Source organism: Castor canadensis, chromosome 16 (assembly GCF_047511655.1).
Source record: "Castor canadensis chromosome 16, mCasCan1.hap1v2, whole genome shotgun sequence".
Lineage (NCBI taxonomy): Eukaryota > Metazoa > Chordata > Mammalia > Rodentia > Castoridae > Castor > Castor canadensis.
The window spans coordinates 30,002,476-30,265,924 of NC_133401.1; the positions used below are offsets into that span (position 1 = coordinate 30,002,476).

General features: G+C 44.6%; 3 protein-coding genes and 1 long non-coding RNA gene across 22 annotated transcripts; 2 read left to right on the forward strand and 2 right to left on the reverse strand.

Annotated features, from left to right (window-relative positions):
- Positions 1 to 1,593: 1,593 nt before the first annotated feature.
- Positions 1,594 to 25,778, reverse strand: LOC109701983 (uncharacterized). Of its 9 annotated transcripts, none has more exons than XM_074058481.1 (7): positions 25,309 to 25,677; positions 20,548 to 20,771; positions 14,657 to 14,748; positions 10,430 to 10,691; positions 8,797 to 8,923; positions 8,013 to 8,144; positions 1,594 to 5,751 (listed from the first exon to the last, which is right to left on the reverse strand). In XM_074058481.1, exons 4-7 carry the CDS (start codon positions 10,559 to 10,561, stop codon positions 4,427 to 4,429), a joined length of 1,716 nt encoding a protein of 571 aa, XP_073914582.1. In that variant the 5' UTR covers positions 10,562 to 10,691; positions 14,657 to 14,748; positions 20,548 to 20,771; positions 25,309 to 25,677; the 3' UTR covers positions 1,594 to 4,426. The 9 variants fall into 9 exon arrangements, with proteins under 9 accessions (XP_073914582.1, XP_073914583.1, XP_073914579.1 ...); XM_074058482.1 differs by having other exon boundaries at positions 9,102 to 10,691; XM_074058478.1 differs by lacking the exon at positions 25,309 to 25,677 and adding an exon at positions 25,691 to 25,778 and having other exon boundaries at positions 8,797 to 10,691; positions 20,548 to 20,733.
- A 2,081-nt stretch (positions 25,779 to 27,859) lies between these two features.
- Positions 27,860 to 57,359, reverse strand: Peg3 (paternally expressed 3). Of its 5 annotated transcripts, none has more exons than XM_074058464.1 (10): positions 57,193 to 57,359; positions 53,368 to 53,454; positions 44,596 to 44,671; positions 41,821 to 41,986; positions 41,219 to 41,308; positions 40,466 to 40,561; positions 39,808 to 39,911; positions 36,430 to 36,532; positions 35,567 to 35,659; positions 27,860 to 35,397 (listed from the first exon to the last, which is right to left on the reverse strand). In XM_074058464.1, the coding sequence occupies exons 4-10, from the start codon at positions 41,834 to 41,836 to the stop codon at positions 31,292 to 31,294; spliced, it is 4,608 nt and encodes a 1,535-aa protein (XP_073914565.1). In that variant the 5' UTR covers positions 41,837 to 41,986; positions 44,596 to 44,671; positions 53,368 to 53,454; positions 57,193 to 57,359; the 3' UTR covers positions 27,860 to 31,291. The 5 variants fall into 5 exon arrangements, with proteins under 5 accessions (XP_073914565.1, XP_073914563.1, XP_073914566.1 ...); XM_074058462.1 differs by having other exon boundaries at positions 41,821 to 42,296; XM_074058465.1 differs by lacking the exon at positions 44,596 to 44,671.
- Positions 57,360 to 57,605: 246 nt separating this feature from the next.
- LOC141418139 (uncharacterized) lies at positions 57,606 to 195,420 on the forward strand. 7 transcript variants are annotated; one of them, XR_012442799.1, is made up of 5 exons: positions 57,606 to 58,242; positions 69,511 to 69,608; positions 70,799 to 70,887; positions 145,737 to 145,929; positions 167,032 to 167,786. It is a non-coding gene; the product is annotated as an uncharacterized lncRNA (long non-coding RNA). The 7 variants fall into 7 exon arrangements; XR_012442798.1 differs by lacking the exon at positions 70,799 to 70,887; XR_012442801.1 differs by lacking the exons at positions 70,799 to 70,887; positions 167,032 to 167,786 and adding an exon at positions 161,663 to 163,254.
- Positions 195,421 to 255,028: 59,608 nt separating this feature from the next.
- Positions 255,029 to 257,905, forward strand: Usp29 (ubiquitin specific peptidase 29). The gene has a single exon (XM_020187437.2). The coding sequence runs from the start codon at positions 255,029 to 255,031 to the stop codon at positions 257,846 to 257,848; it is 2,820 nt and encodes a 939-aa protein (XP_020043026.2). The 3' UTR covers positions 257,849 to 257,905.
- Positions 257,906 to 263,449: the final 5,544 nt, after the last annotated feature.

A 263,449-nucleotide genomic window follows, 5' to 3' on the forward strand; every position in this document is an offset into this window, starting at 1 on the left:
AGGGAGGTCACAGAGGTTCATGTTTCAGAGAACCAGAGGCACAATGGCCTGGTCACCTGGGTCGGGGTGGTGGGCAGTGCTGGGTCCTGACAGGACCATCAGATACACAATGATCTCCAGGCACAGTATTACCTAGATGCAGACTCACCTGAACTTGTACTTTCAATGGCTTCCTTCAAAAAACAGGCTCATGCCTGTAATCCCAGCTACTCCAGAGGTGGAGATTGGGAGGCTTCCTGTTTGAGGCAGTCTTGGCAAAAAGTGAGAGAGACCTCATCTTAACCAATAAAAGCTGGGCATGGTGGGAGTGCCTCTCATCCCAGCTACAGGAAAAATGTAAATAGGAGGATTGAGGTCCAGGCTGGCCTGGGGATAAATATACGACACCATTTGAAAATAACTGTAGCAAAAAGAACTCAAGTGGTAGTGCTCCTACCTGGCAAATGCAAGGCCCTGACTTCAAACCACAGAAATGCCAAACAAACAACTCCCGCAAAAAAAACCCTAAAAAACTTGGAGACATCTTTACAGCCTTACTAAGACTATTTGAAAAGCTTTACAGCCACTTGCAGACCCCATCCCACAGATGTACAAAAACACGTCTTGTGCTCAGCAATATCCAAACATCGAGGTCAACTTCTTCCTGATACACCAGACACAGAGCCTGCCTCGCCTCCCCAGATACCCATCCCAGAGAGGAGGTTGCCCTATGCTGGTGATGGTCCCAGTGTGTGCCCACAGCTGGGCACCCTTCCATCTGTGGAAATTCTCACATGTCCTCTGTGAACCTCCAAATGTCTGCACCCTAAAACTGTTCTCAGGGTCTCTAAAATTATCTTCCTATGCCTAGCCCTGCAAGCCAGTAACTATGGTCCCCAATTGAACAGTCCTGTATCTTGTTGGGGGGACAGGTCCTGTTACTCTGTCAGACTAGCATGCTCCAGGGCCCAAACCTGGCTTCCTACACCTTCTGTCACCTGTGCCCCAGGAGGTGCTGTGGGAATCCCATCCTGTTGTGGTAGCTGCTGTCCTTGCTCCTCTAGGGGCAGAGACACCCACAGATCCAGGGCTCAAGGACACTCAGACAGTGTCTGACCCCCTGGCTGTTCCCCAGGGCTTCATGAAGCAACACCCCATCTGGGCCCAGTACCAGTGCCTCGTTTATCCCTCTGGCCTGCCCCTGGGCTTCCTGGCAGCCCTGGGAAGGTCCTGACCATCTCCTTCTTGGTGCTGGATCCAGCCTTCTTCAACTCTTCTAATCTGTCCTGGTGTCCAGTGTCCAGCCATACAACCCCAAATTCCCCCATGTCTGGGAGATGTCTCCAGAACTTCCAGAACTGCAGTGCACTCTCTGAGTGCTGTTACCCAAGACTGACTGCTAGAGTGGGACATTGGCACTGGTAGCCTCTGTCCCACTCCTGGACAGGGGCATCAGGCTTGCTCAGTGTGTCTTCCTGGCACCCTTTCTGGACAGGCTCAGGAAATACACAGGCACCAGGATAAAAAAGAGTGGAGCAGCTCAGGGAACCACCTGTTCTGCCCCTAAGCATGAATTTCAAGGGACTGAAACATACCTGAGACAGAGACTAGTGATTGAATATGCTAGCACCAGTTTTATTATTATTAGGGGGTGAGAACCGGGTGGCCTCTTCCTCCAGGTGACCTCCAGCTTCCTGAATTGATGGTAATATCTCTGGGATCTTGCAACTGTCCCTCGGAGATGGGTCCTCTTCTGAGCACCACCCCCCCAAGAGTCTAACCTCTTTAGAAGACTACAAAAGTGAGCTGGAAGTGGTGACATATGCCAATAATCTCAGCACTGGAGAAGCTGAGTCAGCAGGATCATGAGTTTAAGGCCAGGGTGGGCTACATAGCAAGAACAATCTCAAAAAAGCAAAACAAAACAAAGGTGGTATGTGCTTATTTGAATCACTCCAGGACAAAAAGGACAAAGAAGCTCCCCAATCCCACCTCAGTCACAACAATGTCATTGGGGTCCTCCGTTGAGGACTGATTCTGGGAGAAAGGAACTTTCTTTCCCCTAAGATTGGGAAGTCAAGGCACCTGATGGCCATGTTTCCCCATCACAGAGAAGTCTCCTGTTTGTTGAAAGAAGAATGAAGACATGCACAGAGCTCCAAAAGTACGAGAATATGAAGAAGTCTTGTCTGCGTGAAGCCCTCCATTCTAGGCTCTGGGGTCTGCAGCCCTACCACAGCTCCTTCAAGCCTGGAGCCTTTGAGGTGCATGTGTCTGTAATTTCTTTGGGTGGTTTGTTTCACTTCAGCTACTGCGAGATGTACTTTTAGGAATTTCAACTCAAATTGGTGAGCATATACAGTCACATTTGGCCCTTATGCTAGTGGAAGAACCTCCATGCACCATTCCCAATCCCCCGCCCCACCACACACAAATGTTTCACAGATGAAAATAACAAACACAACAAAACAAACCTGTCATATATAGTCACTATGTGCTCCCCTCAAAACGCCATCCTAGCCCTACTTCTGAGGTCATTCCCAGAGATGGTGCCCAACAGAGTCCTTGGATAGCTTCAGGCATGGCCTCGCCATGCTCACCTGAAGACACCTGTGAACCTTTTAGTCCTCCCAGAGCCAAGAAAGGATGGAAGGAGATGTTCTGAAGATGGCAGAGGAGTAGAGCCCAGATTTAGTGCCTCCCTCTGACTCCCAAGTGCACAGCTACAGGCTCAGCATCATGGGACTTTCCACCTTCTGTCTCCTGACAAGTCCTCCAATAACCCACCATGAGGGTCAGCAAAAAGGGCACAGAGGTAGGTTCTGACTGTGTTATCTATTGTCCAGCCACTGCCCAGGGCTTTTCAAAACATGGATGGCATCCCGTGATGATCAAGGGAATTGATTTAGAAGGTTGCAAAGGGCATTTTTAAGTGGGACAGCACTGGAACCTTACTTAGTAAATATAAGCAGTGAAACTCGTGATCAATGTGCACACATGGTCACAAAGCACGTGTGAACACACACAGGTGTGGTGTATAGGATCGCTACACCAGCCATGCCACTTACACTGTGTTGCCTGCACAGACTTCCAGGGCCTCCACTTGTTGATGGCTTTTCCATTTCCTGACCATTTCTTCCCTCATTCATTCAGAAGGTGGTTACCCAGCGTTTTCAATCAAGGGTCATAGAGCAAACAGTTTCAGTTTTGTGGCCCATAAGACCTCAGTCTTAAAAAACTTATTGTCCAAAAGCAACCACAGACCATCTGTAAAAGTTCATAAGCACCAGAAACTTTCTGCAAACAGAGAGTGTGGCTGACCCACACCCAGTCTGCTCACTTCCACTTCCTGACTTGGTCACTTTTGTGTCATCTCCTGTTGCCCTAAACCCAAGCTGCTCTCTGCCCTCAAGGCCAGTGAGACAGAAATGCAACTACATATATATGAAGGCACATTTTGTAAAAATTCAAAGCATATTATTGGAAAAAGTGTAATATAAAATTTTCAACAGTCTTGCTTTATGTGCAAATTTGGGAATGATAATACGGGTTTTTTTTTAAAGTAAAAGTTCTCAAAAGCCTTGGTTTTCTCACCTAAAAATTGGAGATTGTAATAGTTCTTATTTCCTAGGACTCTGGAGGAGATTAGGTCAGCACCATGTTTGACAGGTAAAAAGGGCTCAATAAGTGTTCACCATTATCAGTAACATTATCAGTGATCTACTGGTCCTCTGACCCAGGTAGGAGGGAGGTATCCTGTGAATGGGAAATTACCCAATTCAATACCTGAAAGCACCCCAAATATCATGGGTCCAAAACACTCAAAAAGCTTAGAAAATGCTCCATTTGGCTGCAAAAACAGTTCAAATTCAGTGTCTCAAAACTGCCCCGTTTTCTCACTTTCTTGGGGCTACGGTGTGTATAATTCTGATAACTGAGGTCTACATGAGTAAATTGAACCTTCTATGATGTTGAAAGTGTTTTCTGTCACTGATGGTCCCTACAGTAGCCACTGCCCAAGTGGCCACTGAGGGGCTGAGTGGTTGATACAACTGTGACATTGCATTTATTTAAGTAGCCACAGCTTAGCAGCTACAGAAAACTCTACCTGAATTCTTTCTTGAATTTAATTACCCACAGGATTTTTACTTGAGTCAGGAAGGTCATTCTTTGTTGTTGGAAGATGAAGGGGTCTACCTTTGTAGGACGTTTGTTGTCATCCTTGGCCTCTATCCATAGATGCCAACTGCCAGTAGCACCAAAAATGTCTCCTCATATTGCACAAATGTTTCAGGTTGGTGAAGTATAAAAATCACTCCTCCATTGAGAACTACTGGTCAACTAGAAAGACACTTTCAGAAATGAAGGGCATATCCACTTTTCATAGTCTTCCTCATTTTGACTTCTCTGGTGGCTACCAAGGTGTGAGTCCTGGCTAAAGACTCTTTCACACAGCAGGACGGGGCTTTCCCTTTTTAGCATGCATCTCCTGGTGGAGCATCAGGGTAGCCAGGTGTCTGAAGGCTCTCCCACACTGGCTGCATGGATCAGGCCTGTCTTCAGAGTGGATTTTGCGGTGATTATTCAGGGTGGTCCTGTCAGTAAACCCTTTCCCACACTCAGTGCACATGAAAGGTTTCTCCCCAGCATGCAGCCTCTGATGTCTCTGGATGCTTGACTTACACCTGAAGGATTTCCCACATCCCTGACACAGGTGCTTGGTGTCTTCTTCATGGTTCTTCTGATGCTTAAGGAGGGTCTCCTTGCTGGGGAAGGCTTTCCCACATTCTGGGCATTCCTCTCGGGTCCCTGGTGCATGAATTCGCTTGTGTTCTGACAGGTGAGAGGCATTTCGTAAGTACTTCCCACACTCTTCACACCGGTGAGGCCTTTTCTCTTGATGGAGCCTCTGATGTTCTGCAAGATGGGAGTTGACTCTGAATGTTTTTCCACACACACGGCAGCAGTAAGGCTTCTCTCCTGTGTGGATTCTTTTGTGTTCCCTCAGAGACGACCTGCGGCTGAAGCACTTCCCACACTCCCCACACTTGTGGGGCTTCTCCCCTGTGTGCACCCGGCGATGGCGTGCCAGCTTTGTGCTTTGTTTGAAGGTCTTTCCACACTCGTCACACCGGAAGGGCGTCTCCCCTGTGTGGACCCTTTGGTGACTGCGGAGGGTGGAGCTGCTGTTGAATGCTTTCCCACACTCATTGCACTTGTAGGGTCTCTCCCCTGTGTGAATCCGGTAGTGTGTGAAGAAATAAGAGCTGTGCCTGAAGGATTTCCCACATTCATCACACTTGTGGGGTTTCTCTCCTGTGTGAATTCGCTCATGTTCCACGAGGTGGAGGGTCTGGTTGAAGGTCTTCCCACATTCCTTGCATTTGAAGTGGTTCTTACCCTTTCGGGCACTCTTTTGTTTTGCAGCATCCTGTGTTTTTCCATGAATGTCTTTCTTTGGGGAATTCTCTCCTCCAGGAGTGCTCTTTGGTGTTGTGGTTGTTGGTGTTTGACTCAAAAGTCTCCTTAGGACCACAGATTCATGGCCTATCTTGCCAAGAAAGACTTTTTTGCATGACCCTACTATGGTCAGACATTGGCCACACTTCTGCTTGTCCAGAGATGGGTTGCTTTTACTTTCCAAAGCCCTCTCTGACCTTGCACTCTGGGGTTCATCTCTTTGGACTATTTTCTGCACTTTTTCCTCCTGTGGAGTCTTAGAACTGCCTGGCTTCAAAATTTGTGTCTTTAGTTTCTGCTTTGTCTTCTTCCCTGAAGGAGATTGAGAATGTAAACATCTGTTCCATGTCTCTGTTTTTGATGAGAAATATCTCATTGGATTATAACATAATATACATAAACATACACACATAGGAAGTGTAAAGTTTGCTTAGTGTTGACAAACTGGTTCAGACACAAGCAGCCCAGCCTCATTCTCACTCCTAACACTCTCTTGATATCCTTCCAAACACTGACTTCTCCTTGGAAAATCATGACCCCTGACTTTTTTTTTTGCAGTATTGGGAATTTAATTCAGGGCCTGGTGCTTGCTAGCAAAGTGCTCTGCCACTCAAGTCACATCCTCAGTCCTTTATTTTAAGTTGGTTTTCAGATGGGTTCTCTCACTAACTTTCCTGGAGCTGGCCTTGGACCATGATCCTCCTGCTTCACCTCCCGAATACCTGGGATCACAGGCATGGCTGCCACACCCAATGACCTTGGCTTATGACAGCACAGGTTATCTTGCACATCATATAAGTGTAACTATAGTATATACCCTTTGGTGTCTGACTTTTTTTCACTCAATGTTATGTCAACATGAGTATTCTTCCATTATGTTTTGTGTTAGGGTCAATCCCTCATTTGCACTGTTAATAGAATCTCACTGTGTAACTATGGTAAAATATATTCAACTATTTTACATTTATAGGCATTTGGGTAGATCTCAGTTTGGGGCATTCTGAATAGAGTTGCTATGAACATTATATCATACTTTTTAAAAAAAATCTCAGGACTTTGCACTTGCTGAGCAAGCACTCTACTACTTGATTCATGCCTCCAACCCTTTTTGCTCTGGTTATTTTGGAGATAGGGTCTCATTTTTTGCCAAGGTTTGGGGCCTGGATGGTGATTCCCCCTTTTTTATGCTTCCCACCATTGCTGGGATGACAGGTGGACCCCATGTCCAGTTTTGTCCCATTGAGATGAGGGTCTCACAAAGCTTTTTGCCTGTCCTGGAACCATGATCCTTCCAATCTCAGCCCCCTAAGTAGCTGGGATTACAAGGTGTGAGCCACCAGTGCTTGGCTTGCAGCATACTTTTTGGTGAACATATTTGCACATTTCTATTGGGTATGCAGCCAGGACTGGATCTGTTGGGACATTGAGTGTGTATGTGTGCAAGTCTAGTGGATACCACCACCAGGCTCTTCTCCTAAGCAGTTTTGCTGATTGCCATTTCCTCCAGCAGTCTACGAGGGCTCCCATCACTACATTTCTGTTAATGACTGAAGGCTTGAGTCTTCCTAAGACTCATACTTTAAAACACCAACCTCTACTATGATGGTATTATTAGCAGATGGGGCTCTTGAGAGGTGAATTAGGTCTTAAGAATGGAGCTATCATGAATGGGTTCTTGTTCTAATAAGAGACCAGAGATCTCTCTAGCTCTCTTTCCACCCTATGAGCATACAATGAGAAGTGAGCAGTCTGCAGCCAAAAAGAAATGCTGCCCAGAACCTGACCATGCTGACACCCTGAACCTGGACCTCCACATTGTTTATAAACCACATGGTATTTCTTTACTCTAGCAGCCTATGATGACATCTTTGACTATGCTTGTGCCTTCCCTTGAAGTCATACTGGGGGCTGTGTGATGGTATAATCAGAATCTGGTATAGAAAACAAGAACTTCTGGGTGTGGTTGTGTACATTTGTAATCCCAACATTTGGAGACTGAGTCAGGAGAATCAAGAGTTTGAGGCCAGCCTCCAACTACATAGTGAGACCCTGTCTTAAAACACCAAAAATACATTGCATGTATTATCTTAATGAAAAAAAAATCTCAAAACATGGTGGGTAGTAATTATGTGACTCGTAAATGTGCTGTTGTCTTTCTAAGTCAGCAGACAGCTGTGGATTAGTAATAATATTTCTTAAAAATTAAGTACATGACATGTACTTTTTAATATGTTCCAGACATTAAGACACTCACTCACCCATGCACATAAAGAAAAAAGGTAAAAGACTGTGACAGGAGTAACTAAAAAGTAATGAAGGAAGAGTCAGCCAAAGCTCTAGAGTTAGGCTTTCTGTCTCCTGCAATCCTAAAAGTCTGATACAGAGGATATGGGAGGGGGAAGGTGTGGGAATTGAGAACATGAGTGGATACATCTCTCAGGCTAGAAGGATGGAAAGCTTTCCTGAACAGAAACCTGATCTGTGGTCTTATCCGTTCTGCCCCAGCCCCCAGTCATGGTGGGGGATTGGACAGCGTTTCCTACAGAGACATCAGCAATGTTGCTCTGACTCACCTGTGGAGGTGTCACTTCCACTGACTCCCTTATCATCTTGCTGGGGATTTCCAGGGACAGGTATGTCTTTAACATAAGGTTCAACTCCTTTCTCTAAACTGGTGATCAACTTCGGTTTGAAAAACAAATGCCCTGCACCACAAAAAGACAGAAGTGTTTTCCTCTTCCCAGAATCCCTTTCCAAACCAAATGTTTGCATAGAAATAAGGTGGCCACCAGTATGATGCAAAGGACAGCTAGCCAGAACATAGACACAATTGCCTCCTCAGCTTTATCTTGCCCCACCTCCCCATCCCAGCAGCTCAAATTTATGTATGGAATCCCTAATAGTTCCCAGGAAGCTGAGCCTGCCTTCATAGACCATATCAGCCAATTGACCCATCCCTGGACACATTGGCCATCAGGATTGGTTTAGCTGTGTTAATGTGACTTAAGCTAGAGCCAATCACAGTGGAGGTTAGGAATTGGTGGGAGAGAGTGTGGTTGGAGGCAGGGGGCACTCAGTATCAACCAACTCATTCTATCTTTCCTTCTGCAACTGAATTAACAACTTGAGCTTCTCAATAAAAACAAACAAACACAACTTGAACTTGTAGGTTGGCTGGCAGCACTACTGAGATTGTGAACAGCACCAGTATTAGTATGAAGCCAGCATCATCAAATTGCTCCAGCCTCTAAGGTCAGTCCTAGAGCAGAGCTCATCCAGGCCTTCTGCAAGGTTCACAGCCTGTCAGAATCAAAGTTCTCTTGAGCAGCAACTGAGGTGTGGGGAGGTTGTCCTTACCCAGCGAGGCCAGGTTCCTGTAGTTCTCCAGCATGACCTCCTTGTACAGATCCTTCTGGGAAGGTCCCAGAAGCTGCCACTCCTTCTGGGTGAAGTACAGGGCAACATCTTTGAAGACCATTCGTCCCTGTAACACAAACCCACTCCTATTTGCCCAGGAATTACTCTCCCCTGGTCCAGGAGAGGAGGTGAAAGTCTGGGATGTGTTCAGATTTCTGCAAATGTGGCTCCAGTTCCTCCACACCCCTTGCAGGTCACCATGCATTGCCTTCCCATTTGGATCTGGCCTTAGCCACAGGACTTACTTGAAAAATACTTGATAATCACCAGAGCTCCTGCTGACAGGAGAAGGAATATGCCCAGGTTAGCTAGCCTGTGTGAAAGACATGCAGAGCTGAGCCAAGTTCCCGGAGTCCCACATCTAAGCCAGTACAGAATGCCCAGAGACAGAAATAAGTCCAGAAAGGTCAGCAGAGCCACGTAAACAGCTATATCTGTGTGTCTCTGAAGTCCTATGAATGCTTACTATGCAGTATTACCACGGCAACAGATAACAGCAGCATGCACGTTACAGGTGCTCACGTGGTACTGAAGATGTGAACGAGCATATTCTATGGTTTGTTGGAAGCATCGACACCCAGAAGAGGATCTTGCACACCCATTGTCTGGCTATTTGTAGATCTCCCAATTTCTGTATCTGAGAGGTAGTTTCCAATGATGGCTAGGCGCACAGACTCAAGAGCCAGACTTCCTGGAATTGAATCCTAGCTTGGCTACTTATTACCTGTGTGACATAAGGCATGTAATCTAAGATCTGTTTCTATTTTTTTAATATCTAAAGTAGGGGCAATAACAGTACTTACCCCTTGGGGTTGTTGTGAGGATCAAGAAGGTAAATGCAGGTAAAGAAATTAGTTCAGATTGGGCATGTGGTCAATGTTTGAGAAGTGTTCACTATTCTAAATATTTGTTTAAAAAGTGTGTGTGGGGGGGTCATAGTCAATGGGAGACAGACAAAGGCTTGGAGAGTCACTTAATTCATTCATATGTTCTTCATGGCTTGGTTCTGGGCATGATAAGCCCTGATAACAGATCAGGGCTGCAGTGGACAAAGTATCCATTCTACTTTGCTATAATAATAGAAGGTGTAGTAGAGTGCATGGCTGCCTAGCCAAAGACTACATTCTCCAGCATCCTTTGCAGCTAGATATGATCATGTGACTATGTTCTAGCCAAGAGGGTATAAGCAGAAGTATTAGTCTCAGCCAGCATGGTGGTACACTCCTGCAATCCCAGCACTCAGGAGGTTGAGGCAGGAGGATTGCAAGATCAAGGCCAGCCTGGGCGACAGAGTGAGAGACTCCTTCAAAAAAAAAGTGATAGGTGCATCTTTGCTTTTAGAAGGATCAAAGCATGTCCTTCCTTCCCCACATGCCCCCCTTTGGACCAGAATGTGAACTGTACATGGGTGAACCCTCCTCAGCCTTATAAAGAGTGAAAAGATCAAAAGAGCCCATGTGGCTGTCACTGCTTGGCCCTGGACATTCACCCAGAGACTATCACACGAGAGGGGAATCAACTTCATTCTATTCAAGCAGCTGTGTTTGTGATTCTCACACGACAGCAGCCAAACCTGTGCCCTTCGGAGGCTCGCAGTGCAGAGCAGGGCGCAGAGAGATGGACAGAGCCCCAGGGACATCACATGTGACACGGCAGGTAGAAGAAGGAGGCAGAACATGCTGAGGTGACGTCGGCACGTGTGCATTTTCTGGAACTCTACAGAAGACTTGAAAGAGTAGGTAATGTTTGAGTCTCCAAGGACGAGGAGGAGCCTGTGAGGCAGAGCAGAGCGGAAGTCACCCAGAAGGAAGTGGAAGTCGAAGCAAATGGAACAGCTTGAAGAGAAGACAAGGAAGAAAAGAAAGTTAGCGCCATGGTTGGAGTGTGCTTCCCATAGTGTGGGGCTGAGGTCCAACTGCCTGGATTTGAAATCTGCCTTTGCCAGAGGACTGGGGACCGGACTATTGAGCAAGCGACTTCCCATGCCTCTGTTTCCATGTCTGTAAGATGGGAAGACTAGCTAATAGGACTGCCTCTTAGGGAAGGGTGAGGATCAGGCACGTTAAGCCAAGGCAAGGATGGATTAACAACACTCATCACTTACAAAGAGCTGGAAACACACCAACTGTTACTTAACTCCTGTTGTCTTAGCCTGATTCTTAAAACTGTCTGACTTTGTAATGATACTGTCACTTCTTTTTCAGTATTAAAGCACCTACCACAATGCTGGCACTTGGTGAGGGATCGGTAGCCATAGCAACTTCCACCAGGGCTGTTCTATTCAGTGGAGAGTATGACTGATGGATAGCCCTCCAGTAGACTCGGTTGTCACTTCTCTATTTACAAAAGAGTAAACTGAGGTGAGAAGGCTTCAGTAACTTGCCTCACTCATGATGATCAGGAATGGGGCAGACAGCTGGTCTTCTCCCTGACATTGCTTGGAAAATTCTAGCACTGCTAAGCTGAGTGCAGAGCTAGAAGAGAGAAAAGGAGGCTCAGGGTGATGAGGTCTGAACGTGGAGGGTGTTTAGTGAGTCTCTCCATTGGCAACCCAGGCCAAGCTGAAATGACATGGGGGTCACAGTTATAGCTGGGGTGAGGTGAGGGCTGTGACAGATTTCCCTGTGTGCATGCAAGCTGAGCTCATTTGATCCTCTGGGATCTGAGCAGGTAGCTTGGTGGTGTTATTGGATCTATTTTATGGAACAAAGAAACCCATGATTCCTTATGTAAATTGCAAACTGTGGCTAATGAATGGTAGAAACATAAAAAGAAAAAGAGAAGGAGGCATCAGAAGGCCAGGGTTAGAAGTGTATTATAAATTTCTGACCATCTATGTCACAGCACTTCTATAAACAGGCATGTTCTAAGAAATGCACAAATTCACACTCACTTAACCATTGTAATACCCCTGAGGTGGGATCCTATGGCCAATTCCATTTTACAGATGAGTAAACCGAGGCATGGAAGGCTTAAGGAAATAAATGAAGATCATACAGATGGTAGTGGCTGAGACAGAATTCAAACCAGCTGCATTCCCAGCTGTGAGGCATTGTGGGTTGGAGGGTTGGGTCTCTGCTCTGTGTCTCTTCCTTTGCAGAGTCATCCTTCCCTAGCCCAGGGTTTCTCAGCCTCTGCTCACTTAGAGTTGGTTCCATCCATCCTAAGGGTAGGGCTGGCTGTGACTGTGGGCTTCAGCAGCATCCCTGGTCTCTATCCTTTAGCTGCCCATAGCACTGGCCCTCTACTTGTGACAGTGTTGTTGGAAATATTTCTAGACATCTCCAAATGTCCCCTTGAGGGAAAACAGCCCCCACAGGTGAACCACAGTCTTACTCCAAGAGACCCTTCCCTTGCCTTCAGGAATGAGCATGTGACCCAGGCTGGGCCCATGAGAGTCCTGCATGCTTCAGTTGTTGATTGGCTCAGTGGTGATCATGTGATGCACAACAGACCAATCAAAATACTTCCCACTCCTATTTGATCTAAAAGTTCTTCCCACTGATTTTTTTTTTATCAGTTACAAGGGGGAAAAATTAGAAAGGATTGGTGGTGGGGAAGCAGACCAAGTGGATCAAAATTAGTGTCACCAATGATAACAGAATACTCACCTTTTGTAGATCCAAATTTGAGGCCCACAGGACACACAGATCACCCGTGTGACACTCTGGGCAGGAACATATCACCTGAATCTAAATTTACAGGAAAATGGCAAAAAAAAAGCGCCAAAATGCAACAGAGCTCTGACTCTAGTTGTTGAAAATGTCATTGTCATAAAAGGTAAAGAAGTCTGTGGAACGTTCAGATGCTAGGATCCTTTCTCATGACTAGTAAATGCTGCCTGGCCCTAGACAGGATCCTGTACTGGAGGGGAAAGAAAGCTAAACATGACAGATAGGCAAGACTGGAATGTTGAGAGTAAGGTTTTGGTTGGTTTTTTTTTTGGTGGTGTGGGGTTTGAACTCAGGGCCTTGCACTTGCTAGGCAGGAGCTCTATCACTTGATCACACACGCCCTCCCCCAGCCCTTTTTGCTTTAGTTCCATCCTGGAACTGTGATCCTCCTATTTATGCTTCCCACATAGCTGGGATGACAGGTGCAGGTCACCACACCCAACCCAGCGTATTGGTTGAGATGGGGTCTCACGAACTTTTTTGCCTGGATTGGTATTGAACTTTGATCCTCCTGATCTTCATATAACCAGGGTCATAGGTGTGAGCCACTGCACTCTCAGAGCAGGTTTGATGAATAGCACTGTACAGTTGTTAAAAGTACAAAGGTAGGGCTGGGGTGCAGCTTAGAGATAGAGTGCTTCCCTAGCATATGCAAGGCCCTGATTGGATACCCAAAAGTGCCAAAAAAAATCTAAAAACTTAAATGAATGAAAAACATTAAGGGCGTTTCAGCTACATAAGACAATATTCTTGCCAGGTGTGGTGGTGCACACCCATAATCCCAGCATATGGGAGGCAGAGACTGTGAGTTTGAGTAAGACCCTGTCTCAAACAATGAAACAAAAAAACAGAAAAAAATCTTATTCTTAGGAGACACCAATTGAAGTGTCTGGGGTGAGATCTGTGAAGTGTTTGTTTAGCGGTGAGTCCTGTGAAGTGTGAAGTCTATGATCAATGGTTTTGAAAATAATGCATGTGTATGACCAGGTGTGGTGGCTGACACCTATAATCTAGTTACTCTGGGGGCAGAGATCGGGATGATTGAGGTTTCAGGTCAGCCTGGGGGAAGAAGTTAGGAAGACCCCATCTCAATCGGTAAAGCTGTGTGTACCTGTCATCCCAGGTACACAGGAAAGATAAATAGGATGCAGTTCAGGCTGGACCTGCTTAACTAAAGAAAAAAAGACTGGGGGAGTGGCTCAAGTGGTAGAGTGTCTGCCTAGCAAGTGAAAGGCCCTGAGTTCAAACCCCAGTACCACCAGAAAAAGAGAAAAAAATACATGTGTATATGAAAAGAGAGAGACAGAGAGAGGAGAGAGAAGAGGGAGACACGGGGGTGGGGAAGAAGGGGAAGGGAGAGAGACAGGGAGAGGAGAGGAGAGGAGAGAGACAGAGAGAGAGACAGAGGAGAAAGAGAGAGAAGAAAGGGGGGGATAGGAGAGAGAGAGAGACTTGTGCTCATGTGAGTGGTGTTGCTGCTGCTAGGAGGAAATACGGCCTGTCTGTTGTCTGGCGTGCCGAGCTGAACCTCCATCCACATGGTTCTACCTTGGTGATACCAATCACCTTCCCTGACCTCTCATTTGCCACAGGGCACACTGAGGCATCTGTCCCACAGTCCAGCAATCCTGGAGTCTAAGCAAAAGTCCCAGTACTGATTCTCGTTGGCCAAGCCTGAGTCTCATGCTCAGCCATGAACCAGACCTTGGGGCCCTGGGCATGACTGGAGGAGGACAGGAGGAGTGGTTGGAAGACAAGGGACCCTAAAGAGAAACCAGGGGTGTTAGCATCAGAAGGGACATGGCTTCCAGGTAGGCTGTGGCACCGCTGTCCACGTACATAAAGTGCACACTGTCCATCAGTGAACAGCCAACCGGGAAGTTCTCTCTGACAGACGCAGGACCTGCCTGTGATGAACACGTAAATACACACTTAACCACCAGGTGGCAGTAGCTACCCTGAAGAAAATGATGCAAGGACAGGGACGATGATGGAGGTGCCGATGAGAGGTAGGGATTACAGAAGAGAAGAAGGCAGCAAAGGGGAGCCCAGGGCAGTGTCTGAGCCGGTCCAGGAGGGCAGGGATGTGGCAGTTCTCTGGTTACAGGAAGCGACAAACAGCTTACCGAGATCTGCACAGGCAGGAGTCTGGCCGGCGTCCCCACCTCGTTTGGGGAGCACTCCCCTGGTGTGTGAGTCGCACTCTGTGAAGGCAGGGCTGGCAGAGGAGGAAGAAGTAGTGAGATCATCCTTCCTTGTGAGCGCTACCATGAGTTTTCTCTCATAAAACCTTAGTGGGCCAGGCGTGGTGGCTCACGCCTGTAATCACAGCTACTCGGGAGACTGAGGTAGGGAATACCATGGTTTGAGGCCAGTCTGTGCAAAAAGTTAGTGAAACCCCATCTCAACAAACAAGCTGTGAATGGCGGAGTGCACCTGTCATTCTAGTGCAAGGCCAACCCTGGGCAAAAAGCAAACCTTACATGAAAAATAACCAAAAAGCAGAAAGAAAAAAAAAAAAAGACTGGGAGCATGGCTCAAGTGGTAGAGCACCTGCTTGGCGAGCATGAGGCCCTGAGTTCAAACCCCAGTACTGCAAAAGAAAAAAAACCCCAAGCAACAAAAAATCCCTGTCTTTCTATCTACCTATCATCTCTATCTATCTATCTATCTTATCTGTCTATCCATCCATCTGTTTGGTGGAACTGGAGTTTGAACTCAGGAGTTTGAACTCAGGGCTTCTCCCTTGCAAAGCAGGCACTCTACCATTTGAGCCACACCTCCAATCCATTTTGGAGATGGGGTCTTGGGAACTATTTGCCTGGGTTGACCTTGAACTTTGATCCTCCTGACCTCAACTTTCCATGTAGCTAGGATTACAGGCGTGAGCCACCAGGTATGTTTTATAATTTTTTTTTTTGGTAGTACTGGGGTTTGAACTCAGGGCCTCACGCTTGCTAGGGAGGTGCTCTGTCACTTGAGCCACTCCACCATCCCAAGTTTAGGTGTTTTTTGAATAGGGTCTTGTGTTTATTCTGGGGCCAACCTGGACTGGAATCCTCCTGTTTATGTTCCTGTGTGTCTGCAATGACAGGTGTGCACCATCACATACAGATTTCCTACTGGTTGACATGGGGTCTTGGAAACTTCTTTCCTGGGCTGGCCTGGAACTGTGATCCTCTAGACCTCCACCTCCTGAGTAGCTGGGATTACAGATGTGCACCACAGCCTGTGGCTGGCAATTTCAGTTCTAATTGCAGAGTCTTCTGCATATTTGTGATTCTTATGCCTCTCCATCCCAGCCCTTGACTCTGAAAGTGGTAACAGCACACATACAAGTCGAGGGGATTGCCCAGGGTGCACGAGTTCACCCAGTTCTTCCATTGGTATTCTACTAGACCTGCTCGGTCCCCTCTGTCACCATCTATCCATCCATCCATCTTAGTTTTGGGTGCATTTCCCAGTAAATCTCAGACTTCAGTTCTTTTTCACATGCATGTCAACTAACCGGGGTTTGCTGTTTGTTACTGTTCTAGATAAAACTTGCATGCAGGCAACTGGGCACATCTTAGGGTCATCATTTCAAAGAAGGCGACATACACCGGCCCGCGCAATCCCCCGCCCTGCACTGAGACGAAGACTTCATCTTTCACCTGTTTCACTTTTCCAGTCAGAGCTGGAGGAGTGGTCAAGTGGTAGAGCACTTAGTGAGCAAGTGTAAGGCACTGAGTTCAAACCCAAGCACACCACCAAAACCAGCAAAGCTAAAACGAGCAATAAAATTTCCAATTGAAACATTCAGTTGAAACTGTTCAAAGATGATTTTGTGACTAAGCTAAATCACATGCATGCTTCTTTAGCACTAGGAGGACAAAGCAGAGATTTCACAGGTCTGTTTGTAGCTTTGATCTTGACTCTTGGATCAACATCTAGAAAGCTACTCCCCTCCTCTGTCCACTCTTCCCGTGCCCCTGAATCAGAGCAAGTAGGAAGATGGTTCAGGAACAAAACCCGCCTTCTTGTTATGATCCATCCATACGTGGAAATGTCACAAGGAAACTCCCTGTGTAGCTATTTTAAACAAACAAAAATGTCATTTTTTTCCTTTTACAAAATCAGAAAACAGGAGGGTGGAATGTGCCCTGCTTGGGCGTTGGTAGCAGTGGGAGGGGAGAATGTGGGGAAAGGGTGTAGGAGGTGAATGTGGTGCACATGCTGTGCACACGTGTGAAAATGGAAAAATGAGACCTGGTGAAACTACTCCAGGAATGGGGGAGAGGGATAAAGGAAAATGATGGAGGGAGTGAATTCAAATATGATATTTTTGATACATTGTAAGAACTTTTTTAAATGCCACAATGTACCTCCACCCAGCACAACAATAAAAAATAAATTAATTAAAAATTATATCTCTGGAAAAAAGACCCACTCGGTCTGTAAGCAGAGCTGTCACGCACGCACAGCCATGAGCCCAAGGGCATGTGCACACACATGCGTGCACACGAATGTGCACCTGTGCATGTGTGCACTCATGCAGCACCTCCACCCATGCTCACGCAGAAATGTATGCACACTGGCGTGTGCACCCCTGCACACTCATGTACACACACATACCCAGGTACACGTAGACTGTGTGATCTTAGACAACCTGACCTTTCTGTGCCTCGGTCATGGCCACAGTTACTGCAGGAAGTCTTCCTTCTATTCAGAAATGACTTAGAGTTCCACTCTGTGCCCGGCACAGCTTGTATTTCAGGGAGTTTACAAAGCCTCCATTGCCATGAAGCTTACATTTTATAGAGAAGAAGAAACAGAGACTCAATCAACACAGGAGAGCAGGATCAATGCTGTGCTGAGAATAAGTGAGGGCGGGCAGAGAATAAAGGCCTGGGTGCCAGTCCAGCTAGGACAAGAAACAGAGGTGTCTCTGACTTTGACTTTCATTTTGAGAAGGCAATGACCAAATGAGGGTCAGAAGGGAGAGCATTCTGGGGCAAGGGAACAGCATATGCAAAGGTCCTGTGGCAGGTCATTTAAGGGAAAGAAGGAGGCAAGGGTGGCTGGAGCTACAAGCACAGCTGTGTGATGAAGCTGGACAGGCCAGCTGGGGACAAGCTGTCCAGGGCCTCCTGCATCCCCCCATGCACTTGGCATAATTGCCCAGATTTGAATTTTTTTGGGGGGGGACTGAGGTTTGAACTCAGGGCTTCATGCTTGCAGATGCTCCACCCCTTGAGCCACTCCTCCAGTCCATTTTGCTGTAGTTAATTTGGAGATGGGACCTCATGAACTATTTGCCTGGGTTGGCCTTAAACTGCGATCCTCCCCATCTCAGCCTCCCAGGTGGCTAGGATTACAGATGTGGGTCATGGCACTGGGCTCAGACACCAGCTGATCCTTTGTGTTTTATGTGATCCTTTGGCTTGCCTTGTGGGGAGAGTTTGGAGTGGGTAGAGAGGCCAAGGAGAGAGGTGTGTGTGCACACACAACACTGCCCAGACAGGAGCAGCAGTGACTGATTTTCATGCAGAGGATTTTCAGGAAAAGTGGTTCCTTGAGTTTTGAAGTGACACCACCACCTGGCCCTTCTTTTTCTGGTCAAGTCACCAGCAACCGATCACTGTCCTGGGCATTTATCCCAGAGAAATGAAAATGCATCTTCACACACAAGCTTATGTGTGAATGCTCAGAGCAACTTTGGTGGCTAAGGTCAAAACCTGGGGACATTCCAAATACCCCTCAAAGGGTGAAGGAAACTGTGGCACAGCTGTGTCTCATGATGCCTCTGCCAAACGAAATTTATGGAGGCCACTGTTTCACACGGAGTTTCTGCACTGCGCCCAGCAGCATGGAGACACTCGTGCTAGGTGACACAAAAGCAAATGGAACTTTGAAATGAGCCAACCCCCCCATGACCCTCCAAAACCCCCAGGAGAAGAAGGGGGTCATTTACCTGGACCACAGAGCTTCCAAAGGAATAAATGTGGCTTTTTGTCCTCCTTTCTTCATGCCTTTTCTGCCTATAAAGCTGCCTTCCTAAATCTTTACAGGAGATGCTGCCCAATTCATGATTTGATAAGAGTGGATTTTTAAATTCAGCCACAAAGAAGAATGGAATTTTGTCATTTGCAGGTAAATGGATGGAACTGGAGAATGTCATCTTAAGTGAAGTTAGCCAGGCTCAGAAGGCCAAAAGCCACCTGTGATCTCTCACATATGGAATATAGACCTAATACAAATACAGCAATGTTATGAAAAACATATCACGCTAAGGGGAGGTCACAGACCAGAGGGGGAGGGTAAAAGAAGGAACTTAGAAGGTGGATATGGTTGCGGTTCTTCCTATACAAGAATGAATATAGGTGACCCAAGCATTGTATGCACATATGAATAAAAAAAAAGAATGAATATAGGATTTTTAAACCTGTTGAAATCACCATAAGATGGGGACTAAGCTAGAAAGGAGAAAAATTGAGGAGATGAACCAATTCGGGTTATAATACATATATACATGGAAATGTCACAAGGAAATTGTGCAGCTGTCTTATACAAACAAAAATGTCTTTCTTTTTCCTCAAAAATGCAGAACAGGAAGGTAAAACAGGTTGTGTCTGGGGGTTGGTACCAGTGGGAGGGGAGAGGATGTAAGGAAAAGGTGTAGGAGGGTAAATATGGTAGAATATTATGCACTCATGAATGAAAATGGAAAAATGAGACCTGTCGAAACTATTCCAGGAATGGAGGGAGAGTGGATAAAGGAGAGTGATGGAAGGGATGAATTCAACCTTGATCTACTGTAAGAACTTTTGTAAATGTCACAATGTGCCCCCGCCCAGCACAACAATAAAAAAAGTTTACTGTAAAAAAATTAAAATAAGAGCTGATTAGATCTTTATTTAAATTTGTTTACTTTTCAACACTACTAGTCAGCAGTGAAGAATGGAGTGTTGACACATTTAGAGCCCATAGATCTTAAGAGCAGAGTGAGAAGAAAAGTGAACCGTGAAAGACTGCATATAACTTACACGAAACGACGCTCTTCAAATGACAAAGTGACAGAGATGGAGTGCAGCCGAGTGACTGACAGATGGTGGGAAAGGGGGTGGCACTACACAGAGGAGGGGAGGGGGACTTTGAGCTGAGGGATCAATGGTCCTGTGTCTTGGTGGCAGCAATGGCTTTGTGAAGCTGTCTACATGATGAAATGGCTCAGAGTAACATGAGCAAGCCAGTCCCAAGAGAGCTCCTGCTTTTGATATGCCGCCATCAAGAAAGTCGGGCTTTTTGTTTGTTTGTTGAGACAGGGTCTCACTATGTAGCCTAGGCTGTCCTTGAATTTGGCATTTCCTACCTGCCCCTCCCAGATGCTGGGACAGACATGTGCTACCATGCACAGCCTAGCAAATAAGCTGGTTGTGATGGCTCACCCCTGTAATCCCAGCTACTTAGGAGGCAGAGATCAGGAGGATAGGGGTTGGAAGCCAGCCCTGGGCAAATAGTTTGTGGGACCCAATCTTGAAAAAACCCATCACAGAAAAGGACTTATGGAGTGGCTCTGCCTAGCAAGTGTGAAGCCCTGAGTTCAAACCACAGTGCTGCCAAAAAAAGGGAAGGCATCACCATAAGCCCAACAGCATTCCTTCCTTGAACAAAGCCCCCAGCAGCAACCCCAACCTGGACACCCTACCTCCTCAGGTCATCTGCCATTACCTCCAGCCTGGGGTGAACCCCATGGCCCCCTGACCAGGCAAGTGGATGTGAGGACACACCAGGCGGGGTGTCTAGACCACAATCAGGAGCTACATGACTTCTAGCTCCCAAGCATGTCAGTACCGGACTCTCCCATGTGACCAAAGTGTCCTGGAAGGTCCAACCCAGGTGGGTCTCCCACCCCTCCCACCCCAGAGGACAGATATTTGGGGAGATGGGGAGGGTCTTCAGTCTATACTCTTGCCTCCCGTCACACCTCGTAGATCTGCCCACCTGCCCACACTCCCCCACCCTATGTGTCTCTCACCTGTATGGTCTGGGGGCTTAGGGTCCACCTCTGAGGCCCCTTTGTCCTTTATGGTGAGAGGCTGCAGCATCATGTTCATCAATTGGTGAGGACTCTGGAGCAGGTGTCCTGGGTTTGAATCCTGAACTCAGCAGCTGGGTGGCCTCAGGCAGGAGATGTCACCTCCCCAAGTCTTCATGTCTTCAACTGCAAAGCAGTGTCAGCAAGAGGCTCAGAGGGATGATCTGTGGAGTGTTTGGAGAGCGGTGTGGTGGGGTTGGGGGCTTGGAGAGTGTCCCTCTTTAAGAAAGTTGCTGATATTAAGATGAGTCACTCAATGTCACACTCAGACAAAATGAGGAAGAGAACCCATGCCAGCTCGTCTGAGATCAGTGTTTGAAGGACAAGAAACCCCTACTTGTTTCACCCACACCTGGTGTTCGGCAAGCTGTGGACGGATTTCTGTAACCAAGCTCATCTTTGGTGTCATAGAGGCTGTGACAGGAGCCCTGCCTGCAGTGCCACCTCTGCCCATGAGCTGACACAAACTCCTCCCTCCAGTCCCCAAGACCAATGAGCTTTGTATCCAAGAAGTTGGATTCTGCTAATTGTTGCCAGTTGCTCATGCCTGTAATCCTAGCTACTTGGGAGGCTATCAGGAGGTTCACAACTTGAAGCCAGCTTCAGCAAACAGTTAGTGAGACCCCCATCTTCAAAATAACCAGAGCAAAATGAACTGGAGGTGTGGCTCAAGTGGTAGAGCACCTGCTTTGTAAATGTGAAGCCCTGAGTTCAAACCCCAGTCCTACCAGAAAAAAAATCTCTGTCTTTTTTTTTTTTTGGTGGTACTGGGGTTTGAACTCAGGGCCTCCTGCTTGCCAGCGGCTCTACACAGGAGCCAGACGCCCAGCCCTCCTCTTGGATGCTGTGGTTGTTGGCGAAGGTGAATATAAAGATGGGGAGACCAGGCAGCGGAACTTGTCATCCTGCAAAGCAAATGCACCTGCGCTGCCTGGAACACAGCTCGTGCCTGATAAAAGTAGGTGAGCACCCACATCCCCTGTTTTAGCCCGGTGCCCGCAGTGCTGTCTGTCATCCAAGGGAGGCTGAGATCTGGAGGATCCTGGTTTCTGGCCAGCCCGGGCAAAAAACGTTTGTGAGACCCCATCTCAACAGGAAAAACTGGTAGTGCTGGCATACACTCCTGTCATCCCAGCCACGGTGAGAAGCTTAAAATAGGAGTATCATGATACTCCTATTTAGCCAGCCTGGGATAAAACAAGACCCTATTTCCAGAATAACCACAGCAGAAAAGGGCTGGAGCTGTGGCTCAAGTGGCTCTAAGTTCAAACTCAGCCCTGAGTTCAAACCCCACATCTTCCCCCACCCCATCCCCCCAAAATATTCCCCTGCCTTTTTGACCCTGTTCTCAAACCAAGAAACTCCCAAGTAAAAGGCCCAGGTTCAAATACCAGTCCTGTTCCTGGTCTTCCCCAGACTCAGTCTTAGATTGACCCCAGTATTAGTTCAATGGTTTCTGAGGATGAACAATGATTCCACCTTAAGTGCTTAAAGACGGGGCCTCTGGAGGTGGTCAGATTAGGGTACATCATTAGGGTGGTGTCCCCATGGTGGAATGTGGGTGGCTTTATAAGGAGGGGGAGCAACAGTACACTGAGACACACATCTTCCCACCACGATGCCATACAGCCAAGGGATCCTGTCCCAACAGCCTGCACTATATTGTCGGCACTTTCAGCTTCCCAAACTGAGTCAAAAAAAGCCTCTTTTCCTTTCTTTGGAGTTAATAGGGTTTGAACTCAGGGCCTTGCACTTGCTAGGCAGGTGCTCTAAGACTTGAGCCAGTGTTGGTTACTTTTGAGATACGGTCTTGCTTTACACCTGGCCCAGCATGCACCTGATTCTCCTTTTTATGCTATTTAGCTGGTGTGACAGCCATCACACCCAACCATTTGTTTGAGATGGGGGTCTCATAAACTTTTTGTTCAGGCTGGACTTGAACTGCCATCCTCCCCATTTCTTGCCTCCCAAATAGCTAGGATTACAGGTGTGAGCCACCACACCTGGCCTAAACCTCCTTTCTTTATAAAGTAGCTTGCCTTTGTGTGCCATTGTAGTAAAGCATGTTTAGACTAATTCAGGCTGTCACCTTAACCTTGGGCAAACAACCCTGCTTCATCTTCCTTGGAACACCCAACTCTCAAGTGGGGGTGTGAAATGACTTCTTTTTAGGACCACTGTGAAGATGGATGGGTGGTCCAGGTGACCTCTGAACACATCATCTGAGGAGGTCAGGCCAGCGGCAAGGGTGGTTGGGGAACAAAACTCAGCTGTGGGCTCCCTGCGTCTCCCTGAGTATCACTGCAGGCGTGGAGGAGAGGGGACAGGGATTCTCACAGCAGACCCTATATTAAGTATAGCTATACCCCGGTACTGCCTGGGACATGTCTATGTAAAAGAACTTTTTCAAATATTTATTAAGTCATTATTTTTTGGCAATAATGGAGTTTGAATTTGGGGCTTCACGCTTGAGCCATACCTCCTGCCTTTTTAACTCTAGTTATTTTGGAGATAGGGTGGTGTTTTTCTCCCAGGCTGGCCTGGACTGTGATCCTCTGATTCTCTTATTTTTAGGTTTCCCACAGTGCCTTTCGAGCTTTTTGCTTGGGCTGGCCACAAACTGAGATCCTCCGGATGTCAGCCTCCCAGGTAGTTAGGATTAGAGGCGTGAGCCACCAGTACCTGTGATACAAGTTATTTTTCAGTACGGGTATATTCCAGATGATGTTCGATAACTACTAAACAGTAATTTGTCCTTTATCTGAAGTTCAAATGGAAACAGGCACTCTGTGTTTTCCCTGATAATTTGGGCTGTGGGTTGGTTAATTAACCTCTCTGTACCTTCAGCTTTTCACTCTAAAATATGAGAACAAAAATGTCTGAAGATGAGAATTAGCTCGGTACTGGAAGGTCACGCCTGTAATCCCAGCCGCTCAGGAGGCAAAGAGCAGGAGGATCACGGTTCAAAGTCAGCCTGGAGAAGTAGTTTGTGTGACCCTATCTCAAAAAAATCCCATTACATAAAAGGGCTGGTGGAGTGGCTCAAGTTGTAGATCCTGAGTTCAGCCCCAGTACCACAAAAAAAAAAAAAAAAGATGAGAATTAAATGATTAAATGTTTTCATGCAAGTCAAGGAATTAAGCCGGGCCCAAGGCTTAGTGTCTGCTGGCTTCCACTTCCTGCTGTCAGAGGCTGAGGGTCAAGTGTTTCCTTGTCCTCTCTGGCCCCATCTTCCCTGCACTATGTGCAGGTCACTGGGGCCTCCCACGCCCATCCTCTGCCCTGGTGAGCCTCCCCCACATGCCCAGCCTTCAGGCAAAAGCAAATCAATGCTGCAGGTCCCAGAGCTTCTCCCCCTCAGCCCAGGCACGAGGGCCTGTTCCCAGGACAGCACAGGGGTTGGGACAGGGATGGGCAGTTTCCTCAGACATACAATGTACCCCTGTATGAGGGAGGTGACCCTTCTCACAGGCCACCACACACACACTCCAACGCACAGTGACCTACTGGGCGGCTCATTCTGTGACTCACAGATGTTTTGAAAGACATTGAGACCCCCGGCAGACCCTCATGCCTCCATGAAAACATACAGCTTCTAATTTAGGGAAGACCCAGCAGGACAGACAAAGGTGTTAGAAACAAGCGGCCAGATAGTGACTGAGGACACGGGCAAATTAATGCAAGCACGCCTGCACACACACACTGCTGGGGACCACTAAGAAACCCGCTCACACATGCATGCACACGCACACACACCACACATGAGAAATCGCAGGCATATGCCCTGAAACTCCAAGCCACACTCCCAACGGGATGGGCAGACCTCCTGCTGGTGGACACCAGCATTAACTGGACACCTGTCCCTGTGCCATCCCCTTTCAGGTAATGTTCCCCACTCCCACCACAGCCAGGGTCCCAAAGCCCCTTTCCCAGCAACCTTCACATCCACGAATTGTCACACATCCTCCAAATGTCCCCTGAGCGTCCACCAGAGCTCCATGCTCCCCCCCTCCAAACTATCCAAAGGTCTTCCCTCAAAATTCATCCTTCCATGCCCCACCAGGATAAGCTGGGTCCTCTGGTTGCCTCCTGGAAGCCTCCCCCATTGGCCTGACCCTCCTGACCAGGCCCTGCTCTGCTTCGTGTCCTGGAGGGACCCTCCCTCCCACCCACCCATCCTCCAAGGGACCCACTCTCCTGTCTCCTCTCTTCCTGGTCTCTGTGACACTCAGGGACTCGGTTACTCTGTGGCTCAGAAAAACCTGAAAGGGCTCAAGTGGTAGAGTGCCTGCTTAGCAAGCAGGAGACCCTGAGTTCAAATCCTAGTGTCACCAAAAAAACAAAACAAGAAAGAAACACCCGAGAGCTTCAGGTGGCAGCCTGGGTCCCTCACAGGGTTTGGGGAGGAGAGGGGTCTTTAGCAGCTCCCTGCACCCCTGGGCCAGCAGGCTCATCTCTCTGTCCCCCCACCACCATTCCACAGCCATCATGCTGTCACACGTTCCCAGCGCAGCCACTCTGTCTGGGTAGGAACTGTTGAATGACTTCCAGGATGGGTGGAAATCAGCCAGGGTTTGGTGCTAGCCGCTGACCTCTGGGCAGGGTGAGGTGGCTTGCCCAGTGCCACTTTGCTTAAGGTGACTCTGGGGTTGACCAAGAGATGCCCAGGTACCACCTGTACATGCAAATGATCAAACTTACCTGATCCCCCGGGCCAGCTTGCAGACGAACAAACTCACATCCGCACACAAGGATAGGCAGACACTCATGCAGACAAGCGGTGGAATACACAGAGCCACAATCGCACAGACCCAGAACATACAAGCTCCCGCAGCTACACCCCAACCTCCAGTCACGCTCGCCCAATCGCACAGACGCATACAAATACGCTCTAGCAGGCACTCGACAAACGCCCCATCCCATGCAGAGGGTCAGCCACACAATCAGACCCTGCTACACAACGCATTATCAGATACAAAGGCACACATGACCTTACACAATCCGATTCTCACAACCACACGCATTCAGCTCAAACACAGACAGCCTGGGACAAGTCCCACGAGCCCTGTCCCGCTGCACTCACCGCGCAACGCTGCAGCCTGTGGACACCAAGAGCTGAGCGCGCGCCTGGAGTATAAAGCCAGGTCTTAGCGCCAGAGGGCGACGCCCTCTGGACTACAATTCCCAGAAAGCCCCGCGCCGCCAGCTATGCGGCTTTCCACCCTCGGCGCGCGCGAGGGCCACTGGGAAACGTAGTCTTCAGATGGGCGGGGGCATTGCATGCGCTCTCTGCTTCCACTCAGCTTCCAGTTCTATGGGTGTGAAAATTCCCTCCGGCAGTAAAACTTGTAAGTTGACAGGGCCCTGGTGGCAGGAGCAGAAGGGGAGGATTTTCAGAGTGGGTCACAGAGGAGGAAGTTGGAAGAAGTACATTTCTGTGGTCAGGTCTTTGCTTCAGGACATTTATGTTCCAAAGCATGAGGTTTTGGAGTCCTATTTTTTTCCAGCTGGTAGCACAGCCCTCGGACCTCAGGAAGTGGGACATGGCTGAACTTTCCTTAGGACTGTAGGGCGTGGGGCATGTATGTCGTGGGAAGAGAATTCCTGGTTAGCAGCGATGTGGAGTTTAATGTGGTGCAGGGATTGCTTTTATGCAGTCTTCCCTGTATACAAACCCTTTGTCTTGGGGGCCTTAGAACTCCTCTTCCAAAGGTGGAGTATAAACTTCCTTATCCCAGGAGACTTGCCTTGGGGACAGAGTCTAGGCCTCCAGGGCTGTGTGTGCACTTGTTTGCATTTCACCATCAGGAGGAGAATGAATGCCACAGGTTAAGACTTGCCCTCAGCTAAGCTGCAACTAAGGTCAGATAGCAGTGTCAACCCAGACATATGACCCAAACCAGTTAAGGTAAGCAGTGCCACCTGACCTGCCCTCAGCGGATCCCAGGTGAGCACGCACACTCTCTTGCTGGGTGCCATGGGAGTCTTGTGGTTGCTCATTGCACAGCGTTACCGTGACTAGAACCACCCACGACGTATGACGTACAAGTGGCAGGTAAAGCACAAAATAGGTTCACAGATGTTGAGACTGGCAAGCAGAGAGAAAAATCTAAATCGATCTAGAGCGAGTGTTTAGTTCATTGCTCGCTCTATAGAGAAAGGGGTTTGGGAAGGGGGAGCAGCGGCATAGGACCAGCCCAGGCATCTTTGTCATTCATGACTTACCAGGGGAGGAGCTGTTTTGCCTGCAGACTATGTTTCAAGGTTCCTCAGTTAGTATTCATTTGGATTTGACATCCTGTAGCCCTCAGAAGATTTGTTTCTTTGGCCATTAAATGGATTATCTATGTGCTGTGGTTTAGATGAGGGACCCCCAAAGGCCCATGTGTAAAAGGCTGGGTCCCAGGGTGGCACTACTGAGGCCTAGTAGGAAGTGCTTAAAAATTACCTTCCAAACTACCTGTGCTGATAATCTGCTAATGTTCCTGGTGGTGACACAGACTGATGTGGTTAATAAACTGAAATCATCCTGAGGATAAACACCTTTTAGCTTCATTAGTGTCAGGATAGACACATGACAGAAATTCAAAACCCTAACATTAGCATTTTTATGAATCACAGAGGATGTCCTATTTCTAATTAGAAATATCCTGTCGCTGGGTGTGGTGGCTCACGCCTGTAATCCTAGCTACTAGGGAGGTATAGATCAGGAGGAGAGCGGTCCCTGGTAAAAAGTCCGAGACCCCATCTCAACCAGTAAAAGCTTGGTGTAGTGGCATGGGCCTGTCATCCCAGCTGCACAGGAAGTGTGAATAGGATTGTGGTCCAGACTAGCCTGGGCATAAATGTGACACCCTATTTGAAAAATAAGCAAAAAGGGTTGAAAGCATGGATGAAGCACTGAAGTACCTGCCTAGCAAATGTTAAAGGTCCTGACTTCACACCCCAACACTGCCCTCCGCAAAAGCCATGTCAAGTAATTGAAATATGTGTTAACAAATTTAAAAATACTATTGCAGTATGTTTTAACCTTGGTAAAGTTATTCAAAAACTACAATCAAGCAGTGTCCAGATTCCTTAGAAGTAATTGGTGAAATATGCAATACTTAAAAATAGATAAAGATTTGCAGGCCAAACTTTTTAGGCCCAAGGAGACACGAAAATTTTGTATTTATAATCTGACAACAAGAACCTGTGCACATACTTGTTTCCAAACACTTAAAACGTACGAAAGAACAGACTGAGATATATCTTATTTTTAACTTTACTTTTATTGTTGACACTATTACAGATAGAACGGCCACACCATATTAACAAACCAAAAACCTGTGCACAGTAACAAGATGAAGAAAGTGTATCAAGATGTTAATCACAGTCTTTGGATGGTGGAAACATGGGCGAATCTCTCTGTACAGCCGCAACTTCAAGGCTTCTGCAATGCGCATGCACTGCATGTGTGATGGAGATGCATGTAATAAAGGTGGATTACTGGAACACTGTGATGAACGCCACTCAAAGAAACTGCGCCAACATACCTATTGGAATCCCACAACCACCTCACAACCACCTGCAGTGTTTCCCTCCTTCCCATGTCCCACGCCCAGCATACTTATCATCAACACCTAATAACTGCAGACCGATGCACAGATCCAGGTGTTACCAGTTGTTTGGAATAAGGCTGAATTTTCTTCTACTTCGCTGAATTTCCCAGATTTCTATGAATGTGTATTAAATTTGTAATGGAAAAACACATTATGTTTATTACCAAAAGACCAAAAATTTTTTGAGAAATTTGGGACAAAATATTTCACCATAATCCCACAACACTAATTAATTTCCACATTGCTCTTCATTTTAGACTTTATGCAGACATATTTAACATCATTAGTCACAAGTTTGTGCACTGAAACAAGATGGAGAAAACAGATCATGATCTCGATAGGAGTTGCTGAGTATTGGGAATATAGGTCAATTTTTGTTTTCTAATTTTTCTTATTTTCCAATTTTTCCTTTTGGGTACAGATTATGCATGTAATAGTGACAAACATAACAGACTTTGTTACCAGGACACTACTATAAGGAGCATTTGAAAAGATTAAGATGCAAGCGCTTAACCATAATTCCACAAGAGTAATAGAACAGCTATCTTGAGTACACATTTTGACACGGTTATAATCATCATAAACGAGATACTGAGCGTGTGTCTGTCTTTGGATGGTGGGGATATGAATTATCTTTCCTCCACTCTTGGTATTTTCCAAGTGTTTGATGAGCTCAAATCGTGTTCACAATGGAAATGTGATCATTAACTTTTTAGTAACACTATCATGAAGAACATACAAGAAATTTAAGAAAATAATGCTCAACTATAAGCCTACAACAACACAATAGCTTTTGACTATAAGCATACATTTTAAACAGTTATAATTGTAGTATAAATATAATTTTGTGTCCTGCTTTCTCCACTTAATATTCTGTAAATATATTTGCACGATGCTACATAGCTCTTCGTGATTATCATTTTAAAACAGCTGCATGACAGTCCAAAGATACATTTAACCATTCCTCTACTGTTTGGCATTTAAGTTTTTTCTAGCTTTTCACTTACTTCAGGTTGGAATAAATACCCTGACATTTTGATTTCTTTTGGGAAAGGGTGTAGTGAGTAACACTGCCAACAGTAATGAACCCCAAATCCACCCCAATGCAGTGCCTCACTGCCCCTCAGTTTCCCCGGATGTCAGTTCCAACCTTGGGTCTTTCTATGCAGCTGACTGTCACCTACACCATGCCATCAAAAGGCCCCTTCTTCCAAACTGCTCAGGACACTCCACTTGCTTCATTCTCATCACCCTAGTCTTCCAATCTCTGCATGGGGTGATTTCTTCCTTCTGTCTCCTTTCCCTCCTAGGTTGGGTGGTATGTTAGGACTCCCTTCTTTGGCTTACTCATTGCTGCTCTCGCTCTCAGTTCTCCAACCTCCCTAGACTTTGGCATTCTCTGCAGCCTTAACATACTTCCCATGAGTCCTAAACACTGCGGATCTAGAAGAGGAAGATTCAGACACATTTCCCCCAGCAGATATTTTAATTTTGCTCAAATGATCTGTACTTATCTTTTGCTCTCTTCATCTAACAGATTCAAATTTTTTAAAATTTTTTAAATTTTTAATTTTTTTTTCCCCAGCCAACTCAAGGCCAAAATATTTCTTTATCTAGCCATTATGCAAGGGGAGGGGAAGCAAAGGAGCACAGGTGGTTCACAGAATAGAACATGGAAAACCTCAAGCTGTGAGGTCATAGGAAAACAGGAGGTCAGACAAACATGACACTAAATGGACAGCTCAGAGATACTTAGGAGGGCTTAAAGAGAAGGAACAGATGATAACAAAACAAATTAAGGCTGCTGGGGAACCTGAGTCCATGTTAAGCTTGGGTTGACTATAAAGAAAGCTTTTTTTGTGTGTTTTTGCTTTTTAATTTTTTTAATGCAAGTTAGACAGGGGGGTTAGAGATTCAGACAGCTAAAGAGGAGAATGAAGTTTAGCTACAGAGAGAACTACAGATACTAGTTCCTGGGCACCAGGGAGCAAATGACTTGTGGCAGCACACACTGATGCCACGCAGGTGACCCAAGCCACATTGCTACTTGTCACTTAAGGCAGGAAGCACACAGAAGTGATGAAAGGAGGTTGCCTGCTTCCTATATACAGCATGAGGGCCTCTCCTGTGGTTCTCAACCTTCATTAGGCACTACTGTGATCTAGTGATGGTTGCAACCCATTCTTTAAAGGCAAAGACGTAAGATTTACAGGGAAAAGCTTCGGGCTTTATGAATTCACTACTGAACACACGTTGAGTTGGTTAAAAAAAACCTTTTAAAAACCCAACTGTAATATTTTTGCATGAGAACCACTGTAAGGTACGTACAATGTGGCAATGGGTGGATATGGGTCACAAAGGCCAATCTTCATAATGTAAAGGCTTACACAACATTAGGTTCCAAGGTGTTGGTACAGACAAAACAACTGTCTGAGGAAGCTAAAATTACTTCTCTTTCAAACAGCAAAAATGAAAACACATTATCTTTCACGTCTACACCTTCACAAGACAATTTAAGAGTAACTCAAAAAGATACTATTGGGGTTCAATTAATGCACAATAAATCCTTCTCAGGATCTAAGACACTTACAAATATATTCTAATTTGTTGCTCTTTTCCTCCTCCAAAAAAAAATCAGAGTACCAGGTAAGGTATCTCTGCACAGTAAACAGTGACTGTTTATCACATTAAATCCAAATATATGTGATCACTGTTTTGCTACGAATTGCTCATTTCTATACATGGCAGGAAACGTTATATATATGTTATAGAGGTGTCATTTACACTCAATCGGGGCAATCTCTGTTGTCTCTTTTACTCATAGGGCTTTTCCTCACTCCAGTTATCCCATAAAAGGAAAGGTGTGTGCTATATAGCTCTCCCATGTGCACAGTGATGTTCAATGGGGAAGAGCTAAGACTGAAGGAGTCTCTGCATTCAATGTTTTTTCAGTCTTGAGTTGTCTGATGTTAAGTCAGGTAAATATATGCTAAGGTAAGCTTCCTACTGATGTTATAATAGGTTGTTTAAGTTCTGATTTGGTAAGGGTCAAGTTCTGGGGAGAAGGTTTCCAACCTTTATGCTCAGCCAGTGTGGGTGTTCTGGTGTCTAGCAAGGGACAGGCGGTCATTGAAGAGCTGCCCACAGACATCACATTTGAAGTACTTCTCATCAGCTTGATCAGCGCCCTCTGCACTGGTACTGGCACGTTCAATGTAGCCAGAGCACTCCCCAGGGGCATCTGCAGGTTCAAAGATGATCACACTGGCATGGGTTTTCAGGTGCTCACCAAATGCTGCGCTAGATGCAAAGGTTTCTGTGCATTCATGGCAGTCATAGTAGGGTTCCTCAACCTCAATCTCCTGATCTTCACCTTCCTCTTCTGGGTCTTCTATCCCTGCACCATCAGGCTCATCCGCATCTCCCTCCGGCTCTTCAGCTTTGTCTTCTGGCTCTTCTGCTCTTTCCTCTGGGTCTTCAATCCCTGCACCATCTGGTTCATCAGCATCCCCATTTGGCTGCTCGGCCTCTCCATTTGGCTGCTCGGCCTCTCCATTTGGCTCAGCAGCCTCTCCTTCAGGCCCTTCAGCCTCTCCATTTGGCTCTGCAGCTTCTACCTCTGGCTCTGCAGCCTCCACTTCTGGCTCGGCTGCCTCGACCTCTGGCTCGGCAGCTTCTACATTTGATCCCTGAATCTGCAGAACTTCCTGTGGAATGAGGACATTGGCTTCAACCTCCTGGGCAGCAGCAGCTGCTTCTTCCTCTTCCTCCTCCTCATCTTCAGGATCGAACACTGTATGTTTAGTGAGGACTGAGTCATGAATAAAGGCCTGCCCACAATCTCTGCACTCATAGAATGGCACAGGCCTTCTCAGGGGCTCAGTAAGAAATGAGGTGTGAGTAAAGGAAGGCCCATACTCATAAGGCTCATCTTTGTGAACCTTCGTGTGGTGATCCCCAAGCTCTTTTGCTGTGAAGAAGCACTCTCCACATATCGTGCATTCAAAGAGTTTCTCTTCGGTTTCACTTCCCTGAAATTCAGTGAGGGCCAAGGTTTGAATGAAAATCTCTTCAGCCATCTCATTCTGCTCCAGGTACTCATCATCCCTGTGGTGTCTCATGTGCTCATTAAGGGCAGAACTATGAATGAAGCCTTGTCCACACTGAAGGCATCGGATGGCTGAGCCAGCAACAGCAGGATTCCTCTCTGCAGCACGATTCCTCCGGGGCTTCACAGGCAAGAGGCAAATAAAACCATCATCACATCCCTTCATGGAATACAACTGGTCTTGCTCATGGACTCTCTGATGCTCAAAAAGGAATGAGCTATGAATAAAAGACTCCCCACACTTTGGGCATTCATAGAGCTGCTCTCCAGTATAGTCTTTCTGATATTCACTGATAGAATGGGTGTGAACTTCAGAATGCGTATACTCACGGCTATCAACAAGACACTTCCTGCTGTGGACGTTCTGATGGCCAGTGAGGTCTGTGAGATCCACAAAGCCCAGCCCACAGTCCTGACACTCATAGATTGTATCATCAGGATCATCCTTTTGGGACTCATCAAAGCCTGAGCCCTGACTAATGGTATCTTCACCTGTTTCCTGGCCACGGGTTTCCTCGCCACAGGTCTCCTGGCCATGGGTCTCCTTGCCACGGGTCTCCTGGCCATGGGTCTCCTCACCATGGATTTCCTGACCGTGGGTCTCCTCACCATGGATTTCTTGACCGTGGGTCTCCTCACCATGGATTTCCTGACGGTGGGTCTCCTCACCATGGATTTCCTGACTGTGGGTCTCCTGACCATGGGTCTCCTCACCATGGATTTCCTGAACGTGGGTCTCCTTACCATGGATCTCCTCACCATGGATCTCCTCACCACGGGACTTCTCTTGGGTACAGATATTCTGATGTGCACTGAGGTTGTTGCTACTAGCAGAGCATTGTCCAAACTCTCTAGATTTATTGCGTGCTTGTTCTTCAGCATATTGCTCTTGGGCATAACTTGTCTGAGGGTCAGTAGGGGCCAAGCTGCAAATGACAGATCGTTCATAATGTCTACTTCCAGATGGCTTTTCTCTATCATGAATCTTCTGGTGCTCAGTGAGGTCAGATCTACAAGCAAAGGACTCCCCACACTCCTGACACTCATACAGCTTCTCTCTAGGGTAAATTGTCTGCAGCTCCCCAAAAGGCAGGGAATGAATTACAGAGGTGTCATTGCCCCTATGCTCAATGTACTTCTTTTTAGCACGAGCCTTCTGGTGTTCACGGACATTTGAGTTGGGAACAGAAAATATGCCATCTTGCTTTAATTCACCAGATCCCTCTCCAGCAAGACTTCTTTGAGGTTCATGGGACACACTGGGCATAATGGAATTCTTGTAGTTGTTATTCTTACCCCCTTCGTAAGGGTTCTCCCTGGTCAGAATCTTCTGTCGCTTATTATTAAGGTCTGAGATATAAATGGAGGATTCTCCCATCTCATCATATCCAGCCTGTTCATTTCCATGGTGACGTTTCAGAGGTCTAGTAGCAGCCAAGCGATGGATAATGGAACCCTTGTATTCCTTTCCTTCATAGGTATTCCCTCTAGAATGGACTTTCCGGTCGTTAAGAACATCTGAGCTCTGAATGGTAGACTCTGCCAATACTTTTGGTTTACTGAGCCCCACTGCACTGTGACTTTTCTGAGCTTCCTCAGAACCTAAGCTGTGACTAACAGATTTCTCATATGGTTTCCCTTCGTAGACATTTCCCATAGAGGAAAATTTCTGGGTTTCATCAGGGTTAGTGCTAATGGTGAATGCCTTCTCATCCTCCTCATTTTCAGGTGGTCTTGTTATGGTGTGACTCTTCTGAGATTCAGTGAAGGGCATGTTATGAATAACAGATTTCTCGTATCCCCTACCCTCAAAGAAGTTCTTCCGAGATTGAATTCTCTGATGCTCACTGAGGTCTGAGCTTCGCATAAACACATCTCTGCCATCTTTAAAGTCAAAAAGCTTCTCTTTAGTGTAGGTTTTCTGACGCTTTTTAAGGGACTGACCAGGAATAAAGGTTTCCTCACACACTTTATTCTTATTCTCAAATGGTTTTCCTCTAGTGTGGATTTTCTGATGTTCTTTCAGGGATGAGCTATGGAGGAAGGTCTCCCCACACACCTTACATTCATACATTTTATCTTTACCATACATTTTCTGAAACTCATTAAGGGCTGAGCTAGGCATAAAAGTTTCCCTGTGCTCACGCTCATTCTCATTATCTTTGTTGTCACTAAAGTTCCCTCTACCATGGATTTTCTGGTGCTCAATCAGGGCAGAACTATGAAGGAAGGTTTCCTTACACACCCTGCACTCATAGAATTTGTCTTTGCCATACATCTTTTGAAGCTCACTGAAAGTTGGGCTAGGCATGAAGGTCTCCTCACTGTCCTGATCCTTACATTCTGCAGGATGCTCTCTAGCATGACTTCTTCGATGCTCAGCAAGGGCAGAGCTCTTATTAAAGGTTTCCCCACATTCTTTACACTCAAAGCGTTTCCCTCCAGCCTGACTTTTCTGAACCTCACTGACGGCCACACTGTGAATAAAGGACTCACCATACTCATATAGGTTCTCTCTAGTATGCATGATTTGGTGCTCAACAAATTCTGAGATGACACCGAATGACCTCCCACATTCATCACACACATAAGGCATTGCCTCAAAATCAACTGGCTGTGACTCAGAGAAGGAAGGGGAGCCAAGGCTGCTCAGGCTGCTCATGCTCATGGCTTTTCTCATCTCACTACCACATTCAAAGGGCTTCTTTCTGACACAGCCTTTATGATCATGACTCGAGCCCTGCCCGTCTGTACCGAAATGATAGCGCCTTTTCCTTTCCAGAACTCTCTTTCTGGAAACAAGGTTCGAGTTGAACCTGAAGCCTCCCCTAAATGCATTCCCTTCACAACCCCTCTCCTGGATCACTGACTCCCTCTTATTTAATGAACCGTCCTTCCAATTATCATTTGACACTCTGGGGAACCTTGGCGGCCGATCATTTGACTCCCTTGCTCTTCCAGATCTGGAGCTACGTGACACATCCTTGATGAATTTTTCCATGATCACTCCATGTGAAGATTCATCTTCACAAATTCCGCGCCGATGGGCTGATTTTTTGGCTTCAGGCATAGCTTTAAAACCTGGAAAGAAACCCCAAATGTAAATACTCCCTACTCCTCATACTTGTACGAAATGACAGTGGGACTTGGAGAACATTTTTCTGTGATGTATGGGAATGTAAAGTATAGGGTTCTATGTATGTGTCTCACTGGTTGTGTGACTCCTCTGTAGGATCTGCCTGGTACTTACTTCGACTGGTGCTTGGGTAGACAGTTCTTTTGGATCTTGATGAGTGGCCTTGTGTCATGTGGGAGTGGCGGTCATCTTCAGCAAGCTGCACCCCTGGTCATAAGAACAATGTAATAGCTCAAATTTGAATTGAAGACTGAAACTCATTACCACAAATTGACCAGTCTTTTTCTGAGGCACTACCTCTGAAGTGGCTCATATTCAATTCTTTGGATGTCTTTCATTTTGTTTCATTTTCCTCCTACCCATTCCTTAACCCATTCTAATCTACATTTTAATTCATTCTTTAGTTTTCACTTTCTTACAACCAACTCCTTTTCACTGGCCTTTATGGTCTTCCTCCTGCTTCTTTTCTTTGTTTTTATTTTTTTGTGTTTTTGAGGCAGGGCCTCACTATGTAGACAGCCCAGGTCCTCCACCTCCTGAATACTGGGATTATCAGCATAAACCACCACACCAGGATCATCCTCCTCCTCCTTGATGTTCAAAGAGTTTCTGCCCCCATGGCTTTACAGAAGCACAACCCACTGTCTGCTACCAACATGGGTCTTCTGGAGGAGTCTGCATGGGAATTCAAGATCTCATTCTAAATGTATTTTTAAAATCTCTGATTTCAACTACTCTAGAAAAAGCATCATCTCTGTGGCAAGAGCCATTTTCCTCTTCATCCTTCCCCTGCTCAATGTGTTTTTCAACAAGCCATTATTTCTTTAAAAAAATCTCACCATTTATTCTCTTGCTTGAAAATTTTCACAGGCTTTTTATTGCCTTTGAATTCCAAATATATTAACAGGGACTCATCCTGCAACTTCAAACAAGGCGACAGCATGTGCCAATGACTGGATTGAGAAGAAGTTGCTTACCCAGTGAGAGCAGCTTCCTGTAGTTCTCCATGTTGTCTTGGATTGGGTTCTGAGATTTCTTATCCTCGTTGAGGCCTGTGACATTCCGGTATGATTCAGCATCCTAAAACAGCAAACACAGACCTCTCAATGGAGTCTGTCCCCATGGAAGTCCAAAGAGAGAATAATGATGGCAACATGGGAACTATATACATGAAGTTATATAGGAAGTGCTCACAGTATTTGGGGTTCTGAGTGATCCAAGTCAAGTGTTACTAGGGGCCTACATCGTACCTACCTTGGTGCTACACTCTGAGGCAGATCCCAAAGACGCATGACACATATTCCTTGCCCTCATGCAGCTTATAATTTGGTTGGAGAGAAAAGACTCATGAAACAATTAGAGAACAATAAACAGTAAATTGGGGCACAGATAATAAATGCTAAGTGGGTTTCACGGAGGGACAGTTCAGGGTGGGCCTGAACAGTGAGCAAAGGTTTTGCACAAGGCCTCAGGGGGCCTCAGGTGGTAGGTGAGATTACGGTATGTAGAGGGGACTGGTAGGAAAGCTCGAGCTGGCTCAATATCAACATGCATGGTGTACTCATGGGAACAGAAAAAAGATGCACTCAGACAGATGCCTGATCAGGACGTGTGATATAAACTTCTCTCCCTGTTCCTCCACTGCACAGCATGGCTACGTTGTAGGGCTTCCAGTGTGCAGGATTTTCAAATATCCTAGGAATAACTGTAAGCAATGAAGACCTTTATTTTGGAGTTGTCTTTTCTGTTTTAATAGCTATTTTCTCAAAAAAGAAATTTAAAATTCTACATTGATCAGCAGAACCTTCTCTATAGAATCCTAAAGGACCTTTTTGCTTACTGCCAGAAGGCTGTACTAGAATTCACTGCTCTTGGTGAGATATGATCCCAGGAAGGATGGCACTGAGGTCTGGAGAGAGACTGCAGGAAGAAGATGGTGCTGTGGGAGTCCACAGGCTTTGGAGCTGGAGAGAACTGTAGGGTCAAAGAAGGACCACATCATTTATGAGCTACCCAACCATGGACATAGAAATCTTCCAGAGCCTCAGGTTCTTCATTGTAAAATGGGACAAAAGCACCTATCTGCCTTGCAATATTGTGGGTGGAGGACTTTCTACAATGTGATGTGTTGTTTAAGGTATGTAAAGAAAACAATGTTTTGATATTCAGTTTACTATACTTCTATTATTGGCATAGATATTACAACTACATGGAAAATGTAGCAAAAAAGGACAGGGTTTGCATAGTAAGGTGTGTCTCATCCTCAGAAAGAGAGGCACAAGTTATCAATGTTTAAGCAGAAAGGTTCATTTCTACAACTGCCAATGCCTCATCATTAAAAACCAACAAGGCAACAAAAACCAGTGAGGACAAAGAGATGAAGCAGAGCTTCAGAAATGAAACTCTGGGTTAGGACTGAGAATTCCTAGGACAATAAACAAGCTACAAAAACTTAGGAAGCACTGCAGAATTGGTGCAACTGCCACCTCAGGACACTACACTGCATAATTTTTGTTGGGTGTCCATCAACTCTTGCCACACAGCAGGGGGGCAGGAACTACATCCTGATCAGGTTTGTGAAGAGGCCTTGGCACTCATTTAAAATAAGAAAAAAGAACAAGTGGGCACAGATGTACTTGTGAAGATAGAGAGGAAACTGGAGCTCACAACTTAAGAGGCTGGCAGAGCAGATGAGACAAGAATTTGGGAGGGTGAGAAGCAAAAGGGCCACTGTCCCTAGAGCTGAAGGGTGATTGCTGATAGAACCTATCTAATTTGAGTAACTGTGCATTAAATTCTGAACTACATTGTCCTGACATAAAATTAAGTTCATCAACGCAAGTGGTAGCCCTAAAGCCACTGTTCAGTTTGTGTCTGTAACCAACTATGGCACCTACGTGTGTATGAGCTGCAATCAAGATCAGCGGGAAGAGATGCCCTGAAAACAGTGTGAAGATGGCACAGTTTAATTTTTACATATGACCTATGAACATGACCAATTAAACAGATTTACGTGTGATGTTAAAAGATGTAAGAGAATTTTGTTTTGTACACCATCAAAACATAATTTGTATCATCTGCTGCTTCTGTTTCTATTACAGAGTCAGGAGGAATCAGTGGCTCCAAATTTTTGGATTATGCAGACACAGGGATCAGAGCTCAGTTGCCAACTCTTCAAAATGCCTTCAGAAGGGTATTTTAAAAACAAAAGACAAAGTCCAGCTACCAGACACTGGCAATGAGGCCCAGCATGCCTCCACCCATCTACCACCTGTTCTTCATTGTGCCAGCTATCTGACTTTCATATAGTTCCTGTGCAAGGACCTTTGCCTGAGCTCTCCCTAGTGCCTGGGATTCCCTCACCCCATCACCCAACTGGATCCACTCCTCCTCGACCCTGACAGGTAAAGTGTTCCTGCCTTGAAGATATGTTCCTTCAATCCAAATTGAGACCCCTATAACAATTTCTTATTAACCATCTATGTTTCCTTAGGCACACACAGAAAAAATCAGGAGGTATATAAGGTATCAATATGTATATTTGTTTGCCCAACTGGCAAAAGTGTCTTGGGGCAGGGAGCTTATCTGTTTTGGTCACTGCTGTATTCCCCAGTGCCTAACCCTACTGTCTGTTAAGGAGGAGGTGTTTAAGTCCAAAGGAGATGGAGGCACAGACCTGTTCATGCTGGGGTCCTGCACACTCCTCTCCTCCTTCCTAAGGGCCTTATCAAACCTCATGTTCTCTTCCCCTTTGCTAACCTCCCTAAAAGTCACACATTGCCTATTAACCCATGACTTCATAGCCATTAATAGTTGGCACTTTACAAACATGTGGGTAAATCTCACCGAGTCCTTACAACAGCACTGGGAGGCAGTTGCCACACTCATTTTACAGATGAGGAAACTGAGGTTCATCTTAGTTAAGTAAACAGTCCAAACCCACACAGCTAGCAAGTGGAGGAACCAGGCTTTGAACCTAGTTCTCATCAGCTCCAGAGCTTTTGCTCTCCCCAGCCAGGCTGCTTTGTGATGTGTACCTGTCCTGGCTCCTAGCATTCCAAGTACCAGAATGATCTCCTAAATCACTGCTCCCAACCTACCAAGTGACAAACACTGAGGGGCAAGAACTACTCTGATCACATGGTTAAGTCAGAAAACAAGCTGCAGTGACCTTGGCCACTGATTACTTGTGGAAAGGGACCCAGGCTTCTCTTGGGAATAAGGGGGCTCTCAAGTGAAGACTTGAGAGCCACAAGTTGGACTCTAGGGGGTAGATGAACACACCGGGGAAAGAAAGGAATCTCTGCCATAAGATGAAGTCAGCTTTTCTGGAAAGGGAGGAACCCTGAGCATACCTGAGATCGGGACTCATAATCCATCGAGTCCCTGTTGTCCTCTCTTCCCATCTGGAAACTTGCTCTTGCCATCACAGGAAGGGAAAGATCCCGCTGAGGCAGCCCTAGGAAGAAAAGAGGTATTAAAGGGAGTAAGCTCCAGTCCTGCCCAGTACAGCTCAGGTTTGCCCCAAGTAACTGAGACCTTCTGAGGTGCAAATGTGTGCAAGAGCATGTTTCTCTTCTCTGCATTCTGTAGTTGGGCCCCACTGCAGCAGCTGGGGTAATGCTCTGAACTGGCACAGTGCCACCAGCTTTGATTTCAGTCACTGGCTCTCTTCGTCTCCTCAGCTGGGACTAGAGGCACCATCCTGGATGATCACTTAAGGCACTATGAATATCACTAGATAGGAGTCTTGATATCCTTTTCCTGATTAAGATTTTAGGATGTCCAACTGTCTACCTAAGGAAAATGCTGAGCAAACAGTATTACAAATAGAAATGGATATATATGGCAAAAATCACACAGATGGTACTGTTGAGAGGAACTTAAGAAATGAAAGCCTCAGGACTAAACTTTAGAGGAGCTGTCCAAATTGAAGAGGGACTTCTGAGTCCCCTATCTCTTCCTTGAACCTGTGCACTAGCATTGTATGGGGGTGCAGGCCAACAGACTTACTGCTTCTAGGATTCCTGGTGTATGACCAGCGGTCTCGAGGTTCTGCATTTCTGCTTCTGCCTCTTCGGTCCCATTCTCGCTCCCGATCCCGGTCACCTATGCAGGTCAGACATTTGAGTAATTAATGAAGTGCTTTTACACCCTCTTCTAGAAAGGAATACCATATTTACTCTTCATTTGAGGAGATGGATCCAAACCTGAGGGCCCCAGACCCCCAGGCTCAGTCCCTACCCTATAGGCTTTGCCCAAGTGGGATTTGCTTTGAAGCAAGTTCCAAAGTTCAGCCCAGAAACTTACTCTTCCTATAGACCACCCACTGTTCTACAAGTTCGTAACTGGTTGAGTATAAGTTTTGGACACAGATCATAGACATTCTATGTCTGCCTCAGGCCAAATGATCTTAAAATGCAACTTATTCTACTGCAAAGAATCAAGACCCCAGAAGATAAAACACATCCCATCCCTAAAAGCACCATTCTCTTAAGTAGTTCAATTTCCTTTTAACAAATTGCCCTAGGGAGTGAGCCACAATCTGAAGCAGATTTCAAATAGATTTATTACTTTACTGTGTAAAAGCCCCCGTATTTCACTCCATCTCTTGATGTCTGTTTTGATATAAAAATGCCTCTCTTTCAGCTCTGAGTGATGCTGAGCACTCTGGGGATGGCAAGTCATTTTTATACAGCCTCCATATAATGGGCACCTGGAAACAACCCCCATTGGGCGATGTGACTGATGGGATTGGCTACTCACTGCTGAAAGAAGAAACTGAGCGAGGTGGGGGAGTTTCTCTTCCGCTTCGACTCATGTCGTCGTCGCTGGTCATGTCACTGTTGGTGTCGTCTGAGGACACAGGATACCAGCTTAATGTTTTATCCTTTCTCCACTGTATTCTCACAGTATTCCCCACCCCCCACCCCGCCCAAGGAGCTGAAGTGACTTTGACTTTCACTCTTCAGTGGCTTCCAACCACTCCTGCCACTTACAGACTAAGTTGGAAGTATGGATGCCACCATTCACCCCTCTCCACAGAAACAGCCAACAGGTCACTTCCTGGAACACTATACCACAAGGGCATGGGTCATGGGAAGTTCTCTACCAAGTGGAACCCTTCACATAGAAGGGTCTCCTTTCCTTCTGCTGACTCAAGTGTAGTTCTCAGCCAGGGGCAGTCAGACCTCCCAGGGGCCGTCAGACCTCCCAGGGGCCATTGAGTCACATAGGAGGACATGTTTGGTGGCCACATCCAGTGGGAGGCACCAGCCCCTGCTCCACAACAAAGAATAGCCCAGATCAGCCATCAGTAGGACAAGGGAGAGAACCCCGGCGAGCACTCTCCATGTGCAGTGTCTCACCTTCTGGATGGTACATCCTCTTGTAATTCTCTAGGAGGGCAACGAGCTTCTCACAGCTGTCTGGATTTCTTGCTTGCACCCAAGGCTTGAGCTTTTCAGGGATGATGGTCAGGTACTGCTCAAGGACCAAGAGCTCGATGATCTCCTCCTTGGTATGAATCTCCGGCTGCAACCAATCGAGGCAGAGGTTTCGGAGTTTGATCAGGGTCTTCCGGGGCCCAACAAATTCCACATAGAGTAAGTTCCGAAACCTCTGATGAGAGAATTCACAGACCGCTGGGCCTTCTAGGATGGCATCCGGATCATTAGTCAAGTCACTGTCTAGCTCATAGAGATTTGGGGCCCAAAACTTCTTAGGTTTGGTGGTGGGCAAGTACTTTGGAGGCAGCATTTCTCTAAGTAAAATTCTCACTGGAGGAACCAAACATGAATCAACAGGAAAGATGCAGCAGCCTGGACAGTCAGTACTCAGGGACCTGTGGATCGTAAGGAGATATACACATGTCCCAGAAGTTGAGGACCAGGCAGCAGTGAGGGGCTACCCTACCCAGGGCATCTTATCCCACAGTGCTTTGGGATAAGCATCCCAGTAAGCAGACACACACAAGACAAAACGAGGTTGGCTTCAACAGTAGTATAAGCAGATCCTTAGGTTTGCAGAGACCTGTGCTCAAGGAGTCAGTTCTGCTACTAACTGGTTATGTGACAGTAAGCCAGTGGGCAAATAGCTTGGAGGCTGTCTCTGTAATCTGTGGAATGGGGATAACATCTATATCCTTTTTATAACTGTGAAGCTGAAACAAGCTATGGTATCTACAAGAGTAACCTGAAAATGCTCAAGGCCCTTGCCATTTCTAAAATTGGATATGAGGTTTTTTCTTAGCACAAATGGAAGGGAAGATGCAGGGAATGAGGGCCATTCCTGTCAGTGTACAACACGTATATGTTGTACTCAAAATGTCAGAAGAACTCAACTGTGAGTACTGTGATTGCAATAACTACTTTCTCCAGACCTACACTGTAGTACGCTACTGCCACTGGCTATTTCAACTAAGATGCAATCAACTGAAAATTCAGCTTATTTGCATTAATACATTCCAAGGGCAAGTAGGTACAAGTGGCTGTTGGCTACCACATGGGAAATCAAGAACATTTCCATCTTCATTTGTACTTGCCTACCTAGGTTTGTAGATAGCCTTGAGGCCCCTCCCTCACAGTGCACACCTTCCTTAGGTATCAGGCCCCAAATGCAGCGCTTGGAGAGCATGTTAATACCCTGACACTCCAGTCAGCAGTATTCCAAATGATGGTTATTCTTAAACATCTGAGCTTATCTGTCTATGTCCCAACAATAAAGTGTAATCTTAAGTAAAAGCAGAGATTAACCATCTCTACCACTGTATCCCTGAGTGCCTAACACAAAGTAAGATGTCAACATTGATGTGGCATACTGAAAATAATGTTATGAAATTCCACTTGAGAACTGGTTTTGAAGGCAGGCACACTATTAGTATATACAGAAGCAGCATGACACCATTTCTGGGGAGAGTGAACAGCCTGGATTAACCTCTGTGCCATTTCCAAAGGAATATTCTAGGCAGCAAATCATTCTCATCATCTGTTTTTGTACCCGTCCCTTCTCAGCACTCATGAACATGGATGAGACACTGGTGAGTTATGTGTGACGCTCTCTCACAACAGTGCCTAGAATGCTGAGGAAAACTGAATCAACTATGGGTGAATCCACACAAATCCTATGTGGTGGAGAGCTGCCATTATTCACGCAGTGAGAGCATGAAGCCTCAAAATGCTACTTCATGTTCTTTTGTCTTGATCTATTTTGCCAAACATCTAATTTGTCTTCAAAGAATTAGCTATCTATTTTGATAATCATTTCTTTACCTTGTTATTTCCTTGTCTTTATTGCTCCCCTTTTTGTTTTTAAAAAAATTTTTAGATTGGATATAAATGTTGATTTTTTCAACATTTCTTTTCTAATGAAATCAAGTAAAGCTATTACTTCCCTTTGAACAGTTTTGTTAGCATTTAGGTTTTACTATGTAACCCTTCTATTAGTGGCTAGCAAAACTGGTGTAAGAAGGAGCAATTTGGGGAAGAAATCTAGCTTTGGAAGGGCGAGTTGATTACCTGATAGGTAATTATATAATTTACATATGGCTTTATGTCCAGAAAAAAACAAAACCATATACAGAAAAAAATTTGTTTTAGAAAGTCAGTTTTTTTGAATTAAAAAAGGCCTTGTACACCATAAAAATGTATATTATGTCTCCAAAAAAAGATCTAAAGGAAAGCATAAAGTGTTTCAATTACTCAAGACTATCTAAATAGACTTTATGGCTTGGAAATAACTATAGCAACCTCAGAAAACGCATGCTTTTTCATCTCAATGATGAGCTCTCACTGCCTTTCATTCCTTAATCCTGAAGACTTAGGCAACTTCCCCATTCCCTCTCTGCTCTCCTTCAGGATGACCAAGACATATGGAAAAGAAGACACAGATAACACTCTCCTGGGCAGAAGAATCCCAAATCAAGGGAAGGAAACAGGCCATAGTGCAGGCTCCAGAGGACTGGTATGGCATTTTAAACTAAGGACATGATCAATGTCACCTGCCACAGGCTAAGATTAGAGTCCTCTGCCCGGGAAGGAGAGAGGTGAAGGGGGGGTGGGGAACTGATCCTGCTCTATGGCATCCACATTCAAAGTGCTCTAGAGGACACTGACCCTCCTATTGGGCCTAAGGTATGTAATCACCTGTCAGGGAATAGGATCCTTTCTGGAACGTCAGAGCAAGCAGCTACCCTCAGGAACCGAGTCAAAATGCAGGCATCTGTAATATTTTAAAGAAAGAAATATATGGACTAAGAAACATGGAAGAAATGTAGAAGGAGTGTCAGAGAATTAACTCCTCAAATGGGACAGTGCTGGGTAGGGCCTTACATATTTTCAGGAAAAGGCCATTCCCCATGCCATATAACCAAGGCAGAAGAGCAAAATAAAGCTTAAGTTGTCTTTATGAAACCAGAGTAACTTAAAACTCAAGACAAAGACATCATTAATGAACTGCAGACCAAACTCAACTTCTGAAAGCAGTAATGAAAGTCTCAATACTGTTATTATTGCACATTATTCTGCACAGTCTAGTCAATTACAAGACAAAAAAAATCTGAGGCACAGAGAAAAGAGCTAAAACTGTTGTTCTCCACATAAGATATGTATCTGCTGTGTCACATGAATCTCTCCCCAGTAGTAATGCATTTGAAACATAAAGCACTAAGTGAAAGCTGTAAGAACTATAGATTTTAAAATTTGATAGGAAATTGACACCTTTTAAAAGAAAACATAAATATCCAACTCTTCCTTGGGAGAAAGAGGAAAATATAACCACAGGGGAAGAAACCTATAATGCTGAAATGATTTAAGGAGCAGCTTCCCAAATAAACTTTGTAGGAACAAAATACTTTCCACATTATAGAAAGGTTCTCTCAAGAGGACAGAAAGGAGATGGAGGACTTCCTACTCCTTAGTAATGTGACCTTGAATCCCCATAAGTTTCTCATCACAGAAAGGAGGCTAACTTTTATGCCAAAAAATTACTCACTGCTTTAACAAATTCAAGACTAAAGTCAACAAATATGATCGTTTCACGTGATCAAGACTTTCTGACCAGACCACAGATAGCGTTTGGTCACCAAGAGCAATGAAAAATGATTTTTTTTAGTTTAAAGAGAACCTTTAAAAGAAAACAAAAATCAGAACACAGTACTCCTTCCTATAATGGCAGAGACAACTCTTTTGAGAGAAAGAGAGAGAGAAGGAGGGAGGGAGGGAGACAGAGAATGTTTGTGTAGGAGGAAGTTGAGAAGCAAACAACCATAAAGATGAACAATGTCTATGTTTATGTGTCTGTGAAGAAATAAGCACACCTTTACACTGCACATGGAAGTGTCAATTTTGTCAAAGTTAAAAGTGCACATATCCTCTCCTATAAATTGTACTTGCATGAATTTATTCCAGACATATGTAACAATGCATGTGTAAGAATATACTTATTAAAGTATTGATAATAAACAAGATATGGTTTATTCCTACAATGAATTATGAGCCTTTTAAAAGAACAAGACAACCCTCTAAACAGTGAGTATGAGATGATCTTGAAGATGCTTAAGTGCCAAACAGGGCGTTACACCATTTATAGTATTCTAAAAAACTATAAAAATAGATTGCTTATGCAGACAATTTCTCAGGCTTATGAGAAGCGCCAAACAGGGCGTTACACAATTTATAGTATTCTAAAAAACTATAAAAACAGATTGCTTATGCAGACAATTTCTCAGGCTTATGAGAAGCTATTCCTGAAGACTGATAGTGAGCTCGCCTCTAGGAAAGAGAACTGGGGGCCGGGGATAGAAGAGCAACTTACTTTTTCATTGTACATTCTCCTTTTTTTTTTTAACCATGAGCATGTATTACCTAGTCAAAAACATAAATTCAAAGTTAAAACAAAAATTCAACAGAAGCACTAGTGGAGGCCTTTAGAGATTGTGCTGCCCAGAGGGCTGCAGCAGCACTGACATCCTTACACAGTGCTGGACCCAGGCTCTCCTTCCCTCCCCTGCCCATCCCACCCACAGCCTGAGTTCATGGTCATGCCTTACTCTCATTATTTGCAGATGACATGGCAGGTAATTTAGACTGCCCGGAAGAATCAACTGAAACTTCTGGACCCAGTAAATACTTATGGAAATAGTAGCTAGACTTTGAACGGACCCACCCCTCAATTACACATGGCAATTACCAATACATAAGTTCAATACCATCTTCTATACTGGTGATTCTATGTCTGATACCTAACAGATCCAGCCACTTAAGTGCCCAATGATACGCAGTTCAAAAGTATGCTCACAGAAGCACTGTTTACATCAGAAAATGAGGACAGGCAGGAGAGTGCTCAAATATAATTCCAACAGCAAAGATGTCTCAATGAAAGACCACCATGTCAAGAGACATTAAATATGGTCCCAAATTTTCTGCATCATAAAAACCAACCAAAATAACCAGAAATGGAGGGGAAAATGCTACAAAGTGTTACAATGAGCACCTTTTGACCTGTCAGAGAGCGAGCATTTAAAAAATGAAAATGGATGCTGCTGAGGGTATACAGGAGCTCACTAGTGCAGTGTGCACCATCATTCTTAGAAAAAATTTGGCCTTTGGTTAGACATTAAAATTACCTATTCCTTTTCAATCAGCAAGGTATGTTAAAGATAAGGCAAGTGGATAAAATACTATTAAGAAAAAAAAAACTAAGACGTCAGCTGCACACTAGTTGAATTTTTGCAGGTACACCTAATTTCCAGGTTGAGTAACAAATGACAGCAAAGTGACATCATTTTATACATGGAAGAGTAAGAAGGGATGAAGGTCAGTCAGGGAAATGTGTGTTTTGTCAATGCAGTACTGCTAGGTAACTGCAGTCTAACACAGATCTGGGGCCAAAGTTAGGAACAGAAGTACTGGTTGACTTCCTCCTGTAAGGTTACCTAACCCCAGGTGCCATATGCAATGAGATCAGTGGCCCTCCTGGCCAAGTGACCCCAGTGCTTACTCCTAACTCATCCTGTCCTCCACTTGCAGCTCACAGGCAACCAGCAGTAGCAGGACCAGATGCTGCGTTAGAGCCTGCCAGGGACCCATACTCACCATGCTCTCACTGTGGAAGACCAGATCCCTAGTGACTTCTTCCTGTGACAGTGAGTCTGGCCAATCACAAGCCTAACTGCTCTACCCACTTGAACCCACTTCCCCATGGCAACAACCATGCCCACCACTGAAGAAAACAGAAGCTATGTGTTTGCAGGTGGCTGAGGGGAGGAAGTCTAAAGATTTATCTCATATCATCAGATGGATTATTAAGACTGAAGAGGAAATCTGTCCAAGAATGGTCCACAAAGGCTACTATAAAATGGAACTCAATCAATCAGGTATTGCTTGAAGATATCTGAACCCTGTGGAATGCTGGAGTATCTGTACTTACTTTACCACTGGTCCCTGAGGGGAGGGACTGTTGCCTTTTCATAACTGCATTTTTATAGGCGTTTAATAGTGTTTTGTACATAGATGCAAAAACGTTTAATAAATATGACTTAGCAAAGTCTAAAAATAGCTCATGAAAGGCAATTGTAGGAATACAAGAAGGACATCCTATAGGGTAAAGTTTTATACATAATGAATTGAGTGGGGAGGAGTAGCATGTTAAGAATGTTAAGAAACATGCAAACTGCAACAGCCTTTCTTATAGTCTTAGCAAATTAGACCAGGAGACCATTGAAGACCAACAAAGATTTACCTCAAATAACCGCAAGCAAGCATATTATTAAACACTAAAGTGTCCCTCTAAAGATGGGGAAGAGGAAGAGATGCCCTCTAACACATCACCATTTGACATTACCTTAGAGGTTCTAGCTATAAACCAACTGAAGAAAAAACAGTTATAAATAGGGAGGAAGCATTATTAAGTATAGCATGGGAAAAATCCTATTAATAGAAAAATAAATGAATCCCCATGTTTATGTTTAACAGAGTATCTACAACTCTATAAAGTTTTTAAATTTACAGAAAGACAAAAAAAACACAAGGCCTAAATAAAGATATATAATATATACATATATATATATATATATATATATATATACATGTGTATACACACACACACACAAGAGCTACTCTTTTTCTGGGGAAAAGCCATGATAAAGTCATAACCACTTTCTTCTACAAGAATACACAGTAGTAACCAAGACAACTCTGCAGAAGTTCTACAAGGGTGGGAAACTGCTTATCCATAAAGACCCAAACACACACAGGGTATGTTGTTTCCAATACAAAAGACATAGCAAAATACAGAAACTGACTTGTGTGAGCGTATATACACACATGGAAGTGTGGCTTATAATAAAGGAAAGATTTTAAATCAGGAAAAAGATTAACTGTTTAAATACAAACTGAGAACTTCATAAATGGTAATGGTAACAAAGAAAGGCAAGAGTGGATAGACATTTTATAGTCTTTGACCAAGGTTATCAGCCTTTGATGTTAGGAGGTCTTTGACCAAGGTTATCAGCCTTTGATGTTAGGAGGTCAGTCAATAGTGCTGTATCAAATCTCCCTAAGAAATCATGCATTCCAACTATGTATCTCAGGAAGGCCAATGACAAAGAGACTAACTATCAAAATAGACCACTCCTCTGTGTTTTTGTTTTTTGGGGGGGGGCAGTACTGGGTTTGAACTCAAGGCCTTTGTGCTTGAGCCATGCTCCAGCCCTCCTCCTAAGTTTTTAATTGAACAAAGAACAAGAACAAAGTCCTTAACATCAAGTTACCTAATCATTAAGTCATGTTTTCAAGGAATGTCATGGCTTTATTTCCTTATCACAAACAAAATATAGTATTACCTAAAAGAACTGCCAAATATTCTGTGTAGAAAGTGCAAGCCATGCTCATCAATCAAATTAATGACTAACTTTTAAGAATCTATACATGTGTTCTTACTGAAAATGTAGCAATTTATGTGTATATAAAAATGATGAGAATATCACACATGCAACAGAATGCAGTTTTGAGAAAGCAAAGCCACAAATGGAGAGCTTGAGTTTAAAAATGTTTAATGAATGGTATGATACACATAAAAACTGGAAGTATATAGTTACTTATATATGTGGAATTATGTACAAACTGAACTGGAAGAAAACTCTCATAAAATCTGTGTCACGACTAGTCAAACTGGGGAAAGCTATTAGAAAAATAAACCTTTTCCACTTCTATTTAGACTGTTATTTTAAGTTTACAATAGGGAAAAATATTCAATATAAAAATTTGGATGTGAATCCATTGATGTTTCCTTTTCCGTTCTGCCTCCCACTGTGCTAGGGTCCCTAACAAGGCCTCCCTGGCACTTTGGGACACTTCCCTCTCCCAAAGCACTTCAGGACTACCCTGGGTTGCTATTTGCTCAAACTTCCCTTTCCAGGTGAGCTGCTTCTGAGGGGGCTGGCTACCTGACACTGACTTCCACACCTAGATTCTTACTTCATCTGCCTCATAGACTGAATTCCCACCCTAAAGAAAACCCATCTTCATTTCCCGGCTTGAAGGTGTATTCTCACAAACTCCTCACTTTATGAAAGAGCATCTCCCCTTTGCTCTTTCGTAGCAGAAATCCTAGAGTAAGTATTGGCCAAGGGCAGGTGAGTGGCGCAGACTAGCTTGAGGGAGACCACCAAATTCAAGGGCAGGGAAAGAGAGAAGCTAGCTAATGTGGGCCAGTAATAAACTTGCCCTTTCCATGCTGGGGTGAAGGGGTGGTGCTGATAGGTGAAAACTATTTTCTGAAGAGTCTATTCCTAAATACAGAAGCATAACCTTTGGCATACAGAGTAAGCTCCACTGAAGAGCTACAACATCTGAAACTGCTGGAGAGGACTGCCTGCTAGATAACTGCACTCTCATGAGTCTGTGTGGCAATGCTGATGCCATTCTTTGGATACTTTACAGCATTTTACTTCTATCAAAAAACATACAAAATAAAAGCATGAGTTTAATAATTAGCATCACATGTAAGAAAGATGAAATTGATCAGGCATCCTTCACCACAAATGGGGACATCTTTGCTCTCAATGTGAGAAACCATGGGTCAGTGTGTAATTAAACAAGGACGCACATCAGATGCTGGGATGTTTGGGACCATGTGTAAGACAGGAGAAAGAAATCCTGTGATCCCAGTCTTTGGCTTCAGGTTCCCACATCCCATCCGAGGTGAGAGAAACTCTACCGTTATTTCCATTTCTGCTTACTTACTTTGATCCCTCATCATAGGGCACCTAGATTCAGCCCCCTAACTCATTCTACCTACCTCATTAAAAGGGGGCTGGTATTGAGAACTTTACAGTCAGGAACTGAGGAAGTTACACTCTTCGTCTCTCAAGGACAGCGTGGTGCGCAGTCTCTCCTTTCTTCTTGTTTGCTCCATTCTCCTGCCTCTTTCTGCAGACCGACATTCTCTACTTCAGCGTGCACATGGAGTGAAATGCTGTCCGAGCCCTGGGCCTACCTCACCTCCCAGTTTAAGTGCCCAGCACTGACAGAGTCCTCAGTCTGTGCCCTTCATACAAATTCTGAATCTGAAAAGTGTATGCTATAGCCTGATTTCTTCGAGGGCAGTGTTTCTCAAACTCAGGGGCTGAAGAGTCACCTTGGTGCTTATGAAAAATGTGGTTGTTACTGTGGGACAATTTAAGAGGTCTGTGGTTCCTCAAGAAAGAGGTTTTCTAACAGGCATTGTAGGAGCTCTGCTTTGAGAACTACTGCTCTGTGCTTATGTATCCAGTTTGGAGTAGTTAACTATGAGGAAAATACACACGGGGCAATGTGGCTTTGGGGCGTTATTACATGGCAATACAGCAAGGAATAAATGACTACTACTTTTATCACATAGGCCACGGCCTCTACCTTCTAGTCTGTAGGGTGGTTCTTTTCAGATAATCTCTATAACATCCTGGGCTTACCTCTACCCCATTATAAGCTTAGCACTTACCACATTCCAGCAAAATCTCCTTACTGTTGTCCATTCTTGAATAATTTCCCCAAAAGTTTAGAAAGAGAGGAAATAATAGCTAAGAGTTCAGTTTTATGATCGGCACTAAAACAGTCAAATCTGCTTTAAATAAAGCTAATTTAAATGGACAAAATGCCCATTTAAATAAGTATAACTTATTTAACGATATTTTGATAACGAGCTAATCTTGTTTTTTTTAAGGGGCTGGGGTCACTGAAAAGGCAGGCTACAAAGAATGGCTCATCCAACCTTCTACAGAAAAGAAAGCTACTCTAATCAGACCTAATTTAAATGGAAACGGGAGGGCAGGGACCATAGGTAAGGAGTTTCTGGTCTCCTGATCACCCTCATAAGGGCATCACTATGACCAGGTAGTTAACACCAGGCTGTCTTACAGGCCAGAGTTATTAAAACTCTTCCATATCCTCTTGTTTTGCTTCCATACTCACCAAGCAACCTTCTCATTATGGTTTTGTCTCCCATGTAGGTCTGTCTACAGGAGAGAATTTGCTGATCACATATATTTTTAAATATTTGGGTCCCTGCTATGGTGATGTCCCACCACGAATTACTAAGCCACATTTGAGGGAACAAGAACATCTTATTTCAATTCACATGTCAGTATAGCTTTAATTAAGTATGAGCTACAAACATGAGTCCTTAGGTGAAGGAAGATATCTAACTCTCTGCAGGTGTGAGCACCACACTGGACCTGGAGCACTCATTCAGTCAGGCCAGGAACATGCCAAACCATTCTTAGGTCTACTGGTATCTCAGTGGACCTTTCCCACCACCACACAGTCAGCTGTAAGCACATTTCTTTAATTCCTTGTAGTGGAGTTCTCATGCAGTACACTAAAGGCAGGGATTATGTCACTCACTTCTGGAGTACAAGAACTGGCATGATCCTGTCCTAAATAGGATCATGTCCCAAATGAACCCCCAAACCACATCTGGCTATTTGCTTTCTTCCCCACATCATGTGATTCATCATGTCTATTCTGAATTGGTGGATAAGCTATGAACAAAGAGAGTGAGTTCTGTTCAGTCTCCCTCCTCTTGACTTCTTCCAGTGCTGTGACTCCAAGCCAAGTCACCATCTCTCACCAAGACCCTAAGTGGTCTCACTGTACCCACTGTGCAGATCTTTTCAAAATCACAATTATCTTGTTGCTCTCACCATTAAAACACCTCAATGGCTTCCCACCGCAGTTCAAGTTAAGTCCAAATACTCACCATCAATTTTAAAACCTTTCACAGTGAAGCCCAAACTTACCTTTTCTCACCCTTGTGAGGTGTCACTTGACTCTTCCCTTGCTCTAGGCATCCTGAATTTTCAGCTTCTCTCTGGATCCTCAGGAACATCTCTGTCCTCTCTGTTCAGACTACTCTTCCCATGAAATACACTATTCACAAGCCATCAGGGCTCAGCTTTCAGGCCCCCAATATCTTGGGGAGGCCCTTTGTGGCTGTCCAAGATTGAGTTGTCCCTGGCAAATGTTCTCTTTCAAAGGCATAAATCACACAATTATGTTTTCCACAAATTAACTTTCCATATGACTAAAAACTCGATAAAAACACTTTCTTTACCATTTAGAACCATATTCCCAGTACTTGGCACAAAGTATATTCTTGATCAATACTAGCAGATGAGTTGAATCTTTCATGCTTCTTAAATTACCCAACAATAGAGAAAAAGGTGGGCTGAAGGAGTACAAATGTTAGGAAAAGAGGAAGGACATTGAAAACCATAGTGAGGCCAAGGAAGAGTATTTCTCATGAATGTGTGATCACAAGCCTGTGTGTTGGTGCTCTTGCAGCTACGTGGAACATATGTACAGTAGGGAGGTATCAATGTGAGGAAGAATAGAGGTTATTCCAAAGATGGATGTGGGACTATGAGGAGTACAACTCACCTGGACCCAGCCACCTAGCGTCTGGATCTAGTCCCTCTTCCTCTGGCCAGTTGTCTCCCAAAAGGGTGGAAAATCAAGAAGGCAGAGCTGTGAAAGGAATAGAAAACATAAGGCACCAAATTTATCTTGCAGTTACTGGGTTTCTCAGGTGAGAAACAACCCTACAGCAGCTCCACCTTTATCTCCTACAATAGCAAAGGTCAACAGAGACATAGAAGGGCAGTTTTCCCACCCAAGATGAAGGGTCAGACGCACTGCTCCTGGAAGTGTGTGTGTTTTTCTAACAAAGTTATGTCAAGGGTACTGAAGTCATCTCTTGGCTTCTGGATTAAGGAATCCATTTGAGAACCCAATTTGCTACTTGTTAAATATATGGTACTAGCCATCCTTCTAAAGGAACAACAAACACATGCTTCAGGTGAATACTGGAGGAATAAGATGGCTGAGGTAGTTATTTCGTGCTAATATATGCCACATACAGTGCTTAGAACTTACTTTTATGATCTGTACAATATTATTAATTTTCTAGGCAAACTATTACAAATCTACTTTATGCCATTTAAAAAACAAACAAAACCTATTGACATTTTCCACAGAGATCCCATGTTGTAACAACAAATGAGTAGGAACTCCAGTGTGCCACATAATAGCAAGTAGAGCAGGACCAAAAATTCACCTTTGTGAATTTAATAAGAATTAGCCTACTTTAGAACCTTAATACTATTGTCACTACTTTTAAGATACTGGTATCATTAAATATGTATGTTTTAGTGCTTACTAACATACCAACATGCTCCCAACGGACTAACAGTACATAGCTCAAGTCCCAATGCACCGCAACCTGTGTCCAATCAACAGGAGGCCTGTGGGGGAAGTAGCCTCATGACTGTGGTTCTTTGGTAAGGTTAAATAGCTTATTTATTTTCACAAGATCTGGCATTTATTGGTGCTCCATAAACATCAACTGTTAATGTTAATCACTGGCGAGAGAATACTTTAAGTAGGAACTTGGAACCCTGTATGGTGTGGCACTTTCCCAAACTAAGAAAAGAAAAGGCAGGAACTTTTCGCAGGTCCAGAACTGGGCGGGCGCCCACTCCCACAGCCCCCTAGCAGTTCTGCCCAGGTGCCTCCCAGTGCTGGGCGGGGCCAGAGGCACACAAGTCCTGCCCCCTCCTCAGATTGACAGCCACTTCCTTCCACCCCCTCCCAACATCCTGCCCCGCCTCTCAGGGCTGCCTATGGCTGCTGCAGGATTTTTTAGTAAAATCCCTTTTGCTACCAGAGCCTCAAATTACCAAGACCCCTAGTCTTGACTCACAGCACGCCCCTTCCATTTTCTCTCCCAAATCTCTTATCCCCACTCATTGCAGGGAGTAGAACTGCATGGATGAGCTCGCCCTTCCTTTCCCCCACTTATTTCCTCCTGAATTTTCTGGGTGGTTGCGGAGCTGCCCCAGTAACCTCACCTTTCCTTTCCCCAAATCTACCAACCCTGGCTCTGACCCGCTCTCTCCTCAAGGACTGAGCTGTATCGTTGAGGTCAACCTTCTCCGTGATTTGGCTCTGGCGCCCCCATGTGGAAACACGGCACCACCAGCCACGTCTGCGTGGACACAAGATGGCGGCGGCGCCATGGCTGGCTGCCAAGATGGCGGGGGAGTGACACAGGCACAAGCCCCGCCCCTCGGCCCGCCAAGATGGCTCAAACTGAATGAACCCCGCACCCCCACAGCCCTAGTGTCCTTCACCAAGGAGCCTGCTCCATGGCCTCCGCTGTCAGCTTCAGCCTCCATAGAAGAGGACAAGGTGGTAGAGGCCCTAAAGTCTTGTCGGCCACTCCCTGGGACTCCGCCCCTGCAGCCAGCCCACTCAAGATGGCGCCTGCTGTGACCATCAGACGCCCCCCAGTGGCCAACAAAGATGGCGCCAGGGTGGGTGGAGCTCTGCAGCCCATGACTTCAAAGAGAGAACCTCCCCCATGGCCACCCTTGAAACCGCAGTCATTCATATGGCGTTTGCGCAAGAACATCAGGTGCATCCCTAGAAAAGAAGGTGCGAGGGCATGCAAGGTTTCTACAGCCCCATCTCTCAGGGTGAGAACTCCTCCCTCAGGCCCGCCCCCTGCAACAGTGTCAGTCATTCCTAATGGCGCCTACATACATATATGGTGATGCCACAGTGGGCGGGACTCTGCTACCTTATCACTCAAGAGGAGAGCTCCTCCCTCAGGCTCATCCACTGCTTAAAGCCCAGCTGTCAGTCAGGATGGCATCTAGGCAGTCAACGTCAGTCCCACCCCACCCAATGCTATAGTGGGGAGGCAATTCTTCCCGCCAATCACTCAAGACGAAAGCCCCTTTCTTGGGCCCGCCTCCTGCATACAGCCTGTCAGTCAGGATAGTGTCTGAGCAGAAAACATCAGCCATTGGACCCTAGCGCTAAGGTAGGCGGGGCTCTGCTGCCCACCAGTCACCCAGGATGAGAGCACCTCTTTCGGATACAGTCCACCTGTCAATAAGGATGGCATCTGAGCAGTAAACGTAAGCCACCCCCACACCCCAGCAGAAAGGTGGGCTCTGCTGCCTGTCAGTCCCCCAGGATATGACCCCTCTCCCTCGCACGCACCCACAGGGCGCATGCGCAGCACATCTCAGCTGCTCCTGCCCCTCGGCTCTGCTAAAGACGGAGTCAGATACATCCCAATGTGAAAGTCCCTTAAGATGACAGGATGAGGCTCCGCAGCCAGACCGAGCCAGGAAGGCACGCACACCGGGAACACTGCAGCCTGCACTGCCATGGGTCATACAACAAGACTGCCGCAGCAGCATGTGCGGCAACGCAGGCTGTGCACGGGCCAGCTCCACCTGAGGCCAGATGGACCGTCGTGGTGGCACCTGGAGTGCCAGCCAGAGAAGGAGGCAGCATGAGCACTGCACGGCCTCCGGTCTCTCTCTGTCTCTGTCACACACACACACACACACACACACACACACACACACACACAGGCCACCATGGCCACCTCTGGTCTCCTTCCCCAGCCACCTCTGCACCTGTGGCAAACCTGACACCAAAGATGGCGCCAAATGGGCGGGGCCTGGCGAGAATGCCACAGCCCCAAGGGGCAGCAGTCACACGTCCTTGGCCCACCCCAGTATACAGACAACCAATCAGAACAGCACCTGCGCAGCAAATCCATCACCACCACCAAAGATGGCGCGGGCAGGGCACAGCTCCAAGAGCCTCTCAGGATAGCCTCAGCCCCGCCCCCTTGCAGCCCTTAGCCCCGCCCCCCGCCACTGCGGCAAAAGAAGCCCCGCCCTGCAAGGAGGTGCTAGCACACCGGGGCGGGCCACAAAGCCCCGCCAGCAAGGCGCACTGGGGGTGGGGCTGAGGCGCACTGGCGGTGGGGCTGTCCCGCACTGCACCGTGTCCCACACCCCCAACCCTGCAAGCAAAGAGGGCATCCAGGAACGGCCCCTCAGACAGCGCCTGGCTGCACTCGCAGCGGAGTGCTGGGCTGCCCCGCGGCTACCCTGCGCACAGCATGTCAGGCTCGCCCCGACCCCCGTCCTCCCGAGGCTGCTGTCCAGCAAGGCTGCGTCCCCGCGGCAGTACGGTCGTGCAGCCCGTGACCCGTGGAGGTGCGCTCCGCAGCCTCGCCACCAGCCCTGCCCGCAGTGCCGGCCGCCAGGTCCCAGTGGCACCCTTCGGTAGGACGGCCGTTCCTGTTCCGCAGCGTGCATCGACATCGTCCCCGTCAGCACATAGCGGACAGCAGACAGAGGCCGGAGGGAGCACGCAGCGGGAAGACAGCCGACTCACCTCCCCACACGGCGCGGCACACCATGCGGCACGCCCCGTTGGGCAGCCGTCTAGTGCACCCACACGGCACCGGGCGCCCTGCGGCGCCACCAGCCCAGGGTGGACATCTCCCGCTCCTCCTCCAACACTCGTTCTCCTGCGGCTCCCCAGCGTCTGCACCGAGCGCTGCCCGACGCCTCCTTGTCAGGCTCCTCCGCAGAGGCGGGGCTTCTATGCCAGCCAATCAACGGCCAAATCGCCCTCCCTGGGCCCTCACCACGCCCCCAGAAGGTGCCAATCAGGCTGTGGTTGCCATGCCAACAGCTTGGCGCGAAGGCAGAGGGTTGACGTCAACGCTGCCTGCGCTAGGGGCCCCGAAGTAGGGTCTAGAAAAAGGGGGCGGGGGAGGGGTGGTAGGGGGTGCAATCCCCCAAAAGAAAGAAATGGGGATGAAATGGAGAAATGCCCACTAGCGATGTCTAAATGCAAAGCCTATGAAGGAAAATAAAAGGGACTAACTTAAATATTTGAACGAAAAAAAAGAGAATCCAGAAAAAACGTACATTGAAGTCTAAAGACGGCGACAAACGTGGAAGACAAGACTTTTTTTTGCACGGGACAGATGAAAGACATTGGGCTAATTTCCTTAATAAATGAAGAGCTCTTGGAAACCAACAAGATAAAGATCAAACCAAGCCAGAAAAATGGGCAAAGGGGACAAAACTGGTAATTCACAGAAAAATACAAATGGCTGGCAGACCTACAGAGGAAAAATCATTCCTGACGTTCTTTGCATAAAGCAATGAAAAGCTAAACCCTGATGGACGGCTTATGGGACAGGTGGGTGTTCATCCTCCCGGGCTGTGACCCCCCAGCCCCGCACACAGACCCTTTACTGCGGGAATGCATCGCGGTGCTGCAGTCAGCAACCTGCAAATAACCGACCCGACACCAGGAAATCCTATGTAGCTGGGTAAACCTGAGGTAGAGCTGCATGGACCAGTTAAGGACCGAGGTCTCCATAGATTTAGTGCAATACACAAGTTGCGGGAGTTTGTAGAAAACGAACTGGTAAGTGCTTTCTTACTTATTTGTTTGTTAAGAATAAACACAAATGCAGCTAAAAGTTCTGGAAAGATATGCAGGAAATTGTTAACTGGTTACCTTTAGGGAAAGGAAGAGGGAGAAGGAGAAGACGAAGGAAGAATTTTTTCCCTGCTGTAATCCAAATCCTTTGCAAACATACATATTTTCCCCTGCTTGGTACTAGAATCAATGAATTATTGAAAGCTCATTAATGTACCCTTTGATTCATCTATTCCACACTCAAGAGACTAAAGCAAAGCAAAGCCACAGAAGTGTGCAAAAGATTACATACAGGGATATTCATGGAACTATTATCACCAAAATTGCACTGTGAAGAAAAGAAATGAATCGTGTTCTAGGAAATCCACACATTGCAATTTTATGTGGCCAATAAAAATTAAAATCGCACATTTTTGTAGGCACATAAAATTGCAGTCTGATTTTAATTTTAAAGGAAAACTCATGAGACAGTTCATTTTTAAACAGCACTTTACCTAAGAGCACACAGAATGAAATACCCCAAATTAAAATTTATATTTATACTTGAAAAGGAGTTACCAGTGGTTGGCTCCTACATGAGAAGTCTTAGGTGGGCTGTTTTACACTCCCCAGACATTGAATAGTCTCTTCTCCACCACCCCCCACCCTAAGGAGCCACATAAACATAAAACCTGCAAACGCACCTCCAAAACAAGCTCCCTGCAGCACATTGGAGGTGAACGTGGTCCCGTTCTTAGGTCAAAGACTTTTCCAGTCTGGCTACTTGCTAGGCTTACCTGGGAGGATCCCAGGGAGATATTTGTTTGGGGAGCTCCCTGGGGAATCCTAATGCCTCATTAAGGTTTTGGAGGATTTTAACATACCCTCAGGACCCCATTCCCTCTCCCATCAAAGGCTCTTATCTGCATTACCAGTTCCTTTCTGGACCTCAGTCACTCTGAGAATACCTTTCCACACAGAGGTCCGTCTACTGTCACTCCGTGGCCTTACTGGCTAACATGCATGCTGTACAGGCTTCTCTTCCTGAAATCACCTGACAATTCTAAATCTCATGGTGGCATTCTACATTTGAATGAAAACATTAACCAACAAAACCCCATGCAATTTTCTCCTTTACACAGTTCTGGTTTTCCCCTACTTCCATGGCCTCTTCTCTGTCATAGCTGGTCTCCCCTTTGCACAACCTCTAAATACTCGTCCTTTTGTCTGGACTTGGTCACTCATTCTCCGTGGACATCCTCTCCTGAGGTGTAATGTAGCCTCACCTCCTCACCTGGGCACAAGGTTTAAATGCCATCTGCATGACAACAGTTCCCAAATTCAACCCTGTACCACAGAACTCTCCTCAGAAGCCTAGTGTCATATATCCCACATTCTACTTGAAAGCTTTCTGCTCCATTTGGATATCTAACAAGCAATTTAAAACAAACATTAATTTCCCCTTCCCTCGTTCCTGTTAACAGCACCCGTTGCTATAGGCATAAATCTCCCCAATTGTTCTTGTTCCTTTATTTGGTAGCACCAGCATCTAATTTGTCAGAAAACCCTGCTGACTCTACAGCCAAGACACACCCTGAATTTGTGGTAGACTTAACCACTAGCCCTCTGAGATAACCTTCTTCTAGTCTAAACCCCCACCCCCCAACACTCTTCACACTACATCAAGCAGATCTTTAAAGGCAAATCAGAGGTCACTTTCCAGTTTCAATTACCTCTTGTCCCCACCATAATCACCATAAATGAAGTCAGAAGAACCATGGTTATTTTTGTGTGTGTTAAATACTGGTGCTATGAAATTTTTAAAATCTTTTCCTTCAGGTTTCTGGGTTTTGTGCCTTAAGAAAAACCTCCCCACACTGAAGTCATATGGACCCTAAGCTTTAGTTTTTTTATGTTTATTGTTGTACATGTCCTATAGTAAGGATGTGATTTTTTTTCCCCCGATATTACATTGTGTTTCAGTATACAAGTCAGCCTGATCTTGGAATCCCTGGTCTGTCCCACTTGTCCATTTGTCTATCTCTCTGTATTAACACAGCGTATTAATCATTATAGCTTTATAGTGTCTTGACGTCTGAAAGAGAATTGTCCTATTTTGTTTTTCAAGTGTCGGACTATTCTTAGTTTCCTAGCTATCAAATGAGTTTTAGACTCAGCTTATGGAGTTTGATGGAATAGCCTACTGAGATTTCTATTAAATCTAGAAAACAGAATATGACAAGATTTTTCATCTTTGACCATGGTCTCTACCACCTTTATATAAACATATCCTAAAAACATCAGCAATCTAATTATTTCCATAAACATGCTATTTGACTTTAGGGGTCTTTTTTTCCCCTACTGATTGTGTCATTGGTAATTTCTAGTTGGCTATTTAAAAAATAATTTCAGATTTATAGAAAGTTTCAAATAAATACAAACATTCATCACCTGATTTCCTAGATACTAACATCTTATAGAAAGTTGGTACAAAACATTGCCAAAAAGAAATATGAGCACAAAATTATTAAACTGTAGATTTTATTTGGATTTCACCCATTTCTTTCCTTCTATCAGTGCCACATCCAGGACAGGATATTACACTTAGTGATTACATCTTCTCATGCTTCCCCAGGCTGAGGCAGCATCTCAGCACTCCTCATTCTCCAAGAGACTGAAAGTTTTGGGGCATACAAGTGTTTTGCAGAAGGTTCATTAATTTGGGTTTGTCTGATATTTTCTTGTGATCTGACCTGGGTTATGAGTTTGGGAGAAAACTGTTATTGCTTTTTACATGTTGATTTGCTGACCTCTCTTGTTCATGCTAATGATTTATCTATATATTTTCCTGCTTTTTCTTTTCATTAAGAGTCATACCTCTGTAGTGATAAGAACGACTCTTATCCTAGACCTGAGAGAGGGTATTCTTATCTTTAACGTCGAGTACAAATGTTCACTGCAGGCTTTTTTGTAGAGCCACTTTATCTGGGGTTTAGAAAATTCTCTTGAGATTGGAGGTGTGACTCAGGTAATAGAGCCCCTGCTTTGCAAGCATGAAGCCCTGATTTCAAACAAAAAAAATAAAAATGAGATTCTCTTTAGTTCTAATTTAAATTATTTTAATTAATAAGTTTAATTCTATGGAATGCCTTCTCTGCATCAGTTGAGAAGCTATTTTATTATTCCATGTCATCTGATAATGTGGTGAATTCGGCAGATTTTGTGATGTTGGGACATGTCTGCATTCCGATGTCCTACCTGATTGTGATATAAGGGTCTGTTCCATATACACAAGCACCTTGACACTACTGAGTATATATTTTACTTTTGTGCATCTAGGTTCACATTTTTATTATAGTAGTATTGTCTGATTTGAATATCAAGGTTATACTAGCCTTATAAAATAATCTGGACTGTCATCCAACAGTTTCTAATCTGTTTTGCAAAACACTTGACACTTTGTCTTTTTAAAGTGACTTTTGATTTTGTTAGCCACAATCTTCTTGCTTGCGACTTTGTTCTTTACTTCCTTCCTACTTAATTCAGCTGATTCCATCTCTTGAGTTGCATTTTTTAAAAATTTGTTTTCAGTCTTTCTTAATTTTTAACACAGGCTTGACAAGGCTGTAAGTTTCCCTCCATTGCCACTGGAGCCAAATTCCATGCACTTCACCGTGGCTCAGTTCTGTATTTTGTTTCCATGAGTGGAATTAAGAAATGTGCTTAGGGTTCTGAACTCTTTTTAAAGCAGTCTTTTGAATGTAGATTTCTAAATTAGCTGCATTACAGTCAAACAGCATGATCTGTTTGTTATCTGACATTTGTTCAATCAAAGAACCACACAAATAACAAGGAGTAGAAAGCAGTTAATGTGATGAAAGATTCAATGAGCCTTAAGCACAGACCAGAGCACCGGGCCTGGTCCAGGCAGGGAAGGAAGATATCCCAGGACAAGTGAAAGGTGGTCAGGACTGTAGAGCAGCAATGAGCACGGAGACCTGTGCAGTTAAACTCAGACTGGCCTAAGAGAATCGATGGATACTAGAGAGGAGGAGGACCCTTGCAGGACCATTTAATTTAAAGACTGACGATCTCAGACGAACGCACCTCTAGTGTGTTAGAAAAATCCTTGTTAGGTGAGGCAGCACTGCAATCTCACCCAGTCTCCTGACACATGGTGTGATTTCCATACATACTTACATGCTAGCGCCCCAGGACACATCCGGAATAAGCAGAGGAAGCCGGCTTCCACTAGGCAGCTCCTCTGAGCAGGAGAGAAAACGTGTTCCTATCGGGTTACCCACGGCATAAATCTAAGGAGAATGAGGAAAAAGACAACAGTAAAACATGGGTCAGAAAGCAGAAATACTACTACAGAATAAGAAATATTCATTTAGAATATTCTAATGATGACCAAGTGTTCACCATGAGGGGAAGAGCTGAATAAGCTGTGGCACATACATCTAACTACACAGCCATAAGAAATGCATAATAAATTCTCTTATGGAATAATCTCCAAGATGAGTTGTTAAACGAAAAATCAAGGTGTGAAAAGTACACATAGTATTGTGTTTATTAAATAAAAATAAACACACACACAAATATATATTTGCTTCTATATGCCCCAAATAACTTTGGAAAGATTCACACAGCCAGTGACATCGATTATCTACAAGGAGAGAAACTGGTGGCTGGGAGACAGGAAGTGAGAAGGGAATGTCACTGTATACCCTTCCTCTTTGTTGCATTCTGAATAACACAATTACCTATTAAGAATTAAAGCCAGGCACTGGTGGCTCACACCTATAATCTTAGCTACTCAGGAGGCACAGATCAGGAGGATTGAGGTCTGAAACCAGCCCAGGCAAATAGTTCCACGAGACCTGATCTCGAAAAACCCTTCACAAAAAAAAGGGGGGAGGGTGGCTGGTGGAGTGACTCAAGCATCTAGCAAATGTGAGGTTCAGAGTTCAAGCACCAGTGTTGCCAAAAAAAAAAAAAGTAACTAAAGCAAGCTAGGCATAGTGGAACATGACTACAATCTCAGTACTTGGGAGACTAATGCAGGAGAATTTCAGATTGAGGCCAGTCTTGACAACACAGTGAGACCCTGTCTCAAAAAACTAAGGACTGGAGGCCAGGTGTGGTGATGTGGGCCTGTGGCCCCAGCTACATGGGAAGACATAAGTAGGAGAATCATGGTCTGAGGCTGGCACGGGCAAAAAACTCAAGATTCTATCTGAAAAAGTAATGCTAGCAAAAGAGATTGGGACAAAAAGGGCTGGAAACCTGGCTCAAGCATTAGAGCTCTTGCCTAGCACATGAAAAGCCCTGAGTTCAAATACCAGTACTGACAAAAAACAAAAAGAAGAAAAGAAGGGGTAGGAATGTGGCTTAGTAGGAGAGCGCTTATCTAGCATGTGCAAGGCTCTGGGTCCTATCTCCAGCACTGAAAAAAACTGTTAAGGAAAACATGTTTTCAACATTTTAAACTAATATGTATGAAAAAGAACATTTTCAAGGAAAACAAAACTTACCAAAACTGACTACCAAAGGAATAGGAAGAAAAAGACTGGAGAAAGTGTCCCTACAAAGAGTCTCCATGTGTTAAACTCCACAGTTTAACATATCTATAGAGACAAATCCACGAGACAAAAATTCATATTTTGTACTTCTGTGCATGAGAACTGTATACACCACTGTATCCTCACACTCAGGTGTCCCCTCCACTTCTGCCTGAATCAGAGGAAGCTGAAGCTCACTCAGGGTTCACATCTGGTAAATGACTCCAGAGACCAGGTTCCTCAACCACTAGGACACACAATTTTAGGGAAGCAAAATTACTAGAAATCATAGTTTGATGGAAGTATTGTTCAAATGCCTAAGAACAAATTATTCTCCGTCTACACAAACTGTTCCAGAGCATTAAAAAAAAGACAGAAGGCTTGCCAATTCATTGAACAAAACTAGAGAAGTGGCTTTCAGGACAAATTTCTTATGATGAAAACAGGTTACGAGAATAGATACCTCGTATGAGGCGCTCACTCTGTGCCAAGCACTCTTAAGTGCTTTAAATAAAGATCTGGGTGCCACTTGGAAAACAATCCTGCAGTTCTTCAAAAGGTTAAACATAGAGTTACCACATGACTCCTAGGTGAGATGGAAACACATGTCTACACAAAAACTAGCACATAAGTATTCATAGCAGCATTACTCTTAAGAGCCCAAAACACTGGCCATCCACTGATAAGATAAACAAAATGTCATACATCCAAACAACAAACTATGATTTGTCAATAAAAGATGAAGTATTGACACATACTATAGCATGAATGAACTAGAAAACATACTAGCTAAAAGAAGCCCACCTAACATGACTCCACTTACAGGAAACAGGCAGATCTAGAGACACAGTTTAGATTTAACAGTTGCCTAGGGCTGGGATAAAGGGGAATGGAAATTGAAGGTTTTTTTTTTTTTGTATACTGGGATTTGAACTCAGGACCTCACGCTTGCTAAGCAGGCACTCTACCACTTGAGTGGTACCAGAACTACCTTCCGGTAGCCCTGAAGTTTTCTTTTTAAGGTAGATTGCAGTGATAGTTGTACAACTCTGGGAATTTCTAACACTACTGAATTATACATTTTAAATGGCTGAATTGTACGTCTGTGAATTAGGTCTTGATAAAGCTGTTATTAAAACATATAAACTTCGTAATATTAATGTATGCTAATTCACACATCTGGGTGCATTCACCTAACAACTGTAATGAAACTGAAACCAATATACTTGTTCTATAGATGAGAGACCTGTAGTTCAGAAGATAGTCCCTACTCCATGCCAGAATCTAATTAGTGGAGAAATTCAGGATTCATATCTGAGTGTCTGTCTGTCTATACTGTTTACTACTTTTCAGCACAATCCCATGTAAAGATCCTGAAAATCTTTAATAAATGCCCTCCCTCTCCGCTTTAGAGAAAACATAAACTGATGACTGATGAGTTCATAAAGGCGGCCTCTGGGGAACAAATAATTCCTGTAATACTATTAAGGATTTCAAACTTACAGTAAGGGAAATACTGTACATTTAAGAACCCAGAAACTGGCTTTTAATCTCAATTGGGTCTTACTTAGAGTATGCCCTGTGCATAATAAAAATCACAGCTATCACTTATTAAACTTTTACAGTGTGTAAGGCCTGGCATGGACACTTTGAGCTATGTTAATTACTACAGCAAGACTAGGAGAAAGATGCTACACTACTGGGTTTTCTAGGGGAGTGGTGGGCCTTGAGAGGTTAGTGTCTCCCCAGGTTACAAAGCTAGTGTAAGTGCCAGATCCCTGAGCTCTCAAACACCACTGGGTGCATTCCTGGGCTACTGAATTTGAAAACCGTGATGACTTGGACCATTCTTGAAGACAGATAATAAAACATGGCAAACGTCAAGGGAGTGCTTGCCTCAAAAAATACTCTAAGCCCTCGCCATTCAGACACAACTTTCTGCACACTGCCAGGGAAAAAACAATTCTTAAGTTTGATGAATTTTAACACTTCAGCAAAAATAGAGGTCTTTTAACAACCCAGCACAGGCATTTTCAACCCCCAAACGTGCCTCGTTTTGAAATAATGACAATTAATATTTATTGAGGGTTTATATGTGATAGGGATGTCTCTAAGCATTTTGTGTTAAATTTTTGTGACAACTGTCTAAGGCAGGTACTGCTGATACTCTATTTTATAGATGATGCTGGGTCCAAAGTCACATGACTATGAATCGGCCAGGATTAAAGCCCAGGTTATCTGGCTCTACCCTCTAATACTTTACTCCAGTGTCCCTCAAAATAGAGTATGATGTAGTTGATACGTGATTCACTGGCCTCTAAGGATGGGGCAAGACCCTTCACAGGTATTTTCTCTGAGGAAGTAATTGTGTTTACCATCTGTTTGCAAGATAAAGAATGTGACACTCCCAGTGATGGTAACTTTCTCAAATACATCCAGTTAATACTATCAAAACCAAGATTTAGCCAGGTGCTGGTGGCTCACACCTGTAATCTTAGCTACTCAGGAGGCTCAGCCTCAGAAGGATCTCAGGTCAAAGCCAGCAGCCTGGGCAAATAGTTTGAGAGACCCTATCTCAAATACCCAACACAAAACAGGGCTGGTAGAGTGGCTCAAGTGGTAGAGCACCTGCCTAGTAAGCCTATAAGCCCGGAGTTCAAACCCCAGTACCATAAAAAAAAAAAACACCCCAAGATTTAAACTCAGGTCTTTCTGACTCTAGGCCACAACACTATTCACTATGTCATGAAATTTTGTGGCAGGGATCAACAATCTACAGGCTGTAAACCAAATCCAACCCACCATCTGTATTTAAACAGTGCATATACAAAATACTTAAATCAAAATATGATTAAATGGTTGAAAAAAATGAAAATACTAATATTTCATGACATGAGAAAGTTAAATGCAATCCAAAATTCAATGTTCATAACAGAGACAGACACACACTCACTGTCTATTGTTGCTTTCCTACTCTAAGGACAGAGTTGAGTACTTTTTAACAGACCTCCATATATGCCACAAAGCGTATATTGCTGTTTTGCCTTTTACAGAAAAGTTTGCTGACCCCCATTCCTTGGTATTAAATTTAAAACTCTTAGTGAAACAATATGAGAGTGTACAAAAAGTACCCCTCAAAATGGAAGAAAAAGCATGGCTTTAAAGGGTGAGTGGAATAGGAATGGACGCTTCTTTCCAACTTTCAAGGAACAAATAATTTCTCTGTTCCACCAAGTGGGCCAAGGCCTAGAAAACAGCGAAGGGCTTCTAAGTTCATTTTATTTAACTGATTCAGAGGTTCACAATGCCTATAATGTTTTAATTGGAAAGAACTAGCAACAGCTGACAGTTATGGAACTTTTCCTGTGCTGCCAGGTGTTGTGCTAAGTAATAGATTTCTGTTTAATCCTCCTGACAACCAGGGAAGGTAGGGTGCCATTGTTATTCAATTCTGTTGATGAATCTGAGGCTTCAGGAGGTTAAGCAAATTTCCCAGAGCCAACAGCTGTAAGGACTCAGGACTCTAACCAGTTTCTACCTGCAGAGACTGTACTCTTAATGCCATACCAATTCATTTTAATCTAAAAATCTGCAAATATTAAGGAAAATGTTTAAGTTCCCAAACTATCAGAATCACAAAATCAACACTCACAGTGAGCAAATAATTGTATGTCACAATTGACCTAGATGATAAAAAATGGGCTTTTTTGTTTTTTAAAAAATTGTAATGCCCTGGGCAAGCAGGTTGCAACTGCACTAATCTCTGTTTAAACCACTACTGTCCTTCTCCCCAAATGATCCTGCAAGGTTAGGATGGCTGGCATTTTTAGCTCCACTGTGAGAGAATGTAATAATTCATTTAACCTAGGAACAGATATTCTTTGCAAAGGGAGACACAAAGAAGTTGAACGTTTGTCCACACAACTAGCAAGTTAAAGCGCCTGAATGCAAGGCCACACCAGGCAGTCCACAAAGTCAGCATACTTATCAACAGACTTTCCACTGATACATCTGAAAACTCGAAATCTGCTCAACCTAAGGAAAAGGGAAATTGGAAAACCAGACAAACTTAGGGATAGGGTGTGTGGAGGTGCAGCATACCTACAGTTTCCAAAGTCAGTAGTCTTCCTAATTCACATGAACTTCCAGAGAAGCAGTTCAGAACCAAAACTATCTTCCTCTAAAAGAGGTGGGACCAAACTCCTGGTAAACTCAAAAGCAATATGCTATGTAAGAAGTCAGCTGAAAAACAAACAAAAATCACAGATTGTGAGCTGCTATTTTCATCAAACATTCAGAAAAGGGAAACTTAAAGGGACCTGGACTAGTAATGCCCTGGGGCTAGGAGCCACCACCTCCCACGAATGGTTAACCTATTAAACAAGGGGGAGAGGAATAGGGGAGGGGGGGCACGCAACTCCATAAATTTACTTACAAAAAAAAAAATCACTAAGTTGTACACTGGGACATTGTGACATATGTGAAGTACATACCAACAGAGCTGTTTAAAACAAGAGGCCAGCTATTCCAGCCACCAGTTCTTAGACCTAATATGCATATAAGCAGAAATAGCTAGTTTTGAGAAAACACCTGTGTAGTCAGGGCAGGCTTCTGCATGGAAGGCTCCGGCTCTTTTTGCATAACCTCAGGGACTCTGGGCTCGTTGGGTGGGGCCAAGACGTGAGGAAGACACCCAGCACACCCACCAACATGGAGGACTTGCGTAGTGGAGTCTGCCACGCCCAAGATGGCACCAGGCCGAGACCCTCTGCGCATGCGTCTTCCAGCCTTCCTTTTTAGGAACAAGCCACTTTAGAGTAGTGTCCACCCACTGCTGTGGGATAGTGGCCACTTGCTCTGAAAAGGATGGTCAGTGAAACTACTCCCTCTGTTTACAACATTCTCAGAGTTGCAGGTGCCTTAAGTGGTGTCTCATTTATAGAGGTTTGGGGGGAAATGGAGGCAAGGAAGAAGTAGTTCCGGGTCAGCCTGAGTGGTAGTCCCTTTTGCGCATGCGCACTCTGTGTGCACAGGTATCTGGGAACTTCTAGCAAAATGACTCAAGCCCTGTTCTCAGGTAGCACACAGCTGACCCAGAAACAGATAGAGAGCAAGGTGCCATATGTGGAACTATACCCAAGGGTCTGTGATACAGCTGAGTGAAATGTTTTGTTATACATACTACTTTTTCATTCTCAAGCAGTAGGGCTCCTGCCTAGCAAAGTGCAAGGCTCTGAGTTCAAATCACAGTACTGAAAACAAAACAAAAAATGCCACAGCTACATGTTTGTGGGTGAAGGACTTTCTGGTTCCTTAGCTGGTGTTTTAAATTTGTTTGAAGTAAGAGAGACAAAATTGACATGCTGAGAGAAATAGAAAAAGGCCTACCTAGACTTGACTGCCTTTGTCTCTTTGAGTCATCACAGATTCTTTCAGTACAATGGTAACTGGCAGAGAATGGGTGCCCAAGTCACTGAATGAATTCTGAGAGGGCAGGCTGTGTCTGGAGTAACACTGGACTATCTGATAGACTAGTTGATAAACCCAACTGTTCACTTGCTACCAGGTAGCATAGGATAAGAACTAGTGCTGTCAGATCTAGCAAACAAACAAATACAGGTTAACCTAATTAAATTTGAATTGAAAATAAACAAGTTTTAAGCATAAACATATTGCATTTGGATATATTGAGTGTCCTTGTTTTGTCCAGCACCCTAAAGCAACAGTTTAGAAGAGGAGAGAAGATGATTTCCACACCCTTAGAAGAAGAACCAGAGGAGGAAAGAAAAAAAAGTACCTGGAATTTATGTAAGTACCTGCAAACAATTATGAAGCAGGACAGAAGACCATGCTTGAGAAACTGTGGTGTATACAGTTGTGCCAAGTGTTATATTTACATCACCTGAATTGAAACCTCCTACACGGTAGGCTGATTATTAATTTTTATCTTGTGTTTTCATTAAATCACCCCCCAGAATATTTATTAAGAATTGACTGTGTGCTGGTTGGTTTTTGATTACATATTTTTTTGCCTTCAGAGCTGCAAAATTTCAGTCTCTGCGCACTCCTCAGTCTCCCTTCCCTTCCCCACTCCAGCTGCCGTTTCCATGGTAATAGTCAGAACCTGCCTTTATAGCTAATAAGTGCTAAGAGCTCTTGACCGGGAAAAAGCCTATTATTCCTCCAGGCAGACTCCACTACGCAAGTCTTCCATGTTGGTGGGTGTGCTGGGTGTCTTCCTCACGTCTTGGCCCCACCCAATTCTATTTTGTAATTCTGCAGAATTACAAAAAGTTTGTATGTGAAGCCCTCAGACTCATATTTTCATTTCAGAAGCTTCTGCCAGCACTAGCAACATTAATGATACCTATCCTTACTGTGTATTAATTCATCTGATCAATCATTCAAGATAATGATTGGGGAGGGGAGTTCTGTATGTTAGACAGTGCTAGATCCTGAGGATATAATTGCTATTGAATCAGACATGGTATCTATTCTTCTAATCCTTAGAGTTCAGCTGGAAAGACATTTATTTTGTCAGTTATTCTTCAGTATATTCTGAAGCACCATTATATATGAGACATATGTTAGGGTCTAGGGAATACAGAGGTAAGTTAAAACAAAACATCGTGCTTGCTGCAGGGAAATGAATCTGGTGGGATTGGAGTGAGACATGAAATAGATAATCATAAAATCAAGAAGTACTGAGCACCAACTGTAATATGAGACACTGTTTTTGGAAAGGGGACTATAGCAGTGAATAAAATAGGCATGACATTTGGTCTCTTGAAACTTACATTTTGGTGGAAAAGAAAAATGTTTAACTGAATTGGGATATTGAGATACTAAACTCATTGTTTCAGCTATAAAGAAGAATTTATTGGCCTAAGTAAATGAAATGCTAGAGGTGGGGTTGGTCTCATTAATGTTATTAAACATAATTGACATTATTTATGTTTTTTTTGCCCAACACTCTCTCCCCATGTTTCTTACCTCAGAGGCCTTCTTTCCTGTGGGGAACTGGTGAGCCTTTGACCCAGGCCTGGTCATTCCATCCTGTTTCCATGACCACAGTGATTGATTCCAGGTGGGCAAGTCAGAGACTTACCTGGGACTTTTCCTTGGAAGCTGTGAGCAATGACAGTCTCTTTGCTGGGGTGCTAAACTGGTGTGCCTAGCCTGTAGCTACCTTTTCTGCCTATGATGTAATACAGCAAGAGACTTTCAAGCCTCTCCGCCACTCTCTTCTTGGATACCTATGTTAAGTAATGCATGGAACGTTCTTAGCACATAGAAAGCTCTCAGTAAATGTTAGGATTGTTACTGCTTTACAGATGGGTAAATGAGAAGAAGTTGTTTGTAGGGACTGGAAGATTAGAGATTAAGTTTATTACAGAGCATGGAATGGAAAAAAATAAACGTAGAGTATAGAGGAATGTTTCTTCCCAGCCATCATGAGGTTTTAAGAACTATACACGATTCACTGCAGATTATGCTCCTCTGAATTCAAAATGCTTGCATGAGTATTGCAGATATAGCTCAGTAATGGAGTGTTTACCTAACATGATCAGGCCCTGGGTTTAAACCCCAGCCCCCATAAAATGCTTGGACCAAATCATTCAAACATTCACTGACACCTTTCCTAGGTAAGCTTATGCAGATGAAGACATGATCATAGCCACTGAGGACTTCACACTCAACTGGAGTATTAGAGAAGTCAAGAACTAGGAACAGCATGGGTTCCCTGAGCTTCTGTGACATTCTCCACTCCATTTACATAAGAAATGTATTTGAACATGGATAATATGCCAGGTGTGGTGCTACACATGAGAGATATTGTATTGAACTAACTTGATTTCTTTTTTAATTGGAATTTATAATCAATTGCAATGTCTAGCAGACTTTCAGTTAAACACCAGCTGGGAAATACTTTAGGCTCTGTAGGTCATACAGTTTCTGTTGTAACCATGCAACTCTGCTATTTTATGCATTATCTGCTGTAGCCAGTACGTACATGAGAGAACACTGCTGTATTCCACTTTATTTAAGGGCACTGAAATTTGAACTTTGTATTATTTTCACATATAATGAAATATTCACTTTTTATTTTTTCAACCATTTAAAAATATTAAAAATCATTTTTAGTTCATGGGCCGTACAAAAACAGACACTGTGCTGAATTTGACCCATAGGTCACAGCTTGTCAATTCCTCACCCCATGGGAAACACAGTTAAACAAATAAATCATTAATTGTGTTGTTACATATTTTTCTTTCCCTTTTGGGTTCACCAATCCCTTCACAAAGTACATATTCTTTCCCAGGTGGAGGGATGAATGGATGGAGAGATAAATGTGGTAACAACATTCTAGATTGAGTGCAAAGTCTCTTCTGTTGGGTTAATCTCCACATTCTACATATGCCTTCTTGCTAGATGTCAACTATATCACCAGCTTGGCCCACTCATGTCCTTGAGAATTTACCATTAGTGGATAAGAGTAGAGTGAGAAAGGCTGGACATGGTGGATCGTGAATGTAATCTCAAGCTACTGAAGAGATCGTGAGGATCAAAGTCAACCTGGGCAAAAAGTTAGTAAAACCTCATTTCAATCAATAATGCAGGCACGGTGACCTGTGTCTATAATCTCTGCTATGTAGGAGGCACAGGTAAGAGAATCAAGGTCCAAGGCCAGCCCCGGGCAAAAACATGGGACCCTATATGAAAATAACTAAAAGCAACAAGGGCTAGAGGTGTGGCTCAAGTGGGAGAGCACCTGCCTAGCAAGTGAGAGGCCCTGAGTCAAACCCCAGTAACACACACACACACACACCACACAAAGAGTAGAGGAAAAATCAACAAACTAGTGAATGAATCAAGGTCATGCCTTTGTCTCAGGATGTTAGATAGCTTTATAGGTTTTGTAATGATTTGTGCACTGAGATGGTAAAAGCCTTAACGGTGAGTTTGTTGTGGCTCTGCGCTAGACTAGTTCTGTATCTGTACTGAGTCCCTGGGAGATCTTACTCAACCTACACAAGTGGCTTCAGAAACCAACTTCCAATCCCCAACCGCACTCTTTTGTGGGCTCCTGATTACCCACTTACCACTTGGACGTTCTTCCTGACTCAGGAAAATTCAAAATCAATCTCCTAAGCCCTTTAGAAATGAATGCTTTACATTTTTCTCAATCATACACTGTGGTGCCACAGGCTGGATAATACCCCTGATTCTTCTCTCTTCCTCAACTTCAGATCCATTGCTCCTACCCCCCAAATCATCTATCTTTAGGTTACTTACCTCTCTCTCCAGAATCACTCTCATGATTCCTGCCTTCCCTTTTACCCAGTCCATCCCTCCCATTAATAGTCAGTATTCCTCTCCCTCCCTCTCTTTCTCTCTCTCTCTCTGTCCCTCCTTTATTGGGGGTTTGAATTCAGGACCTCACACTTACTAGGCAGGCACTCTACCACTTGAGCTACACTCTCAGCCCCATTCATTTCTTCATTTCTCTGAGAAGACAACTGAATTCATTTGCTAAGGGTACTGAACAAACTGCCAGAAACTGTATGATTTGCACATTATAAATTTATTGTTTCACAGTTCTGGAAGCTAGAAGTCCAAGCCAAGATGTCAGCATGATTGGTTCTTTCTGAGGGCTTTAATTAATTAATTAATTAATCTATTTATTTAATTTTTTTTGGTAGGACTAGCATTTCAACTCAGGGCTTCACACTTGCAAAGTAGGCACTTTACCACTTAAGTCACACCTCCAGTCCATTTTGTCCTGGTTATTTTGGAGACAAACTATTTGCTCTGGCTGGCCTCAAACCATGACCTTCCCAATCTCGGCCTCTCAAATAGTTAGGATTGCAGGCAAAAGCCACCAGAACCTGGCTTTCTGAGAGTCTGGAGGGAGAGTCTGATCCCTGCCTGTGTTTAATTTTTCCATTTTTATAAGGACACCAGTCCTATTGGATTAGGGACCACCCTACTCCAGTGTGACATTGTCTGAACAATTACATCTGCAACAGCTGTATTTCCACTGAAGGTCACATTCTGAGGCCCTGGGGGTCAAGACTTCAACATATCAATTTCTGGGGTGGGTGGCACAAAATTCAGCCCACAACAGCAAGTGTGCTTGACTCTTGTTGACCTTGGTGCGTTTACTTTTCCCCACTTCCACTCATCCCCCTACCTAGGCAGAGCTCATTAAGGCCTGCTTTTGTTGTTGTTGGTGGTGTTATTTGGTGGGGCTTTTGTTGTACTGTGAGAAAAAAATCACAGCCTTCCAGACCCCTTCTGTCCTTCTGAGTGGAGAAGATGGAACGTCCCAGAGGGATAGAACAGCGGGGTGAGTCAGGTTGCTATAGGCTTATTCTCATATCTCCTCTTTACTGCTCCAGCTCTTCCTTCTTGGGGACCCAGCTCTTCAAGGGGAGCAAAGGACAAGAAGGAAGATAACCCCATTGTGATTCCAGCACTTCTGGACTGGGTTGTCTTGTTTCTATTTCAGTAAGGACCACCATAATAGCTTGAATGGTAGCACCTTCAAACATATATCATGGAACCTTTGGATGTAACTTTATTTGGGGAAAAAAAAAGGTTTCCCATGTAATTAAGGATCTTGGGATGCAGTCACTTTGGATTACCTTGGGAGACCCTAAATCCGGTGGTGAGTATCTCTATAAGAATGGGGCAATAATGGTGTGTTGTATACTTGAAATTTGCTAAGAGAGTACATCTCAAGTGTCCTCCACATGTGTGCATGCACAAATGCTAGCAAGGTGAGGTGAAGGGGTCTGTTAATTAGTGTGATTGTGGGTAATCATTCACATTGGTTAGATAGATAGATACAGATATATGAAAAAATGGTGGTACATTTGAAATACTTGCAATTTTCTTTGTTAATCCTGCTTCAATAAAACTGAAAAAATATTAAAATTCTGTGGAAATATACAAGATAGTATTTTCTGAACTATGCTAGTCACAAATTAATAGACTAGTACAATTAATGCTTATTACTTTCTGTTTTATAGACTTATTGAACATAAAATTTTACTTTTATAAATGAAAGAAGTATAAAAAAGAGTGAGGCCAAATTAGATGAGAGACCCAGATGAGGAGGCCATATGGAAGTGGAGACAGGGCTCCTTGGGCAAGCAATGTGGTGGGGCAGGGCTCTCACCCACCCTGGATACACATTGTACTTTGGTCTCTTCATAGAGTTGCAAGACCTTGGGGAGCCATTGGCCCACCCACTGTTGAGGCAGCAGGCCTTTGGGGAGCAGAAATGCCTGGTTCCCTTCCCTTCCTATACCAGGGCATAATGCTTCAACTTGATCCTTGTGGGAAGGAATCGAGAAATCCACAAGACAGTGGGCTCTGTGCACCTATCTGAATCATGGCGAGGGGTCTGATGAGTTGTGACTAAGGAAGTGTAGCATTAGTTATCAAAGGAAAATAGGAGGACAGGTCACCAAATACCCTGTGAAAGAAATGGGAAAGCATTATATTTTTGTACTTTTGAGTCACACTTTCTCCATGCCTTTTGAACCATTCTGATTTTTCACTGGGTCCTGCAAACCACATAGCCACCCTCTTCCCACCCAGAGAATGACACACTTAGCTTTACCTCCCTTCAGAATGCCTCTATCCAGAATTGTGCATTGAATGGTGATTCTGGTCTTGCATAAACTTAACTATAGTTCTTCTTAGGGGCCCAGGGCAGAAACATGGGTGTTGTCCCTGCCACACCTGACACATCTCATCAATCACCATCACTGCCAATTCTGCCTCCTAAAATAGATCCTTCTTCAGAGTTCACCTTATCTTTTCCAATATGGTGAAGGCCATCAGATCTCAGCTTGGATTCCAGCCACACGTCCTTCTACCCCCTTGCATTTTTACCATTTAATCCATTCCCCATGACCTTTATGAAATAAAAATCTATGCCAGTTCCTCCAGGTTCCTTAGATGGAAACCCAGCTCCTCATGGAGGATTACACAGAGCAGAGACGCCAAGGTCTGTTAAAAGGTACTTGGAGGGACAAGTGGCTTAAAAAAATGGGGAGGTTTGAATATGTCTGGGAGCCACATTTGTATTACCTTCTGCAATACTGCATTCTATTAGCATTCCATAAACCAAACAAAACCCATCACGATGGACTTACGTGTGTGTATACCTTGATAAAGAACAGTTACAAATAATAGTGAAACACTTTTTATTTCTTTATAGAGTTGGGATATATCATGGTGTCTAGTTCAACAGGCAAGAATCAGACACTTTCGCTGTGCTGGTCACTGTGAAAGGTATTGACAGCATAGAACTGTTGTGTTCCAACATGACGGAGGGAAGATTATCGGCCAAATATGAAGAGGGGAAGATTATTGGTCTCCTAGACTGGGAGATATGCTGGTGTAGGGGTTGATCTGGAAGATAATACTTTTCCCAGAGACATCTCTTTTTGATTTGAAAAATCTGCATCTCTGAAACACTGGACACAGTGCATCCTTTCTAAGCAAAACCTTCAGTCCCTCCTCTCCACACACACACCTGTGCCTCACAGACTGCAATGAATACATTGCTTGGTCCCAGCCTGACATTTAGCACAAGAATCAAGGGAACATCCCAAGGTGTAGTGTTTCCTAGAAGTTCCCTGTGGACCTTCAACCCCATGTGAACAATTCAAAACTTCCTCTCCTCAGGGAGCACACACTTCATCCAGAAAGTCCCTTCTACCTGCTTCCACACTTCTATACTTGCCCAAGAAATCTGCCCATCCCTTACCATCCCCCACCTTCCAACTGCATCCATTTGTGTCTGTGCCCTGTTGCCCTTGGCACCTGCTGTGGTCTTCTCCTAAATGTTCTCCCTTTTCTGTCTCATCATTGTCTACCCATCTCTCTCTCTCTCTCTCTCTCTCTCTCTCTCTCTCTCTCTCTCTCCCCCCCTTTCTCTCTCTCTCATTCTCTCTCTCTCTCTCTCTCTCTCACATACACACACACACACACACACACACATACACACACACACAACATAAGAAGTCCAACTATGTGATCTCCTCCCCGGGCCCAAAGCCCTGAGTGGTTGCTCATCCCCATCAGGATAAAGTCTAAGTCACCGACATGGACCCTGAGGTCTTTCAAATCCAGAGATGGGCCCAGCCTCATCTCTCCCTCTTCACCTCTTGGATCTAACAGGGCAGCAGTAATGGTAATCCTTTGGTTTCCAGTGGGAGCCATGTCCCCTCTGAAGAGTTGACTGTACTCACTGTGCCCACAAACACATCCCTTATCATTAATTATAACCAGGCTTATCTGCCTGCCTCTCCACTGAAATATCTCTTTGTCCATGTCAACAATGGCCTCCATGTTGTCAAACCCAAGAGTCACTTTTCCTCATCAGTTTCTTGACTTCTCAGCATGAGTCTGTTCATGTGAGCCCAACTAGGGCCTCACATATGCTGAGCAAGGCTTTACCTCTTGAGCCACACTCCCAGCCCTTTTGTGTTTGAATTTTGTTTCTGATATAGGGATGTATTAACCTTATCCAGGTGGGCCTCAAAATCTCCATCTTCTTGTATCTACCTTCTGACTAGCTGGGATTAAAAATGTGCCCCCACCATGCCCAGCCTATCCTTCCCTCTTAAATACTCTTCATTCCTGGTCTTTGTAGGTTCTATATTCTCTTGGATTTCTTCCTGGCTTGCTGGTACTCCTTCTGCATCTCTTCTGCTGGTCTTATTCTTCTGATTCTGATAGCAACACCAACAATCATGGCATACCTACAAACCCATCATAACTGGCAACTTAATGATCTCAGGACAAAAACAGGGAAGATTTTACTCACTGGCATGGCTTACAATACTACCTGTAGTGGTTTGATCCTGTGTTCAGCTTGACCAAACCAGAACTATGTTTCCCAGAATCCTCTTTTTGATGTGGATCTGGGCCAGCAATGACCACTAGAGAAGTTTGCTGGGATTAAGAGGTCATGAATGAAACAGCAACCACATCCTGTTTAGAAGTTATGGGTCAAATATTGTTTCACTGGTATCGCACATCTGCCTGCTTTCTATGGTGTCAGGGACCTTCCAGTTCCCACCAGGGAGCCAGGTGCATGGTTAGCTCTAAACTGAAGGACTCCAGGGTCTCCTGAAAGGTACCCTGTCATCACAGACTGTGAGGGACTGACAGGTCCAGGTTGTACTCATGGGTACATGGGTACAACCCATGGGTCTGCTTGCTTTTATTCTCCCTTCCTTTGTCTTCTCAACAGCAGGACCAGCACCAAACACAGAATCCACAACTCATATATATTACTGGACCATCTTCCATAATTGCTGAAGATCAAATCCTTATTTTAAAACACCTGTAAATGTGCTTGACCAATCTCATTCACGGAGCCGTGATGATGACTCCCCAGAAGGCACACTAATGGAGGAATAATAATAATCCCAGCATTTACTGAGCCCTGATAATTGACCAGTTGTGTTTCTGTGCAGGATTTCATTCAGGTGAGCAATCTAAGATTCTAGTCTTGTTTCATGGAGCTGACAGTCTAGTGGGACTACAACCATCACCAAAAAGTTGAGGATCAGAAATGTCCCCACAAGCTTTGGAAAGGATGGATTGGTTTGCATCCAGGGAAACAAGTAGCTATATCAGGATCAATTTTAAACCTCAATTTCAACTGATCAATGACAGCTTGCCTCAGCAGACACGCTTTTGCAAGCCAAACAATCACTTTGCTTTGGAGAGTTGAGCCCATCAGAGATGGACTCACTCTGATGAACACGCTTCTGCATGCCAACCAATCAACCAGGGTCTCACTCGAGAGACCACAGCTCTGCAGATGACATCAGCCCCTTTATGTCCTTGAAAGACTCACCACTCCACGCTGTCCCCAGGCCCTCTATAAAAACCAATCCATTTTGCCCAGAGACATTGCCTGACTAGCATAGCTCCCTCTTATTCTGGGAAGAAATAAATTCAGCATTGTGTTCTTGGATTTCAGATATTGAGTTGTGAAGGGGGGAAAAATGACCCAAACATTGTATGCACACAGGAATAAAAGAAAAAAAAAGAGATTGAGTTGTATTCATTTGTTAGGGTTGCCATAACAAAGCACCACAACCTAGAGGTTTAAACAACAGAAATCTATCATCTCACATTTTGGGAGGCCAAAAGTCCAAGATCAACGTGTCAATCAATCATCATGGTTGGTTTCTCCTGAGTCCTCTTTCCTTGGCTTGTAGATGATCATTCTTTCTTCTTTGTGCTAACATGGTCTTCCCTCTGTGTGCGTCTATGTCCTAATCTCCTCTTCTTATGAGAACACAAGATATATTGGAGTGGGGTTCACCCTAATGACTTGTTTTAGCTTGATTAAATAAAGAGCCTATAAAGACTCTTTTTCCAAATACTGTCACATTCTGAAGGAATGGGGATTAGAACTTCAACAAATGAATTTGATGGGTCACTATTCAACTCCTAACAGAATAGTAGTCACATTGAGCTTTGACAAAGTAAAGGTAGTAACATGGCATGGTTTAGATATGAACTGTCCCCCCAAAAAAGGCTCATGTTTTGAGTACTTAGTCTCCACTAGTAGCTATTGATTGGTAACAGGGTCATGAAGATGCTAACTCTGTCAATGGATTCTATCCATTGATGAGTTTGTAGCTGAATGGATTATTGAGAGGTGGGTCTGTTTGGAGGAAGTGGGTTACTGGGGGCATGCTGTTGAAGAGTAGATCTTGTCCCTAGACCCTTCCCCTCTGTCTCTGCTTCTGTCCAACTGTGAGGTGAGCAGTTTTTCTCAGCTATAACCTTCTGTCATGATGTACTGCCTTGTCACAGGCCCAGAAACAATGGAGCCTACCAACCAGACTGTAACCTCTAAGAACAGGAGATAAAATGAATCTTTCCTCTTCTAAACTTTCTCTCTCAGGTATTTTGTCACAGTGATGGAAACGCTGACTAACACACTGTGTATAAATTTTCCCTGTATTTCTAAGTTCACTGCTTTCTTTGCAGTGTGTATTTTTTCTCCAATATGAGCTATGAAGTCCTTATGACACCTGGTTATCAAACACGTGCCCACATGTTCTCTGTGACTTGTTTAGTACAAATTTTCTATGTCCTAAATTACACACTCATTGCTTGCTGGCCCCTCTCGCCTGTGCCATTAGCAGCTTGGAGAGTTTGTCACCCTCACTTACCCTCTTCAGAATATTCTTCAATGATATCTAAGCCTAAAGCTTATGTCTGTACCCCAAAGATGGACTGAAGTGCTTTTGTCTTGTGGCGACCCATGCTGCATAATAAACCTCCTTTCTCTGGCCTTCACCTTCACTCCTCTCTTTGAGATTTTGGGGTGAGCAATAGGACCTGACATATGGAAGCCCTGGAGTTGGACCTGGGACCTAAAACTCTGGTTTCAATGGCCACAGTGTCCTCTTTCCATCCAAAGCCTATGGGCTCTTTGGTGTCCTTTTGTTACCAGGCTCTTGGGGGCTTTGAACACAAGGAGATATTCTTTCTCCTCATTCAGAAGTCTTTGTTTTACATCAAGGAACATCACCCTCCCCTGGTTTTTCTTCTTTGTCGCTGGCTGCTCTTTTTCTTGGTCCTCTTACTATGCTGGACCTAATGTTTTAGAATTCACCCAGGATGGAGCCCAGACATCCTCTCTTCTTTCTCTGCACACCCACCCTTGCTGGGATCAACTACCCTTTTGGCTTTGAATATTATCTTTATTCTGGTGACCCTGTGCTCTTTATCTCCAGGATTCACTTCTCTTTTTTTAATGTTGGCTTTTAACAATATATTACACTGAAGTAGAGAGGTTGATTGCTGACCTCCTTCCTAACTCACACAGCCAACACCTTTTTACATCTTCCTTTGGGGAAATCAACCCATAAAATGGAGCTGTTGACTACCTTACTCCTTACAAGTGTTCCCATTGCATTCTTTCAACATCTGTCCTAAAGAGCTGAGGTATCAGGGTGGGTCTGAGTCTGCAGCCAAACTGATGGAAACCAGCTCCATTTCTATCATTCTTTTAATTAATTAATTAATTGATTAATTAATCTAGTGGTACTTGGGCTTGAACTTGGAGTCTTGTACTTGTATACCACTTGAGCCAAGCCCCCACCCTTAAAGAATTTTTCTTTTTGTGGTGTTGGGGTTTGAATTCAGGGTACCCTACTTTCAAGGCAGATGCTCCACTGCTTGAGCCATACCTCCAGCCCCTTTCGCTCTGGTTATTTTGGAGATGGGGGTCTTTATTTTTGCTCAAGTCAGCCTGAACCACAATCCTGATATTTTATGTTTCCTGCTGTCACTGGGATGCAGACGTGCACCACCATGCCCAACTTTTTCCATTGAGATGGGATCTTGCCAACTTTTCTGTGCCCAGACTGGCTTGAAACTGCCATCCTCCAGATCTCAGCTTCTTGCATAGCTTGGGATGACAGGCAGGAGCCACCATACCCAGATATTGGTTGAGATGAGGTCTCACTAACTTTTTGCCTGAGCTGGCCTCAAACCACAGTCCTCTCCTATCTCAGCCTCACAGATAGCTATGATTACAGGCATGAGCCACTGGCACCTGGCTCCTGCTACTTCTTAAACATTATTGCCTAAAAGTACAATGACACCCCCCCAAGTCCTGGTGGTTCTGATACTGGGCCTCCTTTATTTCCTGTCACATATCAAGCTCATTCCTCCTCCGACTCCATGCACTCATTTCCCTTGTCTAAGGTCCTCTTCCTCTGGCTCTTAGCACAACTGGCTTCTTATTCTGGAATGTCACCTCTTCTGAGAAACTATCTCTTGGTGACACCAGGTGAACAGACCCCATCAGGAGCTCTTTGCTTCTGGTGTTTTCTTTTCCTTCAAGCACTTGCCCCCATCAGAAAAATGAAGCTGCATCAGAGGGACCAGTTGCTTGCTTACTTCTGAAGACTCTGGTGTGAATCCTCAAGCTGTTATTGCATAAATTACCCCAAAACTTAGTGGCTTCAAACAACAATCAGCAATTATATCGCCTATGGTTTCAATAGATGATAAGTGACTTGGGTGGATAGTCCTGACTCAGGTTAACCATTACTGCATTCACCCAAAGTCTTGATGAGGGTGGGGAAAGCTGCTTCCAGAATGGCTTCTCCAAGAGCTGGGCAGCCGATGCTTGCAATTGTCAGGGAGCCTCTGCTCCTCAGAGCACTTAACCAGTGGATGAGGATAATCGCAGACATCTTGGAGGCTGGTGACCCAAATCGGTAATGGTAAGGAGAAGTGTGTGAGCAGATTCTTCTCCAAAGCCTCTAGAGAAGAGCCCAGCCCAGTGTCGTGATGCCCTAAACAGAGAATAAACTTGAGTCAGCCTGGAGGTCTGGTCTGCAGAAATGTGAGGTGACAGGAGAGCTCTGTGTTAAGTAAAATATGTGGTGATTTGGTAGGCAGTAATAGGACACTAATGGAGTCATCATCAGGATGAACCATGGACTCTAAGTTAGATAAGGATGGATATAAAGTCAGGTAGAGTGGAACGAATGTGTCAATAACTTCCTAGAATTACAAGTATGAATTGTGGGAGGTGAGGGGACATCCATGGGGACAGCAAGGACTGTCTGATATCAAATCTCAGACATGAGATGGTGATGAAGGCCAGATGATAGATAGATAGGTAGATGATATAGCAATGATAGATACGTGACAGATGATAGATTTAGATAGATGATAAGTGACAGATTCAAGACAGATAGATGATAGGTCCTGAGATGACATGATGAATCTATAGATGATAGATTTAGATAGATGATAAGTGATAGAAACATGACATATAGATGACAGTGAGATGACAGATACAGGTAATAGAACAATGATAGATCATAAATGACAGGTGGATCAATAGATGATAGATATGATAGATATAGATGATAAATGATAAATACATGACAGGTTAGCTAGACAGAGAGTGAGATGACAGATGACAGATAGATCAATAGATGATAGATGATAGATACATACCAGATAGGTGATAGTAGTGAGATGATAGGTGATTGATAGATGCTAGATATAGATAGTGATGGTGACATGCTAGATGACAGGTAAGTGGATGCATGATAGGTAGGTAGTTAACAGATAGATGAGAAGTGGATAGATAACACATAAATAGATGATACAGATAGATGATAGGTGATGGATACAGACATATTAGATAGATATTGACAGAAAGAAAGATAGGTAGATAGGCAGATAGAAAAAATGGCATGAATATCCCCTCACTGTAACAGAGGTGAGAGATGACCCTATGTTGTCTGATTACGGAGATGGTTTTCTAACTTCTGTCAAGAATCTCCAGCCACTTTGTCCCCATCACCCAGCTATTTCCAGGCATCCCCCATGAGAAAGAAAGCAGCAAGTCACAAAATAACCCTTGTGGGAAGACTTCCTTTCCAGTCCTCTTTTACATTTAACAAAAAGGGAAGTAGGCTAACTGTACAGTAATAGGTAAGTCCGCTTTTGTGAATCCAAGAAGTGAAATTTTACAGATCATGTCTGCAAAAAAAATGTCTCATTAGAGTGGGAGCCACACTGATGAAATCATTTTACGTGAGGGAAAAAAAAAAGCTGTAGGACATAAAACTGCAGGATGTAAACTCCGTAGAGAGCGGGATTTCACATCTTGTCCTCTGCTGTGTCCCTGGTTCCTAAAAGAACACAGTAGCCATTCAATTAAAACCTAGTGAAAAAAACATATGCATGGTATTCTCACAATTTCTTTAAAAGTGGCTTTATGAATATATTTTCATTGAAAAAAATGAAAAGACTACAAACTGTGTCTAGTTCATCTCTGGTTGGTCTGTGTGTAGGTGATTTCATTTTTTTCCCTTTTGATGTTTTTCCTGTGGTTTCTAACGTAGCCACAATGAGCATATATTCCTTTTATTATGAGAAGAATAAGACAATTTTGTTTAAAAGAACGAGGGGATAGAACAGCCCAGATGACAGAGCTCTTCAAAGCCAGAGCAACTGTGGAGGATTAAGTCTGGGCTGGGTTACCTCGGTCCTTCCTGCTCCTTCCTGCCTCCTGCCCCTTCCACCCCCACAGCTGTCATCCGATCCAAGGACACATCTGCAGCTCCACAGATGGGAAAACACTCACTCTCTCTCTCCTGCTCGATCCAGAGACTCCTGCCGGCAGCTACTAACCATCTCCATGAATCATGGTCCCAGTTTGGGGACAAGGGGTATGGTTCAGTCACATGGTGTGCAAGGCAGGAAACTGGGAGCCCCAGTAACTTCATGAGCCCTATGTCTTACACATTAACTCAAGGGTCCCTTTAGAGGTTTTTCTGGCCACTCCTCTTCTCCCAGTGTCAGGGTCACACCTTTGTTTCCGGTCACCTGTGGCCTCCTCCTGTGTGTAGCCCTCAGTGAACTTGTAGCTCTAGGAATCTTTGCAAAAGGAAAATGTGAGCACATCTCCTCGTTCCTTAGAACTGGTCAATACCCTGTGGGGTGAAGACCACGTCCCTTAGCACTTGGACATTTCAGCACACCTGGCCTCTGGTGTTTTCACTCTGAGTCCCGAGTTCCTGCCTCAAAAGACATAATGTATGTGAGTTCTTAGCAGGAGTGACGAAAGTAGGATTCTCCTCCAGGACCATCTTCTAAGGCACAGTTCAGTTATTTTCCCCAAACCCCCCTGAGTGCCAGGCACAATGCTGGAGCTAGAGTGATGAACCAAAAAGGCTCGATTTGTATCTAGCAGTCCTTCTGTGAGTATGCACCACAAAGAACACAGAAGCTTAAAGAAACTGTCATTCACCCTTGTTCACGACACCATCATATACCATAGACAAGCAGTGAAAGCTACCCAGGTATCTATCAGTCAGTGCATAAATAGATAAACAAAATGTGATATACCTAAAAAGTGAAATATTATTCAGCCACAGAAAGGAAGGGAATTTTGATATGTGCTGTAAGTGTGAACTTTGAGGACATTACACTAAATTTTTAAAAATGCAGTTTCAGAAAGACAAATATTGTGTGATTCCAATGGTATGAAATTCTTAAAGTAGTCACATTCACAGAGACAGACAGTAGGATGGTGGTTGCTGGGGGCTGGGAGCATGGGAGAAGGCGAGGTAGGTTTAATGAATGGAGTTTCGGTTTGACAAGTTTAAAGAAGCTCTGGAGATGGAGGGTGGAGGTAGTTGCACAATGACTATTTGTTACACTGCTGAGCGGTACAGTTGGAAATTTTTTGAGATGGTAAATTTTATGTTATCTGTATTATACCACAATTGAAAAGCAGGACAGGCTTTTCTGTCCTGCTGTCAGACTTTCTCAATGGAACTTCTTGGCGAGTCTAAGAGACGGAGCTCTTCTTGTTGGTTGGACTTGGAGCTGTGGCTCTCTTGGCTGGCAGCTCCCACCATTTATTGCCACTCTTTCCTGGTACTGCCTTTACTACTTCTACAGGAAGTGTCCTGACCTCCCCCTTCTGGCACCCCCTTCCGTCCCCTTCAGAACAGGGTGATCTCAGTGGTGCCATGGCACTGGCTTTCCAATGGCCAGTTGTGTTCATCCTTTCCAATGCCACATTCAGGGAAAATATGTTGCTGGTGTAAAGTCAGCTATGGAGGGAGCATTTACGCCACAGGAATTCACAAACTCTACAAAATCGTGGCTTTGTGTCCCGAGAGCTGGTTGTTAAATGGTTCCCAGCCCAGCACTCTTCCCTGTGGAGATGTCTTTCTTCCCCATTGAGACTCCAGACTTGGGTGAGGCAGGGGGAGGCCTGTAGACAAAGGAGGGTGGGAAGGTCCGTCCTGATAGCGGTCACTGGAAGTCCAGTCTGTCTCCCTGGAAACTGATGACATCATCAAGACAGACATAATTGCCAGAGGTGTTGTTATTATGGACTGCGGAATTCTTGTTGTCCTCTGCCCTTTACCAATGCCTTACCTACCGAGAGTTATCGCCCGCTCCTCCCACTTCACTTGCTGTGCTGCAGCCACACTGGCTTTCATTCTGATCCTCCAACCAGGGTCTTCACTCTTCTTCTTGGGACAATCTTCCCTCTGACCTTTGCTTGACCAGTTTCAACATAAATGTCACTTCCTTAGAGGGCCTTCCTTGGGATAATATAGCCCCTTGCAGACTCCAGAAATGCCTGAAATATTATAGGGGGAGCATCTCATCTGTACAGTTAATCCCCTATTCTTGATGTGGACCAAGGATATCTTCTTTGGGTTATTTATCACCCTGCAAACATCAATTTCAAGATACCTTCTTTCAGTGGGTATGACAATGCCTGCCTGTAATCTCAGCTGCTTGGGAAGCAGAGGCACAAGGATTTTGAGTTCCAGGCCAGCTTTGGCTGAGCTAATGAAACCCTGTCTCAAAAACAAAAGGGCTGGGGATGTGGCAAAAGTGGTGGAGTGCTTGCTTAGACCCTGGGTTCAATTCCAGCAAAACTGAAAAAAGATTCCTTCACTTTTTTGTTCTGAAGCCCCTCCTATGTGCAAACTCTCAGAACCAGAAAGTCCCCCCATTATGTTTTGTTGTCTTTATTGTTCTTATTATGTTAAAAAAAATCACATAAAATTTATAATCAAGTGAGCTGTCCAGTTATGCTGAGTAGACTCACTTTTGTGAGAGAATGCTCCAGAAACTTCTCACTCAAATCCCAAACTCCAAACTCTGTACTCATTACACAAAACTCCCTCTGCCCATTTTACCCCATCCTCAGCCCCTGACAAGGTGTGTGAATGGAATCACAGTGTTTGTCTTTTTGTTCTGGCTTATTTCACTCAGTTCATCCACTATACCATAGCCTGTGACAGGATTTCCTTGTCTTTCAAGGCTGAGTAATATTCTACTGTATATGCACAGCACACTTTGTTTATCCATTGTATCTATCAATGGTCGCTTCTACCTTTTGTCATTCTGTGGATAGTGCTGCCATGAAGATGGCTATACAAATACCTCTTATAGACCTTACTTTCTTTAGGGCACCTGCAAGTGAGATTGCTGTGTTGTGAGTAATTCTGTTTAATTTTTTGAGGAACTGCCATTCTGACTTATACAACAGTGGCACCATTTTATACTCCCACAGACGTGCACAGTACTTTCAATCTCTGCATGTGTGCCATGACACTTACTCAACCTATTATTCTAAAAATACTAGCCCTCCTAACGGGGTCAGGTGGCACCTCCTGTAGCTCTGATCAGCATTTCTATGATGACTAGTGTGATGTTGAACACCTGTGCTTTTCTTTCTTTTTTGGGGGGGAGGAAGGGAGGCAGGTATTATTGGGATTTGAACTCAGGGCCTGGCCATGTGAGCCCTAGCCCCAATCCTGCAGTCTGTTGGTCAATGTTGCATCCTTTGAGACACAGAAATTTCAAGTTTGTTGTCAGCCATTTGTCTATTTTTACTTTTCTTGCTTGTGCTTTTGAGGTGATACCCAGTCACTTTTTTTTAAAATTCATATGTGCATACAATGTTTGGGTCATTTCTCCCCCCCTTCCCCTTGCCCCCTTCCTATCAGCCCCCCACCCCCGCTCCCTCCCTTACCCACACTAACCCCTTGCTATCAGGCAGAAACTGTTTTGCCCTTATCTCTAATTTTGTTGAAGAGAGAGTATAAGCAATAATAGGAAGGACCAAGGGTTTTTGCTAGTTGAGATAAGGATAGCTATACAGGGAGTTGACTCACATTAATTTCCTGTGCGTGTGTGTTACCTTTCTAAGTTAATTCTTCTCGAACTAACCTTTTTTCTAGTTCCTGGTCCCCTTCTCCTATTGGCCTCAGTTACTTTAAAGTATCTGCTTTAGTTTCTCTGTATTGAGGGCAACAAATGCTATCTAGTTTTTTGGGTGTCTTACCTATCCTTATACCTTCCTTGTGTGTTCTCAATTTATCATGTGTTCAAAGTCCAATCCCCTTGTTGTTTGCCCTTGATCTAATGTCCGCATATGAGGGAGAACATATGGTTTTTGGTCTTTTGGACCAGGCTAACCTCACTCAGAATGATGTTCTCCAGTTCCATCCATATACCTTTGAATTATAACATTTCATTCTTCTTCATGGCTGCATAAAATTCCATTGTGTATAAATACCACATTTTCTTAATCCATTAATCAGTAGTGGGGCATCTTGGCTGTTTCTATAACTTCTTTATTGTGAATAGTGCTGCCATAAACATGGGTGTGCAAGTGCCTCTGGAGTAACCTGTGTCACATTTTTTGGGTATATCCCCAAGAGTGGTATTGCTGGATCAAATGGTAGATCAATGTTTAGATTTTTAAGTAGCCTCCAAATTTTTTTCCAGAGTGGTTGTACTAGTTTACATTCCCACCAGCTCTAAGAGGGTTCCTTTTTCCCCACATCCTCGCCAACACCTGTTGTTGGTGGTGTTACTGATGATGGCTATTCTAACAGAGGTGAGGTGGAATCTTAGTGTGGTTTTAATTTGCACTTCCTTTATTGCTAGAGATGGTGAGCATTTTTTCATGTGTTTTTTGGCCATTTGAACTTCTTTTGAGAAAGTTCTGTTTAGTTCACTTGTCCATTTCTTTATTGGTTCATTAATTTACCCAGTCACTTTTAAAATTATCTTTTGAGTATGATTGTTCATTGTACAAAGTCATGGTTTTTATATGCAGACCTGAAGAACCAAGGTGGAACCCTTGAGGACTGCCAATTTTAAAAAATGGAGGATGGTAAGGAAAATGAATCTTTTCCGGGGTGGGTACCAGTGGGAGGAAGTGGACACAAGGAAAGGGGGAATGAGGGTGAATATGGTGGGTGAGTTTTGTGTCCATATGAAAACAGAAGAATGAAACCTGCTGAAATTGTTCTAAGAAGGGGTGGAGGGAAGAGGGAGAAGATGGAGGGTGAATCTGAGTAAGACACACTGTAAGCGATGTAAATATCCCAATGTGTCTCTCTACCACTATTACAGGTTAATAAAGTCAGTTTTAAAAGCTATGGTTTCTTTTGACTTTTTCACACTTGCATGTTATGTACTTTGTATTATTCAACCATAAAGGAAAAAATTGTGCTTCTAGCAGGAAAGTGGGTAGAACTGGAAGGAAATAAGACAGGCTGAAAATGACAAATATCGTATGCCTTCCCTCAGAGGCAGCATGTAGATGTCAAAAAAAAAAAAGCATAAAGACAGAATGGGGACTATTGGGGGAACCGGTCAGGAGAGGGAGGGGAGATCTGAGAGGAGGGACAGGGTGAATGAGATCAAAGTACATATAAAAAACTGTTGCGTTAAACAATTAACACCACTACACTCTAAAATTATCTTGACTCTGCATGCCAGTGTCCCTGGTTCCCACTCCACCCACTCCTGGACAAGAGGGACAAGTCTGGATGAGTCCCCTGAGTTACCACATGAGCAGTGCCAGGGCTAGGTGAGTGACGGAGCATGATTTATGGTCGACACCTGACTGTCCCCGGTGGAGTCCCTGCGTTCCTCTGGTGGACACTAGGAAGGGAGGGGTGGGAGTTACCATAGAGGACATCCCTGCCACTGTCTCTGGCGGTATGGCACCTCAGGGACAGACTGCAGCTGTTAGTTCTTCACAGGGCTCCTTGTTGGGGCTGGGTCCTCAGAGCCTGTGAGTCCTTCAGTTTGCAGGGGACATGAAGCCAAAGCCTGTAGGGGCTGGGGAGGGTGAGAGCCCAGTCAGGACCTCTCTGGCTTCATTTGCATCCTTTCCTACTGCAGTTGGAGACAAACTTCGGGTACCTGCCTCACATGGGATGGGGACAGGAGCAAAGGCAGCACCTGTGTCTCCCAACCTCCTTCTGAATATGGGAAAATCATCAGGTGAACACCCACTGTCCTGCCAGTCCATATGACAAAGATTCCTTGTTTGGCCCAACTTTCCTAGGGCCTCTGGGCCTCCTCCGAGGCCCCTCTGTGCACTTGGTATAAAGCTGTGTTTTAGGGATTCCCACTACATGGATTCAGCAGGAACTTCTCGCCCTCCATGTCTGGGTCTGGTTCCTCATCCCTCCCTGCACTGTCTGGTCACCCTGGCCTGCCATCAGCAAGAGTCCTACAAGGTCAACTTAGAGACAGAGTCCTCCTCAACTCTGTGCTTCCTCCTTGTCATCTCCATCCACAGCCCCCACCTGCTCCTCAGCCACATGGCCCCCCACTTGTCTACCCTGCAGTCAGAGCTGAATCCCTGCTCTCTCTCTCTCTATATCCCACTGAAAAATCCTACTGCCCATGTCCCTGTCCCTATTCTGATGTCTCTAAAGAAAGCCTTCCTTCTTGTGTTTGAATAAGTATCACCAAATGGCTTTTTTTCTTCTTTTAACAATATGGAATTTGTCGTTTTTAGTCAATTCCTAGTATAGATTTCTGACTCTCAATCCCTCTCTCTCCCTTTCTTTCTCAACTCCACCCCCTCTCCCCACCAGGGTGGAACATGGAAGGGTCAGGGAAGGGAAGGAGCTTCTTCCTGGCCCTAGCAGGGCCTCCAGCCTGCAGCTGGAGGGATTAAGGCAGAAAGGCTCCTGGCGTCCCTGCGTCTGGCCTGGCTGCCCAGGAACTCTCAGGGGAGCCCAAGCAGGCCAGAGGGCTGGAGGCTCCCAAATCAGAGGTCTGAAGGTCACTGAGCTGTGACCTTTGAATCAGGACTTTGGTGACCCCTGAAGGTTGCATACCCTCCAAGGGGAGGGGAGGGCGGGGGCACTGCAGACTGTTGAACAGAAAGCCCTCTTCTCTGACAGTTACCCTTTCACAGGGCACAGCCAGCACCTGACTGTGGGGGACTCGCACACGAGCCTCTCCTCACCCTCATCTCACCACCCCACACTCTGGGGACACTGAGGTCCTGTTGTCCCTGCAGCTTGTTCCTGCAGACCCCCAAGATGCCTCGCAGGTGCACATTTTACCAGATAGGAAACAGGAGAGTCCAAAACATGCCCACATTTGCTCCTGAGCAGTCACCAGGAGTGCACCAAGTAAAAGGGACATGCTGGAAAGAATGTGGCCTCTTTCATTTCCCCAAACACTTAGCAGGATGTGTGGGAGAAAGGCTTTTTGGGCTGAAAGTTGGTTGCACGTTGTAACTGTCGTGGATTCTCAATAAATTGTCCAGCAGTGGCTTCTGCTAACTTCTTCCCACTAAGGTCACTTCCCTGGGCAAAGTGAAGTGGGGAGGGAGCAGTGGTTTCTTCAGTAGGTGACAGGAATCTGTAATAGGATTATTGTTTTCTTATCAATGAAGCTATGCAGTTACATGTGGTTTATGTGTGCTTTTGACATATGACTTGTATGTTACTCTAGTGGATCATGAATACTGAACTGAGCCCTGCGCTGTCTGACACCTTTCTTTTTGGACGTCATTGATAACTGTCTCATTTAGCAAAGACGGTGACAACCAAAGCTGTTATCCGGATCACCTCTCAGTGAGACACTTTCAGAGGTTTCTTCTTTCCACATAGAGGAATAGATTCACAAACCGTCCATTTGTCCAACAGCTAGGACACAAGACAGTCCAGCTATGACCCAGGTTTGGAGGCAGTGCCGGTTCTCAGCTTGCCTGCCTGTTACCCCACCATCGCTGTGTGGCAGTTTGGTGCATTCACAGCTGGGACCTTCTTTTCAAAGACTGTATGAGTCAAAAGACAACTGTCACCTTCCAGCTACCCTCCCTGTGCCTGGGACCTGGTCATCTTTTTTCTTTTTTTTGTTACTGGGGTTTTGAACCTTCACCTTGAGCCACTCCACCAGCCCTTTTTTGTGAAGGGTTTTTCAAAATAGGGTCTTGCAAACTATTTTCCCAGACTGGCTTGGAAATGTGATCCTCCTGATCTCCGTCTCCTGAGTAGCTGGGATTACAAGTGGGAGCCACGGGTGCCCGGCTGCCCATTTCCGGATGTGAGCCACAGGCTCCTCAGGTCCACGTTCTGCTGTCTGTAACCTCTGGGCAGAGATGGGAGAGAGGCGGCCACAAACCAAGGGATGTGGACAGAGGCTCAGAGAGGCAAAGAACGGGTTCTTCCTGGGTGTCCAGAGGGAGTGTGGCCTTCTGGGTTCAGCTCCAAAGCTCGGGGAGAACAGATTTCTGTTGTTTTCTGTCACTTGCTTTGTGGTAATTTGTCATGGCCACCACGGAGGCTGAGATGCCCTGATTAGCCCTGGTGAGGGAGGAGGAGGTTGGCCAGTGGCGGGTTTTATCTCATATACAGACTTTATTCCAGGTGCAGGGCAAAGCCAGCCAGGGGTTGTAAGTGAGGGAATGACATAAAAACCTTTCTGTTTACAAACATCTGCTTTAATAAAGTGTATCTGCTTTACACTTTATTACAAGTTTTTTTTTAAATCATTGTTTATGTTGTGGCAAAACATACATGATATAAAATTTACCATCTTACCATGTTTATAGCAATACTATTTACAATATAGCCAAGCTATGGAATCAGCCTAGGTGCCCACCAACAGATGAATGGATACAGAAAATGTGGCGTATATACACAGAGAAGTATTATTCAGCCATAAAGAAGAATGAAATTATATCATTTGCAGGAAAATGGATGGAACTGGAGATCATGATGTTAAGCAAAAAAACCAGATTCAAAAACACAAATATCATGTGTTTCTCTCATATGCAGAATCTAGATTAGAAATAAAAACATGGAAGTCGAGGGGCAGTGTTTGGGAAGAAGAGGAGGAGCAGCAGGAGCTGGAACAAGACCGGGTGGTGATTGAATATTAAAAGTTACCATCTTAATCATTTTAAGCATGTGCAGTTCAGTGCTATCAAATGCATTCAGAATATGCAAACTCCACCATGAGCTCTCTTTTCATCTTGTAAAACTGGAACTCTGTACATTAAACACAGCCCCTCTGTGTCCCCTTGTCCCCAGACCCTGGCAGCCACCATTTGGCTTTCTCTAGGTATAAATTTAACTCTGACAGGGACTCAGAATTGAATAGTGCCTGTCTTTTTGTGACCAGCTTATCTTACTTAGCACAAGGACCTCAAGGTCCATCTGCATTGTAGCAGGTATAAGAATTTCCTTCCTTTTTGAGACTATATAATATTCCATCTTGTGTAGGGAATGTTTTGCTGACCTATTCATCCAGTGGTGGACAGCGGGTTGCTTCAACTTTTAACTACAGTGAACAATGCTGCTGTGAATGTGAGTGTACCAATGTCTCTACAAGATCACTATTTTAATTTTTTACCTATACCCAGAGATGGAATTGCTGTATTGTATAATAATTCTGTTTTTGCTCTTTCGTAGGAACTGCCATTCTGATTTCCACACAGGTGCACCATTTCACAGAGCACAAGGGTTTCATTTTCTCAACATCCTCACATAAGTTATTCATTTTCTTTTGTCTTATTTCATTTTTTTTTGCCATGCTGGTAATGAACCCAGTGTCTTGCAAGTGCTAGCCAAAGCCTTCTACTCATTCTTTTCTTTTTTTCCTGGAGGAAGGCAGGGCTGTGGTTTGAACTCAGGGCTTTGTGCTTGAGCCACACAGCCAGTCTGTTTTGCTCTGTTTTTTTGGAGATGGGGATCTTGAGAACTATTTGCCCAGGGCTGGTCACCAAATGAGATCCTCCCAATCTCAGCCTCCTAAGTAGCTAGGATTATAGGTATGAATCACCACGCCCGCCCTGTACTTATTGTTTTAAAAGCAGTTTATCCTTGTGGGAAAGAAGTGGATTCTTGCTGTAATTTTCTCTGCATTTACTTCTAATGACTGCTGACCTTGAGAGTCCCTTTATATACTTCCTGGACATTCATACTTAACATTTTGAAGAAATATCTATTCAAGTTCTTGGTTCATTTCTGATTCAGATTGTTTGGCATTTTGGTTGTAGGGTTTTAGGAGTTTTCTATATATTTTGAATGTTGATCCTTTATCAGAGATGTGGTTTGCAAATATTTTCTACTGTTGTCTTTGTACTGTGTCCTTGTTGCTCTGATGCTGTCTTTTGATGCAAAAAATGTTTACTTTCTGGTGGTCCTGGGCTTTGAACTCAGGACCTGTGTGTGCCAGGCAGGAGCTCTACCACCTGAGTCACAGCCCCAGCCCTTTTTGTCTTTAGTTATTTTTCAGATAGGGTCTCATGTTTTTGCATAAGACTGACCTCAGACTGTGATCTTCTGCCTCCTGCACTGCTTGGGGATACACACATGTGCCAATGTATCCAGCTTATTGGCTGAAATGGGGTCTCCATAATTTTTTGTTTGGGGTGGCCTTAAACTATGATCCTCCTGATCTCTGCCTCCTGAGTAGCTATGATTATGGGCATGAATCAACACACCCAGCTGATGCACAAAATTTTAAATTTGCTGTGAAGTCCAGTTTGTTATCAGAGATGTTTTTGGATTAACATTTGATTCCTCTATCAGACTGCAAAGGACCATGAAGACATCAGCGGGTCTTCTGTGCTCACTGTGTTGTCTTTACCTTAAGCCTGACATATGGAAGGGCCCTGTTAGTCTTCCTTGAATGAATGAAAGAGTGGCAGAAGCATTGAGGACGGGTGGCAGAAGAGGGACATTAAGAGGCTGGCGGGCTAGGGAGCCAGTCCAAGGTCCTGCCTCTCTGTTTTCCTCCCTTGTTTTCTTTCCATGGTCTCAGGCTCCTCCAGCAGGGATGCAGACAAGGGGACCATGAGATCCTGAGAAGTGGAACACATCAGTACCCATTTCTAACCTCTCTTCTCCTTGCTGGACATCTTTGTCACTCCTGACCTTCCCTGCCAGCCCCATGCAGCCAGCCCCATGCAGCCAGCCCCATGCAGCCAGCCCCATGCAGCCATTAAATTTAAGTACATCACAATTAAGCACAATTTCGTATTAAATTCCCATGTCACACTGGCCAACACACGTGTTTCACGTTGCATGTTCTTAAGAGTCATATGTAGCTGGTCACCAGCTACCAGCTGTCATGCCAGACATCAGGGAAAGTTACCTGAGCAATACTGAGTCAGGAAGAATGATTTTCCTTCTTGTAAAGTTTTCCTTTGCACAAACCCAGCTCTGTGACTTCAAGCCTAAGGATGTTCCAAAGAAGCTAAAGACAGTGTGCACACCCCAAATAGTGTTGGGAGTGATCAGGGTTTGGGGATTTTTAATTTGTTCCCACTTTAGCAGGTGACTAATAGTATCTTTTTTGGTGGAACTGGGGTTTGAACTCAGGGCTTTGCAAAGCAGGCGTTCTACCGCTTGGGCCTCACTTCCAGTTCATTTTGTCTGGTTATTTTGGAGATGGGGTCTCTCTAACTATTTCCCACAGCTGGCCTTGAACCTTGATCCTCTTGATCTCAGCCTCCCAAGTAGCTGGGATGACAGGCATGAACCACCTGCACCCGGCTAGTGTCTGTTTTCTTTAGTTTGCATTTTCAGAAATGAAGAGTTCATCATCTCTAAAAAATTTTACTGCACATCCATCATTCTCTCTTTTCTTTGCATGTGCTGCTCGCACATTCGTGGTACTTGTTTTTTTGTGATACTTTTTTTCTACATATTAATTCATATGAATTTCACTATCATAGATAACCTAGGATCAGAAAAACAGCTATGGGGAATTGCATGGGAGATGTGGAGGAAAAATGGAGAGATTTTAAGAACAACGTGAAGGAGTTAAGGTCATGGCATGTTGGTGACTTCAGGCTGGGACAGCTGGGGACCGTGGCTGCATTGTTGCTGCACTCGTCTACGTGCAGCACAGCAGCCATAGAGATTCTTTGGTGTGGGGGGTCATTTTTCACCCTGCACGGCTGGGAAAGAGTTTTGATCCCAGAGATGGCAACGGCTGCAGAGACCTCAGAAACTGCTCTGAAGTCACTCATCTCCAAGGCCCCATGGCCCTGTGTCTCTAGTGACAGCCAGGCTTTGTGACAACCAGAGACCTCGGTCCTGTACCACTCCACAAACATGGCACTCTTCATCTAAAGGTGTCAACACTCATGCCTCTGTCTGCAGTGTCCAGGAAGACCCTGTGTGATGGACATGTAGTGACCCTTGTCCCCTTTCTCTGACTAATCAGCTCTTGTACTTATCGGGCTAATTTACTGTGATCCAGAGAACTCACAAAAGAACTTCTGTGTATTTTACCACATTTTAAAAAAAGTTTACACATGCAGAGAGGGAAAACACAAGCTTTAAAAGATCAAATAAGTCCAACAGGTTAAGTTCATTGTTAGAAACGTGAAGGTCAAAGGAACCTCTAACCTCACTAATGTCCAAACGCAGCGTCAGGTCAGTAAGAGCAGCTTGACCTGTTAATTATAAAACCAGTGCAAAGTACCTGAGCGGTGTCCACAAACAAAAACCCCTCATCCAAGCAACACACACAGAGAGGCCTCGCCTCATTTGTGATCGGGTAACTGGTCTTAAAATCAAACGGGCCCATGTTTTCCACCATGGTACACGAGGAAAGATGAAAATATCCACCACATGCAGTTGGTGAGGGACCGGACCCGGACGTCCCTGTGAACCCGAGGTAGGCACATGCGTGGAGCATCTGCCTTCCTGGTGCTTTTGGTAATGTGTGTCAAAGTTAAAATATGTTCGTCCAAAGAGCACCCATGAGGACAAAGGGGGGGGAGGAGCTTGCTCTCTGTCTCTGTCTCTCTTGTTCTCTCTCTCTCTGTCTCTCTCTCCTCCCTTACAAAAATGAAGTTAAGGGATGTAGAAGATGGAATGAGAATCCTGACACCCATCTATGTTGTGCATTTGATTCTTAGATGCAAGTGAGAGAAACCGGTCCAAATTGGTCCAGCTGAGGTGATGGAGAGACAGGGCGTGGTGTGTCCACTAGGGCTCTGCCAGGCACAGGTGTTCAAAGCCCATCTCACAATGTGGCCTCTACACCATCCTGGGATTGCTTTATTTTCCGTGGCCTTGTTCTCATTCTGGGGATCTTCCAGCCCCCAAGAGGGTGGCCGCTGGCAGTGCTCTTCCTGGGAAGAGCCGCTCTTTCTCGATGGTTCCAGCAAGAGGCTCAGTGGGGCTTACAGGGCCTGGCTTGGGTCTTGTGTCTGTCCCATCCCTGGAGTCACCAGTCCTGAGCCATGTGAAACAGGAGCCAGGCTCGGTGAATCCCAGAACGCACCTGGCGGGTGAAGACAGCGTATGGGGTGTGATCCATAGAACTATTATAAGAAAATCAAGGCATGCTTGTGTTCAGATAGTGACATTCTCCTGTCCCTTAATCCAGGCTCATGGTCATATTTTCCCTCTTTACTCACACATTCTGTTGGCCTCCCAAACATTTCCACCTGTTTCTTTCTACACCACATTCAGGAAATGGGGTTGAACTTACCAGGCTCTCCCTAAACTTGCAGCATTTTGCATGGATTTTTTTTCTTACTTTTTCCTCACCCCAAGCCCTGTGACTTCATGCCCATTGATGATTGTCCTCACTTCATGGAGGAAGGAGCAGAGAACTTAGTGTATCTAGCTTCGGGCACACAGCATATAACGAATGGGGCTGGAATTAGTGTTGAGGTGTTGTGACTCCAGATGCCCTCCTCAGCCTGCATACATTGTACTCAGTCTCCAAATTCAGTTCTTTCTGAACAGGATTCTCCACCAGCACATAACCACTATGTGCACATGTCCCTTAACCAGATGTTAGTGATTTGTATGTGAAAATCAATGTGTGACCTCAGAAGGGTCACAGTTTGAGGCTGAGACCCCCATCTGAACAAATAAGCTGGTTGTGGTGGCATCCACCTGTAATCCCAGCGATTTTGGGGAGGCCAGAGCTTGAGGCTGACCCCAGACAAAAATACGAGAATATACCTGAAAAATAACACAAAAAGGGCTGGGTGTTGGCTCAGGTGGTAGAGCACCTACCTAGCAAGTGTGAGGACCTGACTTCAAAATAAAAAACAAACCAATTTGTTCAGTATGCATGAACCACAGCACATGGAGGTACTTCCCTCTGGGCCATCTTATAAGACTCTCCTGGTTGTAAAACACAGAAGTCCCAATTTTTATACCTCAAGTCCCCCTACCTACCCCTGATGAGGGTTATTCAGTCAGTACATGTGGAATGGCAGGGCCCCTTAGGGCACAGGGAGGTAAGAATGACAGAAAGGACTCAAACTAGTTTAGGCAAAGAGGGGAATTTCTTGGCTCTGTGAACCAGCTCCCAGGGTGGGAGGGGATGCCGTCCTGGGTGGTGGAACATAGCCAGCAGCTGTCTCTGCACCACTTGAGTCTGCCTGCTGGCAGGGCGCTGTCACGCAAGGCTTCCCCATGAGGTCAGCCTGATGCTGTTCCCAGGTCACCTGTCCACATGGAGGAGGCTCTGGTCACTTGTCCATAGAAGGAAGCCCTTAGCTGGTCTGGCTATAGTCACATGCTCACCCAGGGCCAGCCACACAGGAAAAATGCTTCAATAGGCTCCTGTGGTAGGAATATGGGTGGAAGTGAGGTGGTCTCTGAAACCTGGGATGGGATGAGTTTCTGCAAAGAAATAGGGAGGCGTGCAACACAGATTAAATCCCCAGACCCACCATGGGCACAGGACCCTGTTCTGTGGGGTTTAGGAGCTGCTTCTTAGAGAAAGTGACCCCCCAGTGTGACAAGGCCCCAACCTGAACAGATGCCGATGGGAAAAAATAAGAAAAAGAGGAAGAATAAGCATGTTACGTTGAGGGCAGAAATAAGCAAAAGTCTCAGGATCTCAGTCAAGGACACTGATGTCATTTGTTCTACTTAGCGTGCAAAGGTCTTGGTGACAGGCAGTCAGGAGAGCCAGGATGATAGAGGGTTCCACTCCGGAAATGCTGGTACACCTTGGGTGGGTGTAGTGGGTATAAGGTTTTACCCAGTCTTCACTCGTTTACCATCAAAATCCCTTTGTGAGAACCCCCTCTGCAACCTTCTCAGCCTGTAGAGTTAATGTAGCCCCTCTTCCTGGTCAGTAGAAGTCACTGTGATTGGCTCAGGGATGGAACATGTAACCCTATTTGGGCCAATGAGGGGCAGCCCTGGAGATTTTTGCTGTACGTGGTGGGAACTATTCCTGCTGGGGAGACCAGAGCCTAAAGATGGGTGTAGGGGTCTCCAATGAGGAGTTAGGTCCAGCTATGCCTGAAGCCAATGACCTCTGGCTTCTTCAACTACAGGATTCACTAATTGATTAATTAATTAATTAATTATGTGTGTGTGTGTAGCTTTAACCATTAGTGTTTCTGGAACTCCTCACTAGAGAAGTGTTTCTTAACACAGGACTGACAGTGTTCAGCTTCTGTTTTGGAAGGACGCTCTTTTTAGGGATTGAATGGTATAGAGAGCAAGAAAGAATGAAGGCAAAGGAGCAGTGGAGAATGGAGAGTGAGGTGGACTTGTCATACGACCAGGGACATGTGTATGTGACATCGTGAGAGGCAGTAAATGAGCACAGAAGATTGGAAAGCAGGAAAGAGATGGACGGACATTTATGAGTAGACATTTATCTCTCAACAACACATGGCGATCCTGGATATGGGGAATGGAGAAGAGGGAGGAGTAAGGGATAACTTTAATGTTTCAAATTTGAGTGGTGCAAGGGCCTGAGACTAGGGTTTTATTTGTAATAGCTATTTCATCTTTAAACAACAGAAAAACAAAATCAAATTGTCTTAAAAAATAGGAGAGACTACATTGATTCAATATCTGTAAAGTTCAGGAAGATTCAGTACTGATGGAGGCAGAGTTTCAAATGTTGTTACCAAGTTCTGACCTCATGTCTCATTTGTCTCTGGGACCTGTTTTACTCTCATCTGACTTCTTTCTACCCCCAGGTCTCCTCTCAAGGAGACAAAAATGGCTGCCAGTGTCTTCAGGTAAGGATGCTACCACTTAGACAACCCCAGTGGAAACAGTGCCTCTGCTCTAATAGTTCCACCAACATTTCAAGCCCATCCATGAGTCAGTTCCTGAGATGCTGATTGACCAGACCTGGGACGCCTGTTCTTTCCCATGTTGGGAACTAATGTCATTTCCACTTCAACTGTATAGGCCAAGAGTGGGAGGCAGTCAGGTTCCCTAGGTAAAACAGAAATTCTTAAAATAAAGTGAAAATAGAGGTTGGATGCCCACCTCAATGTACACAGGATAATTTTCTGAGTAGTATTGAGGAGTATTTTTCATTGGGGGGGCTACAGAACATGTGTGTGTGTGGAGGTTGGGGTGCACTTTTGGGGAGCCCATTATCATTGAGGGTCAGTCTGGGGAGGACCAAGGTTTGGAGGCCTGGGTTTAGCTGCTGATCAGAAAGTGCAGTTGGGAGAAGAGGAGACGACATTGAACCTGCGCCCAGCTGGGTGAGAAGGAGCTGGCCTTTCACAGAGGGGAAGGTGATTTTCAGGGAGGAATTATCTTGGTGTTATCAAAGGACAAAATGAAGACCAGGGAGGCCAGAGCCTGATGTGCTCTGAGGACATGGGACCTTGTGGGAATGGTACATTCATAATTCAATACTAGCTTGGGGAATTGTGGCAAAGCCCTGGACCCTATCAATGGAAGTTCATGTCAGTGAAAGGAAGACCAGCCAATCATAAGGGAAAATGATTCTCCTGTCACCTTCCTGCTCTGAGGCAGGCTTCCATGTGTTGAACAGTCAACACAAGCCAACCAAGAGCAGTGTGATTGCTTTACTTGCTGACAAGGACCTTGCACCCAGAGGAGTAAAAAACCAGCATCTCAAGGCCCCCAAACTGGAGCATCTGAGCCAGGATATGTCTGAATCCATATTCAGACCCTGATCTGAACTCTGGGTCTCAGAAATGCCAAGGTGGCTTATAAAACTCATGTATTCCACAGTCCCTGTCACCATGTTGGGTCCTGTTCAGCCCATTTTTGCTGAGAACGAAATGGCAGTCCCTGGAAGTCTGACCACCACCTGGCCAGTATTACCTGGGCCTGGACTCCCCTCTTGACAAGCCCCTCAGGAAGAAGGGGTTAAAGCCTTTCAGCCCATTTGTTGCTGGAAACAGCTTGAATCCCACCCTGGAATTTTCCTCTGAGCTACAAAGCCAGGCCAACTGCCAAGTCATATATACATTGCAGGGTAGCCAGGCAACGAGCGCTGTTCCCGGGAAGGAGCACAATGTGGTCACTGTTTCTCTGCCGCCAGGTTCCAGATGGAAGAAAGACTTTAATCCCTCAGCTCCTCGGCTGTTTGGCACATCTCACTCCAAAGCCAGTCTCAGACCAGCCTTCCCTGGGACTCTGCAAGGCAGCCATTTTGTCCCATTCTCCTTCTCATGTTTCAACTTTGATCCTTATAAGTTGACATCAGTGGCGCAGGATTTGGAGAGGATGGCACCAGGATGGTAATTCCAGCTTAGGAGAAAAACAGGACATGGGAGCAAAATGAGAAACACACAAATGAAAGAAGAATGAGAAAAGACCAGTAAGAGTCACAGAAAGAGGCTCAACTTACCCTATGAGGGAGACAGGAAATTGGAACGGGATGAGTGGGGTTCAACTCTCAGACTGAACTCTCCACATTAACTATATTTCCTGCAATTTAACTGTATAGAAATACTCAGAAAAGTGCACATTTTTATTGGAAATTGCAAAATATTTTGGAGATGCTTTGTCTATCAATATAAGAATCATAAATGGCGTTTCATTCATTTCATTGACTCATAGCAAGGAAGGTTGGGACACACTGGGCACAGGGGCTCACACTTGTAATCCCAGCTACTCAGGAGGCAGATATATAGAATCATGGTTTGAGGCCATGATGGGCAAAAAGTTAGCAAGACCCCATTGCAACACAGAAACTAGGTGTGATAGAACATGTGTAATTCCAACTGTGATGGGAGGTATAGGGAGGAGAATCTCAGTCCATAGCTGGCCCCAGGTAAAAGCAAGAACAAATGAACCAACACAGAAGTAAAAGGGGCTGGTGAAGTGGCACAAGTGTTATAAGGCCCACTCAAGACCTTCCTGCCTCCGCTGGGATTGCAGGAGTGAGCCACCACCCCCAGCTGGCATGTTGCTTTTATTTTCTAACAATATACCTTAGTGATTGTCCTGCATGCATCCTCCATGAAGCTGACACCAAACAATTTCAAATGTGCAAGAGCTTTATTAGGGGAGCTGGGCGTGGTGGTGTACAGCAGCAATCACAGCTCTCTGAAGACTGAGATGGGAGAATCTTGAGTTTAAGGCCAGCCTGGGCTGCAGAGCATTTATTGAAGGGGGACCTGTTGGGGAAATGAGGAATTAGCTGGGGAGTCAGAGAGAGAGAGAGGGAGAGAAAGAGAGAGAGGAAGGAGGAGGAGGAAGAGGAGGAAGAGGGGGAAATTATTCTTTTCTTGAATGGATTTATCCAAGTTCATTTAACCAGCCCCAATGGGAAAACACTGGGGTACATTTCCAATTTCTTGCTGTTACAAACAGTCCTTTGGTGTAAAACTTTGCATACCAGCCCTTTCACAACAGGGTGTAGGCCATGTAAAAATCACAGAGTCAAAGCACATGTGAGTTTGGACCTTTAGCAAGTGTGGTGCACTTTCTCTTCAACCTCAGGCTCCTCACCTCCCAATCCCTAACCAGCCTACCCATGTACTGGGTTCTTTCTCAGCTCCATCCCCAACACACATATGACCAAGGTTCAATCGTGGCCCAACTGCCCAGTGGGAAACGACGTGTCGTGGGTTTCTTTTGTGCTTCTTTCTTGATGGCTTCTTTCTTGATGGATGATTTAGTGTGTTTAAGAGCCATCCGTGGGGTTGGGAAGGAGGCTTGGTCACAAAGCGTTTGCCTAGCGTGTGTGAGGCTATGAGTTTGAGTCCCAGCACCCCTCCCCCCCAAAAAAAGGAAAAACAAAAGAGCCATTGGTGCTTCTGTCTGTAGACAGTGACATTTACCTTTGCTTGAGTTATTAGTTACTTCTGTTCCCCCTCATCATTTGAATTTAACTCCAGGAGGACAAGGACCACATCTGCTTCTATGGCCATCCCCTCTTCTCTACAGGGAATATGATCCAGGAAGCCCAGGACATGTCTGGAAGCGCGGATGGTCTGGACCTATCAGCCGCCATGTCTTTTCCTATCCTATGATAAGATTCAACAGATCAATCAGGCACAGTAGGAGAGTAGCAGAATAGTAAATCAGAACCATGTCACCAGATACTGTAAGCAAAATGGTGTGAATCTCAATGTATGATACTGCACATTTCAGCAATATATTCTTCTTTCCTTATGATGTTGAGGACTTTGACCATTTCACTTCAAGGAAGCACTTTTGGCTTCTCCTTTGGAGCATCTGAGGGGCCACCCCCATTTTTCTGTATCCTGGGGACATTGCTGAGCAATCCCAAGTCTGTGGCACCAGGTCAGGATGTGGCTCTGATAACCCAGGTGACACGGACAGTGTGACATGGTGGACAAAATGATGACCTCCTCCTGGGAAGGATGGTGCCAACTTCTGTTCTGCTACTCAGAACAATTTAAACCTTCAGAATTGCTTGTTTCTGGGAATTTCCACCCAATATTCTTGGGCATGGGTCTGCCATGGTCACTGACACTGTGGAGGGGAAGAGGGCTAAGGTGAAGGGGACACTGGTGAAGAATGAAATGATATTGTCTGCAGGAAAATGGATGGGACTAGAGACCATAAGGTTGAGCAAGAAAAGCCAGACTCAGAAAGACATAAATATATGTGTTTTGCTCATATGCAGAATCTAGACCAAAAACCAATAATAATTGGCATGATTGTAAAAAGGGGACTGTTTCGGGGTGGGGGGACCAGTGGGGAGGGAGGGGGAAGGAGAGGGTGATGGGGTAACCATGACAGAAGTGGGTTATATGCACCATGAAACCCACTAAAAACTGACAAAAGGGGGGAGGAAGGAGAGGATTAAGAAAGAGTATTGCAGATAGTGTGAATTTGATCAAAGTTCATTACAAGTGTATATGGAAATATTACAATGAAATTCTTTTGTAAAATTAATTTATGCTAATAAAGGTTATTTTTTTTTAAAGTGGAACATAGCACTAAAATGACTGGGATGAGGTGCCAGGAACTTAAACAGTGCCTGTCATAGGGCTGAGGTGTGGGGGGAACCAGCACCCCATTGCTGGATCCCCATGTGGGGCCTCTGGTGCCCCGGGACACCCGGCCAGGCACAAGGAATCCTGCACCCATCTCATCAGTGATGAGTCCATGCCTCTGAGAGGGACAAGAAGTACAGACCCCAACATCACACATCTCCCCGGTGAGGGACAATGACCTTGAGTTGGGGGCAGATTGGAAAGTTGGTACAAATCAAAACAAGGAGTTTGATTTTTAACACATGGTCTCATTTCCAAAGGCGAATTCAGTTCATGGACCCACCAAGGGATTTTTCCCTCCTGCTGAAAAGCCAGGCTGGATTCCAAGAAATATATACAATGCAGGGCAATTAGGCAGGAGGCCGAAGCTCCCGGACCCTCAGAGCCATGCGGCCAGTGCTTGAAATGTCCACTTCCTGATGGTAAACAGACACACACACACCATCTGTCCTGGGACCTGTTTATAGTCAGCTTCTCTCTCTAATTTTCAGTCCTGACAACCTTGTTTTCTTTTCCTTGACTTGAAAAAAAATATGACACAAACCAGAATTTGCTCTTATTTTTTTTTCATGTGCTAGGTCTGATTAGTTGAAACTAATTTATAGACCTTTATTTGTTCCATAAGAGTAAAACCTGTTTTTTTTTTTTCTTTTTTCTCCTATTGGCTTCATCATCGGTCACAAGGAGTAACAATTTTCAAATCAGCATCTGGCTTTGTCTTTTCATGGTCAGGTCACTTCTTTTTGTTTTTGCTTTTTCTTTTTTTTGGTAGACAGACATGAAAAAGAAAGCACCTATGCAGGAGATGGGTGAATTGCGATAATGTGTCCTTCAAGTTCTGCTAATGTTGAATTATCCCAGTGCTGCTGCTTTTGTAGGGTATCAGCAAATCCCTTTGTGCAAATTCTTGTGGGAAGACCATTTGTTACAGTCTGTGTCCTGAGTTTGTAGCTTCTCACTACCATTTGATACTTTAGGGTGAAAAACCAGAAAACGAGATGGTGGACGCCTCCCCATGCCTGTACCGGGGTGTGGGTTAGCCATGCTCAGTGAGGATTGAACAAACCACTAGCTCAGCCTTGGACTCCACTCAGAGCTGCTCAGTAAGTAAAGCTTGAAAAGTTAGTCTTAAAAAATACTTCTCTTGTGTTGTTTTGGTTTTAATCATGAACATATGTGGTGGTTTTATTTTGTGTAAAGGAAATTAATTTATCTGTATATTACAAACCAATGCTACAAAGCTTACTTTGTTTTACATTCTTCTTTCTTGTGGTGCTGAGGTTTGAACTCAGGGCCTCACACCTTTTTTTTTTTTATGATGGAATAGTCTCATGAACTATTTGCCCAGGCTGGGTTTGATCTCTGCCTCCTGAGTAGCTAAGGTTATAGGCGTGAGCCACCACACACAGCTTGGTTTTTGAAATCTGGTCTTACTAACTTTTTCATCTGGGTTAGCCTTAAACTACAAACCTCCCATCTCTACCTCCTAAATATCTGGGATTACAGGCATGACCACAATGTCCAGCCTATCCCTCTTTCTACTCCTAGAGCTACCCCATGGCCTGGTTTCTAACAATGTACTTTAAAATGCTAATCTTGTGGGAGAGATGGTGAGGTGATCTGACCAATGTACAATATAAGCCTATTTGAAATTGTCATAATGGATCTCTTCTGTACAACAAATATATCCTAATAAAAAATTAAAAATAAATAAAATGCTAATCTCTTTGACCTGATCAATTTGTTTTCAGTTCTGCGTGCCCCTTGCTCACCCTTGCGTGGAGGCTGGCGCATCTTTCCCCAGGTGCCTGCAGGCCACATGTGGTTTTGGCAGGGGGACCATTGCATAGGTGCCATGTGGAGTCCCTCACTTCTGCCATCAGTCATTTTTTATTGCCTGCTGCTGCATTCCAGACCAGGGCTCTAAATTTCCTGAAGATAGTGACCTGCCATGAGTCCTCCCTGCCCATCTGTGCTGAGCACAGACACCTGAGGGTGTACTGGATGACAATGGTCTGATGGCTGCGGCAACTTGATGCTCAGAGAGCCATCATCAAACACTTCTCAGGGAGAACCTGACACCATTATGGATAAGAGCCAGATCAGAGTTGTCAAAGTCCCAATCTGCTGATTGATCACAAGTATTTTTCTTAGAAAACTGATGAAACTGTGTCAACGACCTTGCATTTGTGGAGTTTCTACTAAGTGCCATTCTGAGTGTTGGGATCAAAACAGGAGAGAGCAGAAGCTCTATCCCCATGGCATAGTACAATGACAATGCATAAAACATGGTAATAAATACACAGGAATGCCTGGGAATACATACTTATGCCTGGTACTTGGTACCATATACAATGTAGCATGTGTGAGTATGGCATACAATTTACTGTGACAATGCAAGATACAGTGTAACACAATGTAACACAATGTGACACAATGTGCAATGGCAAAGCGTTTGGCAACATCACACAGCGTAATAGGTAACATAACACGAGTTAGAATAACCCATACTGTGACCATATTTCATGATATAAAATGTTATAATGCAATGCATAATACCACTTGGACAGTTGGTGTGAAGTGTTCTTGCCACGAGAAAATGACGTTAACTTACTTCAATGCGCTCCACCTGGCCGTCCACGGTGCGCAAACATTTGCACAAGGGACGAAGTTTAAGTGTGAAATGAATATGCACAATCTTTTATCAATACGTAAATGTGAAAAGGAAAAAGATGTGCAGTGTCCTCCTCTAACCAGCCTGTGACAGCACGATAGCATGGAGTCTCAGTGTTCGCTAGAGTAGCGATCTGTTGTCACACAGTATCATCACAGAGCAAGGTGACTTGTTGGATGGGGTGGTGTCGGTGGTGGTGGTGGAGGAGTGGAGTGGGGGCTGCCATGTGCAGTCTGGAAGGCTTCCCAGTGGGGGCGCTGACTTGACACCTGATCTCTGGAGTCCATTCTGTCAGGGCGAGTGACGAGAAGGGCAGGAGGAGCAGAGACTCCACACATGGAGGTGGAGGCATCCCAGATGGAAGGACAGTGCTTTGTGTGGTGGGAAGGGGACACACAGAGTGGGAAGTGGGGCAGATGAGAGCAGACTGAAGTGTGGCCACTGTCACCTGGGACAACGTGGCACAGGAGAGGAGCCTGGGCTTTGCTCTGAGCAGGAGCCGTCCTGGGTGGCTTTGCTCTGCCCGGTGGCTGCTCATGTGCAACTTCTAAAGAAAGCTCTGTGCTGTGTGGATAGTCATGTGGCAAGAGGGAACAGATATGGGGACAGTGATCGTGAGGCTCCTGGAGTGGCTTGGGAGACAGTTGGTGGCTCCTTGGAGTGGCCCGCTGTGATGGAGGTGGCTCTGATTGGATCCTGGATATGTTTAAAGGAAAAACTGAGTCAGGCAGATGGGGTAGGAGGACAAAAGAGAATGATTAGTAGAGGTGAATATGATCAAAGTTCATCACCTACGTGTGTGGAAATGTCACAATGCAACCCCTCACTTCGTACAACCAATATGCACTAATAAAAAAGTGAGATTGGGAACAAAAGAAGTTGGATCAGAGTTAGATTGAGAATTGACATTGACTTTGGAAGAATGGAAATGTTTGAGCAAACTTGTCAAGAGTGGCTGAATGGGGATGGAAACAGAATCCTGATGGCAATGGGTTCAGGAAAGAGAGGATGGGGTGGGGCAGGGCAGCCATGCTTTGGGGGTTCTCTGACCAAAGAGGAGCAAAGGTGGGCTGCACCCCGGGAGGGATCAGATCTACAGAGCATTTCTTAAAAAAATATGTGGGACATCATGACATGTCTAAATGCAGACAGGAAATACAGGAAGAGGAGAATTGGTTGATTCAGGAAGGCAGAAGAAGATGACGGAGTGACATCTCTAATCAGGAAACTGAGTACAGCAGGTACCATTCTGGAAGGAGTTGGAAACAGGATTTGCCAAAAGGACAATTTGCCTTGTTATGGATTTGCTGTCAACTAATTGTCATTACACATTTGCAAACATTTCACCCAATCACGCTGCCTGGGATGGTGCTCAGGGACTTCAAGGCTAGTTGTTTTCTTTGACTCTTTGGTTTTGGATTCGATGGAAATTAATTTGGGTTTCCCTCTGGGTTTTGTTCCTCTTTGGCAGGTCAATCTCAGGCTTGAAGCTGATTTGTAAGCCCAGCTTCATGACTTACTGGGTTTGAGTGGAATTCCTATCACAGGCAGAATGCTTTAAAAACATTCTCAAATATTAAAAAAAAAATAGGTGGAAAGCATTTGTGTGAGCACAGTGATTGATCTGTAAGTTCAGAGAATTTCAAAAGGACAGAGAGGTTGATGACAGGGACCCCTTCTACCATTCGTAATGCCCTTGACTTTGAAGACCTACAGAACATGCTGTGGGAATGAGCACCCAGAAATTGCCATTTTCAGATATAAAAGTTCCCAGAACACCCTGGACTTCAGTTTGGGTCCAAGAAGCAGGTGCACCCAACATTTAGTCTGAACTAAAACTTAAACTACCCCCAAAACAAAGGTAAAACGTTAAGTCAAATCACAGGAGCTTCCAAAAGCTCCCTTTCCACCCTCTGGTAATGTCCAGGAGGAGTCAGGAGAAAGCACCATTCTTCTTTGGTTCTTGCTGTTGCGTGACTAATCCAGTGAATTTGACAAATTTTGACCATTGAAAGGAATTAACCATTTGCAAAAATGATCATTTGGAGAAGTGATTTTGGGTGATTTTCCTTAGCGTTGGTGATGTCTGAAGGGTCCGTGTCTGGTGTGGTTTCATAGAGCTCAGGTCTATGTGACACAGCGTGCTTTCCGTGTGATGTGTTTCACAGCAAGATAAAGACATTCCCATGGCTAGTAAGGAACAATGGAGTTTGAATCCAACTTCCTTAAAAAGAAGTTGATGGGCACTGAAACAGGGTGCTTGGATTTTTTTTAATAAGGTCCAGTTGCCAGATTCTGTGTCTCAGTAAATCTCAGCTGTGGAATTTTGCCCCAGGCCAAGAGGGAGCTGGATTACTTGCATCATGGTGACATTCAGCAGGTGCACGAGGCTCCTGACCATGGTGCTTAGTGCTCAGGGCTCCCCTGGTTCTGCCAGGAAACAGACTAAACATGCCAGTTGCTTACATGCAGTCTTTCTGTTTAGTTATTTGTGGTACTGGGGTTTGAACTCAGGGCCCTGTGCTTGCTAGGCAGATGCTCTACTGCCTGAGTCTCTCCACCAGCTCGTTCTGCTTTGGTTATTTTTGGGATAGAGTCTCAAGATTATGCCTGATCCAGCTTGGACTGTGGTCCTCCAATCGGTGTGCTTTCCACATAGCTGGGATGACAGCACCACCACACCAGCTTTTATTGGTTGAGATAGGCATTGTGAGCTTTTTGTCTGGGCTGGCCTCAAACCACAATCCTCCCAATCTCTGACTCCCAAGTAGCTAGGATTACAAACACCAGCCAGTATACCTGGGTGAAATCTTTTTTTTTTCTTCTTCTTCCTTTCAGTTCCCCCCTTTTGAAATTTTAATTTTTGGATAAACTTATACTTTTAGAAATTCATGTTTGTTTATATTTACTCCTGGGCTACCTTTGATACTTTTCAGGTTAATTTATACCCCTTCTTTTATCCTATAAAACAAGAATTTTAACTTTTTGTTTCTTCTGCTTTTGATCACAAAAATTAATCACTTTGGAACTTTAATTGTTTTGCAATTCTAGGGTTCAAGCTTGGGATCTCACAGTTGCTAGGCAGGTGCTCTACCATTTGAGCCACTCCTCCAGCCCTTTTTTGCTTTTGGTATTTTTCAGGTAAGATCTCAAGGTTTTGCCCAGGGTTGAGCCTGGACCATGATTCCCCTACTTCTGCCTGCTGAGTAGCTGAGATTACAGGCATGACCACCTCACCCATCCTCTAGCTTGTAACTCTTTAATAGGGACACAATTCATCTTGTTTCCCAATTTTTGAAGTGAATGAACACAGGAACCACAACCAGTATCCTAGAATTGGCAAATTTGATTGCTTGTTCTTAAAATCTGATAAATGAACCCATTTGGTAACTTGAGTTGTGTTTCCCTGCTTAGGCTCTGTAACTCCTCATTTGAGGAAAAACCCTTCTTTGAGGCTTTATCTCTGTGTACATTTATTTATCTCAGCATATATTCCCTTGACCCTTCATCTTATCATGGGATGTAAGCATTAAGAAGACAGGATGAACTTGTGAGGTTTGTGTTTGTGCTGTGGGCCCCAGTGGATTGACTAACAAATTCCAAATGAAGCCACGGGGAAAGGTCCAGAAAACATTAGCTCAGTCTTTTTTTAATTCCAAGCCAATTGGCTCTGTGCAGAAATACTTCCATTCTAAGCTCTTCTTCTGAATTCGGAGTAGATACGGGTTTGTTTCAGCAGGACAACCAGGAAGAGAGCTGCAGGCACCCCGAGTGTCCTCCAATGAGCCATTTGTACCCACGCCTGGTTCCCTTCCCTTTTCAGCTAAAATAACACCAAACTCATTCTCCATCAATCTTTTCTACTTTCTTGCCTTCATCTCTTACTCCTCATTTTGTTGCTATGAAAAATAAGAATATTTATGTAAATAATCTGTCAGTCCAACATAAAAGTCTTCCTTTCCATTTTATATATATATATATATATATGTGTGTGTGTGTGTGTATATATATATATATATATATTTAAAGATGGGATCTTTCTATGTTGCCCAGGGTGGCCTGGAACTCCAGATCCTCCTGTGTGTCTGTCATCATCTCTCTGTCAGCCTGGCTTGGCCTGGCATGCCATGGGGAAGTCTGTTCAGGACCCATCATGTTAGGGTTTAGAACTTGGGAAGGAGAATGTTCTTGAACTCACAGCAATGGGGCCTGGAGTCCAACTTCCCTTTGGAAGTTTTGTGCCACCTGCAGGGGAGTGAATGCAGGAAAGGGCAGGATAGCAGTGTGGCCCCAGCTGCTATGACTCTCCAGGCACAGACAAGGGCATGGCGAGGAGGAGAGGACAACTGTGAGCTGAGAACTGAGCTGCTGGAGTGACCGGCCTTGATTCTCAGGTGTGGAGTCTGAGAGGCACCTGGGGCTCCCCAGACAGGGATCCTGGTCACAGCTGTGGCCCCACCCAGTAGGAGGCTTGGGTCACAGAGGGAACAAAGGCAGGGAGGAGAGAGACTTGTGATAACAAGCCCGCACCATCCTGATTCACAGCTTCTGTCCCCACCCACCATCCCAGGGCTCCATTCTCACCCCCCTCCGAGGGAAGACCATGAGGGTGGACACCCCTTGCATTCCTCTAGTCTCATGGGGCCAGGATCCCCACTGAAACTGGTGGCCTGAGTGTTCCTGGAAAAGTACCATGGCTCCATCTGTGAAGCAGAGCCCTGCCCCTCAGTGCCTTCCTGCAGCAATGTCCCTCCCTTGTCAGAGCCACATGTGGCTGAGCCCCATACAAGGCTGTTCTGCCTCCTGTCTGTCCACTCACACCCCCTTCAGTCCCACAGGGGGCTAGAGCCCCAGGCTTCACCATTACCAAATCCACTGCCAGGTCCTGTCCTCACCCGACTCATCTTTCTCACCAGACTTGAAAAACTACACACTCAGCCTGCTGTTTAAAAGCACTCCTCCTCACGTCTTTCTTTCTTCTGTGAGCCCTCCTGGTTATTCCTCCCTCTCTGTGGACCCTGTCATTCAGGGTGACAAATCCACAAGTGTGACATTTCTTTAAGGCTTTTCCCTCTCCACTCTGCAGACTCTCCATGGTTGAATTGTTTGACTCACAGCTTTATAGGAAATTCATGTACCCTTGTCTCCCTGCCACAGATTGAATGTGTATCCCCAGATTAATAGTCCTGTCCTCCATGTGGTGGTAGGAGGTGAGGTGATAGGTCATGAGGTTGGGACTCTCCGGTGGGATTTGTACCTTTGTACAGGAGGACAGGAGGCCCCAAGAGCTCCCTGCACCTCTTTTGGTCACATGAGGACACATAGAAGGTGTCATCTGTGATTCAGGAAGCACCCTCACCACGTCAGAACCATTCTTGACCACCACTTCTCAGTCTCCAAACTGAGAGACATTATAGCTGCTATTTATGAGCCACACAGCCCTGATTTCTGTCACAGTAGCTGAATTCTATGCCCTACTCAACCCCTGGCATCTGTATCCCACCTCACCTGTCCAACCCAACCCTGTGCTGGGCATCCTGCTGCCTCCTCTTCCTTCCTCTTCCTCTTCTTCTTCCTCCTCCATCTCTTCCTTTTCCTCATCCATACTCCTCCTCCTTATCCATCTCCTCCTCCTTCCTCCTCTTCTTTCTCCTCCTTCCTCTTTCTCCATCTCTTCCTTTTCCTCCTCCTCCTCCATCTCCTCCATCTCCTCTGCTCTGCCTCCTCATCCTCCTCTATCTCCTCATCTTCCATCTTCTCCTCCTCTTCCATCTCCTCATCTTCCTCTATCTCCTCCTCCTCCTCCTCCCTCTCCTCCTCCTCCAACTCCTCCTGTTGTCCAGCCTGTTAGCTGCTGGCCACATGAAGCCCTCAAAATGTGCTCAATGCCACATGCTGAGATGCACAAATACCCTGCCCAACCCCAACTGCTAAGAATTACCTGGTTTTCAAGATCAATCCTACAAATACAGCAATATTATGAAAAAACAGGTCACTAAGGGAAGGGAGGGTAAAAGAAGGAAGTTAGGAAGGTGAATATTGATAGTACTTTCTATACAAGAATGAATATAGAATTTTTAAACCTGTTGAAATCACCATAAGAGGGGGACTAAGGTAGAAAGGAGAAAAATGGAGGGGATGAAACAATTTGGGTTGTAATACATATATACATGGGAATGTCACAAGGAAACTCCCTGTATCTATCTTAAACAAACAAAAATGTCTTTTTTCAAAAATGGAGGACAGGAAGGTAAAACAGGTAGTGTCTGGGCTTGGTACAGTAGAAGGGAGGAGGATATAAGGAAAGGGTGAAGGAGGGCGAATTTGGTGGAATATTATGCACTCATGCATAAAGATGGAAAAATGACACCTGATGAAACTACTCCAGGAAAGGGGGGAAGAAAAGTAGAGGACAATGATGGAGGGGTAAACTCAACTCTGATCTATTGTAAGCACTTTTGCAAATGTCACAATGTACCCCCACTACAACGATAATATGGTAATAAAAAAAGGTCAGTCCTACCTAGGTTGAGAAATTCTGGACTCTTTAAAGGCTTATATCCTGACATTTTTTCTATCATTAGATAAAACTGGAAGTGAAGTGTTCTCTGAAAACAGCATTTATTTTTTAAGGAAGACACTTTTGGTGGCAATAAAATGCTGCCTCATCTTTCCAGTCAAAGCTCTTGAAGATGCTTTTGTTCAATCTGACCTTGTGCTTCAGTGGTGAGTGGCTTGTGACCTGTTGTGACCATCCCCCAGAGAGGAGGGTTTGTGGGCTCTCAGGTGTTCAGTTCTGCCGTGGCCTAGCTCTGAGCCACAGTTGGGTGCTTTCTGGAAAGACAGTCAGCCCCATGAGCCCCGGAAGTGTCCACTCCTCATGTCTTCTACATCCCTGATGCTGCTCCTCTCGTCCTTCCAGCCAGATGGGGTGGGAGAGTGCGGAACCTCGTTCTGCTTCTGACGTCCAGTTTTTGGATCCCAAGAGAGGTGGTGGGTGTCCCTCCCTCCCTTCTGTTCTTTCTTTTTTACAGTATTGGAATTTGAACTCAGAGCCTTGCACTTACTTAACAGGCACTCTGCCACTTACATTATGCCCCCAGCCTTTTTTGCTTTACTTATTTTTCAAATAGGGTCTCCAGTTTATGCCTAGGCTGGCCTGGACCTCCATCCTCCTATTTATGTCCAGCTCATTGGTTAAGATGAGGTCTCTCGAACTTTTTGCCTGGTCTGGCCTCAACCAGCAATCTTCCTGGTCTCTGCCTCCTGAGTATCTGGGATTACAGGCATGCACTATGGTGCCCAGCCCTTCTTTCTTTTGTTTGTGTGTGTACATACCCTCCCCTCCTTTTCCTCCTGCATTTCTATTTTGAAGTTCATTTATTCCTTTTTGACATATTGGCATTCTGTGCTTACTGCCCAACTTCCTTTGAATATATATGCTGTGATATTTTTACTTCCAATGGGATTCATTCTTCATCTAATTTTTCAGCATCTAGTGAGACAGGCTTATTCACACTTCCTTTTATCTTCACTGGCTTCTTTGTTAAGTTTCATGGAGCATTCTCCATGCCTATAGAAATCCTTACCTGTGTGGCCCTCTGCTCTGACACAATCAACAATCAGTTCGAGTTGTTCAAAGCAACACCTGGACCAAAATTGAATGCAAAAGAAGGTTCTGCTGATGGTGCTTGCTACTGAAAAGAAGCAAACGACCTCTGAACACTAGCTCTTAGGATGTCAGTTGGGGGAAGATGCCAAGTAAAACCCCAGGGCAACTACCCACGGCAGATTTTTCCCTGATTAACGACCTCCGAACGCCGGCTGCCGTCCAAGCACTATATACATTGACATCAAGCTCAGGAAGGGGACGGCTTTCCCAGAAGCAGCACAATGTGGCTAGTATTCTGCAGACGCCTGTTCCTAAACCAGAAAAATATTTCATAGTAGCCATGTGTTTGTAGACTATATGCCCGGGTAGTGTTCGTGACTGGTTTTCTCTGGTGTATCTGGGGTGAAAACCCCGAGTCCTCGTTCTGAGATGAGTTGAGCACTTGTTTCCAGGGCTCATCGTGGCTCCCACTCCAGAGTTTTTTCGACATGGGAAAGTTTCAACGTTGGCTCACGATGGCACCCAACTCACAGACATGTTGTTTGAGCTAGTTATACAAACATTGAGACAAGAACTCAAACAGTGAAGGCATTGTCCCTCTTACTCCCCTGGACCTATCTGTATAAATGCTTGTACCCACAGCGCTGTGAGCTTTTCCCAATGGCTGCTTTGGGTAGCTGTGAACATCATTGCACAAACATGGAGGATTCTATAATCTCCCAACCTCGGACCACACTGTCCCTCCAGCCATTCCCACATGGAAATCTGGGGTTACCCCTATCCCCATGTGCAGATCCTGAAGACTGGGATGTGTCTAAAGAGCAAGGGGAACCCACCTTCCAAGGAAGGCCAGATGGTCCTTTGACAGATCTTTCTCTGAGGAAAGTTAACTACAGACCAGGAATGATGGAAGAGGAACCAGAGTCCTAGGCCAGAGGCCCAACTCCGGGGATGCACATGCCCGGTCTGGCCACTCACCCCAATACAACAATTAAAGAACTGTGAAGGGTAGAAAGAGGGGATTTCTCAATATGCGGGCCAAGTTCAGGAAGAGGCCAGGTAAGCGTTTCAGTCCACCTTTGGAGTTTTGATGTGAGCATTAGGTTTAAACAGACGAAGATTGGGCCACAGGGAGAGGTATACATAATTAAACAGTCCCAGGCAGAGCGTGGCCTGGCTGACCATTATCCCAGTCCTGGTTCTGTGAAGGGTTCTGGAGAAGATATCATCACTGTCATCACTAGAGGGGAGCTATCTGATTCCCATGGGATGATTGCTCCTGCTCCATGTTGCAGCCAGGTCATTACAGGTCATTGTCCTCATTTGTGAGGTGGTCTGTCCTGCAAGTCTCCGCTGTTCCTTATAGGAAGTTTCAGACCCTTGTCATAAAGATGTTATCAATCAGTCCTGTCCTTCCTGGAACCCAATGTGACTCAGAGCAAAAGAGATGGAAGCAGAATGGAGGCAGGGATGTCAGGCTTTCCTCCTGCTTTCAGTTAACGTGCAAGCCTAAGTCATGCTGCTTAGCAAAACAGTTTCTGAGTGCCTGTTGTACAAGAGAGGAGAGATGCTGGGGTGTGGGTGAGATGGAGCCAGGACAATGGAGAAATGTGTCCTTAAAGCTTTACTGAAACACTGCTCTGCTCACTTGTTACATGGCGACCGCCACTGTTTTCCTGTGGCAGACTTGCAGACTTGAACAATTGCGTCAAAGGCCATCCAGCCCACAAAGACTAAATACTTACTTTGTAGCTTTTTAACAACAAAAAAAAGTTTGCCCACCCCAGATGTAGACTGGAATAATACAGAAATTTGTGTGGACTTGAGTTTAAGAGAAACTCCACAGAGCTGCCTTTTGACATCACTGGCACTCACAAATTTCTCTAAAGAGCAAATCTGGGGTCTCCTGGCTGGTGGGCTACAGTGAATGGGGGAATGTACCACAAGAAAAGCAGGAATCAGCTGAAAGCCTCATTGGGGGGCTTGACCTGTATTTTCCTTTGAGAAGGAAGGAGCAGGACATGGCGAGTAATGTTTTTACAATAACCTGTAACGTTCGGCAGGGTGGATGTAGTTACCAGTGACACCGGGAATATCCCAAAATACTGGAAGGGAGGCTTTGAACACACTCACCATAAAGAAGTGGCAAAAATTAATGATGGGTATGGTAATTACCTTGAGTTGATTATCATCAGTGTGTACCTCGATCAAAATGTCACATTGTACCTCACAAATATTTTTTAATTAATTAAAAAGCAAAAGTCTATTTCAGAGGCAGAGTTATGAAGACAGGAGGTGGACTGGTTGCCAGGTGGAGAGAAGGGAAGTTCTGAGTTTGGGGTTTGGTGACACAGGACGAAGGATGTTCTCAGGCATAGTGGTGGGTCCTGTCCCTGGGACAAAGAACCATGTGGGTGAGGGTGAGGTAGACAGAAATATTCTTTCCTCCTCCTCCTCCTCCTCTTCTTCCTCTTGTTCTTCTTCTTGTTATTGTTATTCTTCTTCTCATTCTTGCTCTTCTTGTTCTTCATCTTCTCCTCCTCGTCCTTCTCCTCCTTCTTCTGCGGTCCTAGGGCTTGAACTCAGAGTCAGATGCTCCACCACTTGAGCCATGCCTCCAGCCCTTTTTGCTTTGTTTGTTTCTTTAAATGTTTTTTCATATATGTATAGAAATACACCCACCATACTCACCCTCCATTACCCTCTACAATGGCCCTGCCCCTGCCACTAGTACCCTCCCTCCTGTTTGCTTTATGTATTTTTTGGATAGGGTCTGGTGCTTTTTGCCTGGGGTTGGCCTCAGATTATGATCCTCCTACTTATGTCTACCGAATGGCTGGGCGGACAGGTATATGCACCACCATGTCTGGCTTGTGAGATCTCGGTAACCTTTTTCTTAGCCAAAGCCTTGAACTTTGATCCTTCTGATCTCCTCTTTCTGAGTAGCTGGAATTATAGGTGTGTACCACCATGCCAAGCCTGGGCAGAGATTTTCCAGAAGAAAAATGAGCTAAATATGTTGGCCTCCAGTAAAGAAAGAAACACAACTCCAAAATGGAATTTGGGTGCCAAATTCCTTTGCATTAAAAAAAAAATTATTGAGGCAAAATTAGAAATTTTATTTTTATAAAAATTCTTTAAATTTGTTTTTTAAATTTATCATCTCTGATAAGTTGTGTACATTTACAATGTACAGCATGATATTTTGGATAGTATGTATTGACTGCGGAGTGTTTAAATTAGACCAATAAACATACCTATTCACTCTCCTACCTATCTTTCTTTTTTGGTGGTAATGGTATTTGAACTCTGGGCCTCACAGTTGCTGGGCAGGTGCTCTACTGTTTGACCCACTCCACCAGCCTTTTTTTGTGATGGGATTTTTTGAGATAGGGTTTCACGAACTATTTGCCTGGGCTGGCTTTGAACCATGATCCTCCTGATCTCTGCCTCCTGAGTAGCTGGGATTACAGGCATAAGCCATGGCACCCAGTTCTACTCACCATTTTTGTAACAAAAACTTGTAGAAATGATCAAGAGTACCATATATTACTGTTAATTACAGTTGCTGCGCTGTACAATAGACCCCATAATTCCATCTTCCAGTCGAACTGAAAATACATTCAGTGGTATTTGGTATGTTTTCAATGCTGAGAAGCCACCATCTCCATCTGGCTCCAGAACAACTGCATCACTCCAAAGAAGACCCCCTTCCTCCCATCCCAAAAGGAGATTGGGGATGGGGAGACATGGGGGCATCAGGAGGAGAACTGAGTGACACAGAGAAGGGAGTGAGACCACCAACAAGAGGGATCATGGAGAGAGAACGTCCTGAGTAAAGGACAGAGACCCTAGGGCTCCCACTTGGGACTCTCATCTCTGATGGGAACCAACCCAGAACCCAAACTGAGCAAGTCCCAGGCTGGTAGACCCTGGGGAATTCAATGCAGCTGGCAGGGTGGGGACTCTCTGATTCCATTTCCAATCAGTTCATGACTGAAGTGGTTTTTATTAAGTGTATATGAACCGTGCAAAGGGGTTTCATCAGGAGATTTGCACACATGTGCACAGTGTGCTTTGATCACATTCACTCTTCTGTCAGTCTCTCCTGGAGAATTCATTAAAGTTGTGAAGGTGGGAACCCCCAGGGGCTCTAACAAGCTCATGATTCAGGTGATGTCTGCCAATGCCCATTTCACCTTGTCACTCCCGTGTGACTCTGTCCTCCCTCCCGCTCCCTTTCCCTCCCTCTGGCAAAACGAAATTCTCCAAACCACGGCTTCACATCATGTGGACAAGTTTTCAATCAGCAGGAAGCTGCTGGAGAATCTGGAGGCTTGGAGGAGCCCCGGAGTCTCCCGCCCCCACCCGCTTTGTTCTGACCCTGGTACCTGCAGCACCAAAGAGACTGCTGATTGGTTACCATGGAAACTGGAGCTGCCGGGGGAGGGGGTGAGGGAGCTGTGGAAACTGGAGACTGGAATTTTCCAGGCTTTGCAGGTAAATGGCCTGTGTGTGAAAAGAAATAGATAAATCAATAAAGCCATCAACAACGCAGCTGTGGCATCTACCTGGTTGCTGAAAGTGGGAACAAGCCTAATTGTTCAGGTAGAATGGAGTCTTCAGGAGTGGAGGACCTGGAGGGGCTGACGTTTGATTCAAGCAGATCTCCAGCTCCTAGAGCTGCATGGAATGGGGGCTCCCAGGACTCAGAAATAGTGACTGAGAACCCCCAAAAAGTAAGGGAAAAAGAGAATTCCCCACACTGGTGATGCAAGTGTGATGAGGGAGGGAGGCATGGCCAGCAGGTTGGAGGTGACATTACCTGTACCATCCTTTTATTATGCAGCGCCCTGCTCTGACCCAGGCTGTGGCTTTCCTTCACTCATTTAAACTCCACTCAAGACTGTTTTGTGAATGTGAAATTGGAGTTTTAGGCCCCAGGCCAAACTCCTGGGATTGCACATGTCAGGTCCAGCCTTGTCCCCACAGGCCACATGAAGAGACAGGGAAGTGGAGGGCAGAGAAAGACCAAGAGGCTGGGCACCTGTAATCCCAGCTACTCAAGAGGCAGAGATCAGGAGGCTCATGGTTCGAAGCCAGCCCCAGCAAATAGTTCATGAGACTTTATCTTGAAAAACCCTTCATAAAATTGGGCTGGTGGAGTGGCTCAAGGTGAAGGCCCTGAGTTCAAGCCCCAATACTGCAAAAAAATAAAACAAAGGTGGAGGAAGGGAAGAGGCAGAGTGTGCATTTCAACCCATCTTCAGCCATCTTTGGCATACAGAAGTGAGCAGATATGAGTTGGGGGAGGATGGGTTGAAACTTTACACATGGCAGACAAATGCAAAAATTGTTTCATATAAGTAGAAATCTATTCGGAATGAATCATAAGCAATTATTGAAAATTCCATCCTGACACTCAAGTCCCATAAGGAAAGGATCTCTAAGTCCAGTGGGACATGGAGCTTTTATTAATGAGCAGGGCTGTGATACTTTGTCCTCTGCACTTTTTTTTTTTTTTGGCTGGGGACTCTATGATTACCTCTTACTATAAAAATCATTTTGTTACATTATTTTTCTTAGATTAAGAAGATCATGCAGAATTTGCTCTAGGTGTTTGAACAGTGACAACTTTTTTTTTTTTTTTTTTTGGTGCTGATGACCTGCAGAAGTTCTTTCTCCCCATCCCAGCAAGTCCTTGAGGGAAATCACATGAAGACCAAGTATGGGGTCAGTCTTTTGGGTGGCCGGCCAAGCTCTGGCAAGATCTCAGCCCCTAGACACCGGGCAGACCCAAGTGATGTGGAAAAGTCTCTGACTTGGCCACGTAGACATTGGAAATTTCTCTGTCATTTTCTAGAGGATAAAGACCAGGATCAAGGCTGGTTTCTCCTGGGACCTCCTCTCTCTTTCTCGCCCTCTCTCTCTGTAATTAATGGTCTTCACTGGGTGTGCACATACATGGTGTTGTTCTCTCTCTGTGGGTTTGAAGTTCCTCTTATAATAAGGGCACTGGTAATGTGGGATTAGGTCCACCAAATAACTTCATTTTTCTCTAACTCGCTCTTTACTGACCTTGACTCCCATCGCAGTGCATTCTGAGGCACTGGGCTCAGATCTGGTGCATTTGATCTTGGTGAGGGGACACAGGTCAGCCGTGCTGTGGTTCCCCAGCTGTCCCTGAGTCGGTGGCCTGTCCTCAGGGTGGTGATGTTAAGAGGTGGGGACCAGTGTGTGTTGAGGAGTCCTTAAGTCATCAAAGCCCCACCCTCCCTTCTTTCCTTCCTTCCTTCCTTCTTTCCTTCCTTCCATCCCTTCTTTCCTTCCTTCCTTTCTTCTATCCCTCCTTTCCTTCCTTCCCTCCTTTTCTTCCTTCCCTCCTTTCCTTCCTGCCCTCCTTCCTTCCTTCTGTCCTTCCTTAGGCTTGACCTTTTTAAACTTTTTTAATAGTATATTTTATTAGTATATAATAGTTGTACAGTGGTTTTCATTGTGGCATTTCCATGTATAAATATATTCATCCCTCCATTATTTTCCCTCTTCCTCCCTCGCTCTTCTTAAAATGGCTTCAACTGGGTTCAAGGGTCCATCTTCATACAGGTGCAGAAAATACATCAGCCATATTCGCCTCCTTCATCCTCTTCATTTGCCCTTCTCTCTGGCTAGTGCCCTTAACATGAGCTGTTTAGCACTAAGTGTCTGTTCATCGTTTAGTGGGGTTTTCTCTGGATGTTTTTCCTGTAAATACATTGTACTTTAATCAGTCTAACCCCTTGGTCACTCCTCCTCACCTTCCCCTTCCTGCGCTGTTCAACGATGTTCAGTGAGCTTCTTTGCACCCCACTCCTACACAGAGGCGATATCTTTCAACAGCAGAAGAGGCTTTTAAAAAAAATCTCTCATGGGTTTTTCCATTCTAACAAATGCCTGACCATTCTAATAAACCTCTGACTGGCGCCTGCTGAACTCAAAGCAGAGGGCTGGGGACATGGCTCAAGTGATAGAGTGCCCCATGATATCCAAGTTCAAACTCCAGTGGTGCCAAAAAAAACCCTAAAAAACAAAAATAAAAACAAGTAAATTCAGCATCAACTCACATAGGGAAGCTGTTTTCAGCAGCTGGTTTGGTTTGTTTGATTGGTTACTTCGTCTTGTCAATATTTCCCCTAGCATTTTAACAAACTCTTCAGAAATAGTCTTGTTTATGCAAAACACACTTCTTTTCTCACTTGGACCATTTTCTTCTAAGTACACTTGATGAGTGTAATGTCACTTATGAAATTTTGGTTCTCTCAAGAGTAAATATTTCTTTTTTGTCTGGTCCAGTGTGTTTGTATTTGAATAACTCGTCCTCTGAGTGGACAGGTCCTTCTGGGTTCTGCAAGGTCTTCAGCTATTGGAGGTGTTCAGGGAATTTCAAGACTGTGAAGTTATTCTGGTTCAAAACCATTTACAAACAGTGATATGCAAATGTTGGCATCCATAAAGATTATCCCGGACCCCGTAATGGGAAACTTATTATCACTGCATGTTCAGTGGACTCTGTAAATATTATTGCAATCACACTTCTGGAAAAACAAAGAGAAAACCAGTTTTCTGGTTTTCCGCCCAGCCAGCTGTGTTGTGCACAATGTTGCTTGGCAGGGCAGGCAGGGCGGAAGCTCCATTCCTCCTCAAAATCAATACATTTCCCCCAAATGAGGCCAGTGCTGGCCTCCTTCCACACACTCTGTGACCCGCAAACTGCTCTCTGCTCGCTGTGTCTGTAATTTCCGTGTTCCTTCTGTTTCTCATTTCTTACTTGGAAGAATCTTGGTTCTTATCATCAGAAAAAAAGGCATCCACTGTTGTTCTTTTAATTTCTTCCGTCTTTATCTTTTTGGCTCTTATGATTCTTCTTCTTCTCATCCTGATTTGTTCAACATCATTTTAAAAATTTATTTCTATATTTTAAGCTTCTGCAAATCTTTTAGACTATAGTTTGGGTTCTAATGGGTTATGTCCTTTTTGTCATATTTGATTCTGTTAGGATCTATAGTTCTAAAAAAAAGAAACATACACACACAAAACCAAAGGGATTCTGAAATTGAATCACACTCAAGAGCAATTCAAATAAACGCCTTCTGAGATTGGCAGTGTTAGAAATTGTGCAGTTCAAATAAACGCCTTCTGAGATTGGTGGTGTTGGAAATTGTGGGGTTGGAGTCCTGTTTCCCAGTCATAAGTGACAGGTCAGTGTGTCACTGTGTCACTGGCTGTGAGCGGGAGTCCTCTGAAGGACTTTTGTGAACTGTGTCCTGGAACCTGCAGACATCCTCAGAACCAGCATTGCAGGTCATCACTCCTCAGAGGACTCTGTTGGCTCTCCCCCAATAAAGCAGGGGTTCTGCGAACTTCAGAGTTATGCTTTTCCAAGGACATCATACTTAGAAACTGCTTTTAATGTAAAGCCCTGATTGCTTCCTTGAGCCCACAAATTAGCTAAAGGCAGGAGAAAAGTTTGACATCTCTGCCCCCATCTTGTATCTGTCTTTGCTCTGAGCCATTCACCTTGCAGCCACCTGAGAATCCAGGAAGGACAGGACTGATGGACAATAAGTTTACAAGGAGGGATAGAGCAAACTGCCCCCAAGAAGGGGACAGCAGAGCCTCCTCAGGACAGAACACCACCAGGCAACCATGACCTGCTTGTCCTGAGCACAGCGCTCACCTCAAAGGATGACAGTGGTGACAACTTGTCTGGAACCTCTCAGTGATGACCACCCACCCAGGGCACCTGTGTGGGGAATGTGTAACCATGCAAACTTCTCACCCCCAGCCCCAATTCTTTGTCTATGTAAACCTAAAACTCATGTCAGGTCTGAAGATGGCTGAGATCTTACTTTGCCTCTTCCCTCTGTGTCACCAACCTCCTTTCTCTGCCCTTCATCGATACTCATTTTTCCTTTGACACATCCCTGTGATGTAGCTGCACCTGATGTGTTGTAACCCCGGAGTTGGGCCAGTTTCAACATTACGGTCCTAAACACTGCACCAGTTACCAATGGGGAAATGTCACAAGGTGGATTTGTCCTTGTGTGAACATCGGAGTGCAGTGACACAAGCCTAGGTGGCAGAGTCTCCTATATACCTAGGCTAAAAGGCACAGGCGTATAGTGTAGTCCACGGCCCCAAAGAGCATGCTGGACAAAACAGCATGACATTAAATCAGGCACAAGAGAAAATTAGGAAACTGAGAGGCATGGTGGACCTCAGAAGTGCCAGACTGTTCCCAGCATGACATGCACACCATTTTATGCTAAGCAATTTTTGTAAGTAGAAAGAGTACAGTCTAAAACAATGATTAAAGAATTGTATAGGATTGGACATGGTGGCTCATGTCTATAGTCTCAGCCACTTGGGATGTGGATATTAAGAGGACACCAGTGGCTCACAACTGTAATCCTAGCTACTCAGGAGACAGAGATCAGGAAGATCGAGGTTCGAAGCCAGCCCAGTCAAATAGTTCATAAGACCTATCTCGGAAAAATCCCTTCACAAAAAGGGCTGGTGGAGTGGCTCACGGTGAAGGCCCTGAGTACCACAAAACAAAACAAAAACCTAGCCTGGGCAAACAGTTATTGAGACCCCATCTCAAGCAATAAAGGCTGGCCACCCTGTACAAAAGCACAAGACCCTATTAGAAAAATAAAAGCAAAATGGGCTGGAGGTGTGGCTCAAGGGCTAGAGCATTTGCCCAGCAAACACAAGGCTCTGAGTTCAAACCCAATACTGCAAAAAAAAAAAATTCTTTTTCCATAGAAATATGAACCCTGGTACATATTCCAAATAGTAATGGGATATGTTTACACTAAAAACTGATTATTGATCTGAAATCAAATTTAACTGAGTGTCCTGTATTTTATTTTCTAAATTTCATAACCAGTCCTGTATTTATTTTCTAATTTTCATTGCCAGCTAAACCAGTTGTGTGTTTCACACTTGTAACCCCAGCACTGAGGAGGCTGAGGAAGGAGCATTGTGAGTTCAAGGCCCACCTTGGCTGCATAGTGAGATCCTGTCTCAAACAAACAACAAACACATAAGCAAACAAACTAAGTGTCCCTTAACACAACTTTTCTCAACTAGATCTCAAAAATATCCCTGACTTTTTTTGAGTTTTTTCTTTCTTTTGTGGTACTGGGGCTTGAACTCAGGGTCTACACCTTGAACCATTCCACCAGCTTATTTATTTATTTATTTATTATTCATTGTGTATACAATGTTTGGGTAATTTTCCCCCTTCCCCCACCCGCTCCCTTACTCCCCCCACTCCTTCCCTCTCCCCCCCACCCCATCACTACCCAGCAGAAACTATTTTGCCCTTATCTCTAATTTTGTTGAGGAGAGAGTATAAGCAATAATAGGAAGAACCAAGGGTTTTTGCTAGTTGAGATAAGGAAAGCTATACAGGTAGTTGACTCGCATTGATTTCCTGTGCATGTGTGTTACCTTGTAGGTTAATTCTTCTTGAGCTAACCTTTTCTCTAGCTCCTGTTCCCCTTTTCCTATTGGCCTCAGTTGCATTAAAGTGTCTGCTTTAGTTTCTCTGCGTTGAGGGCAACAAATGCTATCTAGTTTCTTAGGTGTCTTACCTATCCTCATATCTCCCTTGTGAGCTCTCACTTTATCATGTGCTCAAAGTCCAATCCCACTGCTGTGTTTGCCCTTGATCTAATGTCCACATATGAGGGAGAACATATAATTTTTGGTCTTTTGGGCCAGGCTAACCTCACTCAGAATGATGTTCTCCAATTCCATCCATTTACCAGCGAATGATAACATTTCGTTCTTCTTCATGGCTGCATAAAATTCCATTGTGTATAGATACCACATTTTCTTAATCCATTCGTCAGTAGTGGGGCATCTTGGCTGTTTCCATAACTTGGCTATTGTGAATAGTGCTGCAATAAACATGGGTGTGCAGGTGCCTCTGGAGTAACCCGTGTCACAGTCTTTTGGGTATATCCCCAAGAGTCCACCAGCTCTTTTTTGTGGTGGCTTTTTCAAAAGATAGTCTCAAGAACTACTTGCCTGGGCTGGCTTCGAACCGTGATCCTCCTGAGTAGCAGGGATTGCAGGCATGAGCCACGCAACTGCAAACTTAAGGTTACCGGACATGAGGGATTTGTGAAGAGAGAGAAATCACTGTAGAGACACACGAGGATATTGTCATTGAAGTTTTTCTTTTTTGCACCCCCGTGAACATTGTGTGGGGGGGAGGGGCTCTAAGGCCTTTGGGAAGAATAACAGGGGACCCTGATGTCACCTTGCATTGGAAACAGACTTCGGGTGACCTCTAAACACAAGTCCTCATAAGACAGAGGCGAGCAGGGGTGGAACACAGAGGCATGGAGGAGAAGAAGGCCTGAAGGTGGAGGCCGAGATGGGTGTGATATCCATAAGATGGGAACCCAGAAACCCCAGATTCCCAAAGAGGCTGGGAAGGATTCAGAAGTGTGACTCTGGGATGCCTTGATTTTTGACTTTTATCCAAAAGTTATTTTTCTCTCTTATTTTGCTGGTTTGTGGAGATTTGTTATGCAGAGTACAGTGTTTAACTATTTCTTTTTCATCTGTAGGTAACATTTATATAACTAGTGATTAGTGATAGTGTCTTAATTTTTGTACAGGTTAAGGAAAGTTTTATCTCATCTATCATTTACATAGCCTCTCTCTCTCTTTCTCTCTCTCTCTTCTCTCTCTCTCTGTCAACTTTGGCTTGTTTTTTTGAGGCAGAGTCTCACTGTATAGCCCAGGCTGACCTTGAACTCATGACCCTCGTGCCTTAGTCTCCCTAGTGCTGGGATCACAGGTTTGTATCACCATACCTGCTAATAATTTCTCACCATTTAAGAATTTGTCTCTCAGGGCTGTCATAATAAAGTGATTTAAACAACAGAAACTTACTTCTTTTTTATGTTCATATGACTTCTTATTGATTTTTCAACTTATACATTGTTTATTAATTTATTGCCATGAAGATTGAGGATTTTATGTTATTTCATTCTCCTGCCCCTATGCAAATGTACCCTCCTTTCCTATTTTCTTTCTTTTTTAAAAGTTTTTAATTAATTACTTGTTTTTTCAGGGTTTTTTTTATTTTTTTGCAGTGGTGGGGTTTGAACTCAGGGCCTCATGCTTGCTAGGTAGGCATTCTACCATCTGAGTCATTCTGCCAGCCCTTTTTTTATGTTGGGTATTTTCTTGTCTTTCTTAAAAGTTATTAGCACATATTTGCTACATGTGGGATTTGTTGTGACAATTCCAAATAGGCTTACATTGTACATTGGTCAGATGACCCCACTGTCTCTGCTAATTTATTTCTCACAGCTCTTTCTGGGGACCCTGAGGGAGATTCTCTCCCTGGCCTTGCTGACGGTCAGCCATCTTCTCCCTGTGCATTTCTGTGGATGTCCCCCTGTGTGTGTCTCTATCCTGATCCTTATTCTTATAAGGAAACCAATCGTCTTAGAGAAGGTCCACATCATTTTACCTTCATGACCTCTATAGAGACTCTATCAACCTCATTGTCACCTTCTGAGAAATGGAGTTAGTTCTCCAACATAGGAATTTTGAGGTGGCATAATTCCATCCACAGGAATTTTGTAGGGTCACAGTGAATGACTTTCTCCTGCATCCATTGGCTTCTGTGCTGGGTTCAGGAAGGCCTGCTTCATGGTTAATAACACCTTCTCCCGTGTTTTTTGTGGTTACCCAGAGACCCTCTCTCTGGCCCACACAGATTCCCAAGCCACACACTGATGCTCCAGGAACTAATGGAGGGGGTGGACCAGACCCAAACAGAAAAGGAACTTGCCGTGCTCCCAAGAAGAGGCCCCATCCTGGTGCCAAGTCACACAACACAAGCTGGATTCTCCCCCCCAAGTTGTGACCGAAATGTGGGATGTCAGAGGGGAAGGCGTGGTTCTCAGAAGCAACTCAGCTTGGCCACAATGCTGGAGTTCTCCTTTCTGGACATAACTGTTTTCCACGCCAAACACTTTGTGTGCAGGCAGATTTCTGGGTTTCTCATTAATAGGTTTCTGAGTGTGTCATGGCATCTCTGAAAAAGACGAGGACACATAGGTTTGTCTGCCTCTAGGGGCATGCTGACATCCCTGCTCAGTGACAATTGCACCTTCGTCAGATACTTCCTGTAGGTACAAATGCACAAACATGGAAGTCCAGCCTCCCTGCTGTGTGTCTGTCCTGTCCCCGGCTTCACTGGCAGGAGATGGACAGCTTCTCCTGGTGGGTGACCAGGGACCATGGAGTGACTGAAGCTGGTGGAGGTGCATTGGATAGTGATGATGGTGAGGGCCCTGTGTGCACCAGAATGATTTTATATGGCTGCACGGCCTCTCTGCTGCTGGGTTTGAAAATGCAGGCTTTGTGAAAACATTAGTGATAATTATTTTTGTGATTAACTTCAGTGTAAGCAGAGGGGCTACCTGGTGATGAGAAGTGGGAGGGGAAAGGAGTGGGAGGTGGGCAGACCGGATCCAAGTACCTTATATGCTTGTATGAAAACAGCATAATGAAACCCATGAAAAACTGTAAAACAAAGGGAGATGATAGAGAGAGAAGAAAGAGTCGAAGAGGGGGTGAATTTGATCAAGGCACATTACATACATGTATGGAAATATCACAATGAAACCTCTTTGTAAATTAATAAATGCTAATAAATTTTTAAAGGAAAAGAATGCATATATAAAATATTTCTTTATATAATATATATATGAAGAAAATGTAAGCTTTATTATTCCAGTGTGGGGAGGCCAACAGATCTACTGACAGCAGCTATCGAAAAGTCTGGTTGTAGCCAGGTGTGGTGGTACATGCCTGTAATACCAGGGAGGCTGAGGTAGAAGGATAGGGAGTTCCAGGCTAGCCTGGGCTCAGACTTGTCACCCCAACATGATTTGGGGTGTTTACTTATAGCCCAGTGCTCCTGCTACCATCCCAGGCTGGATGGTCAAACAGTCCCTTTGCTGGGTCCCGTGAGTCCTGTTTCTTGCCCGTGTCTGGCGTGGGACAGACATTCATTTGTGCAGCTAATAATGAACAAAATGACTTTTTTAAAAATGTAGTCCTGTCTCTCCCTCTCCATCACTCTCAGGGCAGAGAATCTGCCTACTTGGAATTGTTGTCACTCTAATTTCTTGCAAAAGGGGAGGGCTCGATCCATTTTCCTCTATGAATAAAGTGGTGACCGTATCTGTGGTGGGATTGACAGTGTGCATGCCTCTGGAGCTGGGGCGGGGGATTGGTGATGGACAAACAGGATGGACTGAGGCTCAAAAAAGCCAATTTTGAAGCCAAGTGTGGTGATACATATCTGTAATCCCAGCAGGTAGAGGCAGGAGGATTGCAAGTTCAAGGCCAACATGGCCTACATAACAAAGCCTGATCTGGGAGAAGGAGGAGGGGGAGAGAGAGACAGAAAGAAAGAAAGAGAGAGAGAAGAGGAAAAGGGAGGGAAGGAAGGAAGGAAAGAAGGAGGAAAAGGAAGGAAGGAAGGGAAGAGGGAGGGAGGGGAAAAAAGTCAATCTTGCTTTCTTTCTCAGTGACCTTGTCTGACAATGCTGTGTTGCTTCGAAGCTGTTTCTTCCCATCCCCCAGCACTGAGCTGCTTATCCCTCAAGAGCTCTCAACCCTCAGTACAGGAGCCGTCACCATGGAAACTGGAGCCCTCATTTCCATGGAGAAAGAGCCACAGAGACTGGAATTTTCCAGGCTCTAAAGGTGACTGTGGCTCTGGGTTCAAACCATCTACCATACCTGGGCTGGGCTGTCCAACATGGCAGCCACCAGCCACATGGGCACTGGAATTGGGGATTGGCTCATCCCAAACAAGATGTGGTTTCTTCAAAAAAGACACACTGGATTTCCAGGAGATTAAAAAAAAATTTTGTGCTTTGAAAATACCTCTAATAATTTTCACATTGATTAATTTCCTTTGTTTTTGTTTTTAAGTGGTGGGATTCCACTTGTGGATGGAATTTTATTTCTGTTGGGTAACGATATTTTAGAATGTGTATAACAGATAAATGATAAATTATTCACACATGTTCCTTGTTCTATGCTACTTATTTTTCTCCCGATGATTTGTTGTTAAAACTGTTGATTTGATGTTAGTCAAAGGTTTAGAGATACAGATATAATTTTTAGTGAATTAGGTTAAACCCAGGCACTAAACAACATTTGTACTTTTTTTAAGGCACCACTGTCTTCTGAAATGGTGTCACACTGCAGTTGACATCCTTGTCACCAGTTATGCATCTGCCTCAAGGTCTTGCTCTTAGTCATGGCCTTGTAATGCCCCAGGTAGACAGACACAGTATCCTGATTTTCCTGTTAACCCAAGGCAAGACACAGGTTTCCCAGTGAAAGGCTGTGAGTCCACCCGGTGCCTTGACGCCTGTTGATAAAATGCTGGCCAGAGAGGCTGTGTTTACCCTCCAGCCCCAGTCAGGGGGATCCATTGGCCACCACGTCATCAACTCTGAGTGTCATTGTCAGAGCAATGACATTTCATTTTGGTTTTGACTTCTAAGAGTTTTTAAAACTGTGATAAACTGAGCATTTAAGTGCATAGTTGGACATCACTGATTCCATTCACAGAGGGGTGCAGACATCACCACCGTATGTCTCCAGTCCTCTTCCTCTTGCAAACCTGAAACTCTGACCTCACTCAATACTAACTCTCATCCCTCCATCCCGGGGCCCCTGGTAACCACCATTCTGCTTTCTGTCTCTGTGACCCTCAGCACTCAAGGTTCCACGTCTAAGTGAATTGCACAGTATTTGACCTTCACATAACTGGCTTATTTCACTTAGCATATGTCTTTGAGGTTCATCCACATGATGGCATGTGTCAGAAGTTCCTTCTTCTTTTTTTTTTTTTTTTTTGCAGTACTGGAGTTTGAACGCAAGGCCTTGAGCTTTCTAGGCAGGCCCTTGACTACTTGAGCCATGACCCCAACCCTTTGTGCTTTAGTTATTTTTCAGATAAGATCTCAAGTTTCTTCCTGGGCTTACCTCAGACCACGATCCCTCTGCCTGTGCTTCCACGTAACTGGGATTTCAGATGTTAAGATGGGGGTCTCACTGACTTTTTGTTCAGGCTGGTCTCAAACTGTGATCCTCCTAAGTAGCTGGGTTTATAAGTGTGAGCCACTATGCCCAACCTTGAATTTCCTTCCTTTACAAGGCTGAATGATATTCCATTGGATGGACAGGCCACTCTGCTCTTATCTTCTCATTCACAACTAGACATTTAGGTTCCTTCCATCTTTGGGTTTTGGTTAATGTTGACTTCAAAGTTTTGTATCACCAACAGATTGGAGCATCTTTTCATGTTTCAAAAAAGTGTTGCTTTTTTACTTTCATGAATTTCATGTTTAGATCTCTCTCGACATTCTCATCTGAAGATGTGAGGATTTCACCCAGTGGGTTGTCAAATCTTGTTCATGATAGAAATTTTCAAGTTCCTACATTTTCAGTGTTTATGAAAGCAGATTGAATATTCTTCTTCTGTGTTTGTTGATGTTTGGATGGTCCCATCTCACAAGGATGAAACTATTACCCTCTACTCAGAAGAGAACCCTCCTTGTTCTCAGAAACCTGGATCTTTTTTGAGGCCCCAGATCCCACAGCTATGGGACAGATTCAGGCCAGATATGAACTGAGGCTGTGTTCACTGGGGAGGAAAATGTCTAATTCGAAACTTGTGTTTCCCAAAAAGAAGTTGTTGGGATGTTGCTTCCTGGCCCAGTCATAAGATTATACTTAGTTCAAGGACTCACTGTGGTTCATTAGCTCAGTGCTCGGCTGGAAACCAAGCAATACACACATGGCCTCCCTAGCAGGAAGCAGTCGGGTTTCTTGGAAAAGTCTCAAGTGGCCTCTGAAGACAAGCACTTCCAAACCACGGAAGTTGTTAGCTCTGCATCAGTCTCCTTTCCAGTTGTTATCCTTCTAGATCCATCTTCCTTCGCCTTTCTCTGAGTTTTTCTCTGGGGTGAAAATTTGTCCCCTTCATTGTTGGATGGACTGGGTGATTGTTTTGGGTCCTGGCCCAAAGCTGGTGCCTGTGTGTGTGTGTGTGTGCACGCGCGTGCATTTCAGGGTTTTTTTTTACACAATCGCTGTGTGGTTCTGGACATGCCTGGCTAACCCAAATTACACCATGGCTGGAGCAATTCACTGTGCAGTGCCTCTGTCTGTCTATCTGCATTTCTCTCTCTGTTTCTCTGTCTTTCACACTTACATAAATGTATATCCAGATATTCAAAGAAATTGTTTGCGTTTTCCAAGGGCAATGAGTGTCAGGCTGGAAATATCATCTCGGTGGATGAAGCCCCTTCCCAGCTGAGCACAGCCCACCCCTCGTCCAACCTCTCCTGAAGGGGATCAGAGGGAGATGCAGGGAGAGGCTTGCCTCTCTGTCTGCAGACAGGAGTCTTTTATATTCATGCACACAGTCTGTGTGCATGAAGATGCATACACAGATAAAACCAGTATTAAATAAATAATGGGTGTGTTGGCACATGTCACCACCAGGAGGCTGAGACAATAGAATTGTGAGTTCGAGGCCACCCTGGGCAAGAGAACAAGACCTTGTCTCCTGACAAACAAATAAATAAACAAAATCAACTGGGATCCAGACAATGGAATATTACTCAGCACTCCATGAATATTACTTCACTCCATGAAAAGACTTGGACAAAACTTAAATTCATATTACTGAGCAAAAAAAAGTCAATCTGAAGGGCTACATATAGGCTGATTCCAACTGTAGAACATTGTAGAAAAGGCACAACTATGGACACAGCAAAGAAGACCAAGTGGTTGCCAGGGGCGGGGGTGAAGGAAGGATAACCAGATGGATACCAAAAGGTTTGAGGCAGGATGACATATTTGTCAAATCCACAGATTGTACAACAACAGTGAATCCTAACATGAATGCTAGACTCTGGGTGATAGTGATGGGTCTCTGCAGGTTCATTGATTGTAAATAATGTTCCATTCTAGTGACAATACTGATGGTGAGGGACGCTGTGTACGGGAGGCAGGGAGCGTATGGGAGATCACTGTCTTCCCTGCTCAATGTCTACAAGCCTAAAACTGCCCTGAAATAAAAGCTATTTCTAAAAAATAATCAGGGCAGGGCACCAGTGGTTACACCTGTAATCCTAGTTACTTGGGAGACAGAGGATCATGGTTTGAGGCTAGGCCCCAGAGAGAGAGAGAGAGAAGAGGGTATTGGTAAATGGAAGAAAAACTTGGTTTAGTTGAACCTCACTGCATTGGAAAGACATGGGGACACCATGACTTTGAGATTATCTCCAGGGTACTGACGTAAATTTTAGGTTTAGGAAGGCACAGCATTGGGGGCAGGGGAGAGGGCAGGTCAGGCCAAAGGTGTGCTCCAGTTGACCACGATCAGATGTCATTGTCCCAGGACATCCAGTCACCACAAGAAGGCATCGTCTGTCTGAGGAGCACTTTTGCCTTTTGTCACAGATGTCTGCTCCTTGTTCCTGTCCTTCCTTGAGTCTCATGGTGACTGTGGGGAAGAAAGACCAGAGAAAGTCAAAATAGTGTTAGCTCAGTCACTGCCATCCTTCATTAGGACATTCAGAGAAAGACAAGGAAAGAGAATTCTAGAGAGAAGACCACTCTTGTGGTGAATGAAGAGGCCAACTTGAAATGTGTGCCATTCGGGGAGGGACGTGGATGGCGTTCAGAGCGAGTTCTGGGGGGCCCGGGAGAGAAGGACTGTCTCAGGGAGCCTGGGCAGCTTCAGAAGTCTCTAGGGATTCATGAGGAATGTCTCTCCAACACAGTGAGGAAGCTGTGAAGTAACTGGGGTAATACCACAAACCAATATGGCTCCCAATATGCGAAAGTGCAAATCGTGATTTAGTAGAGTTGGGGTTGGAGCCCAAGTTTCTGTATTTCTACAGAGAACCTGGGTTGCCAAATCTAGACCACACCTAGGCAAAAAGGCCGATCACTCGGAAAATGGTGTATCAGTGTGGTGAAAGTGAAACTGGAGTTTTAGGTCCCAGGCCCAAATTCTGGAGGCTTCATACATTAGGTCTAGCCACTCGCCCCAACCTGCCAAATAAAGAGAGGAGTAATGGTGAAGGGCAAAGAAAGGGGATTTGTTGTATGACCCAAGGTCTCTCTGTGGGAAGAGGCAAAGTAAGCAAATTGGCCCATCCTGAGCCACCTTTTGGGGTAGAGATACAAACTTTAGCTTTAAATACACGAAGAATTAAGGCAGGGCTTGAAAGGTATACACAATTGTTAAACAGTCCTGGTTGATTATCAACTCCATCCTGCTTTTGGAAGGGTTTTCCAGAGAAGTTGTTATCACCATCCCTCAAGGGGAGCAATCTGGCCAAGACATGTAGGTCATATGGCGAGTGGTCTTTCCTGAGGAGGCTCTGCTCTTCCCTTCTTGGGGGCAGTTTGCTCCATACCTCCATGATCCCTGTCTTTCCTGGATTTCTGGGTGGCTGCAAAGTGAATGTCTCAGAACAAAGACAGATACAAGATGGAGGCAGACAGGTCAAGCTTTTCTCCTGCCTTTAGTTAATTAGTGGACTTTTCAGCAAAAGCAGTTTAAGTACCTGATATAAATGCTTCACCCGGGAACCTGTTAGCAAGGCAGATGTTCTTGGGCCCCACCCAGATTCATAGCATCAGAATCAGAACCTCATCCTTACCTTCATCCATCCTCCACCCTGGCCTCAGGAACACACAGTCCCCACATCCTGATTATCTCCAGGTGCCCCGTGTTTTCACCTAACCAGATGGCAAGGATGCAGAGACCTGGTTTCACAGGAGACTGACTCCAAAATAGGAAATCCAACGTGAACTCCTGTTGGGGGGCCTTGATGCTTCATGGTGGAGGGCTCTGCTCCGTCCCTTCCCTGCTGCGGGTGATGGATGCAGGCTCAGGCTGTCGTCATGGAAACTGCAACTCAGGGGAGATGAAAGGGGGTTGAGGGGAGAACTCCTGAGTCTGGAATTTTCCAAGTTCCACAAAAGCAAATGCACACAGGTTCACAAAGCATCCGGCACAGAGGAGCTGCATAATTCTGTCTTCAGAGTGAATGGATAAGTACAACCCACCTCCATCTGTACTAAAATATTCTCGCTGTGAGGCAGACATGGGAGTCTAGGAAAAAGTGCTCATTTTTGTTCTTGTCATTCTTTCAAATTCCTTAGTGAGTTTCAAGTGAAATAACTGAGAATTCTGAATGAGAAGGAAAGAGGATTCCTTCAGAAAGTCATGGGGGTCGCGAAGTCAGGACAAGTCATCATGTAGTAGCCCACCACAGTGCTGTGGGCTGGGATGCTGGCATCCTTGGCACTGGTCTGCTGTGGAGATGAGGCCATGTTGATGTATCTGATTTCATCCTTTGTCTGCAGCAGTGTAGTCACCATTGTGTGACATGTCACAGTATTATTCCATTAACAATGTCACAGACCAAGGGACATGTGAACTGCCAAAATATTCTGAAAGTCAAAAGTTCAAGGTCAAAGTCAAGGTCCCATGCACGGTGTCTTCCCAATGTGTCTGCAGATGGTAGAAGGGGCAAGACAGCCTTTTGGGGTCTTTTTTAGACTTTTCTTCAACAAATATTTATTTGTATTCATTTTTTCTGTGTGTTTCCAATTCTTTTCTCTTTCTTTATTAGTATTACAAAGGAGTTTCATGGTGATATTTCCATTCATGCAAATAATATACTTTGAATTCACCGCCTCTATGACTCTTTTAATTGGTAAATAAAAACTGTATATGTTCACAATATACAATATGATTTTTGAAATACGTATACATCCTGAAATGGCCACATTGGGCTAATTATCACATTTATCGTTTTGTGGTGAGAACACTTAGAATCCACCTGATAGATTGGCAACATTTGAGCACAGGAGACATTGTTGTTAACTGCAGCCGCCATCTTGTAATCAGACGTCAGCCTCTTGGTTCTCTTTTTCAAAACTGCATTTGTATTATTAACTGACTCAGTCACCATGTATATTTGTGGGTGTTGTGTGACATTTCATGCATATGATGGTCACATCATGGTCACTGGCACCACTCAGGTCTCTTTTATGGAGGCATCGATTCTTTCCCTCCATTCCAGTCCAACCCTGCTTCTCCATAGCTAGTCATTGAAGTCTTGATTTTGGATTTTTTTGGAGAGAAGAGAGGCAGTACTGGGGTTTGAACTCAGGACTTCACACTTGGAAGGCTGGTGCTCTACGACTTCACCCCAGCCCTGAGGTCTTGCTTACGGTGCAGTTCTCCCCATACATTCACTTCCAAATGTTGTGGAGTTCAATGTGTGTATATATACCTGTATATATGTTATATATTTGTTATTTTATGGTCACTGGCTTTTGTAGAAGGTTTAGTAAATCCTTCCATATCCCATAGATTTAAAAAAAATTCTCTTCTATATAGCTCAACAGTAGAAGTTTTGCCTGGCATGTGGACTGCTGGGTTCAATTCCCAGCAGTGCAGGGAAAAAAAACACAAAGCAAAAATTCTTCCATTTTTGTGCCATGGCTTCAAAGAGAAGGCCATGAGCTCACTCCTCTACCCCAACACTGCTTTCCCTATGCGTAGGAATTTGAGGATGAGATGCCTGGCAGCATAGCCTCAGACCTGTGTGACAGCTAAGAACTCAAACTGTGAACAGAGGTGTTTCAAACCAGGGATTTCAGACTGAGCCTGAAAGATGTGAAATCCTGAATTAACAATTTTTATGGGGTTGGGAACCAAGGGGAGGAGGAAGGGTAGAAGAAGAGGGTGAAAAGTTGAATATGATCCAAGTGCTTCATGTGAAAATAAAATAAAAAATTTTTAAAAACAGAAATATAGAGGGTGAATCAGATTGAAGCACATTATATGCACGTGTGGAAATATCACAATGAAACCCCTTTGAAAAAGTAATCTATGCTAATAAAAAGAGAGAAAACCAATTTTTGTATAGATTACATGTTGATGTATTTTTGGTAATTTTTTTAAATATTGTTTGAAACAGAACAAACCATTAAAATTAATTCCACCTATTTCTTCTAACAGCTGAGAGTAAATAAAATTTACAAACAGATTCATAGAATCGAGAGATAGGTAATTGAAAACTTAAGATAATGCATGTGTCTTGCATTACAGCCCAAGAGCAAAAGGTTGCTCTACAATCTTTCAGAATGGGTCTGGCTACAGGAAAGACTTGGATCTAACCTAAATAAATAAGAAAGGAATTTCGAAGGTAGAAATTTCTCTGACTGGAGACTCTTAGTCTTTGAGAAATAGTTTGAATGCCAACATCTGACCCAGATGCCAGATAAAACTTCAGTTCAACAACCCACCATGGAATTTTTCTCTGATTAATGAGCTAAATTCGAGACTGGAATCCAAACTACATATGGGTTGCCATCCAACTCAGGAAGGGACTGACTTTCTCAGAAAGAGCACAGCCAGCCAGTGTTCTAGAGACCTCGGCTTCCAAACCATAAAACCATGAAGCACTAGCCATCTGTTTTGATGATTGAAACCCTGATTTCCATCATTTATCAGTTTCTTGTTTCTCCGTCTCCTTTCCAGGGGTGAATATCCTGCCCTCTCATTTTCTGGGTTCCTGCCATAAGGATCTGTTAGGGTGCCCAGCATGAAGTTAGTGGTTGTGAATGGTTTTATTATTTACTTATTTTTGCAGTACTGGGGATCAAACTCCTAGGCAAGAGCACTTCCTCTCCAGTCACGCCCCCAGCTCTGTTCTTTTTATTTTCTTTTTGATTTACAGTCTTGTTAACTTTGCCCAGGCTCACTTTGAACTCTTGATTCTCCTGCCTCTGCCTCCTGAGTAGCTGGGATTACAAATGTGCACCATCACACTTGGCTTGCTTTTGAGACAGGGTCTCTCACTGATTTTTTTTTAACTTGGGCTGGCCTCCAACAGAGATCCTCCCAGCCTCTGCCTCCTGAGCCCACAGTGGCCACTTTTGAGATAACTAGTCTAAGATCCATTTGGTGGAGGTAAGTCAGGTAATGGCAGAGAATGAAAATGCGGGAAGGTGAGGGGGGATTGGGTTGAGTGGAAGAGCTGAGTATATTTGAAGAATGAATTGATATGATAGGTGGATGGGCTAGCTTTCTTTCCAATGTTCAGGAGATGCATGGTGGTCATACTTGGGATGGAAACACCCAAGTCATCGATCTAGAATGTGCTTCTCACTCAGGAGGGAGGTTGGGCTGCATAGAGGATGGAACCATGGAGAACTGAATCATTCAATAGAGTCCAGGAGTGGAGGAGATGGCAGTGAGGAGAAAACAGCCACATACCACAGGAAGACAGATGTCTAACCAGAAAGTCTCCGATCTGATCTTCACTCTTTTTTTTTTTTGGCAGGACTGGGATTTGAACTCAGAGCTTTGAGCTTGCAAAGTAGGCACTTTACCTATTGACCTCTAGTCCATTTTGCTCTGCTTAGTTTGGAGATGGGGGTCTTGTGAACTACTTGGCTAGACTGGCCTTGAACCTTGATCTTCCTAATCTCAGCCTCCCAAGTAGCTGGGATTACAGACGTAAACCAGGGCACCCAGCTTCAGCCTTTCTTGACTCTGCCATTCATCCAATATCCTTTCAATAATACTTCTTGTTGAGCCAGGCCCAGTTTCTGTTGATGCACCTAAGAATTCTAACCTCAAACCAAAGGCAGTGGTTCCGGTGTCCCAGGCGTCCTCTCTGTAACAACCTCATCCAAGAACATATTTGAAGATATTTTTTAAAAATCTGAGCACTGATAGAGAAAAGTGCAGGCTTGAGCCCCGTCCCCTTCTGCTCCGGAGAGAGATGATTGGCTCTAAGCAGGTCGCCATGGAAATCAGGGCTGCAAGGACCAAGAGTCAGCTGAGCTGAGCACAGGTGAGTCCAAAATGTCAGCCTTTCATATGGCAGGCGGTTAATAAATGTTTATAGAAGACTGAGTGTCTCCCCATAGAACCCCAGTATTTCACCCTATGAGGTGACTCTTATTGTGGGACAAAAATTGGTGAGGTTGCAATTTTTTAAAATAAATTTTTTGTGAATATTTGGGATTTATGTGATGTGATGGGGTACAGGCAAATAGTATGTTATTCAGGTTAAATTTTTTAAATCCCCAAGATTTATTGAAGTATAATTTATATGTAATGGAATTTACTGAACTGAACAGCTTGGTGTGATTGTGTAGAGTCATGAAACAATCACTCCAATCCAGATATATAGGACATTTAGGGCTGGGTATCGGGCACACCTGTAATCCCAGCTACACTAGAGGTATAGGTAGGAGGATCTCCGTTCAAGGCTAGCCCAGGCAAAAAGTTACTGAGACCCCATCTTGAGAAGATGTGGTGATTCATGTCTGTAATACCAGCTCTGCAGAAGCATAGGCAGGAGGATTGTGGTCTGAGTCCAGCCTCAGGGAAAAACCATAAGACCCTATCTGAAAAATAATAAAACAAAAAGGAGCTAGGGATGTGGCTCAAGAGGTAGAGCACCTACCTACCAGGTGCCTAGTCCTAAATTCAAACCCCAGTACCACCAAAAGAAAAGGACGTAGGACATTTATTCACTCTAAAATCTCCTTTGTGCTCCTGTGTCTCCAAATCTGATCTTCAGCAGTCCTTGCAGTTGTGTGGCTTTTGAGACCACGTGAATGGGATCATGAGATTACTTGACTTTTTCACCTGCAAGAATGTTTCTGAGATACATCCATGTTATCAAACGCATCAGTATTCCGATTATTAGTATTAATTTGTAAATAATATTTTCTTCCTTTTTATTGCTCAGTATTCTACAATACAGATATGCCAGAAGTTACTTACCTACTTTCTGATGGATGGACAAGTAGATGGTTTACAATTTGGTTCTTATGATTGATACTGTTATCAACATTTTTTTGTATCAACATTACAAGACTTTCCCCAGGTATTTGCAAAGATTAAAGTATTGAGGCTTCTTTTTGGTGTTTTTTGCTTTATGGTATTTATTTTTGCTAGTTGAATAGAGAGAAAATGGTTTCTGTTTTCGGTTTTCTAGTTTGGGGGTTACAGATGAGTTCCTTCATATTCCTTTGAAGTTGGTTGTTTTAAGAACAACCCACTCAAGATCCTTTACCAATTTTTTTTTATATTATGACTTTTTAAAAGTAAAAAACTGGAGGTTGAACTCAAGGCAGTGTGCTTGCTTAGACGAGTGCTTTACCACCTGAGCCACCTTGGTCCATGCTAGTGATAAGTCCGTGTTCAGTGTCTCTGACTGTCCCACAATGCTGCAAAGATTTCCCTTATTTTTATTTCGTGTTCTGGTTTTAGCATTGTGTTCTGTGTTGTCCCCCCTACACATACACTTCAATGCTATAAAAGTTGCCTCTGTTGTCTCATGGCGAGCTGGACAAGGAGACCATCCACTCTCTTCACAGTCCGAGGTCTACCCTCCCACCCCAGAACTTCTGGTGTGGCCCCATGAGGACTTTCTCTAAAGAGAAGAGAGGGTCAGAAGGATCCCACAGTTCTAACTGAATACCTGAGGCCTCTGAGAAGAAGCAGTCAGAGCGTCCAAGTCCAATAAAACTGCGGGGGAATAGCCCACCGTGGACTCCACCCCTCCATTTCTAAGCTCAGTGTCTGGCTAGGATCCAAGCAACGGAGAAGCTCCTACACCAACCCAGGAAGGAGTTGGTTTTCTCTTACACAGCACAGCCTGGCCAGTGTTCTGAAAACCTCCATTCTTATACCATAAGAACACTTTGTTCTCAGTCTCAGTGGGCACTGGTTACCCTTGCACCTGTCAGCAATCATTTCTGGGTTTGGGGTCAGGGTGTGTAAGTGTATGTAGGTGGAAATGGAAATTCTTCCTCCCATAATAATCCAGATTCCATGACATTCAGCCCTCACTCCACCCCACCCCTGAATGTGCTGGTGGAACTGAATCTCTGCAATTTGTTGCATCTAAACTACCATCAGTAGGAAGAACTGGCTTTTATTACTTCACCTTACTGTGTGTGTATATTCACCTTACTGCAAATACCTCACTGCTTCTGAAGTGTATCCCCTTACATGCTGCAAAGATGACCCCAAACCTCAGGGGACGATCTTACTTGCAGACAGGGACTCTATCAAATGAGGTTCTTCAGGTGGTCCTAACCCAATACACTAGTGTCCTTATAAGAAGAGAGGATGATGACACAAAATTCACACAGGGGGCATGGGGAAGAGACAGCCAGCCAGCTGTCAGCCAAGGAGAGAAGCCTCAGGAGAAACTAAACCAACAGATGCCTTCGCCTTGGCTGCCAGCCTCCAGAACTGTGAGGAATAAGTTTCTGTTGTGTGAGTTTCCCCAGTCCTTGTAAATTGATCCAGTTCCTCAAGCAGAGGTCCTGAGTCACTCCTGTGTATACACCCTGGAGCTTTGACCTCCATCTTTAGCTAGAGTGACAGGGACCTGTTGCGTGTTTTAACCTAGTGAGGGAGCACAGTATCTTAAACAAAAAAAGTTTGCATTGTCTCCAATGTGGCTGACAGGCTGGGATGGTGGGTGGCAGAGATCAGCAAAGAGGAGATTTTGGCGACAGAGAGAAAGGATGAAAGTACAGATGAGGTGGGTGAGAGGAAGATGGGAGGCATCACTGACAGGCCTCAGAAACACTGGAATAGAGGGTTGGTTCATCTTAGGTATCCACCTGGGCAGACTCTAGTAGTCAACAGACCTTATAGTCTAGATCTGGTGTGATGTCTTCTGTAGATGTGGCTCGTGTCTACAGTCAATTCTAAGTCAAAGAGGTTATCCTGTACAGTGTGGTGGGCCTCATCTGATCAATCGAAAGGCTTCAAGACAAAAACTGAGATTTGCCCAGAAAGAAGAAATTCTACCTCAATATGTCAGCTTGAGTTTTCAGCCCCCAGACTTCAGACTTGCTGGACCCCACAATCCATGAGCCAATCCTTGCAATGAATCTCTTAGCAAGCATATATATACTTCTGTCTATGCACATATATACATACATTTGTATACACACATGCATGTCTATCCTGTTCGTTTAGGGCTGCTAAACCATGGAGTACAGCTTAAACAACAGGAAGTAGTTTGTTCACAGTCGTGGAGGCCGGAGCCCGGGGTCAGGTGTGGCAGAGCTGGCTCCTTCCGAGCCCCTCTCTGTGGCTGTCAGCTGGCCGCCCTCTCACTGTGTCCTCATATGGACTTTCTTCTGTGTGTGTCTCTGTCCAAATTCCCTCTTATGAAAACACCAGTTGCATTGGACAAAGGCCCAGCCTAGTGAACTCATTTACTTCCTAAAAGACCTTGTCTCTAAATATAGGTCTCATTCTGAGGTTTAGGGGCTCAGAACTTAAACTCTGACTTTGGGGTGGAGGGGACACACCTTAGTCCCTAACAGTGCTGGTTTCCTGGATCACACACCATTTGTTTTAAAGGATGGGGCTGACAGCACAGTGCTCAGAGAGAAGAAAGTGGAAGGCTGGTGGGGAGGTGCAGCAGGGGAGAGACCTAAGCAGAGGAGGAGTAGGGTCTGTCCTGTGAAGGGAAGATGTTTTCCTACTGTTCCTGCCACCAGAGGAAGACAGAATGCCCAACCGCCCTTCAGCTCTGTCTCCATGTGCCGCGTTCATTCCCTAGAAAGAACTTCTGGAAGTTGAATTATTGGGTGAAAGGGGACGAAAGGTCCTCGTGATTTGTGTGATTTGTTGTCTTAGTGAATTTTCTTCCAAGTCAGGTGGCTCAGCTGTAAGCCCTGTTTTTTTGTTGCTGTGTTTCCATTTAGTCATTTCTACTCAATAGATGGGCGTACAAAATTTACTTAAAAATGAAGGTGATATGCATACATACTAATTTATGGTTTACCATCCTGTGTTTTCACTCAAGTTACGCTGTTGTTTCTAAAACTTTGATTTCATTGTCCAAAGGAAAAGAATCTGCTATTTCTCCTGATTATAGAGGTACTGACTTCTTGTTTTATCTGCCATTCTTGTGTTTTAGTCTTGTCTCCAGTTCATGTCACAAACAAGTTGGATTAGTCTCCTCCCATCTGCACCTTTGTGACAGAGTGCTACATTCTTTAAGAATTGATTCATTGAATTGGATTAATGAGAACACCAAAACTAGGTGGATTATGAACTTGATACTGATATTATTGGCAACCTGTTTACCAGAAAGGTTTATACAACTTCCTTTCCTACCACCAACATCTGAAATCACCCCTATGTCAAGAAACTACCTTGACTAGGCTTCAGAGTGGTAATTAGCAAATTCAGTGACCCTAACAGTGTCAGATACATGACATGATGCAGGATCCAGAGATCTATCCCTACACTCACCCACCTATCTTTTCATCATCCAAACATCCATATACATCCTTCATCCATCATTCATCCATCCATCATCCTTATCTCCATCCATACGTCCATCATCCATCTACCTGTCCATCCATCTATCCATCCATCCATCCATCATCCATCATCCATCCATCCAACCAGCCAGCCACCCACCTATCCATCCACCCACTCACCATCCACCCATCCATCTATCCATCTACCTACCTATCATCCATCCATCCACCAACCATCATTATGCATTTGTCCACCTATCATCCATCTATCCATCCATTCATTATTCATTATCAGCCATCCATCCACCAACCATCATCATTAATCTGTCTATCATCCATCAATCCATCCATCCACCCATTCATCCATCCAGGAAGACAGTCAGGCATTTTCAGCAGGTAACTAATGAGTACCTGCTGTATTCCACTCATTCTTTGGATGCTGAATGTATCACAGGGAACAGAACAGACAGATTCTCTGCCCTTGCAGACTCACATTCTGCCTGGTTGACTGGGGAATTAAACAGATGTGTGATGTGATGTACGCAGATGGTTTTATTTTTTTTATTTATTTATTTTTTTTATGTTAATTTTTTAGCTTTTACTTTTTTTTTTTTTTTAAGATATCCTGATTTCAGTTTATTTGCTTGTTTTTCTGGACAAAGAGTTTTTTTTTTTTTTTTTTTATTCATCTGTGCATACAAGGCTTGGTTCATTTCTCCCCCCTGCCCCCACCCCCTCCCTTACCACCCACTCCACCCCTTCCTGCTCCCCCCCTCAATACCCAGCAGAAACTATTTTGCCCTTATCTCTAATTACGCAGATGGTTTTAGATATGATGAAAATTATACTCTTAAAGTGAGTGAGGCAGAAAGAGATTGAAGAGCTACTTTAGATGCATGGCAGGGAGGAGTGAAGTGAGGCATTGGTTTCAGCACAAAATGGCAACAAGTAGGCAGCTGAGACCACATGACAGCAGACAGTGCCCACAGGAGGGAAGAGCATGATACATGGGGGCAGGGAGTGTGCAAGGGAAAGAAAGGACAGTGAGGGGTTTGTGGTAAGGATCCTGGTGAAGCCAACAGGAGCCTGGTAGTGTAGGACCTCAGTGACCAGCCAGGACCTCAGGGACCAGCCAGGACCTCAGGGACAAACTCAGAGCCTTACAGACTAGCACAGAGCCTCATGGACCAGTGCAGGACCTCATGGACTAGTGCCAGACCTAGTGACCACTGTTGTGAGCTGCACTGGTGTTCCTTCACAAAAACAAAGATACCCTAAAATCCTAACCTCCGTCCTAACCTGTGACTTATTTAGAGACAGCCCCTTTGCAGTTGAGTCCTGCACAGGTGAGCTCACACTGTGTTAGGATGGACTCTAAATCCAGTAACTGCTGTCTTTACAAGGGGAGAGAAATTTAAAGACAGAGACAGTGAGTGCTTGTGAAGATGGAGGGAGATGGGCCAAGTGCTAGTTGAATGACTCTAGATGGGGTCACCCCAACCAATGCATTGCCTCCAGCCTTTTGGCTTCCTGTGACCCATGAGAGAATGAAGTCCTGTTGTTCTGTGACACCCAGGATGTGGTGCTTTGTTGCTTTGGAAGTGTGCAATTTACTTTAAAGTACTTCTGCCCCTCTGCCCCACAACTGGGAGATGAACAGGTAGATGACGTGGCAGGTGACACGGTCATGGCTGTCCTGAGAAAGAAACAACCAGAGAAAGGGTTCTGTCCTTCCCATGCTGTGCTGCAGGGGACACTTGTGAAGCTGATGGTTGGAGGAGGGACGGAGAGGGGACTGGGGAAGCTGGGAGGAGGGAGGTGCTTCCAGAGTCGCCCATGAGAAGCAGAAGAGCTGCAATGACCACCCAGGTGTTAGGAGTGGCCCTGCAGGCCAGCATGGTGGGTGGCAGGCAGGGACGTCATGTCACTTGGGGAGATGTCAACATTTCAGGTGCAAACAGGAAACGGGGTTCAGCAAGGGGGTCGTGGGACCTTCTTGTCCCCAGGTGAAGCGGTTAGAGCATTATCCCAGGGACCAGGTGCAATCTTACATGGACACCCATGCTGGACAGTCCCTGACCTGATGACTTATTAGCTTGGTTCCTGGCTTCAGTGGGAGGAGGGCTAGATAAACATATTCAATATGTAATTTATATATTATGTGAATAATAATAAAGCAAATATACAATCATCTTCCAATCCGTTTTATTTCCCATATTGTACATGATTTGTTTTTCACTTTTTTAAAGTTTTTTTGCAGGGGAGGGTGATAGTAGGGATTTGAACTGCTAGGCAGTTGCTCTGCCACTTGAGCCACTTCACCAACCCTTTTGTTTTTAACTTGTTTCTGAGTTAAGGTCTTACCATTTTACCCAGGCTAACCTCAGTCCTTACTCCTCCTACCTCTACCTCCAGAGTAGCTGGGATTACAGACATGTGCTACTGCACTCGGCCTCTATTTTTGTTTTATGACCATTCACTTTGTAACTGGGAGATAGGAAGTCTTAATCGTAGAGAAAAGGAAGCAATGTTGTAACAAACACCACACACTCACCATACATTTGATAATTGCTTCACTTACATTCATCTTCCTGTCTGCTTAATCTCCTATTTGATGACAAAACTATTTTGGAGTAAATTGCAGAGTTCAAGATCCTTTAACCTGCACACTTCAGCATGTCTCTAATAAGAACTGTCTCTAAGCCGGGTGCAGTGGCTCACGCCTGTAATCCCAGTTACTCAGGAGGCAGACATCAGGAGGATCTCAGTATGAAGCCAGCCCAGGCAAACAGTTCCCAAGACCTATCTCAAAAAAAACCAACACAAAACAGGGCTGGTGAAGTGGCTCAAGGTGTAGGCACTGAGTTCAAATCCCAGTACTGCAAAGTAAAATAATAATAATAATACAGGTCTCTGTGTAAGTGCATTATCACTTTCTCCAGCCAATGTCTCTGGACACGCTCTGTATCAACTGTAGCTCTTGGAGAAGCCCTGTTTTTACCAAGTTGTCTGTAATTGTGGGGAGGGCTGGTAATCCTGTATATAGTATGTACAGAGGCCTTAAGCTCTTCTAAATGTGTGTGTGTATGTGTGTTTTATCCTAAGGGGCTGCCACAGGGTGGCACATGGCAAAAACTCAATAAATCCTTGCAAGCCGAATTCTGTGACACCCCCACAAGGACCCTCAGACCTCATGAAAAGCTCGTTTGTTAAGCTGACCTCGGACACGTCCATACATCGACCGACAAGGCCATCCGCACACCTGTGGGCAGCGCGGCGCTGAGTGTCTCCAAACAACGTGAGAATAACTCCCAGTAGACATCTCGGTCCCCCCTCAAACCACCCCCAGAAACGTCCCGAAACCCCACATTCTGAGGCCTTTGGAGGAACAGGGTTTTCATGCTATGACAGCAGGCGTGGGCATCTGAGAGGGTCAAGCCTGTTTTTACCCTTGGGAAGGAGGCAGGACAAGGAGGAGGAGGTCAGGGTGGTCACTGTAAGGAACAGTGGAGGGTTTTGGAGACACAGACACAGGACTTGGGAGCTGATGAGATTTCTACAGTTGGAGAGCTGTTCTGAGGTCTGACATCATGTTGTCACTGGGACAAGTGACACAGAGAATCAGGGTGTGTGTGGTGGGGTAGCCCTGTCTGTGACGTCTGCGAGGGTCTGGGTACCTGCAAACATGGGGCTGAGATGCATCAGCAGGAGAGGATGGCTGGCCTGGCACCTCCCTCCCGAAATCCTGCCAGGTCTCCTCCCTGTCCCCTCTCCCCAGGGCAGGACCAGTCTCCTCTCTGCCCTCCATGTCTCCACTCCTCCCGAGGCTGCAGGCAGCAGGACCACTTCAAATGCAGACCCCAAGGGTCTCCTGACCCAGCCCAACCCCTCTGTGGCTCAATATTTTTGTTCTTGTGGGTTGTTTCTTCACTTTTTTCTCTTCATGGGAGTGGGGTTTGAACTCAGAGCCTCACGCTTGCTAGGCAGGAGCTCTACCACGTGAGCCACTCCACCAGCCCTTTTGCTTTCAGTTATTTTTCGGGTAGGGTCTTGTGGTTTTGTGTCCAGGCCATCTTGGACCTCGATCCTCCTACTTTTGTCTCTCATGTAGCTGGGTCAACACACCAGCCTGTTGGTGATTTTTTATGGGGTGAATATCTAATGCTACAGGGGGTGGGGGTAACATGTTATGAAACAAAGTGGTTCCAAGTAGTAAGTAGAGGATGACTTCATGTTGTATAAAAATATTTAAAGATATATGTATGGGTATAAAAGATTGGAGGGTTTAAGCCGGACCTGATGGTGAACACCTAAAATTCCAGCACTTGGGAGGCAGGGGCAGGAAGATCACAAGGTTGATGCCAGCTACATATGAAGATCCTGTCTCTAAAGACCAAGCAAAGCAAAACAAACAAACAAACAAACAAAAACTTCACAATGTTCTGTACCAAAATAGCAACACTATTACTTCTTTGCACTGACTGAATATTCTTTCCTTTGAAAACACAGTTGCTTCTGAAACAAACAAGCAAGCAAACAACCCAAACTGAAGAGAGGTGGTTATTAATGCCAGCAGTCAGGAATGCAAGAAACCCAGCCAGGTGCCCAGCTGTCAAAGTCTGAAACCCAAGCGGTCTAACCAGGACAGCAGCGGTCAATGCAGAGGTGACACACAGTTCTCTTCTGTCGGCCTGTAATGCCGTCTGTCCATCTGCCTCCCCCACCCTTGGTGTTCTCTGTGCAATTACATCAAATGCCACCCTGTAATATTCATGGCACAAAAGCCAGCTAGCCACCTTGATTTTAAATTGCCACCAACTGTCACTTCTTTGAAGTTACAGAACACACCAAACTCTAGAAATCATGTACTCCCACAAGAAAAATTGACTCTCTGTTTTAAAATACAGGTTTAAGGCCAGATATGGTGGCTCATGCCTATCACCCCAGCTGCATGAGAGGCAAAGGTAGGAGGATCAAGGTCTGAGACCAGCTTAGACCAAAACATGAGACCTGATCTGAAAACTAACTAAAGAAAAAAGAGCTGGTGGTGTGGCTCCAATGGTAAAGGAAGTGTGAGGCCCTGAGTTCAAACCCCAGTACCACCAAATAATACATAGGTTTTATATAACTTATGGCAAGATGAAACATAGTTTGTTCCAAGAGAAAGGGGCTGATCATGCCACGCAGAGCCACGGTGGGAAGCCCAAGGCGGGCAAGACATTTGCGTGGTTCCCTTGGGAAGAAGCAGGTGAGATAGGGCGCAGTCTTGGAATTGACTGATTTGAATAATTTCAGTGGCCTGCAGGCACAGGGGCTGCTCCTGATCCTCTGATACCTGGCCCTGTGGTGACAGTGCAGGTGGGAGGTAGCTGGAGTATAAAAGCCCAATACAGGAGATGTTGGGTGTCCCTGGAAAGGCACAGTCTCAGGGTGGTTGACGACATCCAGGAAGATGGCAGAGCATCAGACTATGGCAAGTGTTAAAGGCAGGGTTGACAGGCCTGGGAGGGGGTGTGCTGAGAGTTGCCAGCTCCTGCTGGATGTGAGGATGGAGGCCATGGGGTGGAGAGACCTGAGTAGAGACCTCTCGGTGTCCTGTCCCTCTCAGTGCTTCCTCCCAAAAGGTGCTTCTTTTTCTTTCTTTCTTTCTTTCTTTTTTTTTTTTTTGTGGTACTGGTGTTTGAACTCAGGACCTACACCTTGGACCACTCACCAGCCCTTTTTATGATGATTTTTTTCAAGACAGGGTCTCATGAACTATTTCCATGGGCTGGCTTTGAACTGTGATCCTCCTGATCTCTGCCTCCTGAGTAGCTGGGATTATAGGCTTGAGCCATCAGAGCCTGGGCCAAATGGTGCATCTGAATCTTTAGTGCACCTAGGATCTGACATGATAGGTTTTAGTTGGCCTCTGTTCTCCTCATGTCTAACTAACCACCAAGTGTGAAGCTGACCGACTTTGCTAGCATCCTGGGGTGCTCCTGGTCTCAGTGGGGGACCCAGAGATCCCCCAGGCTTGGGCAAGCCAGAATGACTGGCCACCTGGCTGGACAGGCTCAGAGCTCCTGAGATAAGGGCAGGGAGAAGAAGAGAGGGCTTATTTTCCACTATGCTCTCAGCCCCATTCTGCTTGGCTGACCTTTCCCCTGGTTGGACATGGCATCTGCTCCTGCAAGTGTGTGGACTCACTTGCAAGTCCTCCAGCTGGATGGCTCCTCACCAGTTCCATACACATTGCCACACAACCTCTGCGTCAGGTCAGGACTCACAACTGTGCATGTGGAAACTCATTTGCTGTGTTGCCACTGCCCAAGCCATGGCCTCTGTCAGCTTCCTATTGGCACCTGAGTGACGGCTACCCAGGAGCTGCCTGACCTCCCTCTTCTATTCATGCCAGGCCCTAGGTCCTTCTGTGGCCACCACAGCCAGGCATGGTCTGCTCACCCCAAGGAAAAGGGGTGAATATTTCAATAAACCATGTAAAAAATCATGAAAACAAACAACACAGATAAAACAAAAAATTGGTAAGTCTGACTCTATGCATATTGAAAAGAAAGAAACTGAGAAAAATATTCCACCAAAATAAAAATGGAACAAAGACTGATAAAAGCCAGGTGCTGGTGGCTCACCCCTGTCATCTGAGCTACTTGGGAGACTGAGAGCAGGAGGATTGTAGTTTGAGGCCAGCTGGGAGTGAGACCCCATCTCTCAAATAACCAGAGCAAAATGGACTGGAAGTGTGGTTCAAGCAGTAGAGTGCCTGCTCTGTAAGTGAAAAGTGCTGAGTTCAAACCCTAGTCCCACCAAAAGGAAAGAAAAAAGAAAGATTGTGTTAAAAAACAGATGCAGTACAATTAAAAACTATAGGAATATGGAAAGAATGCAAGGCAGTTCAAAAAGACAAAAGTTGAAGAGCAGAAGGATGGAACACTTGCTTGGCAGGTGCTCTACCACCTAAGCCACACCCCAGTCCTTTTTGCTTTGGTTATTTTTAAGATTGGGTCTCAAGCTTTTACTCCAACAGCCAGCCTGACTATAATTCCTTTAGTTACACCTCCATAGAGCTGGGGTCACAGGCCACGCTTGACTTATGACTGAGATAGGGGTCTCACTAACTTTTTGCCTGGACTGGTTTTCAACCACGATCTTCCCGATCTCCACCTCTTGAATAGCTGGGATTACAGGCGTAAGCCACTGCACTCTGATAGTCTTACTAACTTGACTTCAAAATGAGGCTGAGGGTATAGCTCAGCCTTGGAACACTTCCCAAGCACGCACGAAGCTCTGGGTTTGATCCCCAGCACTGCAAATAGAATAAAATAAAATAATAAAAATGAGATGTCATGTGCTACCATTCAAACAGAAAAAGATGAAAAAAAAAAAAAAAAACCCCAAAACCCACAACCTTTTAAGTTAGGGAATGGGTTCCACACAGGCTGGTTGAGAAAGTGTGAGTTGCTGCAACATCTCTGATACTTATTTTAACAATCAGTCTCAATCCCCTGGATGGAGTGATTCCCTCCCAGAACCAGACCTTCTTCAAAACTGAGAAACAACATGCTCATGGCGTCTGTCCTACTGAACAAACACTGGGAATCCCTCCCAGGAGGCACTTGAGTTAGTGGACCTAAGCGGTGAAATGAAATGAAAGAGCAATGTGTTATCACCTAGGAGAGCTGTCCCCGTGGTTCTTCAGGGGATGTTTGGCAATGCTTAGAGACATTTTGGTAGTTGGGACTGGGGCCAGGGATGTTGGTGGCATCCATGACGGGAATACTACCCCACCCCGCTGCACGACAGAGAGTAACTGCCCAGAGCATCACAGCCGAGCTGAGGGACAGGAGCTTCAGCCAGCAATTCTGTCTCTGGGTGCATGTCTTGGGGGAGCCCCCCCATTCCTAAAGGGACTCCAATGTACCTCTTGCCATATTTATTCACTCCAGGCATTTTGATCAAATGTTAAGAATGAGCCAGGCACTAAAAGAGGGGTGGAGGCTGTTCATATTTTTTGCAGTTAAAAGAGCTGGGGATTGGGAGGGTATGACACCCAGCATGGTGGCAGACACCTGTCATTCCATCTACACAGGAGGCTGAGATTGGGAAGATTGCAATTCTAAGCCAGCCTGGGAAAATAAGTTCATGAGACCCCATCTGGACACAAAAAAAATGGGCATGGTGGTGCACACCTGTCATCCCAGCTATGACAAGAAGAGTAAAATAGGAGAATCAAGGTCCAGGTTGACTGGGAAAAAAAGGAGACTCTATCTCTAAAATAACCAGAGCAAAAAGGGCTGGGGATGTGACTCAAGAAGTACAGCACCTGTCTCCAAGTGCAAAGCCCTGAGTTCAAACCCTCAGTACCTCCACCCCCCAAAAAAGAGGGAGGATCTTGCATGTCTAGTGACAAAATAATGGAGGAATAACTTATGATGCTGGTTCTTCCCATCTTGCTGTTGCCTAGCAACACAGTGCAAGGCAGAAGATCCAGCCGTTCTCCCTCAGGACCCAGCATCCTGCACAAGGGGTTGTAGTGCACATTGCTAACCAGGAAATACCAGAATTCAAAGTGTTTCTCTTTCTACTGATACAGTTTCTACTGTGTATCACCTTGCACCATCTTGAAGTTCAAAAATTCTAAATCAAACCATTGTGAGGTGCCATGTGTGCATGAATGCAGTGGGTCACAACGTAGCAGATTAACGAAGAAAAGTAACACGTGCCCACATGGACACAGCTCAGTCAACAGAGGACGCTGCATGGACCAGCACCCCACCCTCCCAGCTTGCAATTAATCCATGCAGGAAAAGTGTCATCTTTCTCCAAATTGTACATCTTTGTGCTGTTATTTTGATGTCCATAAGGATCTCCGAGTGACGACCAAGACATGTTTGTAGCCTGAGCTGGGGGTTGGGAGACTGAATGAAGGCCTTCATGTTTTCAGCAAACGTTTATTATGCACCAAAGGTGTACTTGCCTGGCATTTTGATACCCCCCCTCCTTCTGATAACAGAGCCTGGAAAATTCCAGTCTGCTCCTTCTGCAGCCCCTCCCCTTCCTCTGCACCAGCTGCTGTTTCCATGGCAACAGCCTGAGCTCTCCTGCTTCCCTGGACCAGGTCATTGTTCTGAGGGAAAGCAAGCCCTTGTAGAGGGCTGGTGCCCAGCAGAGACCTGGACAGGGCTCTGCGCAGGGCTCTAAAGCATGCAGAAGGGTTGTGAGTTCGAGGCAAGCCTGAGCTACATCGCGAGACCCTATTCAAAAAAAACAACCTCAGTGGTAGAGCAGTTGCCTAGGGTGTGCAAAGTACTGGGTTTTGTCCCCAGCCCTATAAACAAAAAAGCTCCTCATTCCATTTATATATTTGTAAAATTTATTTCAACACCTCCCCGTTCTCCCTCCGCCTGAGAGTAGATATTTAATGCTTTTTTGGGAAGAGAAGATATTGACTCAACCTTCTTTTTTTTTACTATTATAAAATTTTATTAGGGTATATTCATTATACAGGGAGGGATTCATAGTGACAATTTGGATTAGACTTATATTGTTCATTAGTTACATTGTTCCCATCGTCTCTCCCCCTTAACCCCCTCCCCACCCAAATTAAACCAATTGCAAGAGGTTTTTTAGTTCTGTTTCATATAGGTATATGAAATCAACCAACAATATACAATCACCTAAATCTCCTTTATTCACCCTTCTCCTCCCACTTGTATCCCCCTCCCCCCAAACTGTGCCTATTTTGCAGTCTTGTCTTAGGATACATTGAGAAGCCCCTTTGACTCAACCTTCAGCAGAGTTGGATGAAGGATCAATATTCATGCAGGCACACCCTTTGATCTGCCGCTCTACTCCACTTCTATAACCTCCTTTTTTGGGGTTTTGAACTCTGGGCCTTGAACTTGCTAAACAGGTGCTCCACTCTTGGGCCACTCCTACGTCCCTATTTTGCTTCACTTATTTATTTTTCAGGTAGGGTCTTGTGGCTTCAACAGGGCTGGCCTACACTTCAGTCCTCTTATGACTTCCCATGTAGATGGGATGACAGGTGCATGCCACCACACCTGGCTTATTGGTGGACAGGGGCCTTACTGAGTTCCTTACCGGGGGCCAGCCTCAACCCATCATCCATCCAGACCTCAGTAATGATCTATTAATGGCAGTCCCCTACATGCACAAAGATTTCCATGGGATTCATGACTACTTTGCATGATCAAACATCCAGGAACATGTTGATAAACTATGTATGTCTGGTTTTAAACATGAAATGACACTTCCCTGATCACAACAAGGCAATGCAATTCTTTCTAGAAATGAAAGCAAATTAAAAAACTAACAATTTATCATGTATATTCTTAGTTGTACACTCAGTAACTAAACTGCACATAAACCATGACCTCAATTCCATGTGAAAATGTAGGTGTATAAATGCACACAGACAAAGCAGACATGAGGGACACTCCCACCCCAGGCTGTCTGATGTGGAGGGAAGTAGATATGGCAAATCTTATGGAGTTTCTCATTTCCTTTGCCTTGTGATGCTACTTCCAGGAGTTCTTTCTTCCGAATTGTGGTGAAACATGTGGAGGATTTGTGTGCAGGGTTGTTTCTGCTGGCTGTCTAGGGAAAAGAGAAATTTAAAAAATTATTAGCATACATTCATAGTGCAAGGGGGTTTGGTTGTGATAATTCCACAGATGTGCACAGCATACTTTAAACAAGTTCACCCCTCCCTCTGCCCCGCTTTCACACAGCATTTGGTAGCTCTGGAGTCTTCATAAGTGTAGTGTACCTCAATTATCTGACTCCATTATATTCTCCTTCCCCTCCCTCTCCCCTCTGATACCCTACAGTCCTGAAAAGTGAAATCTTTGATGAAGTAAACAAATGATTACTTACCACTCATTTTGGGTTTTTTGTTTTGTTTTGTTTTGTTTTTGTTTTTGCAGTACTGGGGTTTGAACTCAGGGCCTTCACCTTGAGCCACTCCATCAGCCTTGTTTTGTGAAGGGATTTTTTGAGATGGGGTCTCAAGGAACAATTTTCCCATCATGGCTTTGAACCATGATCCTCCTGATCTCTGCCTCCTGAGTAGCTAGGATTACAGGTGTGAGACACCAGGGCTCAGCTGCATTTTGTTTTTCAAGTCTCTTTTCTCTCTCTTTTTCTTGGGGGAGGGGGGCAGTACTGGGGATTGAACTCAGGGCCTTGTGCTGAGTCACTCCACCGTCTTCATCTTTTTTTTTTTATGTTTGTATTTGCACAGTGATTTGATTTAATCACTGCTCGCTGTACAAAGCCTGTGCAGATGGGGGAGGTGTGAAGCAATCTTTGTCAAATTTCTCTATCAAATAACAGGCAGCACAGCCTGTGCAAGGTGCACATAAAATCAACTTACTGTCCAGTTCCTGATACACTTTTAGCCCTATGCCCTATAGTAATTTGAAATAAAAAAAAAAAAGTCATTGACAAAAAAAACCCCAAAAACGAAAACAAAACTTAAAACAATAGAGGGGCTGGGACTGTAGCTCAGTGTTACATTAAAGAAAGAGAAAAGCCAGTCATGGGGGCACACATCTGTAATCCCAGCACTTAGGAGGTGGAGGGGAGGATTGTGAGTTTGAGGCCAGCCTGGGCTACATACATATTTCTCAAAAAAAAGGTGAATTAATTTGATGTGGTAAGAGCTGAAAAAGTAGGCACAGAAATCAAACAAAGAAAAACAGGTGAGCCAGAGCAGTGAAAATGAGTAAGAATATTAACAGCCTGTTGAAATGTAACTTCAAAGAAATTATATGTCCTGTGTGTAAATCTTGTGTTCCAAAAAGTGAATTAAGCTGAGCTTGGTAGTGCACACCTGTAATCCCAGCACTTGAGAGGCTGAGGCAGGAGGGTCACAAGTTCAAGGCCAGCCTAGGCTATACAGTGAGACCCTGTCTGAAAGAAAAAAAGAAGGAAATGAAAATTAAAAAGAAAGAAAGAAACATGGGGGTAAACGTTTCAAAATACATTAAAGGTCCAGCAGGTCTGAACAGAAAAGCCATGAAAATATAAAACTGAAATGTTAGAAAGTTGAAAATGATAAATGATGTTCAATTTTTCTTTTACTACAAAAATGGACTTGAGAACCAAATTGATAATTTTTCCCTGGGTGAGATGGATGGGCAGAGATGAATGGTGATAGCAGGGGAGTCTCCACAGGCTGGAGGTGACTGTGTGGTGGCCATAGCTTTCCTGGCAAGTTTTCTGGGTGATGAGCCTCAAAGTTGACACCTTGACCCAGCTTGTCCACTTCTGGGACCCTTCCTCCCTGTGACAGTCACAGAGTGCACATGGCCTTGCCAGGCAGAGGCCAGGAGGGAAATCCATAGGCCGAGGCCCAGGAGCTGAAGGACAGCAGCCGGTGTGCCACACCCAGCCTCGAGGTGCAGAGGCCTCGGCTCCTTGTGGGACCAGGAGACTGTGTTTTGGAGGCAGTGTGACACTGTGACATGTATTGAATGAATATGTTGTGATGAATGCTGAGGAAACAAAGCCGTAACAGAAGCTGATGTATGCTTAGATACATAGAAAGATAGATAGATAGAGAGATAACATAAAATTCACCTTACCAATTTTGAGCACACAGCTCAGTGGTTTTGAACGTGTTTGTTATGCACAGCCTAGTCACTACCTGTCTCCACAATGTTTTCATCTTCCTCAGCCAAACTGCATACCCATTAAACAGGGATTCCCCATTCCCCATGGCCCACAGCTCAGGACACCCACCACCCTAATTCTTCCAGGAATCCCTACTCTAGCTACCTCACATAAGTGGGATCTGAACAGTGTTTGTCCTTCTGTGCATGGTTTATATTGCTCTGTTAATGTCAGAAAGCTCATCCATGTTGTCGCATATGTGAGAATTTTCCTTCTTATCAAGGCTGAATAATATTCTGCCCTGTGGATCCAACACATGCTTACCCTGCCATCCACTGATGGACTTTGAGGTTTCTTCCTTGTTCTAGCTATTCAGACACGATGGTGTAAATACCCATCTGAGTCTGCATTTACTTCTTTTGAGTACATGCTCAGAGCTGTAGGGCTGGGATCAGATGGCAACTCCATTTTCATATGCAAGTGTATATATCTAAAATCTCTCCTCTCTCTGCTTGCTGCTTTCAGTTGACAGGACTGTGAGCGAGGTGTGTGTCCCTATGGGCAGCACAGTGGGGTGCATCAGGGTCTCTCTGCTCAGACAGGGCCAGACATGTTGGGGAAGGTGCTCAGTTCACTTTATCTTCCAGGAAATTCCTGCTGTGCCTCCCCAGGTGTTTTGATCCCTGCATAGGGCTAACATCAGAGCTGAAAGTTTCCAGCCACGTCTCAGGTTCCCCTCCTTCCCTAGCTCCTCCCCTCTCTCTAATGCTTCCCTGTGGTTTTCCATGGCAACAGCCTGAGCCTGACTCAGCCCTGCACACCAGGTGACAGCTCTGGAGGGAAAACAAGGGACAAAACCCACAAGGAAACTGAGCTGGCTTGGGCAGGTGTGTGAGGGATAGGACTTGGGGGGCTCTCATCAGCACCCGCTTCCTCACCCATCACAAGGTGAGACCCTGCGCACATCCGTGTGCACCCTGAGATGGAGTCACTGCTGAGGAAAACTGGTCACCTGCGGGAGTTTAGGGTGTTTGTCTAGCGTTTTTGCATTCCTGAATTCATTCAACTTATTGATCCAGACCCACCAGGTACCTGACAATGCTGTCTACACCAGGGACCAACCTTGGGAAGGGCAGGCAGTCTCGGCCCCAGGCTGTCTTACCTGCCACCTGCACTTAGCCCTTGACATTTCTGGGGTGGGGCAGGGGGAATGAGAGTCTGAGAGTGCAGATGGCTGGCTGCACTTGCTCAGTGCCTCTCTCTGAGCTGGTGCTAGACACCCAGGAGTGATCAAGGACATGGTGTGATGGGGACATGCATAAGGATGACCATCACAGAGAGGGAAGAGGGGGAGACACTGAGGGCAGATTGTGCCTTAGGAAGGTCTCAGAGGTGGTAGAATGAGGGCAGTAACTGTTACAGCACAGTCCACACAAGGAAAGGAGAAAAATAGAGGGGATGAACTGGTTAGGGTTTTAACACATATATACATGGAAATGTCACAAGGAAACTCCCTGTAGAGCCATCTTGAACAAACAAAATGTATTTTTTGAAAATGTAGAACAGGAGGGCAGAACAGGTCCTGCTTGGGGAGTTGGTATGAGTGGGAGGGGGGAGAATATAAGGAAAAAGTGTAGGAGATGAGTATGGTGGAATATTGTGCACTCATGTATGAAAATGGAAAAATGAGACCTGTTGAAACTATTCCTTATTCCAGGAATGGGAGGAGGGGGATAAAGGAAAATGATGGAGGGGGTGAATTCAACTATGATGCATTATAAGAACTTTTGAAAACGTCACAATATACCCCCAGTACAACAATAATATGGTAATAAAAAAAATAGAAAAAAAAAAAAGACAGGAACCTGTTTGGCATTGTGATTAAATACACAGACCCTGGAGTTAGACATGCTTGGTTGTAATCCACCATACCTCCCCTAAAACTGCCACACTGCAGCCAGGTGACCCCTTAAAACCTGATATAAACCATATAATGTGACAGCTCCCCCACCCTGCTCAGATTCCACAAGTTCCCAGCACCTTCTGATTTGTCCCACCAAGGAGCCTCTGCCACTTGCTTCCAGTCTCCCTCAACCTCTCCTCATGGCTGCTTCATCCCTCTCCCTGCCCTTCATTCTGCCCTATTGTCACTCACACCTGTACCTGCCCCAGGACCCTGGCACTTTTGGAGGCCCCTGCTTGAGCCAGCTTCCCTCAGACCATCACATAGATGGCTGGCTGATTTCTTAAGATCTCAGTTCTCCATCTCCTTTTGGGGCTGTCAGCCCTGATCTTTCATCTTAAAGAGCCCATGAAATTCACTCTGAATTTCTTCTCCCTCCCCTGCTTCCTCCAGGGATTAACCACTACCTCACGATACTTTGAAGCACTGTGTTTACTACTTCCTGCTCTCACAAGCCACCAGCACTTCTGACACCCACTGTGGGGCCCTTTCCCCACAGTTCATTCCAGTCCTACACTCCTTGGACACACACAGACCCCACACTTAAGGACTGATTCCTCCTCCCCCCGCCCCCACCCCTGCCATCCCACAGAAGTCAGTTGTCACCAGCGCTCCTGATGAACTGACTGACTGATGATAACCTGGACTCCCACCCCTCCTGGGTGCAACTGGTTTGTTAGATGGCTCACAGACCTCCGGGAAACCCTTACTTACATTTGAGATCACAAGTTTGAGAACAGCTGGAGCTATACCCTTCTCTTCCACTCCAAGTCATGAGGCACAGAGCCAGATCAGGTCAGGGGATGGCCATTTGTTCTGTAAAATATTGGAAATGCTGTTCTTTCTTCCCAGAAGAAGGTTGGGGGCCTTTTTTTTCAAGCCTTCATTGAGGATTCTTCCCCCAAAATCAGCATTCAGGATTCATGCTCCCTTGGGATCCACTGAGGACCCCATCTATAAAATGACACAGTGATTGCATACAACCCACCTTCCTGTCCTCCCTCCTGTCCACCTCAATCATTGCCCGATGACTGATGGCTCCCAGGACGATCTCAATGCTGTGTAAAGAGTTGTCACAGGACACTGTTTAGGGGACAATGACAAGGAAAACTACCTGTGCTCAGTACAGACAAATCTTCAAATCTATTTGAGCAACTATTGATTGAACTGGTGGGTGTGTAGCCCAAGGATATGTGTATTTATTATTTTGATTACTTATTTATTTTTATTATCATGTTATTGTTGCACTGGGGGCACGTTGTGACATTTACAAAAGTTCTTGCAATTTGTTGAACTCCCCCCTCCATCATTCTCCTTTATCTTCCCTTGCCCCCATTCCTGGAAGAGTTTCAACTAATCTTATTTTTCCATTTTTATACATGAGTGCATGATAGTCCACCATATTCACCCTCCTTCACCTTTTCCTTTTATCCTTCCCCCTCCCACTGATGCCAACACCAGACAGGACCTGATTTACCTTCCTGTCCTTTGTGTTTGAGAAAAAATGACATTTTTGTTTGTGTAAGGTAGCTCTACAGGGAGTGTCATTGTGACATTTCCATGTATATATGTATTATAACCCAAAGGAAGTTAGAAAGTGAGTATGGTTGATGTACTTCACATACAAGAATGAATATAGAATCTTTAATTCTGTTGAAATCACATAAGAAGGGGACTAAGGTAGAAAGGAGAAGAAGAGAGGACATGAGCCACTGTGTATTTAAATGTTTGCATCTCAGGGAAAGAAGCCCCCACCCCAAACCCCAAAACAAACACCTGGCACCAGCCCTGGTTCCCTCCACCCACATGGCAGCCTCCTGTCCACCCAGGTCCTCCTAGTCCCCCGCAGGTGGCCCTGGGCCAGCCTCCACTACCTGTGTCTTCTCTCTCTGGACCCCTGGGGCACTGTGCTTTGTCTTCCCCAGCTGTCTACACAGAAGACAGTGGGAATTTCTCAGAGGAATTCCCTACAGGTTCTTGTTCAACCCTCAAATTCTCCTCAGGAATTTCAAGCAGTTGGAGCCCCAGGATTTCAACCTGGGAGGGACATCAGGATGTCCCAGGATGAGGATGGGTGCAGGCTGGCCTCATGTCCTTAGTCCTGAAAGAAGGAAGAAAGAAAGAGGGAGGGAAGGAAGGAAACGAAGAAAGAAAAAAGGAGCGGGGGAAGGAAGGAAAGAAAGAATGACAGGAAGGAGGAAGGAGAGAGGAGAAAAGGGAGCAAGGGAAGGAAGGAGGAAAGGGACGGAGGAAAGAAGGGAGGGAGGAAGGAAGAAAAAGAAGAAGGAAAGAAAGAAAGAAAGGAAAGAGGGAAAGAAAGAAAGAGAAGGGAGCATGGGAAGGAAGGAAAGAGAGAAGGAAGTGAGGAAGAAAAAGACACACACACACACACACACACACACACACTCCAGGGAAGGAAGAAGTGAGAGGGAGAGGGGCTGCTCTATGATTTTCAGACACTCAGAAAGTAAGACTGCCAATCATAAAGACCTGTCTTATTTATTGTATCTCATTTATTACATGTATATTCTTTCTTTCATTGTTTGTACTTATTCTCCTTAATTTTTACCTCAATTCAACACAACAGAGATTTAGGAAAAGAGCTTTCAGGGCCCTAGTCAAGTCACCCTGTGTAGGACTAAAGCATTACAAAGTTAGAGATTAGGAGAACAGGAAAGCCGTTTGCACTGGATGCAGGTTGTGTCTACAATGCAGGCGAGGAGCTTGAGTCTATTCAGGGTCCTGAACACTGGTCACCTTTCACCCTTTCTGAGAGAAAGGAGCTGGGTTGATCAGGCCCTCAGGCCATTAAATCAGGCAAAATCCTGGGATCTGCTTTGGGCTGAATGTCGCCTTTCTTGGTGCTTAAGGCAAAAGGCCAGGCCTGGGGTGAAGTTTCCCCACTGTGAGGAAAGACTTGTCCATGGTGAGATGAAACCTGCTCACGCCCAGCTCAGGACACAGGTGTGAAGACCTTAGGGTTTAGGGAAAGACTCAGGCACAGGTCACGGGCTCCAAAGAAAAGATACATTAGTCTGACCTTGTAGAAACATTTTGTACAACTCTGACCACAGAGAAGCAGTGAGATACATTTTACACTGATTAAATACTGCCAAAATAAACTAGAATAAAATAAATAATAAACAAGTGTTGGTGAGGATGTTGAGGAAACTGGATCCCTGTGTACCACAGCTGGGAGTAGTTCAGCCTCTATGAAAAACATGGACTATCCTCTAATCATTTAACATAGGGTTACCAGCCAGGTGTGGTGGTGCACACTTATAATCCCAGCACTCAGGAGGCTGAGGTAGGGGAATCATGAATTTAAGGCCAGCTTGGGCTGTATAGCAAGAATCTGTCTCAAAACTCCTCCAGCCCCTAAGTAGAACTATTGTATGACCCAGCTACTCTACTTCTAGATTTATACCCAAAAGACTTGAAAACAGGGTATGAAAGATATTTGTATGTTCATGTTGATAACAATATTATTCATAGGGATGCAACCCAAGAGTCCATCAGCAGGTGAATGAATAACCAAAAATGTGATTTATCCACACAGTGGAATATTATTCAGCCTTTAAAAGGGAAGGAAATTCTGACATGATGCTAAGTTAGATAAGCCAGTCACAAAACGACAAATTCTACAGGATTCTACCTTTTGGAGATCCCTGGAGCAGAAAAACTCATAGTGACAGAAAGTAGGACAGAGGGTGCCAGGAGTTGGGGAAGCAAGGAGGGTATTGCTTGCTGGATGCAGAGTTTAAGATTCCCAAGACAGAAACATTTCTGCAGATGGAGGGTGGTGATGGTCACACAAGAACCCAAGTGTACCAAACGCCATTGAATGCTCCACTGAAAATGGCTAAGAAGGTGATTTGTCTGTTACGGGTTTGCAGGAGTTAAGATCCTGCCATCTCCAATCCTGGTGTTGCCAACTATAGCTGCAGGATGACCCTGCTCCTCTACTTGCAGCATAGCAGCCATAGAGATTCTTTGGGGTGGGGGGCCCTCCTTCACCCTGCACGGCTGGGAAAGAGCTTTGATCCCAGAGGCGGCGATGGCTGCAGAGACCTCAGAAATGACTGAAGTCATTCATCTCCACGGCCCCATGGCTCTGTGTCTCTAGTGACAGCCAGGCTTTGTGACAACCAGAGACCTCGGTCCTGTCCTGCTCCACAGACATGGCGTTCTTCATCTAAAGGTGTCAACACTCACACCTCAGCCTCCAGTGTCCAGAAAGACCCCGTTTGACAGACTTGTAGTGACCCTTGTCCCCTTTCTCTGATTAATCAGCTCTTGTACTATTTGGGCTAATTTACTGTGAGCCAGAGAACTCACAAAAGAACTTCTGTGTATTTTACCACATTTGTAAAAAAAACTTTGCACACTTAGCTGGGCACTGTGGCTCATGTCTATAATCCTTGCTATCTAGGAGGCTGAGGTCAGAAGAACGGCAGCTGGAGGCCAGCCTGGGCGAAAAGCAAGACCTCCATCTCAACCAATGGCTGGGTGCGGGGGCCATGATTCTACCATCCCAGGGACGAGGAGAAGCCTAAAACAGCAGGATCATGGTCCAGGCCCACCAGGGAAAAAGCAAGGCTGTGCCTCCAAACTAACCAGAGCAATGAGGGCTAGGGGCATGACTCAAGTGGTAGAGCACCTGCCTAGCAAATATGAAGTCCTGAGCTTAAACCCCAGTGCTCCTGAAAAAAAGAAAAAGGAAAAGATAAAAATATTTCCACACAGAGAAAAGACATGAGGTCTGAAAGGACTGAGGAGGATCTAAGAAAAGGGTGTAGGAGGGTGAATTTGGTAGAATATTATGCACTCATGTATGAAAATGGAAAAATGAGAACTGTTAAAATTATTCTAAGAACAGGGAGAGGGGGATAAAGGAGAATGATGGAAGGGTGAATTTAACTATGATTGTTGTAAGAACTTTTGTAAATGTCACAATGAACCCCCAGTACAATTATATAATAATATAAAAATAAAATAATAAAATCAAAAAGATCAAATAAGTCCAACAGGTTAAGTTCATTGTTAGAAACGTGAAGGTCAAAGGAACCTCTAACCTCACTAATGTGTAAACGCAGTGTCAGGTCAGTAAGAGCAGCTTGACCTGTTAATTATAAAACCAGTGCAAAGTACCTGAGCGGGGTCCACAAACAAAAACCCCTCATCCAAGCAACACACACAGAGAGGCCTCGCCTCATTTGTGATCGGGTAACTGGTCTTAAAATCAAACGGGCCCATGTTTTCCACCATGGTACACGAGGAAAGATGAAAATATCCACCACATGCAGTTGGTGAGGGACCGGACCCGGACGTCCCCATGAACCCGAGGTAGGCACATGCATGGAGCATGACCATGCTCCATACGAGGTGACCAGTTAAAATAAGGGATGCAGAGTTTGCAGTCAAAAGATGAAAGTGCTTTCCCATAAACTAACTGGCATTTCTTAAGAACACTTAAGAAGTGTTGTGAGCCATCAGGTTCTGTGGCTCACAAGATGGACACACAGAACATCAGATGGCTGTCCTCATGGCTGGGGCTCACTGTGGCGAAAAACAAGGCCCCTGGGGCAAAGTGAAGAGGAAACAGAGCTGTGCCATAACAAAATCCCATAGACTGGGGAATTTATAAAGAACAGGGGAGCCCTCCCTTCCTCCTCTTATAAAGACATGGAATCTTTCATGGTTCCATGGCCTTACAACCCCACCTAAACTCAATACTCCCCTCCAAAGGTCCCCATAGCGTAACATGGAGGCTCAGGGTCCACTTTGAACTTGGGGTGTGTGTGGCAGGAGGGAGGACACAAGCTCACCCCATAGTCTTGCTTAGAAATCTCCCACTTTTATTTATTTTTCAAGTAGCTGAAATTATTTCCTTTACTCATTTTCAGTGTGTCTTGATTGGGGTTTTGAGTTTTGCTCACCAGGACTCACCTAGCCAGGAGGACCAGGTGACTGCCATGCCTTAAAACCCAACAAAATCAGAGAAAAGGGCAGAACAGGTTCTTCCTAGAAGCGAGAAGGGGTGGGGGAGAGTGAGGGGGCGGGGTGCTGCAGGGAGAAATAGCCCAAACAATGTATGCACATATGAATAAATGAATTTAAAAAAACCAACAGGCTACTTGAGGGGTCTGCTTTGAATGGAGGACGCATGGTCCACCATGAAGGTGCAGGGTACAGATGGGGGACAAATATGCCTTGTTCTTTCCACGGTTGTCCACATTTCCAAACTTGAACACATTCACCTGCAGAACCTGTGTGGTGCACAGCCCTTCCTGCCCAGGAGCTGCATTTTCATGGCAGCCAACAAAGCCATCTGAGGTTTCCATAGCAGCTGTTTCCATGGCAGCGGCCTGAGTCTTGAAGAGCAGGAAGGATGGGGCAGGGACCTGTGGGATTAAACAGCAGGGGCTCAGTGTTGTTTTTTCCTGCAATTAAGTTCCACCTTTGGCTGTTTGTCCAAAGTCACAAATTGTAGCCTAAGTGACAAGGTCCCAGACACAAAGAATTGGTCACTATTTAAGGAGATGGAATGGCAAACTGTCCTGAGTTGAACATTAAGCCCTGTGTACATGCATCGAATTATCACCCTGCACCCTTAAACAGGTACAATGAAAAGTAAAACAATTTCATTCAAAAAATGGACCACTATCTACTACACACCCCAGTCATCTGTAAGCACCATGAGCAAGTATTATTCACTTAAATCATTTGTTCTTTGTCTATTCGTCAGCTTTTGATTTTACTCCGTCAATAATGGCAGATGTCTTCTGGGACAGGCAATGGCACACTGATAATGTGGTAAAGGTGGGTTGAGGGGACTTGGAAGAGAAGATGGGGGAAGGGCGGGTCACAAAGGGCCTTGTACATGGCAAGATTTGTAGTTTAGTTATTGAAATTGTCAGTAGTACCCCCCCCTTTTTTTTTTGGAGGTCTGGGATTTGAAATTGCTAGGCAAGCACTCTTCCACTTGAGCCACTCTGCCAGCCCTTGTGTTGGGTTTTTTTGAGATAGGGTCTCTCAAACTATTTGCTGGGGCTGGACTTGAACTGCAATCCTCCTGCTCTCTGCCTCCCCAGTAGCTAGGATTACAGGTGTGAGCCCCAGCACCTGCCCCAGTATCATCCTTTTTAACTGAATGCTTTCTCTATGACAAACTTTCTGTAGCATATTGGACATTGCTAGGGTATGGCAGCAGGCTGGTCAGTGACTCCTGCAGCTCTGAGGCCTGGGTGGGGAGGAGGGAGGGAGAGAGAGGGGGAGAGAGAGAGAAAGAGAGAAGGACAGCTCAAAAAGATTGTCACACAAAAACAAACTTAGAGGAAAAACAAACATTTACTCAGGAACTTCTCTGGGTTGAGTGGTGGACAGAGCAGGAGGCTTTAATTAGGGAACTAGTCTGGGAGGGAAGCAGGATGGACATATTTTGGATGGTGGAATGATTAAGACAAAGAATCTTTGCATTTTAGGAAGCAGTGGTTTCAAATTTGGGATGGAGCCAGTGGGTGCTAAGGCACCATCATCACCATCACCACCATTTCTTATCATTAGAGAATCATGGACACTTACTTATCAAACTCGCTCTGTGCCAGGACTGCACTCGGTGCTGTGTGGTAAACACCCTGGGGTGATGAGTCCCCCAGGCACAGACAGAAGGGGAAGCCACCTCGTTTCTGTCCAGCCTTTAGAGTGTCACACACCACAGCCACTTAATTCCAAACCTGAGCTCCCTCCTTTGGAAAAACTGTTACAAAAGACCTGACACCAGATACTTCCATGAAGTACAAAAAATGACAGAACAACTCACTCAGTCATCAAGTAATATTTTAATCTAATACTTGAAAAAAAAACCTCATTAATGAAAAAAAAGCCACCCATGAAAAACAAAATATTAACATTTTAAAATAAAGACGGGGCCTAGCAGCATTTTGTTGAACTATATAAGAGACTGAGACAAAAGAAAAGATAATGCATCTCTTTCTGTGAGGGTATGCAGTTATTATTATACTATTATCATTATTAATTATCAGTTATTGCAGGGCCAGGAATCGAATCCAGGGTCTGTGCATGCTGAGCAAGCATTCTACCTCTGAGTTGTATCCTGGCCCTGGTATGCATTGCTAATGGTCATTTTTTTTCCCAGAAATAGATTTTGAAAATATTGTTGATGGATTTACTTCCATTGAAACCATGAAATTAAAATTATATTAAATTCTGGGGTTTTAAAATTTTAAAATGTTTGAACATAAGATAATGAGTTTAATATACCTTTTTTCAATATATTTTTCAACTAAACTCTGGCAAGAAATGAAAATTCCTCTATGGGGGCTCACATTTTCCCTTCGCCTCAGGCTTCCACATGACTCACCTCATACTGGACTTTCAGTTTTTGATATTTTGTTTACCCATTTTTTTTGCATTTATTTTTATTTTTAATACTAATCTTTCCAAAAATTAAGTGTAGTTAGTCTTGTACGTGTTATACAATGAAGGGAGTTTTGGAACTTCATTCTTCTAGTGTAACTGAGATTTTGTGTCCTTTGAGTAACATATCCCCAACTCTACCATTTATCTTGATGACTGACCAATATTTGGACACCTCCTTAAGCTGCTCCCCTGGGTCCCCAGCTCTGTCTTCTAGGATGTGATCCTTGAGCTGAAATGTGAAGAGTGAGGGGAGAAAAGCAACCATGGAACTGAGAAGAAAGGAAATGGCAGTTATCAGAAAAGCAAGAGTCAAGACATGGAGGCAGATAAAGGAAATGCAGAAAGAAGCAAGACCCTCATCTTAATCAATAAGCTTAGCATGGAGGCTTGCATCTGTCATCCCTGCTTCTCAGGAGGCCATAAGTAGGAGGATCACAATCTGAAGTCCCAGGCAAAAAGTGATACCCTACCTGAAAAATTACTGAAGCCAAAAGGGAGTAATTTGAGGAGTGTGCCTCAAGTGGTAGAGCACCTGCCTTGCAAGTGTGAGGCCCTGAGTTCAAACCCCAGTACTGCCAAGACAAGGAAGAAGAAGAAGAAGGATTTCTACTGATGTGTATCAGTTGTGATTCAGAGTAGGGTCAAAAAAATCTAGGTCACATTGATGTGGGCACCAATGGGAAAGGGAAAGGCATAGGAGAGGGTGAAGGAGGGCGTATATGGTGGATGTAATTTGTATTTATGTGTGAACACAGAGCAATGAACCCTGTTGAAATTGTTCTAGGAAGGTGGGGCGGAGGGATAAAGGAGAAAGATGTAGGGGGCGGATCTAATTAAGATACATTGTAAGCACTTATGTAAATGTCACAATGTATCTTCCCTATACAACTATTAAATGCTAATAAATAAAAAAGAAAAAAATTAAAAGTAGTAATAAAGGCAAATACCATAACGGCTCCTCTTACACGAAGTACCTATGGTAGTCAGATTCACAGAGGCAGGGAGCAAGATGGTGGTTCCTGGTGAGGGGAAGGAGGGATTATTGTTTAACAGGGTCAGAGGTGGATGGTGGTGACGGTTGCACAACACCATGAAAAATATCCCTGAACTATGTACTTAAAAATGGCTAAAATTGGGACTGGGGATGTAACTGAGTAATGGAGCTTTTACCCAGCCTTGGGTTCTGTCCCCAGCACTGCAAAAATGTTAAAATTTTAATGATGTATCTTTTGCCATAATGAAAAAAATACTTCAATAAAGACAAAAGTGAACTACTGCTGTGATATCTGCACCCCTGAGTATTCTCCACCCCCCATTTTTCCTGTTTGACGTCAATGGTGTTTTTTTGTTCCCACTCAGGAACATGTACCTGGGTTTGCATCACTGATGGCTTAGGCTGTTACCATGGCAACTGCAGCAAGACCTGGAAAGGGACCAGAGAGGACCTTGGAGGGTGGAATTTTCCAGTCTCTGAACCTGCTTTGTATTATTGCTCTGCAGTAAATGAATGCACACAAATATGGCTGTTTGTCCCCAAGAAAATGGTCACCTCTCCCTCATCGAGGAAGACTCAGTGAAACAATGCACAGACAACAAACCAGGTTTTCTCTGTTGGCCCCTTTGGCTTGCTCTTGTTCTTACTTAAGGCAGATGCTCTCCAGTTATTTTCTTTGAGTGAAAGTTTTGGGAAAAGGAGTAAAATCACGACTGCTCTTCTCAGTGTGTTGACTACTTTCTTCTTTGTGGTGTTGCAGATGGAACCCAGGGCCCTGTGCATGTTAAGCAAAGTCTCTGTCTCTGAGTCACACCCCAACCCAGCATGCTGACTTCTAGACACAGGTTTAGGCAAGGTGTGGGGGTACGCATCTGTAACCCAGAACTTGGGAGGCTCAGGTGGGAGAATCACAAGTCTGGGCTACATAGAAGACTTTGTCTCAAAACACCCCCCCTCCAAAAAAAACAAATGAACTAAATAACTAAATAAAAGTAAAAGCAGGTTTTGTGTCATTGAAATTTGAGTCAAATACAGATTTGGGCTCCTTATTTAGTAGTGATTGCTTTAACAGTAACACTAACTGTGAAGTGAGAATACACTTATTTTCTTTAAAGAAATTTCTTCATTCAGCATTTGTGTATCAGTCACCAACTGCTGCATAACAGATCCTCTGAATTGAGAGACTTGAAACCTCTCTTACCAACTCACCTCCTGAGGCTGTAGACAAGGTGCCAGCTCCTTCCGGGAGCTTAGAGTCTTTTTACAAGCTTATGAGGCTGTTGGAAGAATTCCTGTCCCTTGGGTTGTAGGACTGAGGTCTCCATATTTATGCAATCAGCATTTTTCTAGTTTGTGGCTTTCTTACAACATGGATTACCTTCACAGCTGCTTTTGAGAAGTCATTTGTGGAGGTCCTTTGAGGCACAGAAGTTGCCTTGTTTACATTTTTTCTGCCGTGGACGGGTGGACACTAAGATCCCCATCTAAGTTACAATACTTGTACCTCTTATCTTGTGACCAAAGGGAGTCCATCCTGTGATTTTTTTTTTGCATGGAGCAAATATGGCCAAGCTTTTGTTTAAGATCATGAAGCATCTGCATGGAAATAGAGGAGAATAAAAGGTGACAAGAGAGGAGGGACACTTAGAAAGCTACTGTGACAAACAAATGAAAGAAGAGGTGGGAAGATGGGCCATGGTCTCACCATGGAGGATTTATGTTGGTGAGTGATTGGGTTTGGAGGAGGAAAAGGTAAGGTTTACACCCAAATTTTATCCTTACACAATTGTGTTAAAAAGTGGGCCCTTTTCTGACAAGGGTTCATGGTTAAAAGTATCTGGATGAGACACAAAACTGGGGGAGTCACTGATGTTGAGGGACATCTGTCTCAGTTTGGCTCTCCCTAAAACAGATCTTGGAACAAAGATTTGAGTACCAGGACCTTAAAAGGAAAGACCAGTGGGAAAGTCAGCTAATAAAGGCCGTGTGGTAAACCAGCGACGAATATGGTTGGAGTTTACTCCATAAAGAAATTCTATAGCATTATCTGTCCCAAGAGGAGAGTCTCTGGGGTTAATTAAAACACAACTCCCACATATTCGTGGATGGTTACTCTGAAGGGAGTTAGGTCCCCGACATTCCTGGCCAACCATGAGAGTGGGTGAGAACACAGTGACCTTCAATGGATCCCAAAAAATAGTCCCCAAGAAGATGGCAGTGGCTGGAACTCAACAGGAAACAGTAGGGCCCAGAGGTCTAGGCATTGACGACACCTGCTACATACCACTGGAGAAGTGTCCAACCTGTGGAAAGAAACAATGAAGCTGGACAGACGGAAGACTGGCCAGTGGACTGATGAAGGGAGAATTGGGACGAGGGAGACACCCGTCATTTGTAAACCCTACTAGGAAATACGTTGGGGCCAGATTTCCCCCTGTATTTCCTCTTTACTATATATCTATTTATAAATATAAATTCCACCATTGCATTTTTTATGGTATATTCACAAAATAAAAACATTAAAAGATGAGATATAAAAGCAAATATAGTTATTCTAACATTTTCTTTTCATACCACACTGACTCTTGAGACAATTATGGTGGAGACCAAAGTGGTAACCATGGAGAAAGAAGAATGAAGGATCTAAACTGTTAAGGAAGGAGACTAGAGCTCACTTTCTGACAGTCTCAGATGTTAAGTTTGAAGTGTTAACTTCATCCAATTTAACATGTCCATGTCTGAAGTTGGATGTCTGTGCTGGAATTGAGGAGAGAAGGCTGCACTGCATTTGGAGATTTGAGGATCTCAAGACAGATGTGGATTTTGGGTGTGGGTAAGATTTCTTTTTCTTCTTCTTCTTTTTTTTTTTGGTGGTACTGGAGTTTGAACTCAGGGCTTCATGCTTGCTAGGCAGGTGCTTTACCACTTGAGCCATGCCCCCAGTCCTCCCAGGTGAGATTTCTTAAGGAGGAGTGAAAATAAAATTTGCTTTAGGGCTAGGAGTGTTGAGATGGTACATGTATTTCCTCTTTCTTGCACATGCCTAGGACAGCATCTGGCACAAGTTGGTGTTTGGTGATTGGCTCCATGAGAACAGATAATGTTTATACTATTGGGCTTGCTGTTGGTGTTATGGTACCCAAAAAATGTCCCCAGAGATAGTGTGGTCATTCCGCCAATGCCCCATTCTGCAATATGCCTTTGCATTTTAAGTAGCATAGAGGATGAACTTGAACCCTGGATGTCCAGCCAGCAGCCTGGGGAGTTGATGAGAATTCTCCCACCCTCAGGAGCCTCTACTGGAAATCAGATAATCCAGCTTTTCTCCTTTAAGAGCCTGGTATGGGGAACTGTGCAGGCTAAGGCTGTTGTCATGGAAACTGCAGCTGGAGAGGAGAGAGCTGGAGTCTGAGGAGGGACCAGAGAGCCTGGAGACTGGAATTTTCCATCATTTGGGTAGAGATTCTCTGTGAATAAATGAATAATCATGGTCCAGCATACAGAAGGAACTTAATACATGCTCGTGAATGAATAGTGTCCCAAGGAGTCACCTTTGCATGGGGAGGGAAGGTCGCATAGTTCATTTCTGCTTGGACTTGGAACATTTCCTCTTTTGGGAGGTGGAAATATACATGCCTGTATTTGCATGCATTCATACATCTGTCTATCACCCTCCCAACCACCATCCACCCCACACTAGTCCAGCATGATCACCCACCAGCCACCCATCCACTCATGACCCATCCATCCACCTGCCCACCAATCCATCACCATTCACTCTCACATCAACCCTCCTACCCAACACCTACTCACGCACCCTTATCCACCCAACACACAACATCCACATACTCCCATCCACCCAAAAGCCCTTCACTCACCCCGTCCACCCAACACCCACTCAACCACTTGCCCACCCACCCACTAAGACATTTGCTCCTCTGGAGATATTCCCATGACTTATTTCCTCTTTCACTTGGGTCTCATATCAAATATCCCTGCCTCAGAGTCTTCCTTAACCACCCCATCTAGGACACTGCAGCCCCATCCCTTCCACCTTCCAGCCCTTCTTGTCCCCAAACCTCTTCCTTCTCTGACATTATAAAATAGTCATTCATTGATTAAGTTCTATTTGGCCAATTTTATCATTCTGCAAACACCAATCATGTAATTAAACCGAGGTGGCTGCCATGTCTCAGGCCATATAATCTTTGGGGACCACCATTGTATATGCAGTCCAATAGATGATGATTACAAATGTCACACAGGATAACCCACCCTCCCTAACAATTTCTCTCTGTTTTTGGCTACCTAGCACACAGAGATTTTCAGTCTTTGTCCATGTGTGAATGCCCAGAGAGAACAGAAAACACCTTTATCAGTGGCTATTTGTAATACTTGTGATTTCTTTAGGTGTTCACAGAAACCCAAATAATAAAATTTTGACCATGCCCAAGGATGGATTTTAAAATTCATTCATTGATGTATAGTTTATACACAATAAAATGCACCCATTTTAGGGGTACACAAATGGACTTTGAAAAACACATAAACCTCTGAGACCAACATCAAAACTAAGATACAGAACATTCTAAAATACATTTGAGTCAAAAATAAAAATTCCATGAGTCGCCACTAGGATCCTGGTCACTTGATAAGATTTAGTCCACCCCATCACCATCCTATTGATGAGGGCTGTGTACGTCTGTCTCTCTCTTCTCCCTAGCATGGCATCTTTCACAGTGTTGATCTACAGTGAATATTTTAGGATAAATAATTGAATAAATGCTTCTCTGATTTCCATGAGAAATCTCACCACTGTATCCTCGGAGCCTGGCCCTCTGACTTACAGGTGCTCAGCAAGCTTTTGTGGAATGAATAACAGGAAGAATGGATGTAATCATGGCAAGAACTCTCAATGTGTGGGTCACCAGCCACTGCTAACATGAAAATATGGGACTTTCTAGATGAGACTCTGAGGCTCAGTGATGTCTTTTGCCGTGTTGCCAGGACCCTTGCCAAAGCATAAATGAAAAGATGTGCATGGACCGTGGATGGTGACACTGAATGGTTCCCTCCATCCTAGGCCATGATGGATTGACAGCAATAGCTTCATCCTTGTCCTTCCTCAGGGTTCTTTTGTTGCTTAGCAACTCAGGCAAGCTCAATCTGTTACCATGGAAATTCTGCTAGGATGAGGAGGTGGAGGTGGCTGAAAATTGGCAGAGAGAGCCTCAGATCACGGAATATTCTAGACCTCGTGTACTTAAAAGCATAAGCACGGAATCCACTAGTTTCTCATTCATGACTCGTGAATAAATTAAAGTGTGGGTTCTTGGGCAGCTGCTTCCATCTCTCTGAGGTTTTTGCTAGTTGAAATTCTAATTGGTAAAATCAGAAAGTTAGTTGGTCTCAGTTTTTAAGATGATGACAATGTAAGGTTGAGCCCCGGATCCAGCATCTTATAAGCTAAGGCTTGACAAAGGGCGGTGATATTTAGACCCATTATCATGGAGTTACTTTGGAGAACTTTCTCTAAAAATGGAGACTCTACTTGTCACAGGTTGAGATTTTTCCTTCAACATCAGGTGTTTATTTTCCCCCTGATTTCTTTCTTTGGAGAAGGAATGCAGCCATGTCTTCACCTTTCTAGCACAATATTCTATCACTAGGGTTAGTGTCAACTGAATTTTCAACAAAAGTGAGGTTTATTGTTGAATCTGTAGGTGGGTTCCCTCTACATATTATTTATTCACTTATTTTTGGCAGTTCTGGGATTTGAATTCAGGGCTCCATGCTTGCTAGGCAGGTGCTCTACCACTTGAGCCATGCCTCCAGCCCTCAGCCCATTCTCTCAACATGAAGTCTGAGAGTGCACAAAATGAACTTCTAGTCATGAAGCACAAAACAATGACACTTCAGTCCACGATGGCCCACATGTATGGTGGGGTTCCATGAGATTATAATGAAACTGAAAAATCCTATCACCTAGCAACAGCAGAGCCATCCTAACATCATACCCAATAAACTGAGTTCCCACGTGTTGCTCATGGCGCTGGTGAAAACAAAGCTGTGTCATCGGTGGTGTGAAAGGAGAGAACACAATTGCGAACAGTGCATAATACCGAATAAAGCTTATGTCACTGGTTTGTGTCCCATTTTATCAAATATATTTGATGTTTTGTTTTATTGAGACAAGATCTCATGACCTATCCAGGCTGACCTTGAACTCAGATCCTCCTGCATCAGCCCCCTGAGTGCCAGAATTACAGCACTGCTCCATCCTATCTGGCTTTGATGTTTTTAAAAGGAATATTTTTTTGATTATCTGATTTATATTAGCACAGTAATCCTGTTATCCATGCTTGTGCCTTTTGAGGATCAGGGTTATCTGTGTGACATTCTAGAGATGAGCACTCTGAGTTTCATGCTGTGCACTGTTGTAAGAAGCAGGATGAAGTCTTGTGCCTCTGGCTGCACCCTGCGTGGGACATGTGTATCCCTTCGTCCTGTGTCCCCAACTGTGTATGCTGCCAGCCAACAGGTCGCCTGGTTTGTCCTGGTTGTCAGATTGACACAGACTTGTGTTCTGGTAACCCTTATTTTATTTAATAATGGCCCCGAGAGTAATGATGCTGGCACTTCTGCTAAGCCAAGGAGAAACTGTAAAGTGCTTTCTTTAAGTGAAAAGATAAAAGCTCTTGAAGTAATAAGGAAAGAAGAAAACCATACCCTGACGTTGCTAAGAGGTGCAGTGTTATTTCTGTTAATCACTTATTGTTCCTAACTTAGAAAGTGAACTTTATACAGGCATCCAGGTACAGTGAGCCCACTTTATTTGTGGAGATAGATAGATAGATAGATAGATAGATAGATAGATAGATAGGTAAATAGATAGATAGATAGATGATAGGTAGATGATAGATAGATAGATGATTGAGAGAGGATAGATAGATGATAGATGATAGATAGATAGATAGATAGATAGATAGGAAGATAGACAGATGATTGATAGATGATAGTTGGATAGGTAGATAATTCCCAGGTGCACATGTTGGAGCTCGGTGGATGTGGCAATGACCTCAGTAGGACCCTCGTGGTCCTCAGTTGTGTTTAAATCCTCATGTGATTTGCTGAGGGTTTCCCTTCCCTGAGCCTTCATTTTGTGAAAATCTGCCTCCAAAGCAACTGGTTGCCCCCAAAGCAAGGTAAAAATGAATGTGTTTAATTGAAGTGATAAAGCGGAAATTTGGGATTTGTTGAAAGGCAGCCTGTCTTTAGCAGAAGTTGAGCATCTTTATGGGAAAATGAATCACACACCTGCAGACCAGCACTGAACTCCACATGTCCTCGTAACCATGTACCTGTGAGACCAAGGGTCCACCGTATAGGAAAAAAATGGTTCCTATAGGGTTGGGTGCTAACTGTGATTCCATGCAACACTGGGGATCTTGGAACCTACTCCTTGTGGATAAAGTGAGCCTGGCGATAGGATGGGAGGAGGGACACTGTGCTCAACATTTTGTTAAATAAATGACTGACCTTTTGGAATAAATGGACGAGCCTCCAAGTTGGGTAGCAGAAGCTGGTTGGACATTTGTTCTCTGCCCTCAGACCAGTGTGCAACCCACAGAAGGCCCAGTCCATATTTATCAAATAATTTGATAAATTCTGAAGTCAGCTCACTCTGTTATTACCAGAAGATGCAAGAGCTGTGTGACTGCTCAGCAAAACTCTCCCATGCACGGAATTGCATGTGTGTGCTTTTTAAAAATTTATTTTTCATTGGCAAATAGTAATTGTATATATTTATGAAGTACCTGTAATGTTTTATACATATATATATATGAATTATTAAATCAAACCAATCAACATCACTTCAAGTGGTATATTGCATATTTCAAAGTTTGTTAAGAGAGTCAATTTTAAATACACTTCTCACATGGATGCTATTTTTTGTTTGGTGCAGGAGATCTAACCCAGGGTCAGACATAAGCTAGGAAAATGCTCTAACCACTGAGCTAAGTGCCCAGCCTCACATGCAGATTTTTAGTTCTTCTGTGAACCTTATTCAAAGGCACTTAAAGGCTGTGCGTGGACCACTGGAAGTGGTTGTCAATTGGAGCTCCTCTGTCTCTCTCCCTCCCCTCCTCTCTACCACTTCCACCACCATTCTCAGGGATATTGGAAACCCATGTGACCTGATTGCTTCCTGGAGTTGTTTATCTTCCCTTAGCAACAGAGGCTGGCTCAGAACATCACCATGGAAACTGCAGGGCAGGGTGGGTGGGGGGATGCAGAAAGGATGGAGGGAGCTGAGGAAGGGGCTGGAAGAGCCCTGGAAGCTGGAATTTTCCAGTCTTTCGGTCCAGGCAGTGCTCACCAGATGCCAGACCTGCTGAGGTTTTGATTTTGGACTTCTGGCCTCCAGAACTGTGTGTGAGGAATAAATTTCTGTTGTTTACAAGACACTCAGTGTGTCTTACTTCGCCATGGCAGCTGGAACAGATGAAAGACTTTGTGTGGTTTTTCCAGTGAATCGTTCCACCAACCCTAAGACATGGGCTGTAATTATCCCCATTAAACACAGGAATATAGGAGGTCAGTCAATTGGGCCAAGGTCGCACAGCCATAGTCCTATGGTTAGAGTCAGGACAGTGCTTTCTGAGGCAGAGATTCACTGAAGAAGGAAGGTCAAGGCCACAAGGAAACTCTTCCATGAATTCTGGTCAGGGCAAGAGGAGTACGGACAGAGCAGTGAGCTCTGGATGCCCAGATTTGGTTCTGTCTGCAGGACCTTGAGAAAGCTGCTTCTCTCTTCTCTCCCCCCTTCCTCTCTCTCCCTTTCCACCTCTCTCTCTCTTACACACACACACACTTTGTAGCCCACACTGGCCTCGAACTTTTGGTCTTCCTGCCTCTGCTTCCCAAGTGCTAGGATTACAGGTGTGTGCCTCCATGCCCAGTTCTCTGATTTCATTGTCCTTAAAGTAGGAAGAAGCTCACTCTTCTCACTCATCAGTCCCTACACCCACCAATTCATATGCCCAAGATATGTCTTTCTACTAGCTGGAGTTGTAGGTAGTCTTCAGTATAGAAGAAGTTCCAGAATCCAGAGTTTGTTTGAAATGATCAATACCAAAGGAAAATAAGATTTCTTTCATCTGTAGCATCCATTTAATCATCCACCCCTATCCATCCTTCTATCTATTTATCCATCCATCCATGGAACCATCCATCCTTCCATGTATCCATCCATCCATCCATCCATGTATCCATCCATCCATCCATCCAACCATCCATCCATCCACTCATCCATGTAACCATCCATCCATCCCTCTATCCATCCATACACCCATCCATGTAACCATCCATCCACCTATCTATCCATCCATCCATCCATGTAACCATCCATCTATCCATCCATTCTTCCATGTAATAATCCATCCATCTGTCTATCCATCCATCCAACTATCCATGTAACCACCCCTCTATCCATCCCACCTATTCTTCCTTCCATCTAATCATCCATCCATCCATTCATCCATCTATACACCTAACAAAGAAAGGAGATATTTCCCTAAGAAAATGTGAGTGTATTATGTATTAAATTTATGCACTGCATTGAGAATCAGTAAACTTTTCCTCCACTGGTCTAGATAATATTCCCAGCTTTGTGAGCCATATGGTCTAAGTCACAACAATTGCACTGTGCCACTGTAGCACAAGAATGTTCCTAAATAACACATAAATAATGATGTGTCTGAGTTCCAATAAAACAGAACTTTATACATACATGTATACTGTATACATGTATGGAAATATCACAGTGAAAAAAAAAAAAAAAAACAGGACAGGCCCTACTTTGCTAACTCCTGCACCAAATTCTCAGCCATCGGCTTTAGGGTTTTCAGGGCACAGATTCTGTGTCTGGATTGTTCTTTTTCTTGACATTCCCATGACTCCTTCCTTGTCTCTATTTAGATTCATATGTTACCCCATTCAGATGTCACCATCTCTGAGTTCTCCTGGCCACTTACTTTAAAATAACCTTCCTTGGTTGTTTGGAATCTGACTTAATTGATAGATACACCACCACCTGAAATCTGACTTGATGTTCACAGTTTGAGGATAGATTGTAGGGTGGCAGAGATTTGTCTGTTTGCTTTTGTCTGCATCCTCCATGATGGGCTTAGAGTCTCAGTGAATGCTGGCTGGAGGAGAGGATGGATGGATGAGTGAATGGGAAACCTGCCTCCCCTAAGTCTCCCATCTCCAGAGGGCAATGACCCGGGTCCATTGTGCTCATCACTTTAATGTCTGGGGCAATGTCTGGCACACATAAGGGGTTCCATCAATATTTCTGACTCAGTGCAGCACTTAGAAGGTACTTGGGATTTCTATCACGTCCACTGTGTCTCCAGAAGCTTGTCACCTTCTGGAGGGACACTGAGGAAGAGACACATTTCCATGATGACGCATTTTGATGTGTGCAAAAGACACACAGGAGTGACTGATGCAGAGACTTTTGACATCTTTTGCCATGTTCCCCTCCACCATGGAGCTCCCCACCTTCTTCAGGGAATGGTCCAGGAGCTCGGGCTGTTGCCATGGAAACCCCAGCTGGAATCAGGGATGGGAGGGGCCGGGGAAGATGCAGAGGGAGCTGTGCAGAGAATGGAATTTCCCAGGCTCTGCAGTAAGATGGAGGATTCAAAATTCAAAGCCTGATTCACATCCCCACTCCAACTCACCTCCACCTCCCCTGACCCCCAGGCTCCCTCCAGGGTCATGGCCTCTTGAACTTTGGCAATCTGCAGTTCTGGGTCCATCTCATCCCTACTCTTACTTCTCTAGACCATCCTTCCATCCTCTCCTCTCCTCTGCTTTTCTCCCTTTCCCTCTTCTCTCTTCTCTTCTTCTACTCTCTCTCTCTCTCTCTCTCTCTCTCTCTCTCTCTCTCTCTCTCTCTCTCTCTCTTCCTCTCCATCTCCTCCCCGAAAGGCAGAATGCTACTTGTAGTTCATGCTAGCTCCCACTCCCCCAGCCCAGTTTGAACCATAAGGGCTGGACTTCCAGTCTTGTCACTTTTCTTATGAGCAGAAACTCATTGAAATGGTTCAGGGAACGTTTACCACACCACATGCATTCTGCATTCTTGTGTTTTCCATATTGAGGCACTCAGTATCTTAGAGGTTGTGCATTATGTTTAGTGTAATAAACAAAGTCATGCCAGCATTGGTGGCTCATGCGTGTAATCCCAGCAACTCAGGAGGCAGAGATCAGGAGGATCGTGGTTCGAAGCCAGCCCAGGCAAATAGCTCACAAGACCTTATTTCAAAAAAACATTCATCACAAAAAAGGGCTGCTGGAGTGGCTCAAGGAGTAGGTCCTGAATTCAAGCCCCAGTAGCGAAAAAAACAAAGTTACAACAGTTACTCTATTCATTCAGCTCTGCCAATTTGAAATTTATTCAGGCTGGGTTGTGTTATACTCTACCGTACCCCAATTTTACACTCAGTAGTCCCCCTTATCTATGGGTGACATGGGCCAAGAGCCACCGCGTGTGCCTGAAGCCACAGATCACACAGAACCCTGAATGGTCTTCAGCACCATGACCGTCCATCCAGAATAAAGACGGCCCTGAGCGACAAGTGGCAGATTTACACACGGTGTGGATCTGCTGGATGCAGACCTGAAGTGTCCCAAGTGGAACAACACAGGATGGGGCAGGATGTCATCATTGTGCTCGGAAAGGTGTGTGGTTACGAGTTCTTTATTTCTAGAATTTTCTACTTGATGTTTTTGGACTGTAGTTGACTTCAGTTAACTGGAATCACAGAGCGTGGAACCACAGCTAAGAGAGACACTGCCTAAGGACACAGGGTGGGCAGTCAGTGAGCTGTGTTCATTTGCACAGCCAGTGTCTATGTGGCAGACCTGGGATTCAAACCCAAGCAGGCAGACTCCATCATCCATGGTTTTAAGTGTGGGGCTGCATGCTGGGAAGATCTTGGAGGACTGACTGTCTTCTGCTTTCGAGCTCACAGATAGGGCAACTGAGGCACGCATATGACCCGAAGGCATGAGCTAACCATCCCCTGACTTCATTTTCCTTGACCATTTGAGAAATCCATCCTTCCATCGGCTCATTCATCCAAGAGAGAGGGAATGTTTTCTAGAAAAACTCCACGCGTGCCTTCACGATGGCTCCTGTGCTGAGTGACTAAATGCAAGCTGATGGCCGCTGCCCAACCTCCCTGGCTCCCCTCACCCACGTCCCCTGGCTCCTGCACCATCTGACGCCCACTCCTTGTGTTCTTCCAGCAGGACACACATCCCATCCACCATGTCCAGACAATCTCCATGACATTCCCTCCACCCAGAGTGATTCTTTCCCTAGTGACCCACAGGCTCCTCTGTCCCTCCATTCAGTTTGAGTGAACACTACCTCTTCCAGGAAGACCTCCCTGACCTGCTTGTCCCAAAGGACCATCTGATTCACACTCTACCTCCCCTGTCCACTCTTCATGGAACTGGACATCACCAAGTTAATGCTGTGGACTGATGGCCACCAAAGATAAAAGAGCCACCAGGGGACAGTCTTCCTTGCCTCCTACCTTCACCCACCACAGCTAACTCCTGCTGACCCACTGTGGACCCTAGTCAATATTTTCAGATTAGTTGACTGCCTCATCCACCTCAGGACAGAGATATGGCACTTATTTATTTATCTATTTATTTATCAGCAGCACTGGGGTTTGAACTCTGGGCCTCCTGCTTGCTAGGCAGACATCTACCCCTTGAGCCGAGTCTCCAGCCCTTTCTGCTTTAGTCCCTTATTTTTCAGATACAGCCTCCTGCCAGGTCCCCTGCAGAGAGAGAGGCCAGTGTGGGCTGTGGGATCTGCATGCAGTGGGACTGCAGATGGGGGACATCCTTGTCCCTCAGGAGCTGCGTCCTCTGGCGCCCCTTCCCTCCTTCAGTTCCCAAGGCAACGGCCTGAGCCACTTCTGAGCAGGGGACTCCTGAGCAGGGAATGGAGTGGACAGTGGACATCACAGTCACAGTCACATTACTGCAGAGGACCAGGATGCTGGCATCCGCAGTGCTTCTCCATCCCTGCCAAGAGTAAGCTGAGCTGTGCCCTCCATGGATTCAGACAGAAGTCAGGAGTCCAGGCTCAGCAGCAGTGACACAGCAGGTGGCGTTGTCACCGTCCATCACCAGGTGCACATCTGCACGTGTGTGCTGTTCCACTGCACGTCCTCTGCTGTCCCACTGCGTGCAGATGCCACAGCCCACACTGGCCTCACCCATCTCTACAGGGGACCTGGCAGGAGGCCCTATCTGAAAAATAAAGGACTGAAGCAGAAAGGACTGGAAATGTGGCTCAAGGAGTAGACAGACACCTGCCTAGCAAGCAGGAGGCCCTGAGTTCAAACCCCAGTGCCACAAAAAAAAAAGCCCTTATCCATGTTTATAGCAGCACCATTCACAAGAGTCAAGCTAAAGAAAACATCACATATATACAAAATGGAGTATTACTCAGTCACGAAGAAGAATGAAACTGTTGTTTCCAGAAAAATGGCAAAAAAAAAAAAAAAAAAGCCAGACTGAGAAAGACCAAGGCTGCAGTTTTCTCTTGTGTGCAGAACTTGGTCCTTAAAGACAGAACACAGGAGAACAGGGCAGGCACCAGCAGGAGGATGTGGTCAGAGGTCTTCATAGCACACATGGAAGTAGAAGAGGGGCATGGGGATAAGAAGAGTCACAGAGGGTGATTTTGATCCAAGTGCCTTCTGTGCATGTGTGCATCCATCACAATGTTTGTAGAATGAATATGTGGGAATAAAAATGGACTTTCAGCCCAGAACGGATTCAGATCAGGACTCACTTCTCCAGGGTGTGACTGCACAGCAGGCGTCCCCGCTGCAAGAGAACAAAACCTCCCTCCCTCCACTGTTTCTCCTTGCATCGCCAGAGACTGTGCACAAGTAGGCACCAAGGGCATGCGAAAGTGCCCATGAGATAGTCTGTACCTAGTCCGTGCTTGTTGAATGAATGAATGAGGGAAGGAGTGAGTCTTGAAGACAGATGACGTTCCTGTGGATGAGGAGTGGGGGGAGTGGGCTAACTGCCTGAAAGCCTTGTCCTCTCCCCTATGCAAGGCACTCTACCACTTGAGCCACTCCACCAGTCCTAAAATTGGGGTTTAATATGATGTGCAATGTCCTTCCATCATGTGCTCCCAGCCTTGCTGGCTTCCCCCAAAGTAAACTCCCCATTTAAATATGTGGGTATTTTTTTTTTAGCTTCAGCTTATGAGAGAAAATGTGGTATTTGACTTTGACTTATTTTACTCAATATGATGATGTCCAGTTCCATCCATTCTCCTGCAAACGACATAACCTCGTTCTTCTTTATGGCTGAGTAATACTCCACTGCACATGTACCGCAAGGGCACCTGGGCTGGCTCCGTAACCTGAAAGCCTTATTTCGCACAGGAGCTGGAGAGTCTTTGCACCATTACAGGGCGAACGAAGTCGTCTCCCTGCCGAACCCACCCCAAATCCACATGTTGAAGTCCCAGCCCCCAGGACCTCAGGATGTGCTGCATTTGGAAATCCGGCATCGTGGGTGTAAAGGATTTTATAGAGATGGAGGGGTGGGAGAAGGAAAGGCGTCATGAGAAGGGAAGAAAATGGCAGCCAGGCAGAGAGCCAGTGCCAGGGCTGCCCAACAGGGCTTGGGTAGAAGTGAGCTGGGATTTGGCTGATTGGTTTTGGGGTTTTTCTTTCTCGGGATCAGAGTCTGAATTCTGCCTTTGTGGAGAATATCTCACCTCAGAGCTTGGCATCTTGGTTCCGTGTAGCCCGGTCCACGGGTTGACCGACCTGCACAGTCCCTCAGTTCTGTGAAACAGTGTCCTCCACACAGGGCTGCGGGTTAAGATGAGGTCTCTAGCATGGCCCCTGATGAAAGGTAAGTGGTGTCCTTGCACAAAGAGGAAATTCAGACTCTGCAGATGTGCGCAGGCTGAGGATGGCCAACACCACCTGCCAGCTGAGGACAGTGGCCAGCCTCACCTGGGCCTGGCTACGAAGCCACCCGGCGGTGACACTTCGTCATGGCAGCCTCACCAAGTCACATGCACGCCCGTCATTGTCCCCATGTCTACAATCAGGAATAAATCAAGACATAAAGCAAAGACAACAAAGCACAATGGCGTCCCTCCGTCTGTCTGTCCTCTTGCTCAGCCAGGTCCCCCTCTCTGGGCTCCCACCTGTCATGAGGGGGAAGGGGGAAGCTCAGGTTGTTGCCATGGGAAACCACAGTGGGACTGGGGGAAGGGCAGGAGAAGAAGGTCCCCAGGAAGCCACCAGCTCCTGGCTCTGCAGCAGCCTGGCTATGGTGGCCCCAACCCAAGCTCACCCGAGGCTCAGTAAGTGCCTCATAAATGAACAAACAGAACTGTGTGGCCTTCACATGGCTCCCAGCGGCCATCATGGCGCTGCCCAGGCCCCACATTTGCTGGGAGGATTGAATTTGATCCTACGTCTAAAAAATGCATTAAAAAAATTAAAATTTGTTTTAGGAGCTTTGGTAAAGCTGGTGCTGGTGGCTCAGGTCTGCAATCCTAGCTCCTTGGGAGATTGTGGCTCTGGCAATAAAAAAATGATAAATAAAAAAAAAGTTGGCAAGACCTCATCTCAACAGCAAAACAGTGGGCATGGTGGGGCCTGTCTGTCACCCCAGCGACCGTGGGAGGCAAAATCTAGGATTGTGATCAAGGCCAGCTTGAGCAAAATAGAGACCCCCATCCGCAAAACAACCAGAGCAGAAAGGGCTGGTGGTGTGGCTCAAGCGGCAGCGTGCTTGCCTAGCAAGTGCAAAGCCCTGAGTTCAAACCCTGGTGCCTCTCAAAAAAACAAATCAATAAATAAAAGGCCTCACGGCATTGCCTGGCAGGAGACCCTCGCACATGTGTCCCATGGCCTCCTTCCCGAGTCCCCGCCTTTGCTGCCTCCTCCTGCTTGAACGAAGCTGGCCCATGTGTTTCGCTCGTCCCCTGTTTTATGTCACTAAGCCCCCAGCTGAAGCCCCGCTGTCTGTGAGGGTGGGGTCTGCCCCCATGTCCCAGGACCCCATGGCAGTGCCGGGCTGTCATCCATGTCTGGACAGACACAGGACAACACATCAAGGGTCACTCTTAACACACATGTGTCCTTTGAGCTCATGCTGTCACTTCTGACTGTGCAAGAGGTGACATTTCTGCAAACCCCATTCAGCGTCCACAGCAGGACATGGTCCCCAAACCTCAGGGTCCTGGGGGAGACCCTGAGCAGAAGGTCTTGTCACCATCCTGGTGGTGACAACAACACCCAGGATGAAGGACAGACAGGTGACCCCAGAGCCCACAGACAACTGCAGAGTGGGTGTGGGGATGTAACTGTGAGATGGTTTATGCAAAACAGCTCATGCATAATAATTATGCCTCATAACACATGCGCGGATATACAAAACAGCCCAGGCACAACGCCTGCAGGTGATTTTTGCATAAATGCAAATGCAAATCTTACCTCTGGGCAAGACACAGAAAATGGTGTCACCGGGAGGAAGAGATGACAGGGATGGCACATTTCTATCTTGCATGTCTGTCCTGTCTTCAAAATGAGCAGATGCAACTGAAGAACCATTGGTGTGACAGGCATAGCTGTGTCCCCCACGTGTCCCTGTGGTGTGGGTGACGCAGGTTCCCATGTTTGCAGCCACCATGGCATCAAGAGGAAAGCAAGTCGACGAGCAAGCAACAAAATGACAAAAGTTCTCACAAGACCTGTCCTCAGTCCTCGGTACCATCAACCGTGCAAGGGCCTCAGCGTTGGGTTTGCATCGGTTCTGACCTAGGAGAAAAGCAACCAGAACTTAGGAAGCAGTCCTTGATGTTTGCCACCTGGAAAGTGGAAATTTAGAAATATCAATCATATTTCTACCAAAAATATTCTATTATGGCCTGAAAATGCTAAGTGCCAAGTGTGAGTCCAGCACAGGGCAGAAAAGGTCTCTAGTGAAAGAAAAAACATCCAGGCGCCAGTGGTCACACCTGTAATCCCAGCAAGTCAGGAGGCAGAGAACAGGAGGATCGTGGTTGAAAGCCAGCCTGGGGAAATAGTTCACAACATCTTATCTCAAAAAATCCTTCACAAAAGGGCTGGTGGAGTGGCTCAAGGTGAAGGCCCTGAGTTCAAACCCCAATACTGCAAAAAAAAAAGTAAATGAAAAGAACAGTGCCGGGAGTCATCACATTGTTCTGGGACTTAGTGTAAAGTGATGGTGATCAGTCAGTCATGGCATCAGCACCCGGGAAAACACATGCACACAGGAACAGAACAGAATCCAGATTTGCAGCTGTCCACTGTGGTCACTGACTTCTTTTTCTTTTTTTGAGACAGAGTAGCTCAGGCTGGCCTTGAACTTTCCATCCTTCCATCTCAGCCTCCTGACTGCTGGGATTATAGGCGGCATCAGCAGACCCAGCTCGATTGACTTCAACACAGGCAGAGAACTCATGACAAATACAGAGCGAGCATGGGAGCCTCTGAAAGGACGCGCACGGGTATCTGTGACATGGGAAGGAAAAGAGATTCTGAGACACCATTTAAAAGTCGGTAACTTGGGGGCTGGTGGAGCGGCTCACAAGCGCCAGGCCCTGGGTTCAAACCCCAGCTCCACCAAAAACAAAAAGAGTCATACCAGAATTCAAAAAGAATGTCTACACGTGGTAATAGATAGGCCCATTTTAAAGGGGCACAAAATTTGAACCGATGCTTTCTGAAAGAAGGTTGGGTGGAAACAAAAGGACATGCAACCCAAGAAATGCAGACGAAACCCAAGAGAAGACATAACTGCACAACCCCCACCATGGATGACAGAGGGGACCACGTCGCCCTTCGAGAAACAGCCTGAGCCCTACTGAGAGGAGAAAACCTGGATCAGCTAAACGCCATGTGGCCGAGCACAGTATGCACGCCTGTAATGCTAGCACTGGAGAGGCCAAGGCCAGCCTGGGCTAGAGATTGAATTGTTCAAAAATATCTCCATCTGCTTTATTGATCGTGATCACAGACTGTAAACCACCCCCACTGTCTATTCACAAGAAAATCATCTGATTTAGAAATGTCCATGTAACAGAATACTACCCAGTCATGAAAAAGCAACAAATGCCTGGCCATCAGAATGATTATATTCCATGTAAATATTAACTTCCAGGACAAGGGGAATTAATCTGTGGTGAGAAGATTGTTTTTTGGTGTGTAAGTTCTGGGATTTGAACTCAGGGCCTTACCCCTTGAACCACATCCCCAGTCAACCCCAATTTTATTCCATATGGCGTCTTCAGCCTGGGACACGGCTTGGTAGTAAAGTGCTCGCGTAGCATATGCAAGGCCCCGGATTTAATCACTAGCCCTGTAAAAAAGAAAAGGAAGTTCTCTGGGTTCCTAGAAAAGCGGGTTTGGCGTGGAGGTTGTTTTGTGCTTGCAGCAACCCCATCAATCACGATATTCAACTTGCAGAGTCAACGCTGGTGCCGACACCGCTGCACAGACAAGGAGGGGCGCTGCGCAGATACATGGAGGAGGATTCAGCCACGAAAAGTGAAATGACGCCATTTGCAGGAATATGGGTGGAGCTGGAGCTTGTCATTCTGAGTGACGTGAGCCAGGCTCAGAAAACAAATGTCCTGTGTTTCCTGTCACACGTGGAATCTAGATTAAAAATTCACAATGTGACATGATGAGAAAGTGGGGGAAACCACCAAGGGAGGAGGCAGAGGATGAGACAGAAGAATATTAGACACACATGAAAAAGCAAAAGGTCACAACAAAGCCACCAAGAGCTTCAAAGGGGGGGGTGACAAGGGTCACCAGGGGATTTGATTGTGGATGTCACCGTGGCATATTAATTTACAGTAATATTATATTTATTTATTTATTCCTTTGTCCCTGGAGCCTCCTGACAGAGATGCATTCCCTCCAGACCCCTGAGCTCTGGCCACCTCTGTCCCTGTCCTCCTTTGTCCCCATCCTCCTCTCTGTCCCTGTTCTCCTCTGGGCACAGGGTGGGCACCATCATGTGTCCATGTGTCTGTCCTGCTGTTTTTCTGTGATATTTCAAGGACACTAATCACAGCACACTCCTGCAGATTCTGAGAGCCTTGCGAGCATCTCCTGTGACTTGGTGGTGACTCACGCTTGAGTCCCTGAGTCGTGACACTGGCAGCCAGGTCCCCACGGAGCCCCCACCATCCCACAAAGGCGATGATTCACTTGTTTTCCTGTTCTCCCAGCGAGGCATTGCTCACAGTTTCAAAGTTTCTGTGAAGTTTAAAATTATGAAATGCAAAATACAGAAGGAAGGTGGAAGCCAGTGTGGTGGCTCATGCCTGTAATCCCAGCTACTCCGGAGGATGACAGGTGGAGCCCCCCACACAAAGACCCCATCTCAACCAGTACCAAGCCGGTGTAAAGCATGGAAAGCATAAATGGAGGGTCGAGATCTGGGCAGGCCTGGGGATAAAACTCCAGACCCCGTTCAAAGAATAACTAAAGCCCAAAGGGCCAGGGTTGTGGCTCTGTAGCACACTACCTGCCTGGCAAGCACAAGGCCCTGAGTTCAAATCCCAGAGCTGCCAAAAAAAAAAATCCCGTAAAACCTGCGGCTTCTGAGCTGCAGGGACCAAGCCCCTGGGGTTTTATCCTCTACGAAGCCATCGACCAGACACAAGTTCTCATGGCCACCTCTGCTCATCATATCACCATCACCGTCCACCACCGGGTGGCCACAGTGGCAGCAGGTGACATCCCCTCACAGCCACTAGGGCGGGTGTTTAGGGGATGACCTCTGGCTGTGACCCCTGTGTTGAAGATGCTGCTCCACGTCCCCTTTGGCCTCGTGTGAGGAATCTGAGTTTGACGGAGTCAAGGTTGTGCCATCTCCACCCCATGGCACAGCGTGTTGGGGACATCAGGCTGGCACAGCTGGGGACCGTGGCTCCTGCCCTGCTCCTCTACTTGCAGCATAGCAGCCATAGAGATTCTTTGGGATGGGGGGGCCTCCTTCACCCTGCATAGCTGGGAAAAAGCTTTGATTCCAGAGACAGCGACGGCTGCAGAGACCTCAGAAATGACTGAAGTCGTTCATCTCCACGGCCCCATGGCCCTGTGTCTCTAGTGACAGCCAGGCTTTGTGATGACCAGAGACCTCAGTCCTGTCCTGCTCCATAGACATGGCGCTCTTCATCTAAAGGTGTCAACACTCACACCTCGGCCTCCAGTGTCCAGGAAGACTCTGCGTGATGGACATGTAGTGACCCTTGTCCCCTTTCTCTGACTAATCAGCTCTTTATCAATGGGGTCTACCTATAGCAGCAGAGTGCTCAGAATTAAGATGAAGTAGAGGACCTCTCTCCCTCTCCCTCTCTCTCTCTCTCTCTCTCCCCCTCTCTCCCCATCCCCTTCCAGACCCTGTTTCAGAAAACCAAGTAGAAAGTGTGTTTCACTGTTGTGGCCAGACGAGGTCCATTCTGTGCAAATTTGTGCCAGGTTTGGGTGTCAGGGAGGAAGGGTGTTGGGTGGGAGACAGACCCCATCCCTGTCTGTCCGTCCAGGTGACACGACAGTGTCCTGCTGTGGACGTGTCTGGTGAGGAGCTGACACAACATGCGATGGACGGAAGGGGAGGTGGAGGGAAAGTGAGGGGCAGCGGACGGGTCCAGGCAGCCCTGGGAGTCTCTGCCACACAGTGGCAGGCACAGGTGTCACCAGGTGAGCAGGGGTTAGAGGTCCTGTCATCCACCTGTTGTCAGGTTCTAACTTGTCACAAAAGCTCCCAATCTGGGAACCCTCTGTCCCCATCACACAGATGGGAAGCTCATGCTTTGGGGTCACTCCAGGGCACACAGGCCACAAGACAACAGTGGAGCCGAGAACCCCTGTCACCCTAACTGCAGGGACGATGACCCCATCTGCTCCTCTCTCACTGCCAGGAGCAGGTGCTGGAGGCTCCAGCTTCCTTCTGCCCCGAGGGAGAATGTCTCCTCCCTCCCGGCTTCCGCTCAGTGTCGCACCCCATGTCTCTGTCCCCTCCGTCACACAGCCCTTCCCTGGCGGTGGTCGTTTTCAGTCTCTTATACAGATGTGTCATTGGATTTAGAGCCCACCTGCTCCAGGACGGCCTCTTCTCGAGCCTCACCCTAATTGCATTTGCAAAACCCCTTATTCCAAGTGACACAAGTCTGAGGTCACAGTGGACATGGCTTGTTGGGGAGGGCCACTATTCCACCCACCACTGTGATTTCATCTCCTTGTGTCTGACCAGGACCGAGGGCCAGAGGCACAGGACCCAGGGACAGAGGACGTCACCAAGGGGCTGAGCCAGGGCTCTCAACAGCTCCCTCTAAAGATCTCACTCGCAGCCTCCTTCTGGGCAAGATCTCTCTTCCTGCAGACTTGCGCTTTCTGCTTGGAAGATGCCCAAGCCCTGAATTCCTCCACCCTGTCCCCAACACCAGCATCCTGGTCCCAGGTGCAATGCAGGCTGGGTGTCTTTCAACTGCCAGCCTGACATTACAAGGAGGCCACAGGGGCTACGTGGATCCCTCGCCAGACTTCTTCTCCTCCTCCATCTATTCCTCCTCCTCCTCCTCCTCCATCTCCATCTCCTCCATCTCCATCTCCTCCATCTCCATTTCCTCCGTCTCCTCCTTCCCCTCTTCCTCCTCATTCTCCTCTTTCCCCTCTTCCTCCTCCTCCTCCATCTCCATCTCCATCTCCTTCTTCTCCATCTCCTCCTCCATCTCCTCCTTCCCCTCCTCCTCTTCCTTCTGTTTTTCTCTTTTGCCTCTGCTTCTCCTTTTGATTTTTGGGTTTTGGGGTGACAGAGTTTCACTATGTACCCTGGGCTGACCTCAAATTCACAATCCTCCTGCTTCTGCCTCTACAATGCTGGGATTACAGACATGCACCACCACGCCTTCTTTTCTCCCCCTTTTTGTCCTCATGCTGTTAGCTCCACATCCAGAACTCCCTGAATCTGCCTTCCGTACTCCATCCCCACTGCCGGTACCCTATCCTGGGGCACCAAGGCATCTGCACCCAATAGCACAGCACCTGCCTCACCAGGCGCCATTCTGCTCCAGCCCTGAAGTCCTCCATGCTCCCCACCGGGAGCCAGGAGTGGTGTTTCAGGTCCCAGCTCAGACCTTGCTACCCTCCTCATACCATCTGCACTAATGGTTCTCAGTGGCCCCAAAGAGCTCTCAGTGCAATTTAAAATCCTTGGGAGGTACTTTGCAAACATCTAGAAAAAAATCTTTGGCAATGCTGGGGTTTGAACTCACAGCCTACACACTTAGCTAGGAAGGCGCTCTACCACTTGAGCCACTCCGCCAACCCTTTTTTGTTTCAGTTTCTTTTCAGGTAGGGTCTTGCATGTTTGCTGGGGACTAGCCACGGCTGGTGACCTACCTCCCGAGTAGCTGAGTAGCTGGGGTCACAGGTGTGCATTACCACATCTGGAAAAATGACCTGCACATTCCCCTCTGGCCCAGAGGGAACCAGTCAGCACTAATCCAAACGCCAAAAGCACTTAGCCTGGAATCTGCACAGCTGCACACGGCTGTAACCTTGAACCTGAGAATGCTTGATACTTTGAATCAGAGTTCATCCAGCAGTCAGGGCAAGGCGGGTAACACAGCACACGTGTGACAGTGTTGTCCTTGTCACCACATGACTAGAAAGATTTGGATTTCTGTAACAGAAACACAGCAGAAATACATCAGGCTACAAAATCACTGACCACCTGCCAAGAGGATGCTCTACAGTCATAAATGAGAGCTTAAAGCATCTTTGCGCATGGGTCCAAGAGCATCACCCGCATATGGTGTTCCATGATAAAACCCAAAAGCAAACGGTGCCATGTGTGGCTACTTCAGACTTAAAACAGGAGAAGTCAGGGAGACCAGGACATTAATAATATACATTTATCTATCTACATAACTATGACATAAACAGAGACATGTGTTATAATTTGGTTCAAAATCCTCCCGAATGAGGGCTTATTTGTTTGTTTTTTGCAGTACTAGGGATTGGACCCAGAACTTCCCATATGTTAGGTAAGTGCTCTGCCACTTGAGCCAAACCCCAAATTTTGACATATAAATATGTATAATATTATAATGTAATATAATATAAAATAGCTTCACTACAAGCAAGGATCTGGCAGTAGAATTTGAATACAGAGCAGGGGTTGGAAAACTTTTCCCTAAAGGGCCAACCCGTTCGACTCTGCCGTAATGTGATCAAGTCTGTGAAGCATGGCTTTGTTCTGAAAAAACTTAATTTACAAAGGTGAGCAACGTCTTCAAGTCTCTACACTCCGTTTCCTGTTTTGTTGCCTCCATGTGCTGGAGGTTTTCTACAAATTGCCCGGGAAATGAGCTTAGGAGAAGAAAGGTCCATCTTGGCTCTTGGCTCTTGTGTGGTGAGGCAGAGCATCATGGCGGGGGTGAGACGTGGCGAAGAGTCACCCCATGGTGGACAGAAGACAGAGAGAGACAAGAAGATGCAGGGATAAGATGCATCTGCAATGGGCCCGTGACCTGAGCTCTTCAACCAAGCCGACTCCCAACAGCCTGTCAACTGTGAGCCCATCAATGGATCAATGGATCAATGGATCAATCTATCGATCACCTCAGTGCCCTCTTGATCCAGTCACCCCTCAACAGTGCAGGAGCTGGGGACAAAGCCCACAGCACATGGCCTTTGGGGTAACACCTCTCTCTCTCTTTCTCTCTCTCTCTCTTTCTCTCTCACACACACATATGCTCTCTTTCTCTCTTTTTGTCTGTCTCTCTGCCTCTCTCTGTCTCTTTCTCACACACACTCTCTCTTTCTGTCTCTCTCTCACACACACACACACACACACACACACACACATGCTCTCTCTCTTTCTCTGTCTCTCTCACACACTCTGTCTTTCTCTGCCTTTCTCTTTCTCTCTCCTTCTCACACTCTTTCTGTCTCTGTCTCTCTCAGATTGAGATTGAAAATCAAACAGAAACTCCTTGTTCTACTCCATCTGTTAGTGGGATTTGTCCACACCAACTGGCTACAAAGCAGCATGAGGCTGGGCATCGCGGTGCACACCTGTAATCCCAGCACTGCGAGGCTGAGGCTGCAGGACGCCTAGGTCCAGGCTCGGGATGCATCTTGAGATAAAAAGTCCTTGCGAGGCATCTGAGGATGGAGGGCCATCTTTGACAACACTGTGAGTTGATCAGCTCCCAAATGATAGAGGAAAAGCTGGCTGGAAGATGCAGTCACAGGACTTGCCAAACAGATGGTCAGTGCTGGACACCGTTCCCACGTCTGATCTGGCACAGGAGGCTGTGTCCTTCCTTCCTCCCCACCACGGATGCATGTCCAGCTTGGGAGCCGACCCTGGCCTTGGGCTCAGCGTCACTCGATAGAAAGCTGGACACCAAGGGTCCACGTGGCCATGTGGCCTCGTGTGACAACTCCAGTGCTTCCTCTGTCTTGGAAGTGTCCCCACCATGTGTCCTCCACAGGGCCAGAGCGAGGGGAGTGTGGGGAACGAGCAGAGCAGGGGGCCTTGGTGGGGAGCAGATTAAAAAGTCGACTTGTAAACATCGCAGCCGTGTGAGTCACCGCTTGTGCACCCTTTCCTCAAATTTTCAAAGTACGGGAGGGAAAATCACAGATGACAATACCAATTTTGGGTGGTTTTCTTGGAGACACCGATACCTTAGGAGGTGGTGCTAGGATCTGGCAGAGCAGAGGTTGGAAAACTTTTCCCTAAAAGTCCACCACGCCACGCTGCCCTGTGTGGATGAAAGCGGCCCCGTGCTGGCTGGGCGGGAGCTCCCCTCCCTGAGTCACCTCCAGCCCTTTTAGCTTTCATTCTTTTTCAGATCGGGTGTCAGATATTTGCCTGGACCAAAATCCAAATACCTCAGGTGTCCTGCATCTCTGGGATCATGGGCGTGCACCCCCATATCTGGCCTGGTGCTAGAGATGGGGTCCTGCTAACTTTCTGCCCTGATTGGCCTTGAGATCCTTCCAATCTCTGCCTCCCCGGTCACTGGGATTATAGGAATGAGCAACCATGCCCATCATTAGAAATGTCAACATTTTAACTAAAGATAGGATCTGACAGGGATGGCGTTAGGGCAGGGAGAGGGAGAAAAGGTTCCTCTCGGGAGAAAGAGACTCAAGTGAATTGCTATGGTAGCTGTGGGAGGCGCTTGGCAAACTTACAAAGAAAAACACATTTCTAATTCATTAAGCCTGCTTTAATTGAAGCTTGAGCTCGAATTTGCTCCTGGTTGAGTTCCTAATTGGTGTGGCTCTTGGGAACAATGGCCTGAGTTTATGTCAATGCTCACCAAGGCAGCGTCCATCCTGTCTTTCATAAAGGTTTTGATGCTGAATTCATCAGTGGGTTTTTGTGTTATTTTTTATTTCTTAATAAATATTGTTCTAGGGCTGAGGGTGTGTTTCCAACAAGGCCCTGGTTCCCATCTCCAGCATAAAAATAAATACATTTTTTAAATGGCTCAGCACCCTGGGAGGATAGGCGTGAGTTGGAATTAGAGCTTATCCCCCAACCTGAGGGACACCAGCATTGATCCCCCCCCAAAAAAGACACCCCCATGTCACCCTAAAGCCCAGATGCAATTCCACTCACAGCCACTAGAGGACCCCACAGCCTCCCCTCGCCCACCCTGGCCAGATGCCCAGCAAGACTACTGACCTCAGCAACATGGCATCCTGGGCGCCCTCATCAGTTCACATAACAGCTGAGAGCTAGTTGCAGGAGCCCCAGACCCGTTCTCCTCACCAGGACCAGGCAAGAAGATGACGTCAAAATTCTACCTGCTGGTTTCCACACACCTAACCCTGGAGAGTCCACAGTTGTCCAGTTCAGGGATAGGGGGTCCCCTTCATCAGGGATCAGAGAGGGACATTTCCAAAGGCCTGCATTCCCAGTGCTCCATCCCCAAAGCTGTGGGAACTGTCAGGACATGAGCTTCCAAGTGTACCCCATGTGGTCATCCACCTGAGATCCAGACCCCAGGCTCATCTGTGGAGGAAGACACCATTACCCCACCCCACCTTGTCCCCCACATCAGAGGGGACACGACCTTCCAAGCTCTGTGTGTTGCTCCAGGGCTCCCAACAGCCCAGAGCCTGTTCTGCTTAAAGTCGCCTCTGAGGACAACATGGGGTAGAGGTCACAGGAGGAGAGGGAGGCACCTGTCTGTCCACCTCCAGGACAGGACTGTGGACACAGCCACAACCTATAATCCCAGCCCTCGGGGAAGAGTGCTAGCCTTGGGTCTCCTGCTAACTTTGCCTGGGTTGACCTAAAACCTCGATCCTCCTCCCTCCTCACCCTGAGAAGCTGGGACCACAGACGTGAAGTACTGCACCTGGCTTGGTTTTTGTGGTATGGTCTCACCAACGTTGGTCTGGGCTGGCCTTGGACCCAGATCCTCCTACCTCGTCTTCCTGAGTAGCTGGGGTTATATTTTGAGTTTTTCCTTGATGTCACCACCCTTCCAGCCTGAGTGAAGGCACATGAGCTCAACCTCCCAGTCCTGGTCCTGTCCATCCCATGAAATGTCATTGACACTTAATGATAGATGAAACTGAGGGCGAATTCTTTGTTTGAGACAGGGTCTCACTGTGTAGACCTGGCTGGCCTCGAACTCAAGATCCTCAGCCTCTGGAGTGCTGGGGTCACAGCTGTGACACCACCTTGGCTGCCGTGAACTGGCAGCCTGGCTTTCCTGCCTCAGACGTGGGTAGTGGAAGAAATATTGAAGAGATAGTATGGCCATACTTCTCTTTTACAAAATATATATATAATTCTTATTCTGAAACATTTTTAAAAGGAAGTGTTTGCCTACCATGCACAAAGCCCTGGTTCCAATTCTCAGCACTGAAAAAAAAATCACATACGAAATTATCACAATGAAACCTCTGTGTATAATTAATATCTGCTAATTATTCTAAAGCCCTCAAGGAAAAAGACATAGCCAGGTGTGGTGGTGCACACGTGTAGTCCCAGTTACTCAGGAGGCAGAGGCAGAAGGATGAGGATTTAGAGGTCAGCCCGGACATAGGTATAGGGACACCCTGTTTCAAAAACAAAATAAAAGCTGGGTGCCGGCAGCTCACACGTGTCATCCAGAGAGATCAAGAAGATCACAGTTTGAAGCCAGCCTGGGGAAACAGTTCCTGAGACCCCCCATCTCAAAAATAACCAGAACAGAATGGACTAGAGATGGGGCTTCAAGTGGTAGAGCTCCTGCTTTACAGCGTGAAGCCCTAAGTTCAAACCCCAATCCCACCAAATAAATGAATAAATGAGCAAAGAGTAGCAGTGGAAATTTTTTAAAAATATTTTTAATAAATAAATAAAATAAAAACAAAAGGGCTGGGGGTGTGACTCAAGTGGTTCCGGGTTTAATCCCCAGTACTAAAAAAAAAAAAAAAAAAAAACAGAGAAAAAGCAAATAACATTTTGCTTCGTTCCCAGCACCTCTGGAGCTTCAAAGGCCAGCCGGCTGCCTGGGAAGGACCTGAGCCTCCTTCAGTGTGTATCTGTGGCTTTATCTGTGGAGTCCATCTCTGGGGAGCAAAGTCCACTAGTCTTTTCTCCTGACCTCTTGCTTTGATGTAAAATCCCATCTTGGGACGATGAGTGATAAATATGCCAGAAGCCATCGGCAGTGCCTTCTGAGTCACCTCCCTGATAGGATTCCCAGGCCAGCAGTTCTGCAGCATGTGTACGGCCTGTCCTTTGGGGGTCACATCCTGGGTCTTGGGATGCACTCACGGTGTGTTCTGATTGGTCTACATACACCTAAGCTATTGCGCCCCTGTGGGATCCTCTGAGTCCCTGTGGAGGAGCCCCCCCAACCTTTTTAAGGAGATGTGGCAGGGGAAATCAGGTTTTGGGGTGCCACACTCCCTTACCTAGCTGCCTGCCATCTTGTTTCCTTCTTATTAAATTCTAATACATCTTTGCTTTCTTCTGCTCTCCCCTCCTGGGAAATTCTTTTATCAACCCACAGCTCCAAAATCCATGACACTAAGAGCTGCTGAAACGGCTTTTGCTAAAAGCACCGACTCCTTCTTTGGCCCACGAACTAACTAAAAACAGGAGAAGCCTCGCACCCCTGCCTCCATTTTATATCTGTCTTTGCTCTAAGCCATTCTATTTTCAGTCACTTTGTGATCACCTTGGATTCCAGAAAGAATAGAACTGATAACATCTTTATGACAAGGGACTGAAACTTCCCAAAAGGAACAGTGGAGACTTGCAGGACAGACCACCCCTAACATGAGGACAATGACCTGTAATGATGAGGCTGCACCCTGGAGCAGGAGCAATCATCTCATGGGAACCAGATCGCTCCCCTCAAGTGATGACAGCGATGACATCTTCTCTGGAACCCCTCTGGGAACCCTTGGACTGAGATAATGGTCAATCAGAACACTCCTGTGACTGGGACTGTAATTGTGCATACCTTTGTCCCCTGCTTCTAGTTCTTTGTCTACTTAAACCTGTAACTCGTGACTGTACCCTGAAGATGGCTGAAAATGAGCTAAGTGCTTACTCTGCCTTTTCCCATGGCATGACCAGGGCCGTGTAATAAACCTCCTTCCTCTGCCTTCACCATTAATATCTCTTTATTTGTCATTTAGGGCAGGAATTTGGGCCTTGGGTCCAAAGGTCTGGTTTCAACACTAGCCTCAGGCTGAAGTGACAAAGCACACGTGTCATGTGTTGATGAAGAACTGTCTTTGAAGGGAACACTGGGCACAGAACCTGTCTCTGCCCCATCCCTGTTCCCCTCAGCTATGAGGTAGAAATGCTGCCTGAGCCCCGCACAGGTCCCCAGGTGGGGACACAGAAGCCACCAGTGAGGAGCTCAGCCTGGAGTTCCTGCACAAAGTGACACAGGCCAGTGGCTCGATGTCCATTGTTCAAACAACAGAAGTTAATTTTCTTACTGTCTGGAGCCTGGAGTCCAAAATTGAGGTTCTGGTAGATTGGAACCTCCTCTAGTGAGAAGGGCCTCATCCTGGCTTACAGATGCCACCTTCTTGTGTTTCCTACATGGTGGGAGGAGAAAGGCAGACAAAGACACGGAGAGGAAGATCTCGTGTCTCTTCTTGTTGGATCAAGACCCCATCTTTACAACCTCATATAATCTTAGTGACCCCTCTAAAACACTGTGTCTACACTGAGGTTCAGGCATCCACATAGGGATTTTGAGGGCACTGAATCATGGGGCAAGTTTTCCACTCCATGAGCGCAAAGGGGGTGAACATGTGGACTGGAGGAGGAAGATGGCCCCAAGACACCTGCGGGTTCCAGGAAACTCATGTCCCTTAAACAACATGGCATGACATTTGCACAGAACCTGAACCCCACATACACTCTAGGTCACCCTTGATGGCTTCTGGTGCCTAGTGCAATGGACAGTCACAATCTTCTTCTAACTTCTTCCACCTGAGAGTGATGTTAGCCGAGTCCACAGTGAGAACCCGTACACTGATGAACCAAGCGGTCACTACGGTGGCCTCCCCTGACTCATGTGCCCTTGCACACTCCGAGAGGCAAAGGTCCTCATTGCATGATGGCACCATGACTGGGTTTCCTGCTCGAACCAGCAAGAGACCCTGGACGTGGGGACCGTCCCTGCCCAGTGGGAGGGAGGCCTGGGAAACTCGGGTCAATCACTTGCCAACTTCAGAACACGAATCTGTATGCTGAATTCCTTGCAGGGTGTTCCCAACATGGTACAGAGCAATATGGGGACCAAAGGGGCCACAGAGTGAATAGTGACTGAGGCAAAGAACTGGGAAGGAATTGTGTTTTTTTTTTTTTGGCAGCACTGAGATTCGAACTCAGGGCTTCATGTTTGACAGACAGCTGCTCTACCACTTGAACAACATCCCCAGCCCCTTTTTGCTGTAGTTATTTTTCAGATAGGGCCTCACATTTTTGCTCGGGGTCAGTGTCACACAGAGATCTTACTACATATGTCCTCCATGTAGCTGGGGTGACAGGCATGCATCACCACGTCCAGATTATTGGTTGAGATGGGGTCTCACTAATATCTTTCCTGGGCTGGCCTTAAACTGCAATCCTCCTGATCTCTGCCTCCTGCAAATCTGGGATTATAGACATAAGCTACCATGCCCAGCCTCAGAAATCTGTTCTTAAAGATCCCAATAACCATTCTTGATGCCAGGGTCCTGTGAACTTTGGAGTTCTTTTGTTTTTGTTGTGTTCTGTTAAACCACATTCAGTTCTTCTAAAGGACACCCAGAAGCTGTACCTGAGTCTTAAGGCTCTCTGTCCATAAGACAAAAGCTAAACTTCATCCTTGACTTTAGGACAGCTTGTGTGTGTTTTATAAGACCATCATTGTGGGTGAAATCTTTTGCTACAGAGAAGCTGGAGAGTGACCAGAGATGTCTCCAGCAATTCTCCTGCCTTTTAGTTACAGGGACCTTGGAGCAGAGTGGCAAGATGGGGTCAGGGCTCTGCTCTCATGGGCAACAAATATCACATGGCCCCTGGCCCAGGGCAACAGCATTGTGGCAGCTGCCCCTGATCAAGGCAGTCAGGTCTGTCCTCTGTCACCTGCCAGGGAAGACAGAGGGCTGGACAGAGGCAGCTTGATACACTGCCGCGCCAACACAGCTGTCGCGGGGGATTAGCGGAAGGGAAAGTTGATCCCACGACAAATGGTTTAGACGTGTCCACCCCTGGGAAACGTGACCTTCAAGGACTTGTTTCCTTCAGAAGACGGAGAGCAGGTTTGTTTTCTAAATCCCTGGTGGACTGCATTGTAGATGACTTTGGATGTACCCAGAGAAACAGAATACAAATGACACATAGGCTGCCTTTGCCTCGAACAAGCCGCAGGTCTGGGAATTGCCAGGCGAAGAGTCCTCTTGGGGGCTTGCTGGGAACGATGGCTGATGGCTTCTGGGATGTCACATCCATCACTCACAGTTGCTTCGTAATAAAAATGTGTCCAGAAGGGGGGACATCTGCGAAGGCTGCTCCCCATGGGAGGAAGGCTTCAGCCCGAGGACCCAGAAATTTAATCACAGGCTTTATTAATATTTCATTTTCTTTTGCACAAAACAGAGAAGTGTTTTGTTGCTCTGGCTGGGGTGGGAATTGAGCAAGATTTGACTCTTCTTTTCCCAGAGGGCTGTGGGGGTTGGAATGGGGGAATGAGGTAGTCATGACCGCAGGTCAGGAAGATTGCTTTGGCCTTGGGTAGGGGAAGCAGTTCATGGCATCAAAAGTCCGAGTATAAAAAGTGAGTCCCTGATTGTCTGTGTTTCCACAATTACTAACGCAGGCCCTGATGCTATAGCTACACCCACCTCACACCACCTGCATTAGTTTTGAAGTAAATCCCTGCTGTGATCTCATCATGTTTCAGTGTCTAGTTCTTAAAGAGATAGACCTTTGTATACAGTTGATTTTTTTGGGGGGGGATGGGGTTTGAACTCTGGGTTTCATGCTGGCGAGGCAGGTGCTCTATGACTTGAGCCAGTCCACCAAACGTTTTTTGTGTTGGATTTTTTTCCAAGATAAGGTCTCATGAACTGTTTGCCCGGGCTGGCTTTGAACCTCAATCCTCCTGATTTCTGCCTCCCAAATAACTAAGATTACAGGCCTGAGCCACCAGCGCCAGACTAAAACTGATTTTTGAACCAAAGCAGAGCCTGTCCTTAGAAGGTCACCACCTAATACCATATATTGCAGGGAGAAAAAATTTCAAAAAGCAGCATGTATAAACACTTTCATCCACGTATAGATCCCAGCTATAGAGACCCTGGAGAGAGCCACCCTTCACATGGGAATTACACACTCTATGTGCTGTGATCTGGTTCTATGAGTGAGTATGGATTGTTGATGACTTGCCCAGACCTGTGTTGAGCATTTGGAACTCAAGGACATGGCCCCAGCCCCTGAGAAACTCCCAGGACAGTGGAAGACACCGATCATGGGCAGATAATACAGCAAGTGTGGTGTGGGTCATGTGATGGCAAAATGCAAAAAAGAAAATAGTAATTGTAAAATTAATAACAACAGCTGGGATTTATAAGACGTCTACTGTGATATCTACCCGGGGGGCATGAGCACTAGGAAGATACGTTAAGAGCCATGCTATCTTGTCAATATTTTTATGGCTTAGAAATGACTACTGTAGAATACTGACTGCATAATCTTAAATCCAAGAAAGCCACCCCTTTCTTCTTCACATGACAACACAAGAACTCCTTGTGAACCTCCTGGGCTGTTTCGTTCTCCTGCATAGGCCTCCTCATGCTACTGATCCTAGTTTCTTATTTGTTTGTTTGTTTTAAATATCACTTCTACTTATTGCACAAAAAAGTCTCTCCTTCCTGTTCCATCTTCTCTATTCCTGTTGAGATATTTTCCATCATCTTGCTCAAACTACCCTTGACTCTGCCTGGTCTATTACAGTGGTCACTCAGTGGTTTCCCTTCTACCCTTGCTGTCCTGTCATCAGAGTCCATGGCAAAGCTGAACCAAGAGAATTCATGGAAACTCTTTACACAATGTCTGACACCACCATGGGTGCTTAATCTTGACTCTTGTCTATCATTACTGTGAATTTCACTAACAGTGTTCAATTCATAGGGAGGGCCATGAGAATTCAGTCTACCCTGGATTCAAAGGCCAAATATGGAGGGTTCTGCTACACAAATAAAATTAAAATAGGCCAAGTACAATGGTTCACATCTGTAATCCCAGCTACTCGGAAGGTGGTGATCAGAAGGATCCAGTTTGTGGCCAGTTCAGGCAAAAATTTAGCAAGACCTTAACTCAGTCAATAAACTTAGCTTGGTGGCACACAGCTGTGGTCCCAACTAGGCAGGAGGCTGGAGATAAGAGGACCAAATGGTGGGGTGCCTGCCTGGTAAGTGAAGGTCCTGGGTTCAAACTAAGTATTGCAGGAAGAAGGAGGAGGAGAAGGAGGAGATGGAGGAAGAGGAGATGGAGGAGTAGGAGAAGAAGGAGATGGAGGAGGAGGAGGAAGAGGAGAAGATAGAGGAGGAGATGGAGGAGCAGGTAATGAAGGAAGAGGTGATGGAGGAGAAGGAGGAGATGGAGGAAGTGGAGGAGGAGGAGGGCGATGAGGAGGTGGAGGAAGGAAGGAAGGAGGAAATATTCATTTAGACATAGTTGATACAGTACAGAGACCTCCCAGGTCATTCCTTGATGTCCAGCTCTTCCTTTTTCAGCAGACACTCGATGACAGTGTCCTGTGTGCCTGAGGACTGTGATTTTGAACACAAATAGAATGACTTCAGAATCCAGGAAATCTCCTCTCTGGGGCTTTCTGTGATCCCCATTCTCAGCCCCACCTTTTCCATTTGCCAGTCTGATATTGCCTTTATCCCCAGCCAAATGGGAACTCTTATGGAGGCAGGGTAGTGACACCAAAGTGACTTCAACAGGAGAGGAGTGTGCCTCAGGCAGGCTATTTATCCTCTCTTGGTTATTCTCCCCATTACGTCAGCAGAACTGGGATTTGAAGTCAGGGCTTCATCCTTGCTAGGTAGACACTCTACCACTTGAGCCATGCTTCCAGCCATTTTTGCTCTGGTTATTTTAGAGATAGGGTCTTGCTTTTTGCCCAGGCCAGCCTAAACCTCAGGCCTCCTGTGTTTAGCTCCCCTTCTCATAGGTGGGGTGACAGGCACACCACATCCAGCTTTTTCCCATTGAGATGGGGTGTCATGAACTTTTTGCCTGAATTGGCCTTGAACCTTAATTCTCCCAATCTCGGTCTCCCAAGTAGCTAGGATTACAGGTGTGAGCCACCAAGCCTGGCCAGAATTTCCTCCTAGAATTTCATTCCTAGGTGTGTTGATGGCTTCAAGAAAGAGGTCACCAGCATGGGACCGAGAGAATCCAGGGATGAGTTCCCAATTAGATTACCATCAATCCACCTCCTGAAGATCCTGTTTCCCACAAGGACTTTTTGTTTAATGACCAGTGGGGAGAGATGAAGGTGAATCCTTGTCTGTTGTACTAACAGAGTAAGAGAGAGAAGAAAGGAGTGAGATGGTTCCTAAGAAGAGCGAGAGTCTGAGCACAGCAAGCCCACCTCATTTGCAGACTTCTTGCACATGGTTTGACCAAGGACAGTCAAAAAATCAATCAATCAAAAGCTCAAAATAAATTTCAAAACAAAACTTTTATATTCTTGCTGGTGTGTTTGCAGCTCAGTGGCTGCAGAGTGGCTGTCAGACATCCCTGGTGACGGTCAGTTATATTTAAATACTTGCATGATCTGCTGAATGTTTCCCTGCCCTCATTTCTGTGAAAATTTCTCTCCCAAAAAGTAAATGGTGCCCAAAGAGCAAGGGAAGTGATGCTAAGCCTCCCAAGCAAAAAAGGATATCTAGGGTGCTTAGTTGAAGTAGTAAGGAGAGAATTTGAGATTTGTTGGAAGGCAACAGCTTGTGTTTACTGGAAGTTGGGCGGTGCTGTGGAAAACCGAGTCAAGCACCTGAACTCTAGGTGTCCCAAACATGCGGTTTTCCCTTAATGGTGTCATCCTGGAACCACAGACCCGTGGACACCAGGGGTCCACCGCAGATGTCCTCATGTCAGCACTGAGGACAAACTTGTTCTTCCTGAGGAAAGACAGCTTATAAACAGTTGGCTTCAGATCAGATCTGCATTTTAGGAGGATTATTGGGGCTTCTGGGATGCATTTATTGGGGAGATGTTTCCCAAACTCCTGTCCTTGTACCACTTCTATATGCCCCTTCCCCATATTAACCTTAACTCTTGTATGAATCTCTGCTTAAAATTTTTTATTTAAATCAACTCATTGTTTCTCTTCATGGAAATAGTCTTTGGTTTTTTTGCAGTTCTGGGGTTTGAACTCAGGGCCTACACCTTGAGCCACCCCACCAGCCCTTTTTTGTGATGAGGTTTTTCAAGATAGGGTCTCGTGAACTATTTGCCTGGGTTGGCTTCAAATCACAATTCTCCTGATCTCTGCCTCCTGAGTAGCTAGGATTACAGGCGTGAGCCACTGGTGTCCAGTTGGAAATAGTCTTTTTAAAGGTAATTTTGTGCTCACTGTTGAAAATGAGCAGTGAGAAAGTGTGGACTGTACCTTTGAGGGAATTTGCTGTTTTCTGCAGGTTATAGAAACAGCTGTGCAAAGGCCCTGGGGTGGAGGATGGATGGCATGTCCAGGGAGGAGTAAGAAGGCCAGTTGCAGGGTGGGGGGGAGGAGGGAGGTGACCCAAATAATGTATACACATGAAAGTAAGTGTAAAAATGATAAAATAAAATTAAAATTAAAAAAAGAAGGCCAAGGCAGCTGGAGCAGGGAGATTGAAGAAGAGGGCAGTAGGGAACAGTGGAAGGAAGGACACCTGGATCATGGAGGAGTCATGGCTGGCTCTGTGTGAGATAAGGCACCATTGCAGGCTTATTGGGGGAGAGTAACACAGCACCACTCTGGCCGCGTCATTGTGGACACAAGCTGGGAAGACCTGAGGAGGCGGCTGCAGTCTCTCCACGTCCCACCTCCTCACAGTCTCTCCTGCCTGGGAAAAGGCAGACAGTTTGACTACACAGCATGAAAACAGCACTGGGCCTGCCCTCTGGAAAGGCCAGCTTCTCAGGAGCATCCCCCACGGTCTCAAACATGAGAGTTTCTTCCCCAGGAGTCATCTGCAGCGTCTGGAGAGGTTTTGGGTTGTCAGATGAAGTGGAGGAGCTGCTAGAATCAGTGGGCAGAGGCCAGGGATGTGCAAAACCCACCACCCCGCATGGCAGAGAAATAAATACCCAGCTCAGAATAGCAAGAGACCCCTGGACCCCTGATCTGCACGGCCACAGGCTCTTCTGTTCCTACATTTCAGTTTCTTTATGCTATATGTATGTGTATGGATAGACAGACAGACACAGGTAAATGTGTCTGTCTGTCTATCAATCCATCCACCTATCCATCTACCTATCTATCCATCCATCAATCCATCTATTTATCTACCTATGTATCTATCTATCTATCTGTCTAGTCTAATTTTTCTATCTTTCATAGAGAGAGAGAGAGAGAGAGAGAGAGAGAGAGAGAGAGAGAGAGAGAGAAAGAGAGAGGCTTATACCAGACAGTAATAGATGCAATTGTTAAGAACAAGTTTTCTATGTCCATTCTCCTGGGTTTAAGTCCTAGTTTGTAGGTTGATAGCTGTGCGCCCTCAGGTAAGTTACTTACCCTTTCTAGGCCTGGGTTTCCTCTTCTGTGAATTACAAACTCACTTGTGTTTGCTTGACAAACTCATGACTATGGTGAAGTGCCTATAAACAGGGCTGGCCCAGAGTACAGTGTTCCTAAAACACAGTAATGGATATTACTGATACTTCTCTTAATTTTGTCCTGTTGATAATTCCCACCGAACCATTACCTGGGCTCTGAGGATGCCAGGGTTAGAGCAATGTCCAGGGAAGGAAACGCTGCACCACAGGACAGAGATGGCCACAAGTCCTTACAGGTCTTAAGACCCCACCACCACAGACAGGGCCCGACCCCAAGTAGAAAAAGGCACTGGAACCACCCCTCTGTGTTAAGTTCTGGTTCTGGCGTTTGGACTCCAAACAACACGTTATTTAACTGGCCTGTGCCTCAGTTTCCCCATCTGGAGCAAAGGCATATTGACAGCTCCATGGAGCTTCTGTGAGGACCAAATGGAGTGGCCGTCCAACATGGAGAGGAGGAGTGGTCAGGTGTGGCAGGTCAGATGGCCACACGGGTGTGAGACAGAGGAAACCTGAGGACGAAGGTGGACTGTGTCCCACCTCTGCGGAGGTCAAGGGTCTCCTCCCCGCTTCACGATGCCAGGTACAGTGGGGACCCAGCTCTGTCAGGACTGCTTTTAAGAATGTCACCCATGGTGTTTCCTTTCCAGATGGTGACTGTGAAGCTGATGGAAATGGTGTTGGTATCACAGCAGTGACCAGTGACCAAGCACTGCTGTTTCACTGGGTGTGGTTTTGACTTCTTTTTTAATGGCAGATGCTGGATTTTGTTCAGGTGGCTGCAGATCCCGGGAAAGCAGGTGCTTCTCTTGATGCAGAAAATAGTGCTGTCATTGCTGCACACATGAGCGCGCACACACAGACAGAGACATTCCCACATATATACACAGACACAGACACACACAGAGACACACAGACACACATAGACACACAAGCACACAGACACACAGATTCATAGACACAGACACAAAGACACAGAAACAGACATTCCCACATATACACACATATATATACCTCTACATCCATACACAGACACACAGACACACAGGAACACGGACACACAGACTCACAGACACAGACACCCAGACACGGACACACAGAGACACACAGGAACACAGACACAGACATTCCCACATACACACACATACATACATACACAGACACGCAGACATGCAGACACACACATATTGAACATTTGGAAACTTTAACTATGCCACTGACTTTGGGAAAACACCCCAGTTTGCCATGTTGAGCTGGCGTTGTGCAGAAGTTGTCTGTCAGATTGAACTAGAAATGGTAGAGTTGATATTTCCCCATGTGTACAAGTAATGCATCGAATTAAATATTTAAATATTAATATTTAATGTTAATATATTTAATACAATATTTAATGTATTGACATTAAATTTAAACACTAAATATTTATGTCTAGTATTTAAATATTTATATTTAATATTTAAACATCTATATTTAATATTTAATGGGCACTGTCCTATCTACATGGGTTTGATTGCAGTACCTAATAAAGTTTTCCTTAAATAATGAAAACAAAACACAACAAAAAATACAGACATGGCCTTGGCAAACCCATAGATTAATTTCTCTAAGGCCATGGTGACAGCGGACTGGGCAGCCTGACCAACAGGAATTTGTTCCCTTGCAGTTCTGGAGGCTGGAGGTCAGAAGGTGGAGCTCAAAGGCCAGAGGTCAGAAGACAGAGGTCAGAGACAGAGGTCAGAGGCTGGAGGTTGGGATGAAAGCACCACAGGCTTGATTTCTCCTGAGGCCTCTCTCCTCAGCTAGCAGATGTCCAGATTCTCCCTGTGTCCCATCATGGTCACCCCACTGGCGTCAGATTGGGTCAGGATCACCCTAGCAATCTCACTTTACTTTAGTCACCTCTGACAAAACCCTGTCTTCAAATCACATTTTGATGTACTGGGGATTAGATTTCAATGCAGGAATTTTGGGGAGACCTGACAGGGCCTGTAAGAGCCCTGAGTCCAGGAGGACTGGGAAGTGGAGCCAGATGAGCTCGGAGGTTGGTCCAGGTCAGATCTGGAGACTGGCAGCAGCGGGGCTTCCCTCAGGTGCGCCAGGGAGCCCCCACTGGACAACGGGCAGGGAGGCCTGGTCAGGTTTGAGTCCAAACAAGATGGCACTGGTGATTAGGGGTCAGAGGAGGCTGTGTGGAAATCCAGGCAGAGAGACTGGACAGAGCTGGCCAACAGTGTGGACAGACCTGGGCAGAGGGGAGAGAGATTTGCAGTCAAGTCCTTAGACAGGAATCTTTGCTTCTGTCTCCACAACAAAATGAGACACAGCCCAGAGCAGGACTAGATCCCGAACACCCACTCTCTCCCCTCATGTGGAGGGATTCAGTCTAAAGCCGTAAGCTTGTTTCTCTGTCAATCCTGTGGATTGTAGAATGACCTCGGGCACCCTCTACTGGTCACCAGCTCCACAGTGTGACAGCCATGCAGCCCTAAGAGGCCTAGTTGGGTCCTCATCACAGGCTCCTGTGGCTACGAGCAAAGAAATGTTGTAGTGTGCCAAGAGAAAAAATGATCTGGAGCTTGAAGACTGAAAAAGATAATAAAATGTCTCATCAGCAACACTTTACATGAGCTGGGAGCAGTGGGCACACCTGTAATCCCAGCACTTGGGAAGCAGAGGCAGAAGGATCATAAGTTCCCAGCCAGCCTGGGCTACATAATGAGACCCTGTCTTAAAAATTACAAACAATTCCACGTTGATTACACAATACTATGAGTATATTGGGTTAAATAAAATATCTTTCTGTTTTGCTCTGTTTGTTTTTTTGAGACAGATTCCCACTATGCAGTCCAGGCTGACCTAGAGCTCTTGATCCCCCTGCCTCAGCCTCCTGAGTGCTGGAATTACAGGTGTGCACCGCCACACCTGGAGATGGTCTTAAAATTAATTTTACCTGTTTCATTTCCTACCTTCTTAATGTGTTTGCTAAAAAAAAATTAAATATTTCTCTCCAGTGGAGGCTGTGGTCTTAGTTTCTCATGTGGTTGTTACAAAATGCCTGCGACTGGGAACACTCTGATGAACAGAGTGTTTATATCTTATGGTTCTAGAGGCTGCAACATCCAAGGTTAAGGGCCCTGCACCTGGTGAGGACCTCTTGCTGTACAGCATGGAGGCTGGAGAGGGAGAGAGACAGAGACAAAGACAGACAGAGACAAAGAGACAGCGAAAGACAGAGTAAGAGAGAGAGAGAGAGAGAGAGACTCCTCTCTTTATCAAGAGCCCATGATGACAACATGACCCTTTCAGGAGGGCAGGTCCCTCAGGACTCAGTGGCCTCCCAGAGTCCCTCCTCTCAACACTGTTGAGTTGAAGGTTGAGTTGCAAATGCCTGAACTTTGGGGACACATCAAACCCCAGCAGCTGTCAAGTACATTTATGGGGTGTTGAACAATGTCCCTGGTCTCTACTCACTAAATGCCAGTAGACCCCACACCCCCCAATTTGGAACAAAATGTCTCATTCCCAGATGTCCCCTGGTGCAAACACGGCTCCCAGTTGAGAACATTTAAATACATATGAATAAATATGGAATGAAAGTCAAGTGAGACGTAATTATAGGTGACTCACTGAGCACAGCTCATGCCCGCTGTATCGTGTCCTTACCTGCATCTCCTCATCAGTTCTCATTAACAATCTTGTGGAGTGGACATTACTGCCCTCCATCATTTTGCAGAGGGGAAGACTGAGGCTCAGGGAGGTTAAATGACTGGTCCTGGGGGACACAGTGAATTGGGGGCCCAGTCCAGATTCAAATCCAGGTCCTGTCAGTGGTCAGTGGAGGAAGGAAGGTGACAGTGTGCCCCCCACTCATGGGCTCACCCATGGCCAGTGAGCCCCACGGCGTTCTGGACTCTGAGACCCCCACCAGGGAGCAATGCACAGAAGGGGTCAGGAGCCACCATTACACAGCCTCCCTCCTCCCCTCCACCCGCCCCTGTGGGATTGGATGGTACAGGGAAGCACAGACTCATTCATTCAAGCCGGGTGGTCTGTGCTGAGGGCCGACTGAGGGCCAAGCATTGTTGAGATAAATGGGGCAGCTGAAGTTGGCTCACAGAAATTCACTCACAGACCTGGAGATGTAGCTCAGTGATAGAGCTCTTCTCTAGCATGTATGGGCTCTGGGTTCAATCCCCAGACAGTGAAGGAGGAAGTGAAAGAGATGGAGGAAGAGGAGGAGATGAAGAAGAAGATGGAGGAGGAAGACAGGGAGAAGGAGGAGAAGGAAGAAGACAGGGAGAAGGAGGAGGAGGAAGAGATGAGGAGGAGGAAGGAGGGGAAGAGAGAGGAAGAGGTGGAGGAGATGGAGGAGGAGATAAAGGAGGAAGAGGAGCTGGAGGAGGAGGAGATGGAGGAGATTGAGATGGAGTAGGAGGAGGAGATGAAGGAGGAAGAAGACAGACAGAAGGAGGAGAAAGAAGACAAAGAGTAGGAGGAGGAAAAAGAGATGGAGGAGGAGAAGGAAGAAGTCAGGAAGAAGGAGGCGGAGATAGAAGAAGAAGACAGGAAAGAGGAAGAGGAGATGGAGGAAGAGGAGGAGGAAGGTGAGAGGGAGGAGAGGAGGAGGAGGGGGAGGAAGAGGGGGTGGAAAGGAGGAGAGGAGGAGGAAGGGCAGGGGGAGGCTGTGATTTTTGAGCCTGTACATACACACAGTCTAAGCCCCAGCATGGAAAATTCCAGGCTTCCTGTCCCTTCCTGCTCCTGTCTGGGCCTCCTCCTCCTCCTCCTCCTCACTGTCTGGCTGTGGTTTCCATGGAAACAGATGCCAGCCCAGATAAGAGCTCTGGAGAGGGACAGGGAGGGCCAGGCTGGGACTCCAGCCTGAGACTTGAATGCAGTTAAAATGTGTCCTTGGACAAGGTCTTTGTAGGAATGGCAGGGAAAGGGAACAGGGGACAGGTCTACATGGATCTATGCAGAAATTCCAAATCGCCCCCAAAGGACCACTGTTCAATTTATTCATTCATTGATTAAGGCACTTAGCTATTCCACAAATATCTATGAGATTACTGTGGGTGAGTCATATAAATAACCCTATTAACATGTTGCTTCTATGTCTATTCTAAGCTTCTGGCATTGTCCTAAGGACACAGTGGTGTAGGGGAGAAAACCCATCATGGCTCCTTCAACGGCACTTGCTTCTCATTTCTCAGATGGTGTGGCCACAACACACACATCAGCGTTCACATGGAGGCAGATATCAGTAGGTTCTGAGGAGACAAAGAAACCACATTGATTCTGATTGATTTAAATTTAATTTGGGGAATTTTCTTCCTTCTTCTTGGAAACATATCTGTTAAACATTCATTAAAAAAATAATTTTAGCCAGGCGCCAGTGGTCACGCCTGTAATCCCAGCTACTCAGGAGGCAGAGATCAGGAGGATAGAGGTTCAAAGCCAGCCCAAGCAAATAGTACCTGAGGTCCTATCTCAAAAACCCTTCACAAAAAAGGGTTGGCGGAGCAGCTCAAGGTGTAGGCTCTGAGTTCAAACCCCAGTATCACAAGAAAAAAAATATTGTAAACACATCATATTTTCAGCTGCCCACTCCTTGCTTTTTAAAAAACATAATAGCAATTTTGCACACATTTTTGTGCAACTTTCTAGTTTTCACCTACTGTGAAGATAGCACATCAGGGTAGTTAAAAGCGTGAATTGATACTTGGGAGGATGAAATCTGTAAGATCACGGTCCAGGGCGGTCTGGGCAAAAGCGAGACCCCATCTCCAAAAGAACCACAGTAAAAAAGTCTGGAGGCTGTGGCTCAAGTGGTAAAGCACCTGCCTGATGAGCTCAAAGCCCTGAGTTCAAAGCCCAGTACCACCAAAAGAAATAAAAGAAAAACATGGATTGAACCTATCCACCTAAGCTGAGTCTCACATCTCCACTTGTTAATGGTGGGGCTTGGGGCCAGGTACTGAAAGTTTGGGTGTCTCAGTTTCTCCAGCTATCAAATGGGATTAAATGAATTAATATCTGTAAACAAGTTTGAGTACATCCTAGTAAGAAATGTACACACTACATGGAGCTCTTAGCTGAATAATTAACACCCACCATTGGACAGATTTGGGAGGGGAGCAGAAGGGTGGTGAAGAATCTGCCATTAATTTATTTAGTGAGTAGTCACTGTGGGCATCCTTCTGGAAAGGTGAATTTTAAGAGTTTGCTTAGCGGCTGACACACATCTTCCATTTTCAGATGGGCTCACTTCTTCCTTATTTTACTTGTTTCTATGCATAACTTCTCAGGAGTTGGACTGCCTCTTATATCCAATAGCATGTTGAGATTTAATTGGGCATATTTTAGTATTCTTGGTGGTATATGAAGGATTTGTGCAGCCACAATGGGCAGCTTCTTCCCTTTGGTGGAATACCACAAGGAAGGAAGTTTGAGGTTCTGAACACACATTCGGTTGAATATCTTCACCAGCTTAGGATGGATGGGGTTGGTGTGGGTGCAGGTAGCACTTCTCTCCCCTGGAGAATTGCCCTGGCTGATGGGAGCTACCTCATACAGACACACCTTGGACATTATATCATCTTTGCCAATGAGGAGGAAGTGATGACTGACTCTTAGAGTATAAAATCTGTCCCAGTGTCTCCAGGAGAAAGAGCCTTGAGCTGTGACTTATGGCACAGATTCCCTCAGACCAAGTCAATATAACATTATTCCTTCTCCCCTTTTTATACAATGGTAGCAACCCACCCCCCTACTACACACCTTGTTTTCACTTAACCATATATTTTTGCTTTTTTAGCCCTACAGAATTTCCTTAAAATTTTATGTAGCTTCATAGCGTTCTGTTCAATACATGTATTATTAGAACTTATTTAGCCAGCCCCCTCCTGGAAGATATCAACATTTTTACCAATCTTTTGCTATTACAAGGTATGGTATTAAAAAAAAAAACAGTGCTGGTGGCTAGCAATGTAGCTCCGTGTAGAGTGCCTGCCAAGCACACACAAGGTCCTAGGGTTCAGTTTCCAGCACCAAAATAAATGAATAAATAAATAAATACCACTGGTAAAGTTTCAAGTTTGCACATGACCAAGCACAGGGATGCCACCAAGAGTAACGATGGGGACCCCTGGTGGGGTCCCCATAGACTGTGCCAAAATACCCATCTACATGAGTTTTTCTAACACCAAAGAGCCTCAACTTTTTTGACTTATGAGTTTTCAATTTTACAGTGGCGTGAGAGCTGTGCAAGTTCAGTGGAAACTGGCCTGTGAATTTTTACCTTTTCTCAGGTTGGGTGAGTGACATGTGTCCTGATGCTCCTTCAGGATGCTGACGAGCAGGGAGTGGCATACCCAGCAACCAGGAGGAGAAGGAACAGGCGCTCTGCAGCGTACCTGGGTCCTTTTCTACTCTCTTAATGACATGAACTCTCTGAGAAGAAACACCTGTGTATTCTCCACACAGTGTCCACCATCTACTCAGCACTGTGGGATTTGAGAACCACAACAGAAATTATTAAAAGAAAACACTGAGCATTTATACTGTTTCACGGGGACAAACCGAATTGACGTTTGCTTGAGCAGATGTTCTGTGCTTCCCAGCCATGCCTTCTGCTTCAGTTCTTGAGTACAAAGTGATGGGGAATTCCCCCAGCTATCAAAAGTTGTGCTGAGAAGCTCCTGTCTGGAGGTTTTTGAATTGTGATGAATAGTTACAGCATTCTGAAGTCGAAAACAATTAATTTCTGAATGCAGCACTATAAACAACTCACACCTGCCACCATCCCCGTCCCTCTATTGATCTTGAAAGTGATATCACTTGGGTCCAGTGATATCACTGACTGGGTCTCTGACTTCACTCATTTCCTTGTAGTTCCTCCAGATAATCGGGGCTCAAGGATTCCACAAAACAAGACCCTGAAGTCTTTTGAAACCATAAGTGGAGCCCGTCACTTGTGGTACCCTGGGAGTTGAGATACTGTACTCTTTTGTGGGATGGTCTTTTTTTCTAAGAACGAGGGCTTGGAAATTACATTCAGTGTCTAACCCTGGTACATAATAAGTCCTCCATCAACCGCGTTGAGGAAAAGAACGAAGGATGCCCTGAATGGTGAGAACCGAGAATGGGGATGTTTCTAGCACCTGTCACAGCTGACCAACAAGAACCTGTGGCATTAAAAAAAAAAAACAGTCCCATGCAAGGAGACCTTTAATGAGCACTAAAGGCTTGAGTGGACCTGTGGGTTAGGTGGGTGGACGGCAGGATTTAGTCCTCTCCCATCCTGCGTCCTCTGCTGGGGAGCTCTGCTCCTCGTTGACTGCAGGGCACTCAACTACATCGGCATGGGAGATGGTTGCCTTGGAAACTGCTGCTGGGGTGACAGGAGGGTGATAAAGGAGCAGAGCTTCTAAGACCTGGAGCATGGAACATTCCAGGCAATACATGGACACAAAGCCCAGCTTTTTTCTGGCTCATTGATTGAGATAGAATCTCTCTCTTTTTTTTTCCCAAACTGGCCTCAAACCATGGTCCTCCCTCTCTCTGCTTCCCATGAATCTGGGATTACAGATGTAAGCCATGACACCCAGCCCAGAATCTACCAACTTCTCAACAGAAACACCTGTTTGTGTCTTCTTACCTTATAAATTTCCTGACTGCTAAGTAGTCACTCTGTGTACTGTTCTCCAGAGAGGGGTAACATTGTCAAATACTTGAATATGGTAGAGCTTGTGTGCACACAGATTATGGAGATATATGCATACACACATATGTGTGCATCTGTTTTTTTCTGTCTCTACAGCTATATCCACATTCACATTTATATCATATCTATATCTATTTGCAATCTCTTCAGATAGCATAGCGACCCCAAGGAGAACAAAGATTTCCATTCTTAGATGCCACCACCTAGAACAGGATCTGGCAAACAGAAAGCACTCAACAAACACTTGTTGGATGAGTGAATGAATCAGATAACTAACCATTGGTGTGAACAAAGGCTATTCACATGGCTGGTGCTGGTGGCGGATAGGGAACAGAAACCTGTGCCTCCTACCTACCCAGTCTGCAAAGGTGCACACACCCGAGCTTTGCTCTTCTGCCAGGACGCCATTTTGAGAGTGCACATTTTAAGTATTAATGTGCCTACTCTGAGCCCCATTTGGGGGTTCAACAGGCCCAGGTCTCCCCATCACACTTTGGCCTCCATTGCTTGGCTCTGGTGCTCAGGAGCATCTGCTTGACGTCAGTGATGCAGGCAGGCTCTGCCTATTGCCATGGGAACTGCAGCTGATGATGGGGCAGAGGCTGAGAGACAGTCAGTGGATGCAGTGTTCCAGGCTTCATATGGTTAGAGCCCAACCCACCATTTGGATGGTTCTCAATGATATTTGTGAGGGGAGCAGTAAATAAAAACATGATCACAGGACAGTCATTTCACTCTTTTGAGCCTCAATTTTCTCTTCTACAAATTGGGGAAATAAGCCAGATGTGGTGACTCATACCTGTTATTCTAGCTTCCAGGGAGACTGAAATCAGGAGGACTGTAGTTTGAGGCCAACCTGGGCAAAAAATTTTGTGAGACCCTATCTCAAACAATAGCTGGGCGTGGTGGCAGGTGCCTGTCATTCCAGCTATGCAGGGAAGCACAAATAAGAAAATTGTGGTCCTGGCTGCCCCAGGCAAAAAAGCGAGACTGTATCTCAAAAATAACCAGAGCTAATGGGCTGGAAGCATAGCTCAAGCAGTAGAGAGCATGCCTAGCAAGTGAGTTCAAACCTTACCACTGCTAAACATTTTTTTGATAATAATAAAATGGAAGAGTGCTTGTATATAATCTATACACAGACCCCCATACTTAAATAAATTCTAGATTATTTACAATACCTTGTGAAATGTAAATGGGTGTTGTTTTGTGTTGTTTAGAGAGGAATGACCCAAAAAGTCTGTTCAGTACAGATGCATTTTTTTCTTGCAGTACTGGGGCTTGAACTCAGGGCCTTCACCTTAAGTCACTTCACCAGCCCTATTTTTGTGAAGGGTTTTTTGAGATAGGGTCTCACAGAACTATTTGCCCAGGGTGGCTTTGAACCACAATCCTCCTGATCTCTGCCTCCTGAGCAGCTAGATTACAGTGTGAGGCACCCGTACCCAGCCAGATGCAATTTTTTTCTGAATATTTTTGATCTGAGGTGGTTGTGTCTGCAGAACCTGATACCTGAAGGATGGGAAGACTTATTAAGGGGGGGTGAGCTGGGAAAAAAATTGGGAGGAGAGGAAGATGCTTTTGTGGAAGCAAAACATTGAAGAAGGAAGGCTGGGCATGGTGGGTGAGGCTGAGATCTGAGGGGAATGTCTTTGTCTAGGTCCAGAGACTTCCTGTGATGAAGGGCTCATCCACATGTCCTCAGACTGTCCTGAAGTCCAAAGCAAAGTCCGGCAGCTCAAATGCCCACATAAGCCTATGAGGCTCAGACTTGTTTAACAATTAGGAATCTTTCACTCCCATAAAGACGCAGCCCATCTTTTGTTTTGATTTCTTGAAATGGGGTCTCACTACATAGCTTACACTGGTGTGTAGCCCAGGCTGGCCTGGGTCTCACCATCCTCTTGCCTTAGCCTCAAGTACTGGGATTACAGGAGTGCTCCACCATGCTCTGATCCCACACACCTGCCACAATGGCTGGATTTAAGGCAGTCAGCAACATCAAATGCAGGTGAGGATGCACCTCACTGTGTGGTGCTGGTGGGAAGGTGGTGAAATGCCCTCAGTCTCTGGAAAAGGCCAGCATTCCCTCAGGAGAATGATGACAAATTTGCCTGTCCTTTTCCTCAGAAATCCTCCTTCCAGAAATGCCATGAGCACGTGTTCTCATAACAGCTGACAGACACGTGGATGGAATAATGTTAAAATGATAATTCACTGTGCACTATCGTCTATCTATCTGTCTATCTATCATCTATCTATCTATCTATCATCTCTATCTATCTATCATCTATCTAGAGACAGGGTCTCACTATGTAGCCCAACTGACCTCAAACTCCCAATCTTCCTGTTTCAGTCTCTCAAGTGCTGGGATTACAGGGGTGCACTAATACACCTGGCTCCATTTTATTACTTTAAAAGTTTTTTTAAATAAATTTGGAAAATAATTTAGGCTGAGAATAATGATGGCAGGAAAGTAAAGAAGAATTCAAGGTGTAATGCAGTATTTGGCAGGTGATAAGTACTTTTATTTTTATAAAAAATTTTCAAGCTTGCAGAACAATTTCAAGAATGATGCAAAGAATTCCACTTAACCTCAAACCAGATTCACCAGTTGATAACATTTTTGCCACATTTTTATGTCTCTGTCTCTCTCTTTTTTCCCTATTCCTCTTTCTCCCTCACCGTTCTGCCCTCTCTCTCCATTCCTTTAGTATAGTTGCAGAGCATGTGGCTTTGCCCTTGAATATTTCAGTGCATACCTTCCAGGAATAAGGACCTTCTGCTTTATAACCACAGTGCAGTTATTGAATTTAAGAAACTTAACATTGTACATACAATGATCTGACATACAGCCAGTTATTCCAGAAATTTACTGGGTAGCATTTTTATCCTGATCCTAAATAAAACCCAGCATTGGGCACTCTGTTTAGTTGTCTTATTTCTTGAATCTCTCTCTCTCTCTCTCTCTCTCTCTCTCTCTCTGTACTGGGGATTGAATTCAGAGCCTCACACTTGCTAGACACGCACTCTCCTACTTGAGCCATGCCCCTCATTTTGCAGGCTGGGTCCTGCACTTTTCCCTGGCCCCCCTTGGGCAGTGACACCAAAATCGTGACCCTCCATGTCCAGCTTATCTTTGAGACTGGGATTTGCTAACTCCTGCTCCTGCTGGCTTCAATCTGCGATCCTCTGAGCTCCACCTCCCAAGCGTCTCAGTATCCTTAATCTGGATTGATTCCACCATTACTTTTCATCTTTTGTGACATTGGGATTTTTGAGGAATACAGAACAGAGAGGCTGGAGAGTGTCCTTGAGCCTGGGTTTGCCTGGCCTTTGCTCATCCTTAGTTAAGATTTTCATTTTGGTTCACTAGTGATTTTATTTCCTTCTCATGTCGCCTATCACAGGCTGATGTAGTCACTTTGTCTCAGTCATGGTGATGTTGGCTTTGACACATATCCTAAGTGGTGTCTGCTCTGTGAAGTTATTGTGTCCCCTTGTCATTCATCACTGATGTGAAGAGACCATTTCTCTTCCTCCCCTGCCCACAAGGTGGCTCATCCTTTGATGATCTTTGCTTTAAATAGTTCTGACGTGATGGACACTAAGTGGTGCTTTTATAATCTCTCTTCTGTGCTTATTGCTTGGTACTATTCTGTCCCACATTTACTGATTCAGAGTTGATTTTATGAATTCTAACTTTAGTTGACAGCTTGTTGATAACTTGGAACTGCTCCACTTTTCATTGTGGGAAACTCTTCAAGCTGAGTCTTTTGAACATTTTTTTTTTAAAAAAGAAGTCTTTCTACTACATTTTCTGTCTAGACCTGAAATCAGGCATTTCTCCATGGATATCTGGCTCCCTTGGGTACATAACCGTGTTTGGAAGCCAGGATCTGATTTCCTTATATATATATAGTTGTGCTGGGTGGAGCACATTGTGGCATTTACAAAAGTTCTTACAATTGAACCATAGTTCAATTCTCTCCCTCCACCATTCTCTTTCATCCTCCCTCCATTCCTGGAACAGTTTCCGCAGGCCTCATTTTTCCCTTCAGGATATGATTTCTAGGTGTGTCTTTTCATAATCCATGGTTGGAAACACAGGTTTTATCCCAAAGACAGTAAAGTTTTTGACCAGAGGAGTGATATGGCTATGTTTGTATTTTTAAAAGGCCACTCCAGTTTAGTCTGGAAAAAGGGATTTGTGAGTCCTGTGTTTCCAAAACTACAGCCGTTCAAACTCCTGACACTTTTTGACAACATGGATGAAAACTTGGAAAATATTATTGTAAGTGAAACAAGACAGACACGGAAGGATAAAAATTGCATGGTCTCATTTATATGTGGAATCTAAAAAAAAATCTGAAAAAATTCAAAGAAGCAGACAGTAGAATGGTGGTAGCCACAGACGAGCTGGGGTGGAGAACAAGGTTGAGGATGTGTCAGTCAAAGGACCCAAAATTTTAGTTAGATGGAGGGGTAAGGTCTGTTATCCGCTGTTGTACAGTGTGGTGGCTACAGTTAATATTTTGCATACTTAAGGTTTTCTGTGTAGGTTTGAAGTGTTCTCATTACGCACACACAAGTCAAGTGTGTAAGCGAACGCTGTTAATAAGCTCAGTTAGTCATTCCATAATGCGTTCATATTTCAACAGAGCATGTTGTGCCTGTAAACATATACAAATTGTATTTGTCAGTTAAAGTAAAATAATAATCACATTTAAATTTCATTTAATTTTGTTTAAATTAAAAAAAAAATTTTTTTTGAGACAAGACCTCACTATGTAGCCCAGGCTGGTATTGAATTTTTGATTCTCCTGCCTCAGCCTCTCCAGCACTGGGATTACTGGTGGACATTTTATTTCAAAATCTAAAAATACAGCCCTTCACATCTCACTTTGATGAATATTGCTATAATAGTGCCTCTGTTGGATTATTAGACATTTAGTATTTTTCTTCTTTAAAATCACTCTGTGATATTAGAATGAATATTCTCCTTAGACACTTTTTTTTTCAGATAGGGTCTAGAACTCAAAACCCTCCTGCCTCTGCCTCCTGGGTACACTGAGATTGCAGGTGTGTGCCACCATGCGTGGCTTCTTACAGGTAATGTAAATCACTGATCTGAGAAAAAAACACACAGGTTTTGCTTATTATGGGTGGGAAATAAAAGTAGAAATAAAAGGAAAAATGCAAAACTCTTGCTTAATATTGGATACATGCACTTTCAGCCAAGGCTCCAGGCTGAAGACATCCAAACCCCATTAGACATCATCCTTTAAAGAACATGACTGCCCAGAAGACACCAAAAAGGGAATTGTTCCTTTTTGGGGTTGGTGGCGTGGCTTAAGTGGTGAGGCACCTGCCTAGCAAATGCAAGAGCCTGAGTTCAAACTCCAGTACTGGAAAAACAAAATAAAACCCAACTTTTTGTCCTCCAAATATGTTCTGATGCTGTTTTTCTGCCTAGTGTTTTATTTAATCTCTTCTTGTGAAGAGAAGGGCAGAGATGTGGTAAAATGCTGTATTTCAGCCTGGAAGAAGGGAAACTGGCAGTTAGCAAGAGCTGCCCTGAAGGCAAGGCCCATAGGACTTGCAGGTGGATGGAGCTGGGGCTCAGGAGAGGGGCCAGTCGTGAGTCACATGGGATGGGTGACATTTAGACAAAGGCAAGAGGGGAGGTTGAAGGACTCCTGTGGATATCACGGTTGGAGAGTGTAGAGTTGGATAAAGAGGACTGGAGATACATGTATTTGTGGGCAGAAATGATCAAATAACCATTGCAATTGTCTCAAGAGACTGGGTATGGTGGTGCATGCCTGTAATTCCAGCACCTGGGAGGCAGAGATGGAGGATTCAAGAGAAGGAGGAGATGAAGAAGAAGAAGAAGAGGAACTGTCACAAGAGGCTCAGAGGCCATGTTTTCCCCAGTTTTGTGGGGTTTCCACTGAGCTGGTGGTAGTATATGCATCCACAGAGCTAAGGAAACGCGTGGATGTGGAGATGCCAGCACCACACTACAGACATGATTTGTTTTGCAAAGTACAGTCCTTAGGTTTTCTGTGTAGCCTGCTTCTCCCTAAAGTGGGGTCTGGAGATGGGGAGGCGCTAAGCAATCTTGCAACCTCGTCTTCTTACGTGTTTGTCTCCTCCTCCACCTTTTTCTCCCTCCCTCTCCCACTCTTCCTTCTTTTTTCTTCTTTTCATTTGCTTAATTTCCTATGGTATGTTTGGCACACAGAATGTGTCCAATGAAGTCATTTTTGCTGAAAGTAATTCCCATAATATTTTTAGAAAAACAATGATCATTTCACTTTTTTTCTCTCCCTTTCATAGACTGAATTGGCCCCTTTGTTACTGTGTCGCCATCCTAATCCTCCATGCCTCAGAATGCAACTGCATTTGCAGTCAGGACCTTTGCAGACGTGATTAGGTTGTAATAGGGCCATTTGGGTGGGTCCTACCCCAATCTGACTGACCAGGACTCAGATGTGCAGACATGGCTGCACACACTTGTCTCCCCATGCTTGTGCATGTTCACTGCTTTTGCATGTGTAAATACATATGTGTGCATATTCATACATATAATCTTTATGTGTTCAGAACCACTTTATGTGTATATGGGAACATCCATGTATATCTTCTTCATTTTTAAATATATATATTTTAATTTTAACTGACATAATAATTGTAGATACTTGTGGGGTACACAGCGACATCTCAATATATGTGTACAAGGAATATTGAGGTCATACATACATATCTTGAATGAGTGCAAGGTCACTGTGAAGGAGAGACATGATCAATGGGACACAGGCAACGTGGTCACATTAAAGTTGTTCTGTTACATTTTTATTAACATATTGGTTGTAAAGGGGACTTTCACTGGGACATTGACATATGAGCTTACAATGTGTCTTTTTTTAAATTAGGATATATTCCTTGTATGGGGGGGACTCATTAAGACAATTCCAAGTAGTTTTATAATGACAATGTATCTAAATTAGATTCACACCTCCACATTCCCCCTCAACCCTCCCTTCCTTCTTAGAACAATTTCAACAGGTTCCACTGTTCCATTTTCATGCAGAAATACAAAGTACGTCCACCATATCCACTATATCCACCCTCCTTCTCCCTCTCCCTTTAGCCTCCCCCCTCCCATGGATATATAACTCCCCAGGACAGGAACTGTTGTACCTTCCCGTCCTTCACTTTTTATTAAAGCAAAAGCTAGATTTTATAAAAGCTGAATTGATCATAAAACAATAGTGCACCCCCAAAGGAAATGACAGACAGCTTGACCAGGCAGCCACGTACCCTTTCCTTGACTTTTTAAGGTATATTGATTGTTCGAGGGGGGTTCACAGTGGTATTTCACACATGCATATCTGATACTTTAATCAGATGAACCTCCTTTGTCTCCCTGCTCCCCTGTTGTTCAACAGCTTTCAGTGAATTTTGTTACACCATCTTCATACACAGATGTAATACATTTCAACAGTATTCACTTAGTCTTTTGTAAAGTTGTTTTTATTAAAGGAACAATTCTTTGTAAAATCCTAAGCCAAACAAAGAGAAATCTTTCTTGATTTACTTGCTTATCCTATTTTTGGAAAACTCTTTGTGTTAAAGTTGGCAAAAAAAAAAAAAACTTGTATCCTTATGCAAAATGGATTGCTGATTACAATATGATATGGCTGATTGGGAACCTGCACCAGGTCTGAAGAGAGCCCGTGGAGCTGCAGAGGGTGCAGCCCGCTTTGCTGGGCAGGGCAGTTTCCAGGTCACAGCAACTTCAGCCTCCACGGGTCCTGCCTGCAAAGGGCTCCCTGGACCCCTCAGTTTTGGGGGAAACCAAGGATTGCTGAAGTGTCATCAAACCAGCTTCATTAGAAGGTTGACTGCGCTACACAATATTCTGCTCTAGGAAATCAGTCTGTGAGTCAGAGATTTTTATCACCATTTTCATTTTAAAAAAGATTGACAACTCAGGGAAATATGTTATGTGAGATAAAATGCAGGCACAGAGAGATGGCCACACATGTTCTCACTCATGAGTGGAAAATGCAGATTAGAATGGGGGATGGTGCACTTGGTTAATATTCCCAAATATCTTCAAATATGAGGAATGAGTGCTGGCGTCCCACAGCACTGTATGGTGACTGTAGTTTATAGCAATTTGTTTTATATTTTATAAAGAACAAGAAGGGAGGAGTTCAAAGGTTCCCAGCACAAAGATAGGACAAGTGTTTAAGAAAATCAAAATGCCATTTACTGTAATTTAATCATTGCCAGCATTCTATGCATGTATTGAATTATTACACTATACCCCATAAATATGTAAAATCAGAAAGACAAATAATATAGGATTAAAAATAAATTAACTTCTAAAATAAAAAAAATTATTTAAAAAAAAAAGTGCCTCCACATTTTCCAGAATCCACCCATAAATAAGTGCCAATTCTATGAAGGACCATTGGTCTGACGTGTAGATGGATACACAGGTCAACACAGCAAATATTTCAGGTCTGTGACACTGAAGGACAAAAGCAGCCATAGTCACTGGCTATAAATGTGACTTACTGAACAGGAGGCCACCTGGATCTGACCACCGGGCAGCCGCTTGCCCACCCCAGCTCTAAGATCAGACTCGGGGACATTGGTGGGGTGCACCCCAGGTGTGAAACCTGCTCAGGTTCCCAGGAGGTCATGGGAAAAATCAGGGGTCTTGCAGGAGCCCATGCTGTGGTGGCTAATGTGATGTGTCCACTTGGCCAGGCCATGGCGTCCGGTGGTTTGGTCAAACACTAATCTAGATGCTGCAGTGAAGGCACTTTTTTTACAGTTTTTTTTTTCGTTTATTCATATGTGCATACAATGTTTGGGTCATTTCTCTCCCCTTCCCTCCACCCCTTCCCTTTCCCCTTGCCCCTTCCCTCTTCCCCCCACCCCCTCGCTTCCAGGCAGAAACTGTTTTTGCCCTTATCTTTAATTTTGTTGACGAGAGAGTATAAACAATAATAAGAAGGACAAAGCATATTTACTAGTTGAGATAAGGATAGCTATACAGGGAGATTCCTAGCATTGCTTCCATGTACAAATGTTTTACATTCTAAGATGGCTTTTCTTGAACTGACCTTTTCTCTAGTTCCTGGTCCCCTTCTCCTATTGGCCCCTGTCGCTTTAAAGTTTCTGCATTAGTTCCTTTGCATTGAGGACATCAAATACTGTCATGTTTTTTGGTTTTCTTACCTATCCTCATACCTCCCTTGTGTGCTCTTGCCTAATCATGTGACCAAAGTCCAATCCCCTTGCTGTATTTGCCCTTGATCTAAAGCCCACATATGAGGGAAAACATTCGATTATTGGTCTTCTGAGCCTGGCTAGCCTCACTCAGGATGATGTTCTCCAGTTCCATCCATTTACTTGCGAATGATAAGATTTCATTCTTCTTCATGGCTGCATAAAATTCCATTGTGTATAAATACCACATTTTCTTGATCCATTCGTCAGTAGTGGGGCATCTTGGCTGTTTCCATAACTTGGCTATTGTGAATAGTGCTGCAATAAACATGGGTGTGCAGGTGCCTCTGGAGTAACCTATGTCACATTCCTTTGGGTATATCCCCAGGAGTGGGATTGCTGGATCATATGGCAGAACATTTTTGAGATACGATAACCACACACAGTTACGTACACCTCAGTGAAGGAAACAGCCTTTGTGCATGGCAGACTTCATCTGTCCAGCTAAACACTAAGAATGAAGTTGGTACTTACCCAGAAAAGAAGAGCACTTCTGACTCAAGACTGCAACATGCTTTGGCAAATGTCACAATGTAACCCCAGCACAAGACTAACTAACTAAATAAATAAATTTTAAAAGGATTGTGACATAGAAATCCTGCCTGAATTTCCAGCTCACCCCATAGAGGCTGGACTTACCATCCCAATACTGCATGAACCCATTCTCTCTCTCTCTCTCTCTCTCTCTCTCTCTCTCTCTCTCTCTCTTTCTCTCTTTGTGTGTGTGTGCATGTGTGTATGTGTGTCTGTCTCTCTCTCCATGTGTCTGTCTCTCTCTGTGTGTGTCTGTCTCTCTGTCTTTCTTACTCTCTGTGTGTATGTCTGTTCCTCACTGAGTGTGTGTCTGTCTCTATGTCTCTCTGTCTCCCTCTGTCTCTCTTTGTGTGTATGTGTCTGTACTGTCTCTGTGTGTGTCTGTCTTGTCTCTCTCTCTATGTGTGTCTCTGTCTCTCTTTGTGTGTCTCTCTGTGTCTCTTTGAGTGTGTCTGTCTCTGTCTCACTCTGTGTGTCTGTCTCTGTATGTGTCTCTCTGAATCTCTCTCTGTGTATGTGTGTGTATCTCTTTCTTTCTCTCTCTCCATGTGTCTGTCTCTCTGTCTCTCTCTCACTCTGTGTCTCTCTCTGTGTCTGTCTCTCTCTTTGTCTCTCTCTACATGTGTGTCTGTCTCTGTGTGTGTGTTTCTCTCTGTGTCTCTGAGTGTGTGTGTCCCTGTCTATCTCTCACCTCTCTCATTTTCTCTGTCTCTCCCTCTCTCTCTCACCTCTCTCTCTCTTTCTCCCTCTGCCTCTTTCTCTAATCTATCTTACAACCTATGGGTTCTTTCTTCTGGAGAACCTTGAATGGTTACATCAATCTAAGTTAATGGTGGTCTGGTCTGGAGGGATAACATGTTGACCATATTTGTGGGAGACACAGCCACGTGGAGAAGGTGAAGTTGATCCAGGGGCCTTGCAGGTAGATGGGATGCCGAGGTTACTGCTAGATTTTCATCTTCAGCACCCGAATGACAATGACATGGCAGCCTGGGATGCAGGAAGGAGAAATCAAGGCAGCTGCCACCCACTGGAGGGACACATGGCGGTGCTGTGGGCGAGGCTGGGGGGAATGGAGAAAAAACTGGGCTGACGTTATTGAGAGACAACGTGAACAGAATAAAAGCAGAGCGTGCTCGTGCTCAGGGAGAGAAAGCAGGGAGGGCGTCCTCCATCTCCCAAATCAGCAGTGGAATTTTCCACTGAGCTAAACCAGGCTAGATTCCAGCAATCACGTCCATCCGTGTAATTAAGGATGGAAGAGACTGCTCGGAGACACAGAACAATGCGGCCAGTATCACAAAGACGTCTGTTTAAGATCACATTTGTCTAAATAGCCATCTGTTTCACAAATCACCCCTTGATTCTGTCTTCCACCATTTGCATCCAAATTTTGGGAACTGACAGCATTGAATTTTATAATCTGCAGGCTTTATTTCTTGAGAAATGTTTACCACGGTGTCTGGCACATGGCAAGTGTCAGATGGAATATTTATAGAGACAATTTCCCTGACAGGGTCAAAAGGGAACAAAACAGCTTGTCTCACTTAATTTGTATTCCCTTTTCTAAAAATAGAGAGAGAGAGAGAGAGAGAGAACATATTATCTTTCTATAATTTGCAAATTTAATGTATATAAAGTATATTAGTTGTGAAATTAAATTATATAGTTAATTCTATACTGTATTTATAAACTATGTGCTAAATATAAAAATACAGATGAAGTGATGTGTTATATAAAATTGTAAAATTGCATATAACATACTGAAGCATAAAATTATGCATTTTAATTTATGCGGGTTTAAAATTATATTTTAAAATCGTTACAAATATAAATTTGCACTATGTATTATATTTATCACTACCTAAGCCCGTGTCTGCAAATGTAGACATACTATAAAAAGAGTGGTAGAGCTCCTGCCTTGCAAGAGGGAGGCCTTGAATTCAATCCTCAGTACAAACAAACAAAAAAAAATGGAAGTAGCCAGGCACTGGTGCTCACGCCTATAACCCCAGTTACTTGGGAGGCTGAGATCAGGAGGATCATGGTTTGAAACCAGCCCAGGGAAAAAGTTTGTGAGACCCCCCCCAACTTCAAAATAACAAGAACAAAGTGACTGGAGGTATGACTCCAGTGGAAGAGCACCTGCTTTGCAAGTGCAAAGCCCTGTGTTCAAACCTCAGTTCCACCCAAAAAAAAAAAAAAAAACCAGATGAGATGTTGGATGTGATCAACTTGGGTATACAGTGACATTTATTATACACAGATGTGACAATTGACAATATGATTGTATATATACTTAAGGAGACAATGTGATATTTTGATATATGTATACACAGCAAATGATCAAACCAGGCCCATCATTATATCCACCCCCTCATATACTTTTTTTTTCAATATGAACATTTAAAATCTGTCTTATAGGGCTGGGGACACAGCTTAGTGGTACAGCGCTTGGCCAGTATGCACAAGACCCCGGTACCATCCCCAGCACTGCAAGAAAATAAAAGGTAATCCTATTGCTGTTAACCACAGTCACCGTGCTGTCCGACGCTCCCGTTGTCTAAAGGAAACTCTGCACCTTTGACCAACGTCTCTCCAGACTTTCCTCCATCCCGGTGCCAAGAACCCCACTTTCTGCTTCTTTGAGCTCAACATTTTCAGATTCTAACTGAAGTGAAACCATGTGTTATCTGAGTTTCTGTGCCTGACTTTCTTCACCTGGCATCATTTCTGCCACAGTAAGCCTGGAAATGTTTTAGCTTGAGTTGATTTGATTTTGGACACTGCTGTGACCAAAAAGTATGTTCTTGGCTCTCTCCCCCCCACCCGCCTCTCTTTCTCATCAGTGTTCCTGCCATTGGGGGATCTCTCTTCTCCTCTATCACTTTATTGGCCATGCTGACCTCCAGCAGCCTAGCCATGATCCCGCCACTCAGCCCTTCTTCCAGGCAATCAGCAGGGCTGGACCCCCACTCAAGACATTACTTGGCATCATCCCCATCCTGCCTCAGGTTCATTTCTCCTAAGAGAGAGAAAAGCAGTCCTGACATCTCAGAGCTGGCCGGACACTTCAAGAGCCCTCATGGCCACCCCCAATATTCTGTTAAATATCAACGATCCACAAGATTCTTACAGAACGTCAGCCTCAGACATGGCCACTCAGTCAGTGTGATCCAGACAGAAGCACGGCCATGCTAGCCATATCTGAACACAGACAAGACAGGAACATCGACCCAGCCATAAAAATTTGCTCAACAGCACCCTTTCCTAGCTTGTATCAGTCACATCTGTTTCTTTTCTTTTCTTTTTCTTTCTTTTTTTTTTTTTTTTTGAGACAGGATCTTTCTATGTAACCCAGGCTGGCCTCAAACCTGCTCTTGCCTCAACCTCCCAAATTCTGGGATTACAGGCCTGCAGTACTGAGCCCAGCAGTGGCCAGTGCTTAACCAGTTAACAACTTCAACTTCTCTCTAGTGGACCCTCTTCTCAGTAAGATTATGATAACCAGCCATGGAATTATCCTTGCTTCCTGACAACATCCCAGTTCATTTCAAAGCCTGGCTTTCTTAAACTTTTCCCCAAATTACCTAACAAATCAAAATCACAGAAGCGGTATTTTCTGCCTGTTTTTTTTTTTTTCTATTTTATGACTTCTGTCTCATTTCAGCAAGAAGTCAACCTATTACACTACAGGAGTCCTTCTGGTGGGCTTTGGCTTAGAGAGAACAGGCCTTAGTGTTTAGCAATAAAATGTTACATATTTTACCTCCATCTTGTTGTCCACCTTCCCATTAGAACATAAAATATCCAAAGACAAAATTCTATATCCATAGTTTTTAAAAATTCTAGTTTAATTTCTTTCTTTTTTTGTGGCACTGGGGTTTGAACTCAGACCCTCATGCTTGCTTGAGCCATTTCACCTGTTCTTTTTTGTGAAGGGTTTTTTTGTGATGCGGTCTCGTGAACTATTTGCCCAGGCTGGCGTCCAACAATGATCCTCTGATCTCTGCCTCCTGAGCAGGTGGGATTACAGGCGTGAGCCCCATGCCTAGCTAGTTTAACTTCGTTTTATTATTTATGTTAACAGTACAAAGCTAGAGAGTTTCTTGTGACATTTCCAGGCAAACACGTGATGTACACCGCTGCCCCTCGTACCCTTCCCTTTCTCCCCTCGCCAGCCCCAGTTTAGTCCCCTTTTTAATTTCATTATTTTCTTCTTTTCTCCTTAAGTTTCACAAATGAGAGAAAATGTGATACTTTCCTCATGGGATTGCTTATTTCAGTTAACATGACAATCTGCAGTTCCAACCATCTTTCTGCAAATGACGTAACTTCATTCTTTGTGGCCAAGTAATATTCCATTGTGTGTAGACACCATATTTTCTTTATCCATTCACCCATTGGTGGACATCTAGGCTGATTCTCTACAATCATGTTTGGTTTTTATGAACAGTGCCCAGATAAACATGGGTATACATGTATCTCTGTAGTAAACTGACTTCCATTCTTTTGTGTACATACCCAGAAGAGATATGGCTGAATCACACACAAGTTGTAGTTTTAATTTTTTGAAGAAGCTCCATACTGATTTCTGTTCTAGCTGGACTAATTTGTATTCCCCCAGCCATGTGTCAGGGTTTCTTGCCTGACATCTTCCAGCATTTTCACGATAACACTGGGGTGAGGTGGAATCCCAGGCAGTTTCACTCTTTATTTCCTTGATGGCTAAGGATGCTGAACGTCTTAGAGAAAATCTCCCCCAAACAGGGACGATTAAAGTTATTTTTTAATCAACCCACAAAAATGGTGTCTGTTTCTGGCATGCAGCATGACTTTTTTTTTAAACAATCATAAAATCAACCTTTATTGATAGATCTGACCTCATAAAAATGAAATATGTTTAGATCTTATAATGCACCATGAGAGAAAATGACAAGTTGGGAAAATAATTGCAACATATAAAGGGTTAATATTCTTACTCTTTACTATAAGAAATCAGCAAGAAAAAAGATCATTTACAAAACATATAACTCATAAAAGTAGAACTACAAATAGTCAACAAATAAGTCTTAGAAGATATTTAACTTTGCTAGTAATCAAGAGATAAAAATCATCTGGGCGCCAGTGACTCACACCTGTAATCCTAGCTACTCAGGAGACAGAGATCAGGAGGATCATGGTTTGAAACCAGCATGGGCAAATAGTTTGTGAGACCCCAAGTCTAAAAAACCTGATCACAAAAAAGGGCTGGTGGAGTGGCTCAAGGTGAAGACCCTGAGCTCAAACTCCAGTACTGCAAAAAAAAAAAAATTAAATTAAGATTCATTTTTTGCCAGTTAGGTTGTCAAAGAGGAAAAAGTAATGACACATTCAGTGCTGGGAAGGGTCAGCATGATGTTTTGATATAAGTTTACACTGTGGAATAACTAAACCAAGCTACTAATGTACACAGGGCTAGCGAACTGACTCACGTCAGCAAGCGTGAGGCCCTGAGTTCAAATCCCAGTGCCACCAAAAAAGAAACAAACCAGTTAAATGAACTGCAAAATCTTGATTTGGACTAAAGGTGTGGCTCAAGCAATACAGCACCTGCTTTGCAAGTGCCAAGCCCTGAGTTCAAATCCCAACCCACCAAAAAAAAAAAAAGACTTAGGGGGAAAGGGAGGATAAAGGAGAATGGTAGAGGGGTGAATTCAAGTAGGCTGCATTTGATACATTGTTAGAACTTTTGTAAATGCCACAATGTACCCCATCCTTGTTTTGGGGGTGAGACCATTTAAATCTCTCTAAGGAATTCCTGATGCCTTGTTGTCAGCTATGGTCATCACGTCACTGAAGGACATGAGGACACTGAGACTCAGAGTTGGCAATGCCCTCATGGCACACAGCCAGGGTGAGGGAGCAGGTTGGGGACCCCAGTGTGTGGGTGCTTGCTCTAGGGTCCTTATGCAGCCTTGGCACCGTAGCAATGGTGAGTGGAGTCTCTCCCCCGCCTCCTCCTCACCTGCTTCATCTTTGGAGAACTGGATTAGAATCCACCTACCATCACTCTGGAGTCACAGCCTGGGACCCCAGATGCTCAGAAAACGGTTGCACAACGCCACCTGTTGGCAACTGACGGAATCATGGGCACAACCTTGGCCTCAGCCTATAGCTACAGACACCTCTCTCTCTCTCTCTCTCTCTCTCTCTCTCAAACACCTCTCTCTCTGTCCCCTCTCTGTCTTCTGTCTCTCTCTTTCTCTCTCAAACACCACTCTCTCTCTCTCTCACACACACACACACACACACAAACACTTCTCTCTCTCAAACACCTCTCTCTTTCTCCTCTGTCTCCTCTCCTCTTCTCTTCTCTCTCTCTCTCCCTTCTCCTCCCTTCTACATGTCTCTCTCCTCTCTCTGTCCCTCCCTCCCACGTCTCTCTGTCCTCTTTTCTTCTGTCTTACTTTCTCTGTCTCTCTCTCTCTGTCTCTCTGTCTCTCTCTCTCCTCCCCCCTCTCCTCTCCTCCCTCTCCTCTCCCTTCCCCTCCCCTCTTCTCTCTCTCTCTCTTTCTTTCTCTCTCTCTCTTTCTCTCCCACTATCACAAATCATCTTGATCACTCTTTTGTGCCCCAGCAGGTGGACATTTCACACTGCATGGATGAGAACAGCAAGGTCCGTGGGTGGCAGGTGACATTCATGAACATGGAGCTTGCAGAACCAGGCTGGGACTGTCCCACAGGTCTGACCAGGTGGTCACTTTGCACTGTGCTTCTCTCTGTGGGGTTTCCACCCTGAATCGGTTTTGTTGGACCCTACCTGCTCCGTCAGTGTGATATTCTTTAATTAAACTCAGGCTCTTAACCTTGACCACAGGCTGGATCAAGCCATGCTGCTGTGTGCCCAGCCTACTCTTGCGTCTCTCACTTTTTAATAAAAGTTCATTTTTAATTAACAAAGTTGTGTCTGCTCATCGTGTAAAACCTGTCGTTCTTCCTCTTCAGGATGAGAGCCCATCCCCTGGGGTGCAGTGTGAATGTGTCCTGGTTTATGTGCTTTCTTGAGTTGGGGACAGTGGCTTGAGTGTGCTCTGCAGAGGCTGTTCTCATAAGAAAAACAAGCAACTAACAATTATATGAAAAAAATCAACATCTTTAGCTGTCATGGAAATGGCGATCAAAACTACACTGAGAGGCAGGTGTGGTGGTATGCCTGTAATTCCAGCACTCGGGAGGAGGAGGCAGGAGCATCATGAGTTCAAGACCAGCCTGGGCAACACAGTGAGTTCCAGGCTGGCCTGGGACACATAGCAAGACCATGACAAAAAAAAAAAAACCTAAACAAACAAAACATCACTACCTTGAGGTTCCATCTCACCCAAATCAGAATGACTAATGTAAAAAATACAAGTAATGGGCTGGCGGAGTGGCTCAAGTGGTAGATAGCCTGCTTAGCAGGTTCAAATCCCAGTACCACCAAAACTTAATTAATTAATTAATTAATTAACAAATTCTAGGCCCTAGTGACCTCTAGTCACTCAGCATCTACTTTAAAAATTACAAGTAATAATAAATGCTGACAAGGATGCCATGGGAAAGGAACCTTTATGCACTGTGGAAATTAGTGGGGAGGTTCATCAAAAAACTATAATAAAGCCAGGCTTGGTGGTGCACACTGCAATCCCAGCACTCAAGGCTGAGGCGGGAGAGTCACAAGCTGGACCTGGGCTATATAGTGAGACCCTTCTCAAAAAAACAAAAACAACAAAACCCTAAAACAGCACTTCCATGTGATCTAGCCATACCACTTCAGGGTATAGATCCCAAAGAGTCAAAGTTAGCTTGTAATAGAGAACCTGCACACCATGTTTACTGCAGCACAATTCTCAGTAGCTGAGCTTTGGGATCATACTAGGTGCCATGGACGGATGAATGGGTAAAGAAAATGTGACATAGGGTACACAGTGGGATATTATTCAGGCATAAAGAAGAATGGAATTATGTCATTTGCAGGAAAATGGATGGAACTGGAGGTCATCATGTTACATGATGTCAGTCAGACTCAGAAAGATCAACAGTGCATGTTTCCTCTCAGATGTGGAATCCAGCAGGAGAAAAGGTGACACTGAAAGTAGTAGCAGACCCTGAGAGGAGGATGGGGGAGGCAAGGGCTAGCAAGGGTGATGGCATGTGGGGGACTTGTCCACGGGTTATATCCATGTATGGGAAATCACAATGAAACCCATTATTCTGTAAGGTTAGCATGCTTAACCTGAAGGAAACATTTCCTCTGTGGAAAGGAGCTGAGAACTGTGCAGAATTATTTAACTGTTACCCTCTCCTGGCCTTTGAGAAATTCCATTCATCTTTGTCCTGGCTGGAATCACATCTGGAGAAGAAAGGGGGCTCACAGCAGTGACGTTTAGCCGCTGATACTTGAGGCCATCACTGGGGGAAGGGTCACGACGTGGATTTGTGGGCAGGCAGCCCTGCTACTCAAACCTGGAGAAGAATAGAGGGGATGGATTTAATAGCAAATAAAATAAAAGTTAAAAAAAAAAAGAACCCTGTCTCCTGTCTGTCTTCAAACACCACCTCCTCTTCTGGAGGCAGATATTTGGGGTCATCTTTCACATTGGATACTCTTTTTCTGTCCTTCTTTTCTCTCTCTCTCTCTCTCTCTCTCTCTCTCTCTCTCTCTCTCTCTGTACTGTGGTTTGGACTTATGGCCTCATGCATGTTAGGTAAGCACCATGTCCCCACATGCATTATTTGAGTCCCAAGTCAGGGACCCAACAAATCAACAGCCAGGCCCCAGGCACTTGTTCTTATCCCAGGTACCCAGGAAGCATTTTTGCCCCATAGAGATTTTCCAAGTATGGATGACACCAGGCACCCTGTACTGGTCCAGTAAGCCTCATCCGTTCTTGGCGTGGGGTCGTACTCCTCCCTGGTGGCTACCTAAATATACTCATGCACCCATTAGCTCAGACCTCTCTGACAAAATGTGACAGGCTGGTGCTTAAGCAACAGAAACTGATTTTTCTCACAGTCCTAGAGGCTGAATATCAAGTATTACTAGGATTGGTTTCTTTGCTTTTCAGTTTTTGTTTTGGGTTTTTTAAGACAGATTCTCACTTTGTAGCCAAGGCTGGCCTCAAACTCTCTATCTTCCTGCCTTCCCTTCCTGAGAACTGCGATTACAAGCATCCCTCATTTCCTCTTCTTATTAGGACATCTGTATATTGGAAGAAGGCCCACCACAATGAAATTATTTTAACTTAGTTACCTTTTAAAAGGTCCTATCTCTGTATAGTGACATTCTGAGGTACTGGGAGCAATGACCCCAACATATGAATTTGATATTTGTGGGGAGGGGACACAACTCAAACCACACCAACCTAGTCACTTGATGTATCACAAGAACACTTCAATCTGCCCCAAACATGACCTGTAACACCTTCCCCCCACACCTGCCCATCTCCACAAATGGTACCTGGTTCCATGGACCAAAGGTCAACAGACAGCCCTGGTTGGATTCTTCTCCATCTCTTGCTCCCAGATACCAACCATAACCAGGTTCTTCCACTCCACATGTTGCCTGCCACCATTAAAAGCCAATCCACCATTTATGTACACAATGGATTTTTACCCACCCATAAGGAATAATGACATGTGGTTTGGAGGTAAATACATGCAACTGGAGGGCAATCATATTAAGTGAAGTAAGCCAGGCTCAGAAAGACAAAGGCCACGTGTTTTCTCTCACATGTGGAAGGTAGATCCAAAAGATAAACATATACACAAAAGCAAGCATGACCATATGCAATCTCAGATGGTGAACATGTTTGTAATAGTAGGACTGCTCTGTTGGACTTGGGGAAAGAAGGCAAGGAAAAGAGAATGATAGAGCATCAGTAATATCACAAAACATAAGATGTGAAGGTAGAGGATATAAGCATGTGTATTGAAAGCTGTTGAAAAATGGGTGGTGGGAGGTAAAGGGTGAGGGAGAGTAATGGAAGGGGTTGAATGGACCAAAGTAAGGCACACCCACAGTGGGACACATTGAGACACCCCTTTGAACATCAACTTAGATAGTAACAATGAAAGACAGTACTGTGAAATAGGTACAGTGTGGGGGGTACCAGTGGGAGGGAGGGTGAAGGAAGGAGATTAAGATGGTAGTATATGGTTGATAGACTTCATATACTTAAATGAAACAGAACTAAGAAACCTCTTGCAATTGCTTCAAGTGGGGGCAGGGAGGGGGCTGGGAGACAGATGGTGGGTGCAACATAACTAATGTACAATATAAGCCTAACAGAATTGCCACTGTGAATCCCCTCCTGAATAATGAATACATCGTAATAAAAATTTTTAAAAAAATAATGATTCAAACAGATATTGAAAAAAAAAAACCCAAGCTTTCATCTTCATCAAACAGATATTGAAAAAAAAACTCAAGCTTTCATCTTCATCAACGGGGCTAAAGGAGATTCAAAATACCCTTTCTAACCTGCTTCTTCCTACACACAGGTCATCAAACTGTCTCAGAGTAAAGTTTCAACTCTGGCCAACTCCATGAACTGTCAAAGCTGAGTGATCCCATCTGGCGGGAGAGTCTCTGAGCTGCTCCTGATCCCACCCACTGTCCTCTAAGTCAGGCCTGCCCAGCCCCACACCCTTGGCATTTGATGTTGAGACATTCCTTGCGGCAAGGCTTACCCTGTGCATTGTGGGGTGTTGACCTCATCCTTTCCATGCCAGAAGCAATCCGTTGCTCTGTTGAAACAAACAGAAATGTCTTCAGACATCGCATTTTCAGCCACTTACGGCTGAAAAAATCCCTGTTCTAAGTCAGTGGATCTCAGATTTGAACCCCACAGCAGGGACGTGGGAAAACAGAGACTAGTCCTTCCATCTTGAGTTCCTAATTTAGTAATTTATTGTGAAAACCCCATGTAGATGTCTCTCTGTGCAGAGAAGTATTAACGTCATCCACACAGAGAGGTGAGTTTAAAAGCTTATTTAGATATGGAAATTTTTCTAAGCCTTGAATTTCTGTGAATTTCAATCACAATAACCCTGTGGTCCTGAAGACACAAATGCATCCTTCTATCACTTTATTGTCTTGATGTGGGAACCTGTTTGTGAATTTCTGTGGCAGTTACTCCATGTGACCACTAGATGATGGTAGGAGCCAAATAATCAAGTAGAACTAGATTTTTCTAGTTCTAGAGGAAAAGATTTTTCTTTCCTCTTGGTATTTATTTATTGAAAATAAAATTGTGCATATTTGTGATATTTTGAAATATATTTATGGATTATACACCACATTATACAATTACCACATCAAGCTGTTTTACCTACTATGCATGACCTCCCCTACCTACTTTTTTTGTGATGAGAACACTTATGAGCTACTTTCTTAGAGATTTTGCAGTCTACACTATCATCTATCTTTTACTCTAAGATAAATCACTGCTGTTATTATTTTTTAGTGCTGGATATTGAATCCAGGGCTGTGTCCACGCTAGGCTAGTGCTCAGCCAGTGAACTCTATTCCACCCCCAGCTGCTGCCATGGCTCAAGCTCAGTACACAATACTGCTTGGGTAAACGGGGGAAGGCGTATGCAACAGTGATCACACATGGTCACAATGGTGCCATGTGACATTACAATGTTCACAGGTTGGTGGTGAATCTGAAGTGGATAAGCCTACTGTGCCATGTAGCACAGGTAATTATGTCCACCACACACACTCAATCCTGCCCTAGCCTTTTTCCTTTAGTTATTTTGGTGTCTTGAATTTATGTCTGGGCCAGCCTGGACCTCAGTCCTCCTATTTAGGCTTCCCCCATAGCTGGGATGACAGATGTGTGTCACCACACCCAACTTTTGTTAGTTGAGATGGGGTCTCAAGAACTTTTTGCCCGGGATGGCTTTGAACCTCTATCCTTCCAATCTCCACACCCCCACACACACACATCAAGTATGTAGCATTGCAGCGTGAGCCACCACACTCAGCCAAGAAAGGGATATATTCTTCTTGCCCCATACAATTTGTCCCTCCTAAGACCCACTGCTCATTACACACTGTAGGGGGGACATCATTACTGGGCCCTACTCCATTATCTTAAGTAGAATCTGTGACCTTTATTCCTTCTAGAAATTTTTTTGTAAATGATGAAGGTATGCAGCATATTTTGACATGCAGCTGATCCAAAACACACAATGGTTTGACTTATAATTTTTCAACTTTATGGTGGCACAAAAGCTATCAGGTTCAGTAGAAATCATACTGTGAACTTGATTCTTTCCCAGGCTAGTGGAATGTGGCACAATGCTTTCCTAACTCTGACAGTGGCAGCGAGCCACAGCTCATGCTCGGCTGTGCAATCACAAAAACCAATCAGTGATGCTCTGCATGGTACTGTGTCGCTCAGTTATGATGTTTTACAGGCCAGATGCATTAAATTAATTCTTTACTTACAATATTGTCCGTTTATAAAGGGTTTATCAAGCTATAACCCTATATTGCTGGGTGCTGGTGGCTGACACCTATAATCCTAGAGGCAGAGAACAAGAGGATCAAGGTTTGAAGCCAGACTAGTCAAATCGTTTGTGAGACCCTATGTCAAAAAAAAAATCACAAAAAAGGGCTGGTGGAAGTGGTAGAGCACCTGCCTAGAAAGCGTGAGGCCCTGAGTCCAAACACAGATACAACCCTACAGTGAGTTAAGCAGCGTTTGTCCATATAAAAAGTGAAATGATTGTGACAGTCAAAACAACTATCATACCCATCACCTCAGAGTTACCTTTGTGTTTGTGTGTGCACATGTATACATACATGGTAGGAATGACTAATCTCTATTCTCATAGCAAATTTCCAATACACAATCCAATATTGTTAACTATAGTCCTCGTGCCATCCATTACATCTCCAGACATACTTATCCCACATAACTTCATTTTACACCCTTTGACCTGCACTTCCTTATTTCCTCCTCCTTCCCACCCTGATACCCATCCCTCTACTCTGTTTCTATGTATTCAATGTTGGTTTTATAATTCCATATATAAGTGAGATCATGCAATATTTTTCTTCTGTGCTTATTTCATTTGATGTCCCTTAGTATAATTTGAACTCCATAGGGCTGCACTGCATTAAAATGACATACCAGAGCCTTGCCATAGATGTGGAAGTCTTTTATCACAATAAAGACTGAGAAAAGCAAGCTGTCTTCTCTCCTCTTTAGTTACAGTTTGAATCAAGAGGAGAGCCTTCATAGGACCATCAAGTTGTCCTCCTTGCCAGTATTCAGTAAATCACTGAAATGGTTACCAGCTTATATACCATTAGTATAAACTGGTCCTTAAAAGTATTATTGGAACAAAGGAGCCTTGAAAGGCACTTAGACTTCAACCATACTCATCAGTTGTTTTACTCAATAATTTCTTCTCTGAGTTATAGTCATATCCTTGAGTTTCTAACACATTAAATATTCTTTATCTTATCACCAGATCTTTGGCACTTTCCTCTCTTCTGGGAAAGTATAAGGTTATAATGTCACTGGTTCTAATTTAATCAGAGTTTACATGAATCTTTTCTCGTTTAAATTAAGGGCATCCTAAATGCCAGAATGTGACAAGACTTTCAGAATGAATAAAGATAAGAATACAGACATTCGACAGAAAGAGAAAGACTGAGCAGGAAAGCAGCTATAAGTGTATCTGAAGGCAGAAGGGCAGGGGACTGAGAGGCAGACTGAGAAACCAGAGGAAAGAGAATCAGAGAAGTCATCCAAAAGGACAGACAGGATGAGCCAAAGGACAGTAGACTGATTACCACATCTTTTAAAATCAAAGGCAAGAGAAACTATGGACCCCATTTTTATGACATTCAGTCTACCTCAACTGGCCAGTCTTGTAGTACCTACTGAAGTTTCAACTACGCTAGCTGAACCAACAAGTGTGTTTTAGAATTTACCACACAGTACATTTGCAGAATGTAAAAGAGCTATGAGTGCAACAGCTAATCAATGAAAGGACATTTTTTTTGGCACCAGGCAGGACTTGAACTCAGGGCCTCACACTTTCTAGGCAGGTGCTCTACCACTTGAGTCACTCTGCCAGCCCTGAAGAATAATTTTTAATATCAAAGTATTGGAAACAACTTAAATATACAACAAAGTCTGGCTAAATTGATTATGGTCCATCCACTCACAGGGATAATGTAAAATTGTCATAGCACACTTTATATTCTTCTTTTTTTTTTTTGGTTTGGTGGGACTGAGATTTAAATTCAAGATTTCATGATTGTAAAGCAGGCATTCTACTTCCTGAGCCACAACTCCAGTCCATTTTGATCTGGTTATTTTGGAGATGGGGTCTCATGAACTATTTTCCTGAGCTGTTCTCTAATGGCAATTTTCCTGATCTCAGCCTCCCAAGTAGCTAGGATGACAGGCACGAGCCCCTAGAACCTGGCTGCTTTGTATGATGTCAAAGTCACTAAGGATTAACATTCTTTTTCAGAAACACTGCAGTTTTTAGAAATGTGTGGTGTTCATGCCTGTAATCCCAGCACTTGGGAGACATAGGCAGGAGGATCATGAGTTTGAGACCAGCCTGGGCTACATAAGGAGACTCTACCTATGCACCACATAATATGGGAAGATAGGGGATACAGTTTGATGTTAGAGTACCTGCCCGGCATACACAAGGCCCTAGATTCAATCAATGTTGGGGACCAGGTATGAACCCTGGACTGGGATATAATAGAGTTTGCACAGCCTCTCCATGTAGAAGTTTGCACAGCCTCTTCTACTAAAATTTTCCCAGTACCTGGTGTCTTGACCTTTGTTCTCACATCTCCTTGAAGAGCACAACCTGCTGTGTTCACATACCAGCCCCCTGATGCAAAACTAGATAAAGTACCAGAACTGTTAGGAGACTTCCTGATGCCAGATTAATCAATACCTTAGATAAGGTGTCCTATGTGCCTTGATGATTCCAGAACTGATGCGCTATAATTAAGCTTCATTAGCCTTAGGAAAATTAGCTCCAGAATTGTTAAAGCTTGATTTTTACCTGAGTCTTTCCCTTGTACTGACCTATTAAAATAAACACTCTGGCTCAAGTAGGTGCTCATGTTTCCCATCAGGAACGTGCAGTCCTCCCGATCTCAGCTTTCTGTTTTGTTTTATGTTTATATGTCTGTGTGTGTCTTATTTCTCATTCCCTGTTGCTCTTAGTCAGGTTCACACAGCATACCCATGCAGGTCGCGGGCAAATCAATCCCTAGCACTACAAAAATATGCTGGATTTTTTAATCTCCTTTATTCATCTAAATTAAATTTTACAATGTTTTTTCAAATTACCAAAAATAATTCCATTAAGAATTTGATTAAGACACCTGGACAGGAGCTGGGGATATAGCTTAGTGGTACAGCAATGCTTAACAAGCATGAGGCCCAGGATTCATTCCCCAGCACCAAGAACAAAACAAAAATCTTGGGCAGAGAGATAACTGCATTCTTTGTGATAGAACAATAATGCTGCCATTTGTAAATCGGCAGCCATTTTATCCTCAGACCTCACTTGAGAAACTCCCAAGGACAGCCCACCCTTAACAGAAATTCCCATGCTCTAAGACAGCCCCATCCTTACCAGAGACTACCACGCATGCGCTAACTTCCTTAAACCCCCCGTCTATAAAAGCCACACCTGGCCCAGAATCTGTGCTGCGCCATCTTTCCCCAGCCAGCCTGGCGGTTCAAGCCTGCCATTAAACTTTGCTCTTGGTGTGAGACTTTTCTCATGAGCTTTCTTTGTGAGTGGCATTTTTCCTAACACTTTGGGCATCTGCTATAATTTTCACACATCTGTCCAATGTGATACTGTGTTACTATCTTTAACATGTGGTAATTCCAGACATTTTTCTAGACAAACATAAAGAAAGAAAGCCTGGGTGTGGGGAAGTCTGAGAGCTTGGCTCAAGTGGTAGAGCACATACCTACAAAGCTGGAGGGAGAGATGGATGATGCATGTGAACACACTGAATAAAATGTGGCCTGGCAGAATGTGAACTTGATGAGCTTAGAAAATTTTTACATTTTCTTTACTTTTTTTTCACTTTTTGCGTGCACAAGGAAAATTAGAACACATTAAGCAGGAGTTTAATGGCAATATTTTTTGGTGGTACTGGAGATCGAGCTCAGGGCTTTGCACTTGCTAGGCAGGTGCCCTACCATTTGAGCCACGCCCCCAGCTGTTAGTATAGATTTTTAAATTTGTTTATTTATTTTTTTGTTCATTTATTCACATGTGCATACATTGTTTGGCTCATTTCTCCCTCCTCCCTCCTCCCCCACCCTTCCCCCCACTCAGTTTCAGGCAGGTCCCATTCTGCCCTTATCACTGATTTTGCTGAAGAAAAGACATATGGATAATAAGAAAGACAAAGTGTTTTTGCTAGTTAAGGATAGCTATACAGAAAGATTCCTACTATTGCTTTCATGTACCCATGTGTTAAAACCCATGTTGATTCAACTCTAACTGATCTTTACATTGGTTCCTGATGCCCTGCTCATGACAACCTGTCATTTTAAGGTTTCTGTATTAGTTCCTCTGGAGGGGGGACATCAAACACTTTCATGTTTTTTGTTTTCTACCTATTCCTATAGCTCCCATATGTGCTCTCCCCTTTTCTTGTGATCCAAGTCCAACCACATTGCTGCATTTGCCCTAGATCTAAAGTCGGCAGATGAGGGAGAACATACGATTTTTGGTCTTCTGAGCTTGGCTGACCTCACTCAGAATGATGTTCTCCAGTTCCATCCATTTACCTGCAAATGTTAAGATTTCATTTTTCTTCATGGCTGAGTAAAATTCCATTGTGTACAAATACCACATTTTATTGATCCATTCATCAGTAGTGGGACGTCTTGGTTGTTTCCATAACTTGGCTTGTGAATAGTGCTGCAATAAACATGGGTGTGCAGGTGCCTCTGGAGTAACCTGTGTTGCATTCCTTTGAGTATATCCCCAGGAGTGCGATTGCTGGATCATACGGCAGGTCTATGTTTAGATTTTTAAGAAGTCTCCAAATTTTTTTCCAGAGTGGTTGCACCAGCTTGCATTCCCACCAGCAGTGGATTAGGGTTCCTTTTTTCCCACATCCTCGCCAACACTTGTTGTTGGTGGTGTTTTGGATGATGGCTATTCTAATGGGGGTGAGGTGGAATCCTAGTGTGGTTTTGATTTGCATTTCCTTTATGGCCAGAGATGGTGAGCATTTTTTCATGTGTTTTTTTGGCCATTTAAATTTCTTCTTTTGAAAAAGTTCTGTTTAGTTCAGTTGCCCATTTCTTAATTACTAGACCATATCTAGTAACATCTCTATAAAATTCTCATTGATTACTTGTAGGATTTCTTCTTTCAGAGTGTTCTTGTGGGCTTCGTTGGATTCCTTGGTATAATTTATCTTTGTTTTGTTGGAGTCTGGATCTGGGTATCCGTTTTTTTCATTTCACTCTAAATCCTGTAGTACTTTATTTTTCTGGAGGGGGGAATGGCTTCCTTCCCTTTTTCTTCTTCCCATATTTCCACTAGGTAAATTTCTATCACTGAACTATGTGTAATTTAGTATTACCTGGGTACCAGTATTAATACTAACAAAACCAAGAAAGAAGGATAAAAAAGAGAGATGGAAAGATAAAAGGAATAGAGAGGAAAAAAATGGTAGAGATGGTGGATGATCAAACAGTAAACCAGGCAGCAAATCCCTTAAAGCAGGGGGAAAAAAATCACCAGTTCTGGAACAGTAGAATTGCAGTCTTAGTTGTTCTGATGCCAGTTCTTTAGCATCCAGACCTGTCTGTGTGTGTCTCTTAGGTAGGTTTGGAGCCTTCTTGTGGCAAGTGGCCAGTGGGTGAGGTCCCACAGGCCTATGGGTGGAGGCCTTTAGCTGAGGTGAAGTAGCAGTCCTTTGGAGTGTGGGCTTGGCATGCCTGAAGCATGCAGGCCTGTGGAGTGGAGATCCTGCATGTCTGGGGATGCCTGGCTTGACAGGCTTGGAGGGTGCAGTCCAGCAGAACGGAGATCATGCGTGTGTGGGTCCTGGGCTTGGCAGGATTAGGGGCACATGCTTGCAGAGTGAATATTGTGCAGGGGTGTACAGGCCTTGGGGGCATGGCCCAGCAGAACGAAGATCGTGCATGTTTGTATCTCCAGCACAGCCGGCCTTGGGGGCATGGCCACCAAAGCAGAGACCATGGGGGGCTGGAGGCCGAGGCCCAGCGAAACAGAGTTCCTGCAAGGCTGTGCAGGCCTTGGGGGGCATGGCCTGGCAGAGATCGTGCAGGGCTGTGCAGGCCTGGTGGGTGGGTGGCCTGGCGGTAGATCATAAATGTCTGTGGATCCTCGGCCTTAAGGGCTCCTCCCACAGATATCCTGCGGTTCTGAGGGGTGGGAGTTTGGGTTAGCATAGCCCTGGTGGGGCAAAGGAGCAGGGCCGGAGGATTGGAGATCCCACGGAGGCATGTGGAGCAGCAGCTCCGCGAGCCTATGGGGCAGGACTTAGCATGCAGCACCTGCTATTCTTTAGTCTATGGTGGCATGAAGAGGCCTCCCATGAGCTAGGGGTTCAGAGTGCTGATGTTTCAGCTCTCCCTGATGTTTTACCTCAATCAAGCATGTCTCCAGCTTCTTGTCAAAGTCCCTGGATCACGGAGGTCAGAAGGTCTGTGGCTGTGTTCCAGTCACCATCTTGGATCTCTCCTGTATTTTTTACATATAAGAAAAAAAGACTTGCACAGCTCAACAGTCAGTTCTCTTCTGGATGCTCAAGGGTGACCTCTACTGGACAATGAACAGAACACCATCAGCTGTAGATTAGACCAGGGCTTTACAAGAGGGGTGCAAGATGATCAAGAACTCACAATCTTGCCTCCATGTCCCAAGTCCTAGGATTATAGACGGGCACCACCACGCCCAGTCTAAACCCTCTTTAATGAAAAAAAAAACCAGCAGAGCCGCAGCAAACCCCCAACCTCATCTCCAGCTGGTACACTGTTGTTAGTATAGATATGATAAATTGTTACATTCCATCTCAAAGTCAAAATGGTCAAAGCTTCTCCAGTATTTACAAAGCATGATGCTACTGAAAAACATTGCATCAGAAGATTCCCCGCCTTTATTCTCAGAGACAACTTGAAAAGAAAACCCTGTCTTCAGTAGGCAAAAACTTACCAATTAAAATAGTAATCATTTCACGTATCACAGTATGGTTGAGTTTAAAAGGTCTGAGATGACCCCAGGTTTACAAAATGGGAGGAGGAAAGTTGCAAACTTCATGTGCTTTGGGACACCGAGATTTGTTTTTATACAATAGTCACAGTTTGAAACATGCTGCTAGCTAGGTGGTTCATGTCTGTAATCCCAGCTACTGGGGAGGTAGAGATCAGGAGCATTCTGGTTCAAGGCCTGCCTGGGCGAAAAAGCTGGTGAGACCCCATTTCAACCAGTGCTGAAATTCAGGACATACTCCTGTGCACAGTGGCACATTCCTGTTATCCCAGCTAGGCAGGAGGTACAAACAAGAGGATCAATCCTGGCCCACCAGGGCATAAACAAGAGACCCTATCTCAAAAATAACAAAAGCGGAAAGGGCAGGAGACTTGGCTCAAGTGGTAGAGTAACTTGCCTAGTAAGCACAGGCCCCCAACCCAGTACTGCCAAACAAAACAAAACAATACACCCTGCAGGAAATCCACAATAACACTTTATTAAGGTCCTAAACAAACAACAAAGCCTATACAGCAATGTATAGTTCTGCTTAATCACTGACAGGTACAGGTCACATGAGATATGGCTTAAATGACCTAAGACTATGATCTTTAAAAAAAAAAACAGTCTGGATATTGGTGTTTATTCCTTTCCTTCTTAGTTGAGACTTGCAGTGTTGTAAACTGAGTCACAAAATACATTCTAATGACTTTTCTTTAGGCAGGGGGTGTGGCTCAAATGGTTGATCAAGGCCCTGAGTTCAATTCCCAGTGCCACTACAAAAATTAAAAGAAAGAATAAAAGGCCCTTATGCCATCATTTCTAGTGGCACATCATCTTGGCAATATCACTATATCCCCTGTAGCCCTCCACTTTATTTGATATCCATGACCACCCATCTCCTTCATGTATCAGCATGTCCACAGATTGACAAAGTTTACATTTTTTAATAAAGATGCAAAATATGGGCTGGTGGAGTGGCTCAAGTAGTAGAGTGCTTGCCTAGCAAGCATGAAGCCCTGAGTTCAAACCTCACTACCACCAAAAACAAAAAACAAAAAAAAAGAAGATGCAAAGTATGCAAAAAGCATTAATGTTAGGGAGTAAATGTGATCAAAGAACATTATATACATGTATAGAAATATCACAATGAAACTGCTTCGCAAAATTAACCTATGCTAATAAAAATCTCTTCTGCAAAAAAAATACTGCAGCAAAAAATAAACAAAGCAGAGAAAGGTCTTTAAAAGTCTCTTCCACCTGCTGGAATGGTAGTAACAATGATTTGAGACAGGATCTGTAGGGAGGGGAAAAGCAAAAGAAAATTGCTTAAAAAAAAGTAAAATAAGATGTATTTAAAATCAATCCCCAGTTGTAGACAAGTTGTCCAAAAACAGTACCTGATACCACCCTAGCAAACAAAAAGGGAACTAAAATTCTTTATGTTAAAAACACTAGTCCTTTACTCTGCCACCTCTGCTGGGGGCTTCTGGACTGGGAAGGATCTCCAGTGACAAAGCCGTCGGCTCTGAGGTGGGAGACATCTGCTCCTAGAACCTCCACCTCACTGCCCTTCCCCACCTCCTTCTCATTCTATTCTTATGTTTCTTTTTGTCTCATGAACTATTTGCCAGGGCTGTCTTCAAACCACGATCCTCCTGATGTCTGCCTCCTGAGTAGTTAGGATTACAGCTGTGAGCCACTGGTGCCCAGCTCTACTTGATTTTCTTGAAAAAGAAGCCACTCAACTGGAAAGATGTCTTGAAGGAAAAGTGGATCCTCCCATCCTCTGTTCTGCTGCTGGGCAAGGGCATGTGCCTGGCCTGGGCCTTGGGTGAAGATGTCCAGAAGGAAGCTCCAAGGCCTCGCTCTTTGTCAGCTGACCCCATGCTGCCATTGACTTGCAGCTCCTCCTTGGAGCCTAGATCATCATTGACTTCCACTTGGCCACTCTCCTGCCCACTTACCTTCTCTGCAGGGGCTTGTTCTTTTGCTACAGTCTTGGAGAACTGGGCAGAAAACTTAAGAGAACCTAGACTAAGGTTTCTCAACCTAGGCACTGATGCTATTTGGGGCTGGATAACTTTATCATGGAAGGTCTGGCCTCTATACTAGGAGCATCCTTGAGGTGTCACAATCAAAAATGTCCCCAGATGTTGCCAAATGTTTTGTGGGGCAAAACTGCTGCCATGTGAAAACCACTGTCCTAGAAAAATGAGTATTCAGAGAACAATAAATGCCTGTTGAATGTATTAAACATCTGAAAAATAATTTAGGGGTAAACTAAAAAGTAAAGAAAACCCCATCTGGGTTTTGTTCAACTGTGCTCCTGAGAAAGGTTGGGAAGCAGAGTAGGAGATGGGGATGGGGGAACACAAAGGAGTGTTAGTAATAAGATCTACTATGCTGCCTATCCAGTAATTCAGCCCCAGATCTCCACATTAGCTAACATGAGGCCACACTGGTCTTCTGAAAGGCAGGAAGGACCATGTGGAAGCAGGACCAACTGTCCACAGGCGAATTTCTGCTAAGCTTGGCATAGTCAAGTATATGTCTAAAGATTTCCATGAAGCCACTTTTCTGGGGCTTTAATTCAAGCTCTATCAGTTCACACCAGGAATTGGTGAAATAAATTATGACACCTTGTGCAACTTTAGGGTCAAGAAACCAACACTGTTCCTCAGGTAATACAAAAGTCTGCAGGTCCAAAACTAATTTAGGTGTCTTCCTTTAGTGTGCAAATATCCTTGATGTTTGGGGAATTCCACACGATTCTAGGGATTTAAAGGGATTAACTTATTTAATTCTCACATAACATTTTGGAACTCATGCCATTACTATCCTTGAATTACAGAGGAGGAAAGGGACACAGAGAGGTTAAGTAACTTGCAAGGTCACACAGCCAGGATGTGCTGGGGCCAAGCCTTGAACCCACACCACCTGGCTCCGTAGAGTGAGTGTGAAAGACCTGGAGAAGGCCGCACGAATGGACAATGGCCCAGTCCCCCACCAACAGAACAAGTGACCAGGTGGATGGGACAGTCAGCAGGCCGCGGGACGTCAGCTCCACACCTGCCCAGCCGCCCCGAGAGCCTGGAAAGCGCAGCAGCTGGGCGCACGCATGATTGACCGCGCAGCAAGTAGAGCCGCAGACTCGGTAGCACGCATGCGCGGTCACCAAGGAGCCGCCCTCTGCTTACGGAATTTCCCATAAGTCCCCGCAGAGCCTCCTCGTGCAAGTTCTGCTGGGAAAGCACTTGCGGTTGCTGTTGCCATTGTTTTAAATTTCCAAGAGGGTCAGTCTAGCTGAAACAAATACATTTAAGTTCCCTCCCCTTTCCCCTTTTCCTTTTATTTTTATTCTATCCTACCGGGGGAATGACTGGTTATTAACGACTCCTAGCTTAGGTCCCCTAAAGTCCATCTCGCTTAATATTTAGTAGAAAAGGAAGGTGAACGCCTAGTTTTCTGTTCCTTCCGTTCTAAGCCAGCAACTTCCACGTTCCCTGTCGATGCTGCCACAGCCGCGCGAATACGTCCCGAGCCTTGCAGCATGGAGTCAGCCTCTCGCGGAGCTCGGCCCAGAAGGCCACGCCCGCGCGGCGTGACGTAACGCAGTGGGCGGAGCCTGAGAATCATAGGCCGGGGTGACGGCGCCGGAAGGGGTGGGGCCTAGGATACAGGTCCTTGAGTAGGCGGGAGGAGGAAGTAGAGCTGCTATGTGGACTTTCACTGTGTGTGCGGAAGACTCTGAATAATCATGAGAAGACCAGTTACTTAAACGTCAAAATCTCAAATGCACTCCAATGAAAAACGTATACTACACCATGTTCCAGCAGGGTTATTACAAAAATTGTAAAGTTTTTTTCCTAAAGTTTTGAAGCTATTCACATTTATTTACCAATTTCACGTATTGAAAAGTAGGAAACACATGTATATGTTTTATAAATCTACATAAATACATGTGGAGATGTGTGTGTGTGTGTGGGAGAAATGCTGTGATAAAATGGAATGTGCAAACCCATATTTTCTCATGATAACAAATGTGATTGTTTTAACACTAATGCTCAAAAACAGAACCTGGAGCTGGGGCATTGATGGTGGCTCAAGCCTGTCATCCTAGCTATGTGGGAGGCTGAGTTTGGAGGATCAAGGTTCAAGGCCAGCCTGGACAAATAGTTCCCCAGACCCCATCTCCAAAATAACCACAGCAAAATGGACTAGAGGAGTGGCTCAAGTGGTAGAGAGCCTGCTTTGCAAGCATGAAGCCCTGGGTTCAAATCCTGGGTACACACACATACACACACACACACACACACACACACACACACACACATACAAACTCCCCCAAAACAAAAAAGGAACCAGGCAAGATCTAAAAGTGAAACATATTAATACAAAGCACAGTCTCTACAAGAATACACAGCTAATGAACATGAATTTGAAGGCCTGAGGTGTGGCTCAAGTGGTAGAGTGCTTGCATAGCAAGCCTGAGTCCTTGAGTTCAAACCCCAGTAGCACAAAAATTAAAAATTTTTTAAAAAGTAATTATTCAAAAAGGAGATGCTATATTAAAGCCCAAAGAAAAATGTTAATATCATTCACATTGTACTATTGGGGGATTGTCGTCCTTACTGTTTGATGAATATCTATGCTTAAATTTGACTTTCTGATTTACATATATATGCATACATATATATATCACATATAATCTTTATGTGACATCTTACTACACATAAAATTTTGTAAGATGTCACATTCAAGAATACATCTTTTACAACATCAATATCATTTTTTTGAAAATTTTCACAAGCCTCCTTTAAAAGACTTGTAAAACTGTATCACAGTATTAATAGAAAATCAATTGCCTAAGAATTATAATGTAATCTTGAAGTAATATCGAGTGATAAAACTATAGGTTACATAAAGAATAATTTCCTAGTACCCTTCATTTGTAAATGCTAAAACTTAATGAAGGGCAAGTCAGTACTTGAGCAGATATACAGGAAAAGCATGAATGAGCAACCAAAGAAAAACATGTAGTCCAAAAATGAAGAAAAATGTTCAGATTCCTTTTTTCTACAAATGAGGTATATTCCTGCAAACCTACTGACAAAGTAGAAAATAACTGCAACATCCAGGGGACATTGAAATTTAAACTCAAATATTTCTGAGATTGTATAAATTGACATGCACTTTCAAAAACCAATCTGTGGGGTTTTTTTTGTTTTGTTTTGTTTTTTTTGTGGTACTGAGGTTTGAACTTTGAGCTTGGGACCTTCACTTGTTAGACAAGCTTTACCACTTAAGCCATTCCCCCATCCTTGAAAAGTATCTTAATCTATTTGAATCTCAGTTTCCTTGCTCATAAAATATAATAAAACTGTCATATACTAATAACAATGTTCAAAAATAAAAAATGGATTTTCACAGCTTGCAGTATTAAATTGTATTGAGACATGTAAAAAAGGTATAATGATGTACAACAAACAATAAAGCTGTAATAAAAGTCACTTGAGACAGATATGGTGGTTCACACCTGTAATCCTGGCACCTAGGAGGTTGAGGTAGGAGGATTGAGCGGTTGAAGCCAGCCCAAGCTCCATTTCAAAACCTTGTACAAAAAAGTCACATATTTCCCTTTCTTTCCATTACACAGCCACTTTGAATCTTGGAAGTTTGAATGTATAATATGTGGTCTTTGTTTTATTTTACTTATTTTATATAGGTAGCCTAGCTAACCTGTGAACTCGAGGCCCTCCTGCCTCTGCCTCCTGAGTGCTGAGATTACAAGTGTGTGCCACCATGCCCAGCTAATGTGTAATCTTAACCCACTGTTTCTCTTGCCTCTTTGTAACAAGAAAAACAAATAAAGTTGCTTAAAGTTCTAGGCTGGGAAAAATTAGAGTTAGCTTTCAGGTTATAGCCACACAAAGTGTAAAGTTTCTCAAGTAATAAAAATTGCTGTAAGTCTTGATTGGGTCAGAGTTCCAAGAAAATCAATCAATGTTAGGTCTTGGGGTTGTTAGTCTAATCTCCTTAATTGGGGAGGGTTTGATTAGGAATGCATTGGGAGATTTAATCCTCTTGAATTGATAGGATTTGGAAAGGGAGTTAGTTGGTCTTGTTCTAAGAGAGCTCAACCAAATAACAAAAGAGATGGGTAGGGCCATATATCGGCTGCTTAAATAAAGCTCAGCTGGGAGACTGGTCATTCCTTCCAGAAACAGACCAGGCAGTCCAAACTCTGTTCATCAAGGAACCACGGACACCTCTCCCAAGCTTGTTTCCTTGACTTTCTACAGAAGTTTCTTTGTGAGGAACTATGGTTAACTAAAAGGTACTGTTTTTTTTTGTTGGATTCACTGGAAGTTTGCTCATTTTTCTGAAATCGTAATGCCAAAAGGGAGCAGGCATTATTTTTTTTAGTTGGGTTACTTTGGTTTATTGAGAAAAATGTTATTTTTACTAGCACACATTAATCATACAAAGGGGTTTCTTGTGATATTGTAGCATTCTTGACTTCTGGAGAGAAATGGAGAAATGAATGAGGGGAAATGGATGAGCAAAGCTTAGAGAGAGATTTTTTTTTGTAGGGTATCACTCATTGGTTATTGCCAGTTGGGAAAAAACTTTAGCTTACGTTTTTGAGTTGACTTTTCGGTGCTGTCTAAGAGCCAAGTTCTCCAGAAGCACTGTAGGGGGTCTTCTCCCCACCTTTTATTGGGTTTCAGTGGATAAGACTGATTTTTCCTGAGAAGTCAATGAGTGAACTACAGAAAAGCCATTCTTCTCTACACTGAGACGGCTATGTGTTGGAATGAAGCCACTGCGTGGTGAAGTTCTCTTGGGACTGCTAGGCCCTTTCCATGGTCCTCTTGGTCACTAACTGCAAGAAATTTCACACTGGAGGTGCCTTTTTTGCTTTAGACACTAGGTTACTTAGCTTTTCTAATCACTGTGACAAAATACCCGACAGAAACAATTTCAGGGAGGAAGGACTTGTCTTGGGCCCTTGAGAGGGCTCAGCCCATGGTTGCTTGGCCATAGGTGATTGCATAGAACATCCTGGCAGCCAGAGTATGCAACCGAGAAGCTTTGTGCAGGACAGGAATCAGAAGAAAGTTGTTTTTTTTTATAAAGCAATTTTTAATCACAGGCATATTTTCTTTAAAAGGTTGTTTAACCAGCAACTATGTTTTTTCAATATTTCTCACTCTCCAAGGGTCTTTCTTTTATTGGGTTCCAGTTGCCCAGACTTATTGTTCAGTAGCTCAAGTAGTAAAACCATCCACCCAAACCCTATTAATAAAGAAGCTCAGGAAAATGCCTTGTAATGTTTTCTACAGCTACCCAGGACTACTTCTCACAACCTAATGTTTTTTGGTGGGACTAGAGTTTGATCTCAGGGCTTCTGACTCACCAGACAGGCGCTCTACAGCTTGAGCAATGCTTCTAACCTTGACTTTTAAAAGTCTGTTTGTAACTGATAGGATTTCTGTTTCTTCTTTTTTAGTGACTTTAAGTTTCTCTTCAAAAGATATGTTCCCTACTTTATATTGCCAATTATTTCCTCTTTAAGATTTCTATACCATAAATTAATTGTACAGAAGGATTTGACACTCCTTTTTCTACTCTTTTTTTTTTAAGGGCAGCACTAGGGCTTGAACTCAGGGCCTCACACTTTCACACTTGTTTAGCAGGCACTCTACCACTTAAACCACTCCACCAATACTTTTCTATGATGGGTTTTTTCAAGATAGGGTCTTACAAGAGCTACTTGCTAGGGGCTGACTTCAAACCACAATCCTTCTGATCTCTGCCTCCTGAGTAGCTGGGATTATAGACATGAGTCACTGGTGCCTGGCTTCTTCTACTCTTTCTTAATCCCCTTCTCCCCGCCTTTCTTGTTAGTTTTAAGTTGGTTTCATTATTCTGTTTTCATACATTCATATCATGTACTTAAATCATTTTCTTCCTCCCATTTCTTCCTTCTTCCCCTCCTGCTTATTCTCTCCCAATAGTCCTCCTTTTACAATGATGTCATTATTTTTAAAAATTTTAGGTCTATATTTCACAATGTATTTTTTTGGCACCATTAGGGTTTGAACTCAGGGCCACACCCTTGTGAGGCAGGAGCTCTGTGACTTGATCCACTCTACCAGCCATTTTTTGTGATTTTTTTTTTTGAGACAGGGTCTCTTGAACTATTTGCCTGGGCTGGGTTTGATCCGAGTGCCTCCTGATCACTGCCTCCTCAGTATTAGGATTACAAGCTTTGGCTGCACGTTATTTTTAAAGTACTGAAACCATTCTGTTTTAAGATGTCTCTCTCTCTCTCTCTCTCTCTCTCTCTCTCTCTCTCTCTCTCTCTCTCTCTCTCTCTCTCTCTCTTTTCCATTTTTTGGCAGTACTAGGGTTTGAACTCCAGGTCCTAGATTTGCTAGACAGGTGCTTTACCACTTGAGTCTTGCCCCCAGTCCACTTCACCATCTTACTCATTTTTCTTACCCCTTTTATTGACTCTGTTGGATTGATGCCCAGCAGTCACTTCTCTCCCATTTCAGTGGTCTCAGAACAAAGACAGAATTAGGGAAGAGAGAAAAACGTTGCCAGTTTGTGGTGGCTTACACCTATAATCTCAGGTACTTGGGAGGCAGAGTTTAGGGGAACAGATTTTGGAAGCAGCCAGGATAAAAATTAGTGAGATTCCATCTCATCCAATAAGTCGCACAGTGGTAACACATGTCTGTCATCCCAGCTGCCAGGGAAGCCTGAGGTAGGAGGATTACTGCCTGAAGCCATCCTGGGCAAAAAATGCCAGACCCTAGTTGAAAAATAACTGAAAGCAAAAAAGGGCTTGGGGGTGTGGCTAAAATGGTAGAGTTAGTTCCTGCATAGCAAGCATTAGGCCTAGATCTCAAAATCCAAGTGTGAGGGGGAGAGGAGAGAGAGAAAGAGAGAGAGAGAAGAGAGTCTGGTGCTGGTGCCTCACATCTATAATCCTGGCTACTTGGAGACTGAGATCGGAAGGATGGAGGTTTAGGACTACCCCAGACAAATAGTGTTTGAGAACCCATCTCCAAAAATAACCAGAGGAAAATTTGCTGAAGGTGTGACTCTAGCAGTAGAGCATCTGCTTTGAAAGTGTGAAGCACTGAGTTCAAACCCCAGTCCCACTCCACCCCCTCAAAAAAAATACTTGATCAAAGGGAAACCCAAACTCCGGGCAGGCCCTACTTGTCTATCACTACACATCCTAAACAATCCCAGTGATCCTAGGGTTGTACACAGGGAGCCTCAGATGTAACATGATTCCCCATACATTTGATCTAGTTTTCATGCATGAGATGTGTGGACTTTTTTATTTGAGACAGTGTTACTGTTTTTCTCAGGCTGGCCTCAAACTCCTGACTGAGCTCAAAGGGATGCAGGTGCCTCAGTTTCCTGAGTAGCTGAGACCATAAGAACTTATCACGGCACCCGAATTACTCTATTCTGTGTTTGTGGGCTTGGTTTGATTCTTGGCTGGTTTGTTTGTTTGTTTTTTTAACTATTTTAATTTTTATTGGTGTACATTAATTATACAAAGGAGTTTTCTTTGTAATATTTCTGTATATGTTATACTTTGATGAAATTCACTCCATTACTCCTTCTTAACCTCCCTCACTCCTCCCCCTTTTAAATACCTTTAGTGGGTTTCATTATGCTATATTTATGAGCTTGACTTATCTTGCTCAACATGACGATCTCAGTTCCATCTGTTTTCCTGCAAATTACTTCATTTCATCTTTGTGGCTGAGTAATGCTCCATTGTGTATTTGTATCACATATTTATCATCTACTCATCAATTGTTGAGCACGAAGTTCTATTCCATAGCTTGACTATTGTGAATAGTGCTGCAATTAACATGGCTGTGCTGGTATCTCTTACGCTGATTTACTTTTCTTTGGATAAATTCCTAAGAGTAGTATGGCAGGATCATATGGTATTTCTGTTTTTAGTTTTCTGAGGAATGGCCATATTGATTTTTGTGGTGGTTGCATTAATTTACATCCCTTCAATAGTGTATAAAGGTTCCTTCTCCCCACCTCACAATCTGAGCAGCATTTGTTGTTGTTTTCTCGATGACAGCATTCTAGACGGACTGGGATGAGTCTCCGTGTTGTTTTGGCTTGCTTTCCCTCTCTGGCTAAAGATGTTGAACATTTCTTCATGTATTTATTTGACATTTGTACTGCTTTTGGGAAATGTCTGTTCATGTCATTTGTTCATATATTAATTGGATTATTTGATCTTTTGTTTTAATTTTAGTTCTTTCTATATTCTGGATATTAACAGTTTGTCTGATAAATTGCTTGAAAGATTTTCTCCCATTCTGTGGGTTGTCTTTCCTTCTGGAAATTGTTTCCTTTGCTCTGCAGAAGCTTTATAATTCGATGCAATCTCATCTGCCAATTCTTGCTGTTTTCCTGACATGTTGGAGGGAATCCTGTGTAGGAAGTTGTGGCCTATGTCCATCCATACCTTTGGGGGTTTCCTGTAGAAGTTTCAATGTCTCAGGAGTTAAGCTATTTGGATTGGGTTTTAGTACAGGATGAAAGATACGGGTCTAATTTCAGTCTTCTACCTGTGAATATCCAGTTTTTCCAACACCAGTTGTTAGAGAGCCTGTGTTTTCTTCAACACCTGTTCTTAGCTCCTTTATCAAAAGTACAGTGGCTGTAGCTGTAGGGGTATATTTCCATGTCTTCCATTCTGCTCCACTGGTCTACATGTCTGCTTTTGTGCCAGTACCATGCTGTTCTTAAATATGACACTGTAGTATAATTTGAAGTCAAGTACTTGATACCTCCAGAGTTGTTCTTTTTGCCCAGGATTTTCTTGCCTATTTGAGGTCTTTATGCTTTCATATGAATTTTAGGACTGTATTTTTCTGTTCCTGTGAACAATTGCCCTGGAGTTTTGATGGGAATTATATTGAATCTATAGATTGCTTTTGATAGTGTAGCCATTTTCACAATGTTAATTCTTCAAATCCATGAACATGGTAGACCTTTCCATCTTGTAGTATCTTCTTCAATTTGTCCAAGATTTTATGGTTTTTATTGTAGAGGTCTTTCACTGCCTTAGTTACAAATAAATATATATATATATATATATTAAATATATACATATATGTACCTAGTTCATTCCTAGGTATTTTTGAGGCTACTGTGAGTGGAATTGTTTTCCTGATTTTTTTCTCAGCCAGTTCTTTATTGGTATATAGAAAAGTTATTGATTTTATATCTTGTTGCTTTGCCAAAAGTATTGATTAGATGTAAGTTTTTTGGTGGACTCTTCAGAGTCTTTTAAGTAGAGGATCATGTCTTCAAATTGGGATAATTTGACTTCTTTCCTATTTGTATCCTTTTTATTTATTTATCTTGCCTTATTGCTCTAGAGATTCAAAAATAATATTGAATAAGAGTGGAGACAGTGGATACCCTTGTCTTGTTCATGACTTTAGAGGGAATGCTTTTAGTTTTTCTCCATTTAGTACAATGTTGGCTATAGTTTTTGGTGGCACTGGAGTTTGAACTCAGGGCCTCCTGCTTGCTAGGCAGGTACTTTACCACATGAGCCACTCCACCAGTCCTGAGGTATGTTCTTTCTATTCCTAGTTTTAACTGGCTTTTCTTCCTTTATTCTATTTTTTTACCTTTATTCTATTTTTATTTGCTCATTTTTGTTTTTGTTTGAGACAGGGTCTCAACATGTAGCCTAGGCTGTTCTTGAATTCACAATCCTCCTAGCAGCTTCTCAAGTGCTAGGATTACAGCTGTTCACCACTTTGCCCACCTGTTCTGTTTTGTTTTATTTTTGAAATGCAGTCTCCCCACATAGCCCAATCTGACCTTGAACTCTCAATCCTCCTGCCTCAGCCTCCAAAACAGCTGGGATTATAAGCATATACCACTCTATCCCCCTCACCACCTAACTACCTTCTACTTAATATTCATTTCACTATTAGTTTTAAAAAAAACTTTTTGTTGTCTTTTTTTCACTATTACTTAGTTTTTGTTTTTTTATGTTTGTGTTGTACGACTGACAGTTAAACATTTGCATGTTTTGGGGATATAAGAACATATGTTTTGAAAGGTATAGGCACTGTAAAATGCTTCCCTCAATCAAGATGTTAATCTATCCACCAGCTACATAGTTACAGCTTTAGTGTTTCATTTTGTTATGTTAAGTCTCAATATGCACTCCCCAGGCCCAGAAGTTGCCATAGATCCCAGGCTGGCCTGAGATTACAGGAGTGAGCTAACATGCACAGATACTTTTTCGGTGAGAGCACAGCCTACTTGGAAATTTCAATTATATGTTGTTAACTAGAGTTACCATGCTCTACATTAGAGATCCAGAACTTTTTCATCTTACAACTGAATGTTTCCATCTTTTGGATAATACCCCCGATTTTCCCTACCCTCAACCCCTGGAAACCCAGTCGATTCCCTATTTCAATGAGCCTGACATGTTTACATTCAACATATATGTGCAGTATTTTTGTTTTTCTACATCTGGTTTATGTCACATAAAACAGCAATCTCCAGTTTCATCCATATTGTTAGTGCAGGCTTCCATCTTTTAAAAGGCAATTACTTGAATGTCTTTATTAATTCATCTTGCATTATATATATGTATTATATATACATGCACTGGAGATTGGACCCAGTGTCTCACACACGCGAGGCAAGCCCTCTACCACTTGAGCTACATCCCATTCTTTTCATTTGTATTTTGTTTTTTGTTTTTTGTTTTTGAGCTAGGTCTTGAAATTCTCAATCCTCTTGCCCCTGCTTCCCAGGTAGGTGGGATTATAGGCATGTATCACCACACTTAGTTTGCTCCCATATCTTGGCTGTTGTGAAAAATGCTGCAATGAAAATGTAAGTGCAGGTATCTCTGACATTTCGTTTCTCTTGGATATCTATCCAGCGGGACAGTTGGATCATATGGTAGGACTATTTTTAGTTTTTGAGGAACCTTCAAACTGTACTCCATATTGGCAATACTGACTTATATATTCCCTTTTCTTCTTACCAATGCTGATAATAATTTTTTTTGGCAGTACTGGGGTTGGAATTCAAGGGTTAGCTCTCTACACTGGAGCCATGCCAGCAGCCCTACCACTGATCAACTTTCGGTACTAGCTGTCCTAAGAGGTCAGAGGTGATATTTCATTGTGAGTTTGATTTGCTTTTCTCTGATGATGAGTGATGTTGAGTGCTGTTTCCTGTATCCATTGGTCGTTCTTATGTCTTTTACTCCATATTCCTTCACAGATACAGCTCCCTCAAAAGAGCAGACACTCTCAAACACAAACATACTTACATTAGTTTTTCTTTTTTAACCATGTAATCACATCAGGACTTGGCGCCACCTCAGGAGTCTGCCAGCCAGAAGGTCAACACCAGTTGTGACCCTTGACCTTGCACCTCCAGAACTGCTGTGTATATGTGAGTGTGGGACAGGGATGACGAGACCTTCCAGCCTCAGGGCTCTATCAGAGGACACCAGAGGCACACCTTTAAGGTATTAAAAGTGAAAAACAGGAAATTGCATGCCCTCCAGGTGGGTGTACATCTCCTAGAAAGAGGACACAGTGAGTCCCTTCTTAGGGGATAAGCAGAAGACTTTTATCGTAATAAAATCAATTTATTATTACATAGGGTTTTAATATTAGCATCAATTGTACAAAGGAATTTTGTTGTGATATTTAAAACATATATATAATGTACTTTGATTAAATTCACTGTATTACTTTTTCTTAACCACTCTCCCTCCCCTCCCCTCCCTTTTAACAGTTTGGTGAATTTCACTGTATCATTTTCATAGGTATATATAACATACTTCTATAATATTCACCCCACTGGCACTTGCTCCCTTCTCCTCTTCCTACCCATTGGTCCCTCCTCCAGAATTACATAGGGTTTTATATAAAGCATTCTGGTTAATATATTTTGGGCTCAAAATGTATTTGTGTATTCTTTTCTTTAGGTTGCATGTGTTTTATTTTAAAGCAAGAATGACTCCTCTAAAGATGCGTGGTTTTGTCCAAGTTTGGAGCAAGAAGACTAAGAGGACTAAGCTGAAAGAGGCAGTCATTGAGACAGTAGAAGGAGAACATGAAACAAACCTGGTAGTTTACTTCAAGTCTGGAGAATTGACAAGGATTTTCCAGCTGAGTAATGTGGTCCTTAGATACTGTGAAGAGAGACAAAGTTGCCTGTGTTTAACTTTGCAAAACAATACTCCCTTGCTTATTAACAAATTATCCAGCATAGATGCTGAGCAATTGAAGATGTTTCTGGACATTTGTCATCGAAACAGATTTCAACAACCCAAGAAACCAGAGAGTTTTATTCTGTGTTTTCCTGAATCCATGGATGCACAGAAGGCAACTAACAAAACTCTGTCTTACAAGCCAATGTATGGGTCCTTTAATGCCAGAAAAAGAAGTGGATCAGCTTTCCCTCAGACGATGCTTCTGTTCACATCAAATTCATTGGTTTTTGTTAGAAAGTGGTTAATAGAAAATCTAAGTGAAAAGAGGAAAACGATGTCATGTGGGCTAGAGACTGTTTTCTTTCCAGAAAACAGTCTTTCACTACACAGTGAACTCCAGACATATTCCTTGTCGTATGTAAGAAGCAAAAGAAAGAAATCTTTCAGCTTGGCATCTCTAGAAAATAACAGAAAAGTAAAACTTGAACCTTCATTCAAGACCAACTTTAATGAAAATTGTAACCTGGGCAAGACTGTTCTTCCAACCCAGTCTCCCTTTGGCAAAAGAAATTTTGTATTTACATTGGAATCAAAGCATAGCCAGGACAACCCAAGCTGGAATAAAACCCAGGATCCCTTTGACTGTGACTCAGAGGAACCAAAGGAGGGCTTCCCCAATTTGGGAAATACCTGTTACATGAATGCAATTTTACAATCACTATTTGCAATTCCATCATTTGCTGATGACTTACTCAAGCAAGGGATCTCATGGGATAAATTTCCCTTTGAAACTCTTATTATTCCCTTCAGCCAGTTGCTTGCTTTAAAAGATATTTGTAAGTTAGAGACCAAGGCAGAGTTACTTCTTAGTATTAAAAATGCTGTTTCAGTAGTGGCAGAGATATTCTCTGGCAACATGCAGAATGATGCTCACGAATTTTTAGGTCAGTGTTTAGAGCAGTTGAAAGGGGACATTGAAAAATTGAACAACCTTTGTAGTACTGAGAGGGAACCTGAGAATGGAGATTTATCACCACAAATGTTTGCTGGTGACACTGTCACCAAATTGTTTGTTTGTCCTATTGTTGCTAATTTTGAGTACGAATTACAGGTTTCCATTATTTGTAAAGCCTGTGGTCAGGTGGCTCTCAAGACAGAACAGAATAATTACATCTCCATAAATCTACACCAAGAAAAAAACCCATTTTTTCCATCTATTCAAAATTACTTTGATCTTTTCTTTAAAGAAGAAGAAGTCAAGTATAACTGTGAGAAGTGCAAGAACCAGAATTCTATATTGAAGAATAAGTTTCATCAGCTCCCCAGAGTCCTTATTGTTCATCTGAAACGCTACAGCTTAAATGATCATTGGTTGCTAGTGAAGAATGGCCGGCAAGTTGAGATTCCTAAGTATTTAAGTTTATCTTCCCATTGCAATGAAAACACTAGACCACCGTGCCCCTTGGACAGTCATGTGCCTGTTGGAGACCGCAAAGTCTCCCAAGAGATGGTTTCTGAGATCCTCAGCAACTCAGCACAAGCTCTGAAGTTGACCTCAGAACCTAATGATCCCTTGGATCTATGCATGGGACCAGATGAGGATGCTGAACTCCAAACAGTCCAGAGAATCTACGAAGGAGCAAGCCAAGAGCAGGAACAGACAGTTCTGGGAAGTGCTTCTAAACTGGAGCCAGAACTAGTTAAGTCAAGAAATCAGACACTCAGTGAAAAGAAGCTACCAGCCTCCAAGTCAATGACAGATGAGGGGGACATCTCTCTTCCTATGATTTGTGAAGATGAAGGTAAGCCAGTCAGCATCCCAGACCCAGGTTTTTCAGGAGCTCATCTTCAAGAGGTGCCTGAAATTCCAGACCTCAAAAACTATAAACAAACCAATATACTTGGAGAGTTAGACTATTACAGTGTTACTGGGTTGTTAAAAGGTTTGTATGGCTATTGTGAAAACAAGAATCCAGAAGGTCAAGGAATGGCCAAACAGCATCAACAGCATCATGAGAAGAGATTCAAAGAGGAATTTCTTCAACTGACACCACCTCCAAGTGTTAGGAAGTTGGATATTCAGGAAAATACGGACAAGGACCTATGTAGATCTTCAGAATTAAGACTCCAGAAGGACGATCTAACTTCCCTTGGTGCATTGGGGTCTGATAAGAATCCTGAAAACAAATACATTTCAGAAAGTGAAAACATAGCAGATGAGGCCAAGAAACCCAAAACTGTGAAGACAGGAGATCCTCTTCGGACTTATAGGCTCATCAGTATTGTCAGCCATATTGGGAGCTCCCACAAGTCAGGTCACTACATCAGTGACGTCTATGACTTTGGAAAGCAGGCGTGGTTCACATACAATGATCTAAAGGTATCAGAAATCCCAGAGGCCAGGATACAGGAGGCAAGGCTGTGTAGTGGGTACATCTTTTTTTACATGCATAGTGAAATTTTTGAGACATTGTTGGAAAAGGCAGCAAATTCTAAGCTTCTGAGTACACAGGCAGGGGAGATCCCTCAAGAGGCATATGAAGAAGAGGACTTTTTTCACAGATTGCTTGATTACCTCACTCCCTCTATAGAAGGAATATCTGAGCACTGCCCAGAATGAACAAACAAGTAGCTCAATATGAAAGCTTGATGAACTGGCAATACAGCAGAAGCAGGGACAGATTAGAAATACAAATTTTTAGCTGGGTGCAGTGCCTCATGCTTGTCATCCTAGGTCCTAGGTACTAGGCTGGGCGTGGGCATGACGATATGTGCCTGTCACTCCAGCTAGGCAGGAAGCATAAATAGGGGGATCATGGTCCAGGCCAGCATGGGAATAAATGTGAGACCACATTGAAAAATATCTAACAAATGGGCTGGGGGAGTGACTCAAGTAGTAGAGTGCCTGCCTGGCAAGTGCAAGGCCCTGAGTTCAAACCCCAGTACTACAAAAACGGAAAGGAAGGAAGGAAGGAAGGAAAGAAAGAAAGAAAAGAAAGAGGTTCAATTTTGGAATAACTGATTCATATACTGGAAGTGTGACCCACTTCATATGTGGGATATCTATTTTTTTTATCATCTTTACATTTACTAGCATGTATATATTGTTTGGACCACCTCCCCCCTCACCCCACTGGGTTCCAATGGGATATCTAGATTTAGTTTGCTAATGTGTGTATGAATTGTATATGTTAAAAAGGAATGAAATTCCTGTATGTCGTTCTTTTGTAAACTTATTCAAACAAAAACCCCACGAATACATGTACAATTGGCTGGACTCTACAGTATTTGTGATTCATTATTGGTAAAATTTTCTAGGAAGCAAACTATATTTGCATTTCCTTCCAAGGATGGCAGGGCATAATATCAGGGTTACATAGGAAGTGCAGTGTATTAAATGACACGATGGTGGTTTTTCAAGTTCAAAAATAAAATGCTTATTGTTATTAATATAAAAGTATTCTAAATCCATCTTCAAAAATGTACAATGTTGCCAGGCTCTGGTGGCTCACACCTGCAATCCTAGCTGCTTGGGAGACAGAGGTTAGGAGGAGAGTGGTTTAAAACCAACCCCAGGGAGCAAATAGTTCACAAGACCCTACCTCAAAAATTCCAAACAAAAAAAAATACTGATGGAGTGGCTCAAGTGGTAGAGTGCCTGTCTAGCAAGCATGAGGCCCTGAATTCAAACTCCAGTACCACCAAAAAATGTGATCAGCCTGAAAATCCCTATAATCCAGGTGTGGTGGCTCACACCTACAATCCCAGCACTCAGGAGACCAAGGCAGAAGACATTGTGAGTTCAAGACCGACCGAGCAATATTAGTGAGACCCTGTCTCAAAAAAACAAAAAAAAAACTATAAAATACTCAGTATCAATAGGCATCTTAAGTACTTGTACAAAAGTTGAGAGGGTTTTGTGGGAACCATGAAGTAAGAAAAGCCTGGTGATATATAATATGGGAAAGAGAAAATCAAATCAGAAACATGCACAAGATTGTTTTATAGCATTGGTTTTAGCACTTAAAAGGGGAAAAGGGCATTTTTTAAGGCTGGGGAGGTAGCTCAGTGGTAGAGTACTTTCCTAGCATGTGCAAAACCCTGGTTTGATCTCCAGCAGAGAGACAGGGAGAGAAGTGGGGGAGAGAGAGAGATATCCATATTCCACTCTTCATATTTAGGTGGTATTTTTCTCCTAGTAAAACACAATGTGAGCTGAGTGTGATGGTGCACACCTGTGATCCCAGCACTTGGAAGGTTGAGGCAGGAAGTTTGGAACTGTGAGGCCACTTTGAGCTACATAGCAAACCCTGACTCAAAAATCAAGGGCTGGGGTTGTAGTTCAGTGGTAGAGAAATTGCTAAGCTTGCACAAGGCCCAGCCTCATTTTAATTTCCAGCAGCTGATAGGACATTTGTTCATATTGTAGCAAGAAAGGGGAGGCCAGAAAAGAAACATACAGGCTGGTGTTCTGACAAGTCAAGGGGAGGGTATGGCAAAGCAGAGAGATAAAAAGAATTGAAACATGAAGGTCACATAGCACTAAGGAAAATGAAAGAGCCAATGAAGTCACATGCAGCCATATGTGGGTTGAGCTTTGCTTTTTGCTTCTGTAACCTGCTTGCAAGGGTATATAAGGTGAGACCCCTTTGTTCTTGGGGCTCAGCCTTTGGACACGAGTCTGCTGGGTTTGTGCCAACACAATAAACATTGCTTCCTGCTATTCTGCCTCAGAGACTCCTATCTCAGCTCATTATTAAAGTCCCTGCAACATTATTCGGGGACTTGTCCGGGATTATAGGGGACAGTGAGTTATCACCTCTCTTGTCACCAGGGTGCATCCCCCGGACCGCTGGGAGGAGATCCCACCAGGTGCCAATGACAGCTTGATTCGGAAGAGGGATTCATCCTCCCAGCGAGTCAGGGTGAGGGCCTCGGATGCACAAAGGAACCCACTGAGGCACAGGAACCAACTTAGGAGCACTGCTCTTCATATTGGTAAGAACCCGAGTTCGAATTCAGGCCTGCCTCAGGAGGCAGAAGGGGAGTCTGATCACCTCCAAAAGACTGTGTCTCTGGTTTAGGGAGTGGGGTGGAAGTATTGTGACATGTGAGAATATATAAAAGTGTGAGCCTGAGGTGCAGCCCAGCTGCGAAATGAGTGAGGGGTCCTGATTCTTGGTTCGTGGTGAACTCATAAGGTCAAGGGTGAGCCCCAACGGGACTTCCGGTCCTGGATTTATACAGACTCACTGGGGCCAAAGAGTCTCCTAAGTCCCCACTTAGGAGATGAACAAAGTGAGTACTTTTCCAAAACCCCTCCCCCTCTGTGTCTGTCTTGCCATCTGGTAACAGGAGGAGATGGGTGGAAATCAGAGTAAAAAATACTCCCTTGAAATGTATGATTAATAACTTTAAAAAGGGATTTAATGAAGACTTTGTAGTTAACTCCTAACAAGCTAAACATCCTTTGTAAAGTAGATTGGCCTGCTTTTGGTGTAGGATGGCCCCCGGAAGGGTCACTAGAAAAAACTGTGATTAATAAAGTTTACAGAATAATAATAATAACAATAAACAAACAAAACCCTAAGACCCAGGAGAATGAGAAAAGCCAAGAGGCTAAAACTGGTCTTCAAAAACCAGACTCTGTTATTTATTTAAATTCAGGTACCAATTTATTGGGCAGACTAAGGAAAAATCAGTCTTTCAGTCTTGACGGGTAGCTTTGGTGCCCCAGTTTGCACATCTTCACCCAAAATGGGCATCCTGAAGGAGGACTGAGGCTCAGCACTAACTGAGCTCTTACAAAAATTAACACATGAACACATGAAGGAAGGACTTGCACTGATGCATAAGATCCGGTCTGACTTGAAAGAAAAGGAATGTTGCAAAAGGATTGTGAATATAGAGAGGGGAAATGGAGGAATGGAAACAAAATTGGGATTAGGTCTTCATAGATAAAGTAAGGAGAGAGAGAGGAGGAAAAAAGAAAAGAGAGAAAAAATGAAATGTCATAAAATGTTTGCAAACAAAAAAGGATGAAAGGTTATGTCAGTTGTGTCTTAAAAACAAAAAGTAAATAGAAAACAATCTAGAATTATTAAAATAGGACAGAAATACTGAACTTCTGGCACTTTTACTTGTAGGGAGCATAAATAGGGAGAACCTAATTAGAAGGATAAGAAAAAGAGCAACTTTGACTGTTGCTACTAAAACAAACAAACTGTTCCAAAAGGTTGATGCAGTGGGCTTGGTCTACTATTGAGACACTCATGAGATGCTTGTTTCCCTTGCTAATGGCTGGTCAGATTATGCATCCATCTAATGGTATGCTCACAGTGTGTGTATGTATAAAAACATCGTGAAAACAGTTCTTATTATACAGTCAATGTAAAAATTATTATTCTGCTCTATTACTACTTTAAAGAAAACAGGTTATTAAACTTATTTCAATCAGTTCTCACTAAGATGCCGGCATTCAGCAGTTAACACTCCAGCTCAGACCAGAGGAGAGAGAAAAAAAAGAAAAGAAAAGGGGGGTCACAGCCTGAAACAAAATTGGGTATGTTGAAATTTGGGTAGTTAAAGAAATGACATCGCATGTTTCATTCTGCCATAAATACAATCTGGAATTAACTCCTCTCTTATAATACATGGGTCTATTAACAAATGAGCTTTCTATAAATTGCTTTTATACAAAAATAATTTCAAGATTGCTTTGTTTTTTCATGCAAATGTAAGGCTCCAAGTTAAAAGGTTTTATGAGTTATTTTCGACAAAAAACAAAGATATATAAAAGATATTAAGGATATGTTTTTTAAAAAATAAAAGGTAAAAATTTAATAATACTTTTAGATTAAAAAAAGGATAATGACAAGCTTCCCCAGAGGGTACATATTAAGTTGTTACAAAGATATAGATGATTAAGTTAACTAAAATCTAAGAGTTACATTAAAGGTTTTGTAAGGTCAAAATTTAATGTACTGATGTTAAACTAAAACTTAATTCTCTAAGCTCATAACAACAAGGTTATCTTCAAAATAATGTATTGTTCTTAATAACATTTACAAAAAATTGTCTGAAAATGGTTTTTGTTTTGTCAAGATAACTGTCAAAAATTTTTGGTGCTACAGGTTAATCCACAAATTTGTAAAGACAACAAGATTTTATTAAAACACCAAAAAAAGACAAGAGGCAGCTGAGCACAGGGAGTGCTGCTGCACTGATATAAAGATTGAGACAGATTTACTTATGTAAAACAAAGCCAAAGTACACCCTCCAGATATGATAAATAAATAAATAAATAAATAAATAACTCAAAAAGGAGCACTACACTGAAAGTCAAGACCTCCAATTTTTATTGGACTTAACAGAGTGGAGGTGTTAGTCCTAATCTTTCCACATGTTGTATGGAGGGAATTTTTGCCCAGGGATAGCCAGATTGGGCCTACTATTTTAGGGGGGCTCCATTGACTACAGGTTGGTGGGATCCTGCTTTATGTCATGAGCCATATGTAAATGTCAACAATCTGGGATGTGATCCCTTATCAACATCTGAGCCATGATCTTGGCCACTGTATTTCCTAACTCCACACTTAGTCCTCATAAATATTGTGTTCTCTTGTGATTTTTGTTGGGGTTTTAATTACTTAGGTAACTGAGTCATGTTCATTTAAGAGTTGGTTTATGTTGGGGTTAACAATAAAGACAGCCATGTTAGGACTAGACCCCCTCCCCCTTGCAGATGGCTTTCCTTTATCTCCCTTAATAGATGCCAAGGACAGTTGGACAGACAGTGACCTAACTACAACTTATCTTTCTTGGTTGCCCAGCAACAATATCCCTTAGTGACCTTCCTGGTACTTTTCCACTAGCCCCCTATGTCTAGCACAAGCCTGTATATGGCAGTGGGCTCTGGCTCTCTTACTGGGCTCTCCCTCCACAGGGTTCCTGCCTAAACAATAAACCCTAAACTGGTGTTTAAGCCATCTCTCTGCCTCTTCCATAGCTCTTATTTTCTAACAGTTTATATAAAACTTTCTAGATAACCTCATGGTTAAACAACTGTTGTCTTGGGTGATTCTAATACAGTTGGTATTCTACATGTGTCTGTGACTGGGCTATTTGGGGTCACTGACCCTGTTCTTCTCCCCCAACTGATAAAAATCTAGGGTTTTACTTCAAGAACAACTAAACTAATATGTATATATAACCTCTATAA

What these genes read in the sequence shown, in the direction of transcription:
- LOC109701983 (XM_074058478.1), bottom strand. Translation starts at nt 9,061, where the DNA reads ATGCATGGTGACCTGCAAGGGGTGTGGAGGAACTGGAGCCACATTTGC. An exon ending in CAGGAACCTGGCCTCGCTGG is followed by an intron (nt 8,145 to 8,796) that starts GTAAGGACAACC and finishes TTTGTGGTGCAG; the next exon opens with GGCATTTGTTTTTCAAACCG. An exon ending in TGGAAGTGACACCTCCACAG is followed by an intron (nt 5,752 to 8,012) that starts GTGAGTCAGAGC and finishes AATCTCCTTCAG; the next exon opens with GGAAGAAGACAAAGCAGAAA.
- Peg3 (XM_074058463.1), bottom strand. Translation starts at nt 42,211, where the DNA reads ATGCTGCCTCCAAAGTACTTGCCCACCACCAAACCTAAGAAGTTTTGG. An exon ending in CAGGAAGCTGCTCTCACTGG is followed by an intron (nt 35,660 to 36,429) that starts GTAAGCAACTTC and finishes TCTTATGACCAG; the next exon opens with GGGTGCAGCTTGCTGAAGAT. An exon ending in CTACCCAAGCACCAGTCGAA is followed by an intron (nt 35,398 to 35,566) that starts GTAAGTACCAGG and finishes GTTTCTTTCCAG; the next exon opens with GTTTTAAAGCTATGCCTGAA.
- Usp29 (XM_020187437.2), top strand. Translation starts at nt 255,029, where the DNA reads ATGACTCCTCTAAAGATGCGTGGTTTTGTCCAAGTTTGGAGCAAGAAG.